We start from the raw sequence: 266,037 nt of genomic DNA, 5'->3' as shown, positions 1-266,037 counted from the left end.
AGAGTGGTAATTGGATGTATCACTAATCAGCCAGTTGAAGGAAAATGGAATAATGAAGTGTGTGTGTGTTTAAAAAATTTAAAGAATTTTTTGTTGTTACAAATAGAGCCATACTGCACATATTGTCCTAGAACTTTTTTTTTTTAATCTTAAGATATGTCCTGTAGCTCTTTCCTCAATGGTCCCCAGAGAGCCTGACTCCTTTTTGTCTGCCAGTGTGTATCCCATGCAATGATGGCAACAACAGAGCATTAAACCGAGGTTGTGCTCTTCCAAACACAGGGCTCTGTGTGACAGTGCAGGTCACACATCCACAGAGCCCGCCCTGACTGCAGATGATGGTGCAGGGAGAAGGCAATTCCCATTCTCCTTGTAATGCCAAAAAGTGTCTTTTAAAAAAAATATCCAGAGATCATTTTCTTCTTTTATTGGGAAGCAGATGCAGAGTTAGGGTCTCCACAGCCTACAGTGGGGGACAGTAAGCAAGATCTGTTCTCTTTGTGTTCTGAACCCCCATACCCCACCCGACCCATCAGTCCCATACAAGAAAACCTAATGTCCATCAAAAAGAGAGGCAGACTTTGATCATCCGGCTCAGTCTTCCACCCCTGGGCCCTACTGCTATCAAACCTCCCCAGAAAAGAACTTGCCCTCATTCTGGTGACAGTCTTCAGAGGACAGGACGCCCATTCGATGTGGTCTACAAGTCACTTTCTGCCAGAGGCAAGCCTTCTTCTAGCGACCTCTTTGAGTCACATGGTGAGGAAGTTATTCCCCTTTTAGTCCTGCCCTGTCGTATAGAAAGAAGCCAAGGAGAAAGTCTCGGGTTGTGCTATTTTGTCTTTAACACTTGATAATCCCTCTTCCTTGAACCAGAAGGAATCAGGCCTTCTGCTCTGCCTCTGGCAGGCAATTCTGGCTGTATCTAATAATACTGTTTTGCTATCATTGTATTTATTTTAACAGTTATATTGTATTTATTGCAAATAGCACTTAAAAAAATCTATGATGGTGATAAAAAGTCTTTTAAAATAAATGTATGAGTTTAAAAGTGAGGGATTAGAATTTAAATTGAGTCAGTAATAGTATAGTTGTCACATGAATAGGCCAAAATTGGTAAATGTGGTAAGTGAATGATTGAAACTGGGAGGTCTGGGTCTGAAAAATTAAGTCAAATCATCTCTGTATCACTCATTCAAAAGCCTTCCAAACCCTACAACACCGTTCCTGCAAATCAGGCCACCGTACCTTTTCAGGTTCAACCTAACCTCTCTTCTCTATAAAACCTCTCTCTCAGCTGACCAAATACACAGACACACAGAGGGGTGTTTAGTGCAGTACTCTTTATAATAGGGGTCCAAAAGGGGAAGAAATCTACATGTCCCTCAAACTGGTTGAACAGACCATGCTTTGATCTATCCATTCTATGGACCACTCTGCTCTTTTGACCTCCCTCTCTCCTGGCCTGGGCTTATACCATCATCTCCCCCACCATTGCCCTCTGCCCACTCCTCGTTTCTGCTGAAACATGTTCTTGAAATCCCATCAGCCTTCTCTGCCTACTTCCCAGACCCCCAAGGCTTCCTCTGTCCCTCAGAACCCTTGCTGTCTGGGTGACTCCCACATCTGGGTGTAACACGGAATCTTGAATGATCTTTCCATAGTATTCCTGTCTTGTTTCCAATTAGATCATGAGTTCCCAGAGGGCAGGGACCAAAATATGTCTGAAAGTACATTGGACAGGGCTCAGAAAGTCAGCATTCAGCCCTGACTCTCCCACCATTCACCTGCATGACCTTGAACAAGGCATCCCCTCCTCTGCCCCAAGCCTCGGTATCTTCATTTAAACATGAAATGTGAGTTCAAGTTCCCAGGGCCCCTCTTGCTCTGAGCATGTAGGGTCATTTCATACTGTTCTGTATGGTCCCATAGAACGTTAAAAACTAAGATTTTTACATCTTAAGAGAGTTGCATCCACGATCTCATTTAATCCTCACAACAACTCTATGACAGTAATGCTATTATTATCCCCATTTTCACTGATGAGAAAATTAGGGCACAGGAAGGCTGTATCTGTAAAATTAAACTAAGTTGCACTATGGCATAAACAAACCCTGAAGCCTCAGTGGCAATAAAAGTTTACTTCTTGTTCATACATAGCACAATGCTGTGGGGGTGGCTTTCCTCCGAGGGTGGCTTGGGGTATCTAGGGTGCTTCCATCTCAGAGCTTTACCATGGAAACACACACAGGTCACTGTGGCAGGGCAAGAAAGGGTAGAGAAATCCACAGGCTCTTACCTGCCTTGGCCTAGAGTGACACATGCCCACATCACTCCTGTTCCCTCATTTCCCTGGCCAGAGCTAGTGAGTCACATGGCTGCAACCTAGCCTCCAGGAGGCTGTGCTATGTAGTGGTGAGCACTAAGAATCTGCAACATGGGAGCCGCGGAGCTTGACGGAGGCCACACAGGAAGCCACAGAGGCAAGGTTCTGCACACAAACGGTGAGACCTGGGGCCTTCCACTTAACCGCTCTTGTAGATTGCCTTTCAGGCAGTACCAGGTCTGTAGGGAATGGATAACAGAGCGTGGAGGTGACTGGTAAGGCGTGGTGTGATGGATCAGCATTGTGAGGTGGGAAAGACAAAGAAGAGATAGCTGCCAGGCAGATGTGACATCAGGACAGGCAGCCACTGTCCATGGGAATAACCCTGACAGTTCCCGTCTGCTGAGCGCCTGCAATGGGCCAGGCATTTTATAAATGTTCCATCTGATCCTCCCAATACCCTGGAAATGAAACCCACTTACTTCTGCTGTACAGATGAGGAAAGTAGGCGTCCAAGAGGCCCAGCAGACTGGCCAAGGTCAAGCAGTTGGATGACCACAAGTCCTTCTGGGGTTTCTCATCCAGGGCCCTGCAGAGGGCGTGGCCAGAGAGGAGGGAGTTGAGGTGTGAGTTCCCATCCGGGCCCTGTCAGCCCTCTGCTGCCACAGCAAGGCATAGGTGGCCCAGGTGAGAGGGGAGCTGTCGTCTAGGGGCATCCTGAAAACGCTGGTGAGAGACCCGCTGCCCTGGTCCCAGTCACAGGAAAATCCCTTGCAGGCTCCCATTCCCTGGGGCAGTCCAGATCTGCAGTGCGGGGCGCCACCTGCAGGCTGAGCGCTGCATGACACCGCCCACCCTTCCTAGCCCTGGGACACTTCCCCAAGCCCTACTTTGAAGGGAAGGCTCTAGAGAAACTCCTAGAAAAAAAGCAGCAGGTTGATGGTCTCCAGCAAGGCCTGTTCTTCACCATCTTCTCCACCCCGCTGCTCCCCCGCCCTGCTCCCCCATCCTCAGCCATCCAGGGATTCTCTCTAGCCTTGTTTCTATCACAAATGGCCAGGTGCAGTGGTTCACACCTGCAGTCCCAGCACTTTGGGAGGCTGAGGCAGGAGGATCGCTTGATCCAGGAATTCAGGGCTGCAGTAAGCCATGTTTGTGACGCTGCACTCCAGTCTGGGCCACAAAGTGAGATCCTGTCTCTAAACAAACAAACAAACAAACAAAAAACTAAAAAAACTAAAAACAAACCAAAAAACAAATATGACTTGAAGAACTCCTATGGTACCTTGATGGGGTCTTTTTGGAACTGGAAGTCTGAACTCTTGGTTTCAGTCTCTGCCCAGCCACTAGCTGGCTGTGTGACTCTGGGAACATCACTGCCCATCTCTGGGCCTTGGCTTCCTTCCTTATAAAATGCAGGTCACAACTAGAGGTAACGCAGTGGGACCTGGAACCAGGTAGGCTTGAATTTGAGTCCTACCTGTGCTACTTCCTTGTTGTGTGACCCTTTGGGCAACTTAATTAACTTTTGCATGGCCCAGTTAATTCATCTGTAAAATGGGTTGATGGTACCTATCCAGAGTCTTTTTTTTTTTTTTTTGAGATAGGGTCTCACTTTGTTGCCCAGACTAGAGTACAGTGGCGTGATCTCAGCTCACCACAACCTCTGCTTCACAGGCTCAAGCAGGCTCAAGTGAGTCTCCTGCCTCAGACTCCCGAATAGCCGGGATTACGGGTGTGCACCTCTACCGCCTGGCTAATTTTTGTATTTTCAGTAGAAATGGGGTTTCATTATGTTGCCCAGGCTGGTCTTGAACTCCTGACTTCAAATGATCCATCCCACTCAGCCTCCCAAAATGCTCCTAACCCAGGCCCAGTCAGTGTATAGAGGGGGACCTCTATCACCTCCTAGAGTCACCCCCAACTTTATGGTGAGAACTTAACTTCTTTGCTGATTCATTGCTATTATGATGAATGATATCCCTTTGCTAGAGTTGCAGTAACAACCACAGCAGTTGTTCATGGCTGCCCTGATGCTGTAATTCTCAGTAACCAGAAACATGTGCACTGGGATACATCTTTATACCAGGCAGCGTGAGAGGAAGGGCTAGCAGGCAGAATCCTTGTAGCTTTAGAATGTCTCAAGAAGACCTGTAACTCCAGCTGAGACAGAGGCCAAGCTCCTCTAGAGGGCAAAACTTGGACATGTCTCCTGATGAATCCAAATTGGGATGGGGTGGCTCTAGCTCTTAACATTTACAGGCCTTGTATTTATTCTCCCTGGTCCTCAGTTTCCTCATCTGTAATATGTGGGGATGATCCCTGGCCTGTTTACTTTCTCTGGTTGTGAGATAAAGAACAATCTGAAAGTCTTCTATAAACTGTCCAGTCCTGTTGAGATGTGTTTCCAACCATATCACACCAAATTCCTTTACTTATTTGTTGAGCACACGGCTGGGCAAAAGGGTAGTTGCTGGGGATGTAATGGTGAGTACGTTAGGCATCTTTCTTCTGCTCAAACACCTTGAGGGACAAAGGAGAAAAGAAGTAACTGGCACGTTCCCCAAGGGCACTGCAGCCTCCTCTTTCCCTGCCTCTGTTTCCTTCCAGGAAGGCAGGAAGAACTTCCGAGGTACCTCGTGTTGTGCCCTGCACATCACACACATGTTGCATCATTTAATCTGCCAGCCAACTGAGGTAGGCACCATCACCCCCATTTTAGATATGAGAAACTGAGACTCAGAAAATGTAACTAAGTGGAGGAAGCTGGATTCAAATCCGGGGCTCCCTAATGAGAGTTAACCTCTACACTATACAGGGAACAGATAATAAACAATGACTGAGGGCTTGTTAGGTGACAAAGGACAGTGGCAGACACTTTCTGGACTTCATTTTACTGACTATGCCAGTTAGGTATATTAACTCAGTTTTACAGATGAGGAGACAGAGTCTCCAAGAGAATAAGGGAAGCCTCTCCTTGCCATGCTGGTTGGCGTCTTGGGAGTTGGACAGATTACAGTAATCAGCTAATGGCTGAGCAGTGCTCTGAAGATGAAAAGCCCTTATTGAAAGCGCTAAGCATGATGATTAAGTCGGAAGGTGGAATTAGCTGCACAGTGGGAGCAGGCTGCAGCCAACAGGAGAGGATTAGGGACTTGTTGCCTGATCCTACGGAAGGCAGGTTGGGAGGAAAAGAAACTGAGAAAGGTTTTCAGCTCCACGGTGGTGCTCACATCTAAGAGGATGAGAGAGTCTGTGGACCTGCAAGGCAGTGATCACACCCTAGGGTTGAAGGGATCTGACACCATCCATGGAAAGCAAAGTGGGCTCCCAACTCCCTTTGCCTTTTCTCCATCCGCCCACCCTCCCACCCATGCACCCATCCATGCACCCATCCATCCACCCATCCATGCAATAATTACTCACCAAGGACCTAGTAGGTCTCATGCAGACTTTCATGAGGCTCCCAACCCAGTGGAGGGAGATAGACATTTAACAACAATCACATACCAAAGAATTATTGTTCATTTTTTAGATTTAATAATAGGAACTTTGCTCTTTTATTTTTATTTTTTAAGACAACTTTTTTTAGAGTAGTTTTAAGTTCACAGAGAAATTGAGAAGAAGGTACAGAGACTTTCCATAGACTCCCCTCCCCTCTGTCATCACCATCTGCCACAGTATCAGCATCCCCCACCCGAGCGGAACATTTGATACAATAGTGAGCCTGCATTGACACATCATCGTCACCCCAAGTCCATAGTTCACATTAGGGTTCACTCTTGGTGTTGTACATTATGTGGGTTTGAATAAATGCGTAATGACATGTATTTGTGGTTGTTTTATACAAGAGTCCTTATTTTTAGCAATACCTACCAAAACATTTACAGATGTGTTGCCTCAAATTAATACTAGAAGGTGGGAGTGAACAGAGGTAGGGATAAAACAAGATTGGCCTCGAGTTGATCATTGTTGGAGCTGGGTGATAGGTATATGGAGTCCGTGGTACTATTCTGTTTTGGGTTTTTCTGGTAAATGTTGGAAACTTTTCATAATAAAGTTTTGTTTAAAAAAAGATATTGATAAATAATTAGCACTTATAATAAATGTCACAAAGGAAGAGTGAATGGTATGATGAGAGATTATTGTAGAGGGACCCAATTTAGACTTGGGGGTGGGAGTAGGGGGTCAGTTTTGGACAGGGTGAAGCATTGGGGCGTCCTTAAACCTAGTGATTGCCAAAGTGACCCTTTCTGTCTCCTTCCTCTCTGAAAGGCAAGTTGGCGATGTCCTGGGGAGAGACCCCTACCTTTTTTGCATCACCAGCAACCTGCTGGGAGACCAGGGTCCTGGAGAACTCAAGACCAGCCCCAAATTCCCTCATCAATTGTGATGGAGGGAACAGAGGGAAGTCCCAATTGCAACCTGCACCCATCGCTGTGCATGCCCGTGTTGTGTGTGTACATTACTTGCCTGCTATAAGTACAGCCTCCTTAGAACAACCTGGGGGGAGGGGAGCAGGACTCCCCACTTTACAGATGAGAAAAACAAGGCTCTGAGAGGTAAAAAAAAGGACTTGCCCAGAGTCAGCAGCAGAGCCCAAGACCGAGGTTTGTCATCTTGTTCGTGTTCCCCTAAATGCCTCCCAACCTGTTAACACAGCCATCATTCCTACATCACAGGGAGATGCATTGTTAATAAGACAGTTGGGACCTCAAGCCACAGGTGCTGCGGGCCCAGAGAAGCCAGGGCCCTTCCTCTTAAGTGTAAAAGTCTTAGGATGAGTGCAGGTGGGAAGGGAGTGAGAGCCATAGCTTGCTGGAAATCTGAAGAACCAAGTGACCTTGGGCCTCCAAACACCAGACAGAACAGAGTTCAGGGGTAAGCGCTCCTCCCCATCACTTGTAGTGTCCCTCAGATGCAGATCTGGCTCAACTTCCTGGTATTTGTGAAATGAAGGGTTCCAGCTCCAGGTTAAGGGGAAAATGCTTGGGCACATGCTGTGGGCTGGAGGTACACATGTAGGGATGGACCTTGAGGGAGCATGGGGTGAAGGACACTAGGCACTGGGAGCCAGAGAGCTCTCAGGACAGTGTACCCCACTATGTCAGTCCAGCGGTGTCTACAGAGTGCACTCTGGATTTTTTCAAAGTATCCAGCCTATAGCCTTCCTCACCACAAAACTGGATCCCTGTATCAAACGACAAAATGACAAATAAATTTAGCTTAAAGATCTCAAACGACTTTATTGCGATTCTAGAATCTGGCAATGCTTCATCCCATAAAATAAAATAAGTGTTCCGATAAGCTGAGCAGAGGGAGTTGGTTTTATAGACAGAGAGGGCTGAAGGAAACAGAATCGAAGAACAGAGTCTATTAGTTGTTTCAGAGCCACTTTCCTCATGAGGTGGGGACAGGGAAACAGAATGATAGAAAAATAACTGTTCATTAACATCAGGTAACTCAAGGCTACTTCTTTCATATGAGGAATAAAGCAGAGGGGATTCGCTATTATGCCCATTGAGATTTGAACTGGCCTGTTTGGGAAATTGGCTGTTACCTCTTTTCAGGTAACTACTTAGTTTGGGTTTAGTGACATGGAACTTTAGCATGGGTGACTCCCTTTGAATTTTTAGTCTGGTCTGTTGGGGCCTAATTCAGAAACTTAGTCCAAAACAATGGCCTCCTATAATTCTCATTTAACACTTGCCAGCTCTGAGAAGAGTGGGAATGACAAGAGAGCAAAACACGGGCTGGCTCTCTGCCCTCACTGGTAAGGAGCTCACCTTTTGGACTCAGGCAGACCTGGGTTCAAATGCTTGGGCAAGCCGCTTAAATCCTCCAAATCCTAGTTTCCCCATTGAGGGGACAACATCTCCCTCTCAACTGAGGCATTATGAGGGTGAATCAGACAATGAAGCAAAGCATTTAGCAGAGCATTTGGTCCTCCCTGAAGCCAACCATCATCCTCCTCCTCATTGGGCAATGACACCTCCCCCAGCTGTTGTCTATCTAAGGTGGTGTTTCTCTAGAAGCCAATCCCAGACAAGGATTTAAATGCAAGTAGTTTATTAGAAGTGACTTCAGGAAGCTCCAGCTGAAGAATGAGGAAGTGAGGCAAGAAAGGGAAAGAGACCGGAAATGATTTTCTATCGAGCAGGTTACCATTGTAGACAATGGGAGCTCAAACCCATAAGGGAGCTCTGGGGAACAGCCTCGCAGAACAGTGCTTCTCAAACTCAGCACAGACTCACTAGGAGGGCTCGTTAAAACACCAGTGGCTGGGCCCCAGCCCACAGAGTTTCAGATTCAGTAGGTACAGGGTAGTAGTCGGCTGAGAATTTGCATCTCTAACAAGTTCTCAAGTGGTACAGATTGCTGCTGGTCTGGGACTACACCCTAAGAACCACTAAGTGTCTCAGCATCATCTCACTTGAGGGGTTAGGAAGCTAGGGAATTTATCCACCAACTCCCTGTACATCAGTATTTGAGGACTGCTTCTGAGTGCATTCACCCTCTGGCACTCAAGTTGACTCAGGCCAAATTGCTCCTACAGCCAGAAAAGCTCTATTAAGCCTGTTGCTAGGGTCTTCAGGCCCTTTGGCTGGGAGACAGGGTGGGGAGGAGAACCTCAGAGAAGCCGGCAAGGTAGTTTGACATCTGGTTGAAGGATTTCAATGGAAGCTAAGGGTCAAAGATGGCTTTATTGAGTCCCTAGCTAGGCATTGATATGGTCGTATATTTTTGCAAAATTAGCAAAAATCTTTTATTGTGATTTCTTTTTACATTCGAAATAAGTTCTTTTTTGTACCTAATTTTATATTTGCATTTTTTATTCTTTTTTTTTTCAAAAGAGGGACCCCCAAATTGTCTAAGCTTCAGACCCCATAAAACCTGGAATGGCCCTGCATGGCTTAGATAGAACACATATTTAGGTTCGCTGAACTGAAATGTGTGTCGACGGTTTGACTCATTAAAAACAGAAGCCACCTGAGTTCATGACCACCCAAGTTCAAATTCCAGCTCTGCCACTTCCTAGTTTGAGGTAGTTTGCCCAAGATGCTTAATCTGTCTAAACTCCTGTTTACTCATTTACAAATTGGGACAGTGAACATACTTTCCCTACAAAATCAGATGATCAAATTAAATAATCCCTGCAAAGAGCCAGGCCAAGAGTAAGTGCTCAACAAATATGAGTATCTTTTTTAATCATTAGTTGTTCCCATGGTTTATTTCTGTTTTTTATCATTTGCGTTGACGATCTTCTTCCAGGTCCAGGTAGGAATGAGTGACCTGGGGACAGAACAAAATTCTGGAATTGGCAGGTCGCCTCTCCCTAGAGCTTTCAAGCCCGCTCTCCCTGACCTACTGGCTCCGCCCCCTCGACTGGGCGTCCACCCCGTTGCCAGGTAACTACTGACGGGCCCCCGCGCGGGGATTGGCTGTGCGGCCCGGCTCCCGGCCTGCCCCGCGGCTCCCGGAAGCCGCGCGCGACCATCTGCTTTGTGACCGGTGGCGGTTTGCCTGACAGAGAGGCTAGCGGGGCGGTCCAGGCCCTGGCTCTAGGAGCTGTTCCTGGCCGAGCTGAGCGCGGCGGGCCCGGCATCGCCGTGGGTTGCTGAACGGGGTGGCCTTGCGGACCTGACGATTCGCCACATCCCGCTTCCTGTGTCACCGCCATGGGAGTCTCCGGGCAGCCCAAGCGCAGGGGAGACCCGGAGCGGCAGCTTGGAGCATCTTCCGGGAGCATCCGCCGGCGGCCTGGGCACCTCCCCCCCCAGCCCCTGCTGTGCCACCCCAGCTTGGGCCTTGAGGCCCAGAGATCGGAGCATTCCAGGACCTATCCCTCAGCCTAACCAATTTGGTTCAGCTCTGTGACGTTGAATTTTTAAGGGAAAAAGAAGAGGCCAGGTGACCTTGAGAAAAGATAGGGCTTGACACGGTGGCTCACGCCTGTAATGCCAGCACTTTAGGAGGCCGAGGCGGGTGGATCACTTGAGATCAGGAGTTTGAGACCAGACTGGCCAAATATGGTAGCCAGATGTGGTGGTGCACACCTGTAGTCTCAGCTACTTGGGAGGCTGAGGCAGGATAATCACTTGAACCCAGGAGGCAGAGGTTGCAGTGAGCCGAGATCACACCACTGCATTCCAGCCTGGGCAATGAAGGGAGACGAGGGGTGGCTCACGCCTGTAATCCCAGCACTTTGGGAGGCCAAAGAACAGGCAGATTGCTTGAGCCTGGGAGTTCGAGACCATCCTGGGAAAGATGGCAAAACCCCGCGTCTACAAAAAAAATAAATACAAAAATTAACCGGGTGTGGTGGTGCACCTGTAATGCCAGCTACCTGGAAGGCTGAGGTAGGAGGACTGCTTGAGCCAGGGAGGCTGAGGCTTCAGTGAGCTGTGACTACATCACCACACTACTCACTGCACAGTGAGACCTTGTCTCTTAAAAATAACATAAACTATTGGTTGGCTATACATTGTTCTTTGTACCACAAGTTCCAGGAACATGAAGATGATGGGTGAGGCTAATTAGGAACAAAATGTTCTTAAAAAATTGCCCCAGCACGGGAGCAGGGAATGACTAAAGTCCCAAACTCAGTTTCTCTGGGCCTGATAAAAATCTGCATACCTCTTGTAGCACAGACTGCTCTATCAGACTGTTTTGTTTGTTTGTTTGTTTGTTTGTTTTTGAGACGGAGTCTTGCTCGGTCGCCCAGGCTGGAGTGCAGTAGTGCAATCTCGGCTCACCGCAACCTCCACCTCTTAGGTTCAAGCGATTCTCCTGCCTCTGCTTCCTGATAGATGGGCTTACAGGTGCATGCCACCATGCCCAGCTGATTTTTTATTTTTAGTAGAGATGGGATTTCACCATATTGGTTAGGCAGGTCTTGAACTCCTGACCTCAAATGATCTGCCCACCTCGGCCTCCCAAAGTGCTGGGATTACAGGCATGAGCTACTGTGCCTGGCCATAGTGATTTTTTAGGTGAAAAAGAAGAGGCAGTTCCTAAATTATTTTCCGAGAATTTACATTACAATAACACAGCTTATGTTGGTCAGTGTCAGTGTCAGTGGTGGTGTTAGGTATAACTGGAAGATGGGGAGGAACAGGCAAAAATAGAGGTGGAGCAAAGTGTAAACAGGAAGTAGAAGACACAAAGCCAAAGCAACTTGAAGATTTTTAAGGACTTGAAACTCCAGGCAGTGGTGGAAATGAACTCCAGGTTATTCCTGTCTTAAGGAAACAGAGGACTGTGTCTCTTACAAAGCTGTGACCACAGCCACTCTTTGATACTGATATAACTGTTACTCGTTGAAACTAGTTTAGTTAATTAGTTTGCAGTTCACAAGGCACCCTAACATGATCAGAATGTCGAGGCATGCAGGATTAATATCTCCATTTTACAGATGAGGATACCGAGGTTCAGAGTTCTCTGATTCCAAGCCCTGTGTCCTGACTCCCTTATTTCAAAAATCCAGATGGCTGTTCCTTACCCAACAGAGCAGAGCCTGGGGATCTTGAGCAGCAGAAAGCAAGGAAAGGGAAATTTCCCGACATCCGCACAACAGGCCAGGGCCAGCCAGTAAATACCAACTGCTATGGCACTAACAGGCCAGGCACACTTTGACATTTGACCCCTCCTCTTCCTTTCTCCCAGAGCTTTAGAGGCAGAAGGCAAGCCACAGATATCTCTCTTCTGAAAGATGAGGTCAGAGTTCTGCATTCTGAGCTCACACAACAATATTAGATATTATTAGAAAATGCAGTGAACTCCGTTTCTGTTTCAAAAAGTGTTGCTGGTTGGTAATGGCTCATTTCCCTTTTTGAGTCTCAGCAAAGACTCAGCAAAATGAAAAAGTTACCATCACCTCAGCAGCTAATGAGATCCAGAGAACAGGTAGGAGGTGTGACTGTGCCCCTGGCAGGAGGCAGCTCCGCACCCCCACCCACTGCTCTGCAGTTACAGGAATGCCGTCGAGGGGGTGAGACCACAGCGCCTTCCAGCCTGTCATCGCAGCATGCCTTGAGACTTATCCCTCAGCCTCACTGTCTCACCCCTGCCCCCTCCCTCCACCCTCTTGAATATTGATGGTGTTGGGCCTCAGCTGAAGGGAGCAGGTGGGAAAGACACAAGTGAGGAGTAAAGCCACCAGGTGCCAACCTTGGGGCGTGGTGAAGAAGATGAGCTTGGCACTTAAAATGCAAAGGCTCTGCCCTGAATCTGTGATGATTTTCAAGGAATGTTGAGTGAGTGTCCACAATGCATTAGCTTCATTAAAGACCTTCCAGTTCCTGAGCCCTCAACTGGAACCACAGCAGATGAAGGCCTCACTTTCTCTCCCTGGGCCAGGTGTGAGCTCCTGACAACCCCTCATCACTCTTTGGTTTAGCACAGTGGTTCTCCACATGGGGTTCTCAGACCAGCAGCATCAGCACCACCTGGGAGCTTGCTGGAACTACGAATTCTCAGGTCCCACACCAGATCTGTGGAATCAGGGACTCTGGGAGTGGATACAGCAATCTGCATTTACGAAGTGCTCTAGGTGATTCTGACGAGGCCTGCTGCTGCTGTGGCCATTAGTCTTGGAGTCAGGCAGACCTGGGTTTGAATCTCAGTTCTGCCACTTAGCAGCTATGTGACTGAGCCTTAGTTTCGGCACATACAAAATGGGGATAATAATCCTGCCTAGTGATTGAATGGATTAAGAAAGATTATGCATTCACATGCCTAGTTCATAGTGCTTAATAAGCAGTAGTAGTTCCTCTATTTCTCTGGAAATCTGACTAGACGGGGGGGACTTCAAGAAAGTCATCGTGAAGATGCTAACAGGCCCGTTCAGATGTGTGGCTCCTGACTCACACCTGAAGCCACCTCTTACATTCTGTGACCTGTGGCTGGTTCTCACTACTTGACCAGGACTGAAATTGCTGATAGATCTGGTTTATTCGCCACCGCTCTAAAAGGAATCCTCCCACCTCCGAGAGCAGCGTGCAGACTTCCTCTTTGCAATGATTTCATGGAACAGTCAGCAGGACATGCTGCACTTGCAGGCAGAGCTCTGGAACTGGGTTATTGTATTATTTCTGTCATTCTTCCTCACTGAAAAAGTGGTCAGGATAACCTCTGCCCTACCAACCTCAGAGGGTGACGGGAGGAAAAGTAACCATTTAGACTGGATGGGGAGCTTTATGTGGATTTATCAATCTTCACAACAATCCCATCAGGATAGACAGACACACTGCCAATCCCTTTTACAGATAAGGAAACAGAGACACAGAGAGGTTAAGAAACCTGCGCAGGGTCACTGACTAACAAGACACAGAGTCGGGATTCAAAATCAGGCAGTCTGGCTTCTAAGTTCCTGCTCTTAAGCACTGTGCTCTGTCCAGGAACACCATTAAACAGGACAGGTCACTGTAGCTTGGCACCCAGGGGCTCGGAAACCTTCTGGGAATGCAGACCCCTTTGACTATCTGATGTAAGCTATAGCCCCTCCACCAGGGGAAGCACATAAATTTCTGCATATGATCTCAGGGGTTCCATGAATCCCTCATTCCACCCAGGGGCCCCAGATTAAGACCCACATAAGATTCTTGGAAGGAAGTAGTGAAGACATAAGAAGTCCAGAGATATTCAAACATTCTGCCCTGGTTAAACTCCAACGAGTAGGGCAGACCCGTACAGCAATGATGGAGGCTGTCAGGTGAGATTGTGGGAAAGAGGACCTCACATCCTTCAGTCTGGAGTGAGTGCATGGGAAGTGGGCTAGGAACATGGGGGCTCTTTCCAGAACCAAAACAGCACCAGTCAGACCTAGTGTTTGATGGTTCAGTATTCACTACACTTTACAATAATCCATCATATATTTCAAAATAGCTAGAAGAGAATCATTCAGGCCAAGCGTGGTGACTCATGCCTGTAATCCCAGGTGTGAGATAATAGGCATGAGTAATCCTCCTTTGGGAGGCCAAGGTGGGTAGACTGCTTGAGCACAGGAGTTTGAGACCAGCCTGGGCAACATAGGGACACCCTGTCTCTATTTAAAAATTGAAAAATAAAAATAAAATAATGTAAATATTTCTAGTATAAAGAAAAGACAAATATTTAAGGTGATGGCTATCCCAATTGCACTGATTTGATCTTTACAAATGATATCACTATATTATCATATGTACCCTGAAAATATGTACATCTATTATGTATCAATAAAAAAATTACATTAAAAAATGTAAAACAATGGCATTTTTCTCACCGATATTTTGTTTTGGAAAATATAGTTACATTTCATTTTTTAAAAGAGCTGGGCACAGTGTCACATGCCTGTAGTCCCAGCTACTTGGGAGGCTGAGGTGGGAGAATCACTCGAGCCTAGGAGTTGGAGGCTGCAGTGAGCTATAATCGCACTTCTGAACAGCCACTGCACTCCAGCCTCAGCAACATAGCAAGACTCCATCTCTTAAAATATATATAATAATAAATAAGACTGACTGAGGACACTCAATCTACTTGGGCCTCCAGGACTCATTCTGTTAGAAACAGCTGGTCAGCACAGGACTGGGGCCAGCTGGCTTACAGTAGACCAAGTATGGTCTTGCTGAGAGGTAGAGGTGTGACTTGGTGGCCTCAGGGCCCTGCCAGCTCTAGGCATGTGTTTTAAGTTGGAAATAGGATGTGTGGCTATCCTAGGACTTTACACTTTACTCTTCTCCGTGTCTGGGAAGGTGCCCCCCCCCCCCCAGTTCCTTGGCATGCTGGAGAGGACAGGCTTGAGGCACCTGGCACATGAGATCCAGATGGTGAAACTCACTACCTGCATCACATGCTTGTAGATCTTGCTCTTGCTTCCATGAACCTTATGTTTCAAGTGCATATAACATCTGCAGCCTGGGGTATTGATGACCAGTGACCCATCAGTGCCACCATAGAAGCACTGAGGGCAGGCTGGGTAGCCCCTGTCCCTCACATTGGACAAGTTCATCATGACTCTGCTTCTCCCTCTCCTTCCCTGTCTACCCAGCATGTGCTCTGGGTGTCCTCAGATCCACAAACCATTTAAACCGGAAGTGCGCTTCTCAATCTTTTAAGGCAGCAGCGTGAAGAGGAAAGACAGGCTTTGGCGCCTCCTAGCTCTGGTCTGAATTCCAACGTGGTCTCTTACTGACTTAATCTTTCTGAGTCTCAGTTTCCTCATCTGTAAAATGGGGATGACCCACCCCGCCTGGCAGAGATACTGTACATAGATACAGCCTGACCAGAGTAGCTGCTCAATGATCAGCACCGCCCTTTAAGTTGATGTAGACCACACTCTCATCCTGCTGCAGAAGCAGGGCCTGCTCCCAAGCTCGTGGCCAGCAGTGGATTGCAGAGCCCAGGTCAGATTGCTGAGCCACTCTGATCTCCTTAGCAAACAGTCATTTGGCCACGCCCATAGTGTTCTTTTTTGCAATATGAATAGGCTGAGGATTTTCCAAATCTTTAAGTTCTGCTTCCTTTTCACTTCACCATTCCATATTTAAGTCATTTCTCTTTTCTCACACGTTATTATAAGCAGTCAGGAGGAACCAGGCCACACTTTCAATACATTGCGTAGAAATGTCCTCAGCTAAACATCTTATTTCATCACTCTCAAGTTCTACCTTCCACAAAACACTACAACACAAACACAGTGCAGCCAAGTGCTTTGATATATGTCTTAGTCTGTTCACACTGCTATAACAAAAATATCATAGATTGGGTGTCTCATATACAACAGAAATTAATTCCTCACAGTTTTAGAGGCCGGGAGATCCAAGATCAAGGTTGCAGCAGATTTGGTGTGCGGTGAGGGTCTGCTTCCTGGTTCACAGAGGGGCATCTTCTCGCTGTGTTCTCACATGGCACAAGGGCGAGGGAGCTCTCTTATGTCTCTTTTTTAAGGTTACTAATTCCATTTATGAGGGTTCTACTCACATGATCTAATCACCTCCCAAAGACCCAACCTCCTAATACCGTCAAGGTGGGGGTTAGGATTGGAACATGTGAATTTGGGGAGGACACAGCATTCATCTGTAGAACCAGGCTCCAAACGTGTTATGTGAGTTGCGGGTATAACCTCCATCATAACCAGACAGGAGAGCAGTACTGCAGTCGCCCCCTAGTGTTCAGATGAGAAAATGGAGGCAGGGACTGGACACCTTCAGTCACAAAGCCAAGATGTGGTCAGGACCCAAACCTAGGCAGAACGCCCCCAGAGCCTAGGCTCTCGTAACCCTGTTGGAACTACACCAGTTTCTAAAGGGCATCTTTGTCCATGGCTGTGCATTCATGATAGTGATAGAATGGGTACTGGGGTGCCCAATTTTCCAGCTGAGGCAGAGAAAACAAAGTGAAGCAGCCTGTCCAGAGGACAAAGTGAGTGGTCTGGGGTCTTGGATTTCCAGCTTTCTGCCCAGTATAGCCTGCCCCCAGGTCAGGCATGTCTGGGCAGGCAGATCTAGGTAGGGGGCCTAGGCATCAAACAAGCGTCAGTTTCTAGGCCTGGGGACCAGGCGAGGGGCCTGGCAAGTCCACTGAGCACTGGGTACAGGGTACAACCCTCCACAGGGAAGCAGCTGGCATTGCAACAGGTTGTCCGGGCAGCAGCAAAAAGTGGAAGAAAACCAAGCTTGCTGAGGATCTATCATATGCCAGGTACTTTGCATACAATATCAGGGCTTATTTAATCCTTTCACAGTCCTGGGAAGCTTCTCATTTTATTTTTTATTTTTTTAGAGATAGGCACTCTGTTGCCCAGGCTGGAGTGTAGTGGTGCAATTCTAGCTCACTGTAACCTCCACCTCCTGGGCTTAAGCAATCCTCCTGCCTCAGCCTCCTAAGTAGCTGGGACTATAGGCGTGCACCACTAGGCCTGGCTAATTTTTGTATTTATTTTGTTTTGTAATGACAGGGTCTCACTATGTTGTCCAGGCTGGTATTGAACTCCTGGCCTCAAGCGATTCTCCCGCCTCAGCCTCCCAAAGTGCTGGGATTGTAGGTGTGAACCACCACAGCTGGCCAGCTTCTTATTTTAGACATCAGAAAAGGGCACCAGCAGGACGTGGCTAAAGTGATCCAGAAAGAGGTGGTAGACGCAGCATTCCAACCTCGGTCTGAGGGTCTGAATCCTGTGACTGTCAATTCCTTGGTCCTTTGCTGTGACCCTGGAGCTCCTCTAACTTCCAGTCAAGGGCCAGGACTGTGCTCAGCAGGGAGCACAGGCCAATGGGTCAGCTGGCTTGGAGGGGCAGACAGCATGGCCATCTTTGTCACTCTCCTTCAGGGGCAAGCCCAGGGCAGCCTGAAGTTGAGTTCGCTGTCTCAGGCTGAGGCTACCCTGGACTTCCTGAGTGGCAGAAGCCTGGTGGCAATAGGGGGTGTACACTGTGCCCTGAGTTGCCTGCTGCAAAGGCTGTGAGCCCTGGTGCAGCTCTAGCCTGTGTGGGCTGGGCAGTGGGCGTGACTAAGGTGAAAGGCTGGCTCAGTGGCACAGCAGATGGTCACAGCTCTGAGACTTACTATTATCCCTATTTTACAGATGAGGAAATGAGACTCAGGAAGGTTGACTCACACAGATGGTGGCTGGTGGGGCTGGAAGCAAGACTTCCTGACCCCTGAAGCTGTGTCTCATGTCCCACAATCCTGCTGTCCCAAGACAGATTTACCAGCAGCGAGCCATGCAGGGGGCACCTCAGCAGCGGGGGCTGGTGAAGTGGGTGCAACTTAGTCTATCATCTCCATGCCCTACCATCACCACAGCTGGCCCCCACCTCCCTCGTGCTCCACAGTAACTGCAAAGAATCTCTCTAACAGAGATGCCTCCTCCACTTCTTTGAAAGCCATTCCCCTGCAACAGAGCATGAGAGACCCCCACTACTCCTTTCCCAGTGGCTAGCTCTGTGGCTACATGACTAGTCCCAGCTTCCACCTGATGGTGGGGCAGAAATTTTCTCTAGGGTCCTGCTGGAGTCAAAGCTGGCCTGGGAACTGGGCAGCCTCAGCGGTGGGTGAGGAGCAACAGTGACTCAGGCCCAGGGCCACACTGGCACTGCCAATGCTGCCACCACGGAAGTGATGATAGTAGAATAGGCACGAGGCACTCCCACTCGGAAAGCCCACAGGTGGAGGCGTGCATGGTCTCTCTGTCCACACTCAACTGGAATACACTATAAATATGCAATAGGCTACTGGGAGATCCAAGATGGCTGATGATTAGCAGTTCGGGCACGTACCTCCCAGTGAAAGCGCAAAGAACGAGAGGACGCCACACTTTCAGACGAATATTAGTTGCTCACGGACCACGAGATTCCCAGTGGAGGAGCTCCACGGGTCGCCAGGGCGACTCTTGTGGCCGGCGTGGCGGTTTTGCTGGTGCCTTAGCACGCCAGTTCTTGGTGCAGAGTCCGGATATTCCCGGGCAGAAAAGCACCATCAATCTTAACACCGCTCTTTTGGCCGGCTCAGTGGATTGCTCAGATTTCGGCGCAGGGAATCAACAAGTTGGACGTCAGAGACCCAGTTAGAAAGTCGGTAATTATAAAGACGACAGACGGACAAATATATAATGAAGGGAAGAAACCAGCGTAAAAAGGTAGAGAATACTCAAAATCAGAATGCCTCTCCCTCTACAGGGGATTGCAATTCCTCATCAGTAACGGAACAAGGCTTAATAGATTACACCGGTATTCCAATAACAGAAGCAGGTTTCCAAACGTGGGTGATAAGAAACTTCTGTGAATTAAAAGAACTTATTCTAACCCAATGCAAAGAAACTAAGAACCTTGAAAAAAGGTTTAACGAAATGTTAATGAGAATGGACAATTTAGAGAAGAATATAAGTGAATTGATGGAGCTGAAAAACACAACACGAGAACTTCGCGAAGCATGCACAAGTTTAAACAGTCGAATTGATCAAGCGGAAGGAAGGATATCAGAAGTCGAGGACCAGCTCAGTGAAATGAAACGAGAAGACAAGAATGCAGAAAAAAGGATGAAAAGGAATGAGCAAAGTCTCCAGGAAATATGGGACTATGTGAAAAGACCTAATTTACGTTTGATAGGTGTACCTGAATGTGATGAAGAGAATGAATCCAAGTTGGAAAATACTCTTCAGGATATCATTCAGGAAAATTTTCCCAACCTGGCAAGGCAGGGTAATATTCAACTCCAGGTAATACAGAGAACACCACAAAGATATTCTTCAAGAAGACCAACCCCAAGGCACATAATTGCCAGATTTATTAGGGTTGAAATGAAGGAGAAAATACTAAGGGCAGCTAGAGAGAAAGTTCAGGTTACCCATAAAGGGAAACCTATCAGACTTACAGCAGATCTCTCAGCAGAAACCCTACAAGCCAGAAAAGAGTGGGGACCAATATTTAACATCCTTAAAGAAAAGAACTTTCAACCCAGAATTTCCTATCCAGCCAAACTAAGCTTTATGTGCGAAGGAAAAATTAAATCTTTTGCGAACAAACAAGTACTTAGAGAGTTCACCACCACCAGGCCTGCTTTACAAGAGCTTCTGAAAGAAGCACTATACATATAAAGGAACAACCAATATCAGCCTTTCCAAAAATATATCAAAAAGCAAAGAACTTTAACACAATAAAAAATTCACATCAACTAATGGGCAAAACAGCCAGCTAGCATCAAATGCTGGTATTAAACTTACATATATTTTAATTGGATAAAAAGCCAAAACCCATCGGTATGCTGCATCCGGGCCCATCTTACATGAAACAATACACAAAGACTCAGAGAGAAGGAGGAAGATTTACCAATTGAACAGAGAGTAAAAATAAACTAATAAACAAAAAGCAGCAGATGCAATTCTCACCTCTGATAAAGTAGACTTTAAAGCAACAAAGATCAAAAGAGGCGAGGAATGACATTACATAATGGCAAAAGGATCAATGCAACAAGAAGAGCTAACGATTCTATAGATCAACGAGATAGAAAATTAACAAGGATATTCAGAACTTGAACTCAGACCCGGAACAAGTAAACTTAATAAATATTTATAGTACTCTCCACTTCAAATACACAAAACATACATTACCACCTCACACCTATTCCAAAGGTGACTATATAATTGGAAGTAAATCACTCCTCAGTAATCGCATAGCATTTCATAGGTTTAAATTAAATATTGGTTGGCTGTTTGTTTGTTATCTTCTTCCCTTACTCCTTCCTGATTACATCATTAAGTATAATTATCAGTATAAAAGAGGTTTTCAATACCCATTACTAAATTGCATTCTAGCCTGGGCAAGAAAGCAATACTCCCATTCTCTCTCCCTCTTTCTTTTCTTTCTCCCTCCTCCCCATTCTCTCTCTCTCTTTCTCTTCCTTTTTTCTCCTTCCTATTCTCTCTCTCTTTCTCTAAAAAAAAAAAAAAAAAAAAAAAATATGCAATAGGCTTTGCCGTCTCTTCTACATAGAGTTCTCTATAAAAGTATCAGAAGCTAAGCGCCCACATCACCTCCAAGCTGATGAGGAGGTCGAAGTCTTCTCCCTGGAGCACTGAGTGGAAGGCAGCAGAATGAGGGGTCTTTGCTCATAATACCACCCCTGCTTCAAGTTCCCCCCAGTTCCCATGTGTGTAGGAGTAAGCATGTTCTCAGAAGACCCCGTTACCCACTAGTTGAAGAGTCCACTCATGTGGCTTTAATTAAATAAAGGAGAAAAGTGGCCGGGCGCAGTGGCTCACGCCTGGCATCTCAGCACTTTGGGAGGCTGAGGTGGGAGAATTGCTTGATCCCTCCCACCTTTTCACTTCACCATTCCATATTTAAGCAATTTATCTTTCCTCACATGTTATTACAAGCAGTCAGGAGGAGCCAAGCCACACTTTCAATACATTGTGTAGAAATGCCCTCAGCTAAACATCTTATTTCATCACTTTCAAGTTCCACCTTCCACAAAACACTACAACACAAACACAGTGTTTGCTTGAATGGCTAGAGACCAGCCTAGGCAACATGGTGAGACTCTGCCTCTACAAAAAATTAAAAATAAAAAGTTAGCTGGGTGTGGTGGCATGCACCTGTGGTCCTAGCTCCTGGGGAGGCTAAGGTGTGAGGATCACTTGAGCCCAGGAGGTCGAGGCTGCAGTGAGTTGTGATCACACCACTGCACTTCAGTCTGGGTGACAGAGTGAGAGCTTGTCTCAAAGAAACCAAAAAATTAAAGAGGGGGTTGGGAGAAGTAGCTCACACCTGTAATCCCAGCACTTTGGGAGGCTGGATCACGAGGTCAGGAGTTCAAGATCAGCCTGGCCAAGATGGTGAAACTCTGTCTCTACTAAAAATAGGAAAATTAGCCAGGCGTAGGGGTGGGCACCTGTAATCCCAGCTACTTGGGAGGCTGAGGCAGAGAACTGCTTGAACCTGGGAGGCAGAGGTTGCAGGGAGCCGAGATCGCGCCACTGCATTCCAGCCTAGGCGACAGAGCGAGACTCCATCTCCAAAGAAAAAAGAAAATGTACATGTGTATAGCTTCCTAAAAACTGCCACTTGGAATTAAGTCAGAGAACCCTTAGGCAAAGACAACTTCTCAGGGAACCCCATCTACCTCCCTCATTGAAAGTTCCTCTCCTCTTTGGTGAGTTTTATTCACTCCTCCAAACATATGAGCTGGTTCACAAGCCTGCTAGGGTCACATGAGACTTGAGACCCAGAGAATCTGAAGTTCAGGAGCTGCTTCTCACAGTGGAGGGGGAACAAGCATGCCTGAACTCTCCCATCTACCCTTCTACCTGGAGATGCATTTTTATTTTCCTTCCTCCCTCCCTGGGAGGGAAAGACCCTCTGTGAAATGCCCCCTAAGCTGAGTAACCAAGCAGAATCAGTGAAAGCCTGGATTATCCCCAACAGCCAAACCGCCAGCCCCTCCCAGCAGAGCAGCCTCTCCTCCCCTGGCAAAGTGGATGCAACTTAGTCTATCACCTCCATGCCTTACCATCACCATGGCTGGCCTTCGCCTCCCTCTGCTCCACGCTAACTGCAAATCATCACTCTAGCAGAGATGCCTCCTCCACTTCTTTGAAAGCAATTCCCCTACAACAGAGCATGAGAGACCCCCATTACTCCTTCCCCAATAGCTCCCAGGTGATCACTCCAAGGTGGTCCCCATCACCAAGCTCGAGACTGCTGGTTTACTTTAAGGCAGGCATGCTGCCCATTTCTTTTTCTCAAGACGGAATCTTGCTCTTTTTGCCCAGGCTGGAGTGCAACGGTGTGGTCTCAGCTCACTGCAACCTCTGCCTCCCGGGTTCAAGTGATTCTCCTGACTCAGCCTCCAGAATAGCTGGGATTACAGGTGCCCGCCACCATGCCCAGCTAATTTCTGTGTTTGTAGTGAAGATGGGATTTCAACATGTTGGCCAGGCTGGTCTCAAACTCTTGACCTCAAGTGATCTGGCTGCCTCAGCCTTCAAAAGTGCTGGGATTACAGGTGTGAGCCACCGCGCCCGACCCATGCTGCCCATTTCTAAAACACTTATGGTTGAGTTGAGTCACCAGCTAGACCGACACCCAAATCATCCACAGCACTAAAGTCAATGAAGAAACCAAGGAGGAGATTTCAGCCTCCCGCAAAGGGAGGGGAGAATTTTTTCTTTTCTTTTTTCGAGTTTCAGAAACCTGTTCAAGGGTGTCCTCTTTAATCTCCAGTCAAGGAGAGGGAGTGTGTACTAGACTGAGACATGGGGAACATAAACTGCTGCCCCCGGGTGGATTACTGACTGCTTCTCAGTTTAATCAGCCTCTGCAGGGCACCACCGAGCCAGCGCGCTTCTGCAGAGAAGCAGAGGGCTCGTTCACGACTCTAGCGGTTGCCACGTCTTGGGGGCAAGCTCTGTTCTTTCTGCAGGACCTTTGAGAGAGAGGTCCTGGTCTGATCTGGTTCCTTTCTCTCTCTGATTCCTGAGCCCTGCTGTTTCTCCGAGGAAGAAACAGGTGCCTTTTTTTAGGTGCCTTCTAGGCACCTAAAAAAATATAAATTCCTCGTCATGTCAGGGGATCGTCAGTGTGAGGGACCACAGCCTCCTCAGATAGAGCAACGGAACCTGGGGATTGTCTTTTGAAAGAGCAGCTTCAACATACACAATCGTCTGCAACAAACCACGACAAAGCAACACCTAATTCTGCTGATCAAAGCTTCAGAGTTCCAGTGATGTTCACAAAAAATAAACCTATGAAAGCCAAGGTGCTAGCTGATCCTACAATGCATGAGACCACGGGCCAGGCACCTCCCTGTCCCTTCAGGCCACTCTCCAGGCTCTCCGCCTGCTGCTGGCTGGGCTTGGGTCCACAGGGGCATGGAGATCGGGGAAAGAATGGAGGGAATTTATTCCTTCAGCTCCCTCCTGTGGGCTTACAGCAGGCCGGGTGCGTCCCACCCCATCCCCAGACAAAGTCACTCTCTAGGTTCTAGGACTCCTCCCCTCCCCTCATCAGGCCTGGGCTGGAATGGCCTCACTGTTACTAGTTTTTAGATAGAATGCACAACTTCCTGGGGTTCCTACACCTGCTCTTAAAATATTCTCAAATTAGGCTGGGTGCAGTGGCTCACACCTGTAATCCCAGCACTTTGGAGACTGAGGTGAGAGGATTGCTTGAGCTCAGGAATTCGAGACCAGCCTGGGCAACAAAGCAAGACCCCATCTCTATAAAAAATTTAAAAAATACAAAAATTAGCCAGGCATAGTGGTGTGCACTGTAGTCCCAGCTACTCAGGAGGCTGAGGCTGGAAGATCGCTTGAGCCCAGGAGTTCAAGGAGCCCAGGAGTGAACTATGATCGAGTCACTGCACTCCAGCCTGGTGACAGAGCGAGATCTTAATAATAAAATAATAAATGTTTTAAAAATCTGCAAATTGCCTAATCTGAGCATGCCATTGCCTGTTAAGACTCTGACTAACAGAGACATTAATGAGGCTTACATTGAAAACTCAAGTATTTATTATGCCCTTGAACCAATGGCTTTGACATGTTGTAAACATGAACAATAAAAAACCCTCATCTTGACCCAGGCCATAGACCACCAGGCCATAAGGATCCTTCTTTGAAATCCCAGGCCAGATATGCTTGGTCCCTTGCACAGGGAGGCCCTCTGGTCCCTCTGGAATGAAGCATTCATGGGAGGCCCATCTTTCTGGGCTTTCCAGTCTGGTTGAGGGGGCAGTCCTTCACCCACAGAACACAGGGATCTGTGCACACTTGAGTCTTGGGCCTGAGGACTGGCCATGCCAGGGGAACTTCCGTTCCAGGGAGACTCCTTCAGGGTAAGGAGAGCTGAGAATGTGCTTGCATCTTGCTGTCAGCTGGAATGAGCACAGCTGGGAGGATGCAAAGAGCCCGTGGCTGGGTTTCGGCACTGGCTTTGTAACAACTCTAGGGCGAACACTGGCAGCACCTTTGAAGGGCTAGAAAGAAGGTGGAATGTTCACCATCAGTTATGAAGGGAGTACTCCTGCTTTGTACTATTTACTCCCCAGATGTCTCAGGAGTGCTCTGCTAATGTGTCTGGAATATCTGCCTTGCAAGGAATGGGCATGAACATGGCTCACTGGCATCTCAGGAGAGATGAGGCCCGCATGTGCTCTGCTCTCTGTCCCAGGCCTTTCCTCCACGGCCCCCAGCCCTCCTGCATTCTCTCCCCATCTTCAGAGGCTCTGAAGCACCAATGTCCTGTGTCCTCCCTTCTAGATGAGGTGCACCAAAAGGGTAGAGCAAGCCGAGCCCAGCGTTAAGCCCAAGCACATGTAGAAGGACATCACCACCCCTGTGGCCTCGGCCAGCTCCCTGGGCACAATCTTAGGCCCATAGAGGAGGGCCAGGGTGCTGAGGTAGCCGTTGCTGAGCCCCAGTAGGGAGTTGAGGAGTGCAGGGTACACATCAGACTGGAAGAGCACAGTCTTCAGGTGGATGCGGGGCTGGTAGTTACAGAGCACGAAGAGGGGAATGAGGCAGGTCCGGAGGAGCACGAGCCCCGGGAGCACCATGCTGTTGGGCCCTGGCACCTGGATCCAGGCTGTGAGCTGCCGGCCACACAGGTCGGCAAAGTTGTACAGGAGGAAGGTAGTGAGGGGGACGAAGAACTTGGTGGTCCACAGTGAGCCTGAGCCCTTGTGGAGGGACTCGATGTTGGTGCAGACGGCAGGGTAGATGAGGCTGCTGATGAAGAAGACGTAGGTGACACAGAAGCCCAGGCTGGCCGTCTTCTTCAGGATGGGGCGGAGGGGAGGCGTGTGGGAGTCACTGGATCTGGAGGCCACCAAAGGGGGACTGGGGAAGTCCTGAGGCAGCTCCTCTTCACCTGAAAACACGTGGGCCGCAAGAACAGGCCTCATGTAGTATCTGCAGGGATGAGGCAGGGCCACTGTCAAGCAGGTCACTTGGGATCTGAATCAGCACTGCCAGGGGTGGGCGGTCAGAACAGAACCTTCCGGCCCAGCATGGAAAGCCCGAGCCCCACATGCCCACAGCCCCCGCATCCCCTGAGATGATGGATGAGATTGCAAGGTGGCCAGAGGAAGGCCTGCACTGTCCCTGGCCTGCCTGCCAGCACAGTGGCCGTGCCATGAGCAGGGACAGAGGAAACCAGCATTGACCACCACACAGTGAGTCTGGGCCCCGAACTGGCTCACTGGTTTTTGTTATGTTTTAGGAGAGTAGAGGTAAAATAGTATTAAAAATGCAAATTTCTAACATGATAAAAGGAACACATGCCTGATACAACAAACCCAAATAATACAGAAAATAAATGATATAGTATTAATAGAAAGAGAACTCTGACTTCCTCCCACTTCTGATCTCACTCCTTAGTGGTAGTGACTGTTAACAGTCTAGGCTGGGCATGGTGGCTTATGCCTATAATCCCAGTACTTTGGGAGACAGAGGGAGGATTGCTTGAGCCCAGGAGTTCGAGATCAGCCTGGGCAACCAAGTGAAACCCTGTCTCTACAAAAATGATAATAATAATTTAAAAATAATAGAAATTAGCCAGGTGTGGTGGTGGTATATGCACATAGTCCCAGCTACTGGGGAGGCTGAGGCAGGAGGATTGCTTGAGCTCAGTTGTCCAAGGTTATAGTGACTTATGATCACACTACCACACTCCAGCCTGGATGGCAGAGTGAGACCCTGTCTCAACAAAACAAAATATCAAAACCAATCTGGTACATATTGTTCCATGCACATACAAACAACACTCACAGTTACATTTCTTAAGCAAGAGTGGGGTCAAGCCATACATATAGGAAAGCTTTCTGTAACAGTGTAATGCCTAAATACAATATATGTCAATAATACATATAAATGCCTTATACTAACTACCTAAATCATGCATAACTATTAAACATAAATGAATACATGAAATTGCCTAAAGAACAGTATCTCGTGGCCATCCTTTTACACAGGAACACGTGGCCTATGTCTCCCTCATGTTACTCCATAATGGGTCACTGGATGGATGTACAGTTAACTGCTCCCCTACTGATGGACATTTAGGTTGCCTCAACTTTTCATTACTACAGACAATGTTCCAATGAATATCCCTACACATAAATCCTTGCACATGTATACTAGTATTTTGGTAGCGCAGATTTCTAGAAGAGGAAATGGCTGGATTACAAGGTTTACACCTTTAAAGTTTTGATTGCTACTGATAAACTGCTCTCCAAACATACCACCAGTTTATCTCTGCTCAGCACCATTCACCCACCCTAACAGAAGTAACCTGCCCTGTTCATCTCTCCCAGAGTACCTGTTTAGTTCCCTCAAAAGAACTGACTGCAATCTATAGTAATTGCATTGGTTTATCATGTGTCTCCTTCAGTAGAAGACAGGTTCCTGTCACACCTGTAATCCCAGCACTTTGGGAGGCCAAGGTGGGTGGATCACCTGAGGTCAGGAGTTTGAGACCAGCCTAAACAAATGGTGAAACCCCAGCTCTACTAAAAATACAAAAATTAGCTGGGCATGGTGCCAGCAACTCAGGAGGCTGAGACAGAAGAATCGCTTGAACCCGGGAGGTGGATGTTGCAGTGAGCTGAGATTGCACCACTACACTCCAGCCTGGGTGACAGAGCAAGACTCTATCTCAAAAATAAATAAAGAAAGAAAGAAAGAAAGAAAAGAAAAAAGAAAAAAAGAAAAAGAAGACAAGTTCCTGGGGCAAAGACTACATTTGACTTTTCTAGCTAAAATCTTCAGGCACAGAGCAGCCCTTCAACACATAACTGTTGAAGGAACTGAGAAGCAGCCCACAGAAGTGTCTTCCTTATCTTCAACGCTGAATATCATCTGTCTTTCTGACTTCTACTCTGACCAGCGAGAAAGCTTAGATCACTCTGTCTTGCTATGTGACTATCTTGCCTGAGCCACTCAACCTCTCTGAGCGCTAGATATCTGAAAACCAGGAGACACAGGCTGGCTGTATTAATGTGGCTCAGAGGGACTTGGTGTAGGGGGGTGTGTGTAAGCAGTAACTTGGTTCTGGTTTCAGCCTTGTCTCTGCCTCCCTGTGAGATCTTGGGCCAGGCACACCCCTTTCTGGGCCTGCTTCCTCCTCTGTAACATGGAGGTTTCACACAGCCAAATAGTTCTGAAGCCCCAGTCAGTCCTCCCACCCTAAGACCAGCAGATAACATGCATGTGGATGAGTGGGTGTGTGGGAGGCCCCTACCCAGAAGCACTCTTGAGTGACAGTGAATGGGGTGCTTCAGTCAAGTTCTGTCTGGTTTCACCATCGCTATCTAAGGAAAGGAATGTTCCTACTTCCCCTCTATTCAGCCTTGTCAGGTCCTTGCCTTAAGTCTGTTCTCAGGAAATTCCCCATCAAGTTCCTCTGGTCACAGCTCTTCCTCCTAAGTTCTTCCAAATGTTGCTGCCTCACCTCACCCTCCCAAATGCAGGGCGGGTGGGCTTGCCTTTTCAGGAAGATTTAGTCCGAGCAGAGCTGGGATCACAGCTCTCTCCATGAGCCCCAACCTTAGAGAGGTGTCTACGAGCGCACAAATCCTGACCCTAGTTTTGTAAAGCTTTCTGTAACAGTGTAATGCCCAAATACAATATATGTAACTGATACATATAAATGCCTTATACTAACTACCTAAACCGTCCTTGGTAAAATGGAGGTTTCACACAGCCAAAAAGTTCTGAAGCCCCAGTCAGTCCTCCCACCCTAAGGACCAGCAGATAACACACATGTGGGTGAGTGAGTATGTGGGAGGCCCCTCCCCAGAATCGCTCTTGAGTGACTGTGAACAGGGTGCTTCAGCCAAGAGCCCTGTGTGGTTTCACAATCACTATCTAGGGAAAGGAATATTCTCACTTCCCCTCTATTCAGCCTTGTCAGGTCCTTGACTTTAAGTCTGCTCTCAGGAAATTCCCCACCAAGTTCCTCTGGTCGCAGCAAAGAAACAGAGGTTTCTGTCCAGGCACGGTGGCTTGTGTCTGTAATCAATCCCAGCACTTTGGGAGGCTGAGGTGGGTGGATCACTTGAGGTCAGGAGTTCAAGGCCAACCTGGCCAACATGGTGAACCTCTGTCTCTATAAAAAATACAAAAAATTAGCTGGGCATGGTGACCCATGCCTGTTGTCCCAGCTACTCTCCCAAGGTGGGAGAATCACTTGAGCCCAGGAGGTCAAGGCTGCAGTGAGTTGTGATTGCACCACTGCACTCCAGCCTGGGTGACACAGTGAGACTCTGTCTCAAAAAAAGAAAATTGAAGTGTCTACAGGATAGCATGGTCCTGAAATTGAAGTATTTACAGGATAGCATGGTCCTGGGTGTTCTCTATCTCACATGCTCAGCTGGAAGGGACTCTGGCCTGCCTAAATGAGACTAGAAACTAGGGTGACCAACCATCCTGGTTTGCCTGAAACTGTCTTGGTTTTATTTTATTTATTATTATTACTTTTTGAGACGGAGTCTCACTCTGTTGCCAGGCTGGAGTGCAGTGGCGCAATCTCGGCTCACTGCAACCTCCACCTCCCAGGTTCAAGCAATTCCCCTGCCTCAGCCTCCTAGTAGTTGGGACTACAGGTGCACGCCACCACGCCCAGCTAGTTTTTTTGTATTTTAGTAGAGACGGGGTTTCACCATGTTGGCCAGGATGGTCTTGATCTCCTGACCTTGTGATCTGCCCGCCTCAGCCTCCCAAAGTGCTGGGATTGCAGGCGTGAGCCACCACGCCCAGCACTGTCCTGGTTTTAATAGTTACAGTCCCTTGTCCTGGGAGCTCCTTTGGCTCTAGGCAAGCAAGAAAGGTTGGCTACCCTGCCGGAAACAGACCCACCCAAAGCACCAGAAACAGGACAAGGAAACAGCAGGAGAAGTGGGGTGACCCTCCTGTTCCTCTGTTCATTCAGTGGCTGGAGAATAATTTAATACACCACGATGCGATGCCAGGCAGTGTGCAGGGTGCTGGGGGATGGGAAGCCAGCCAGGTCACAGGAAGCATGGGACGGTATGTCAGCCTGGAGCCACAGCTAGGCAATTTCTGAGAATGGCCCTGAAGAGGTGGGGAGGACTGGGCAGCTCAGGGGTCGGTCGGTGCCTGGGATACCGTGTAGCTCAAGCAGCTCAGCCCCCTCCTATCCTCCTGAACCCCGAGGACTGCTGAAGTGAAGAATCCTACAGCTGGGGAAAGTGGCTCACTCCCAGCCCAGGGGGATTCGATATTTTGCTGAAAGGCTGGGGGTTCTGGGGATTAACGAGTGACTCTCCTCATGAGGGCAGGAAGAATGAATGATGAGAAGAGGCCGTTGTAGTCTTGAGTCAGGGATGTAGCACAATCTGGTGGAGGGAGGCGACTCTGGAAACAGCTCCAGTCCCACCTATGACTCACCAGGTGAGTGACCTGGGGCATGCTTGTGAGCTTGCCTAAGCCTCAGTTTCCCCATCTCCCAAGTGAGAAAATACTCACAACTGCACAGATTGTCATAAATCATAAACAAAAATGTACATGTAAACTGTTCAGCTTAGGGCCACTGCAAAAATCAGCTTCCTGTGGAACAGGGCCGCATCGGGGCAGGTCCCTCCACAGCTCTGCTGGCTCATGCACCTGACATATCACTTAGCGGTCTCTTGGTCTCAGTTTCCTCACCTGTTAAATGGGGATGACTCCTGCCTTTCCTACATCAAATAAGATAGTGGATAGGAAAATGCTTTGAAAAGAATAAAATGCGAGAGAAAGACAAGGATGGTTTTTGTAAAAAGCAGCAGGCTTTTTTACAAAAAGCAGCAAGAAAGCAAAAGGAAGAACTGGAGAGAGAAAGCAAGAGAGACACTCGAGGCAAGAAAGCAGGTCGTGGAGGTGGAAAGAAGCCCCAAAAGGCAGCGAGTCGTCCAAGCACAGGTTTGGAGTTATCTTAAAATCCTGCCTGGCTCTGCTACCTACTGGCTCTGAGATTTAGGCAAGTAATTTAACCTCTGCGCCAGGAGCGGTGGCTCACGTCTGTAATCCTAGCACTTTGAGAAGCTGTGGCAGGAGGATCACTTGAGCGCAGGAGTTCGAGACCAGCCTGGACAACACAGTGAGACTCTGTCTCTACAAAAACGTATAAAAAAATTAGCTGGGTGTGGTGGCACACACCTGGAGCCCCAGCTATTTGGGAGGCTGAGGTGGAAGGATAGCTTGAGCCCAGGAGGTCAAGGCTGCAGCAGGCCATGATCACATCATTGCACTCCAGCCTGGCCTGCAGAGCGAGACCCTATCTACTAAAACAACAACAATTAAGTCTCTCTGAACTCTGGTTTTCTAATCTGTGCATGGGAATAATAAATAATAGTACTGTACTCTAAGAGGAACAGGGGAGTGTTAGTTTTTATTTATTTATTTATTTTAGAGAGACAGGGTCTTGCTGTCACTGAGGCTGGAATTGCAGTAGTGCAATCAGCTCACTGCAGCCTCCAACTCCTGAACTCGAGCAATCCTCCCAGTTCAGACTCCTGAGTAGCTGGGATTCTAGGCACATGCCGCCATGCCCAGCTAATTTTTTATTCTTTGTAGAGACAGCGTCTCACCCACATGCATGTTATCTGCTGGTCTTAGGGTGGGAGGACTGACTGGGGCTTCAAAACTACTTGGCTGGGTGAAACCTCCATTTTACAGAGGAGGAAGCAGGCCCAGAAAGGGGGGTGCCTGGCTCAAGATCATACAGGGAGGCAGAAACAAGGCTGAAACCAGAACCAACTTACTGCTTACACACACACCCCCTACACCAAGTCCCTCTGTTTGAGCCGCATTAATACAGCCAGCCTGTGCCATGGCTGCACCATTGCTTCTGTGTTGCCCAGAATGGGTCTTGAACTCCTGGGCTCGAGAGATCTACTGCCTTGGCCTCCCAAAGTGCTGGGACTACAGATGTGCTCCACAGCACCTGGATAGAAGTGTGAACATGGAATGAGGTAGGACACATCAAGCTGGTGGGAACACAGCGCTATAGGAAGGGGCTGTGTTCACCAATGGGAATATTATTCACGGTGATTAAGCTTGAGGAGCCAGCTGCTTGGGCGTGGCAAGGAGCCAGGCTCTCATGTCCACCAGCCAAGCCAATTTGTTGAGCCACTGTTTTGAACCACAGCACCTAGACCAAGAGGCCAGCATAGAATCTGCTGAGAAAAAGCAGCACGGCTACAACTGCACCCATGGGAAGGAGGCCCGGGCAGTGAGCGGCGCCTTCACCTGGAGTACTCTAGCCTGGAGAGCAGCAGGTAGAGTCCAAGGCAGAGCACGAGGAAGACAGTGGCCGTCAGGAAGAAGGCCAGGGCGCTGTCCCTCACGTCGCTGGATGCAGCCAGGTCCACCAGAGAGGCCACGGCGCTGATTGTCCCACCCATGGCTCCTCCTGCAGAGAACAGAGGACACGCAGAGATGGTGAGGGGTGGGCAAGGAGGAGGAGTGTCCGCGGGTCCCTCCCTGCATGGGTTTCACAGACCAAAATAAAATTCCTCAGTGTGAAAAATGCCAAAGCTCTCTCAGTGTCCTGAAGCCCAGGAGACAGGGAGGGCCCAGCCGCCAAGCCTGTCCTGCATTTCCTGAGTTTCCAAGGGGGTAGTTTTCCCCTCTCTATGCTGGACTTGAGAGCGGCTGCTGCCTGAAGTGGCACATGGCCTCCAGCACCAGTCTGCTGCCTTTCCTGTTTCACCTCCAACCCTCGACCTCTGTCTCTCTCTATTGCCCTTCTAGTGGGGGCTGAAATTTTAGATTTAGGGGCAGGAAGTGCCAGAGACCTCTAGATTTCCTCTTCTCTCACCCCAGCCCAAACCACCCACCAACCAAACTGGGAAGGAGGCTCAGGGACTGTCCTCATATAGGGTACCCTGCTGCTCAGAGACCACCCTTTCTAGGGGTGTCCTCACTGGCTATAAACCCCACCATCACCCACCCATGAGCTCACAGAACCTACTGTGTATCCCAAGGTGGCTACAGCACCATACACATGTGAATGCATGTGTAACAAATACAACACCTACACACACACAGTCACACACATACACCTATGCACACACAAGCATGCAACCACCCACCACATGGAATGTTCATATTACCCATGAGACCTGTGGCCGCCACACCTTTCACTGCTACCTAACAGAGGTGGCCCCAAGACCTACTGGGATGCCCAGGAGTCAGACGGACAGGTGTGTCACCCTTGACTCTGTGACTTGCTAGCTGAAAGCCTGGGGCCAACGTGCTTCTCTGACTTTATAGTGTGCTTGCCTGTAGAATGGAAATAACAACACCCGCCCTGTGTGGTTGCTTTGAGGACTGACAGATGATGTTCAGAAAGGGCCTGGCACACGGGAAACAAAAACAAATGCTGTTCCCTTCCTTGCCTTGACGGCACCGTTGCTTCTGGGAGGCAGTAGATGTGCCTTTCTTTTCCTTGAACCCTCACAGCCACGGTCGTCTTCCTGTGCGGGCCACGGGTCAGAAGGCCCGTGTGCAGCACTGCTTGGGAATGCTGGCACCAGTGTGGGCAGGTCACTTACTTTCTTCCCTACCTGTGTCTATTGGCCTGGAAAATGGGGCTAATCCCTGTCCTATTCATCACAGGTAACTGTGGTGAGGTGGAAACAGGACGATAGGTGGAAAAGCACTGACTACAAGGCCAGGGTATCATCAATGTGGGAAGGCCTGGGGGTGAGTGGCTGGACTGGCAGGATGAATCTGCCTACTTTGGAGCATCAGAATGGCCACTCCTGAAGAGGCGGGAAGAAGGCCGACTGGGGCAGGGTCATGTGGGTCCATGTGGGCAGGGCCAGCTCTGTCTCCATCGGGCAGCTTTTACGCAGCACCAGTTTTCTGCTCACTGTTGCATGAAGCAGAGAAGAAGAGGGACAGCCAGGCCCCATCCACCATGGCGCGCCATCACTGCTCCCCATGCTCTGCCTGTGGCCTCCGTGGCTCTAAGGGAATAGTTCTTGGCCTGATGGAGAATCCTTTCCCCAGCCTCCCCACCATAAGTTCTATTAGCCTGAGTGGTATTTGAGGGAGGGCAAAGGTATAAAGATTAGCATCATAATTAGGAACGCAGACTTTAGAATCCAAACTTCCGAGTCCAAACCTGGCTCTTCTACTTCTAGTTTGTGACCATGAGCAAGTCCTCAACCTCCCTGTGCCTCTGTATCCTCCTCTATACAATGGGGGTGTTAATAATACCCACCTCGTAGGGCTGTGATGCAGATTAAAAGGATTATTACAAGCGAAGCACTCAGAGGCCTGCCTGGCGCAGGGATGTGCCAAATACCAAACAAATCCTTTCTGATTCCCAGTTAGGTGCTTGGCTATTTCTGTCCTTCCCACATCAAAGCAGCAACAACGGGTAAACTCTTTGCCAAGAGGGTGCCCATTTCTGAGAAGCTGTAATCCCCACCTAGACGTTTTGTAAGAACTGGGGTTAAACTCAGTAAGACACTCCCCAGCCGCCCCAAGGAAGAGATCTTAACATCACTGCCTACTGATTTTCCTCTCTCTCTTTCCAACTTGTAGAGAATTTACAATATTATCATCAACAACAAACCAGGCCTCCAGGAACTCATCCTTCATGACTTTCTACTTTTATCTCATCAGTTATGGAAATACATGCAAATGAGGGGTTTAAAAAAACACCAGCGCAGAACAAATGAATTGTTCCTCAGATGCCAACATGTGCGGAATTCACAGACGGGCTGTGCTGGAAAAAAAGCAAGTGGGGCTGGCGAGGTGGTCTTGCGGCCTCTGGGAGACTGAGACACTTCGATTTTCCAGGGCGTGGGGTGCCACCAGGGCCCCATACAGTGGTGACCATGGTGTAGACTCAGGGTCATTAATACTGGCGTAGAAGTACTAAACTTCCCCACTTTTCTCAATAGACTTTCTGAAAAATCCACAGGAGACTCCCATCCCTAGAAGATCACAGGTGGCCAGATGAACCTGACGACTGCTTGCCAATGTAAATGGTGAGTTTGGTCACTGGATCCTGGAGAGGCTGCTGGCAAGGATGGGAGGAGCTAAGAGGATATATGAACCTCCTTCTGAGACTACAGTGACACAAGGGATTAAATCCCATGTCCAGTGGCCACTGCCTTCAGTCCAGAAAAGCCCTTTTGAAAGCACTGCTGGCGTGTGCTGCCTGCATCCAGGAAACTTAGCAACAAGTCCATTTTTATTTCATCTTAGGCCCAAGTGTTTCCCAGGATGTAGCCAGAAGCCTAATCCGATCTCAGAAATGGCAAACAGACGGAAGCTCACATCTAGACTCTGATCTGCAGAGAGGAACTGCCTCAAGTGCTGCGCTGAGAAGGATTTAGAAGCTCAGGATGAAAGATGGAAATCCACCAGTGACGTCTGGCACCGGCTCGAGTGGGGAAGGACATACCCTTGTCAAAGGACTGTCATCCTGGCCACATGCTTCCTGGTGTTATTAACTGAGGGGCACAGTGCAGGCTCCTTGCTGTCAGTGGGCAAATGTATAGAGCTCGCCTCTGCACAGCAGGGGCATGTGGAGGGGTAGACAGAGCAGCAGGGCCTCCAGTCTTGCTCACAGGGACAGTGGCCTCCTGGCAAAGCACCAATGCTTCCTGACCCAGCTCCTTTTTACCTGGCTGGGTCACCTCGGTGAGAGACATGTACGTTTCCAGCTTAGAGAACAAAACTGCCAAGGACTCCAGAAGAGGCTTATCAATATCAGCATCAAACATCAGCTAGAGGGGTTGGCCCACGTCCCGCATGGGCACACCCACAGGATGCCAAAGCTTGTTGGGGAGGGGACGAGGAGTTTATTCACAGGGCTGCCAGCTCTGAGGGGACCGGCACTTGATCATCTTTGCATCCCCAGGACATAGCAGGTCCTCTATAAAATCGGAAAGGAAGAAAAGACAGATAGAGGGAAGGAAAGGAGACAAGAAGGGGAGAAAACATAAGGGAAAGGAAAAATAGAAGAAGAATAGGAGAAGGAGGGAAGGAAAGGGAGGAAGGCTGGTTTCAGGATTTGCATTTTGTAGGCCGACCATGTTATCCAAAAATACCTGCAACTCTGTCTCCCCTCCTGCCTACCTTCTCACAGTCACAGTGGGAGACTTTCATACTCTCCCACTGACGTGTGTCCATCTGTCTTGAGTCTGGGTGAGCTTATGGCCATGGTGGAACTGACCTTACGTGGCTTCTGTTGCTAAATCAGAAATAAAGCTTCTGCCTGGATCTCCTGAAATGCCAGCTTTTGCAACCCAGATGCCACGCCATGAGGAAGTCCAAGCTGCTGCCATTTGAGGTCCACATAGAGAGAAATGGAAGCCCCAGCCCAGCCCTGGCTAAGCTTCCAGCCAGCAGCCACCAACACCCCAGCCAGGAGAGCACACCCCCCAGAACTGGACCTTCCTGCCCCCCATCGAGTGATGCTGGCTGATGCCATGGGGAGAAGAGAAGCGCTATCCCCGCAAACTCCTGTCCAAGCTGCAAGTTTGTAAGCAGTAGAAATGGCTGTTGTTGCTCTAAGCCAGTAACTTTTGGGGTAGCTTGTTATGCAACACTAGATGATCGAGACACAACTCCCATGACTCCTGGGTGGATGAACCTGGTCAGCTACTTGGATCCTGCTCTCACCTGATATCAGCGCCTGGGAGTTCCTCATAGGGAAGGAGCCGGTCATGCCGTAGATGCTGCTGCTGAAGATGGTGGAGGCACTGCTGAGGATCACCATGCAGACAATGGTGACAGCAAAAAAGCCATGGGTCCAGGAGGAGGTGTCCACTTCTACCAGTGCGGTTATCACCATGAAGATGGCCAGGATGATAGTCAGTGAGGTCAGGACACGGATGTGGACGGCAACCCTAGGGCGAGGATGCCAGAAGCAGTTAGACGCCCCTTCGGGGCTCCTGTGCAGACTGGGGCTGGTGAGCCACCTTAAGGGAAGCAGGCAAGCTCAGCGGTTAGGACTGTTTACTCTGCCATCAGGAGGCTTGCATTTGAATCCTGCCTTCCCGGCTCCCTAGCTGTGTGGCCTTGGGTAAGGGACTCAGTTGTTCTGGTTTCAGCTTTTGAACCTGTACAATGGGGAGAGTGGATCCACCTCAAGTCGGGGTGAGGCTTAAGAGGTGGGCAGTGTGGGGTGCAGAGGGCAGTGCCTGGCTCAGGGCCAGTGCTCAGTGGGTACTGCTGCTTTTCACTTTGCTGTGAGGTTCAAGGACAGGAGGACACCATGATGTTCGAGGCAAACCCTTGTTCTTCCTGCCACGGGACTGAGCTCCTGCTGGCTCTGTCTAGTGTTTAAACAGAGCGGCCACACACTGACCTTCCTTTCCTTGAAACTTAGGAAGTTTCAGAGGGAAAGGGAAGAAGGGAAGAAAATCACCACCATCATCATCATAGCAGTCACACAGTATGCAATGCGTACTCTTCTAGGTGTTTTCTGTATGCTAGTGTGTTTGATTCTTATACCGGTTCCGTAAGACAGGTATTCCTACCTACTCCATGTATACAGATAAGGAAGCTGAGGTCAGAGAAGTTAAGGAACTTGCTCAACGTCACTCAGCAGTGAACCCAGGAGGTCTGGCTCTGGCCAGTTCTCAGAATGATGCTCTGCTGCCTCCCCTGGAGTGAGGAAATATGAATGGCACAGAAGAGGTGGCCAGGGCAGGGGCATCTTCCTGTAATGGCCTCAGTTGTCATGGGGAGCAGCTGATGCCAAGTTACTGCTGTCTGGGGTCAAGGGAACCCCCACACGCCCCCGCGCCATGCCTGTGTATGAGCCATGTGCTCTTCCCAGCCCCCATGCTGGCCTGGGGAGAAAAGCAGGGAAGGAGTCTATCTAAGAAGCTGCACATTTTTATTCTAGGGAGCAAAAACATCATCTCAAGGGGGTACTTAAATTATCAGATTAGACTAAGCTTTAAACCGGATTGGATGTTTAGCTAATTTTCCTGCTAGCCAGTGGGAGGAGGCTGAGAGAAAAGCCAGATTACACAGTTTTTTATTATTAAAGAAAGAAAAACTTGAAAGGTAGAAAAAAATACACACACACACACACACACACACACACGTAGGTATGAAATGATGAGCGAGCATGAAAAGCAAGAAAGGAATTTTTTCAAAGTGTTTTTGTGGCCCCAGGCTAATTTGAGTTTCCCTCTGGTCCTTAGCTAAAGGGAGAGCAGGCGCTGTCACTGCTTTATAACGGGTGGGAGGAAACCCAAGGAAGTGAAGGAACAGTCTGAGGTTGTGGAGTGAGTCCGTAGGGAGCTGGGATGAGAACACAGGTGTGCTGAGCCCCAGCCCATCACTCAGTCTGCTAATGTGTGTACTCAATGGTGTGCTCATTCTGCAAACGTGCATTGAGCAACTACTGTGTGTCCAGTACTGTGCTGGATGTCCAGGACACAGGACAGACCAGAAACAGCAACAGTCATCCCACTGTGGTAGGTGCTCCACCAGGAGGCCCCAGGGCATCAAGCAGCACATCCGAGGGGTACAAAACCTTCCCTGGGCATCGTGGAGAGCCATTTGGAGGCAATGTCTATGCTGGATGGTCATGATGAATGGGAGGATGTAAGTGCACATGTCTTGGGAGAGAGCGAGGCTTATTCAGGGAGCTGCAAATGGACTCTGGCTGCAGTCACGATGGGAGTGGAGGAGCAGAGAGGTGATGCTGGGGAGAGGTGTGGACTCACGTTCTGGAGGAGGGCAGGGCGCAGGGCCTTTGTCTGCCAGCACCACCCCCTGGGAGAACGCTCCTTCCTTCATGCCTAGTCATCCGGGGAAGGTGGTCAGCCACGTCGCCCATACCGACACCGACACACCCACAAACAACAGGCATGTGACACAGCCTGGGGCGATCAGACTGTTCCCTGCTCCTGGCCCCTGGGGTTGAGCTAGTTAGGAATTAGCATGTGACCCACACAGGGTCATTAAATCTTCCCTGGAACTGCTACATGGAAGCTGTGGAAAGAAGCTTGCTTCCGAGACTGTGTCCGGGGCTGCTGGCTGCCATATTGCCAGCTGTATAGGGCGAGGCTAGACACAGAGGAGAAGCCATGCAGAGACACACAGAGCCCAGGGGAGGTACAGAGGAGATCCCCTAGATCCAATGATGCCTGAAGGTGGACTTGACTTTAATTTTCACTTAAAGAAAGAGAAAATCCTTTTTTGTGTCTCTGTCATTGCTACTAAAAGTGCCCACTAACACAAAGAGGTACATCAGGGTTTCAGGCTGGCAATGACATGGTCAGAAGCTACAGGAATGCTGCTGGTGTCCTGCTCACCTGCCGTCCCTCTTACCACTCCAGGAGTGGTGTTACCGACCTGGGAGTGACAGGTAAGTAACAACTCCTAAGAACAGCCTTCAACTAGTGACTAGGGAAGTTGATACGTAAATAGCCCAGCTCCCTCCTGCTCAGCCATGCTCCACACTGGCTCCCTGAGATCCCCAGCAGGACTGTGTTCTTATCCTTCTGAGGGAGCTGGCTTGATCAGGCATCTTCAGCTGACTGCCTTCCCTTTCCTGTTCCCCTTCTGTACTCTCCCACCTTCACCCTCCAGATAAACTACTTGCACTTGAATCCTTGTTTCAGGGCCTGCTTCCGGGGAGCCTTGCATTAAGATGACCATTCAGACCCCATGCTAAGACTTATCTTCTCAAGGTCTGCAGGGGCTTTGGCCTGGACAGGAGCTGGTGGGCAGCCAGGTGGGCACCTGGACCCTTGGCAGCCCAGAGCGTCTATCATAAGAGCACAGCAGGGGCCCTGGAGGCCAGCAGTTGAACCTTACCCCTGATGCTTGAGGTGGTCTACACACTCAGCCCTGTCACACAGTGTCCCCATCCTCTCCTAGCAGCTGGAGCCATCCCATCCACTCCCAAGATAAGAGCAAGCAGGGCATGGAGTCTGAGTCAGGAGACCAGAGCCCTGCCCAGCTCTGTCATCTGCTTGCTGTGTGACCTCCGACAAATATTCAACCTCTCTAGGCCTCCATCTCCTCATCTCTAAAAAGAAGCTAGACCAGATAATATTAAGGTCCCCAACAGCTAATGATTCTAAATCTGCAAAAGATCAAGTGGAGAGAGAGGTTGGGTACAAATGCCAAGAAGTTTTAACCAGTTTCTTGGGGCATGAAGGAGGCAAAGGCCAGGCTGGAGAGGTGAGGTGCACTACAAAGGCAGGACCCTCTCTTGCTCTCCCCCAGCACAGGCACAGGGCCTGGCAGGCACTGGGTAAATATTTGCTGGATGTACAAATTGACAAACAAGGGAGATCAGTAGCGCCGGGGAGGTTTTCACGCTGGCCTGAACCTCCTGCGGCTATCTGCTTCTTGATGCCCCCACCTCAGAGTGGCAGGGAGTCCAGCTGGAAACATCTGCCAGCCTCGGGAGTGGCCTCTGCCTCTAACCACCTCCTCACAGACACAGCCAGGAAAAAGTCTGGCAGGAATGATGAGGCATCACGGGAGCCCTCCTGTGTGCCTGTCGCTACAAGGTAGTAAGTTCCTTGAACAGGAAGGTTGCTCTGCAGAGAGCTGGGGGACTGCTTACTCAGGCACCCCCAGGGCCGGAAGCTGGGGAGGAATCAGAGAGGAAGAGGTCAACACCAAATGCATTCCAGAAATGATGCAGTGTGGAATGCTGCTCTGTCCCCCTATGCGGCCCTTCACCTGCGCAGGTCTCCTTCCCGCCTGCTAATTATCCGCTGCATAAACCACTCTTGCCCAGAGCCTCCACCCATGGGCTCCAGGGCTATTTTCAACATTCATCAAGCTTCATGAAATGTGCCAGGTGCAAGCCTGCCCCACAGGCATGAACGGAGGACACTGGCTTCCATCTCTGCTGCTTCCACCCGGGAAGGGAGAGTGGCCCAGGGGACGGCAGTGCTCCTAAGATCTTCGGAAAGCCTAGGCTTTCAGTTGCTGTGATGTCTGGGGCTCTTGTTGGAGACAGGGCACGGCCAAGAGGACAGCTCCAAGACCAAGACCCTGGGGCAGGCCTCAGTCCTGTGCAGACTCCAGGAGAGGCTTCCTCTGGTACCCAGGTTGCTGGTCCCCCTACTCCCTGACTCATGAGGGCTCAGGACCCCAGGGGACTGATTTCTTCGTAAGTCTCCAAGATGTAAATCCTCCTCATAAGTATTTATGATGCTGCAGATTTAACATAATAAAACACTTGGCGATTATGGATAAGCCAGTCGGAAAAAGCCAGGGTTCTCCAGGAGGGGAGAAGAGGAGACATTTCAATCTTGCACATTAAATAAAAAACAGCTTAGCTCCAGACCATCTTCCCACAGCCTGGAAACAGATGGAGGCCTAGGAGCGTGTTCCTGCATCACCCTTGCCCCTCTCCCAGAGGCCAGGAGAAGAAAGGGCGGGCCAGGGGTGGGTTAGTCCCCTCTGAGAATGTCCTGTAGCTGCTGAGCCTTCTCCCCAGACCCAGTCTTGGGAGGGCAGCTCGCTTGGGGACCCACATCCCACTGGAGACTAACCACCCACTTCCATCCCAGCAGCCTGAATCCTGGCAAGACAGGGCTCTCACTAGAAGCATCTTGGGAGTGGCAGGGGCAGGGGTGGGTGCAAAGTGGGGGAACTAGGACGTAGGTGGCTCAGGGGTTCCAAGCACAAATGTGGGGTGAGAAGGTCCCAGTTCAAATCCTGACTCCTCCCTTTCATTCTGTAGCCAAGACTGGGGTGCAGTGGTGTGACCATAGCTCACTGCAGGCTTGAACTCCTTGGCTCAAGCGATCCTCCTGCCTCAGCCTACTGAGTAGCTGGGACTACATGTGTCACCATGCCAGGCTAATTTTTTTTTCTTTTTTTTAATAAACAGCATCTCGCTATAGTGTCCAGGGTGGTCTCAAACTGCTGGGCTCAAGCTGTCCTCCTGACTTGGCCTCCCAAAGTGCTGAGATGACAGGTTTGAGCCACTGCATGCCACCTGGGTCCATCCTTAATGGCCACGTTCTCTTGGGCCAGTCACCTCCACGAGCCTGTTTTCCCATCTAAAAGCAGGGTCACAGCAGCTTCCCGCTCTTAGGCTGCCATGAGGGTTAAAGGAGATAATGCATCTGCCGGATATGATGCTCAGAAGTGCTACTGTCTCTCAGAGCCCACAGGCTGGACCTTCCCTGCCACTCCTGACCCATGGCCCAGGCGGGCTTTCGGCCTGTGGGACCCCCAGACCACTGAAGAGGTGAGAGGCAGGCTCGGCCACCTGTGGTGCCCCTGTGGTCTCCTGACTTCCATATGGAAAATGGGGCGATGTCACGGCCTCCCTCCTGGGTTGCTGTGCAGCCTAAAGGACATGACAAAGGGTGACGGAGGCATTACACCCTTGCTACAGTTCAGATGGTGATTCTGGAACTGGAAGGGGCTGGGAGCTCTCTCTAGGCTGTCTGGGCTGCACAAATAGCCCCATCCTCAGGGTTCCCCATGCCATGGCTGTCCCCCATCTTCCTTGCCTCCTGTTCCTGCCTGCACTGGTTCTTCATACACCCTCTCTCCTGTGAGGCACTGCCAGGGCCCCTGCTCTGCCCTCCTCCACTCTCCTCCTGGGGTGGGGTCTCTGCAGGCTGCGCCCCCTCTGTTAGGACATTGAATGTGGCCCTAGGAAGGCAGGAGTGAGGCAGGTGAAGGCCAGCTGGCTGGTGAGAGGGGCTGCCATGCTCCTCTCTTTCTCACTCTTCCAAATTGCACTTTGGTTTGAAGAAACGTGCAAATTACTGACACTCCTTCCATTGGGAGGTGGGTTCTATGTCCCCTTGAAACGAAGTAGGCTTTGTAACTGCCCAAATCAGTCAAGTGTGGCAAAAGCAACAGCACAGGACTTCCGAGACCAGCCTGTAAAAACCACGCAGCCTCTCCCTTGCTCTCAGCCACTGGATAAGGCGTCCTATTACCCTCAGGCTGACATGTGAGATTACAAAGAGAGAAGAGACAGAGAGAGAGGATATGAATGGCTCCAGCTCCAGCTGCCATCTGACTGCAACTGCAGGAGAGACAGTACGACAGCTGAGCCTCGACAGTCCCTGGAACATGAGAAGTACTCATGACTGCTATTGCTTTAAACCACTATGCTTTGGGATCTTATTATGTAACAGATAACTGCAATATCCCCATGTATAATATGTTTGGAAAGACTGATCTATTCAAGCTCAGCACGTAGAAGACACTCATGGTGCCCTCTCTCCTCCTGTACCCAGAGCAGACATCACTAATCAATCCTGGCACCCTCCCTGAAGCCAGATCTGCCTTAGAATCTTGTCCTACTAGAGATCTGGCAGTCCCTACAAATTGATTAGAACTGGGCAAAACAGATTTGCCATCAGTAACCCCAGGTTTTAGTCGGCCATGCCCCACAGGAGCCCAGGTTTCTGGACCACAGTGTAGCCATCCTTATCACTTAGTGGCAGCTTAGAAGAAACAAAGTGACAAGGGCTGTTGTCCTTGTAAACTCAAATTGAGAATCTGAGCCAGAAAGTCACCCAAGGGGGTCTATGGACATGCTGATTTGCCTAGTTAGCTCCTGAACAACTTCTCCCCAGGCACATCCAGATGGAGCCTCTCCTGGTCCTGATCACTACAATGTCGAACTTCCCCATGAGCCTTCTTGGGAGTAGTTGACACATGAGCTGGTGTTACCAGCTTAGCACTAACAGTTAGGTGACCATTCTGGGCCACAGGACTTGCAGACTGTCAGACAGGATCCCTGAGAAGAGAAGGGAGGAAGTCTCCTGCATCCCCACACGCTTCCCACCAGCGGCTCTCACGATGTCACAGGGTGTGGCTGGAGAGTGAAAGCCCAGTTCCCCAGGGGCATCCCCAGGGACCTGATCTGACTTCTTACTTCATGCACGAATCTGAGCTGCTGTCTCCTCCTTTGGTGACCGCCACTTAAGTAGGCAGAAAAAAAAGCAGCTGCAGGCGAAAGGGGAGTAGAGGAGGCAGGAGGCCCAGGCGGAGGCCGGAGAGAGGGAGGAGAGCCGCCTACCTGTTGACAAGCAGGAAGTTGGCCACCAGGCACAGCATGGAGGGCACGGTGGAGGCGACGGCAAGGTAGCTCTCAAAGTAGTTCTGCAAGCACACAAGTAAGGAGGTGCTGCGGTCACTCAGGGATGGAGGTGAGCAGTCCCACCCGTGCAGAGACAGGGCCCCTCTCCGTGGGGCTTCTCCCCACTGTCTTCAAACACCCAGGAGCCGTGGGTGAACCCACCTCCAAACAAGGCCCCACCCCATCTCCAGCCTAAGGCCACTCACTCAGCCACTCAAACAGCTGCCAACGTCAGCTGTACTAAGTGCTAAAGGCATAGGAAGGATAAGATGTCATCCCTGTCCCCAGTGAGGCACTGGGTGCTGTGCAGCCCACACTTCTGCCCATGGACCAAGGCCATGGGCGTAGAACTCAATGTATGTCTGAAAAAGGAAAGTTTGCCCCATCAGCCTTCTTGGCCCATCACCAAAATGCAAGACTATCCACTTGTTTTTGGTTTTGTTTTTAAACTTTTAGTAGAGATAAGCTCTTCCTATGTTGCCCAGGCTGGTCTCAAACTCCTGAGCTCAAGTGATCCTCTTGCCTTGGCCCCGCAAAGTGCTAGGATTATAGGCATGAGGCACAGCTCGCTTGGGTTTTGTTGTGACCCAACCACATTCTCATGTTCTTGCAACCAAGTGAGACCTCTTAGAGATACACCAGGCCGGCCAGGCGCAGTGGCTCACACCTATAATTCCAGCACTTTGGGAGGCCGAGGTGAGTGGATCACGAGGTCAGGAGTTCAAGACTGGCCAACATGGTGAGACCCCGTCTCTACTAAAAATACAAAAATTAGCCGGGCATGGTGGCGCATGCCTGTAATCCCAGCTACTCAGGAGGCTGAGGCAGGAGAATCGCTTGAAACCAGGAGGTGGAGGTTGCAGTGAGTCAAGATTGCACCATCGCACTCCAGCCTAGTGACAGAGCGAGACTTCATCTCAGAAAAATAAAAATAAAAGAAATACACCAGGCCCTGCTCCCTACAGGGAAACTGTTCTTTCTCACTCTGAATTTGCTCTCTTGATAGAATGGCTACAGAAGGTCAAAGCCATTTGGGGAAGTGGCTCCTAGATTGGACAGAATGAGGAAAAAGGGCATTTTCTGGCAACAGCTCCGAGGTGTGATAGAGAACGCATGCAAACACAGACAGATGAATTGCCTGATTATGATATCCTGGAACTAAAGCAGCTGTGTGGCAGTTGTATGTGTCTGTGAAAACTCAATGTCCACACATTAGGATGGACTATACTGTGTGTGCATTATTTCTTAATATACCTATCTTTAAAAACAAAACAAGGCTAGGCATGGAGGCTCATACTTGTAATCCCAGCATTTTGGGAGGTCAAGTCGAGAGGATGACTTAAGCCCTGGAGTTTGAGACCACCTTGGAAAATAGTGATACTCTCTCTACAAAAAAATAAAAAAATTAGCCAGGCATGGTGGTGTGCACCTCTAAGTCCCAGCTACTCAGAAGGCAGAGGCAGGGGGATTGCTGGAGCCCAGGAGTTAGAGGCTGCAGTGAGTATACCACTGCACTTCATCCTGGGCAACAGAGTGAGACCCCATCTCTAAAAAAAAAGATGTAATCATGGGCTCCTTTGAGTCTGAAGCACAAGCCCTCCACAGTTCCCTTTGAAGCCTGCAGAGTGCTCTGTGGTCTTTGAAATCTGTACCTTGAATATAAGGCCATGGTAGCCTTGCAATTAAAATGATAATCACAGCTAGTGAGGTCCATCAACCATGAGCCTTAGAAATAGCCTTTTGCCTTTCAGCCGCACCTCATTGTTCCTGCCCTGATGGGCTCAGTAGAGCCTGCACTGGCCTGGGGTAGTCAGTCAATTACATCTTGACACAGTGGCTGGGCCTCCGAGGCTGGGAGGGCACCGGTGGGAACAAAGGAGACAGGCCCTGAGGAGGAGAGGGCTGCAGGACTGCCCCCAGACCAAGCGCCTGGTGAGGCCCCATCATCCAGTGGCTGCTCGATCTGTGTAATGCAGATTCTCTGATTTTGTTTCTTCGAGCAGGCTCAGGTTCCCTGAATGAGAATTTTCCAGGTAACTAACTGAATGTGCCTGTTTGCTGATATTTAAGCAGAAAAAGGTATCATTTCATGTTGGAAAGCTTTTTGGAAACTGACCACTGAATACGACTCCAAGTCTCTTTCTGTTGTCTGGGTCCATTTCTCTGCCTTACAGAGAACATGCCAGTGGGGAGAACAGACTTAAGGCCAGGCCATGGTTCCATCAGCACAGATCAGGAGATGGAGATGCACATGGTGACATGAGTTGACTCAGCACATCCCACGAGTTTACTCAGCACATCCCACAGAACTTAAGAAAACAAACCACTTAATTCCTGATATAAACATGTGGTGGTTTTTATTCAATGATTTGCTGCTTTTGCCTGTAGGAAAAGTGCTTCTAAAATGAGGTGTGGTGGCAGACTCGAAGGTGGCCTGCGATCCCTGCCTCCTGGTGCTCACACCTATGCGATGCCCTCCCTGAGTGTGGATGAGACCTGTGGCTGTTTCCAACCAAGAGAATAGAGCAAACATGATAGTGTTCCATAGGACTGTGGCGCCCACCTTGCTGGACTCTTTTCCTCCCTTGCCAGATTTGGGGAGGCAAGTGGCCATGTTGGGGAATCCTACCTGGTATGGAACTGTGGGCAACCCCAAGTTGCTGAGGGTGGTCTCCAGCCCACGCCCCACAAGAAACTGAAGTTCTCAGGCCTACAACCCCTAGGAACTGAATTCTGCCAACAACCGGAGTGAGCTTGGAAGTGGCCCTTCTCCAGTCGAGTGTCAGAGGAGACTGCAGCTCTGGCTGACTCTGATTGCAGCCTTGTGCGACTTCAGGCAGGAGACTCAGCTAAGCTGTGCCTGGACTCCTGGCCCACAGAAACCCTGCGGTTATAAACGCAGGTTGTTTTAAGCCACTCATCTGTAGTGTTTTGCTAGGCAGCAATCGATTCCTAATTCATGAGGGGTTCTGATAGCTGGGTTCCCACTAATCAGGGTTTTCCTGAATATTTCAGCCTTCCTGTTTTAATTTAAATTCAGTTTCTTGATGAAAACCAGGACAGCTGATCACGCTGCCTTCTTTGACTCCCCAAGAGGCAGGAAGAGCAGTGTGCTCGCCCATGAAGGGCACAGAGGCTGAGCACACCAGTCCCTGCAGTCCTTCCCCACCAAACCCTTGGCTGAAATTAGGGTTTTTGCAGGTGGCATGTGCTGATTTCAAAAAACTGGACTTAGTTGATGTTGCTCCAGATGGACTCACCCTGCCTGCCCCACAGGTTACTCGCCTTGGTTCTCTGTTCAGAGCTGTTGACCCCATGGTCATAAAATCACTGCCACTGCCACCAAAGGAGGAGATGACCCCCACAGAGAGACCCCACACCCTGCCAGGCTGCACCAGTGGCTGTGAGAGGGGCAGGGGACACTCCCAGCAGGATGGGGGAGTCAAGCCCCATGAGACCCACTTTAACCAATGAGAGGCAGGGGATGGAGCCAATGGATCGCCCGCTGGCCTCTCCTCTCCCCAGACTGGCTGCTCTGAAAGCAGCAGCTCCACGTCTTCTCCAAGGTGTTCTGTGTGTTGCTGCAAAGCTGTGGCCGCTCCAAAATACGATCGCCCCTTGCGTTTGCTCTCTCTGTCCCAACCCCACTTCCCTTTCCCTCCCTCTTACTTCCCTGGACTCCCGATGGAGTATTCCCACCAGCGCTGCCTTTCTAAGAAACCCCCAGCAGCGAAGGTCTACCTTCCACTCTTGATTATTCACTTTGTAGCCACCCGTTCCTCCTGAGTTCATCTCATTTGCTTCCAAGAGGTGCTGGGACTGTCTTCTCCCACTTTACTTAAGGAAATGTAAAGACATTTGAATACGGATCCAAACACACTGTGACTAGGATGGTAACAGGACTGCTCCCAGAGCAATCCGTAATGTCCATCTAACCAATGGGGGTTTTATACACGGCAGTGTTTGGGGATAATTCACAGTTTGCCTCCACCAGGGCCTGATTCCTGAGAGCTCCCCCAAAAGTCTGTTTTGATTTGTTCTACTCCCTGCAACCAACTCCACTTGTAGAGATGAGCACATGGGCCCAAAGGCCAGCTCCAGCCATGGAGAAGTGGGGGAATGGGAAGATCATCAGGGAGATGGCAGTGGAGCCACTGTGTATGATGGTGGAGGCTGAGCTTTGCACAACTCCAGGCTGTGATAGGAATGGCGTCACTCTGAATTATGCCACAGCAGCCCTGTTTACACAGCTGATTAAAAGCCTGAAGGCCTGGAGGGGTCAATGTGGGTCTCATAGAACTTTAGGTGAAAGGCAGGTGTGACTCAGCAAGAAGGCAGGGCTGGAACACAGGTGGATGCAGGGCAAACACATTAGGAGGTGACGAGGCCTCCCAAGCAGGTTTCTCTGCCCCAGCAGGAGGGCCCCTGGCAGGAGACCCTGAGGCGGGTTAGTAATCCCATGGTGCTCAGCCCTGGCTGGGCAGCCCCTGTCTGTCCAGGTCAGCGTCTCTTCCTGTTTTGACCTGTCCCTTTGTTTGCTAAAGAGGTGTCAAGCCCCTGTATCCCAGCACTGTGCTGGCGGCTGGGTGGACACAACAGAGGAACTGTGGCACTTGTGTGCCCTTGGGAAGGTGGGTACAAGCCTGAAGCTGGGGTGCAACAGATACGAGGTGTCGAAGGGCATGGAAGGAGGGGTTTCTGGGGGGCTTCTACCAGGGCCATCTTGGACGGCGGCTGGAAATATTGTGAGAAGCATGTCAGACAGATATGGGAGATAAGGGTGCCAGTGGGGAGAGAAACATTCCCAACAGGACGGAATGGCTGGCACGAAAGCATGAAGGGCTGCTTCCCCATCACTGAGGATGCCAATGCAGCTCATCTATTGAAAGCAACTTCTGAGGCTTCCTCAGCATCCACAGCCCCTCCTGAGCTAAAGCAAACCACACTGTGTCATCCATCCCATCCACAGGAGATGGGAAGGGCTGGCAGAACCTCAGGCAGCCAAGGCACCCACCTCCCAGAGTGCTAATGGCAGAGAGGCCCATCAGTCACCTTTGAATTCTCAAACCCACGTGCGGGAGGCCCAGCTCTAAGAAACAGAGGGATAGCTGTGCTCCCTGAATGTGAGATCCAATCTTCCTGCGTGCCACTATCTCCCCAGCATTATCTGCACCATGCAATTACCTGGAGCTCAGACGGGGTGGGGCACTCAATGTCCAGCCTCTACTAGTGGTCACATCAAAGTCAGGGAACCCAGGTGGGGAAGTGGGAGCCCTGCAGAAAGCCAGGGAACTCTGATATGCGAGCAACACAACTTCCAGAGGACCTGCACGGACCCCAGCCCATGTGTTTCTACCACAGCCAGTGAGGGCGGGGCAGGGCTGGAATTGCTCCCATTTTACAGACAAACAGCCTGAGGCTCACAGAGATGGAGGAATTTCCCAGAGGTACACAGAGGTCTACACCTGGGAGTGTTGGTGGCAGCATCTTTTGCTGCAGAGCAGGGTAGGGACCAGGTGGGGACATATTTATCATCTCCCTACAAATGTATAAGCTGCTCTAGCTGAGCTGCCTGTCTCATGGCTGAACAAGCCCAAACACTATCACTGGGGTCACAGTGCATTGCCAGGAAGCCTCAGAGGCTGGGTCTGGCAGCCATGTGCCTTTCCAGCAGCAAGCAGGGATCTGAGACATGTCCCTCTCAGGTGAGCAGTGTCTTTCTTCTATCTGGCCCTACGGTGCAGGTGACCTGCCCAAGCCAGCAAATGACAGGGTTTGATTTTTTTTTTTTTTTTTTAGACAGAGTCTTGTTCTGTCACCAGGCGCCAGGCTGGAGTGCAGTGGCGCGATCCTGGTTCACTGCAGCTTCTGCCTCCTCTGTTCAAGCAATTCTCCTGCCTCAGTCTCCCAAGTAGCTGGGACTACAGGCATGTGCCACCATGCCCAGCTAATTTTTTTGTATTTTAGTAGAGACGGGGTTTCACCATGTTGGCAGGTTGGTCTCCATCTCTTGACCTCATGATCTACCCGCCTCAGCCTCCCAAAGTGTTGGTATTACAGGCGTGAGCCAACACGCCGTGATTTTTTTTTTTTTTTTCTGAGACAGAGTCTCACTCTGTCTCCCAGGCTGGAGTACAGTGGTATAATCCCAGCTCACTGCAACCTCCACCTCCCTGGTTCAAGCGATTCTCCTGCCTCAGCCTCCTGAGTAACTGTGATTACAGGCGTGCACTTCCATGCCCAGCTAATTTTATATTTTTAGTAGAGACGGGGTTTCATCATGTTAGCCAGGCTGGTTTCAAACTCCTGACCTTAGGTGATCCACCTGCCTAGGCTTCCCAAAGTGCTGGAATTACAGGTGTGAGCCACGGCAGCTGGCCAGGGTTTATTTCTTTCTCCTCTTCCTGCAGTGGTGGACAAGAGTGAAGGAATGTACTCTTTAGTGCATTTAGCTAATCTTTTCTCTCAAACCCCACTGCCCATTCCCCTCAGCATTTCCACAGGCCTATGGGTCTTAGTAGTGTTAGAAAGAAAAAAAAAAAGATTAAGAGAAAAGCCCCCATCTCTGTCAGCCACCTGAAACCGATGGACATGGTTGGCACCTAGGCAAAGACCATGTTAAAGAGTGTGTGGGGGTGGGCAGCACAGGGCAGGCTTCCAAGCTCTCGCCTTACTGTGCAACCCCTGAAAAGAGCCCCAGGGTGGGCATGGGAGCTCCTCACCTGGACTGTGGACAGGCCCTGGCCCAGGAGTGCCAGACGCCAGGGTCCCCCCATGTGGTGGGTGAATTTGAATGAGCCACTGCTGGCCTGGGCCGGGGTGGGCCGGGGGGCACTTGAGTCACTTGCCCTGGTGAGAAGAAAACTCATTATCATTCACTACACTCTGGCCTAGTTTGCAAACACCAGGGAAGGGGAGAGACACTCTTCAAACACAATTTAAAAGCCCAGCAGAGCCAGCTGGCCAGATGTGAGGCCCATTTTATGATGGGGAACATTTCCTCTCCTCCGCCACACTGAGAGGCTCCGTGCTAAGCGTCTCTTCTGGAAGAATTTAATTCTGGGCTCAGAGTCCAGGTAAAGAGGTTTCTTCGGGCAGGGAGGCCCTGGAATGAGCCTGTTTATCTCTGGCAGACCCTTATTAAGCTCTCTCTCCCCTGAATGCCATTTGGGCACTTTGAAATAAGTGCGGCAAATTAGTTATGAGTTGCAGCAGACTCGCTGCCCATGCCGCTGAGCAGCTTCTGCGAAGCAGCTTTGTGCGGCCCCCACCTCCAGAAAGCAGTAGCAGAGGCAGCTGGGCTCCTGCCAGGCGAGGAAAAGCGATTCAAGCCTAGGGGTGGCAGCTCAAGGCAGCAGAGCGTTACCTGGATCACAGGGGCATGAAATTAGCAGCAGCGAGCAGGCTGGAGCCAAGAATAGTCTGCCGTTGCAAATTTGCCGCTTTTGGATAGCTGAGTTCTGCGGCCTGGGATGTGGCAGAGGAGGCCCCCTGACCCTGGGCATCGGCCCAGATCATTCCTGAGCAAACAGAGGTGAGCAGAGGGTGGATGTCCCCATTAGAGGTGGGGCTGGAGTCCTTTCTGTGAGTTCCATGGCCCTGTGTTTGAAGCACTGGCCCAGGGAAGTTAACGGGTGTGTGGCCAAGGGCGGGGACCAGCTAGGAGGGCTGTCTGGGCAGGGAAGGGGGGCAATGCCTGCTTCAGGGCCCAGGCAGGAGCCCAGATGCAGCCAGGCTGAATGGGGCAGCTGGACGCCCAAGGGTAGGACGAATCTGGGGTCAGAATCAGACAGGTAAGCTCTGGAAAATGCTAGCCAGACAGACGAAGCCACTGTGGCCACCCTAAGGAACGGGGTCCCCATCTGACCCTTGCATGCAGCCCTTTCTCCCTTGGCCTCCCAGGCCAGCTCCAGGCCTGGGCTCACTGTCAATCTTGCTCTCTGAACACCCAGCGGCTCTCCCCAGCCTCCAATCCTTCCTCACACCTCCTTGGGAATCCCTGCCGGAAGATAAGCAAAGCTCCTGTCTTCTGGAATGAGCTTCCCGCCTTCCTCCTGGCAGTGTGTGCAGGGCTTTCTGGAGCACACCTCCTCTCTGCTCTGAAAAAAGGGCTCTTCCTCCAGCCTAGGCTGACTTCTCCGAGACTCACGCCATGAGCCCCACCTTTCTTGCCTGCATTTGCTCTCTCCCCCTCACCACTGCTTGATCCCTCTCTGCTGGCCAAGAGGCTCTCTCAGGTCTCTCTTTGGCTAAAAACCAAAAAACTACGTTGACTTTGCTGCCTTCAGCCACCAGGCCCTGCATCTTGCTCACTCCACCCTCCCTGAATATGTAGTCCATGCCCCCACTGCCAACATGGTGTCCCTCGGCTGTGCTGGAAAAACATTTCCTCTAAGGGTCCTCAGTGTCCTCCTCACAGCCCACCCGTAACCAAGACCTGGTCTCATTCCTCACACACCAGACATTGCATGCTACCCTGTCTAGAGGGGGTTGAATTCATGCCCCCGAAATTCATGTCTACCCAGAACTTCACAATGTGACTTATCTGGAAATAGGGTGTTTGCAGATGCGCTTGGTTAAAAGGAGATCCTACTGGCGGAGGAATGAACCCTCAACCCATGGGATGTGGGAGAAAGGGGAGGGACACACAGGCACTTAGGCAGAGGCTGCGTGAAGACGGAGCCACAGACTGGAATGATGCTGCCATGAGCCAAAAAATGCCACAGAAGCCGCGAGGAAAGGTGGTTCCCTAGAGCCTTGTTCTTCGGCTCCCCAGTTTGTGGTACTTGGTGAAGGCAGCCACAAGAAGCGAATGCAACGTCCGTCCAGCACTCCCCTCCTCCAAACCCACAGGGCCACGTCCACCATACTTCCTCATCACCTCAGTCCACCTGTGGCTCCCTCCACCACCCCGAGGTGCCCCCTGAGCGCCACCCTTCATTTCCTGCCCTCCTGTTAAGGGTGGGGAGTGGTGGTGGGAGAAGCTCACCTCCCCTGGCTTCATGACCCTACCCATACGTCAGTCTCTTCCTCTACAACAACCGCCTGGGGGTCCTGCTGAGCTCAAACCCCAAGCTCCTCAAATCAAAGGCCTTCAAGAGAAGACTCCCCAAGCAGCCCCTCCAAAGGCCCCAGTGGTCATCCCTCCTTTTCTCAGCCCCTCTTCAAAGCTTCCTTCGTTTCTCCTTCACCCTCACCCCAGTCGATCATATCTGCCGGCCCCATCTCCCCATCACCTGACTATGACTCACGTGTCTACCCAGGCTCCCTTCAGGTTCTAGTCTCTCTCCCAGGCATCCCCTCCCTGCCTCTGCTCAAGCTCCACCCCGGGCCTGGCCCCCTCAGCCTCCATGCCTTATCAGCCTCTCTGTGACTGCCCCGCCCCCTCCTCCTTACAGCCTCGCCCCTGGGCCCCTCCTGCACCTTGCTGCACTGTCCCCTCGCTTGGCCCCTTTTCAGGAAACCTCGGGGGCTCCATTTGAAGAAATGATGGGGCATGTAGCGGTGAGGGAGGCTGAGGGCCAGTTCGGGGGTGGTCTTAGGCAGCTGCCTGAAGAGGCATTTTGTTTTAGAAGGTACTGGGGAGCTCTGGGGGCTTCTCAATGCCAAATAGTTTCGGGGGCAGTGCTGGATGTAGAGGGAATCACCTGGCAGGGATGGGTGGCGTGAACAGATGGGAAGAAGCAGTTGGCAGTGGTTACTTTATTCATTCATCTATTCACTCACTAAAGGTGAAAGGCAGTTGACCTTCTAGAGCTCATTCACTCATTCAACAAACAATGGCCAAGCACCTTGTATGTGCCCAATGTGTGCTAGGGGCTTGGGATGCCAGTGTTCTAGTGAGGGAGGCAAAAAAAAAAAAAAAGAAAAAAAGTCAACAGCAAGTGGGGGGAAAAGGACTGCAAATTAGGATAAATACAATAAAACTAAAAAAACAAGTAACTGGCTAACCAAGAGCCTGGACAGTGGGAACAGCATACAGATGGCCCTGAGTCAGGAATGAGCTTGGTGTGTTCAAGCCTCCACAGGGGTGAGCTGGAGTATGGATGGGGATGGGGGAAGGGGGCTGAGGCTGGGGCCCAGGCAGGCCCAGGTGTGCAGGCTGTGGTGCAGGTGCATTGCGGGACCACGGCGCACAATCTGGTGATGACGGGTCTTCCTCCCATCCCTCTCTCCCCTCCACAAACACTCAGAGATGAATTTATCCTTCTGCAAATATTTACTGAGCTCACTAGGTATTCTAGACCTGGGAGATTCAGCTTAAGTTCCTGCTTTTATGGAACTGCCCATCTAGTCAAGGAGACGGCCAGCAAATGCATAAACAAACAGATAATAGACCAGGCAGTGGTCAGTGATATGAAGACAAATTCAGCAGGGTAGGTACCTCTACAGTAGATCACAGAACTGGCAAAGAGCCCTAAGGGAGTGTTCCTAGTCTAGAGCTGGGCAGTGGGCTGCCCCCGAGCCAAATCTGCCGTCCGCCATTGTGTGGATACTGGAACATGGTTGGCCTTCGGTCAGCCCATTTGTTTACATATTGTAAAGGGCGGCTTTCCCTGTGCAAGAGGGGAGCTGAGTAGCAGAGATTTTGGGGCCCACAAAGCCTAAAATACATACAATCTGGAGCTTTGCAGGAAAAGTTTGCTCATCCCAATCTATGCAGTCTCATATCTTCATTTCTCAAAGGACGACAAGTCACCCAGCAAGTTTGAAACACAGTCAGAAACAGAAGCCAGCTTTCCTGAATCCAGAGTCTTTCTGCCAGGCAGGGTGAGCAAGGAAAATAGAAACCTCACTCTATCTACCCTTACACCCTGCCTCGGCCGAGCCTTCACGAAGTCCCCTAGAAAGGGGCAAGCGAACTGCTATGATTCTTATCCTTTTTAATTCCCCCCGTGTACTCTCAGGCTGTAACCTGAATAGGCAGAGTAAGGGCTCAGAAACAGAGAGGTCAGAGAAAGGGAACCTCACACATCCATGAGCAAGTGACCCCAAGCTCCCTGAGGATGAGCTGATGGGAGGCTCAGCCACTGTGGATGCTTGGGCCAGCTGGTCTTTCCTCTTCTGCAGCCTGACTTCTGCCATGTGATAGGGAAAAGAGGAAGAAGGCCTTTCAAGAAAACTCCCCACCTACCCATGAAGCCTTTGCCTGACCGGGGAGGCTTGTGCATCCCCCAGAGGGCCCCATGCATCAGTATCACAAGGCTGATGACCAGGGGCAAGGGCCATGCCCTGTGACCTGGTGTCAATGAGGTGGTGGTCTGGGGGTGCTCCAGCCTCTCTCTGTAGTAGAAAACCCTGGGGACTACCAGGAAGAGGGAGTTCTTAGCCAAGCCCTGGCAGGCACTTCCTCAACAACAGACTGCTCTCGCCTTAGGGAGGCTGTTTCTCTTTGGAGGTGCATGTGGACAGAAACCACAGGCTGCTCCAGGCCTCAGGTGCCTGCATGCACAAAGGCACAGAACGCACAGACACATACCCAGTGAGAACCGGCAAGAGGCCAGCAAGAAGGCCCCAGGCACCCAGTGCCGCAGACCCTTCTCAGGCTGCCTGCCCATGTCGAAAGCGCCGGGCTCCTCAGTGGAGACTCTAATTTAGGTTCTGCTCTCTGGACACTTGGGATGATCAATCGTGTTAAAGAGACACTTGAGCACTTAAGATCTGGGCCATCTTCTAATTTGTCCAGGAAATTGCCTCTGGATTTTAAGGATGTTTGCAGGAAGAAATCAAATTGAAGGCAGAGAGGGAGCAGTCGATAGCCCTGAGGGCAAGGGAGCACAGTGCGGGTGGGGAGAGAGGGTTGTGAGCATTTAGGGAGAAAATAAGACAACTAGAGAAGCTGAGGCCACCAAAGGCCTGACTGACAGCGTTTCAAGCCACGCTTTTTTTTCCCCTCTGTAGGACGCAGCAAGAGCTAAAAACAGAAGAAAAAGCCATCACAGGTATATTATTTATTGGGAATGGCACACTGGCTGGGCTGGCAGTTAGAATCAGAGGGAGGACGAGGGGATTTTTTTAAATGACTCACTTTGGGTTCTAATTTTTAAAAATGGTTTAGAGCAGCCATCCATGCCAACTGAAGCAACTGGCAGCCACTCACCCACACCCAGTGGCAAAAAGCCCAAAGCCCCTCCCATCCTGCCTGACCTTAGACCTCCCATCTCCCTTCCTAGGATGACAAAGCTCAGGCTTCTTAATATGCTTCTTTCTATGCAGGGAAGAGGGGTGTTTTGCCCTTCTTTACTCTTGGAAATTCTGCTCTTAAAAAGATTGCCGGTAAGGCACAGTGGCTCACGCCTATAATCCCAGCACTTTGAGAGGCCAAGGTGGGAGGATCACTTGAGGTCAGGAGTTCAAGACCAGCCTGGCTAACATGGTGAAATCCTGTCTCTACTAAAAATACAAAAATTCACCAGGCATGGTGGCAGGTGCCTGTAATCCCAGCTACTCAGGAGGCTGAGGCAGGAGAATCGCTTGAATCCAGGAGGCTGAGTAAACACAGAAGCTGAGATGGAACCACTGTACTCCAGTCTGGGTGACAGAGCAAGACTCTGTCTCAAAAAGAAAAAAGAAAAAAAGAGGATTGCCAAAGGGAGTCTGTCTAAACATTGTTTCCATTTGGAAAGAGATCTGAGTAGCACTAAAATGAGTCTGCAGGAACACCACCTGGCATGGAGGAGAGGCTCCTGGATACCTGCTCCCTGGCCAGCTGGCATCAGGACCACCTGGCAACAGTGTCCAGGCCTCACCCGGGGAGATAAAGTTAGAAGGGAAGGGTCCAGGAATCCAGGAATTTGCCAAATATCCCAGGAAATCTGATGCTGATTCAGGTACCCTGGGCTGCAGCCCCCATTCTGGTCTTATTAGCTGTGGCACCAGCAAGTTACTGATTGTCTCTACTTTCCTCCTCTGTAGAACAAGGACACGATGCATCCTCATGGATAGCTTTGAGGTTGGGGCAAACAGGCAGAGCAGGGTTTTTTAAACTACAGGTTACACAGTCCATTAAAGAATATGAAATCCATTTGATGAGCCACAACCAGAATTTCATTTTATTCTATTTAATCCTTTGTTGCCTTCTTTCTTACTAAAGGTGAGTGAGCTGTCTGCATCTTTTCCTGGGAACTTCTCTGTGCACCTGAGCCCTCTGGCCTCGCTCAGCTGTGCTCCCTCTTCTTCATCATTCGTTTTTCCTTCTCTGCTGGACCATTTGCTTCTGCACACAAACTGCCTGCCATGTCTCTCATATTAAAAACAAAAGAACAGAAAATTCTCCCTCTTCTGGATCACGGCTCCCTGCAGCTCCTGCCTCATTGTCCTGCTCCCATTTAAAGCAAAATTCCTTGAGTTTGCTGTCTCCACTGTCTCTCCCCCCATCCTCTCTCATAGCCTCTGGTCCACTTCTGCCCCTTTTCCCGATGATGCTGCTCCTCAAGGTCACAATGAACCTGCACACGGTCAAGCTCAAGGGCAAACTCTCCATCCTTATCCTACAGGGCTTACAACCAGCATTGCCACTGCTAATCACTTGCTCCTTCTTGAAACTGCAGCCAGGGTGGAGTTTTCTTTTTTTAAGTATAGGCACAGCTTCATTAAACTGTTGTTTGCATTATAGACATAAACGCCTTGCCAGGTGAGATAGGCATCATGGTGAAAAAAATTTGAAAATGCTGATATAAAGCACTGGGGTTAAGATCACCTGGACGCACAGGGCCCAGGTCTGAATCCCAGTTGTTACTTACTTTGTACCTGAGAGCAAATAACTTAACTTTTTCAACCTTGATTTCCTTCTCTGTGTAATGGGTGTGATAAACCTATGTCTTTGGGCTGTAAAAAAGACCAAAATATCATGAAAAAAAAAAAAAGCCTCTAGCACACAGTAGATTGCTTAATAAATATTGCTGAGTTAATGAATGAATCTGTGCCCTTAGCAGTGCCTGGCATATGGTAAGAGCTTACTAAAGGCAGTGAATGTTGTGATTTAATGAAGTCCTCGCACAGCAGCCACCACCTATAAGGCATATCGTAACTGTCAGGACTTTTCACCCTACCTGTGTCTGTAGCGTTATGTAAATGCTGCCAGGTGGGTCTGTGGGCAGAAGGCCCAGGGGCCACAGAGCCTGCCTGCAAACCACACAGTGGGTAAGGGCACTGCTAGACTAGAGTCCCTCTGTTGCCAAATCTGGGTTCCTCCCCGCTACCTTGTAGTCCTATGAGATAGGACCAATCCAACTTTCACCCAGCTATGGAACTTTTACCAAATAGATGTCCTGTGACTGTTAAACCCCCAGGAGCAGGAAGCCTCCACTCTCTTATACAGCACAGAGAGGTTACCCAGCTGGGGCAGGGTAGACTGACTCTATTCTGCTCTCCCAGCTTCACCTGCTCTTGCTTTGTGCCACCCCAGGTGCCAGGATGCCCACGGTGAGCCCAGTTGGCCCTACCACTCCTTTTCTGGGAGCCTGGGAAATTGGAAGGAAGAGGAGGGTGGCTGTGGAGTCCCCAACTCCTAACTACAGCCCTTGGCCCCCTGGCCCAGCAAAGGGGAGCATTACCCAGAGAAGGCTCCTCCCGGGGCCGCCACTGGCTGGCATGGAACTGCGGGCTTCCAGGTACAGCTTGAGCCCAGAGCATTTCCATCAGACACGCACCGAACCCTCCAATCACATACATTTGTAGGGAGTCCCATAAGGAATCCCACACTCTGGGGTAGACTAGGCCAATTCCTCGGACTTCCAGCAGGATGGCGGCCCTAATTCTCCAAGAGGGAAAATGTCCCCTTCACTGCTAGGTTTGACAACTTGACTTGCCCTGTAGGAAGTTCTCCCAGAAGGCTCACCTAAGTCTTTCATGATGTAACCTCGCCTGTTTAATGGGTTAATGGGTACTCTGGTGGAGGCAGAGGACAGCTGTTTTTTCCCCCATGTGGTAACATTTTACTTGAATCATAGTCCTTTGTGTTTTGAGACTGGGGTTTCACTATGTTGCCAAGTCTGGTCTTGAACTCCCAGGCGCAAGCTCTCTGTTCTGTTCTCTCACCTCAGCCTCCTGAGTAGCTGGGGCTACAGGCGCACGCCACACCTGGCCTGGATCGTGGTTCTTATCTGGCTATACATCAGTCTTATCTGGAGAACTTAAAATGCTTGTGCCCAGGCCCCTCAGAATGAATTAGAATTGGGTAAGTGGAACAGGTGGGGTATTTTCTAAAAGCTTCCCAGGCGATCCCGATGCGCAGCCAGGGCTGAGAGTGCCAAGGTCGATGGATAGCTTGGAGAACACATGGGTTATAAGAATGGGCTCTGCAGTTCTGTCACTTGCTAGCAAATGATCTTGGTCAGTGGCCTAAAATCTGTGAGCCTGTTTCATTTGGCAACTGGGATGACAATACCTAACTCACCAGGATGTCATGTGGAAGAAGAAAGGTGGCAGTTTAAGCAGGTGGTAGGTACAGGCTGCATGGCAGGGACTTGGTAACCTCTGATAACCTGTCCTCTAGTTTCCTCTTCTTCACACGGGCTCATCCTGCTTCTTTTGAACACTTCCTCCTTGGATTGGGATGTTCACCCTTCATTATAAGGGCAGATCTCAAGTATGCTATCTTTCTTCTTTGCAGAGCTGAGAGATTAGACTAGAACTGAGGGGCTGGAAATAAGGGGAGGGGATGCCCTAGGTTCCCACTTGCTGAACCAGGCCAACCTGGCTACCTTCCTATGCAGGAACCCCACTTCATGTCAATGCCAACACACCTGAAAGATCAGAATCCTTTTATTGGTGGCCACTGTGACTCCCAGATCTTCTTCTGCTTCCTTGCAGAGCCATAGAATCAGTATCATGGATTGGGTTGTGGAGCTTTCCTCCTCAGCCTTACAATAACTAATGTGACAAATATTTATATGCTACTATGTGTTGGGTGTCATGCCAGGTGTGCCAGGGGCACAGGATGTAGAGTAAGAGAGATGCATTCACTGGTGGGGGAGGCCTCCTCATCTGTCATGGTGCATGATAACAGTTCCTGAGCTACAGGGGTGCTTCGGGGCTGCAAGAGATAATGCAGGCACCCAGCCAATGCTTGGTCTCCATGAGCTATAGGGGAGGAACGTGATGGGGAAGTATGGTGGGGCTCTGAAGACCCAGACATGTTGCCTCTAATTCAGAAAGGTGGCTTCAGAGGGCGTGCCCAGGGATGAGAGGTTTCTGTTTCCTGCCTCACCCCTGGGACTGAGTGTCGAGGTCCCTCCTGGTTAGATTCAGGGATGGATAGGGGCAGCCCTAGAGTGCCTGGCCCGAGTCCCAGCCCTGCTGACACCAAGTCGGGCTATAGGCCCCACCCATGACCTTGCTGTGTCCTGTAGTCCCTCAGAGAGGAGTCCCTGGGCAGACCAGGGTACACAGGAAGGAAGGTGTGGAGAGCAGCTGTGGGGGCCTTGAGGCAAGGAATGGCCAGGAGAAGGTGCAGACACTCTTCTCTCTGGGGCAGGAAGTGGGGCTTGTCCAACTTACTGTTCTGTTCTTGGCCAAGGGCAGCCAATATAGGCCTGCAGGAGAGCCTGGAGGAGGGTGAGGGGGCCCCGCAGGGCAGGGGATGGCTCACAACTCCAGAGCCGGGGAGGACCTCAGGCTACACAGGGAGGGAAGGGACAAGGGACACTGGGGCCAGAACCCAGGCACCTGTGGTTTCAGGCTGGAAAAGGAGGCCAGACCAAGGGTGAGCTCTCCAAAGGAAGGAAAATGGTGTTTGGTGGAGTCAAAGTGTGGGGGGCGGGGGAGAGCATCTCCAGGATAGTCCCCTACATATCACTCTCTGAGTATGAATGAGTCTATAATCACCTATCTACCTCAATGTCCCATAAAATTCTCTATAGCCCTTCCTAGCTGTGTGATCTCAGGCAGGTTACTTAGCCTCTCTGAGCCTCTGGCTTTTTGTCTTTAGAAAAGGGTTACTAAGACCTGCATTGCAGGGCTAATGAGAAAAACACACGCAATACCCCTGCCAGCACGGTGGGCCCAGAATCGGGCTCAGGCAATGGCAGCTGTTGCAGGCCCCTGTGCCATCGTTTCCTATCAATTCTTCCTCATTTATGCTCTAAATTTTTTTGGCCCTGGGCCAACAGGCCTGTGGTGAATTTATTGGAGGTTCTTATTCCAGAGAATAGAAACAGGAGGGCAGGGTGAGCAGGATACTTTCTGCACCATCCCCACATTTGTCCAGGTAGAAGGAAATGAGCCCTGACCTTGAAAGTGACATAATTTTGGGGAGGGGGTGTCTGGGTAAACCTTCCTCCTGGGTCAAGCTCCCCATCAAATGGTATCCATCTCCAGAAAATGTTCAAAGGAAAGAATAAACATCTAGACCCACAGCTAATTGAGTTGCAGGTGGTGGCTAGAGACAGACCCATTTGACTCTCCCCCTCCTTCCCCCAAAGTGGCCCTCAGGTGACAGGGCAGACAGGCAGCCTCTTGGAGGGAAATCAGGAAGAGAGGGGGAAAGAGCTGGGGAGGTGGGTGGCTGGGATGAGGAATGAGGCATAGAAAAATGGCCAGCAAAATGCAGAAACGCCCCAGCATGCTTGCTTCCCAAACCCGGCCCATGAATTGAGGGGTGACAGGTCTCTCATCTCCGATGCCAAGAGCCAGGAGCTCCGGCAGCCGCAGGTACTACATCTGCACCTGCCAGCAGTTGGAGAAAGGCCATTAAGCATCGTAGCAGGGCTCAGAATGCCAAGTCTGCAGCTGGGAAGGGATTGCCTTGCGGTGAGAGCAGTTCACGGGGTGAGGGCTGCTCCCAGAGCCAGGTCTGGGCACCCCTCCCTCCCGAGATTGCTTGCTTCCAGGGGCTTAGCGGTGGACAGAGGAGGGGCAGGGCAGGTGCACACGCAATCTAGCCTTGTGCCGGCCGAGACAGGCAGGGACCTTCTGGAAAAGCCCAGTAGGCCAGGTGATTTACCGGGGCTGGCAGAAAGCTGGGACGTTGGAGTCACTGGTAAATAAAAGTGGATTGTAAAGCACACAAGCTGAGCCTGAGTCTCTGGAAATGCACTAGGGCTGCAAACAGCTTAGAAGCATGGGTCCCATCCCCCAAATGATCATCATAATAATAGTGTTTATAAAGCACTTCAGATAGGGGGCCAGGCCCTGTCCTAAGTGCTTTTTAACCACATATTAATTTACTTAATTCTCACAACAGCTCTAAGAAGTTTGTGGTAGTATTATAACATCTTCCTTCAACATACCAGAAAGATGGCTGAGTGTGCTGGCTCATGCCTGTAATCCCAGCACTTTGGGAGGCAGAGGCACGCAGATCACTTGAGCCCAGGCGTTCGAGACCAGCCTGGGCAACATAGTGACAAACGACACACACCCCCCACTCCCCCGACACTGTCTCTACAAAAAATAAAAAAAATAAAAATAAACTGGCTAGGCGTGGTGGCAGGCACCTGTAGTCTTAGCTACTCAGTAGGCTGAGGTGAGAGGATCACTTGAGCCTAGGGAGGTTGAGGCTGCAGTGAACCTTGATCACGCCACTGCACTCCAGCCTGAGTGACAGTGCAAGAACCTGTCTCAAAAAAAAAAAGTACAAATATATTCCAGAAATATGAGGCAGCATGGAGAGGTCACAGAGCCACGCACTGTCCAGTGCACCACAAACTCTACTGTGCCCGTCAGTCACCCGAGGGGCTTCATACCTCACAGGCCCTGATTCAGTCGGCCTCAGGTGGGTGGGAGACTGCATCACTAACAAGCTCCCAGGTGAGGCCGCTGACCACACGTTGAACGGAGAGGCTGTAAACTACTCCTTCTGTGCTGCCTTCCCGTAGTGCTCCCTCAGCCATAGAAACAGTTATACCCTTGCATGTTTTTCCCATGTACCCCAAAACCTAAAATGCAATAAAAAAAATAAAATTAAAAAAAAAAAAAAAAGAAACAGTTATACCCCATTGCTCTGGCCCTGGGAGGCATCTGTGAATTCCTCAGTTAACAGAAAAGGCCCTCACAGGGTGTCAGATCATGGGGGGAGTTGGGGGGGTGGAGTAGGGGAGTGTGGAAGTGTGAAGTTGTAAATATGTCAACATCCACACCCCAGCTCGGACTAATCCAATCAGAATCCCTGGGGGTGTGGCTCACATTGGTACTGTTTTTCTTTCCATCAGATGGGTAATGTGCCAATGATCTAACAAGGGTTGAGGGAGGCCTGTCTCACATGTGTGCGTGGAAACCCAATCATCGGGCTCATGAACTACAAAAGGACCCTGGACTGGCGTTTTTTAAGAAGCTCCCTGGGTGACCCACATGTATCGCTGCAGCGAGTCCTTGAGATGGACAACAGGGATGCCTTCGGTATGGCAGATTCATGCCTACAAAACCGAGGCCAGCTCCTTGGGGCAAGGCCAAGGATTTCAGGATTTCCTTCCGGGAAGCAGTAGTGAGCCACCTAATGAGCCCCTGGAGGGTGTGGCTGGGGTCTGCTAGCATACCCCGTTCTTGTTTGAGGCACCCCTGGAGTAGAGGGGCACAGCTGGGCAGCTGGCAACATCCCATCTTGGCATTTGTCGGAGAAGTCCTTGCCTCCCCAACCCCAAGCTCTCAAGGGAGAGCAGACACCAGCCTGGGTCAGCTGTGGAAATGGAGGCTCCTGACCAAGACTCTCCTCGACCAGACTTTCGTCAGGCCCTCTGAGCCCTCTCCTCGACCTTGGCCCCCACTTCCCAGTCTTGACTTCTGCCTCCCCCACCCAGTCTTAGCCAAAAATCCTGCGAAGTCAGATGAGCCAGCATCCCCCGACCTTTGAGACTGGGTCAAGTTCCTCATCCCCCAACTCTGATGTACGGCTGTCGGGGCATTGGTCCAGGACTCCCACCTATACCAAAACTCACACATACTCAGGTCCCCCTGTCAGCCCCACGGAACCCAGCCCTCCATATACTTGGGTTTTGAACTCCAGTAATATTACATTTTCCGTCAGCATTTGTTTGAAAAACTTTACATATAAATGAACCCCTGCAATTCAAATCCACATTGTTTAAGAGTAGACTGTGTAAGTCCTAGGCCTGCTTTCAGCAAGAATCCTGTTAGGCCAATTGAGCCAGAATCTCCCCATCTCTCATATCTGATCATGTTCCTCACCCCACTCAGCTGGTTCCAGGATCCTTGCATATACCAAAACCCGAGCACACACAGTCGGTCCTGCAGAACCACGAATAGGAAACATCAGCCCTCTGTATATGCAGGTTTCACAACTCATGAACACTGTGTTTTCCATCTACATTTGGTTGAAAAAAAAATCTGCATATAAGCGAAACTTTGTTGTTCAAGAGTCGACTGTGTAAGTCCTGGGCCTGCTTTCAGCAAGCAGAGCCCTCGCCTTGACGTCCCCTCTTAGAAGTGTGCCATTCTCTGGCCCCTCACGCTGCTCCTTGGCTATAAATCCCCATGTCTCCTTTTCGAGTTGAGCTCCATTTATCTCTACTAGAACAGTCTTAAATAAAGCTTTCCTTACTGTTTTAACAAGTGTCAGTATAACGTTTTTCTTTAATCCTCTTCCCCTACTGCCCTCACCTCTCTGGAAAAGTCACCCAACAAAGTGAGCAGCCCTGTCAACTAAACAAAACTGACTCCTCACCTTGACATTCAAGGCCCCGGGCAATGATCTCAAGACCTCTCTCTCTTTCTTGTGCCCCAAACATGGCTTCACCGTTTGTCATACACACCTGAACTTTCCTGCCATTCTGCCATTGTGCAGTCTTTTGCTTCTATCTAGATCGTTTCCTCCCCTTTCTTCAAACCCATGCACTCGAAGTCACAGCAATCTCTCCCATGGTGATCAGACTAATTATCCCTGTAGATTCGTTTTCCCCATCTTCCATAACGGAATCTCCCATTTTAGTGGGCACATGGTTCTCCGAGATAAAGCTACACTGACAGACTACATTTCCCAGCCTGCTCTGCAAGCTGATGTGGTCACATGCCTAAGTTCTGACCAATGCAATGTAAGAAGGGCAATGTGTGTTATTTCCAGGAAGTGTTCTTACAGGCAACAGGCATTTCCTCGTTCTCCTTTTTCCTACTAATGTAGTGGCTGAACCTACAATAGCCGTTTTGCACTAAGAAGTGGCCTTGGCCATGAAAGCTGCACAGAGGTGAAGCAACTGGGTTCCCCTGGGTTCCTAACACCGTAGAACATCATACCAGCCTTGGGCTGTCCCCACCAGACTTGAACGTGAGAGAAAAATGACCTTCTGCCGGGCACGGTGGCTCACGCCTGTAATCCCAACATTTTAGGAGGCTGAGGCGGGAGGATCACCTGAGGTCGGGAGTTTGAGACCAGCCTGACCAACATGTAGAAACCCTGTCTGTACTAAAAATACAAAATTAGCTGGGTGTGGTGGTGCATGCCTGTAATCCCAGCTACTCGGGAGGCTGAGGCAGGAGAATTGCTTGAACCCAGGATGTGGAGGTTACTGTGAGCCGAGATTGCACCACTGCACTCCAGCCTGAGAACAAGAGCAAAACTCTGCCTCAAAAAAAAAAAAAAAAGGAAAAGAGAAAAGAAAAATGACCTTCCATCTCGTTTTAGTTACTAGTCTGGAATTTTCTGTAACTCACAAATGAACATAACGCCATTCAGTCCATACCTTCAAACCCCTGGAGCCATGAACTGTAGATTCTTGGGTTTACCATACATACCACATGGAACCATAATTAGCATCTTCTTCCCAAGCTAAACAGTAAGTGATCTAAAGGCTGGAAATGTGTCTGAAATCTCCATCTTCCCCTGCCATGTGAGGCATGAGGCCTCTGTATGCTCCCACCAGTCTTGCAGGAGAAACATGCGCTTACCAGGATGTCTGAGCCCCCAGGGTCCTCCCCCGTGGCTGGGCTGGAGGAGTTGCCCAGTTTGAACATCCAGTACTCCTTGGCAGTGACAAAAAAGTTCCATGGCAGTAGGCTGCCAATGCCCAGGCTGAAGAAGATGATGTATGTGCCGTAGAAGCGGTCCTCAGGCCTCTGCAGGCCAGGAGGTGGGCGGTCCAGCAGCTTCTCAAGCAGTGCCTCCTGGTCAGCTCGGAGACTGCTGCTTGTGATTCTGTAGGTGGAGTTTGAACTGTGCTGAAAGTCGTCCTCTGAGGCAATGGCCACTATTGGAGCAAGGAGGGTAACAGAGACAGGTAGGTGAGTAAAAACTGAGGCTGGGGACAGCTGGGGACCCACCCAACCTACAGAATGACCATGCCCCTACACCCTGGGCTCTGTAACGTCACCAGAGCCTGGTTAGAGAGCTTCATTCTTAAGGATCAGGGAGAAAGACAAAAATCAGACCTGGAAAAGGGCAGGATGTCAGAACTGTAAGTGTCCTTAGAGGTCACCCCCACTATGCAAGGGCAAAAGAGGTAGCACATAACTGTGGAACAGGCTGGGTGTAAAACACTGCAACATAGTTGGCCTGTGGCAATGTATCCAGAAAGGCAAACCTGGTCTAAAGGCATTCACAGTTTTTTGTTTTTTTTTTGAGATGGAGTCTCACTCTGTCACCTAGGCTGGAGTACAGTGGCATGATCTCGGCTCACTGCAACCTCCACTTCCTGGGTTCAAGCAATTCTTCTGCCTCACTCTCTGGAGTAGCTGGGATTACAGGCATGCACCATCATGCCCAGCTAACGTTTTTTTTGTGTGTGTGTGTATGTGTTTGTGTTTTTGTTTGTTTGTTTTTTTGTATTTTTAGTAGAGACAGAGGTTTTAGCATGTTGGCCAGGCTGGTCTTGAAGTCCTGACCTCAAGTGATCCACCCGCCTTGGCCTCCCAAAGTGCAGGGATTACAGGCATGAGCCACCGCGCCTGGCCAAGGCATTCACAGTTCTATGCAGCTATAAAAAAGGAATTAGGACCTTGATGGGAAAAGAATGATCTCTAAACCCTTTTCAACTTTATGTGAAAAAAATAAGGAACAAGATTGTATGTAGAATTTGCTACTATGTGTGTGAAAATGTGGAAAGAGAAAATATACATTCACATATGTATTTGTATATGCATAGAATATCTCTGGAAGGCTACATAAGAAGTTTCTAACAGTGGCTGCCTCTAAGGAGGGAAACTGGGATGGTGGAGGGTTGGGGAGACTTCCCTGCATACTTATTTGTGCCTCTTGAATTTTGAACTATGTGACTAGTTTATTACCTGTTCAAAAATAAAATTAAAAGTGTAAATAAAAATAAAAACATTCAAATAAAATAATAATTGTTTAAAAACTGGTAGTGTCTAGGGCTGCCTCCAGAATCCGGTGTTTACCCTCTGATAGTCCATTCCCATTTCATTTGTGGGGAAAGAGAGGTCCAAAGGACAGGAGACCATATAGGCTAGGTAAATGGCCAAGCCTTGGTTTGCAGCTCCTGCTTGGGTCCTTCCTCTGCTCATCACATCCTAACCAGAGCCAGCCACTTTTAATCTATGGTAGCGCCTAAGACAAATGGAAGAGGCTGGGTTGCCAGCAACTATTGCCTACATAGCGTTGGGCAAGTTACCACATTTCTGTGCCTCAATTTCCCCAAATGTAATCCCAGGAAAGCCATTTTTATGACAGTTACGCAACTGCAACTAGCTGGTCATGCCTGGCCTGTAAGCAGATGTTAAACAAATGTCAGCATCTTCCCTGGCATCCTGGGCTGTTGCCTGGCTGGCTGGCTGCTGAATTTGGCTGTAAGGTAGCATGCCTACTTCTCTGCTTTAGATAGCACCTTGGATATGGCAGCAGCTTGATAAATGAGAAGTGTGTCTATAATGTTGAGAATGGGACACTTCAGAGTCCCTTTTGCAGTAGCTTCTTCCCTACCCAATAAACCAATAAATAAATGTATCTTGGTTCCTACAGGAGGCTGAGCCTGACTCAAAGCATTGTGCTAAGAAGACCGGGGCCTTTCTTCCCTGGTGGGAATGGGAACACCCCTCACATAGGTACAGAACCTTATCCACTACTTCAAGAGAACCTCAGAGCATCCCTTGGAATTAGGTAGGGCAGAAAACATTGCCCCTTTTTTTCAGAGGGAAAGACTGAGTTCTGGAAGGCACTTGCTGTGTCCCACATTCAAATAGGAAGAGCCCCCAATAGCTAAAATTAAATAATCACAAATGCCAAGACCTGCGTCTAACATAGGTCACACTTGAGCCTGACAACAGCGTAACATATTAGGTACTACTCTAAGACCTATTTTGCAGATTAGGAGGGGTCTGAGGCTAAGAAAGGTTCAATAACTTGCCCAGGGTCACACAGCTAGCAGATGGCAAGAGTGAAGTTACACAGCCAAGCAGACTGAGGCCCATGCTGGACCCCTCAGCATCCCAGACTGGGAATGGGAACCTGCGTCTGCTGCTGCCAAGTACAGGCATCCTTCCTGCAAGCCTTGAAGCCAGTGAGTGGGGAGAGGCCCAGGCGCACTGCAGGCACCCTTGTCAATGTTTGCTGAAGGAATGGACTCTGCACGACCCTGCTGACATTCTCCCCTGCTAGGGTAGCACGTACCCTGAGGCCAGCAGGCGGGAGGCCACTGGATGCCCAAGTGCAATGCATCCAGCCAGCAAGTCTATTTTGAATTCCCCTGGTTAGCAGAGCCCCTCCCCAGCCTGGATTCACATGGAGGCCAGCATTAACAAGCTCACTGTCTGGGAGCTCACTGTGTGGAAAATCTCTTTTTCCAGATGCACCCACATGTAGAAGAAAGGCCATGTGAAGGCACAGCAAGAAGGAGGCTGTCTGCAAGCCAGGAAGAGAGCCCGCATCAGAAACCAAATCAACTGTACCTTGATCTTGCACTTCCCAGCCTCCAGAACCGTGAGAAATAAATTTTGTTTAAGCCACCCAGTCTATGGTATTTTGTCTGGCACAAAATGGTACAAATGTAACACGCTCTCTCATTATATTTTAAAAATTAGTGTTTAAAGTGTAAAAAATAATCATGATCTACCCACAGAGAACAAGAGAGAACTGGCAAGTGGTTTTTCCCAGAGGCTCCAGCTACCTGTGGGGGCAGCTACAAGGACCACCAGCCCAGTCACTCAGGACCACACTTGGCTAGGGCCCCCTTCTCAGTCCCTGGCATCTATCTGTCAAGGACCATTCAGCCTTGACTGAGCTTCTGAAGAAAGAGCCAGGAATTTTCTCTAACCCGGGTCACAGGCCAGGGCACTGGAGTGAGCAAAGTCTTATTATTCTTTATAAAAGCTAGCTGCTGGCTTCTGATTAAAAAAGAAAGAGAAAGGCAGGCAAGGAAGTGCCCAACCTTCTCCAAAACAGGCTGGCTGTGGCCTGGCACGCGCTCCTCGGCCACCTGCAGGAGCCCGGCCATGCACAGAGGAGGCAGACATTGCTGGGGCCTAGAGCCGCAGAAAACCTCATCTGGGCCAGGAAGCCTGGGTGCTGGTTCCAAGGAGGTTCCTGACTCTGGCTAGGTGGCTCTCCCCTCTGTGCCTCGATTTCCTGGGCTGTGAACCGGAGTGGGGAGCTGGTGGGGCTAACCCGTGGGAGTGCACTGGGAAGCGCAGGGCACCACCCACCGGCCACGGCATAACCGGCTTACAGGTGTAAACAGCCCCAACTTCAGGCCCCGCAGCTGGGACCGAGAGAGTCAGTCACCCTCTGGATACTTCTGGCCGACGCGTCCATACCAGGTCCCCCCATACAGGCGGTGAGGTCCCGTCTCAGGGAGGAGGAGGAGGAGAGAGGATTTGGGAAAGAGAAGACAGTGACCCAGAAAGAGGGGTGGCAGAGAGCAAGGAGGGAGAACAGGGCCGGTGGGGGAGGGACCACGGAAGGGGTAGGGTCCTGAGGCTCCCCTGGCAGCCCGCAGCCGCCCCAGGGCCCGGGAGGGAGGTCGCTGAGCGCGAGCCTGGGGGCGGCCGGGGCCGGAGCCGGAAGAGCCCGAGCAGGCCCGCACTTACTGTCGCCTCCGCGCCGCGCAGCCGCTGCCTCCGGCGCACGGCCAGGACCACTGGCTCGGCGGGCGGCAGGCGGACTCCTCCCCCGGCCCCGCCCCGCCCCGTCCGGCCCCGCCCCGCCCGGTCCCAAGCCGACGCTTCCCAGTTTACAAACAAGCGCTTCTCCATTGTTTTCTCCCTGCGCGCCGGGGCTCCCCCGCCTGGCGCTGCGCTGACGCGTGCCTACGCCCATTTCACAGGAGAAAAAGTGAGGCGCCCAACCTTAAACGCACTGCCTACGCTTGCAGCGGGTGCGCGGCGCATCGGGCCTCCTGGCTGCTGCTCCTTTACCTTGGAGGCAGACCCCACTGTCTCAGACCTCCCCTTTAGCTACCATAACCTGCACCCCAGGACTCAGAGGAGCCCTCATCTTGGCCCCAGACTGCTGCAGAGACCCCTCTCCAAAGGCCGCTCCTACCCTTCCCGGCTGCCCCTGCTCTGGAGGTGAAGCAGGACCCACACCCGGACTGAACTGGGCCTCCCAGGCCAGGCAGCTATTTTCAGGAGATGCAGACCTTGGCAGTCAGCAGTTCCAGCCCTCACACCTGACCTCAGCCGCAGCGTGTAACACACAGCTGCAGCGTGTTCTTTAAGAAAGTGGAGGCCGGGCGCAGTAGCACTCGCCTGTAATCCCAGCACTTTGGGAGGCCGAGGCGGGCAGGTTACCTGAGGTCGAGAGTTCAAGACCAGCCTGACCGACACTGCAAAACTCCGTCTACTAAAAATACAAAATTAGCCCAGCATGGTGGCCCATGCCTGTAATCCCAGCTACTTGGGAGGGTGAGGCAGGAGAATCGCTTGAACCCGGGAGGCAGAGGTTGTTGTGAGCCGAGATCGCACCATTTGCACTCCAGCCTAGGCAACAAGAGTGAAACTGTCTAAAAAAAAAAGAAAGAAAAGAAAAGAAAGTGGGAACCAGGCCAGGTGCAGTGGCTCATGCCTGTAATCCTAGCTCTTTGGGAAGCTGAGGCAAGTGGATCGCTTGAAGCCAAGAGTTCCAGACCAGCCTGGGCAACATGGTGAAACTCCGTCTCTACTAAAATTACAAAAATTAGCCAGGTGTGTTGGCACACGCCTGTGATTCCAGCTATGTGGGAGGCTGAGGCAGGAGAATCGCTTGAAACCAGGAGGCGGAGGTTGCAGTGAGCCAAGATGGTGCCACTGTACTCCAGCCTGGAGCCTGGGCGACAGAGCAAGACTCCATCTAAAAAAAAAGCAGAAACCTTCCTGACTCCTGGTCCTGGCGCAGTTGGCCAATTCAGAGCGGGGATCTGGGTGCCTCACAGGGCTGGAAGATCTGTGATCACGGATGGTACGTTCTTGCAGTTGCCACCCCAGGGCTCAGGGGTGCCACGGAGCCCATCGAGGCTGTCAGTAGTGTGGACAGGTTCTCAGAGCATCCCCACTCCCTTCGACAGCCTCTCACTTTATAACCAGCATTCCCTAAACACTAGCCTGATCACAAAGTCTCTGGGTACACATCCAGATTCCGGGACCCCTCCTCAGCACATTTGCTGCCACTCCCCATTCCCTGAGGGTGGCGCTATCTGCCTTGTTTGCTTTTCTCTCACACTGGGCACATAATTTGTGTTCAATAAATACCTGGATGAATACAACCCATCATTCAAGGGGTGGGGACTGGGGCTCCAGAATAGATCTATTTAACAAGCTACACCAGCAGGTGAGTTTGAAGACCAGCACCCTAAATTGTCAGAAAGCTCCCCAGCCCAGGAGAGGAAGGGACTTGGCTCCAGGCTTATGAGCTGAGGGATAATGGTAAAATTATTAAACCTCTCTGAAACCCAGGGTCAGCTTAGGACTATCAGGAGAACTAAGTCAGGTGATACATTCCAGGCACTCAATGCAAATTTCCATCACTTCCAAGGAAGACGCTCCCCACCCCCAAAATGTGATAGTTTATATGTTAGTTTAGTAATCAGGCCTTATTTTTAGACTTGTTTACATTGGAAAAAAATCCCCTAATATAAAAACCATTTTCATAAACTGTCTCTCATTTGATCCCCCCCATCCCTTCCCACTACCCAGTGAAATGGAGCTGTTGTCCTCATTTTACAATGAGGAAACCCAGGCTTAAAGAGGTAAAGTGGGCCGGGTGAAGTGGCTCACTCCTGTAATCCCAGCACTTTGGGAGGCCGAGGTGGACGGATCACGAGGTCAAGAGATCGAGACCATCCTGGCCAACATGGCGAAACCCTGTGTCTACTAAAAAATACAAAAATTAGCTGGACATGGTGACGCACACCTGTAGTCCCAGCTACTGGGGAGGCTGAGGCAGGAGAATCACTTGAACCCAGGAGGCAGAGATTGCAGTGAGCGGAGATTGTGCCATTGCACTCCAGCTTGGCGACAGAGCAAGACTCCATCTCAAAAAAAAAAAAAAAAAAAAAAAAAAAAGAGGTAAAGTGGCGTCCCAGAGAACAGGGCCCACAGCTGGCAGTGATGGAGTAAGCAGAACCCAGAGCCAAGGCTCTTTCTGCCATGCCCGGTTACAAGCAGGCAGGTATGGCTGAGGGGAGGGGGGACAGCACGAGGGACAAAGCCCTTGGATCCAGTGAGGGCAGCAGATCAGGGCTATTTCTGGTCCAGTCCCCGGACCATGTCCCATCTCTGTGAAGCTCCAGCGCTTTGTCACTTGATTGCTTTTTCTTCATGCAGAGTCCTGAGTTTTTGTAGTCACTGTTATCTTTATCTTTGGAGAATGTGCATGTATGTGAGTGAGTGAGACGGATTCACCTGCTTAGAGAATCAGAGGCACCAGAAGCCCTCTTCCAGAGCTCTGAGGCTGCGGTCTTTCTCCAGATGGAGGAGGCACTGGTCACTTGGGGATTCTCTGGTTGCTAGGGCTGAGTTTAGGAAGGGGCTCCGGGGATGGCCTCCATCATGAAAGCAGAGAGTGTGGGAGGAAACAGGTTGCTAATGCGTCCATGGGGCTGCTTCCCGGCCAATGTGGCCTTGTCTTCTTCTCCAGGATCTATGCTGGTGGCGGTGGTAATGTCTAGCTTGGGAACAAGATGAGTCAGGTACTGTTGGGCACATAGCTTCCCAGGGAATGTTTGATGCTGTGGGGGATCAGGGAAGGAGCCGGAGAATGGGGGTCCAGAGCCCTGAGCTCTGAGTCTGCCTGGCCCCTGGCCAGCAGGCACTTCAGTGACAGAGGTAATAAAAACATTTACCCCGACAGATGATCGGAAAAGAAGGAGATAGGGTCAAGAAAGGGAAGTGGAGAGGAAACAGAATACAGGTGTTTTCACAATGCCCACGTGACAGCAGCCAGACCCCAGGGCTGGGACCAAGGACGGGAGGGAATGGGGAGGCTGGGGTGGGCAGGCCTCAGAAACTGGCTGGGTTCCTGTCCCTTGCCTGAAGTTATCCTGAAAACTCCTTTTGATAAGTGCTATAGAGGCAGAAAAGGCAATATTTTCTAGCCTTCATGAGGTAGGCTGGACCCCTGAAACAAAAGACAGATTGACAAGAGAAAAACAAACAGAAGTTTAGTAATGTGTATATGTCATGGGTATTTGGTAAGTACTCAGAGAAATGAGTAAATCTCCAAAAACCATGGCTTTGAGTTCAGGCTTAAATGCCATCTTCGACTGAAACAAAGAAAGAAGGGCCAGCTGTAGGGATGTGGGCAGGAAAAGCTCAGTCAACAAGGGGAAGGTTGGTCTTACGGACTGAAGTGGTGCCTTCTCCATTGGTAAGTGTTTCTAGTGATTAGAGACATCTTTCTCTTCCTGGTGCACACTGGGAGACACCCTGACATATGATTTCTTTTAAAGATGTAAGTTTCTCTTTCCAAAGGGTAACTTTTCCTTTTGTTTTTAGAGCTTCTCCTGTGTCTGTAGTTTCTCAAAATAACCAGCTCAAAATTATTCTTATGCCAAGGAGGCCTATTTTGGGTGGCATATTCTGGTCTCCTATAGTCATAAGTTTGGGGTAGTGTGTCCTGAACCCCATCTGTGTCTAGGAATGAAGAGGCCATGCTTTTCTGCCTTGAGAGCCCCCAACTCTATATCTGGAGTGGGGATGGGGCAGAGGAGGCGTCGCAACCAAGCAGAGTCGATGACAACAACCATCTATGCTCAAGTATTGTTGGAGAAGGTCAGGGAAAATATCTGTAAATGGCAAAGTACTACACCTATTAGGCATTTTTATTCTTATACATGAGGAGAAAAAGGAGGAGGAGGAGAAGAAGAAGAAGGAGAAGAGAAGGAAGGAAAACTCCAAATGTTCAAAGCACTTTCCACTGGATCAACATTTTATAACCCTTAGTCCTTTGAAAAAGTACCCTGGCAGGGCATGGTGGCTCCTCCCTGTAATCCCAACGCTTTGGGAGGATGAAGTAAGTGGATCATGAGGTTAAGAGTTTGAGACCAGCCTGGCCAACATGGTGAAACTCAGTCTCTACTAAAAATACAAAAAAAAAAAAAAAAAAATTAGCTGGGTGTGGTGGCAGGTGCCTGTAATCCCAGCTACTCAGGAGGCTGAGGCAGGAGAATTGCTTGAACCTGGGAAGGCGGGGGTGAGCTGAGATCCGCTACTGTACTCCAGCCTGGGCAACAAGAGCGAGACTCTGTCTCAAAAAGAAAAGAAAAGAAAAGAAAAAGCACCCTATTTCTCCTTGGTTTGGAAATGCCCTGAAAGGTTCTAAGTGCTGGCAGAAGCCATCCCACTATCACAAGAGGACCAGCTCCAGGCCCAGGGAACTGGAGGATGAGATGCCAAGGCTGGCCAGGGGGCTCAGATAGAAAGTCCTCTTAGCTTGGTGGTCAGAACTGGACTCTGGGGCCAGACAGACCTGGGTTAGGATGCTTTTTATGTGGCCCTTGGATGTCAAGCCTCAGTTTTCTCATCTGTAAAGGGGGTGATAATACCAATCTAAGAGCCTTCTAGGAGGCACAGAGCAGGTGTATCAACTGCTGTTAAAGACAGTGAGCCCAAGGGTACAGCTTCCGCTTTGGCTCCACCCTCCCATCCCGTAGAATCCACCACACACCGTAAGGACGGTGCAGTTAGCAGCTCCTTTCAGCTTATGCGGAAACTGGGGCACAGAGAGGTTAGTACCTCATTCAGAGTCACACAGCTAGTCAGTGGCAGAGCCAAACTTCCCATGGATGCCTTTCTGCCTCCAGAACCCACCCCAGGAAGCTTCATGAAAAGTGGTTGGGAGTAGGGATCACACAAGCCCTCATCTTCTAAGACTGGAACCCTACAAGCTCTCCTCTCCTTCTCTCACCCAGGGCCTGTTGGCCTGCAGGTGGTATAACCATCAGGAAGAGTGTTAATATTTTTTGTAGGCTCTGTTTTGGGGAGGGTGGGTTGGGTAAAGGGTCTGGCATAAAGCTCATGGGCCGATGCTACCATCTCGTGGCACTTCTCTGTCACTGCAATGATCACAGATTGGGGTCACTCACTCAATAGGGTCTTTCTTTCCAGGGTTACTGGATACCCTGGCACATGGATTCTGAGAGGTAAGGTTAGTAGTTATGGTGATTAACTCATAACTATGGACTCATAACTTCTCTGCTTTCACATCACTAATTTATTTTTATTTTTTAAGAGACAGGGTATTGCTCTGTCATCCAAGCTGGAGTGCAGTGGCATGATCATAGCTCACAGCAGCTTCTACCTCCTGGGCTCAAGTGATCCTCCTGCCACAGCCTCCCTGAGTAGCTGGAACTACAAGTGCATACCACGACTCCTGGCTAATTAAAAAAATTTTTTTTGCTAGAAATGAGGTCTCACTATGTTGCCCAGGCTGATCTCAAACTCTTGGCTTCAAGTGATCCTCCCGCCTCAGCCTCCCAAGATGCTGGGATTACACTCGTGAGCCACCACAGCTGGCCCACATCACTGATTGGAATTCCAGTCCCCATTCTGACTCTAGCCACCTCTCCTTGCTGTGTGCTGGTCAGTGGCTCCCTCCGGGAACGTTCTGGACTTCTGGGAGACGCCAGCACTGACTCCTCTGTCTCCCCTCCATCCATCAAGCATCTCCTTCCTTCCATCCTCAGGCAGCTTAGATCCCAAGGTCCGCCATGTCAGAGACATCTTCACAGTGCCCTAAACTCGCATGTCCCTCATCTCCTTGTGGAAGCGTGGGCCCACCCTGGGGGACCCCAGTGACAGCTGACTCACTGGAGAGTCCCCAGCAGGCCAGTGAGTCCACTTGGAATTCACAGTTATCAACCCCAGATGGGCCTGAGGATTCCCTGCAGTCCTACCACGTGTCATGGCTCCTGCTTGCTGTAAGAACTGTGGCCATCTTCCTCCTCCAAGTGGCCCATGCCCCTGAACACACCCCTCCCTGAGATGGTCTTTACAGAGAAAACAGAGACCACAATTAGGGATGTTCTGATTTCTCAGCACCAATCTATCTCTTTCTCTACAGTTACAAGAGGGAAATTGTTCTGCATTCCCTCCCCCTTTTCTTTGGTATTCTTGTTTGAGTTCTTTTTGTGGAAATGCCACCCACATATAGACTAGTGTGCAGATCAAAAGTGTAGAGGTCATGAATGATCACAGAATGGTGACGTCTGTTCCACCAGCAGCCGGAATAAGAAAGTGAACACTCTTAAAGCCCTAGCAGCCCCTCTCCTCTTGTTACTATGTCTACAAAACAAATGACCTCCAAATGTAGTGGTGCCAAAAAATTTTGTCATGGCACAGATTCTGTTGGTTGGGAAATGGACAAAGAACTATGAGGACGCCTTGTCTCTGCACTGCACCCCACTTGCCTCCCATGGCTGTGGCCTTGACTGGAAAACCAAAGGCTGGGAGCTGGAATCATGTGAAAGTGTCCTCCCTTTCTTGTGTCTGGCAGTTGATGCTGGCTGTTGGCTCGACTTCCGCTGGGATTACTGTCCACGACTCCTTCAAGTGGCCTCTTTCTGTGGCTCCTTACGCTTAAGAAAATACAGGGTGTTTTTAGGATCCAACCTTAGGAATTACGCGTGGCCACTTCTGGTGTACTCTGTTGATCAAGGAGTCACCAACGTCCACCCAGGTTCCAGAGGGAGGGGACATAGACTTCACCTCTTGATGGAAGAGTGCCAAGGTCAAGTTGGATAAAGAGCATGTCAGCTGGGACATATTGTTGCAGGGATAGTTGGAAAATATAATCTGCTATGATGGTCATATGATCTTTGTCTTTATTCTGTTAATGTGGTAAATTTACATTAATTGATTTTCAAATGTTAAATCACATCGCATTTCTGGAATAAACCCAACTTGGTTGTGATATATCACTTTTTAAAAATATTAATTACTCTGGCCAGGTGCAGTGGCTCATGCCTATAATCCCGGTGCTTTGGGAGGCTGAGGAAAGAGGATTGCTTGAGGCCAGGAGTTTAAGACCAGCCTGAGCAACATGGTAAGATTTTGTTTCTACAAAATAAATAAATAAATAATTTAAACAATGTATTGCTTAATTCTACCTGTTAGTATTTTGCTTGGGATTTTTGCATTTTTGTTCATGAGACAGTTTGGTCTACGGCTTTCTTTCCTTGAAATGTATGTTTTGTTTCTGTTTTTTGCCATAATGTGTATCTTCCTAATTTTAGTGTAATTACACTAGCTTTATTTTGAATAGTGTTTCTATGATATATCTTTCTTCATCCTTATAATTTTATCAGATATCTTTATATGTAAGGTGTGTTTCTCGTGAGTGGGGCATATACTTAAAAAAATCCACTCTAACTATCTTTACCTTTTACTTGAAGTCTTTTGTCCATTTATATTTAATGTAATTACTGATAGACAGGTATCTGGGTTTAATGCTACTGCTTTTACCCCAATAGCACACCTTGCCTATGTTTCTTTTTTCTCTCCTTTCTTGTCCCTTTTTGGATGGATTAATTTTAAAAATTATTTCTTTCTCACTTCTATATGTTAAATATTCTCTAGAGCTTATATTTACCCATATATGATTTATTAGGCTCTAATACCAATTAGTACATTTCCCACTTTCCCAGGTGTTGCAGGTACCTTAGAATACCTTAATTATACTCACCCTGACCCAACTTTTATGTTACCATTTTAACATAATTTAATTTTACATGATTTTAAAACTCACAAGATAATATTTTTTTCTTTTTTACAGTTCATATTAATTTCTCTTTACTCACACATTTACCCATTCTCATTGTTCCTCATTCCTTCCTGCATTTACTTCCTCCTGGAGTCATTTCTGTAAGCCCAAAGGGCTCCCATGAGTACTCCTTTTTAATGTCAATCTTTTAGCAATGAAGTTTCTCAATTTTTGTTGGCCTGGAAATGCCCTTTGCACTATTTTCACCAGGTCTAGAATTCTAGATTGGTGCTTATTTTCTTTTGGCACTTTAAAGATCATTTCACTGCCTTTTGTATTTCATGGCATCTGTTAAGAAGCTAGCTATGAATCTGACTGCTCCTTTGAAGGTGAAGTCAGGCCAGGAGAGGGTGCCCTGGTGCTGGCTCCACCGCCCTCCCACCTCCCTGGAATGAGAAACACAGTTTGAGGGGTACTGGGAAGGAGGTCGGCATCTGGGGCTCTCACTGGCCTGGGGAATCCAGATCCTTCCTGGTCCCAGTCACATAAATTTTCAGGTGCCACGTGGTGGCTGCTTTCATATTGTCCCACTGGACCTGTGGCCACACAACATAGGATCTGATCCTGCCACTGTGCCCAAAGGGCAAGAGTTCCAGGAGGCTGGTGGGTGGCCTCTCTTTCACCCAAAAGTTGACGAGCAGTCTGGACCCTAGACTCTTTCTCCATTCCATCCCCAGCCCCATATTTATATGGTCTCAGATCAGCCAGATTTTGGGTGGAGGTAACGCTGTTGTCTGGGGCTCTGGATTCTGCATGTCTAGGACTTGGTCCAGGTATACGTGAGAGTTCATGTCTCAAGTAAGGTGGGTAGGAGGACTTGTTCCCTGTCCTCATGGGAGTATGGACCTGCCAGTTCCTAGACTTTAGAGTCTATTAGGGATCTAGAGTTTCAGGGTCAACCAGATGTCCGGTGGGGGTGAGATTCAAGTCTAGGGCTCTAGTCTCTGTGTGGTAAGGATTTGTTCTTCTTGTGAAGGCAGACTTAGTGTCTGTGAGAACAAGGATCTTCTGTCTAGTGTCAGGCTTGGGATCTAGTCCCTGTTGTCAAAGTTCTAGAATCTCTCTCTCTTTCTCTCTCTCTTTCTCTTTCTCTCTCTCTCTCTCTCTCTCTCTTTCTTTCTCTCTGGGCAGGTGGGGAGAACTGGGTCCTGAGTACACTAGATGTCTGGACTCAGGGGATAAAAAGATGACCAGAATCGGGGCTCACTCAGATGTACATATGTGTAGTTTCTATTATCTGTTATTTTTCTTGGTCTTGTCCATTGGCATGTCCAGTAATTTTTTGCTGAATGTTAGACATTGTAAATGAAAACTTAGAGGGGTGCTGATCTTCCCACAGGGAGAATTACCTTTAGCTTCTGGTAGATGATTGGAGTAGGGATTAAGAGTGGCTGGATTTCCATTTTTAAGGCCTGATCTGCTTCCTGTTTGCCCTTATCCTAGGCTGTAGCCCTTCAGAGACCCCAGGGCAACGGCTGGGTTGCTGACTAGGGCTCCTCCTTCACTTCCAGTGTTATGCCCTGTAGTCGTGGGTCTGTCAAAAGCTCTGCTTGGCTTCTCGGCCTCTTACCTGCTGCTTTCAGTTTGGCACTCACTGATTAGAAATCAGCAAGTGACTTGGGCAGGGGGGTTCGGGTTGGGGGAGAAGGACAGAATATCAAACTTCTCTGAGCTTCCCTTCTCTCTAAGATACTGGTTTCTCAGTTCCTTGTATCTCTGTCTTGGTAGTGCTGAAGTGGTCTTCCCTGACTTCCCCAGTTATCCTTGCTCATAGCCCGGCTTTATTTTTTGTGTATCTTTACATATCACATTTTTAGATAGTCTGTCTTCCTTCCACCAACATGAGAACTGTAAAAGTTTGTTTAATGGAAGGAGGATTGTGTTGAGCTGAGACCAAAGCTGGCTAATCATCTGTGCTAGCCCAGATGTGCTGGAGTTCTGCTTCCAATCCAAGTGGGCAAGGTGCTAATTGTCCTGTGTTTTTCCACTGTGAGGCCAAAAGGAGGGTCCCTGTCCGGACTGCCTCCAGCAGAGTGGCAGTGGGATTCATTCTGGTAATCAAGGAAAGCATTGGCATGAAGGTATTTGGGGAATGCCACAGAGATATGTCAAGTCAGGGGCAGTACAGGCTGGGGAGGAAAGGTTATACAGCTGGCTTGTGTTGCCCACTGTGTGGGGCTGTAGTGGGAGCACTGGACTGGGAGTCAGTGCTCTAGCTGTGTGGCGCCCTGGTCTCCTCCTGGCTATTTAAAGCCAGAAAATGTGGGCCACATGGTGCTTGGTAATCTCAGCTGTCTGCAAATGCAAGGAGCATATTCCTCCTTCTCATCTTCATCTAATGGGCGAGAAGAGATAGTGATCATCCAGTGACACACCTGCAACTGCTGATATGGGCCAATGATGACAAAATGGAAAGAGATTAATGCTGATCACTCAATATTTACACATATTACCTCATTTAATCCTTACAGTAAGTCTACAGAGAAGGCTTGTCATCCTCATTGTTGGAAAATCTGAGGTTCCAGGAGTTTAGGCAATTGGCTCAAGGTCACATGAAGAGCAGACGGTAGAGTCTGGCCATAAACCAAGGTCACGCTGACCCCAAAGCTTGTTCCCTTAAACCTGCCGCTAAGCTGGAACTACGGACAATGTTAGCTTTGTAATTACCCTGTGGGAATTGAGGAAGTGGAGGCAAGCCACCAGAACCCCAAGGGAGCACCAGTGGCCACATGGATGCTGAGCCCAGCTGCCTGAGAGACTAGGAGCACTTGGCAGGAGGAAAAGAGGCAGGGTGGGCCAAGAAAGCTGTTTTCAAATATTCGAAAAGGTGGCATGGAGTGGAAGGCTTAGACTTACTCCCATTGATTCCTGTGGGTAAAATCAGCCCCTGCAGTGAAAATAAGTAGGCATTTATTAAAATGCCAGCTATTGTTACAATTAGGAAGTAGAGAGTTCCTCATCTCTGGAAGTATTCAAGCAGAGACTGGGGAAGCCCTTGTCTGAGCCATTGTGGAGGGAATTCTGGAATCAGATGAGGATGGATTAGATTACAGCCAAGGACCCCTGCCTTTGCCATCCTAGAAGCCTGTGAAATAGATCCCAATGAACCCCTGTGGTCCTTGGCCATAGCCTCTGGCCAGTGCACTCCCTTTGGGTAATGGCAGTATATACTGATGTGGGTGCTGGGCGTCTGTCCCTGGGTACCTGGTAGCAGGAGAATTGTTGTAACCTGAGGGCCTGGTAGCCAAGCCCTGCCCTGAGTTTCATCAGGCAGAGGAGAGGCTCATGGGGAAAGGACCAGCCTTAGCCACCATCCCACAGAGGGACGCAGGAGGGAGGTTGCTGGTGTGGGCATCACGGTCCCCTGATGCAATCCAGGGAAAGCAACACCCCGGCAGGGGTGCCTGGCAGTCTCTAGAGAGGGCCAGGGGCTCAGGACTATGTCCCAGCCGGCAAACCCCTGAAGTTACGCCTGACCCTCCCTTGCTTCAAAACCTTCCCATAGCTTCCCATCGCACAGCAGATCGCAAACTGGATGGATATTGTTTGGCCTGCAGTTTACAAACAACTGGAGCCAACAGTTACAAATAGAATGATTTCATGTATATTTCTGAACCCTGGTTTCTGGTTTCTAAAAGCAGGAGGATGGAGCAGTCCTTGGCACTCACAGATTTGAGTGGTGAGGGCCTACCCCTTCCCGTGGGCTCTGTGGTCTCCAGTTGGCCACAGTCCCCACTTCTCCCTATCGCTTCCCTATAGCACTGCAGCCAAATGTGAAAGGCCACTGAACAGGATGTCTATCCTCTATTTCACTCAAATAGAGACCCGTGCTGCTGAGAAAAGTGAGGAATTAATGATATGCTGAGACCGCTTGATGTTTCAAGAAAATGCTGAGCAGGCATATTTCTTTGTGAAGTGAATTGCTGGTTTGGCAGCTTCTCTCATTCACATGACTGAGCAGTCTGGAGACATGTGTGTTTTTGACCCTTGGTCTGTGGACAAACTCCTGAGGCCCAGCTTTTTTGAGCTGACCCCAATGCCCAGGAGCACATCTATGTGAACCTAGGGCAGGTGACCAGTAGGGAGCCACACCCCTCTGTCCCTCCCAGACCGCAGCCTGCTCCTGTACTCACTTGGATTCTGCCAGGCTGCATACACATCACCATCTTTGGAGGCGGGGCAGCTAGAGGGATCCCTTTTCATCTCCCTGCCCCAACCCCCCACACTCTGTTGGTACCATCTCAGGGTATGTGGTACCAGCTATGACAATTCACTCTATTCTACTGTGAGCTGCTTGGGGGCTGAGTCCAGGCCTGATGTACTCCCCTTCCCCCAGTACTGGGCCCATCTGTGGATTAGAGCAATATCGATTGAATTTCTAGGTACTGTCATGTTGAGGAAGACTTTTAGGCCGAGAAACTAGGCTGTGCATATTCAAGCCATGCGCAGTGGGCCTGGCTGCCCAGCCCTTCCCTTCCTGATTGCAGAAAAGCAGGAACTCACTGGTGCTCCTCCCCTAGACTCTGCAGCTCCTGGGTTGAGATCACTGAGGGGACGCCAACTTACACTCAAATAAACATGTGTGAGTAGAGCCTGTGGACCATCTGAGCACCTCTGCAGATAGCAGCCTTCACGTCTAGCCTGCTAAAGGGGCATCAGCATCTTTTCTTAGTAAGAAGGTTTTTTGTTGTTTTTTTAGAGAGAAGGTCTCACTCTGTTGCCCAGGCTGGAGTGCAGTGGCACCATTATAGCTCACTGCAGACTTCAACTCCTGAGCTCAAGAGATCTTCTTGTCTCAGCCTCCCAAAGAGCTGGGATTACAGGTGTGTGACACCATGCCTGACAATTTTAAAAATAGATTTTTATTTTGTAGAGATGGACTCTTACTGTGTTGTCCAGACTGATCAACTACTGGCCTCAAGCAATCCTGCTGCCTCGGCCTCTGAAAGTGCGGGATTACAGGTGTGAGCCACCACACCCTGCCACGAAGTTTCATGAAAGAAAGCTATTGTAAACTTTTGCTACAAGTGTCTCCCACAAAATGCATACTTGAAAAGCTACATCTCAGGGAAACCAACCCATGTTGGAAGGCTTTCTGGACCCCCAGGCTTGGTCAGGAGCATCTCCGAGCTCCCAAAGCTCCTCACCCCTTTGACGTGTCTACTCTTTTGATTGCAGGCTCCCAAGGGCATCGTGTGTGACTTCTGTCCTTTACCCCAGAGGTGACCAATGCAATGGGCTGAATGGGTTGTTGAACCAGAGCACGGTCATCCTCCCTACACTATTTCTGTTTTGAAAAATCAGGATTTGGGCCGAGCGCCGTGGCTCACACCTATAATTCCAGCACTTTGGGAGGCTGAGGAGGGTGGATCACAAGGTCAGGAGTTTGAGACCAGCCTGGCCAACATGGTGAAACCCTGTCTCTACTAAAAATACAAAAATTAGCTGGGCGTGGTAGCGAGCACCTATAATCCCAGATACTTGGGAGGCTGAGGCAGAATAATTGTTCAAATCTGGGAGGTGGAGGTTGCAGTGAGCCGAGATTGTCACACTGCACTCCAGCCTAGGCCACAGAGCAAGACTCTGCCTCAAAAAAATAAAACAAATAGCATCTTGTCAATAACAGTCACTGGATTCTCCAGGGCCCAGTTCTAAGGAGGCTGTGGTCTTGGTGTGAGATGCTTGTGCCGGTGCAGGAGACAGAAGTGGTTTAATGACAGCTTTTCCCATCAAATGATGGAGGAGGGAGACATCGCTGTTGAGGGATGAGGAGGCAGGCAGCCTCAGCCTTCAGTGGCCTGCACTGGGGGTCTTGGAGAGCTTTAGTTAAAGGTAACGATGGAGTTCCAGGATGGCCTGGTTGAGCCTTAGCAACAAAATGAGACTGTCTTAGTAACAGCAAGCAAGGGAAAAGCCAGGGACCTCCACCAGTTGTTAAGGGAGCCTGCTAGCCAGTGGGAGGGACCGTGTCGACAAAACGAATTTCAGCAGTTACTGGAAAAAGAAAACAGTTTCATGTTTATACCTCAAGGGTTTGAGGCTCCTGGATCAAATCCATTGTATTTAAATATTTATACCTACAAATAAGTTTGTATGTGCACAGATCTTCCTAGGAGGCTACAGAAGAAATGTAGCAATTGCCTCTATGAGGGTGGAGGACTAGGGACAGGGGAGGAGAGGGAAACAAGGTAGAAACAGAGGAAGGAGGGAAATCTACTTTTCACCTATTCTGTTGTACTTTTTAATTTTTTTTTTTAAATGGTAGGCATGTATCATTTTCAATTAAAATGGACAAAGGTTTTGAAAATCTGCTGGGCGGGACTAGATGAGGTTTTCCTGTGTCTGACCTCACTCTATCAGCTGGAATTGGAGTGGATTTCCTCTTCTTAGGGTCCCTAGTGGAGAGGAGGGGACACTTTCATGAGTGACAGGCCTGCAGTATGCTGGCTGCGCCAGGCTGGCTGGTTGGGTGGGTTCTCGTGCCACTGGCTCTGGCCCCTCACTGGGCAGCCACACAGCCCCAGGCTGCAACCAGCCCCCTTGCTGCCTTCTCCTGGTTGTTCCTCCACCGTCCCCTGGGCTTGTCATAGAAAGGAGGGCCCAAGGGATGTGGCTGTCACACTCCTGCCTACAGCCAGGACCCCTGCCCCATTATAGAATTACATCAGCCAGAGGGCTCTCACAGAGCAGCAGGTCTACGCCCCACATTTCACAGATGGGGAAACTGAGGCTCAGGGAAGGATAGTGACTCCACAGCATCGGGGCTGGGACCCAGGTCCCCTACTGTCAGGACCAGAACTCTTTGTACCACACCTGCTGCCCAACTTGATTTTAGGTGAGCTTCCAAGGGACAGTGGCAGGTAGAGAATGAAGGAGTTAAATGGGTCCCCTTGACTCCTGGGGAACCCCAGATGACTGCCTGCCTACATGTGGGGGCTACTTGCATGAAATAGCTGCCCCATGCCTGGCTCTGCCCACTCCTTAGCTGAGCTGCTGCCTGCCCCTTGTATCCCTCCCTTCACCACCCTCCCCATCCTCATGAAGCTGTCCCTTTTCTCTTCTCCTTTATAAATCCTTACCTGCAAATCATTTCTGCTAGGAAGGTCATGCTGCATGTGACCACTCCAGATCCCTGGGTCCCCGGGGAAAGATGATGATCTGAGCCTGGGCGTCTGTGTGCAGGTGGGTGCCAGTGTGCCCTGCCTGCCCCCTCCCCCGTGAGAGGACAGATGTGGGTTTTCCTTTGTCTTGGTAACTTCCAGTCTCAGATCCAGCCCATAGGTGCTCCTCACTCCCAGGGGGACAGCTAGGTGATAGAGCCACATGGAACCCAGAGCCCAGAAAGTCAGGACTGGCAGGGCCTATAGGCACCAAATACTCAGGGTGTGAAAACAAGTTCCCAGGCCAAATATATCTGGGATCTCTGTGTTAAATGAGGAGACCAGCTTCTTCCTGCAGGACTTCTCAGAGCCTTTAACATGCTCATGGACAACATGACTATCCAAGATGGGGCCAGTGGGTGCTCTTAGCCCAAACTTAAGACACCACAGACTCGACTCATGGAGCAGGCAATCCATGCTGGGAAATGCTCAGGCCAGACTCAATGCACAAAGGGAAAGACCTGAGGTCCACAGGGTGGAGGGGACCAGCTGAAACAGGGCTGCTGGCAGTCTAGCAGCACCTCTGTGCACATTAGAACAAAGCACCTGGTCCTCAACAGCAGGGTTTGCTTTTATTCGCACAAGACCCTTTACTGCCATCTGCTGGAAACATCTCAGCAAATACACAAATCTACAACATATGGGGAATGGACCACCCTCCCCCCTTTAGATATGGTACTCTTGCCCAGTGCGCTACTTACCCAACCATGCCTGGCAGCCTTGGGCCAACTCATGTGATCCCCACCCTTTCATCACTCCCTTTCAGCCTGCACAATAGTCATATATCCCAGGTGAGGTTTCTGAACTGACCCTTCAGCCTCAACACCCTTGGGGATCCCTTCTGAATTCCTCAGAGACGGACAGGGATGCCTGGGCTTCATCTCTGTGTTGTCCCTCTCACCCATTACCTAGCCCCTGCCAGACTCACACGACGAACTCCTGAATAGATCCAGATGCGCAGGGGCCGGGATCTGGATGCAGCACGGGCTCTACCTTGCTGTGTGACTCTAGGGGCTCTCTGAGTCAGTTTTCCCTCCTACAAAATGAGGCAGTTGGGCTTGATCATCTCTTGGGGGTCAGAGAGCTCGGAACTGACAGTGACACCTTCACTTTCCATGGAATTTTGAGAGGAGCAACGCAGTCATTCCCAGTTGCCAACAGGAAGACAGCCAATGCAACCTGGATTTTATTAGACTAGGAAATATAATTTATTTCATAAAAATTAATTTTGTTACAATAGGAATGCTAAAGGTTATTTATAGGTTGGAGTTTACAGAATAAACAGAGGTGGGACTGGCGGCCATCCCTGGGGCCCTGCACTCCCCCTCAGGCATATAACCATGTCCATGGCCCTGGCAGGGGTCCAGCCCTTTGCCCCCCTGAGAGCTCCCTGCACTGAAGCTCCTGGTCACCTCTCCTAAGGGACCTAGCTCAGTTGCCTGGGAGCTGGAGAACATGGACCAGAGGGCCCTGGAGGGTCCAGGAGATGAGGAGGGTCCCCTGCACCCTCAGGAGAACCCCTGCCCCTGAGCTCTGCAGCGGGGGGGCACTGTGAGAGAAGGCAGAGGGAGAGGCACGTAGAAGATACACTGACTGACCCTGTGGGCTCAGGGAGGGCAGAAGACAGGCACACCAACCTCCAGATGTCCAAACCTGGGACACAGAGGCAGCACACACACACACACACACACACACACACACGCTCGGGTGGGGACACACGCACGTGTTCTCGGAGGGGCAGTCTGATGTGCCCACAGAGAAAAGCACAGGCACGCACATGCGCACACGCACACACACACGCACCCCAGAGAGGAGAGAGATAGAAACACCTGTGTAAGGGCCCTGCCGCCTTCAACAGTACCTGAGCTGCTGCCCACCAGGTACATGCCCTGTGGAGCTGCCTCTTGGGTCTGAACTGGAGGAGAAACCACTGATCCCACCCCAGAGGCAGGCAGCCTCCACAGACGGATGGAGTCGGCAAATCCTTTCCAGGATTTGGGATCACTCCTAGAAAGGACATGGTGCACATTTCTGGAAGTCAGACTGGAAATGGCACCTGGGTGGCTGGCTGCACCTCATCCGTCAAGCTCCTGTCCTGGGGGCAGAGCAAGCAGCTTTTGAGGGTGGGGCGGGGAGGACAGAAAAGAACAGGGAGGCCGGCACGGCAGACCACAGGGTCCCCTACAGAAGCCTAGCACAGAGTGTCTGAACCCAAAGAGCCTCAGACCACAGCCTTCTAGGTATGAAAAGGACACTGAAGCCCAGAGAAGGCAGTGATATGCCTGAAGTCACACAGCAGTTTAACGGCAGATTTGCAACTTGATTCCTGGTCTTTGGACTGCCAGGCTGCATGTGGGCACTTCAGAGTCTGCGAGGAGAATGGCACCACCTGTCACCGCATGTGTGGTCTAGCCTGGTCAGACTGACCTCAAAGCCATGTGACTGAGGCCCACACGTGTGCAGGGGCTAACAGTGACCAGTGAGGCCAAGCACATGGGACGGGCACTTTGGCAGGGAAGGCTCACTGCCTTCATCCAAGGCGGCATCCACACGTGAGGCACCAGGGTCGAGAGCCTTGGTCTCAACCTTGGGGCCCAGCCAAGGCCCAGCCCTTGAGGCAGGCCTGGCCCCTCAGCAGCCCTGGTGGAAGAAATCCTCTCTCACATCTCCAGGCAAGTCCCCCTCTGCCCACAGCCAGGCCGTACCATGGGGGGACTGGTGGGTGATCAGAAGCCCCATGAGCCACTGAGTCCATGGCAGGGAAGCCAGGCTGGGGATGCTGGCTGGAATCGAGGCCCTAAAACCTGTCCTCCTCTCAGGATATCAGACATTCAAAGGCCCAGCTGTTCAGAGACCTGCTGGGGTATGCCCTAGGGTCAGTGCCTAGAGCTGTCCGGGAAGGTGGTACCTGCCTTGCCTGGAGTGCCAAGAGGGAGGGAGAGGCCTTTGATGAGGCCTCTGTGCTGACTGCACGATCCTGGTCCCAGCCACTGGCAGGCAGCTGCACAAGGCCAGGGACTCATGCTGCCTCATGCAGGGCCCTGGAACAGGTTGGGTTGGGGTGATGTGTGCTGGCCCTCCACCCTGGCAACCCTGCCCACTGGGGAAGGTTATTTCAGATCTCCCAGACCGTAGAAGGTGGGTGAGAGGAGGGTTACAGGAGGTGCCTGTGGAGATCAGAGCTGGGAAACCAGCTTCTCAGCCTCCTCCTCCACTCCTGGGCAAAGCACAGCCAGGCCACCAGCCTCCAGCCTCCCACGCTACAGGACTGACTGACACTGGGAAGCTCGGGCTTCTGCAGCTAGAGAGGACCTCTCAGCCATCACTCTGCTTTACAAAAGGAGAAACTGAGGCTGGGGAAGGCTAGTTTCAGGATTCCTGGCCATCAAAAGAGCAGCACCCTGCTCCAGCCCACCTGCTCCAGAGACTGCTGGGTGGAGGAGGGGATGAGGGTGTCAGGGCTGGAACCACGCTAGGGTAAAGCTATCCTGCCCACAGGAGAGAGGTGCCCTTGGAGGACTTTCCACCCCACTTTGTCCCTCTGTTTGAGTCCCACTTCTGGGCCACATCCCTTTCTAGGAGCCACCAGACCAAAACCTGGCTCACAGCTGGCCTGACCAGTCCTCTTTCATCCCAACTTTCTTAATCCCGGTTCCCAGGAGCCAGAGGCATCTCCCTGGGGCTGCGGGAAGGAGGGCCACCCACTCCAGCCCTCAGCATTCCTTGGTTTTATGGATTCAGCATCTGCTTAAGATTTTAGAGGGAAATCTAACCATCTAAATCTAGACAGTGAAAACCCTGTCTGACCTACATCCTGCACAACTGGGGAAACTGAGGCCTTGTCCGAATTTAGTCCAAGATGAATTCGTTAGCAGCAAAGTACTCTCTGTTCAGTCTTTCTCCCCCCAAAGCACATGCGTACATGTATACACACACACACACACACACACACACACACACACACAGAGGCACATTCACTCCTGGTCAGAAGTGTGAGCCTGCCCATTCTCATCCACACTCAAGAAGAGAGTTTTGTATTTTTTGTGTTGTTTTTCATTTTCTTTTTTTTTTTCTTAAAAAGGACTTATCCAAATATTTGGATAATAAATGATTTGCGTTTCCTAAGAAACTGGGTTTTTCTTTTCCCTTGTGGTTTTGGTGTTTTTCTTCTTCTTCTTTCAGCCTTACTAAAGCAGTCTGAAGTTTTCTTTCTTTCCTTCCTTTGCCTTTTTGCTTTTGGACAGGAGAAAGCCGTTTGTCTGAATTGTACTCGATTCTTCAAAGAGGAAAAGGGTGTGGAAGCAGAAGGGGGCTTAGGGAGAAAGGAGAAATCGATAACAGAGGAAGAAAATGAAGAACGGAACTAAAACCCATGGAACCCAGAAGTTGCCGGGCTGAGGGTGAGGGGCGGGGGACTGGGAGTGTGGGGGTGGAGGGAGGGCCTCCTGCCTGCCCCCACCAACTGCCTCCAGAGGCTTCAGCCCCATCTTGGTTCCCACACAGAGATCTGAGGCCAAAAGAGAGAGAGCGTGTGGAATGGAGAAGGGACTGTGGGCCCTCTAACAACAGAGTACATGGATTTTCTAAGGCTGGTCGTGGTCTGGGTATGGGGGAAGGGGAGGAGGAGGTGAGGCAACTCTGGCTGTGAACTGGGAGGAAGCAGAGGCCAAATACCCCATCAGGAGGCTGCCCCGGGCCTCCCTCACCTGCCTCCTGCCAGTCCCTGCCAGCCTGCCATCCCAGGAGGCTCAGCAGTCCCCATCGGTGGCCACAGCCACCAGCATCTCACTCTTGCCCATCTCCTCCAAGGCACTCGCCAGGCTGTTGAGGTCCCCATCGTCCTGCTGCAGAGCTTCCCAGAGGTCCAGGATCACACCCGTGGGGCTCACTTTGGTGGCAAAGTAATTCAGGTACCTGGCAGAGGGAAGGAGGGCACTGAGGTCCCCAAGCACTCAGCCCTTCCCCGGAGCTTGGGGGTGAAGGGGCACAAGGGAAAGTGGGAAGGCTGTAGGCTCTGGAGTCCCATAGTCCTGGGTCTGAATTCCAGCTACTGTGTGGCTCTGGGCAAGTCAGAACCTGTGGCTCAGAGTCTCAGTCTCCTCGACCCCAAAATGGGAAGAATGCCAGTTACCTCTCAACAAGATCCAAGATCATGTAAAGTAAGATCACCCTTACTTTACATGATCTAGTGTTGTCTCTAGCATGTAACCATCTTGTTCATCGTCATTGTTATTATTATCATTGAAAGACACTGGCCCCAAGAGAGAATGGCCACGTGCAGCATGTGGTCATTCCTGCCCCCTGTGCTCCCTCCTGCTCCCATGAACTCACCTGACAGGAGGAACAAAGCCTTAGCCATCTTTGTAAGTCCTACTCATTTCTATGTAAAATGTCTTATCTAAAGCATCTGCTCAATGCAGGTTTATTACAAATTTTTCAATATGTATAATACTGATTATCATTGGCCTTATGTTTATCCAGCATTTGAAGTTGTCCAAAGGATTTTGACACCAAGGTGTATCTGGTCAGTCAGCAAGTGTCTCCAGAGCACCTGCTCTGTCCTAGATAACAGGTGCCGACAATGACATCACCAGGCTGATGCCCTGGCTTCGAGTCTCCTGCTGTTCCGGGAAAGGGGCAGGTGGAGCGTTACCGCGCACAATGGGAAAATAGCAGGGCCTGAGCATCTGCCTGGCCCCAGGACCAGCACTCTGAGCATGATGCTCCTCAAGGGAACAGTATTCTCGAACTTTGCATGTCCAACGCTGAGTTCCTGATTTGCCACAAATGGTGGCAAATGAGTAGCTGGTCTGGGAGCTGGTCCTGGCTGTTAGGCTGCGTGCCCTGCCTGCCCTTGTGAGGCCTTGAGGATGAAGGAGATGGGGGTGGGCCACGGTGTGGGATACTCACCGGTCCATAGAGAGCTTTTGCGCCAACATCCGCCAGTCATTGCCCCGTGAGTTGGGGGCATCTAAGCTGTTGCATATTTTCTGGCGGATAGACAGTGGGATCTTGAAGGCATAAGGTCCCAGTTGGGTAGTGATGGCGCCACCAGGGGCAGAGCAGAGAGTGTCCAGGGAGCCAGCAGGTGTCTATAAGGGCAGGGGACCAAGAGTGAGGGGGCACAGCGCTCGGCGTCTGCCCTCCAGCCTCCTTGCCCTTGGACTGTGAGTTCATTGAGCCTTGAGTCACTCCCACTCCTCTGGACAGGCTCCTACTGCTCAGGCAGGAGCTTCTCCCCTGAAGGGTCAGTTCCCAAGGGCAAGGCCTGCATGGCCACCCTCTAGGTCTCAGGGGGTGCACCATGCTTATGTAAGGCCTCAGGCAAATGCAGATGCAGCCTCATAGTTAGGAAGCCCCAAGAAGCTCCAGCCATAGTCTAACCCACATGCACCCATTTTACAGGTGGAAAGTGAAGTCTAGAAATGGGGAGTGGCTTGCTCATGGCCACATGCCAAGTTAGTGGCAGACCTGGGTCCAGATCTATATCCAGTGCTCTTTACAATGCCCCAAGAATAGGATCTAGTGTTGTCCTGGATGGCCTGGATTTTTAAACCTCAGTATGGATTTATAGTGGTTGAGAACCACAGACCTGGTCCTTGCATCAGCCTGGGTTCAAATCCAGTCTTGCCATTGTATTGTGTGCAAATCCTTGCCCTTCCTGAAGCCTACTTTCTCACCTCCCAGGTGGGGATCATATCTGTCATGCGTCTCCCAGTGTTTGAGAAGATTTAGTGAGATCATATAAGTTTTCTGGTACATGCCAAGCATTCATTGATCTCACTAAATCAATATTGATCTCACTCAATCAATGAATGATGCTTGTTAGCAAAACATGACCAAATCCCCGCTCAGACTTGGGAGGTGAGAGGGAACTACAGGGGTCTGTGTGGTGCCTCCTAGCCCCAGACCCCAGAGGACAGTGACCTCTGGCCCTCACCTCCGCCAGAGTAGTGTGCAACTGGAATATCTGGCCCCCGTTCCCTCACCCCCACCAGCATGGTGTGCAGCTGGAATATCTGCCCTCCCTTCCCTCACCCCCACCAGTGTGGTGTGCAGCTAGAGTATCTGCCCTCCCTTCCCTCACCCCCACCAGCGTGGTGTGCAGCTAGAATATCAGCCCTCCCTTCCCTCACTCCCACCAGCGTGGTGTGCAGCTGGAATATCTTCCCTCCCTTCCCTCACCTCCACCAGAGTGGTGTGCAGCTGGAATATCTGCCCCCTCTTCCCTCACCTCCGCCAGTGTGGTGTTTAGCTGGAATATCTGGCCCCCCTTCCCTCAGCCCCATCAGCGTGGTGTGCAGCTGGAATGTCTAGCCCCCCTTCCCTCACCTCTGCCAGCGTGGTGTGCAGCTGGAATATCTGGCCTTCCCCTTCCACCTGCCGCACACAGATCTTGCAGGTGAGCTCCGTGGAGGCCAAGCTGTGCCTCTCCAGGGTGAAAGTGCAGTGCAGGGCCTTCTGGCTGCCACTCCAGATGTGATAGAAGGGGATCTCCTGCAGGAGGAGGGCATCAGGACCAGGCAGGCGAGGCCAGCCTGCCCTGTCCTCATGGAAATGGAGGCTTCGGGGAGGGTTGGGAGCTTCAAGGGGCAGTTCAGGCCCCTCCTCCCAGATGGGCAGAGGTCAAGTACCCTAAGCTAGCCAGCTGAGTTGGTGTCAGGCCCTCAGTTCCAGAAGGGAGCTGAGGCGGTGTATGTGGGGGAGGGAAAGGCACGTGTGTGTGTGTGTGTGTGTGTGTGTGTGTGTGTGTGTGTGTGTCGGGGGCTGAGGGGTCTCATGGTCTCAGTGCTGCTGGGTGGGCAGCAGGCTGTGGTGTCAGAGATGAGATGGACAGTCTGCCAGGAGGACATGCCTGGAAGGGTGGGGGGAGGCTCTGTGAGGATGAAGGGCACAGGCATCTGTGCATGGGGGTGTGTGACAGGGCAAGAGTGTGCATGTGGCTGCCCATCACCATGAATTTGGGGACGTGCCTGGGGATGGCTGGGAGCCTGGGCTGAGAGGAGATAGAGGCAGCAATGAGAGACCCAGGGAGGGGTAAGGCACAGGACAGAGCGGGAGGGAGCTGGTCTTCCTGGGCAGCCTTTAAGTGGTGCCCCTCCGCACCCATGAGCCCAGCCCTCACCTGATATTTGGCCAGCAGCTTGCTCCTCCAATGGGCATGGGGGAGGTCATGGAGAGAGAGGCGCAGGTTGTGGTAACTGTCCTTGAACACCAGGGGTTTTGGCTCCTCCACCAAGTAGCCACCCAGAGTCCGCTCCAGCTCGAGCACCTCCTGTAGGCCAGGGGCATGGGGAAGGGGAGCCCATCACACTTGGCCAATGGGCCTCTTCTGCTACACTCTGTGGGGCAGGGGGCAGGGGCCCATCTGAGTGCATGGCTGGGCATCTGCAAGAGCTCACAGAGGGCTTATGGTGTGGGAAGATGAATGGATGATGGATGGATGACAGACAGTGGGACAGATGACTAGATGAATGAATTTACAGATGACCGTATGGCTAATAAATGGACAGATGGATGGATAAATGGATAGATGGCTAGAAAGACAGACAGATGAATATATAGATGGATATACAAGGATGGGTTTGTGAATAGAAAGATAGAAGAAAAGATAAATGAATGGATAGACGAGAATTGACTGGGTAAACAGATGGGCTGGTGACTAAATGAGTGTATGGTCAGATTAACAGAAAGATGGATGGATGGATGAACAGAGGGACAGATGGATGGATAATGGATGGGGGGGTTCAATAAACAAAGAATGCCATCAGGCCAAAACCTGGTAACTTCCCTCTTGATTTGTATACCACCCTGAGGTCAAAGCTGGACATTAGCAAGTGACCCAGGACCAAGAGATCCAGCTGCAGGAGCACTTCCCAGGTGCCTCCCACCCATTGCAGGGCCACTGGAGTCTCAAGCCAGTGTCCTCCCAGCATGGGACACTCCTTCTCTCATGGGCCTTTCACCTATGTTGTCTGCAGTGTGGGCTTTGGAACAAGTCCCATGAACCTGGGAGATGAAGGGGTTGGACCAGGGAGCAGGAATGGGAGGCGCATTCTGGAGCCACCGGAAAGGACCATGAAGGATGAGCCTGAGCTCCTGAAAATGGGAGGAACACTCGAAGGAATGCACAAGGGCTCTGATGCTCGGCGGGGTGGTGAATAGTGGTGCTAATGCAGGGCTCCGCACCTGCCGTCATCAGGCTCTAGGTACTAAAAGACCCCCCCACTTCCCTCCCTCCAGTCCCAACCACTCCTCATCTGTACAACCCATCCTTCACTTGGGGCACTGCTCTCCATCCTTTTGCATATGCTAGGAGCCTGGCTGTCAGCCGTAACCCCTACTCTCACTGCCCATCCCATCAGTCACTGGTTCCGTCCATTCGACTGACCATAATACACAGCATCCAGCCCCGCCTTTCCTGGCTGCTGCCACTACCTGTGGCCCAGGGTCAAGCCCCAGCTTCTCAACAGGCCTCTCCACCTCTTATCTACCCACCTGAGTGTAGCCACAGAGGCTTGCTAAAGAGCACCTGTGAACAGGTGTCTTCCAGGTCCATCCCCGTTCCTACAGGATAGATTCCAAATTCCTTGGGACGACCCCTGAGGCTCCTGGGAAGTTGAGCCCTGCCCATCTCTCCCGCCCTCACATTCATACATTCCCTATGCCTTTCAGTCGGTCATGCTGAAACAGATATGAAACACAGTCATTTCTGTTGGTCTGGAATGCCCTTCACTCCTACGTGTCAGCTTTCTCAGAGATCCTCCCCACCAGCTCAGGTCCCTCCCAGTCTGATGCTCCCTCAGTCCTGGGCAGACCCCATCAGAGCCTTCAGGGATTCCTAGTCTGCCTCCCACCTCTAACCTGGATCTTGGTGAGGCAGGCCCTGTGCCCAAGGCTGTTTCAGTGTGTCAGGGCCACATGCGTGACCTAATAAGGCTGGTGGTAGGGAGGGCCCATGAGCCTGGGGAGGGAGATGCTGGCAGAGACCATGCAGCTGGCCAACCAGGGTTGTGTGGGCACCTGCAGTTGGCCCTACCTTCAGTGCCACAGGCGTGTCCTCCAGGCAGTAGACCCGGAGGCTATACTCCAGGGAGGTGCAGAGGGCGGGGGCAAAGACGGCCAGCTGGAGCCGCTTGACTGCTGAGCGGGAGTAGGACTCGCCCGTGAACACGTAGGTGCCCAGCTGATCCAGCAGGATGTGGCAGGCCCTGGGCTCCAGCTGGCAGTAGCAGGGTGTGTTCAGGGTCTCCTCGTCCAGGGTTACCACCTCCTAGAGGGGACAGCAAGGGTAGGGTAGTGGTCACAGTTATTCAGCCTGGGCCAGATGCAAGGGGCTTTCTCTTGCTGCTCTGGGCAGGTTGGGAGAGCTGGGCCAGCCTTCACCCTGGCTCTCACCTCCCAGTGGCCCTGGTGGGCCTGGGTCTTGAGCTGAAAGATCCAGTCGCCAGCACTGACTTCGGCACAGTGGGGCATGGTGAGGATGACGGGGCGGCACAGCAGGAGGCCTGCAGGCCCGCAGGTCACCGAGGGGCTCAATACTGTCTGGGTCCCTTCTGACAGCGGGCTGGGGAGGACACAGGGCAGGAGGGAGGCAGTGAGGGGAGGCCTGCAGAGCTCAGCAAGGGTGCAGAGTCCCGCTGGGTGCCGAAGTCTGCCCACTGACCAGCAGGTAGAGGGCAGCTCTGCCACTCAGGGCTCTGCATTCCCAGAGGTCATGAGGGCAAAGGAGGCAGAGAAAATGGCATGAACCTTGAGGTTGTTTGCAGATTTCTGCTATCCCACTGCAACATTATCATAGCTCAAAATTCCTTGCTTAAATTTTCCAAGGTTGTGGAATGTTTTTGACAGGTCGCGTCAAAGTGCCCTCCAGAGAGCTGGTTCCAGTCTATACTCCCACGTGCCACAGGAGGCCATGTTCCTCTTGCCAGCATCAGGGTATTATCATTTGGACCTTGGAAAAAGGTCCTTACAAATTCCTTAATCTAAAAAAAAATCCCGAAATACCTCATGGTTGTTTTCATTTGTTTTCTTTGACTGCAAATTAGACTGAACATTTTCTCATCACCTACTGGCCAGTGTGTGTGTGAAAGAGAGTGTGTGTGAATCACTTGTTCCTATCCTTTGCCCAATTTCACAGTAAGATGTTTAGTTTTTCTTACTGATCTACAAAATCTCTTTACATAGTAAGGATATTCAGCCCTTTGTCATCTTTGCAGCCAGCTCCCCCTTGCCTTTGAGCTTTACAATTTACGGTGTTGGTTCTGCAAGTTTTAAACATGGAAGCAATAAGACTAATGCTTTTTTTGGAGGACTGTCTGGTCTTAGCATCAGGCTTAGAAGGGGAGCCAAGTGTGGGCAGGCAGCAAGGGATGGGAGGAAGAAAAAGGAGCAGGGGCTGGGGTTCTACTCACAGGGTGTTTTCTGCCTTGTTGATGAGTAGATACATCTCGTAGAACTTGCCCTGGGGAATGGCTCCATTGGGCACCAGCAGGCTGACCCCTATGGGGAAAGGGAGGTCGGCAGGGAGTCCAGGAGCTTAGGAGGACAGGGGTTGGGAAGTTGGCCGGGAGAGAAAGGTATCTCTTGTTCTGCAGGTGGTCACCAGCCAGAGGTGGAGGAGAGGGTCTGGGGATTGGGTGCAAGCAAAGGCCACGTCACTGACCAGTGATGGCTTGTCTAGGAAGACAGGGGTCTCTGACATTGCTATGAGGTCTGGAGGTCCAAGTCCTAGCTTATCTCCTAACTCAGTGTATGATGCTGGGAAGCTGCTAATTGCTGGCTTTGCGATCTAAGATGGGCACTGCTGCCCCTCTGCTGCTAGTTCTAGGACAGTGCTTTGTAGGTTTGCTAAACTACATAGATCTATTCTCTCTCACTTAACAGAGACACTGAGGCTTAGCAGGTGGCCAGCCCAGGGTTCCTCTGCCCTAGTGAGGGCACAGGCAGGCCTGAAGCCTAGTTCTTCTTAGTCAGACCTCTATTTTATACGCATTTCCTGCCGCCAGGCTTCCCCTTCCCCATCTGTGAGATGGGATAGGGCAGCCCTATCTTCTGCTGGATGGGTGTTGGGGTAGCCCACAGAGGAGGTGCTAAGGCCAGGCTGACGCACAAGCAGGGCAGGGCCTCACCTGTGCCGGGGATGCTGAGCCTCCCACCCAGGCAGCCAAAGGTGCCGCTGACGCTGCTCCCCGGGTCTCGGGGCAGGCCCAGGAGCTGCTGGGAGCCGAGGCTGGCGCTGCGCAGGTGCAGGAAGTGGCTGTCCCGGGTGAAATCGCTAGGGTATGTTCCCGGCGGCAGGACTCCCAGCAGGTCAGCCCCGTCTGCCAGGCCTTGCCCAGAGCCTGTGGTGCTGGAGCTGTAGACCTTGACCTTGAGGCTGGGTAAGGAGTCCAGCAGGGGAGAGTTGGTCATGAGGATCTTGTCGGTGGAGTCCTGCAGGGCACACACGGGTCCGCGGTAGATGCCGGCGCTGGCTGTCAGGTCGGGAGGCACAGAGGGGTGTAGGAGCTGCGGGTTGCCTGCAGGAGTGGGGGCTACAGTCAGACCCAGCTGTGCCTCAGCTCACTGGCCCAGCTCCCACTGCAAATCCTACCCAAATGTCCAGCTGTGAAAGGCTCAATTGCTGCCAGCTGCAGGAAGCTTTGGGAATCCCACAGCCTGGGTCATTCCCTTCCTTCTCTGTATTTCTCTAATCCACACCCATCCACATAGTTATTTCCAGAGCAAACTCCGGAAAAACCCCAGGAGGGAGTCAAGAGCCTGGCTCTGGTCGGGGTGCCACCACAGCCCTCTGGATATCCTGCCTCTGCCAACCACCCCAGACACCCTTGGGTTCTTACTAGGCCTCGCCGTCTTGAAGTTGACAGGGTGGAAACCACCGGTCAGAGCGGCAGATGAGTCAGTGATGTCTGTGTCGAAGTCATGGCAGTTGCGGCGGTACACCACCACCCCCACCGCCATGAGCACGGCCACGACCACGAAGATGGCCACCACAAGCCCCGCATACAGCGCCGCGTCCCCCGAGGCCTCCAGCACTGCAGGGACAGGAGGACCACATAAGAGGCAGACCAGGCGCTGCGGGAGTCAGGGAGGCCCTGGGTCCCTAGAAAGGGCAGGGCCCAGGCCCAACCAGCGTGGTGCTGAGTTCCAGTATGAGCCCTGCCTCCACAGGCTGGCAACCTTGGGCAAGCCTTGAACTCCTCTATTGGTAAGACGGGCTCAAAGTCCCTGCCTTACTGCCCTCCTAGTTGTAGCAGTGAGAAAAAAAAGAACAAACATGATCATGCCATGTGTGAACTCATGCTCACTGCTGAGGAGACAGGGTCTGTGGCTGGGAGTCACTGGGGCTACACCATTTGCCCTGTGAGCGCTGGGATTAAAACCACTGAGTCTATAGCAATTTCCATAGAACCAAAGGCCCTGGCTCTGTTTCTTTGTAAGTAGCTGTTCTGACCTCTTCTTCCATTCCATGCTCTGAGGGTGGGAGGTGGAGGGACGGGGAGCCGAAGGCATGGAATGAGATGCACGGCAATGGGGTGGAGAAGAGGTGAGCAGGTGGGGAGAAGGATGGGCCAGGGAGGTAACCCATGGCTACGCTTTCCTCCCCCAGGCAGACATGGCTGGGCAGGAAGCACCACGGTCAAAGTGGCAGGGCCTGAAGTAGGGCTGTGTGGTAGAGCTTTCTACAGTGGTGGAATAGCCTACGTCTGCACTGTCCCGTATGCAGCCACTAGTCACATAAGGCTCCTGAACAACTCAAATGTGGCCCGTACCATGGAGGAACTGAATTAAAAAATGTATCTAATTTTAATTAAGCTATATGTAAGTTTAAACAGCCGCATATGGCTGGTGGCTTCCACACTGGGCAGTTCAGGGAGAGCAAAGATGGCAGCCAAGATGGCTGCTCTTCCCCTTGCTTCCTTCGGGAGCTCCAGGAAGCACCTGTTCACGTGCTCTCTCCCTGGGGGTCCCTCAGAGAATAGGCCTGCTTCCTCTGCCTGGAGTCCTCCACACTCTGTGCTTGGGGTCAGCTTGAGGCTTTCAGCAAGGCAGGGCATGGCTCCCAGCCCCAGATGTCTGCCCACTTCCGACTTCTGTCCTGCTGTATCTCTCCTCAGCAGCCCTCACTCTTGGGCTCCCCAGAGGACCCCTCAGGGCTGGGCTCTTGGCTCAGCAGAGAAATGGCTCCCCCAGCTTGGCTCTGCCTCCTGATGCCCTCACTAACACCCAGGCCACTTGCCTGGTGATTTACACTCCAGCCCGACCCCCAGTGAGCTTGGGTGAGGGCCTCACTGATTTTATGATGCCAGAACTATCTGGAAATTGTAGTTTAATTACCATGGGCCAATCTGCTCAAGTGGCTTTGCTGCTGTGATGTGAATGCAGTGGCAGCTCAGCCTCTGGGGCTGGAGGGCGAGCCCTCGGGAGCTGACGCTGGGCAGCGGGCATCACAGACAATTTGGGAGGCTTGGCCCAGCTGCTGACATGGAGGCACAGCAAACGGGCATGAGGCTGGACTGGAATGGTGACTCCCTGGACCTGGCCCAGAGAGGAAGGCCAAGGGCATATGGCTAAGAACACCAGCTTTGGCTATAAAAATGTTTTGGTTCAAATCTTGGCTCTGCTACTTCTTGGCTGGGTCTCTGGCAAGTCCCTTCATCTCTCTGGGACTCAGTTTCCCCTCCTATGAGAGGAGGCTCAGTGGGGTGTCCTAGGGCCTTTCTTTTCTGTTAGTCAAGGGTTTGCCTGTCTGCCGTGATGGAGATGCAGACACATGCAGTGTCAGGTGTAGATGACCCCATGGGGGTGGGTGGGGGCATCTGCAGCTCTCCCTGCCCTGAACCCTGCACCCGGGTAAAGCCAGCCAAAGAGAACCAGAGATCCCCCAGGGGAAAAAGGACAGCCATGAAATGGGACTTACGGTGGCTGTTGGGGTCGCTTAGAGTTTTCTTATCTGTCAAGGGAAATAAAGGGAAAGACAATGACACAGGTGACAGGGAAAGGACGGCAGAGAAGGCGAGGGAACGATGAGATGAGATGATGGATGTGGTGGGGGGCAGAGACCCTGAGGACTGCTGCACTGCAGGCCGGGCACTGAGGCATGGGGCTGGGTTTGGGGGACACTTACGTGGCTCCAGAGTCCCCACCCCCAGGGCCCCAACTTCCCCATGACTCACTTTGCATACACAGCCCGTCTGTGCAGTTCTTAGAGTCGAGCAGTGTCCCGCTGCAGTCACGGCCTCCGTTCTGGGGCGGGGGCGCCATGCACTCGCGGCTGCGCCAGTGGGCACACTCGGTGCTGCAGGCTGACCACTTGCTCCACTCCGTCCACGCCCCATCAACTGTAAGAGTATGACACTCAGGAGCATGTGCACGCACAGACATGGGCACACACAGTCACGCGTGCAGAACACAGCAATGCCCGAACACACATGCATGCATACACACCATGGAAGGAAAAGAGGGACCCAGGACACATGTGTGCCACACAGGGAAATCCACATGATATCCACATGGCACATGCCAAGGAGCAGCCAAATGAACCAGGCAGGTGGACAAAGAGGGTACAGATAGATGTGTAAGCTTATCAACACGAGACAGCCCAGTCCACAACTGTACACACACAGACACAAACAGGGTAAAGAAAAACAATGTAGGCACAAACACACCACCCAAGAGAGAGAACGCAGCACATGTGGGGGGCAGGGGAGCAGAGGGGCCGCTACGGAGAGTGAGATGAATGGGAGGACTGTCAGTAGGAATAGGGTCTGTGGCCACAGTCGTCTTAACCATTAGGGGCAAGAGGCTGTCCCTGAGGCTGGGCAAGAGGCTGTCCCTGAGGCTGGGCAGCTCTGAAACCTTGGCCTGAGGCTGGCTGACACACTGACACTCAGAACCCTTAGCTTGGAGGGCAGAAGAGCCCAGGCTAGAGGGTCAGAGAGAAGGGGCCACCCCTCAGAGCCTCTGCCTCCATCTCACCTGCAGCCCAGGGCAGATTAAGGGGTCAGTGGTCAGAGCATCTAGTCCAGCCTGGGCAGTCGGCTGTGGGCTTGGGACAGGCACATTCTGCTCCCCATGCTGGGGAGAGAATGGCCATCCTGGCTCTGGCACACAATACAGAGGGTGGGACAGGGTTCAGGGTGGGGCTGAGTGTGGACAAGGCACCTTACCTGGGCAGACGGTGGTGCAGGCGGTCTTCTGGAAGGCCTGGCCCTCGCAGAAGGCCCCTCCGTTGAGTGGAGTGGGGTTGGTGCAGGTCCGGGTGCGCTTCTGCCAGCCTCGGCCACAGCGGTTGGAGCAGGGTGACCACTCTGCCCAGCTGGACCAGCCACCATTCACTGCAAGGCAGCAGCTGTCACCTGGTTGGCCTGGCTCTGGGACCCTCTACCCTCCCCTAAACCCATCCCTCACCCTGACGAGGCTCCTCTGCTGAAGCCTGGCCTCCCTGGTGAGATCCTTTCTGCCTACAGCGTGAGGGACTCAGAAGAGGCAGGCAGAGCTGGGCTGCAACCGCCAGCACTAGAGGGGACCCAGGAAGTTACCGTCTATGCCCCCACCTTGTTGTAAGACGGCAAGGAAGATCCAGAAAGGGCTGCCACTTCCCCAGGGTCACCCTGGGAGTGTTGGGGGCCTGGGACTGTGCCTGGGCCTCTTTCTAGGACTCTGTAAAGTCAGCTTAGCTTTGGCTCCGCTCCTTCCACCCATAGGGCCCAAGGGGGCAGCAAAGAACAGCTTACAAGCCTGGGCATCGGTCCTTAACTCTAGCAGGACAACAGGCTTCTGGGCACACTGACTGGGCCCTGCCTCAGCCCCCAGACTTACAGAGAATTGGGTCTTCTCTGTCAGAGTTAGCCAAGGCATCCTGAGAACTGGGGAGTGCTCCTGGCTGGGGACCCAGGAATGCCCAACTTGGCCATGAATTTTGCTGCGTTGTGACCTTGGTCAAATCACTTCCTCTCTCTGGGCTGCATCCTCTACCAATCCAGGGGTCCCACCTAGCCCCAGGCTCTCCCCTCCCCTCCCTTGGCCGTGTCTGCCCCTCCCACTCCGAGCAGCCCGCACCGTAGACGGTAACGGTGGCAGTGGTACTCCGGCGTTTGGCCACGATGTTCTTGGCCACGCAGGTATAGTTGGCCGTGTCCGACAGGCGAGCCTGGCGGATGATGAGGTTGTGGTCGATGGTGAGCAGGAAGTTGGTGTCCTGGGTGGGGTCGATGACATCCTCATTCTTGAGCCATTCCACCTGCAAGAGTGGGGGTGAGGGGGCAGTGAGGGCCCAGGGCAGGTCTGACCATAAACAGGGCAGTTCTACCAGGGTCAACACCACGGTCGTGACGGTGACAAGGCAGGACCTTGGGGGGACTATAGCACTGTACAGCTCCGTGGTTAAGAGCGCCATTTGGCAGCCGGGCAGTCTTGGGAGGGGACTTATCACTCAGGGCCTCAATTTCATCAACTGCAAGATGGAAGTGAATAGCACCTACCCCATAGGGATCCATTGTGAGGATTACACGAGTTAGCATGTGTGAGGTGCCGAGAACAGTGCTCAGAGTAAGTTGAGTTAAGCTAACTAAATAAGCACTAGCTAGGAGTATCTGTCTTTATCATTAACTCCTCCCGGCTCTGCTAGCCAGGATAAAAAGGCTGGGAGGTGATAGGAACAAGGTCCCCGGATCTGGCAGACCTGGGTCCAAACCCCAGCTCTGCCACTCACCAGCTGCCTTGCCCTAGGTGGCCACTGGGCCCCTCCCAGCCCTGCTTCCCCACTGTAGGATGGAATGGTAACATCGCTTTGCAGGGCGGCTGCAGAGACCAGCGTGCCAAGTGCCTGGGATACATGAGCCAGGGGTGTTTGTCTGAGCCCATTGTGCAGAGGAGAGCTAGGGCTGGGAGAGGCTGAGTGATGAGTGCACGTTTTTGGGGATCAGACAGGGCTGATCCCAGGCTAGAAGTCCAAGGTCCCGACTGCTCCAACCCTCTGCTCCACTGGGCAAAGCCCTAATCCCTGGACCGCCAGTGCAGGGAGTTTCTGGAACACAGGTACGGACGGTGAGAGAGGACAGGCAATCCAAAGGCTGTGTGCTTTCAGGAAGGGGTGACCGGCTGGGGAGAACACACTCACACACACGCATCATGGGACTCTTTGGCAGCCATAAAGCTGGGGCCTTGGCTTCTGGGTGGGGCAGGAGATAGAGACTGAGCTGGGGGTCTACCTAGGGAGCCCCTGCCAGGAGTTCTGGGGATTTCTGCCCTAGCCTCCCTATCCTGTGGCATTATGCCTGTGGCAGGCCCAGCTGGGATCTGGCATGTGCTGTGTTCTGCAGAAGTGGCAGCTCCCTTCCCTGTCCCAAGCCTGGATCTCATCTGTAAAAGGGGGAGGGCTCTGGGAGACTAGCATCATGGCTGGTGGTAAATACTATGCCTGCCTGGCCCCTGCAGGCATGGCCACAGGGCCATGCTCAGTGGTCCCTACGTCCCTGCTCACCTCGGCCATGGGCATCCCCTCCGGCGGGCGGCACTGCAGGAGAACCTCATGGTCCAGGGGCACCTCCTTGCCCAGAGGCTCCTGATCGAAGTTCTTGCGCAGGTCTGGGAGAAGCGAGAGGGTCCCAAGGCAGTCAGGTGTGGGCAGGATTGGAACCTGATGTGCTACACTGTGGCCACTGGGTGGCAGTGCAGACCAAAGGAACTGTTCATGGGCCCACCTGGCTTTTGCCTGGGGAATTTCCTGTTCTCCAAAGGAAGGGGCCTCACTAGGCTGACTTGGGGGAACAGGGTTCCTTCCCTGATTCTAGGATCCTAAGCACATAGTAGCCCAGGATAGGATGGGTGAGGATCTGCCAGCTTCTTTTCTACAGAAGTAGATGAAAAGGGGCCCAGGTTCTGGGTCTAGGAGCCCTCTCTGAGCTGGCATCCACGCGCTGGGATATCTCTGCCATGGGCATCCTCAGCCAAGGACGCTGGAGGGGGCCCCACAGATGTGAAGTTCCCTCTCCAGCATCCTCAGTGATGGGTAAGGGTCCTGCAGGGATGGGGTGGGGTCGGGGTGGGGGTCAAGGTGGCGTACAGGCGATGCGGACGTAAGCTCGGCGACTCTTGGTGGTGCCCGCAGAGCTCCAGGCCACACATTGGCACCAGTAATCCTCCAGCCCAAAGAGCTCCTCCACCTGCTGTCGCGACACCTCGATCTGTACCTCGCGCACCCGCAGGCCTGGGAGGAGAAGAGAACTGTCAGGGGGCAGGGGCAAAGCCAGGATGTGAGGCATAGGACACCCCTCTGCCTTCCACCTCGGGTCCTGCTGGCTCTCCCACCCAGGTGCCCCTTTCCACCCATTCCTCCTATCTCCTGTCTCTACCCTGGTCCAAGCCTCACAGCCACTCACCTGCATACTGCAGAGGCTGACACAAGCCCTCTGCCCCATCCAGTGTGCTCCACCTGGCAGCTAGTGTCATCTCCAAAATGCACAGGTGGTGTGTCATTCCTCCCTGATAGGAGACCCTTCCTGTGGGGTCTCAGTGGCCTGCAGGCCGGCAGGGTCATCCCGGCAAGTGGCTCTGAGCCACACTGTACATCCACCATCCCCACCCCGCTGTGGCCTCACCAGGTGTCTTCCAGGCCCTCGTGTGCCCTGGCTCTGCAGCCATGGGCCCTTGCACATCAGTCCCCTGCCTGGAACTCTTCTGTCTCCTCTGGGCCCAGTGGCTTCCCAGTCACTGCCAGATTTCAGCTCAGCCTCATTTCCTGAGGAAAGCCCCCTCCTTGCTGCACCTCCCCCATACTCTCTCATGGCTCGACACTCCCATGGCTGCTCCGGATGTTTGTCTATGCAGCAATCACTCCCCTACCCAGCCTTATCTCCTCCCAGAACCCACCATTAACTGGACCCAGATTATTTATGGACACGTTCATGGGTTAAATGTCTGTCTCTTGCAGAAGAACAAGATGGGGCTTTGTCCTGCTTGCTGCAGTGGCCCAGGGCTTGGCACAGGAAGGGGGCTCAGCATGTGCAGAGGTGGGATGCTGGCTCTCCCTGGTCACCATTCAGGCCCTGTGTGCCTGGAGCTGAGGAAGTCCCTCTTCCAGGGAGCCCCTGATCTCTCAATGGCTCCCTGCCAGGGCCTAGGAAACTCCCTAGATAATGGGACCCACCAACCTATAAAAAGGGTTACTCAATCTTCTGCCAACCATCCCTCAATGAAGCCCTCCATGCTCAGGAAAGGAGGGAATCTGCCAGGAATGTGTACATCCATCTGAAGTTCCTCTCCAAAGGTTATAGAGGCTTCCTCCTCCTCCAGGAAGCCTCCCTGACTGTCTCCTATCTCAGAATTTCTAAAGCTGCTCCTCCCTGCCACGATGTATCCTATCTCATCCTCTCATTGCACCATGGGTTGTTAAGATTCACACACCCGGTGGCATGGTGCGTAAGGACAGGGTTGGATGGCTGGACAGGTTTGCGTCCTGGACCCACCCTCAAACCCCAGCTGGGAGACCTTTGATAAGTTACTCAGCCTCTCTGAGCCTCAGATCCCTCATCATAGTAAACTCTCAGGGTAAACTCTAAACAAGTCACTTGATCGTACCACTGTACTCCAGACTGGGCGCTGGCTACTCTGCCACAGCGCCCACTGGACACAAATGTACTCTGGCAAGTCATCTGGATCTCAACCAGCTTCTTCTTTTACCTTTGAAGAAACTGAAGCCCAGAGAGGGTAGGTGGCAGGCCCCAAGTCCCCCAGCAAGCTGCCGCAGAACAGAGGTCAGCTCTGTGTCTTTCCCAGGTTAAACTTGGTCCCCTCGCCCACAACTCCTTTCGAGACCTCTCCTGATGAAGTCATTGCCATAACTCTCCTATTGTTGAGGAGGGTGGGGTCCTTGTGCAGGGAGTCCAGACAGGGAGGACAGTCCTGTCCTGATGGCCAAGTATCTAAATGGGAGCTGACTGCGGGTTTGCCATCCAGAGAAGAGGATGCTTCAGGGGTGGGTGGAAGTGTCTGCCTTCTATGGCTGCCCGGAGGGCTGGCTTCACAGTCAATGCTGCATGGCCCAGGGAGCAGAGCCCCTGCCCCTTGCTTACCAGGCTGTGAACCTGGAAGACTGGGCTGTTTTAAGCGGGTCATCCATGCAAGAAGGTTTCAGCAGCACCAATAGCTGGACAGAAGGAAACCACCACCGGGGAGGAGGCACGACACCTCATCCATGATCACCAGCAGGCAGAGATGATGTAGGGCGCACAGGACAGGGGCCTTCAGTCTCCCAGACTTGGGACCCAGCGCCGGCTTGCTCTCACAAGCATGGCAATACCTGGCCCAGGACACCCAGGGTTAGGCTGCCTGCCCTGATCTGACATGAGCTGGTGGGGGCCTGTTCTGCCTCTCCTGGTCCCCACCTGTCCTCTGTGTTTTCAGGGCCTCAGAGAGTGCCAGGGAAGGCCAGGGCTAGAGAGTAGGAGGCTGAAGTGGAATCAGGCCCCAACACTGCCAAGGAAGCACTGCCCATTATTTGCAGCTAATGGGGACAACAGTGCCCCAATTTCTAGGGCTGGCAGGGCCTGTGTGCCTGGTGGCAGGGGAGTAAGAGCCATGCTGTTACTGTTGGTAACAATCACAGGGCTATTATTACTATTACTAACGGCCTGTGAGGGGCCCCAGCAGGCACACTGTTCCCTTGCCTTGCCCGGACCCCCATGGCTGACCTCTCATACAGGCCAGAGGGTCTCAGTGGGCAGAGAAGTAAGGACCGTTTGACAGAAAGAGGCCAAGGAAAGCCCGGAAAGAGGACAGAGGAAGCAGGCATTTATCAACTGCCTGCTGGGCCCTGGCACGCTGCTCCATGCTGTGCGTGCGCCACCTGGCTCTCCCCTCACCAGCACCTTCTGTCAACTTCCCAGTTTACAAGGAGAACTGGGGCTCAGAGAGGTGGAGTGACTTCCCCAGGGTCACTCAGCCAGAGAGTGAGGGCAGCTGGCAAATATGTGTTGTTTTGTTTCCCTTAAAAATTCCTTTTTTTCTGGCTGGGCACAGTGGCTCATGCCTGTCATCTCAGCACTTTGGGAGGCTGAGGCAGACATATCACGACGTCAGGAGATCGAGATCATCCTGGCTAACACGGTGAAACCCCATCTCTACTAAAAATACAAAAAGTTAACCGGGTATGGTGATGCATTCCTGTAGTCCCAGCTACTCGGGAGGCTGAGGCAGGAGAATTGCTTGAACCCGGGAGGCAGAGGTTACAGGGAGCCAAGATCAGACCACTGCACTCCAGCCTGGGCGACACAGCGAGACTCCGTCTCAAAAAAACAAAAAAATTCCTTTTTCCATTTTTATATTTTAGGTGAGCATGGGACTCCAAATCTATTTTTAAAAATTATGTTTAAATTGTGTTAAAGTACACATTCTATAAAACTTAGCATTTTAACCATTTGTAAGCATACGGTTCAGTGATCTTGAATATGTTCTGGAGTATGGTTTTAAGCCTGACTGGTTCTGAAATCTGTGAGGTTTATGTGACAAAACAGAAACTAAAGATGGGGAAAGGACAGTGAGACAACATGTCAGGGAGACAGAGAATGAGACAGAGAAGGGGGATGGAGAGAAAAAGAAAGAAGGGACATGGGGAGGAGGGCAAGACAGACACATAGGGAAGAGAGAGAGAAATGAGCAGAGAGAGCCAGCGAAAGAAAGCAGGCCGAAGGAGGAGAAAGAAAAGGATCCAGAAAGAGACGAGAAAAACAAAACAAAGAGCCAGGAAGGCTACCCAGGAGCCCACTGAGCCTGACAAGTGACTGAAGGGGGGGTCCCACCTGCCTGGTTTTTTGTTTTTGTTTTCGTTTTGTTTTGTGTTTTTGAGATGGAGTTTCACTCTTGTTGCCCAGGCTGTACAATGGCACGATCTCGGCTTACTACAACCTCCGCCTCCTGGGTTCAAGCGATTCTCCTGCCTCAGCCTCCCGCGTAGCTAGAGGGGACAGTGGCTCATGCCTGTAATCCCAGCACTTTGAGAGGCCAAGGTGGGTGGATCACCTGAGGTCAGGAGTTTGAGACCAGCCTGGGCAACATGGAGAAACCCCGTCTCTACTAAAAATACAAAATTAGCTGCCTGCCTATCTTAAGCCCGGGGAAGGGCTATTCACCCCGAGGGCTGCTGTACTACCAACAGGGGCCTGGTGACAAGTGAGTAAGAGCCCCTCACTTAGACCCAAGGGCACCCTGGGAGCAGGCCCAACTCTGGGAGATGCGGGGAGCCCCAGGGCTCTGCCTCCTCCTCTGCGGTACCGAGGGGCCCCCACATATCCAAGAAGGAAGGGACCCCATGCATCCTCGAGTTTCCCAGTTTCGGCCGCTCTCCTCTCTCCCTCCAGATTTGGGCTACATCCCAGCACCACTTGTATGGTTATTTACTTAATCCTATCAACTTTTTCTTTTTAACCTAAAACAACTTATTTCTATGCAGGAAATGCCATATCATTATTGTAAATGGAAACCAGTATCACTTTCCACAAACAGAAGGGAACTGTAAAAATAACGATTGCATTGAATTCTGGGTCGGTGACAGGGCTGTGAGGCAGAGACCGGCCCTCCTGGTTAATCAGGGAGCTTGGCAGGTGTTTGGGATGGCTCAAGAGTCCCTACCTGATGGGAACTTGCCCCGTGACAGAAGCAGAAGGATGGAGAGAAAATGGAAAAGGGAAGTCGAGGGCTCCTAGGGCACTCGGTGCTGTTAAATGCAGTGGGGATGGTCCCAAAGTCAGGCTGGGACACGTGGCCAGCACTTGGGGAGATGCTAATCCATGGTAAAGCCCGGGGAGGGGGCGGGGGGAAACTGAGGCCCAGAAGGGCACCATGGCTGTGTGAAGTCTCATATGGAGCCAGGCTTGTGCCTCTGGGCCTGGAGTGTCCTGGGGTGCCCAAGCAAGTGGGGTGGGCTCACCGGTGGCCTCGTCCAGGCCTTCCTGTGTGACATGGTCGTTCTGGCTGACCCAGTCGCCGTTGCACTTGAAGTAGATCTGCGTGGCGGGGAAGGCGCGGCAGCGCAGCTCCACAGGCTTGTTCTTCACAATGTAGGCGTCCTGTGGCTCCTGCAGGAAGTAGGGCAGCGGCTCTGCCGGTGCCGATGGGAAGGAGTCGGGGAGCACCTCGCTGCCGGAATCAGTGCCTGCGAGGGAGTGGAAACCTCCATGAGGCTGTGGCTGGGAGGGCCCTGTGGCACCCCTTACCCACCCTGGGGGCCCACCGCAGAGGAAGAGGGCAGGGGAGGGGGCAGTCAGAGTCCTGTTGGGGATGCAGTCGGCAACCTGGGTCAAGTCTGGCACTCCTGCTGCCTCAGTTTCCCATCTTGCCCTAGCTTTTAAGAGGCTGGTTTTTCTAAAGAGCCAGTTCCTGCTCTGCGATGCTGCATGATTGTACTTCATTACAGGCAGAGAGGCCAGGGAGGTCCTGGAAGGGGAGGTGACCTGTCCGGGTGAGGACACCCCTTGGGCCTCCCAGCATCCACTCCACTGTCCCTGCCCGGCCTCTATCCAGTTCCCCATGGTGACGCCACCAGACCCACCAGACGCAATGGGCTGGAAATGGGGCTGGGGCTGGAACGCAAACCAGGCCGGCTCTGCCCTAGAGTCACAGCTGCCCTTTGCAGCCCCTGCCAGGCTGGCAATCGGGACAGGAGCCAGGGCTGTGGGGCAGGGGTGGGGTGAGCTGGCTGCACCAGGCCTCAGCCCCCTGCGGGTCTCCTCCCCCAGGGGAAGCCCTCCTTCCCAGAAGCCTCCCCACAGAGCTCACCTCCCATGGTCTGCGGCTCTGACCCACCCCTTGGCGTCTTCCTCCCAACCCCCTCCCAGCCAGATCCAGCCCTCAGTGCTCAGGATGAGGAGACTTCAGAGCAGACGGAGGCTGTGCCTTTGGCAGTCTCCTCCCACAAAGGGGCCAAATGGAAATCCTGGCCCACCCATCTCCCTGGAAAGAACAGCACCTCAGGAGGTGAGACAAACAGGAAGGAGGGTGTGGCCACCGCCAGCGCCCAGAAGCAGGGAAACCAGGTCGCTGGGCTGCTGGTTTACAATCCACTTAGGGAAATGAACTTTCCAGCACCAAATGCCAAATGATCAGGTGGCTGGGCATGAGCCATGGGGGGCTTGTCCTCCTGTGCTGACTGCCCAGAGGAAACTGTGAATGAAGCTGTGGGGTGGCACAGGGCTGCCCAGCCCCTCCATCTAGAGGCTCCGCCTAGAGCTGAGGGAGGGGAGAGGGTGGTGTCCGTGGAGGCCTGTGTGGTCTCTGGGATCAGGCACTTGTTCTCTGGTTTAGAAGGCCACGCTGGGCCCTAGGGAGTCCTCTACAGGCAGAGGGGCCAAGGGGACACCTGGTTTTCCAGGAGTAGAATGCCTGACTGCTTTCTCCTAGTGGACCAGGAGACCCTGCCGAGACTGGGGAGCTTAGGAGGAAATGCATGAGCTGTCACTGGCTTGGGGCTCCAGGCCCTGGGCAGTGTATGGGAGCTGGGGTTGGATAACTAACAAGATGACACATGACTCCAGCTTTATCCAGTGTGTTCTGTGGGGCCCAGGGAGAGGACTTTAACTCCCACCTCGCTATGTCTGATGAGCACAAAAGGTGGACATTCTGCCCCGTCTCTAGGCTGCTCTGAGGATCACATGAGACAAACATGCATGAATGCCTGTGAGGGGCCTGGCACATAGTAGGTACATGCTGCTGCGTCAAAAGAACAATGAATGCTTACCCAGCATCAGGCGCTATGTTTGCAGGAATTTATGTAATTCTGGCACCAACCCTGTAAGGTATGTTCTATAATCCCCATTTCAGAGATGGGTAAATGGAGGCTCCGGGAGGTGAAGCAACTTGTCCAAGGTCACACAGCTAACAAGAGGTAGGGCAAAGGTTTGAACCTGAGAAAAGACTGGCATTTGGGCTGTTGCCCCAGACACCACACCACCTATCACTGATGTAGCTCTGTAACGACGTGGGTGTCTCCACACACGGGAATCCTAATAACACCCTGACAGTGGCCAGAACACTGCAGTCCACAGGGCTCTCTCATCAAAGCAGAGGAAACTGAAGACCATTCAAATAGTTCCCGTGATTTGCCCGAGGCCACTGGTGAGTGGGCAGCTAACATGGGAACAGCAAGGCAGATTCCTGAGGCCAGGCCAGGGCTCTCTGACACCTGCTTCCCACTGCCAGGTACAAGGACATGTTCACTGTAGGCAAACTGTGCTAGGGCTGCTTGGGGATTTGATGAGGAGATGACAAGACGACTTGATGACAGCCCAGGGAGCTGGACATTGGCGTCCAGTGGCCTGAGAGCCGGTCGCTGTGCAGATCCTGAGATGGCCACTGAGGCCTCCCTGCCAGGCCAGGCAGCTCTGGGAGAGCAGGATGGAGTCAGGAGGGCATCTGGGCAGTAGAGAACCTGCCAGGCTCCATGCCCACCTTGCACCACCAGCATCTTATCTCTGTCTCAGCCCTGAGGGGTGTGGGACAGAGCTCTGCCTTCAGACTCAGATGCCTCTGGGTCTGAACCAGCCCCTTGCTGGCCTCATGCAGCTCATCTTTGAAATGGCGGGATTGAGCCTCCCTCCAGGGGTAGGTAATAGCCACAGGAGAAGGGGCACGGGGGTCTATGGGTGCATGTCGCCTGCCTGCCCCCATCTTCTAACTGCACTGCTGCCAGTCCTGGAGTGACGGCTGCCCCAGTGCTCTGCAGCACTGAAGGCTGTATGATGACTTTGTTTTATAACTCTAATGCAGACCATTTATAAAGTGGGTGCAGACATGACTGAGGAAAGCAAACATTAGACATCCATTAGAGCAGCAGGCCCCGTGTCTGGCGGCCCCACCACCCTACTCTTCCCACCCCGCCCCTCCTCTCAGCCCTGGTGCAAAGATTCAGCTCTGGCCTCGGCAGAGAGACAGGCCAAGTGTCTCCTCCGTGCCTCTCTGTTGCAGCAGCACCGGATGGTTCTTGATGTAGCTGTTGCCCTTTTGCTGTGTCCCCATACCCCAGGTGTCCTGGAGGCAGAGACTGCCAAGAGATAAGGAAGAAGAATGAAAGGTCCACCTGAGGTTCCTGCCTGGAGGGAGCACCAGTGGACTCTGCTGGCCAGCACACAGCAGGTGCACAGTGAATGCAAGCTCAGTAAGGGAGGAGGCCGGCGTGGTGGCTCACGCCTGTAATCCCAGCATTGTGCTAAGCCGAAGCGGGTGGAGCGCCTGAGCTCAGGAGCTCCAGACCAGCCAGGCCAACGTGGCGAAACCCCATCTCTACTACAAATACAAAAATTAGCGGGCGTGGTGGTGTGCGCCTCTAATCTCAGCTACTCGGGAGGCTGAGGTGGGAGAACCGTTTGAACCCAGAAGGCGGAGGTTGCCATGAGTGGAGACTGCACCACTGCACACCAGCCTGGGTGACAGAGTGAGACTCTGTTTCCAAACAAACACACACACACACACAAAGTAAGGGAGTAAGTATCGGGCATGCGAGGCCTGTGCAGAGCCCTCACTTCTCCCTGACCCTGGCTTGGGCCTCAGGGTCTGCTTGGGCTAGATGAGAGCCACCTATGGCCAGGCTACATAGGTGTCAGCTGGGTGGGAGAATAATGGGGTCTCGGGGTTCCTAGATGCTTACCCTGCCAGGCGCTGCTCAGAGGGTGGTTCATATGAACTCAATGAGCTCCACAATAACCCTAGACAGAGATGCCCAAACGTTTTGATTTTTACCGTCTCAGTAATTTTTTTAAGCTATCCCAAGGCCAAAAAGAAGTTCCTAACAGGAATGTATGAAGTAATTACATCCAAACAGCTTTGTAAATATTTATATCCTAAAATCTTAGGATACATGAAAGAAAAAAAATTATTTTTATTCCACTCCTACATAGTCACAAACACTTATGAATGCGGATGTGTGCACCTGTCGGGCGCTGCACAACTTCTCAAACTTTGGAATCTGAGTGGACACCACTACTCTTCTTGTTTGTCACAGATTACTCCCAGATGCCACGATCCCAGCTTTGCAAAGATATGATGCCAAATAAAGGAAAGCAGTGTGATATGAGGTTGAAACTGTGAGCTACCTGGAGCTAGTCGTTGGTGCAGTGTCTGACAGCTATCTAGAATTACTGTGTTTCCCTTGAAGATTAAAAATATTCCACAGCTGGGCGGGGCACAGTGGCTCACAGTTGTAATCTCAGTACTTTGGGAGGCTGAGGCAAGTGGATCACCTGAGGTCAGGAGTTCGAGACCAGCCTGGCCAACATAGTGAAACCCCATCTCTACTTAAGATACAAAATTAGCCAGGTGTGGTGGCATGCACTTGTAGTCCCAGCTACCTGGGAGGCTGAGGCAGGAGAATCTCTTGAACCCAGGAGGCAGAGGTTGCAGTGAGCTGAGATCACGTCATTGCACTCCAGCCTGGGGGACGAGAGCAAGACTTTGTCTTAAAAAAGAAAAATCCCACAGCTCCCTTGGCAGTTTGGTGACGGACCCTGGGATGACTTGGCACAGTTTGGGAACCACAGCCTTATGAGTTGGATATGATTATTACCCCCACAGTACAGATGAGAAAACTGAGACCAAACGTGTTCAAGTGACTGGCACAGAGTTCTAAAGCTAGTAAGTGGCACAGCTAGTGGGCAAATTTAGGTAATCTGATACTAGAATCTGTCTTCCGAGCTCTGCTGAACTGGAAATGGGCATTTAGGTCTACTACGTGCTAGTGCTTCCAACAACTCACCTATTTACTCCTCGCAATGCCCAGGGCCGGGATTCTCTTCCTACTCTCATCACATTTTACAGATGAAAATGTGGCGCCACAAGGGACATGAAGGGTCACCTGGTCGATGGCAGGAAGCGAGGCTTGAGCCACGTCTCTCAGCCCTGACCCCCTGCAGGACTTCCTGCTGCTCCATCTTCACAGAGGAACCACATCTAAGATAGGCTCCCCTAGAAATCGTTGCCTCTGCCAGGCCGGATCTGGGTTTCCCGCTGGCAGGAAAATTCCCACATAAAGTGTTTCTTCCTAACAGTAGAACTCGTTTGGGCCTAAGTTGCAAAAGCGCAGCCTGCCTTTAAAGCTGCATCCAAGAATGGTCCAGCTATCCCGCCACAAAGCTGTGAAAGACACATCGCTGCGCAGACGTAACAACAAGACAGCCAAATGGAGGACAAGAAAAATCACTGGAGTCAGAGCCCTGGGTTTGCATCCCGCTGGGGACTGGCATTCCCGTGTGGCCGTTCGCGCCCAGGCCTTGGAGTTTCCATCTGTAAAATGAGGAGGCTGGCCAAGTCAGTCTCTCAAGCCCTCCTCTGCTTCTAACACTTTGAGGTTTAAAGATCCCTTATGGGGAATCTGTTCATGTGTGAAATGTCCGGTTGAGTAAATTTTTTCTTCAGAAAGCAGATTTGCTTAAATTAGGGTCACTTTCTTTGCCATTGCTATACTGAGGCCCTAAAGCAGAGTGTGGGTAGAATCGGGGGAAGGAGGAGGAAACATTTGCTGCTGGGCCCTCCTAACCCTGCTCCAGCCCGCCCGTCCCAGGCCTTAGAGCAAAATGACCACCAGCACTTCTGGATGGGACCTCCGAGGGGCGCCATTCAAACTCTCACCTCTAATTTGCCTTTACCTGCCCATACGAGGTCTCTATGGAGGTTATTTAAAAGGCCATCTCATCCAACTTCTCCCTTCACCTCCTCAGCCAACCTTGACTCACATACCTCGGGATGGGGAACTCATCATTGCTTTTCTCAGTCAAGTTCTTCTTTGGACAGACCTAATAGTCAGAAAAGCCTTCCTTACACGCAACTGCAATTTAGGATTCCAGCCATGGCCGGAATTCTACCTTTTAAACTAACTAAACAGCGCGCTTCCCAGTCTGGAGGTTGCAGCCTGGTCCCCCAGGCGTTCTTATCCAAATATTCTCCAGAAGACACAGGTTTGCATGCCTCACCTCCACGCTGGCTTCCTCGTAGACAAGTTCCTCATGTCACCACCCATTTAAAATGCAGGAGGGTGAGGTGACCAGGCTAGGGTCTAGCGGGTACCTTCCAGCTTCTGGCAAGTCTATTTGGAGTCAGATGGCTTAAAGACTCCTTTGCAGTTTTGGTGACTGCCCCACACTACGCTCTTCCTGGTGTCCCTCTTGGCGTCTGGGACAGGACGTCCATCTGGGAGGGGAGTGGAGCGTGTAGGACAGCAGGGCCCATGCCCACCTGTAGGCTTCCTCCCAGGGACTGGTGTGGACACAGGCTTGTGTAAGAGGTGTCAGAATCTCACCCACCTGGATGAGCAGGAGTGAGGGCCCAGGAGGTGAAAGAATGACTTCAGGACAAACGTAAAGACACTGTACTTCTCAGAGGGTCTTCTGAGAGGAGGGGGTGGCTCCATTTTCCTGAGCAGGAGATTGTCACTATTCATGGGGGAAGCCGTAGGAATTCTGTGGCCTTACTGTGACTCTGAGCCTGACCCGAGAGCCAGCAGACCTGGTTCCAAGCCTCACCCTGCACTGTAAGACCTGAGAGGTTGTTTGACCTCTCAGGGCCTCAGTTTTCCCATCTATAAAGAAGTGACTAGTAGCTCCTGCTCTGTCAACCTTGGGGTATTGCTGTGAAAGGTCAACTGAGAAAACAGATGCAAATATCTTTCTTAGCAGGGCACAGTGGCTTACACCTGTAATCCCAGCACTTTGGAAGGCCAAGGCAGGCAGATCACTTGAGGTCAGGAGTTCGAGACAAGCCCAGACAACATGGCGAAAGAAACCCTGTCTCTACTGAAAATACAAAAATGAGCTGGGTGTGGTGGTTGGTGCCTGTAATCCCAACTACTCAGGGGGCTGAGGCATAAGAATCGCTTAAACCTGGGAGGTGAAGGTTGCAGTGAGCCGAGATCTCACCACTGCACTCCAGCCTGGACGATGCAGCAAGACTCAGTCTCAAAACAGACAAACAAACAGGCAGTGCACGTGGCAGGGAGCGGCAGCAGGCAGGAGTTGCTCTCTGGCTGAACTGTGTGTGGGAGTCAGAAACCCTACAGGCAGTTTCCTTGGCCTGGCACCACCTGAGCCCCAGTAGACTGGACACATAGAAAGTCAACGTTCCGAGAGCCTCGAGCCTCTGGAGCCCCGCATTCTACCGGCTCAGAGAGGGGAAGTGACTAATTCGACATCACACAGCAAATTAACAGCCAAGCTGGACCAGAGCCCAGTTGCTGATTCAGGACTGAGGAGGGAGAGGGGGCCCGGAAAGACAGCACAGCCACGGCAGGGTTGTGGGTGAAGGCTTAAGCTCTGTGATTCCCATGCCTGGGATGGAAATTCCTGCTATCCATCTCAGCCAGGTCCACCTCTGGTCAGCCTTGTTGCCCAGGGCAGAGACCTCAGAGGGAGGCTGTGGTGGTCTGGTAGGGAGGGCCTTGAAACCCCCACCGCTGGCTTTTGTCCCCAGGCCTGGGACCCCAGGCTTAGCACCAGGGGTGGGCATCTGTAGCTGTGCAGGGAAGTTTGTCTCCAGGGCTGGCTGGTGCAGGACAGGGAGGGGAGGAGTCAGGCAGGAGGTGAGGACACAGAACACCCCACGCTGGGCACATTTATCATCAGCAATCACAGTCTTTCTCTAGCCCCTGGACACCGGCGAATTCTCCCCAGACTTGACCTCCCACTGCATGGAAAATCTCTCTCATTCACTGCGTGGCTGATGTGCTCAGTGGGGAGCGGGGAGAGGAGCCCATTTATTATGATGTTTTAAAAACACGCAACCCCACATGGAAGGACCCCTCCCTGGACACAAAGCCCTTTCTCCATCTGGCCCTGGCTCTTTGCAGCTGTGGGGTTCTGGCTGGGGACCCCTTCGGAGGCAGTCACAATAGCCGTTACCGATGACAAATGGGGGCTGGCGGACTCGGGGGACACGGAGTCATTCCTAACAAAGGCGGCCCCTCACGCAGTCCTTTTCCCACACCCTCTGCACCCATCTGTGCCCTGACATCACTTCCTCTGCTGGCCACAGGAAGTGGCTTCGCCAAGGTGGCCAGCTGGGGCAGGGGCCTGCATCCTGAAGGGGGTGTCCAGCTGCTCCTGTGAAACGTATCCCTCGAAGGACTGTGGGACAAGCAAAGGAGTGGGTGGGAGGCTGGGGTCAAGGTCCCAGGGCAGGTGCAGTGCTGGGATAAGCCCAGGCCCGGCTGTGAGGGCCACACTGCTTACAGAGCTGGGAAGGACACTACAGTCACTGGTTCACTTGCCACCCTGACTCCCACCCCTAGGCCCTCCCTCCAGACCCTTCCCCTGGCTTTGAGTTCCTTTGGCTCAGGCCTGGGGCTAATTTTTGGTTCCTTTTCCAAGTTTCAGGTCTGATGGCGTCACTGTGATGGAAACCTGGGGCCTGAGGAGGGGACATTCTGTTTCCCCTTCTTTTCCCAGACAAAGAGCGCAAAGCCCTCTCGTCCATGCTCCTGCAGACCATAAGCATCGTCCCAGCAGCTGGCACCTAAAACCCTGTGTGTTCTAATGAGACAGTGATCACCATCATCAACACAACCAGTCTGTCAAGCTGTTCCATTTTACAGATGCGAAAACGAGGCTCAGAGGTGTGAAAGGACGGGTTCAAGGTCACAGCCAGCCAAACTCACAATGGCCCTGAGTGCCCAGCAGAGATAGCTATCATTCCGTCCTCTCGGGAGCTCGCCAGCTTGCTAGAGGGACGGGGTCTCAGCTTCCTAACTCCAGCACTTGGCTTCCCTTGCTCTTTGGGCCTGCCTCTCCCAAACAGAGATCCGGGGGGAGGCCTGGGGCCAGCATGGGCTCCTCCCTAGTGGCAGGTGGCAGGCCCCCCCCAGACACACACGCTCGCACCAACAGGCCCACATGTGCCCCAGCCAGGTTACATCCACAGCTATCTCTGGGGACACCCTGAGAGCCCCACCCAGGCTGGGACCACGGCGCCTTTCTCAGAGTTGCCTGTGTCAATGCTGCTGTCCCCCTAAGGCAATGGCAGGCTCCCCACCTGTGACTCAGGCCCGCTGTTTTATAGGTCACCTCTCCCCGACCCAGCGTTGGCATGGAGTGAGTTTGAGTTGCAATCTTAGACTCCACCAAGCACCCAGTTGTTCACGTCCCATCTGGGGAGGGCCCCTAGTGGCTCCCTTTTCCTCACCCCACTTCCAGCCGTGCTGCTGGAGGGGCCTGGATGCTGCGAGATGAACCTGGAAGATGTGCCTCGCACCACATGAGCGCCCCCCCAACCACTTGCTGCAGTCTCCAAGCCCAGGTCTTTCCGCCTGGACCCTTCCTCTCCCCCAACTCCCTACCTTTCCTTTCACCCCTAAAATCCACTTTCCTAACTCCAGAGTGATCTTGTAAGAGAGAAACCATGCCCTCTAGTGGTGCACAGCCTCCTGTGGCTTCTCTGTGCCCCTGAAGAAAGTCCCAAGCTACCCAGAATCCTCAACGTCATAGACTCACCATTCTCTCTCTCTCTTTTTTTAAATTTTTTTGAGGCAATCTCACTCTGTCACCCAGGCTGGAGTGCAGTGGCACAGTCTCAGCTCACTACAACCCCCGCCTCCCAGGTTCTCCTGCCTCAGCCTCGAAAGTACCTAGGATTACAGGCACCTGCCACCACGCCCAGCTAATATTTGTATTTTTAGTAGAGATGGGGTTTCACCATGTTGGCCAGGCTGGTCTCGAACTCCTGACCTTAGGTGATCCGCCTGCCAGCCTCTGCCTCCTAAAGTGCTGGGATTACAGGTGTGAGCCACTGTGCCTGGCCAACTCACCCGTCTTTCACTGTGCTCCAGGCCCCAGCAGGCATGTTTCCCTGGGACACGCCTTGCCTGTTCCTGCCTCGGCACCTTTGCTGGTCCATTCTCTTGGAGCTCCTTCCCAACCCCGTCCATACACACATATTCTCTGGGCTGATTCTTTGTCATTGAGATCTCAGCTCAAATGCCACCTCCCCAGTGAGGCCTTCCCTGACCACCCAGTGAAAATGCACCACCCTCCACCCTCCCGTGCTGTCTCCCCAGTGCCATTTGTTTTTGTTTTTCCCGTGGCAGATTTACCCCTCTTTGGAATGACCTTCTTTGTGTATGTTTGTTAGCTGTTTCTGGACAGGTCTGCTTTCTGGAAGCAAGTTCCTCGAGGGTCTGGGAATCTTGTTTGTGGTATAGATAGGCCCACTGGGGACACAGGACAAACACTGGGGTGGCAGGTGGAGGGGAGATGGAACAGCCAGAGGGGGTCTGGGCAGCAGGGGCAGGTAGGAGGGCTGACCTGGGCTACAGGAGCCCATCCCTTGGGAAATTCCATGCTGCAGGACTCCACTAACTGATGAAACTTCAGAGACCATCTAATCGCTGCCCTCGAGGATGGAGACCAGAGAGGGTGTGGTCTGGCTTCAGATCACACAGCACCTAAGCAGCAGAGCCACAAAGAGAAACTGCGCCCCAGACTCCCAAGAAAGGTGGGGCGGTGGGGGGGGCTTCATTTTTTAAACTCCTTTTTTTTAAATGAAAACAGATTTTGGGGTCTATTCTAATTACAAAGATAGTACCCTCATTGTAAACAATCTAGAAAAAGAAAAGATGAAAATGAAAGCTACCCTATTTCCACCCCAGCTGAGTGACACTGGATGTTGATCCTCTCTGACTTTTTTAGATGCTCAGATATTTAGTTACTTAAATCTGGTCTCACCATGTACAGCTGTGTGGCCTATGCTTTCCCTTAAAGGCTGTCGACTGAGGACTTTTGAATCATAAGCGGAACATGCTGGGCATCTCTCTCCGTCCCCACCCCCCCGCCCTGCCACCCCTGCACAGTCACACGTGTCAGACGGGTGAGGGCCAGCTGGGCTGCCTGCTCCTGCCACGCGTTTCAGGTTGCTGGAGGAGCTGAAGGACGTAAAGCTGGCACGGGGAGTGGGCCTGGCAATGCCGTCAAGCTGGCTGTGTGTTTGGGTTCTGGGCAGGAAGATGCCCAGTGTCCTGTCACTTTCTCCCAGAAAAGCCCAGGACGCCCTGCTTGGTACAGTCTTGGGCCTGGGGGCTGCCCAGACTAGGCCAGACAGGAAGGACAGTGCTTACATCCCCATGCTGCCCCAAAAGCCCAGGGTTGAGGCTGCTCTTAGAGCACCCAGGGCATACAAATTTCCCCTGCCTCCCTCGGTGCCATGCTCTAGGACCAAACAACCGTTCCTTGCAAAGGGGAGGCAGCTGCCAACACGTTTCCAAGTGGAAAAACTGCTGCAATCCTCACCCGCTGCCGTCAGCACCACCACCAGGAGGCAGCTCAGACCCTGGGCTATGGGGCCCTCCAAACTCCGTCCAAGCCCTTCCCCTCCAGCTGGGGACCCTGAGGCCAGAGAGGAGCAATGGCTTGTGCAATAGCAAACAACCAGCCTGTGGCTGCAGCACCACTCCTATCTTGGCATCACACTGGCATAAAGAAAGTCACAGCAGGGACAGAGGAAAAGAGGTGGCTGGACTCTGGCCTTTGCCAATCTGTGAAATGGGCATGAGAAGGGGAGGGCAAATGGGAGAGATGAACAGAGGGAAAGATAGTGCCACGGGGAGAGGGAGAGAGAGTCCCTGAGAGCGCCTGGTAGTGGGGAGTGAGTGGAAGGGGTCCTTGGAACTGGGTAGGGGCTTCCCCTTGGATCTTTCTGAATCTAGAAGCCACTTGGATTCCTTCTCAGTTCCTAGGGCTGAGGGAGGAAGGCAGCCATCTCTGGCCTCCGTCCCCAAGGCAGGGCTGGGGCTCAGGTTCCATGGGCTCCAGGGAGGGCAGGCCTTGTAGACTCAGAGACCCAGAACACCCTGGGGACCTGAGAGGGGTAGTAACTTGCCTCTAGTCACACAGCAGCTAGGAGGCAAAGCCAGGACTGGAATGTGGGCATCCTGGCCCACAGGCCAAGGCTCCTGTGTTTGCCTCTCTGGTCCCAGTGCTGGGAAAGACCCCGGCGCTGGGTTTGGGTGAGCAGCTGCATTGTCGGCTGGTGAGATGTGGGGAGACAAGTGGAACTGGCCAAGGGGAAGGCCTATGTAGCTGCGCAGGTGCACTTGGAGGGAGGCAGATGGTGAGCAAGGACTCATTCATTCATTCATCAAACTCTTCCTGAGGGCCTCCTCTTGACCACACCTGTGGTGAGGCTCAGTGAGCAATGAACAAGCTTCAGTTCCACCAGGGGGAAGCTCACAGCAGTTTCAAGGTTACGAATCCAGACATTAAGACTTACAGACCAGCACTTGGTCTGCCTCCAGCCCACCCCCACAGCCATGCAATGGTCTGTTGGCTGGCCCCCCACCATCCGTGCAGAAATCAATCCATAGCTTTTTCAGTAGCTCTCTCCTCCACCAAGGAACCAGTTCCCTCCCTCTAGGAAGCAGGCTTTAACTACTTCTACCTGGACGACTCTAGGGATTTTTTTTCAATCTCCAGGCTCTTATAATCCCATGCATTTCTTGAGCTGAAACGCGTTGGTGCTGTCAGTGACTCATGAGACAACCCCGGGGCAGCCACTTCCCTCTGGGCCTCAATTTTCCTTTCTGAGAAATGGGACCACTTTTACTTGCTCTCGCTGACCGTGCTTTTGGAAACACCAAGGTCAGAAGGTCAAAAACATTTTGCCAGCTGGGCAACCGTATGTACTAGCTAACGTCTATCACAGTAGTCCCCGTATCTGTGAGGGATGTTTGTTCCAAGACCCCCGTGGATGCCTGAGAACTTGAATAGTACTAAGCTCTAGATAGACTATTTTTTTTCCGATCTGATAACAGAGGCAGCCGCTGAGTGACTAAGGGGCGGGTGGTGTATACAGTGTGGACATCCTGGACAAAGGGGTGGTTCACATCCCGAGCAGGATGGAATGAGATGGTGGGAAATTCCATCATGCTACTCATAATGCCATACGATTTAAAACGAGTGAATTGCTGATTTCTGGAATGTTCTGTTTAATATTTTGGTGTCGCAGTTGACCATGGGTAACTGAAACTGTGGACAGGGAGACCTCGGGTAAGGGAGACTATTGTGCTCCATTCTCAGGAAGAAACGGTGAGTGGACCTAGCTTCCAGGCTGCCCGGGCCCTGGCGAGCCCCAATCCTCGTCTCCACCCCTGCCCCAGCCTCCCAGCCGCTGCCTTGGTCCACTCCGTGATGACACAGAGCTGAAAAAGGCTGATGCAAACTAGAAGGAGAGAATGAAACAGACTCGCGTGGGGCGGATGGAGCGCCATCTCCAGCCCCGAGGGACGCCCGTCCCTGCTCCTGCCTGCTTGTTTGCACCTGCTGATGTAATCGCCTGGCCACCTTGGCTCACGGCTCAGCCTGCTCCCCATGTCCTCTGAGTGAGCAGCAGAGGGAAGGTGCAAGGGCTGGAGGGCTGGCATCCAGCCGAGGACACTGTGAGAGGGCTCCTCTGGGAGGGGTGCCAGGATGCGGGGAGGGTACCTGCAAGAGGTTAGCCGAGGAGAAGGTGCTCTTGAGTACGTGGACCGGCTTCAATCCCATCCCTCTGCCGTTCGCTGGGAGAGCCATCCCCTGTCCCTTGAACCTTGTTCCCCTCACAGCTGCAGGATCTCATGAAATGAGCCTGGTACATGACAGGCACTCATTTGTCAGTTCTTTTCTAGGGATTTCTTGAGGGGGGATAAAAAGTATGAGGTAGGGGTAAAAACAGAAAGGATGGACGTGAGGCCCAGGGACAGGAAATACCAGAACACTTTTGGGCCACCCTTCAGTGGGTGACTCTGGGCCATTAGCCTTAGCTCCTGGGACCTCGGTTTGTTTCTCTGTAGAATGGGTGCACCATCACCATTCCCGCCTCACAGAGATAGCTAGAGGCCAGAGGTGTGACAGTGTGGCATCACACTAAGGCATGTGGTCAGCATGGGGGACTCGGGGACAGCCGGCAGTCGGGGTGGGGTATCTCACCAAGAGCCCGGGGCTCCCAGAGGCTGGGCAGGCCCTGACCAAGCAGTGGAAGCACAGGGAAGGTGGGGCCTGTCAGCTGTGCTCACTGCCCGGCTGGCCCAGGAGCCTCTCCTTAGGGAGGAAGGCACGGAAGCGGAGCGTATGGATCCCCTGAGGGCTCCAAGCAGCCGTTGAAAACACACAGGTGGAGGGGAAGAGAGTGAAGACATGCTCCTGGAAGCTGCCAGCCCACAGCATGCAGTTGAGGCCCCCAAGAGCCCAGGGTCTGGGGATTGCTGCGTCACCAGACTGTCATTCTCAGAGCTGGCTTCCCTGAGAAAGCGTGGGAGAAAAGTTCTTAGTTCACGTGTCTGTTTGATTGGCATCATAAGCTCAGGGAAGACAGGGAGCGTCTGCTAGACAGGGAAGGCCGGGTGGGGAGGAAATGTCCATCCCCGCCACCCCGACGCCCTCAGCCTGGGAGGGTTACCTTTGTACCTGGCCCCCTAGTTCCGCTTCACTCCAGCTGGGGTTAAACGGCTTCCCTGGCCACAAAGATCCAGCTTTTTTCCTTTAGTACCTCTTCAGCGCTAGCAGGTAATTCAAGTAATGAGTTAACAGCTACCATTTGCAGTGCTAACTAGCTCTCAGGTACTGTGCCAAGTACTTGGCATAATTATCTGACTGAATCCTCCCAACGACTCTTTCTGGTAGGTATTCTTGTCATGAGCCCAGTATGCAGGCACAGGGAGGTTAAGCTATTTGCCTCACGTCACAGAGCAGGGTTGTCAGCATTTGAATCTGGCTCTCTTTGATGCTAAGCACATATTCTTTATTGTTTATAGAGACGGGTATCACTATGTTGTCCAGGCTGGTCTCGAACTCCTGAGCTCTGGCAATCCTCCCATTTCAGCTTCCCAAAGTGCTGGGATTCCAGGTGTGAGCCACGGCGCCGGGCCCAGCCCATCCTCTTTCACCTCGGCGCCAGTGGTACTCAAACCCCGGTCTGCACCAGGACCACCTGGAGTGCTTGTTAGAACCCAGGCTCCTGCCCCCAGGTTCTGAGTTGGTCGGTGTGGGGTGGGCCTTGAGAATGTGCATTTCTAAGAAGTGTCCCAGTGGTCCTGCCAGGCCTGCGCGGCTCTATGCTCTCTTGCCTCCCGACAGAAATAAACGCTGAGTGCACTTCACGGTGCTTAACATATGCCAGTTCCCTTTTCCTTAACACTTCTATGATTCAGCTGGAGGCTTTTCAAAAGGAGCTGAAGGAATTACACAGCAGCATGGTGCCACGCTTTAGCTATCTGAGCCTGAATCAGGAGCTGCTGTGTGGCAAGAACAATACAGGATGGCCATCACCTGTGTTTCTGCAAATTGGTCTCTCTGGGCCTCCATTTCCTTATCTGCAGAATGGGGTAATAGTATTTCCAGCATGGATTAGACACGTTAATACATGTGAAATGCTTAGAGGAGTGCTGGGCATGTTAAAAAGACTTAATGAAGAAAAGCTGCATACTTATTATTACCATTGCTAATATCTACATCTTCTATACTTAATTGTAACAATCCTGTGAGGTTGGTATCAATAGCCATCTCTATTGTTTATCTAACGTTGTGCAGTCAGTTAGTTACTAAGTGGCAGAGGAAAAATGCCAAGCCAGGTTTGCCACCCCAGTGGCAGGAACTGTCCACCATTAGCAAAGAGTGATGTCCACTCTGCTTCCTCTGGAGAGGATAAAGAGTTATTTTCTTATATTCCCCGCAGTTCCTTCCAGTTCAACACTCCCCACTCCCTTCCACCCATTTAGCTCAGAGTACCTCAATGTCACTGGTAAAGCAAGAATGTCTCAAATGGGGCAACCAGAAGCTGTGTCAGCCACCAACGCTTGGTGACCTTGGGCAGCTAGACTCCCTTTTCTGTCTGTTTGTCCCCAGGTACCTGACTGGGCACCTCTGTGGCTCAAGGGCTGGCTTGGTGTTGGCTGGCCCAGCCCCTGGGAGAGGAGATGGTCATTTGCTTCTCCCGAGAAGCCCTGTCCCCAAGTCCTCTGGGATCCCAAGTTCAAAACAATAGAGGCTTCGGGTTGCCCTTGATGTGAAGGTTTAGTAGGTGGCTAATTTTAGCTGAGAAATACTCGGCATTTTCCCAGCCGCCGTCACTGCCGCACTCCGTGTTGGACAAATGGCCTTCGTTTTCCTCTCTGATTGTTCTCGGCTGGGGGCTGGGGCCTGACTCTAGCTCAGGACAATTCCCTTTGTGTCTGCTTCCCGGTGGCTCTTAATAACTCAGAGAAGGGGATGGGATGTCTGGAGCTGTCGGCTGGAGCTCTCTGGCCCTCTACCTCCTACCCTCGTTGCCTTTCACAGTCACCAGGGGCATCCCGAAAAGTGGCATTTGAACAGGACTAGCTGGACTCCTCAAATCCTCAGGCTTGGGGCAGAGAGGGAGGGCTTGTGGCCTGAAGGGGCCTCCCTTTGGACAGATGAGGAAACTGAAGCCCAGAGAGGGTATGACTAACCTGAGGTCACACAGTTCTCTGGCAGAGCTGGGCCTGAGCACCACGCCCACAGACTTAGTCCAGTGCTCTTTGTACGACATGCAGGAGAAACCCCACTGCCTCCATCCTGGCGTGGGGACACCTCAGAACGTAGGATGCGCAAGCTGCAAGCCTCCGTGGAGATACCTGGAATGCTGCCTTCCCACCCCTCCTGGCTAAACCCTGCTCCTTCTCCAGCTCTCACCTTAAAGGGCACTTCCCCAGAGAGCCCTGGCTGTATCCCTCCCACCTGAACCAGGACCCTGGCTCTTCGTCTGGCACCTCTTTTCCTTATTGCCCTCATTGCCTTTTAAAGGTATATACTTATTTGTGTATTTCCTTTAATGTCTGTGCCCCCATTGACCCTGGGGTCTCAGGGCAGACACTCAGTGACAGCCACACAACATTTAACCTGCGTGAGCAGCCAGAGACCTGATAGTGTTCTCGGGGAGGATCCTGGGGCCCTCCTGTGCCAAGTGAGGCCCGGGGGCTCAGGGGAGTGAGTGGTGTGACTAAAGGGCAATTGAGGCTCACCATGGTGGCCATCTGCCATCAATGTGGACTTCTTCAGATGTTTCCTGCAGCAGGATGGCTTCACTGTGCTTTCTCCCTGAACACCATCTCTGGCTAGATGGCACCTGTTTACCCACTGCTGTAACCCAGTGCCAGCCTGGCACACAGTAGATGCTTAATAAATCCTTCGTGCATGAATGAATGAATTTCCTGGGCGGGCTCCTCTGGGTCCTGTTCTCCCCGAGGAAGTGGCCTGGATTCGATCTATGCCCCACCCCTCCCAAGGATGACTCTGAAGGCAAGAGAAATGAGGAGCCCAGGACAGTCCCGGCACCCCTGGCCCTGCCCCATCCCCCCAGCCAACTCAGAGTCCCTCTCTGCCTCCACAGGCCTCTGCTGTGGTCTCCCTCCCCCAGCCCACTGCAGCCGGGACCCAGTATGCTATAATTAGAGTCCTCCTTCCAGGCTCCGGTAATGAGGGGGTGTCGGGTGCCAGCCGTAATTACAGCCTGGTTAAAACGAACAGGAGCCACCTCCAAGCCAAATTACAAAGTCTACAGCCAGACTCCCTCCTGCCCCACTCCCTTTTTATGGAGCTGGTTAAGGGAAGGGACCGGGAGTTTATGGAGAAGCCAGCTCAGGCTGGGGTTGCGGTCTCAGGAGAGTTGAGAGTGAACAGTCTGGGCCTGTGTTGCTTTGAAATTATCTTCCCACCTCCCCCCTCCCCCGCTCCACCCCCATCCAAATTCCCATCCAAAGCCAAGGTCAGAATAGGCAAAGAAGTCAACTGAGGCTTCTCTTCTAACCCTTCCCATCAGTGCCCCCACCTAAGGGCTGGGTGCTGTGTGCCAGGCCTGGGGTCACGGGCTTTACGCAGTAGTATTCAATGGGCACAGAAGCCCTGTGGACAGGTACCATTAACCCTATTTTACTAACCAAGGTTCAGTGTTTAAAATAACTTGCCCCCAGTCACACAGCCAGGAAGAGGCAGATGCAGGGCTCCAGCCAGGCCTGCACAGGGCAAGACTCTAGAGTGCAGGTGCACTCCATCTGGCACCCCTCACTGCACTGGGCACAAGGAGGGGCACAAGAAAGGACTCGTTAATCCTAAGAATGATGTGATTTGCAGGTTGAGCCTGGTCAGAGGTCCAGCATTGAGTCCTTCTCTCCCTTTGAAAGATGAAGAAACTGAGGCTCAGATTTCCACTGACGTCTCAGGGAAGGATGTCCACTGGGGAAGTCAGGGCCAGCATTTGGGAGGCCTTCTCCATGCCAGCCCAGAATCTCAGGATATTAGAGTGTGCAAGGGATATAGAGGAAATCTAGTCTAGAGGCTACCTGGCCCATCTGCCCAAATGTGCAGCTACCTGGCCCATCCTGAGGCTGTGGCAAGCATCACTAATCAATTGTAGCACGTCTAGACAGGGCCTCCTTCTTAGCACAGGCCTACACTCAGCCACAGCCAATCAAGTGATGAAGATATCCCGCCCCCTCCCCATCTAATTAATCCCTATTCACCCTAACCCAAGGGATAAACAGGGTCCAGAGCGTTGGGGTGACTTGTAAAGAACTGAGAGGCCCTTATTCCTTAATGACAGCCTCTATGTACTGCCAGCGTGCCACCCTCAGCGCAGCCCTGTCAATTATGGGCTTCCCAAGTGGAAATAACTGGACTCAAGGCACCATCCTCTCCCCGTTCCCACCCTGGCCCCTAGCAGCGAACCAGCCGGCTGCTCTGCTGCCCTCACCAGAAGGTGGCTTTCGTAAGGGCTGCGGGGGAGCAGGCTTGCTCACCAGCGGAGGTGTCCCAGCGCAGCAGCACAACCTCTCTGCACGGCTCCCAGCTGCCTGCCCGCCCCTTCCTGGGCCTCTTGGCTGGGCTTTCCTCCCAGCCCGAAAACCTGGCTCCAGCCACCCACTGCCCACTCACCACAATTGGCCTGCAGTGACTCAGTCTCCTTGCTACCTCCTCCTCCCGTCTTCTGGCCCTGGCGTCCGCCAGCTCTCAGGAGCCTCTTCAATAGTGCCTTTGATCCTGGCTGCAGAGGTTCTTTAATGAGGACGGCCTGCTGCCTTCAGCAATGGGATGGCAGAGAGCAGGTTCTGGGAGCACAGTGACAATGACAGGGTGAACACGACCCTGATGCCCCTCAGCCTTCCCTGGATGACCAAAGGCCCTGAGCCCAGTGGCCCTGCAGGGAAGGTGGGAAAGCTGCTGAGATTTTTTGGGAGGTGCCTGCCTCACCCAGCAGTGCTGGGCCTGGACTGGAGGGCATTTTCAGAAGGGCACTTTAATTAGGAAACAGGGCAGCCAGCCAGTGGGACTATAGGCCACACCCAGTGCCATTAGAGGCCTCTGCGCTCCTGGGCCCAGCCTGCCTCTCTCGCCTCCACCCACTCCACCTCCTCCCTGAGGTTGTGGGGAAAGGCAGTACCCCAGCACCCCTGCTTGCCTCCCTCATCCTGAGGCCCCTGGCAAGAAATGGAATGCCGATTTCTCAGGTGTGGTTTCTCAAGCTGAGTTTTGGATTTCAGGCATGGAAACAGGGGTGCTGGAGACAGCTGGCAAAAGCAGAGAAGCCGCCCTCTGGGCAGCGGCCAGAGCAGTGGCCACCCCCATGCTGGGCCACAGGAAGGAGAGGGCATCAGTGCCTCTGCTCCTGATGCTTCATGCCTGCCACCTCTCTCCACCAGGAGCTACAGTGATGAAGGTCCTGCCTGGCAGTTAGCTTGTTTGTCCCCTAGAGGCTCCAGCTCAAACCCAAGCTGTGCTGTCCCAGGCACTGTCTCCAGCAGGCAGTGTTCCCACAGTCACGAAGGGCAGACTCGGAGCTCCCCTATCCCTGCCCCCCCACCCCCTGCTATCAAAATCAGGAGGTGGGCAGAATGCACCCCTGAGACCTCTAGCAAGTTGGGCAGGGATCCATGCCCCCTGACCTGGTTGAGCCTGGCTATGGCTGAGCCACCGAGCTCCACCCTCCCTCGCTGTGGGGCCTGGGCAAGTCACAGACCTAAATTTCCTCCCCTATAAAATGGGACAATCCACAGGGATCTCCCCAGCCTGTTGTTATGGCAAAGAGAGTGGCGTATGTGAATGTAGCCAGTGCAGGGTCTGACCGCAGCGTTCAGTAAACTCACGCTGAACTCGTGTAGGCTCAAGTCCTCCGACAGTCTAACTGGCTGTGTGACTGAGCTGGCCACTTCGCCTCTTTGAGCCTCGGTTTCTTAGTCTTTGAATGGGTGAACAGAACACATTCTCTTATGGTGCAGAAGTGCTTCATAAACCATGAGGGGCTGCCCAAGTCCAATAATAGTCATTATTATTTTTCTTTTTATGAGATGGAGTCTTCCTGTATCGCCCAGGCTGTAGGGCAGTAGCACGATCTCGGCTCACTGCAACCTCTACCTCCTGGGTTCAAATGATTCTCCTGCCTCAGCTCCTGGAGTAGCTGGGATTACAGGCACGCATCACCACGCTTGGCTAGTTTTGTATTTTTAGTAGAGATAGGGTTTCGCCATGTTGGCCAGGCTGGTCTTGAACTCTTGACCTCAGGTGATCCTCCTGCCTTGGCCTCCCAAAGAGCTGGGATTACAGGCATGAGTCACTGTACCCGGCGTACTTTTCTAATGAATAGCCATACTTCACCTCCCTCCACCCTGCCCATGAGGAAAGGCTGGGCCATTCTATCTCAGTTCACCTCATGGGACTCTGGTGACATTGGGCCATGTGGCCCCACACGGGCTGCCCGCCCTGAGGCTCGGCTCTTCCCTTGTTACCTGCCAGCTGCCTCCTGGACAGGGCAGTACCTGGGCGGCCACTGGGAGGGGAGGATGAGAGGGGCTTGGGATGCTCAGTTCTTCCGCGGGAGGGTCTTTACCCATCTGGCGGCTCCTCCGTTGGGCTGGGAATCAACTCCTCAAAAAAAGGCAATGTTGGGGCAGTGTGGGGACCTTGGTGACTCTGGGGGCAGGTGGGCACGAGCTTGGCCAAACTCATCCTTGGCTCCTCCCGTCCTTTCCTGAAGAGCTCCAGCAGGGTTGCTTGGGATGCCGCTAGCTGTGTGACCTTGGGCAAGTCCCTTCCCCTCTCTGACCTTCCTCCTCCTCTGAAAGGATGCTGCCCAAGGCCATGGCTCGTCCTGTTGCTCTCAGGTACTCAGGAGTGGGGGTTCCAGGAGAAGCACAGAGAGTGGCCACACAACTTGAGAAGGGGCCAGGCTTCCTGGAGGAGCTACAGGACTGGGCTTGGAGGAGGAGTGGGTGGTCTCGGGACCCTCAAGAAACAAGAATGGCTGAGACCACTGGGTCTTCAGCCCAGAGTCTCCCAATTTGTGAGCCCTCTCTTCCTGTCCTGGGCTTGGCCAGCAAGCGGGCAGAGACAAGCATGAAGCAATGCAGATTCCTCTATCCTAGGGGAGGAGTGGGGTCCCTGCCTCGGCCCTGCCCAGGCCCAGGCTGACGACACCCAATGTGTCGCTAGAGAGTGAGGAACCTTACTCAGTGGAAAGAGCCCAACATCTGCAGGATAGAGTCTCAGCATCAATACTGTGGGGCTTCAGGCGGGTGATTTTGTCTCCCTGGCCTTGGTTTCTCCAACTGTAAAATGGGCTAACAGTCACTGGACTAGAGGATAAGAGGATAAGTGATGCCTTAGCTCCTGTGCACGTGGCATCAGGTAAACTCCAAAAACAGTTCCCAGTGAAAGCACGTGTTTCTTGGGCACGGCACTTCTAGTCTCTGATCTGTTTTCCCTTCTGTAAAGAGGTATCGGTGCATTGCTGACCTCCAAGAGCTCACATATATCAAAGGGCTTTAGCACAGGTGGGTGCCTAGGCATAGCATGCATTCTACATGTTTGTGGAAGCTGCTGAGCCAGATGACCTGGAAGAGTTCCCTGCACACCTGGCTACAGCCTGCACTGGTTCCAGGAGGGGACAGAGGCTCCTCTTTGCCTGACAACAGGTGTGGCTGTTTCCTCACTCCTTGTTGTCAGGCCCCAGATGGCTGCTGGGCCCCCAGCCATGGACAACATCTTCCAAGCCCACACAGCACCTCCAAGGAGCACCTGGCATGTGTGCCTCTCCAGGGTGAGAATTCAGTCCGGCCTGGCGTAGCTCACCACCCGGGCACTCCTTGGAGATGCCGTGTGGGCTTGGCATGCAGGAGGGAGCTCACCACACAGCCAGGGTGCCTTCTTGCCAGGGGCTGGGAGGGGAGTCCATTTCATAGATGGGATACACTGAGGCACTAGCAACCTATGTGACTGGTCTGGGTGGGTCTGGAGGGGGAAGGGGGCCAGAGAGGTGCTAGGGGTCCTGAGACATCTGAACTGAAGTGGGCGTCTCTTGTTCACTTCGCTTTCTCTCCACCTGAACTTCCCTATTCACTATCATGTTGGTGCCTCCCACTTACCCCTTGAGGTAGGCATAACTGTCCCACTTAAGAGGACACAGAGAGAGGCTCAGGAGAGCTGAGCGGAGGGCCATGCTGGCTGCAGGACATGGGTGGAAAGGGGCGAGGTGGGATCCGGGGTGCTCACCCCTCAGTGCCCAGTAGAGTCTCAGGAAGCACCTGCTGGCTCATAGAGGGAACCCACTGGAGCTGTGGGTTTTCAGGTCCCCCTTAACCTTCCCTCGCCAGGAGGGTCGATGCCAGCTGCTGCACCCCTTCCTCTGAGCCCCGCTGTTGGGGCTGTCCCAAGCCTCCTCGTTAGCAGTGTCTTTCATCCCAGACTCTGTCATCCCACTGCACCTTCCCTGCCCTGTGTCACTCTCCTGCCCACTCTGTCCAAGTCTTCCTTTCTCCTCCACACCAGCTGCCATGTTCTTGTGACATCCCAGGGAACCCGGGGCCTGGGCTCTTGTCTCAGCTCAGTAACCAACATGCTGTGTGACCCTGGACAGGTCCCTGACCCTCTCTGGGCCCCTGCTTCCCCATCTGTCATTGAGGAGGTTATGTGAGAAGCTTGGATGCTCTAGGAACATAAAAACCCACATACCAAATGCACAGGCGGATGTGCTGCTGGGCATCTGGGGCGTTGGGCTCCTGGCTCACCTCTTGACTCCCGTCTGGGGGCCCTGGAGAAGCTGATCTGGGGACTGGGCTGCCAGGCGGTGCCATGCTCTGCACCCCTGGGTCCCCACCTGGGCTCCATCTGCTCTCAAAGCCTTCAGTGTCTCTGTCTCTGGCCTCTGCCAAGTCCCCTCTGTTCCTGAACCTATCCTTGCCCTGAGGCAATGGCGGTTGCCCCTGTCACTAAAGCCAGGTCCTGGCAGAATTATCTCCCTCCATTCGAGCTTCCATTAGTCAGTAAGTATATCGGGCCCAGGCAGGGCACTGGGGAGACGCAGCGGCCATAAATCACCATGGCTCTCCCCAGCCCAGCTGCCAATGGCCTGAGAGCTCTGCTGGCTCAGCAGAGGGAGGCTCCCTTCCTGGAGGAGCTGAGGCCAGGGCTGGGAGTGGCTGTGTGAGTGACAGCAGCATAGGGGTGTGGCGGGTATTTGGCTACCCACCTGGTCACCTCTGGGGTATGACATTGTGACAGCAGTGTCCATGTGCAGTGTCACCTGGAGATCCCAAAAAGAAAGGGCTATGGTAGGGACCTTGACAAGTCACTGCGGCTCAGAGCTTACAGATCAGTTTCTTTATCTGTAAAATGGGTGATCATACCAATCTCGCAGGGTTCACGGAAGAATCACTAAGACCATGCCCCCGCCCAACAAAAAAAATGTCCGGCACGGAGCCTGCCAGGGAGTATGACTCAATACATGGTTGCTTTCCTCCGCACCGTGGGGGCTCAGAGCAGGAAATGGCAGATGCTCGCCTGTGCTTAGAGCCACAGCTTTTACACTATGCTCTTGCCTTTTGTTGTTGGACAGAGACAGCTCTTTGGCTTTGGATGCAAGCTGCTGGAGACCAGACAAATCTCAGCAGAGCTTGCAGAAGTCAGAGCCACTGTTTGGAAAGGATGGGAATTCAGTCCGGGCTGGTGGAATGCTTTTGGCTTTCTCCGTGAAGGAAGTTTGGTTGAGAAAATTAAATGAGATCACAGTGGTGATATTAAAAGAGCAAATTACTTTAAAGGGCTTCTGCTCGTTCCAGATCTGACTGAGGATGGATGGAGCTAATTATGAATGAGGAGTCGCCTCTCAGTAAAGCCTGTCCCTAAAGGCCTGGGTGTTTCTAAGTTAAGGACCCTGGAAGTGAGAGCCCTAAGCTCCTTTTCTGTCAATTCATATTCTCTTCCCCCATAATCAGTGGGACCTGGTGATGTCTGGAAGTCTGGGCCATCTAGGGAATACTTCTTACCACCCTTTAGGCTGATGAACAACTGCTAGGACTTCTGAGAATGACGACTTAGTGATGACGCTTGCATCACCACCACATCAACCCACACCAATCCACAGAGCAATCTAGCAGCATGTACAAAGGAGGGCGTGACTTCTTACCTAGAATTCTACTTCTGGGAAGCTCTCCCAAGGAACCCCACAAGCTGTAAGCATAGAGATGTCCAATGAAGTGTTATTTACCAGAGTAAGATGCCTAGCAAAGGGAGAACTGGTTGAGTAAATTAAAGCATATCTCCAGTGTGGGTTCTTCTCGGGTATTAATGGCTAATTATGAAGTCTGTGTAATGATACGAGAAAGGTTCATGGAATAATGTTAAGTGTAGAGGCCTGAGCATGAAATGAAACTTGTAAGTATATGATGACACCATAAAACAAACCTGGACATGAGCCTGAAAGGAAACACACTAATATGGAAATAGTGGTTGGGTCTGGATGGGATTAAAGGTGATTATTTTTCAGACCTTTGTTCCCACTATTTGGAGAAATATGGCAACATTATCTGGATTGTATAAACAAATAAACAAGCCACTTCCTGGACCAGAAATAGTGGGGAAAGGGTCAGTGCCTGGTGTTGTTTCTAAGGGCCCCAGGCTGCTGTTCTGGAAGCTGGGCCGATGGTGGAGGCTTGCCTCATGCACAGCTGGAGCCTGTGGGGGCCTGGGTGGTGGAGCTCACCACATGCACAGCTGGAGCCTGTGGGGGCCTGGGTGGTGGAGCCTGCCGCGTGCACAGCTGGAGCCTGTGGGGGCCTGGGTGGTGGAGCTCACCACATGCACAGCTGGAGGCTGTGGGGGCCTGGGTGGTGGAGCCTGCCGCATGCACAGCTGGAGCCTGTGGGGGCTTGGGTGGTGGAGCCCGCTGCGTGAACAGCTGGAGCCTGTGGGGGCCTGGGTGGTGAAGCCCGCCACGTGCACAGCTGGAGCCTGTGGGGGCTTGGGTGGTGGAGCCCGCTGCATGAACAGCTGGAGCCTGTGGGGGCTTGGGTGGTGAAGCCCGCCACGTGCACAGCTGGAGCCTGTGGGGGCTTGGGTGGTGGAGCCCGCTGCGTGAAAAGCTGGAGCCTGTGGGGGCCTGGGTGGTGAAGCCCACCACGCGCACAGCTGGAGCCTGTGGGGGCTTGGGTGGTGGAGCCCGCTGCGTGAACAGCTGGAGCCTGTGGGGGCCTGGGTGGTGAAGCCCGCCACATGCACAGCTGGAGCCTGTGGGGGCTTGGGTGGTGGAGCCTGCCACGCGCACAGCTGGAGCCTGTGGGGGCTTGGGTGGTGAAGCCCGCTGCGTGCACAGTTGGAGCCTGTGGGGGCCTGGGTGGGGTCATCCACCCTGCTCTGTGCCACCTGTTGCCACAGGAAGGCCTCTCTGGGGATGTCCCATTGTTCTCTAGCCAAGAGGAAGGTGGGAGGCAGGGAGAATGGCTGGTTCCAAAGCCAGGAAATAAATCTCCCTCCCCCCAGCCCAGCCTCTCCATTCAGGCCAGCTTATTGATGGGGACCCAGGGGGCCTGGGGACAGTGAGCTGACTTCCCAGGACTCGTGAGAAAACCTCCCTGCGCCAGGCCCACACTGTCTTGTGGACTCTAGGGGCCTATCCAGAGGCTTCCTCTGGCCATTTCCTGGCATTGTCAGTCCTATGCCCCCCACGACAGCAGGACGCCAGGTACCCATGGTCCCAGAGCCATTTGTACTCCTCCCGATCACCACAGAAGTTTGAGGCCCAGGCCCTGCGACAGGCAGTGGGTAAAACAATCACCACGAGCCCTTTCAGATCTGATAGTCTGTGAAGGGAGTAGACTCCTGCCAGCCCCAGCAGGACACACAACCCCCTCTGCTAGGCGTAGGTAGGAAGCCACAGGTATTTGCATATAATTTACATTACTTTGCATAACCACCTGCTATAGGAGAAAGAGCACTGAAACAAGAGTCAGACCTCAGAGTCCAGTCCCAACAATACTGCTGACTTGATGTGACCATGAGCTCACTTTTATCCTCTCTACTAGGCATCAGTTTCCTCCTGTGCTGAACTGGGAAACTGGACTGCTGGTTGGCGAACGTGGACATGGCTAAGGGTTGATGGAGCTGACATGATAGAGTGGGCCATAAGGACACATCTGGAACCAGAAGGAGGTCCCTGGAACCCCCTTTCCCTCAGCAGTGATCCCCACCTTAGAAAATGGGAAACATGCATGAACCAGCTTTCCTAATGTCCTGGGGGCCCCTGCTCCCCTATGGACGAGGGTACAGTGTCCCCCTCTCACTCCCAGGCTATGCTGACCCCTGGGGAGGGGAACGCTCACACCCCCACCAAGCTCTCCTGCCCCTCCTCCCCTTGGCAGCCCTGGGGAAACCAACAGCTTCTGACACCCTGGAAATGCTTTCAGCCAGGAACCAGGAGCTTGGCAGGGGAGAGGGAGACAAAGCCCCAGGTTGCCCTGGGACTGAGTGGACTCGGCGCGTGCACACACACACACACACACACACACACACACACCGCACCCTCACCGTGGCTGGGACCAGAACAATGCTGGGGAGCAGTGACATCAGACACCCTTAGCCTTTCCTGCCAGCCTGTGCACCTGCTGCAGGTATTTCCAGGGCAATGGAGGAGAAGGTGGAAAGAAAGCCTCATTCCCAGGAAGCGGCGCTGCTGCTGCTGCTGCTGCTCTTCCTTGGGCATGGTGTTGGGGGAAGGGCAGGACACCAAAGCTTGGGAACTGTCTACTCCTGGGCCTGGGCCTTGCAGTAGGGTGGCCAGCATCACCAAGACCAAGCTAAGGGGAAAGGAGGTGGTGGGGCCCCTTTAAAATGGCAGGGCTGTGGCACTTCCGATACTCAGTGCTGGGGAGGGCTGGGCCTTTGGGTTCCCTGAGGCTGGAGCCTGCGGAGAGCAAGTGTGAGAAGCAAAGGGTGCAGACACAGAGTCCATAGGTGAGGAGGTGGAGCGTGGAAAGAGGAGGTAGAGGTCTGAGCTGCAAGGAAGCGAAGAGCTAAGAGGGACACAGGGGAAAGGCCCTGGGATCCTGGGAAATGGCCAGTGTTCTGGACACGGGTCCGGGGGCTTGTGCTCTGTCTTCTCCCTCCCTGTCCCTTGAGTTCTCTAGGAAAACCCACTCTTCTTTGCCCTAACCCCTAAGCCTCACCTCACCATCTACCGTCTACTCTCCTGGGAAGACCTGAACAGACTGCCGGGCTGAGTCAGGTCCTGGGGGTCTCTGGGTTCCTGCTGTCACTTCCCGCCCGCTCTCTGGAATGCACGTCACTGCTCCCAATGCCTTCCCTCTCCTTGCGGGTGCTGTCTAACAAGGCAGGTCCCCATGAACGGGTCTGGCCTTGGGCAGATCACTTCACCTCTCTGAGCCTGTTTCTTTCACAATAAGATGGGAGAAATGATACCTATCTCATAGAGTTAGGGTTGTTCTAAAGAATAAATGAGGTAATGCATAAGACGAGCTTGCGCGCAGTGCCTGGCACATAATAAAAGCTGAAAAACTGCTAGTCGTTGTCATTATTAGCAACCTCTCCAAGCCCAGGTTTCCTCTTTTGCACAATGCAATACCAGTCCCGCCTTCACAGGGTAATTGTGAGATTAGAGGGATGAGAGATTTGAAAGCGCTCTAACAGAAGTGGGCAATGAGGCGGAGGGCGTGGCTGCTGTTATCTGCAGGGCTCTGGGACTCATGGCAGGACACTTGGTAGGCAGAAGGTCAAACTCTGTCCCGCCCAGTGCAGAGACACAAAAGGGAGCCACCCTCACAGCCAGTTGCTCTATCACGATTTCTGCTGCTCAGGCCCAAAGTCGGCCCATTTGAGAGACAGCAAAACAGGTCCAAAGAGGGCAAGAGATCAGCCTAGAGTCACACCGTGAATGACCACCTATGAAAGGACTAGACCGGAAAGATAAAACTCAAGATTCAGACAACACTGAAGAGCATGTTAACTGTCCCTTCACCCCCTTTTAAAGCACAGGCATGGCTGGGTGCGGTGGCTCATGCCTGTAATCCCAGTACTTTGGGAAGCCGAGGTGGGCAGATCACCTGAGGTCTGGAGTTCGAGACCAGCCTGACCAACGTGAAGAAACGCTTGTCTCTGTTAAAAATACAAAATTAGACAGGCATGGTGGCACATGCCTGTAATCCCAGCTACTTGGGAGGCTGAGGCAGGAGAATCGCTTGAACCCGGGAGGTGGAGGTTGCCGTGAGCCTGAGATCATGCTATTGCACTCCAGCATGGACAACAAGAGCGAAACTCCATCTCAATAACAAAACCAACCAAAAAAAAAGCACAGGCATTTGGAAAAACATTGTAATATATATGTGACACTTACTTTTAACCCAGATTTCAAATCACTTTTTTGTTGGAGGAGGTGAAGGGGAACATTACAGAGCATTTCATTTACTTGCAAAGCTGTCATACCTGGTACCCTTAAACAGGCAGAGTCCCAGAAAAGCAAGGTCAATTTGAGAGGAAATAAAATGAATGGCTTGAAGTATACATCCCCAGCCTGTGGGTTTTTTCCTGGGGGAAAACAAGTTAAAGAAAAATAAATATCCTCAATTCTTCCCTGCTTGTGCTTCAGCCTGTGGCGCTGAGACTCTCACAGGAGAGGAATTACCTCAGTTCATTCATTCCCCTATGTGGCAGGGCTTTCAGATATGGATGGAGCCCAGGGTCTTTGCAGGAACCATGTACACTCTGCAACTTTAATCACTTTGTCTGCAGGCATGAGTGAAACAATCTCAAGAGACAGCCAGCATTTAAAAGCAAATTTATTAGAGTAGGCACCACCTTCCTGACACAATGGCACATGATGGATTCTCATTTCCCATGGCGGGGCAAATGGAAAATCGCTCTCACAGATGGGGAGATAAACTGTGCTCTGGGGCCTGCAAGTCTGAAGTCCAGGGTGGCTGCCAGAAGAAAATCCAATTTGCCTTTATATACCATGTACAGTGTTTCTATTATACCTACCACCTACTACATCAAAAGGTAAAAGTTTAAAAGTTTAAAAACCACATGAAGACATGTGAAGACTACAGCTGTAGGGACCAGTCTCAGAAAGACACACCATCAGTTTGTCTATCCAGGCTTTGAAGATTCTACCTTCCTTACCCTGACCTCTGACAGGGAAACTCCTCTGGCAGGAGTGAGGATTCTCTAATCATCCAGGCAAGCAGCAGGGTAACCTCTGACAGATTACCCACTCTGAGTCCTCATTTCCATGTCAATGTATTTGGAAGACTGAAATAAAACAGTGACAGCAACACCTTGGTACAACTACAGCCATGGCTGAGCCCATGACAGACATCACTAATCAACCCAACTGAACCTGATCTGAGTCTCTGAATCAGCACAGCTCCTGAAAGTCATTAGTGTTTGTTCAGGGTTGGTAGCAAGAGGAAACCTATTTGCCATCCCTGAACTCAGTGATCTCTAGAGTCCCTTCCACCTCTAGCATACTGTAAGTATTCCCCTCTTCAGTGTCTACTGTGTATCTAGATCTATATTAGAATCTGTGGGAGGCAGAGAAGTATACTCCCATAGATTATAAATGAGAAAAGTCATGATCTCTTTTGGGGTGCTGGGAGGTAGGAGGGGGATAACCCTTCAGGAAACCACTGCAGTGCAGCAACAACACTTGAGAATGTAGCCCTGGATCTGTTTTGGCATATGCCCAGCCTGAGAGCCACCACCTCCACATCCCACACCACAGCAGACGTCACTAATTGATGTTGACTTCTGCAAATGAGTCCAGATGTGACCCTAGATTTCTCAACAGGACACCTGGGGCAATCACCCTCAAACTTTCCAAACAGCCACCTGAGATAAACCGTTTGCCACTGCTGCCCTAGATTTTGAGGTACAGGCTATACAGGCCTGGGGAGGTTGGGGCTATCAGGAAGGGATTCCTGGGAAAGTCAGGAATGAAGTTGGGACTTGAGGAAGCATCCACATACCCAAGCCAGGCCAGAGAGATGAAGAAGAGGAGAGGCCAGGGCTGGGAGAAGGGCAATGATGGGGACTTCCAGGAGGGGCTTAGGTCATGCAACTCAGTAGGGGGAATCCCATTTGGACCCAGCAGCATGGCTGGTGGAGGTGGGTGGAAGTCATCCCTAGGGCTGGTTGCGGGGGGTGGGTGGAAAGGGGTTCTGATGTCTTCCTCACTGGTACCCCCCTTCATTCAAGGCTTCCTGGGTACCAGGGCCTCGGGCGCTACCTGGTAAGAGGCCTTCAGCAGGCAGGTGGGCTCAGGCCCAGTGGAGTTTGCCATGGGCTCCCAGCACGCCTGCCCTGCTCAAGACTGGTGAGATACCTGATGTCACAACAGTCCCCTGAAGAGGCACAGAGATGGGCACCTGTGGGCACACACTTTCCACTTGGCTCCTCTGGGCTGTTCTCCTGAGCCTTAACACATGCCTGGGGAGAGGAACCACATTCCCAACCCATCCCAGCTAGAACCGCGGCCTGAGCACCAGAGTGGGAAGAGGGACATCTGGGCTCCCAAAGCCCTCATGGCACTGGGATACGCGGCCAGTGCCCCAAAGAGGGACCTTTCCAGAAGATTGTCTAAGTAATCTGTCTGTTCTATGACTTAACCTCCTGCAGCCTTGGTTTTTCCTTCTGTATAATGGACTACCCCACCAATCAGATATCTGCACTTCCCACTGGGCTGCCTTCTACCTGCTCTGTGGTTTGTGGCTGTGGGAGAGAGATGACGGTGGCAGGAGGAGCCAGGGACCATGCCAGGGAACTCTCCTGCAGTTAGAAATGACAGATGGCTCTGGATCCCAAGGGCCTTGCCTGTATAGCATGGTCTCGGCACAGAGGTGTAAGGTGCGTTCCGCGGGGCCAGGGGCCTATCCCAGCTGAACAAGCTTGGAATATATACTCACACATAGGGATATCACTCTCTGTCACTTTCGTCCCCACCCCCTGGGGAGCCCTCAGCCCTTGCAAGCTGGTGCTAGGGCAGCTGGGCCAAGTTTCAAGGAACAGCCGGGGGCTGGCAATCACAAATGGGGTCCCTTTGGCAGCCTAGCTATGTCAGGGCAAGAGCTTAGACCGTGCCAGGTTACTGGTACCCAGGCTGCAGGCTCTGGTGGGCAGCATGCCTGAGAAGCCCAGGAGGACTTTGTAGCTGGTGCCAGCCCACGGCATGTAAGCCAGCTGGAGCTGTGGCCATGGTCACGTTCTCATGAGTGCATTCAACCCTGGGGTTAGGTGCCTGTGTGGGGCTGTGCAAAAAGGAACTGAAAGCTTGGACACAGAATGGGACATCTGAATGCCAAGCTGGGGCCCAGTAGCCTCATTGTCAGAGGGAGCTATGTTTGGGATCACCTGGCCAACAGATGCAAATACAAGCATGTGTGTACGTACTGCCCACAGGAAGAAGTGGGGTGCAGGTGGGAGTAGAGATGGCTGGTCTGACAGGGTGTGTGTTTTACACCTGTGTGCGTATGTGTGTGTCTGTGTGTGTGTGGTGCCGGTACCCACTGCTTCAGTGTGCCTGCCTGTAAGTGGGTATATGTCAATGTTGTTATAGAAAGTTCAGGCATCCTCTGGTGTGTACCCTTGAGCACGTACACAGGTCTGTGGGAAAGCGCATGCCTAGGAGCCACTTTTAAAACAGACCTTGGGTTGCAAAGAAAAATGACGAAATCCTTAAGAACACTGAGTGCAGCAGATATTAGCCGGTCTACTGGGGGTTGTTAAACTAACCGTGTGTCCATTCTGCCTGATACATAAATTACTAATGTAAATTAAAGGATAATTGAAGCCCTTTAGGCCCAAATATTTAAATTATTTAACAGGCAGCCAAGAATAGGAGAAAAAGGAAGAGCTGAGTTTAACACCCAGAGAGAAAAGTGCCAGCTCAGGGGAAGTAGGGGAAAGTAGGCCCCTCTTCTTCCCTGCCTCCCGCTAGCCCATTCCCTTCTAGAGGTGCGGGGGCTTTTCTCCCTGGGCTGTGTGTGTATCGCCTCCCTCCTGGCCATACGGCCTCCCAGGGTGTCCCTGCTTGGGAAAGTGCTGCCAGGGCCAGAGGCAAGGCTGCCTGCCCAAGAGGTGGGAGCAGGTGGGGGAGCTCAACTTCTCTTCTGCTCCTCAGAGACAGGACCCAGGGAGGCCCCAGGACTCTGCTACCAAGAGCTGAGAGCTGCTACCACGGACCTGGGTGCTTGGATGGTTCCCAGGGTAAAACCAGTATCTCCTTCCCTGAGATACCGCAAGCCTGGCAAGGCAGTGCTAGAAGAGCTCTGGCAGAGGGGAGAGAGAAGAGTCCACTCTTCCCATTATACAGAATAGGAAAGTAAAGGCCAGTAGGAGGAGGTGAATCAGCAGCTTGCCAAAGGCAGATGGGGTGTTCCCATCCTTTCTCCTTTTCCCTGGGGCCCCGAGAAGAGTTTTCCAGGTCTCAAAGACACAAGTAAGACCGCCAAATCACTAGGGAGCCTTACTTCACCTGGGCCCTACATCCCAGGCCAAAGCAAATAAGGAAGCATGTCTTTCCTGAGCCCCTGGTCTGATTTCTACAGAACTTGCTGCCTGGTTTCTTTGTTCCATGGTACAGAACTCCCAATCATGCAAAGATCCCAGTGTGAGGGCTGTGGCTTGCTCACATCCATGCTGGGGCCTGGGGACTTGGGGTGTACAGCAGAGGAAGGCCCAGACTCAGGTTCCTGAAACAGCCCAGCTCAGCTGGGACCAGGGTGCCAGGTTAAAGTGCAGAGGGTCAGATTTGGGAGCTCAGAAGGTGAGGCCTCCAGTTGACTGCAACATCTGGGAGCCTGTCTAACAAGAAAGAAACAAGCCAGGCCTGTGATTCACCTCTCCTCTCTGCACGTTAGCCAGGTGGGGTGGGTGGAGGGGTGGGTACTGCTGGAAGGCTGGGCAGATGGAACAGTGCCTTCCCTATAGCCCTGGCCCTCTCTGCACACCCACTGCCAACGGCACCTGCTCCGGGGAGCCTTTCCTGATGTTCTGAATGTTCCCTCTGCAGCCTGAGACGCTGTCACATCTGTGTGACCTCTCTGTTCTGACTCTGTAGGCACCTTCCTTGTCCTATTGTCTCAAGGAACCTGTGTGAAAAGGCTGGTGGTCTATGATTCTCAGTGGCGAGCTTCCTGGACAATGCTGCTGGGCCTGGACGTGGCCCCAGCGAGCTACCTGGGCCATGCACTTCCTCATTTGGTTTGCACTGGCATCTGGGCAAAGGCTGGAGGCTGAGCGCTCCTGGCGCTGACACTCTCCAGGTAGCAGGGGCATGATCAGACAGGTCCTGGACGGCTGCAGGGTGGGGCCCTGGTCACACAGGGAGTGGGCAAGGGAGTGTGAATGACTCAGTGTCAAGCCCTCCCTGCTGCAGGGAGCACCGTGAACCCAGAGTGTTTAAAGAAGTGATCGCCCCAAAGGGAGCCTGCCAGCTGGTCAGCCACCCTCTGCTCCCCTCTCTGGCCTGGGTCTTAGTTGTATTGACACTATGGATATAGTTTTGGCTTTATCTTCTTCAAAGAGTGGGTGTGGGATCAAAAGAATGTGGCTGGCTGTGAACGGGTTTTGACAGATGTGGAGCGCTGGGATGATTATATTCATTGTTCCTCCTTCCTCCTTTCCTTCCATTCCCTTATCCAGCCACCCATCCAACTGTCAGTTTGTCCCTCCCCCCCTCTCCTCCCTCTCTCCCTCACCTCCTTCCCCTCCCTCCCTCCCCTCCTTTCCTCCTTCCCTCCACTCCCTCCCTCTCTCCCTCCCCTCTCTCCCTCCCTCCCCTCCTTTCCTCCTTCCCTCCACTCCCTCCCCTCCCTCCCTCTCTCCCTCACCTCCTTCCCCTCCCTCCCTCCCCTCCTTTCCTCCTTCCCTCCACTCCCTCCCTCTCTCCCTCCCCTCTCTCCCTCCCTCCCCTCCTTTCCTCCTTCCCTCCACTCCCTCCCCTCCCTCCCTCTCTCCCTCACCTCCTTCCCCTCCCTCCCTCCCCTCCTTTCCTCCTTCCCTCCACTCCCTCCCTCTCTCCCTCCCCTCTCTCCCTCCCTCCCCTCCTTTCCTCCTTCCCTCCACTCCCTCCCCTCCCTCCCTCCCTCCCTCCCCTCCTTCCCTCCTTCCCTCCACTCCCTCCCTCTCTCCCTCCCCTCTCTCCCTCCCTCCCCTCCTTTCCTCCTTCCCTCCACTCCCTCCCTCTCTCCCTCCCCTCTCTCCCTCCCTCCCCTCCTTTCCTCCTTCCCTCCACTCCCTCCCTCTCTCCCTCCCTCCCCTCCTTTCCTCCTTCCCTCCACTCCCTCCCCTCCCTCCCTCTCTCCCTCACCTCCTTCCCCTCCCTCCCTCCCCTCCTCTCCTCCTTCCCTCCACTCCCTCCCTCTCTCCCTCCCTCCCCTCCTTTCCTCCTTCCCTCCACTCCCTCCCTCTCTCCCTCCCTTCCTCCTTCCTTCCCTCAATCCAGTCACTCGAGGATCCTGTACCCACTGATTATTGGTGAATAGATATTGAATACATAAGACTCTGACCCACGACTTGGTCCCTCTGCAGAGAGGGAGCTCAGAGAGCCCACAGGATGCTTCCCCTATTCAGCCCCAGCTCCCTCAGGTGGGCACCTGTACCATCCTGGCCCCCCATCCTACCGTGATCTCATCTGCCTCTGGATGTGGAGAGCCGCAAAGCCATCCTTCTGGAGGGAATCTCTCGGATCCTCTCCCCCTGGGTCCTCTGCCTTGCTGGGACCTCCATGCCCCTCAGGTCACACCTCTCCCAGTCTACAGTATGCAGCCCCCCAAGCCATACCAGTTTTGTGGATGCATGAATTCCCACCAGGTCCCCTTACTGAGGGCAGCCTTCACCAACTGCAGAGCTCCTGAACTGAGGGCTGCTTTCTCCTAAGGTTCTACAGGCGGGAGTCTTGTTTCCCAGCTAAGCCATCAGCTGCCTGAGGACAGTCTGGGACAGTCCTCTCAGGGCCGCCGCCACCTCCACCTCCAGCTCCCGCCAGGTGTGCCAGGCCTTCTGCACAGCCTCCCTGGGACACGGAGAGAAGCAGGCCGTGAAACCCAGGCATGAAGAGGGTGCTGACAGTGTGTGTAGCAGTCGCAGCCCTGGGGTCCTTGGGATTCTGCCATGAGACCAGCAGAGCTGACACGATTTGCTCTATTTTCACAGGAGGCAGGACGACAAGCCAGGTCACGTAAGAACAGGAGGAACACCAGCTTGTGGCACCCCACGTGAGTACTCAGAATGCCCACAGAATAGACAGGGAGGGCCAGACCCACTTCAGAGGGCAGCTGCGGTGGGGCAGGGACTCACAGGAGCCCACAGAGCAGATCTAGGACTGGCCCAAACCTAGTGGTCATGTGGCATGGCGAGGCTGGCATGGTACCCAGTCTGCTGCCCTGCTGGCTACCAGGGATGAGGTGGCATATTCGCTGGATAAATCCACCTCTTTGCCTCCCCACATCAGAGACCGATGTGCTGCCTCTCCCCGCCAGCCCACCCAGAAGGGCAGTTCAGACCCCAACCTCTGAGGGCTCAGGGCCTCTCAGTCTGTAGCACCTGGCCCTACTGGGATTCTGCTAAGAAAGACCTGATAGAGGGGACCCCCATGCCAGACTCAGCCTCATCATCCCATCAACAAGACAGAGCTGGGCTCACGGTAAACACAAATGTAGGTGCAAATCCCTTGGGACCTTGTCAAAGTGCTGACTGTTTGTGGTCTGGGACAGTGCTGAGACCTCACATTCCTAACAAGCTTCCAGGTGATGCTGGTGGCAAAGCTCTAAGGGGCTCCCGGTTCTAAGCCCCAGCTCCCAGAGAGCCAGCGTTGTGGAGAGAGCACATGTCATGCAGGATAAAAAGAAATCTTTTCAAAAGTGGTCCCCAGGGTGTGGGGAGAGGAGGTCAGAGAAGGGAGGCCGGGGACAATAGTGAATAGAGTTGGGATTATTCTCTGAACTCTGACTCCTCGTGGGAACGAGGTTATGAAAAGCTTTTCTTAAAATGGTTATTATTTAGTGGCCTGTCCAAAATAAACACACACATGCACTGCATGGAGCCAGGCAGGAAGTGAGGAACATCTGGGAGACATCTGGCTGCTGGAACTGAGAAGCGGGTTGGGGAGGGCCAGAGGGAGCTGGAGACGGTCTGCGTGCGGCGGTCACCAACAGTCACACAGGCACGCCAGCACCCCCCGCTGCCGGCCAGCTTGGAGCACGCAGGCACGCACACAGGCACATGGGGCATCCCCGGGACCTACAGGACCTCGCTGGCGGCAGCTGCAGATCGTGGGTTCTCAGAAGCGGACATCCTTGCTCTCAGGATCTGCCTTCCCTCCTCCCTCTTCTCCTCTTGGAGGTTGTGATATTTGACTCGCCTCTCTACGCACGCAAGCTGAGTGTTTTCCTTCCACCTGCTCCCCGGCTCGCCTCAGAAAGGAGCAGGGTCCTGAGCAGGGGTAAACTTAGGGCAAATCTCCAGGCTCCTCCAGATCTGTGCCCTCTGTAAGTAAGATATGAATCTTTTGCCTGGTTCATGGGAACACTAGAGGACATTCACTGATATTCAACTAATATTTACTGCAAACCTTCTGCGGTGCCGGATGACGTCCTAGGGGCTGGGTGTCATCTCAAGAGATTATAACCAAACCTTAACACCCAGGTTTAGGGTGTTGTCACAATGCCCGAGTGGCCTCGAGGTCGGGGGCCACCCTTACCCAGCAGGCCCTGGCCCAGGCTGTAGCGACAAACCTGCCACCGCCCTATGAAGGCCAGGGCTCAGAGTCCCATGTGGATTACACCTGCGGGCACCCTGCATCATTTCTGTTGTGGGTGTGCTGTGCAGGGAGTTCCTCCAAGGAGACTCGGAGGGCAGGGACCTTGTGTTGCACAATTCTCTGTCCCCGAAGATGCCTGGCCCAGTACTAGAAACAGCAGAATAGGTGGTGGCTAAATAAACGGAGAGACCTGGGCTTGTACAAAGGGCACAGTCTCTGGAGACAGACACACCCAGGTGGAGATCCTCATACTGCCACACACTAGCTGTGTGACTTCAGGCAAGTTGCTTTACCTCTCTGGGTCTCAGTGTACTCAGCTATAAAATATAGAGAACAACGTTTAGCTCCAAGGGCTAAGCAGCCGGATATGTAAGGTCCTTCACGCAGAGCCTGATATTTGGTTAGGACCCAACAAATGTTACTACGAGGCACAGAAGAGACTTTAAAAGTAGTATTCACCCAGTGACCTTAGGTGATCCCTGTAGCTGTGGTTCTGATTTTCCTCCACGTTCCTTCCAGCCCTCCCTGGACTGTCTAGTCTCCCTAACCCTGGCCATTTAGGGGGGGTAGCCTCTGAGGAGGGGGTGGCGAAGGCTTCCCCAGCCCCCTGGGGAACGGGGAAGGGAGAACTAACTCTGGCTGAGAAACTTGGTATTGGCATCTTCCGAGAAGCCTTCAGAGCTGTGCTATCCAACATGGTGGCCACTAGCCATATGCGGCTGTTTAAACTTTAATTAAAATTAAAAGTTCAGTTCCTTCATCACCCTGGCCATATTTCCAGTGCTCAGTAGCCATGTGTGGCTAGTGGCTACCAGACTGGACAGTGCAGGCAGAAGACGTCCCATCCCCACAGGAAGTCTCACTGCATGGTGCTGCTCTTGGGGAAGGTGTGACAGCCCCCACTGTGCAGATGGAGAAACTGAGCCTGAAGCCCAGGCTCTTTCTACTCGACCCTAAGGCAGCCCCCAGACTCTTTTTCTTTTTTTCTTTTTTTGAGACTGAGTCTCACTCTGTCACCCAGGCTGGAGTGCAGTAGTGTGATCTGAGCTTACTGCAACCTCTGCCTCCCGGGTTCAAGTGATTCTCCTGTCTCAGCCTCCTGAGTAGCTGGGATTACAGGTGTGTGCCACCACATCTGGCTAATTTTTGTATTTTTAGTAAAAACGGGGTTTCACCATGTTGGCCAGGCTGGTCACGATCTCCTGACCTCAGGTGATCCACCCGCTTCGGCCTCCCAAAGTGCTGGGATTACAGGCATGAGCCACTGTGCCTGGCTCCCCAGACTCTTGAGTGGGTGGACTGAGGTCCTCACTGGGTGTTCCATGGTCCCACCTGCTGGAAGGCTGGGGTACACCCAGTGCTCTGCTGCTGGCAGGGCCAAGCCAGGACAGAGAGAGTAACACTGTGGCCCACTCACTCTCCCTCACCCAGGCAACATGAAGATACCTCCAACATGTGTCTGGGGGCCACTGACCAAGAGCTGGGACCCAAGAGTCTACAGAGGGCATCGGGCACTCCTGGCCTGCCATTCCAGAGAGCCAACACTCTGCAGGGACAGCCAGGGTCTCACAGGGACAATGGATATACAAGGGTCTGTAACTGTAAGGTGACCACATTCCAGCTACAAAGTGAAACCCCCTGGAATGTTGTGTTCACAGGCTGTGTTAATGTCTCTAGGGGGTGGATAGGCCCCACCCAGGGAGGGCAGGGCAGACCTAACCATATGGATCAGGGCTCCATAAATGAAGAGGGAGCTGCCCGCTCGGCTGCAGGAAAGAAGCCCAAGCCAGGCTCTCCTTTCCCTCAGTGGGCTTTCCCCTCTGCTGAACTAGCTCGGGGCGCCTCAGAGTACCTCACAATGAGCACTACCATTTCTGGCCATGTCATTTTGGGCACCGTGGGCCTCAGCTTCCTCATCCACACAAAGGAGATCATCTCACCTGGGGCAGGGGTGGCGAGCTCACATGTCACAGTAACAGACACAGGGTCTGGGCCACAGCCGGCCGATGCACACCACACAGGAAAGGAGTCAGAGGGAGGGCCTGAGACAGACGGTGAGGGAACGCCACGCCCCCCCAATGTCCCCTCCCCACTTCACTCCAGGGGGCTGGGGTTGGCCTAGGAAGAAGGGCCTCAGGCCTCCACAAAGCTGATCAGCAAGCTGGACCTCTGTGCAGCATCTCTGAGCACCAGGCCATGTGTGAGCATCTCACTAACAGCAGGGGCTGCTGGGCAAGTCTCACCTCCTCCAGTGGTGACTCTAGGCCAGCCCCACACTCCCTCCAGGCTGTAATCACTTAGGAGGTGATGTACAAGATAACTATGGGGCTGCTATTATACCCATTGTTAGAAGTTTATTATTACTATTAGCCTGGCCTTAACCCACTCTAATGGCCCAGGCACACCATGATGATCCTGCGTCCTTAGGCGGCACTTAGAAGCACTGGGCCTCCACTTGGGCAATGGTAATGAGAGGCTCTTTCCAGTTCCGACAGCCTGTGATTTAAAGATAGAGATCTCCTGGGGAGGTGCCAGGCCAGAGAGAAGACGGGCCTTCTGTCGTGGTGCCAGTTACTACTGTTATTGTTCGAGTCCAGCCCATCCTCCCAGGGACAGAGCTAGATGTGCCCGATAAGCACATTTCCCCTCCCTCTGCAGCCTCCCCCTCCTCAGATATTACATGTATTCACCAGGGCCTCCGGCTCATCCCTGAGCAGACCGGAGCCCCTGGAGGCAGCACGAACCCGGGACATGGTCAGATACCAGGTTCTGGGACACAAGCTAGCTATCTGACAGGAGCAGGCTGCGGAGCAGTGGGGATACGGGGCACTTGAGGTTTTCATGCACAACAAGCCAAGTGCCTATAGGATGTTTCTGCAGGGCTCTTGCTGAAGCTACTGAGTTACACACTCTCTGGGGGAGCTTTTGGCACCGGCGACCCAGCAAGCTTCTCAGGGCTGCTTAGGCAACCTCTCCTCTAGCTTGAAGTGAATCACAGCTAACTGAGTCTTAAGACAGGAGCCTTGGGAGGTCTGGAGCCAGGACATGAAACCCAGTGGCTGCTTGACTTCTCTAAGCCTCAGTTTTCTCCTCTGTAAACTGGGGGCCTAGTTTTGCCTAAGGAGGCTTTGAAGATGAATGGGGTCAATACAAGCAGAGCTTCTGCCCAGTTCCTGGCACACGTGTAGGCTACCACAGTGACGGACCCTCAGACATATCAAGTCCAAAAACAGCAACAACAAAACTACAGAACCTTGGGTTCTCAGGCTGTTAATGACAAGAAGCTTGGCCGGCCGGCCCAAACTTGCCCTGCAGGCAGGACTTCCTATCAAAGCCGCCTTCTTGGCCCTTGGTACCAAGGAGCCTGCCTTGTCTTCTTCTAAAGGCCGTCAAGGGAACCTTCTGGCTTCTCAGCCACAGGCATTCTCAGGATAGACAGATGGACAGCCAGAAATATCAACTACGCCTCTGCTGTTCCTGCTCCCATCCTCCCCTCAGGTCTTTTAGAAATAAGATTGAGTAGCGGAGGGACAGTGGGGGAGGAGGAGCAGGCAGCACGCAGCTGCTGGGCCGGGAGGAAATTATTGCTGGTAGCCTCTGCTCAGCCGTGACCCTAACAGGACGCCATCGTGAGGGCCCCTTGGGAGGCTGAAGTCTGAAGGCAGGGCAAGGGATGGAGTTTGGACCTTCCAGGCCTCACCACCCATGTCCACCCTGCTGGCCCTGTGCCCACGGCCTGAGCATATCAGAGGCAGGCCAGAGGCATCACCGCCATGGCTAGGCCACCCTGAGAGCCTGGCTTCCTTCCTAGGGTTACTGGGGTCCCCCTTACTGGCAGAAGGGGAATCAGGCTCAGGAGGTTACATGAGAAGAGGAACTGAGGTATCCCTGGTGGTGAGTGGCTGGCCTGGGCCCACGGGCAGAAGCCAGAGGATGCAGATTTGGGCTGGACACCAATAGCTGCCCAAGTCATCCAAAAAAATGCAGCAGGCTGCATGGCAGGAGAGTGAGCGTGCCCAGGGGGAAGGGGACACAGGCTGGCACATGAGAAGCTTGGCTCATAATCTCTGGGGCTCCCTCCCGCAGCAGGGCTTCCGAGGTGGAGAACGGAGAGACCCTGAGGGTAGGTGGGGCTGGGGGAGGGAAGGGAGGCTCAGCAGGGGCAGCAGCTAACATCCACCCTCCCTCACCTGCCTGGAGCCCCGAGCCCAGCCTTTCCTGCCTCCAGGCACCCACACTGGGCACCTGTTTTTTTCTCCACAAGCTCAAGGCCAGTCCTCTCACGGAATGGGCAGCTCCCCGAGGGCAGGCCTGGTGGTTTAGTATATAGTACAAGGTCCGCGAAATCCAGATGTCAGTGAGTTCAAATGCAGATAACAGGAGGGAACCCTGTGAAGCTGACCAGAGGAAACTGGGTTTCACGGTCACCCAGGAGCCCTCTGGCACCAGCCACCATATGCACGGCTCATAACCTCTGGGGTTCCCACCCATCCAGCAGGGGTTTGTGCCCACTGCCCGCCCCGAGGACACCCTGCTTTTGCACGGCTGAATAGAGGACGGGGGGTGGAGTGGGCTCTCCAGACTGGGCCACTGCAGCTAAGCACCAGAAGCCAACCTCAGTGCTGGGCGGGGCATGGCATGGGCCTTCTGACTGACATGCACAGCCCCCCACGAGGCTGGAACTACGAACTACTTACTAGTGATGGGGAAACAGGGCCCATGAGATTCAGTGATCTGCCAGTGACAAGAATGAGGAGCCCCTAACTGTTCAGTCAGGATGGGTGACCGCAGCCTGCCGCTCGGCAACCCTCATCCCACCCACCCGAACTCAATGGCCACCTTCAGGCCCATTCCCTCCCTGATCCTGGGCCTCCTGTCAGCTCAGGCACCCCCTCCTCATAATGAGGTTCTCCTGGGTGTGGGGTGTCACTTTCGTTGATGTTCCTTTATAGAAAACATTTCCGGCTAGGCATGGTGGCTCACCTAGCACTTGGGAGGCCAAGGCGGGAGGATCACCTGAGGTCAGGAGTTCAAGACCAGCCTGACCAACATGGTGAAACCCTGTCTTTAAAAAAAAAAAAAAGGAAAAAGAAAACATCTCCCCTTCCCATGGCCACTGCTAAAACCCACCCCACTACCCCCAACACTATCCCAGTGCCAGTAAGCCCCGGACCTAAGGTATCTACTAGCTGAGGTTTTCTGGCCATTGAGAAGATGGTAAGTCAGTCTTTCCTGGGTCACAGGCATCGTGGGGGCACAGGATGGCTTAGGGTGGCTGGGGGTCAGGCCACTCAAATCTGAACCCACGTTCTCTTCCACCATCTCAGGACAGCTCAAGGGCAGGGAAATAAACAAGGTGTTACCAGGCCTCCATTTCTAAGTCTGAGCAGGCAGAGGCCTAAACTCCCTCGTCTAAAGCCTCTAGAGTATTAGCCGGGCATGGTGGTGCACACCTGAAGTCCTAGTTACTAGGGAGACTGGGGCGGAGATCATTTGAGCCCAGGAGGTGGAGGCTGCAGTGAGCTAAGATCGCGCCACTGCACTCCAGCCTGGATAACAGAACAAGACCCTGTTTTAAAAATAATAATAATCATTAAGTTTCTGAGAATATGTACAAGAGAGTGAAAATGGTGGCCAGGTGTGTAATCCCAGCACTTTGGGAAGCCTGAGGCAGGCAGATCACCTGAGGTCAGGAGTTCGAGACCAGCCTGGCCAACATGGTGAAACTCCCCATCTCTACCAAAAATACAAAAATAAGCCGGTCCTGGTGGCTCATGCCTGTAATCCCAGCTACTGCGGAAGTTGAGGTGGGAGGATTGTTTGAACCCAGGAGGCAGAGGTGGCAATGAGCCAAGATCTCGACTCTGCACTCCATCCAGCCTGGGTGACAGATCGAGGCTCAAAAAGAAAAATCAAAAAAACAAAACACAAAAAACAACACAAAGGCAAGCATGGCTTGGAGGCCTCAGACCTCCAGCAGGGCCTACCGCCAAGCAGAAGCCACAGGACATTCTGAGTGAGTGTGAGGCGGATGGAGGACAGGAGTGAGTGTGGGCAGCAAAGCTTGGAGGTCGCTGGAAACTTTGGGAAGAAAAGAGCCACTCTGGAGAAGTCAGCCATGTGAACAGGCCTGCCCTGGGCTGGCGCTGTGGGGATTTTGCCTGACTTTCCTGCCCCTATGCACCCTTCGGAACAGTTTACCCCTGAGGTCTTTGAGCAACGCCTTCCTGTGGCTCCAAATGGCAGGGAGACTGGTGTTTCCAACAGGAAGCAGGCTTTCCACTCGGGGCGGAGGCCCCCAGCACCTCTAGTTTTTAATGATCACACTCCTATTTATTTAGTTTCTGAACAGCTACAGATTTCTGCCTGAGGGAGTTCCAGGCAGTTAGGCTATTTGCGGTGAAGTTAATGAAGCAACTCAGTGGAAGTTGCCTTGTCTCCCGCTCCTCTCTGTGGGAAGACACAGGAGGCCCCTTGATCCCCATTTACCTGCCAGACAGGAGCCTCTCCTCACCTTCCTCATCTTCCCCTCACCCTGCTCCAGGTACCACACCTCTTCCCCCAGGCTCACCTGGCTCGCCACCAACGAGGGAAACGGACTGGCCAAGGTTTTAGTGTTTCCACTTGCCTTAAGGTGAGCACCAAATATTTCTTAAGACAGAAAGACTTACAAAACCTCAGTAAAGACCACTCCTGCTCCTAGTAAAGCTCCCGGCTTCCCAATCCTATAGGGGCCACAGGCTGAAGATGGAGGCCGGAGGCTTCCAATTGGCCGCACCTCCTTTGCACCAGGTGCGGCATGAACACCTTGCATAATGATGGTTCGTACTTCTAATAACTGGCACTCAGGATTGCCAGCTTTGTGCTGAGGACTTTCCATGTATTTATTCAGTGAAGTCTCACTGCTCGTACCCCTATTTTATAGATGAGAGAACTGAGGTCTCGAGAGGTGACCCCAGGGGCACATGGTCGGTAAGAGGCAGAACTGAGTTTCAGACCCAGGCTGTCCAACTCCAAAAATGCCCAAGCACTAAGCGGGACTGCTCTCTCTCTCTCTAATCTCATTTAAACCTCACGGAGACGTTACGGGGCAGATTGCTATTAATTCCATTTTGCGGCTGAAGATGAGGCTAACATGGGCTAAACCAACCAGGGACACATGATTCAGAAGTAGGGAGGGTGGCATTTGACCCCAGGCTGTCGCCAGGACTTTTCCACATAAGCATGAGTGTTGGTGACCAGGAAAAGAGGGGTCATTAGGGAACATGCACTTGGTCCCCAGAGTGGGCCTCTGCTTACAGGCTCCTTGGCCTCTGCCACTTCACACCCAGCCTGGGGTCCCCACTACCCTCCACCCAGGCAGGCCTGTGTGCCCACCCACCTGCACCTCCTGCCTCTTCTCCAAACCTCTGAATCCCCAGGAGCCCCGTCTACACCTCTACCTCCTCCAGGAAGCCTTCCACATCCCAGCCATGGAGCTCACGCCTGTGAGCTGGAGAAAATGTGGGCTCTCCCTCTTTAGGGGCATGCATCTACTCTCATTCCTAAGTGGAATTTTGTGAGCTCCCTGGGGGTAGCTTCTGGGTCCCCTTGGGGGTAGGTTCTGGGTCCCCTTGGAGCTAGGCACAGAGAAGGGAATGATCAATATTGGGGCTTCACGGCTCTCAGGACCAGGGTCCCTATGGCCTCTTGAGGCCTTCACTGGGCCTCCCCATCCATTCTCCCAGAGGAGAAGCAGAGCAAGCTTCCTTTGCACAGAGAGGAAACCAAAGCACAGCTAATGGCAAGAGCCAGGGAGTTTCCACTAGGGGCTCGGGCAGGGAAGCCCAGCACCCACGAATGAGGAGGCTACTGCCGGTCAGGGTGGGGCGGGAGAGCCCTGGGCCCCGCTCTGAGGAGCTCTGAGAAACGGTTTACGACTTTCTAAGTGGGCCTCCGCTGACAGCTTAACAGCCAGCTCCTCCCTGCCCCAGCTTCATATTTACGAGCTGGCTCAAAAAGGGGGGCTCAGGAATCCGGCCCACACCACCCGATCCTCAGCCCTCTGGCTCCGGGGCCAGGAAGCCATAAAAAAATGATCTTGCATTGCTTCCCTTCCCCCACATGGTGTTTTAGGTGGGGCAGGCCGGGCTTGGCAATGGACCCTGGGGGCAGGGAAGATGTAGGGTCTTTTTCAAAGGCTGCACAAGCACATTCTCACAGAGGGGAACTCAACTGCCCAGGTCTCGGCAGCAGGCTTTGCCCAGTCCTGGGGACCCCTAGTCTGAGCTGTCAAGGGCTGGACATATTCATACTCATGGGGCACCTACTCCAAGCCAAGGTGTCACCTCCAATATCTCATTTAGTCTTCCCAATAACCCTGAGGAGTCTGACAAGATTCGGAAAGGTCTTTGGGCTCAGATCTCCACTGTTCCCTCCTGCCCCCCACCAGAAGGCCTCTTCAGTTTACAGTTGAAGAGTGAGACCCAGAGAGGGCAAGGAACTTGCCTAAAGTCACACAGCATATTCATGGTAGAGTGTGGAGCTGAACTGGGACTCCCAGCTCCCAAAGCGGTAGGACCCATGCTGCTTGCTGCAGGCTCCTGACATGCCAGTGGGTGAGGTGGGGATGATTCCTTTGCCTTCCACATGGGTCCCTCTGTCTATAGATGGTCCACATGCGACCAGATGCTCTCTGGGAGTCTCAGCAGCTTGGGCACGCTACAGCTGGAATTCCACGATGGTGCCTGGTCTGAGGCCCAGTTGGTATTGAGCTGCCCTTCCTTTTCAGGCTGAGGCCAAGAGGCCATGCCAGCCCTGGCCATTCTCTAAACTTAGTCCTCAGAGCTGGAGGCTGGGCTCTGGGAGCCCCCTAGGACCCCCCTGCCTGTCCCTAAGTGTCCTCCCACTGTCTGGCTTGGGAAGGGCCAGCGTCTCCCACAGGATGTGGCCGTCTGGCTGGCTGAAGCCTCCACCACATCCCCTCTGGGTGCTCTCCAGGCCCAAAGCTGAGGAACGCCGACCACGGAAGGAACCCCACCCTCTGTCCCCATCCCAGCCCACACTGGCACGGCCCCTAGTCCACATACCCTCTTCTTCCCGCTGAAGTGGGTCAGTCCCACCCAGGGAAACCAGTCCTCAGCCTTCTGCTGAGTTTGGGGCTCTGGCTACAGCGGGGGCTCAGCAAATGGCCATCCAGCCCTCAGAGGGGTTCGGAGGGGAGGCTGATGCTAGAGGGAGGTCTGGTGGCTGCAGGCCTCTTGGTCCCACCCCTCTTGTCTTTCTCTGTGGTCTGGGCCCCTTTCCTGATGGCCCCCCTAGCAAGGGGTTGTCTGCAGATAATCAGGGAACAGATTTGGGAAGAAGGAGGAAAAAAAAGCAGTCCGGCGCCAGACAGGATCCTTATCTTCTGGGGCGGAATGTCTGTCAGAGGCAGCGGCAGCAGGGCAGGGAGTCCCGCAGCAGAGGCCAGGCACTTGCAGCCGGGGTAGGGGAGGAGGGGCCACCCTGGGCACTGTTGGTGGGGAGGGGATGGCCTCCCCTCTGGGCCAGGAGACAAGTGGGAATCTGGCCTGCTGGGGAGGGGATCTGGATGCCAAATCCTGTCCCCTCAGCCCAGCTCTGAGGATGTGTCTCCCTCATATGTGATGTGTTTAGGATTCTGGGACCTCTGCAAACAGAACAGGGGAAGAGAGGCCCAGGTTCCCAAGTCCCCCAAGTTCCTAACAAGGCAGCAGGGCCCCCAGACCCAGCAGCCTGGAACTGGCTGGGGAACTGTCTTAGCCCCAAGACTCTGGCTGAGTATTGTAGCTGCACCTGTAGGTGCTCTCACCTGTAGGATGGGGATGAAACTCCACGTGCTTCTTGCACTGAGCTATTAGGCTTCTCCCAGAGATACCATCTAGCAAGTGCCTAGCAAAGGGAGTGTGTGTTCTGCCCGGGGCTTTGAGCCTCTCACCCCAGGGGCTTCTTGCTGGTTCTCACACAGCTTGAGAGACCAAAGGAAGGTCATACAAGGGGCTCTGCTTCTTCCAATGGCCCCCACAACACTTTCAGTGAAACCCCACTACACGGTGAATGTCCTTTTCATAGAGCAGAGAGCAGGTTTTCAGATGGGGCAGTTTCCCCAAGGCGGTCCATAAATCTTGGGACCAAGAGGCTTTGATTCCCTGGCTTGGATTTCTCTGGGCCAGGGCTGAATCCCAAGAATGAAGCCTTATCTCCATGGAGGCCCCAGCAAAAGACCCTGGAGGGAGCAGTGTCAAGTGCAGGCCAAGGGCACAGGCCCTAATCCGGGTTCAAATCCAGGCTCTTCTGCCACTTCCTGGCTGTGTGACCCTGGGCAAGTGGCCTTATCTCCGCCCCCAACTCCGGGTTAATTTCCTTATCTATAAAATGAGGAAGATGTCTCTTCAGTGCTAATATTCTGTGACTTCACACTTGACCTAACAGGCTCTGCCCCTGAGAAACGTGAACCGTAAGAAGGGAGCCAGGAAACATATAACTTATACTCACACACCATCAGGCAGAGAAGCATCAAACCAAGTGTGCTCGCATGGCCTGGAGCACCCTGGGGCCAGGTGCCTTTGTGGACCCTGTTTCTAATCTCCTGGTGGCCTCAGCCAGGAGCAGTTGGAGTGGGCTGGCCTCCTGCAGGAGTTGGACCAGTTCATCTCCCAGGGAGAGGCCAGAGGAGGACATGCCAGCCAGGGTCCTGAAGAAGAAGGAAAGGCTTCTGTCTGGTGCTGAGGATTAAAGGCACACTCCTCTGTGCCCCACCCCAGCCCCACCAGAACCTGGCTGGCCTGTCCCCTAGCTGCCATCTGTAGGGGCTGGTCCTCATAGGGACTGGGAGAGGAGGATGCAGGCTGCAGAGCTAGAAACTAAATCCAGGCTGGGACAGTGGCCACCTCCGGAGTTACAGTGATGGACTGTGGACTGGGGAGGGGAGGGGAGGGGGAGACAAGGGAGTATAGGGGCGGGCTTGGTCAGTGAGAGAGGCAAAGGTGAGAGCTGGCTGGAGCCGCCAGCATCTTCCGGGCTGTTATTCTGGGCAACATTTTATTTATTCAGAGGCTGGGGATGCGGCTCAGCATTGGTTAGCTCAATATTTATTACAAGCGCAGTGACCTTGTACCATGGACCCTGTGATGGGGCCGCTGCAGGACCCTCTTTCCCATGTCCTCGGTGCCAGGACACACTTGAAAACCTGCAAGGAAGAGCCAAAGGGTCCTACCTTCCTGAAAGATTGCCCAATCCAACTCTTGCTTTACTTTGGGGAAATCGAGGTCTGAGGCAGAAACAGCCTTGCACCAGGTCACAGAGCACACTGGTCCAGATCCCTGCTCTCTTGGCACATTTAGGCCATCAGAACGGACAAATGCCGTGGAAGCAGAAATACCCCAGACCACACTGAGAGGGACAGCGACCTGCCCACCAGTCTCCCATCAAGTGCAGACAAAGCTGATGGAAATCCTGGAGTAAGGCTGCCGCTTTGTGTACAAGGCACTCAAGGCCCCTGAGCCTTGGTTTCTCCTTCTGCACAAGCAAATAATCATGCCCATCTCACAGAGGGGTTGGGAGGACTGTGTGAAAACACCCTGGAAACTGTCAAGTCCCATCCACTGAAATTTATTCACATGCTGCATGGCAGGCTGTGCTGGGAAGTGAGGCAGGATGGCCATGGGGGACTGGTATCCATCCATGGCCACCAAATCCCTTCCTATCACAGCCTCCAAGGCTAGGCAGGACGCAACTAATAAATCGGCAGTAAGAGCTCCTTCTTAACCAACTGAAGACATGTAAATGACCCAAAGCAATGCCAGGGCTGCCAACTGGCAGAGCTCACAGTGACATCACATTTGCTCCAAGCCTTCCAGCAGCTGAGGTCAGCTTGCAGAGCAGGGCCCCTCCCCCTCCAGCCCCACGCTGAGCCAAGAGGAGCATGGCACTGCCAGGGCTGGGGCCGGGGCCGGGCCACCAGCTTGGGTTCTGTGAGTTCCTCCCTCCTTGTGCGCTCCTCCACCCTCCCTGACTGCATCTCCCCCATGAACACAAGATTGCTGCTTCTCATATAACACATACGCAGTGGTGTGAACTCCTGGTAAATGAAGATCTTATTTAAAACTGTGTGCTATCAGAGGAGGAGATGAGACAGGTTTCAACACAGCTCAGCCGGCTTGCCAGGAAAAGGAGGTGCTGGGGGCTGTGCAGAGCCACAGGCGGTTCCTGGGAGTTCCTGGGCCGTTGTGGAAGATGGACCACGAGGCTCCTGGCAATGCTTTCAAGTCATCTACGAGGGTCAAACAGGGTATCCCTTTCTTCATCTTTGCAGGAGGGTTCAGCAAGGAGATTCCCACATTTGAGAATTCAGTTTGCTGTGTGGAACAGAGTGGCTTCACCTCACAGGACTTTACCAGAATGCAGAATTTTGGATCAGAGAGGTCTTGGAGATCCTCAGGTCCCAGGTTCCTCTACCTTAGCTGTACAAGAGAACCACCGGCGGGGGCTTTTAAAGATCCTGACGCCCAGGCCAGAACCCAAGACGGATTTCTGGGTGAGACCTTGGTGTCAGGTGATCCCATTGTCCAGCTAAGGTTGCGAGCTACCAAGCTAGACTCTTTTTAACGTAAGTGTGCAGCAGAATCGCCTGTCAAAATTCCTATGCCCAAACCTGGCCCACAGTCCCTAAACCAGAACCTTTAGGGTAAAGGCCAGGCATGTGCATTAGAAAAAAAAAAAAACTCTTAATATTTTTATGTACAATTGTGGTTTTTCATTTGCTGAGCACCTGTTCACAAAGGCCCACTGTGTGCTGGGCACTGTTCTGAGCGTCGAGGGTACGCTGCTGACTGTACACCCGGGCAGGGGAGGCAACACATAAGTCTATATTCAAATAACCATTCCAGATGGCAAGAAGTGCTAGAAGAAGAGTAAGAGGCAGGGAGCCAGGAAAGGACTCTCTGGGGAGGGGACATTGGAGCCGAGACCCGGATAACAAGAAGCCAGCCACGCCAAGCTCAGTGCCACAGCGCTCCATCCAGAGGCATGTTTGCTGATGTGTGAAGTGACGACTCCATCAGCGGCCGAGCCCTCATTCTCTCCAACCCCCACCTTCCCCCCACTGTGTTTTTAGGGTGCCTGGCTGAGCCCTCACTCTCTCCAACCCCCACCTCCCCCCACTGTGTTTTTAGGGTGCCTGGTTGAGCCCTCACTCTCCAAACCCCACCTCCCCCCACTGTGTTTTTAGGGTGCCTGGCAGGAAATGCTTGGAAGAGGCCAGTGGGTGTCACAGTGGCACCCTCTGCCCCTCAGGAAGTTCTACAGGCTGCTGGGCTAAGGGGACTTTACAATGCACAGCTAAAAGCTATAGGAACTCTACGGGTCACTAGTCCAACCCCCTCATTTAACAGACGAGGAAACTGAAGCTCAGAGAGAGAAAGTGATTTGCCTTGATGTAGCATCTCCACTCTGACAGGGTTAAATGGGACAATGACTTCACCATGGAGGTCACTTGCTGCTGTCAAGCCCATTGTCTTCACCCCCAGCCCCACCCCAAATCTGCTGGAAGGGCAGATATGCTGGCTGCTCACCATATAAACAACCTGTGTGTTCCAGCCATGGTACAAGTAAGTCTGTGACATACCCAGGGAGCTTGAGTGGTGGGAAGGTGGGGAACCCCCACTTCCCTGCTTCCCTGCCCCATAATCTTTCTGTGGGCAGAGGTCCTGTCTCCCACACAAGGAAGCCTGTCATAGGCCAGACAGAATGGTGCCAGATAAGGCCATGGAATTTGGAATTTGGTAGGATCTGGAATTTCCCTTATGGGGAAGGCTGGTCCCAGCTGTCCACTCATGATGAGCATCCAAAGGGAGGCTGTGCCAGGCTCCAGGGATGGGGCGGGAGGCCCACATACCAGGGGCCAGAGGCCTGATGAGGAGTGGAGGGCAGAGAGAAGGTGGCTGGTTGTCTTTGGAACGTCCCTCCCCAGAGAGGCAGCCTAGGTCCCCAGGTCACTTGGTGGACAAGCCATTGAAAGCATTTCTACCTTGGCCACTGGCCTGCCCTGCTCAGTCTGAGGTCCACCTTTGTGGTGTAGCAAGGAGGGCTAGAGGCCAGGGACTGCCAGTCTTCAACCTGCTTGGCCTTGGCTTTGCTGTGTGTTCAGGGGTCAGCAGCTTCCCTCGCTGAGCCATGAGTGGAGGTGAGATCCTGGCCCCAGAACAGGCCTGTGCCTGTCCTCACTCTGACCAATCAGAGCAAGAGCCCTCAGGTTCCTCCTAAGGGAAACTCAGTTTCCCAGCTGAGTTCCCCTAGGGAAAGCATGGAGGTAAGACAGGGTGTCCTTGAAGGACAATCTAGAATGGTCTACAATGCTTCTTTTCTTTTTTTTTTTTTCTTCAGATGAAGTTGCTCTGTTGCCCATGCTGGAGTGCAGTGGCACAATCTCGGCTCACTCACTGCCACCTCCGCCTCATGGGTTCCAGCCCTTCTCCTGCCTCAGCCTCCTGAGTAGCTGGGATTACAGGCACCTGCCACCACACCCAGCTAATGTTTTTTATTATTATTTAGTAGAGATGGGGTTTCATCATGTTGGCCAAGCTGGTCTCGAACTCCTTACCTCAGATGATCCACCCACCTCAGCCTCCCAAAGTGCTGGGATTACAGGCGTAAGCCACCATGACCAGCCTACAATCTCAGCCACCAAACCAAGGCAAAAGCAGAGAGGAGGCGATAGGGGTGAAAATTCAGATGAACAGTGTAGCTCAGGAGGTAGCTCTGTCTCCAGAGCTGTAAAAGGCTCTGTCTGCCCCCACCTGTAAAAGGGCAGTGAAAACACACACCTCGATGACTTTGTGGGGCTGTTGAGTCAATACGAGGGTCTTTTTGCCTGCAACAGCGCTCTGTGCCTGGGAGCAACCGGCAGGCGATGGTGGGACAGCCAGAGATGGCATGGGGCTGATTCTCACCACCAGCTTTTACTCAAGCCAAGGGATGCAGGGCCCTCATGCACCCCTTTATAGGGTCTGCCAGACTTCAGTTCCTAAGAATCTCTGAGAACTACACGTTCCACCCCAGAAGCACAACTCCCTAGAAGGAGCCTTGGAAAGGAAGTCCAGGGGAGTGAGAGGGAGATGCCCCAAGGCCCGGTGAATTTCTGTTTAGCCTGACCTTCTAGCAGAGATCAGGGCCTCTGGGGGCTCGGGCAAGCGCTCTGGTCCACTGGGCCGTGATGGGAAGGAGGGCGGATGGCTTGATCTACGCTTCCGGCGGCCCCTTTCCCTGGAGAGGCCAGACCCTCAGCAGGCCCTGCCCCACCCTCTGCAAACTCCTCAGGATCCAGAGGCAGGGGCGAAGGAGGACACTGTCAAGGGTGTAATAAACGACTTACTGACTGGTAAGCAGAACTCTCAGGCTTGGAGCAGGACCTTCCGACAATCAAGCCCCGCACCATCCTCCCAGGGTCCCCTCCACCCTCCGGAGGAGCTGAGGTCTGGCTCAGTCTCTTTTCTGGCAGACCAGCTGTTCAGCCCCTGGGGCTTGTTGCTCCCCATGCACCCACACACACCTACTCTCTCCAACCAATCCTTAAAACGGCAAAGGGGCTGACTGAGGCTGGCTCACTGGCCTGTGGGAAAGGCCAGTTCCGTCCATCAATCAACAGTTCTTTAGGGAGGCCACAATCACGCTGGAGGAGTCTGCATTTGATAAAGCAGCTCCAAGTTCAATTCCCTAACCACCCAGGCACTCCACAAGTAACTCCAGAGCATCCAGCACTCCCCGGACATTGAGGAAGGTTCGCAGGAGTAAGACCCAGTCCCTGCCTTGGGGAAGGGGTGTAGGGTGGGCTCATGGAAGGAGCACTGAATCTGGAGTCCAAAAGCTAGGGTTGAACCTGGAAGAGGCCTGACACTAAAAGCTAGATTAGGGTGGGTCACTTCACTTCTCCTAGCCGCATTTTGCTCTGCTGCTAAGACTTTCCTCCCAGAGTCATCGCAAAGACTGAGTGAGACAATGCATGCAAAATGGCCAATGTGGGCACAGAGCAGGCCCAGTAGGTGCCCCTCATGTGCTCAAGCCCCCTCCACAACTATATATATATATATGATATATGTATATATAATGTGAGGCCATTATATATGTTTAATGTTTTCCTGTCTGATAAATGAGAAATGGTATCTCGTAGTTGTTTTAATATGTGTTTCTCTAATTCCGAGTGTGTCTGTTTGAGGGTCATTGTTCTATCTTACTTTGTGAATTGTCTGTTCCTGTCTTTTTTTCCACCTTTCTGTTAGGGCTTGACATCTAAAAGCACTTCGTTCCTTGATATCTAAAAGCACTTTATATACTATAAATATTAACTCTTTGTGGCATATGTTATGAATATTTCTCTCAATTTGTCAAATACTGTGTCTTTTGACTTGGTTTAAGGTGTTTTATGATTTTTTTGGTCAAAAATTTAAAAATTTTTATGTAATAAAACTGACCAGTTTTTTATTTTATTGCCTCTGGATTTTAAGTCATGGTTAGAAAGCCTTTCCCACCCTCAAGGTTAAAAAGGAATCTACTCCTATTTTCATTTAGTAGTGGTATCACTGTTTACATCTGGATCCCAAATCTCCCTGGAGTTCATCTCTCTGTATGGCGTGAGGCTTGAATCAAGTTTCACCTTTTCCCACATGGCTACCTAGTAGTCTGAGCACCATCTACTAAAGAGTCTGTCTTTACCCCAGTGACCGGTGATACCACTTTGTTATGTACTGTATTTCCATAGACACTTCGGTCTAATTCTGAACTTACTATTATTGTTGGTCTATTTGCCAATTCACACACCAGTAAGCACACTGTTTTAATTACAGAGGCTTTATAGTATGTTCCACTATCAGTAGGAATAGTTTTACTTCGTCTTTAACCTTTTCTAATGCTTCTAATTAATTGGCTACTCTCATTTAATCACATTGGCTAATACCTCTAGCATAGTGGTGAATACTAGCAGAGGTAAATACTAGCAGGGTATCTATTACTCATCTTATTGAAAGTACCTTTAGTGTTTCTCCATTAAATAAGATACCAGCTTTAGGACTGGGGTGTGTGTGTGTATTTTTAATTTCAGTTGTTTTTGGGGAACAGGCGATATTTGGTTACATAGATAATAAGTTCTTCTGTAGTGATTTCTGAGATTTTGATGCACCCATCACCCAAGCAGTGTACACTGTACCCAATGTGTAGTCTTTTATCCCTCACCCCCTCCCACCCTTCCCTCATGTCCCTAAAGTCCATTATATCATTCTTACGCCTTTGCATCCTCATAGCTTAGCTCCCGCTTGCAAGTGAGAACATGTGATTTTTAGTTTCCCATTCCTGAGTTACTTCACTTAGAATAATGGTCTCCAGCCAGGTGAAGTGGATCATGCCTGGAATCCCAGCATTGCGGGAGGCCGAGGAGGGCGGATCACTTAAGGTCAGGAGTTCGAGACCATCCTGGCCAACATGGTGAAACCCATCTCTACTAAAAATACAAAAATTAGTCGGGCGGATTAGCACCCGCCTGTAATCCCAGCTACTTGGGAGGCTGAGGCAGGAGAATCGCTTGAACCTGGGAGGCAGAGGTTGCAGTGAGCCAAGATGGCGCCACTGCACTCCAGCCTGGGCGACAAGAGCAAGACTCAGTCTCAAAAAAATAAAAGATAAAAATAAAAATAAATAAAAATGCGTATGATCTGATACGATTTTGTAAAGGGAATATCTCTGCAGGCACTAGCGGGTGGGAAGGAGACTTTATTTGTCCTAGAAGGTTGAGTGGTCCTCCCCACAGGCTCAGCAGAGGAGCGGTGTGCGGGGCTGGCAAGGCGTGGCCAGCCAGGTGTGCTGCCAGCAGGCAGTGTCTGCAGGGTGTCCTGGAGTCTGTGTGGCACGGTGGCAAGCAGTCCTCAAGACCCACCATGTCCCCTTCCAACTTCAGCCTCTCTCTGCCTTGGCTTTTATGTCTCAGGCTCTGAACAGTGTGGGAGCAACTCGGAGAGCGAAGACTGGTCCAGGGATGTGGTGGGCTGGGAGGGAACAAAATGCAGAGAAGAAAACTCTAACTCTCTACTCCCTGCTGGGCCTGCCTGCCCCGTTTTCTAAGAATGGGCAGCCGGCCGAGGGATTATGTAACTTCTGGTGGGCATGGCAGATGGTGTGTTGGCTCAGACAGCATCAAACCCGGCACTGACACTAACCTTCTCTGACGTGGCACCCGGGCCTCCTCTGTTCTGAGATGTGGGGTGTGCAATGGGGTCAGGGAATGGGGGCACAAAGATGGGTGAGAAGTGGCCAAAACTCTTGTCACTGAGCTCAACAGCCGTGGCCAGCCAGGCATGGGAGAAGCCAGGGACCTGGGCCCTCCTATCCCTGCCCCACAGGCAGCAGTTCTCAGGAGGCACTGCCTAGTCCAGGGCTGCTCTGCAGGCCTCCTGCTGCCTCAGAGCAGCGGCCCTGGGGGTTTGGGGAACAGTGTCCAAAGCACCTCTCAGGGTATTTTCTCACTTGGCCCTACCTGGCATTCAGCTTCTTTTATTCCTTTTGCCAATGAGTAAACTGAAGTTCAAAGAAGGTGGGTGGGATTTGCCTATCACACAGAGACAGATTTGGCCTTAGAGCTGAAGATTTTAGACTCCTAGTCCAGTGCTCTTCCTAAATGGATAACAAGGCAGACTCTCCCCTCGCTGATAACTCCCAAACAATTACCAAATCAACCTACAGGGCTTCCTGAACTGTACTCACAGTGCTTTATGGCGATGGGCTTTGATGGCTGGAAGGCATCTCAGAAGTCCCTAGGACAACCCCTCTCTACCTTATGTCTAATATGCCTGTGTCAAAAAGGGAGTAAGACAGAAAGAAGGCAGCGGGTTCTGTGGATCTGGGATCCAGGGATCCCAAATCCCGCTGGAAGGCGAGATCCAGCAATTTGTGGATTTCCTTCTGGGTGGAAAGAAAAGAAAACCGACCTTCACTGACCATGTCCATCTCCTTTAATGTCCCCAACAACCAATCGGGGCCCCACTTTATAGTGAGAAGATGCAGGCTCATGAAATTGCAGTTAATGATGGAGCCAGGTTTTCTGATTCCAGGGCAGAACCTCTTCATTTGGACAGAGGAAGCTCAGACAGGGAAAAGGACTAGCCCGATGTCACAAAGCAAATTAGTGACATGGCTAGGATTAGAATACAGTTTTTTATTCAAAAAAAAAAGAAAAAAAAGAATCCAGTTGTCCCAATCCTCAACTTGGAGCTTTTCCTGCTGTTGTGTGTGTGTGTGGTGGGGGCTGGGGAGGGGAGCTGGATCAAATTGGCAGCAGGGGTCCCTGTGCCCAGCAGTCTTGGCTTTCCTGGGCTACCAGGGAGGAATTCCAGATCAGCCTGTGGCAAGGGCCCCTGACAAGGACAAGTGAGCCCCTAGTTGAGGATGGTTGCTGGGCCAGGCTTGCTGCTTCCTGGGGATGTTTAATCGCCCAAAGATGTCAGTACTGGACATGGTGCCACCGAGAGTCTGGATCAGCCAGAACTTGTGGCCAGAAACATTCTCCTGTACCAAGCCCAGCTCCTACTAAGAAGTTGGTAGCAGTTGCTATAGAGGGCTGAGGCCTGGAGTCAGATCTGGCCATGGCCTTTAGATATACCTGCTCAGCCCACACTTGCTCTCAGGCCTCAGAGCCAGTGTCCATGTGGTGGGCATTCTGTTGAGCCACTAGAAGGCAAGGTGGAGAGAAGTGATAATGGGCTTGTGGCTAGAAGTAGGAAACAAACATTTTAAAGCAGCCTGGACCAGCTGTGCCTTACAAGGGCCACCTTGCAGATAAGTACAAAGTTTACCAGCCCAGCAAGTGTCTGCCAGTCTGCTTTCTCCATGTAAAGGGGCAAGGGCACTTGACTGCAAAACCTGGATAATTCTCTGTGGCTCCGCTGGATTTAGTGAACAAATTCCTTCCTACCTAGGGGCTCTGATCACTGAAGACTTTGCTCTGGCTTCCACCGTGCTGGGCACACCGCGTTGAAAGCAAGCAAGCAGCAGATAATGAAGGGAGGGAAGCAGGCAGGCAAGAGGGGAAGGCTGGAAGCAAAGAATGAGAATCTTCTAATTCTTTAGTTACTCATCCACAGCAGCAGGTACATGGGCAGCTGGGACAAAATCACAAGTACCTCTCGTGAGTAGGGCCTGACCGTGAGTTCTCATTCGTCCATTCTACAGAGATTTATCCAGTACCTCTGGATGCCAGGAATACACATGAGTGAGCAAAATCAGACTCAGCCTCCCTAGTCACCTAGTGCCACGGCTGCTCTGCCATCACCTAGTCGTTTCAATCCATCCCGCCTGCCCCTGCTGAACCTGTCTCCCCATCCCTAGGGCCCTGGCTTGGTGACAAGGAAAGGGAAAAAAATGCAGGCTGCCCCATCCAACAGACTCCCACCCCACCGCAGGTCACTGCTCACTCTGAATCTCACTCTGCCCTGCTGTGTCACAGAGTGACCAAAGGTGGGACAGGGATGGGGGAGGGAGCCAGGGACAACTTTCCTGGAATTCTTGACTCAATTTCTTGTAAGCTCTGCATCCTGCATTGGTGTCCAGGTCCCCAGCCAGGCAGGCGGGCGCCTCTGATCGCATTACAGAGCTGCTTTCCTTGGGCTTTGTCTTCTGAAGGCAGTAATGCCTCCAGATGCCGCTTGGGGCCGCTGGGGGTTGCAGGTTCCTGGGTAATCTCAGCAGAAGACTCCCTGGGGATGCCTCCTGGGTCAGGGCAGGCCCAGGTAAGCACCAGGGACCAGAAAAAGCAGCTTCTCTCTTCCTGGCCCTCTTCCTGGCTCTCTGGCCAACCTGGAAACTGCCACTTGCCACTTGGAGACTCTGTCCCCCTGTTCTGCCCAGAGATGCACAGGGAGAGAATCAGGCCCAGGCCCAGCCCTAGCCCTAGCCAGGGGTCAGCTAGATTGTGGGGTGGAGGAGGGGCAGGAAGAGAAGGGAAGGCAATGGAAATCCACAGAGCACCCACTCTGCCAAGACAGCATATGTGTTAGTTCACGTCACACCAGCACCTGGTGGGGGTGGTGGAACCATGCCTATCTCATAAATGGGGAAGCTGAGGTGCAGAGGGTGAGCCACCTGACCCAGGTACTTCCAGAAGATTCAAATCCTAATGCCTGGGGCTCTTTCCACTGTACTAAGAGAACTCAGGTCCTAGAAGTCTTGAGTTGCTAGATGATCAGACATGAGTCAGAAACTGAATGTAGTAGCATGTGTCTCCTGGGTGGACATGCCACACATTCCCAGCCATGCCTTCACGTGCACATCCCCTAGCAGGGTCACACTCTCCATTTACCCAAAGTCTCTCATCCTTCAAGGGCCAGTCAAGTGCAAACCTTCCCTCCTCCAGGAAGCCTTTTCTGACCACCCAGCCCACACGAGCTTCTTCCTCTCGACATCATAGGCATTTCCCTTCGTTCCACCCAATACATGGTACCCACATGATGATGATGATGATGATCACGACGATGACAGTGAATGCTACTGAGCACTTCAGAATATGCAAAGCACTTCTATGCATAATCTCATTTATCCCCAAATCTGATGAGACTGGTGCTATTACTACTCCCATTTTACAAATGAAACTAAGCTCAGAACTAAGCTCAGAGAGGGTAGGCAACTTGCTCTAAGACACACAGCCAGATGGTGGCACTGCCAGGATTTGAACCTGAGTAATGTGACTGCACAGCCTGCCCTCTAAACACTCGCACAAGACCCCTCCAAAGACACACACATCTCGGCTCATCCTCGAATGGTTCCTCTCTGTTGTATCATCCTAACCCGCCTTGCACCTCATCATCATAGGCCTGGCACTTGGCCCACGCTTCACGCAGCAGCACAAAGCCCATCAGTTCTTCAAGGGTCGGGCCCATGCTTTTTCCGCTTCTGACCGCAGACTGAGCACTTGCTCAGACAGAATGAATGCGCATGTTCCTCAAGTTTTAGGGTGGGCTGGTGTTGCAATGCCGTACGTGGAGATGGGAGTCCTCATTCTCCGACTCTCAAGATTAGCCTCCCCTTGCGTCTGATAAATGAAGCCATGCATGGCATGGGTCCAGGTCTGCAAAGTCTGTCCCTAACACACCCTCAGCAGGGCACACTTGAACTTTGGAGTGGGTGACAAGGGTGGAGGACCACAGGCCCCTTCTTGCATATGCCCAGGCTGCCTCTGCCAATGGGGCCCTTCTCTGCCTCCTGGGCCCTGCTTGGTATCTGGGGTTCTCAGTCTCCGAGGCAGGAGATGCTTATGGAGCAGGAAAAAGGGGCCGAAGTCCCAGAGGATGATTTATGGCTTCAAAGAGAGAGACCCAGGGCCGCATAATGTATGCAAGGGCATTCCAGTCAATATATTGACTTTCCGGAGGGGCCTCTGTAAACACAGTGGTTCTGGGCCTCAACTACCTCTGTTGCTTTCTAGCTGCTGAGGCTTCTTCAGATAGAACCAGACAAGAACCCCACATCCTTACGCATCATCCTTCCACCTTTGCCCCACTACAGACTTACAGATAGGGAGGGAGACCAAACAATCAGAACTCAGACAGGGAAAGGCACTTGCCCAAGGCCTTACAGCAAACGAAAGGCAAGAACCAGAGTCTTCTAACTCCTCGGCCTGGAGTGGCTGAGACTCCCGGCCCTGACCTCCCAGCTTTCACTCCCATGGAGGAAGATGCTGCTGCATCACTGGGCTCTCTCTGGGGCAGGCTGCATGCCAACAGGCCCTGAGTGCTCGCCGGGTGCCAGGCACTGTGCTAAGGGCTTTACCATACATCAGCTCATGAGACTCTCAAGGCAATTCTAAGGATGATGTTATTATTACCCTCATTTTACAGGTGAGAAATGGAGGCACAGTCCAGTTAGGTGAGCTGCCCAAGGCCACCAAGTTAGTCAGTGACAATGCTGGGAGGCCATGTTAACCTCTTCAGAGTTCCAGTTGGCCATGACATGCACTCTTCTGCACCAGAAGCCAAGGACCCGGGGAGGGGTGTGTGTGGAAACAGAGCAGCTGGGGGTTCCCAGAGGTGGTGATGACAAAGGATCCCCCACCCCACCCCTGGCAAATGGCTCACAGAAGTGCTAGGTGGAGGATTCCTTCCTGCCCTTCTTACCCATTTTGTGTTCTCTAGTGGGGACGTGGCAAAAAGTAGGGAAATGCCTCCCCGTGGCCCCACCCCCAACATGATCCTTACCAGTGCTTAGAAAGTATTTTCTGGGCTCATTCCACTTTTAGGAGCCACAGAGAGATATCCAAGAAGAAGAAAGCCTTTTGCCTCCAGGCCTTGCCCTGGTCCTAGCCCACAGAGTCAGAAGCAGCTGAGAGGGCTTGTGACCCAGGCACACACATTCAGTTGAACCTGGGATGCTTGAAGGGGAAATGGGGCCAGAGGGTTGGTTCCCCAAGGATTGGTGCCCACCCCAAGATGGTGAACAGAGCAGATGCTACATGGGCCAAATTTCCCAAGAGCAGGGAGAGGTCAGCTGGCACTCCTGCCCACATGCCCAGCTAGCTAGCACCTCCCATCCTCTCTTGAGGACATGCTCTCAGAAGGACCAGAAAAGGACAGAGGCAAGGTCTGGCACTCATCACCCCTCCAGGAAATCCCATGCCTTAGAACCTTGGCGCTGTTCTGCTCTTCCCTGCATATCATCTGTCACCCTCACATGGCATCTGCAACTCTCTGAATGCCACTTAACATTTCTAGAGTTGACATCAGCATCCTTTACAGACAGCACCTCCTTGAGGGCTGCGGCCAGGGCTGCTTAGGAGTTCTGACCTTGTGATGGTTAATACTGAGTGTCAACTTGATTGGATGGAAGGATACAAAGTACTGATCCTGGGTGTGTCTGTGAGGGTGTTGCCAAGGAAGATTAACATTCGAGTCAGTGGGCTGGGGAGGGCAGACTCCCCCCTTAATCTGGGTGGGCATAATTGAATCAGCTGCCAGCGAGACTAGAATATAAGCAGGCAGAAAAATGTGAAAAGAGAGATGGGCCTAACCTCCCAGCCTACATCTTTCTCCCATGCTGGATGCTTCCTGCCCTGGAACATCGGACTCCAAGTTCTTCGGTTTCGGAACTCAGATTGGCTCTCCTCGCTCCTCAGCCTGCAGACGGCCTACTGCGGAACCTTGTGATTGTGTGAGTTAATACTTAATAAACTCTCCTTGTGTATAGATAGATAGAGAGATCTGATAAACTCTCTCATATATATATATCTGTTCCATTGGTTTTGTCCCTCTAGAGAATCCTGACTAACATAAACCTGGGTCCCAGTCCTGCCTCTTCAGCCTCCTAAGTGAGCTTCCACCTCCTCGGTGGGTTCTTACAAGGGCAAAGTGTGGTTGCACATATGAAAGGCTTTGTAAACTGTAAAGCAACAGTTTTACAGGCTTTGTAAACTGTAAAGCGACTGTGATTCTCCTGTGGGCCTCCCTGCTCCTGAACAGTCCATCTTATCCTCGAGTTAAAGGGATGGGAGTCCTTCCTGTGGCCAGCCCTGGGAATGCAGAGAAGCGCTTCTGTGACCAAGAAAGTGGTAAGGACAGTGGAGTCCAGCATGTGTGTGGGTGTGTCTGTGGGTGTGTCCTCTTTCAATTGCCACCACTGAGAGTCCCAGGCCCCAGCCAAGTCAGCCTGAGATGGGGTTCTCCACTGGGGATGCCACCCACTCAAGCTCTGCTGGCCCCTTCTCCAGCAAACTCCAGAGACCTCACTCCCCTTGGGGGAGACCGGCTGAAGCATGAGCTGACCCAGTTCAGAGAGCAGATCTCCAAACCACAGCTGCTCCCATGCTCTGGGGAAGCTGGAAGCTGACTGAAGGAGGCTCCCGGTCTGGGACCCTGGTCTTCCCAGGGGCAGTAGCCCAAGCAGCTGGGCTGGCTTAGGGTCCATCTCGGACAACCTTCCTCCCTCTGGAGCACCAGGACCCACCTTCAAGCAGGCCTGTCCCATCCGACTCAGCAGGGAAAGCTGTCCTCTGCCCTATCAACAGCAGAACCTGGCATTCAGGACAAATCGTCCTCACAGTGCAGGTTCGGGCAAAATGAGGTCTCTTTAGTGCTGACAGGCAAATGGCCTGTGTCCCATCCAGAAGAGGAATCCCCAACAGAATACAATGGATGGAGCTTCCCATGCCTGGTGGTAACTCACTGTCCCCACATTACACGTACCTATTTATACACAAACACACCACAAGCGTGCCCATATGACATTGCCCACCCCCCACACACCCAAACACACACACAGTCTATACATCACACATCCTGAGTTACAAAAGGCACGCTCCTCAATACACATATCCATCCTCCAGCACACACCCTGTGCACGCCTTGCCCCTACGCACGCCTCGCCCCCACGCACGCCTGACACCCCAGTGCAACACCACACTCACCCTCCCCTCCCACTGCAAACTCCACCTCTGCCCACCTGCTTAATACACATTCTCACCGCCCCCCGCCCCCCGCGACACACACACTCCTTAATACATACTCTCACACCCACAAGCCTGCCTTCTCGGAGAAGCGAGCCGAGCCGAGCAGCGCGGCCAACGGGTAAGTTGCAAGCGCTGGGGGCAGCCTGTTCTGGGAGGTGAGAAGGAGGGCGGCACGGCGCACTCACTCGCTAGGCGGTGGCGTTAGAGCTCCTGGGGCTCCAGCGGACCGATTTAGCTCGGCTGGCGAGGGAGGTGGAGATGGGGACGCGCTGAGTGGGGGTGGGGGGCGCTGGAGAGGGTAGAATCCAGCCCCCCACAAGCGGCGGAAATGCTAATCAGGACGCTTAGTTGGAAAGGGTAAATTCGGGCGCTCCCAGCAGCCCAGAGCTTTAGGAGAGAAGGAAGAGGAGACAAAAGGGGTGGGGGTGGGGATGGGGGAGCGGGGAGGATGCTGATTTATGTCTGCACTTCAGCAAATATTTTCGCTGCCATTAGCGTCGCCGAAGACCAGGAGGAACACCGCGGGGACCTGTGGCTCAGCGCGCTCCGCCCGGCTTGTCTGCTCGCGGGGGCCCAGCGGCCGCGGCTGCTCCGGGTCGGAGTTCCAGTCCAGCGCCACCCAATCCCCAGTAGCGGGACGGGGCCAGAGCCGGGATGCCAGCTTCTCCCAAAAAAGTTTAGGAGGGGCTCACCTGACCCAGGCTCAGGGAAATGCTCGGAGCCGGGGGAAGTGCTCGCGGCGCCCCGGCAGATCGCAGACCCTTAGGGGGCGGGAGGTGGCGCCCCAGCCCGAATCCTCTGGAGCCAACCCAGTGGCTGGCAAGTGCCCATACCCTAGGCCTTCCGGAAAATGCTCTCTCCTTGTATTATTCTAATTACGGTATTTTTAATTTCCTTTGAAAAAATAAGAAACAGAAAAGCACAGAACGCACTTGTTTGGTTTCATTTTGCCTTCACAGCTTTAATGACTCTATTTGTGGAAGCTGTTTAGGAAACTGGTGAGGAGGAGGAGGAGGAGGATGCCAAGAGAAGCACCAGCTCTGGCCTGAGCGCCGGCGTTCTCCTCCCTACCCTCTGGGGGCCATCTGCCCAGACAGCAGTTTCCCTGGGCCCAGGCTCCCACCCCCAAATCCTAGCCTAAGACCCAGCCCGCTCTACCCTTTCCTGAAGGCGGCAGTGGCCTCCAAGCTGTCTCCTTTCCACCCAACCCCAACTCTGAGGGTCAAAAGACCAGCTGCCTGCAGGCCCTGGGGAGGGAGGTTCCCAGCACTGTCCATTCAGAATCACTAACCTTGTTGGAGAGCACTTGGAATGAAAAGGATCCATCTCCCCGCAGCCCATCCCCAAAGTCTTAGGCAGCCCATGACCCTCCTTAGAAAACCTCTGTGGTTCAGGGAATTCGGGGTAGGAGGCAGACCTCATCTTTAGCCTGACATTCAGGAAAAGAATCATAAGACCTTCAGTCTAGGAGAAACTCAACAAAAAAGAGGTGGGGAGGACACTGGCTCCTAACGCTTTGAAATAAAAAGTAGAAACATATTCTGTCCCCAGACTCTACAAATGAGTGCAGAGCTCTAAAATGCTAATGTTTATTTGGCCCTGCAGCCCAAGGGAGCTTGGTTTGTGACCTGTCTTCCCTTCCCCAGGTCAGGGCGGTTGCTCAGGAGGCCAATGATGGTCAGGGGCAATTTGCGCACTAACCTGGTCTCAGAGCTTCTCTCCTGACCTTTGGCTCTGCCCTGGTCCCCCTCTCCTGGAACACCTCTTCACCCTCCCAACTCTCAACCTCTTTCCTCCATCCTGCCATGAGTTCCAGTCTAAAGCAGCCATCGAAGCGATTTTCTCTTTAGCTGCCTGCCTTAAGTGATGCCTCAATTTCAGAGTCTCAAGCCCAGACCCATGATGGTGGGTCTCTAGCCCAGGTGGAACGATGGAGCCAGAAGCACTAGACTGAGGTCATGGGGCCTCAGTTAACGTCCTGGTGCTACCCCTGAGTCCCAATGTGACCTTGGGCAAGTTGGCCTGTCCCAAAGTGTCAACAGTTCAATAAGTGGATTGGAAAAGAGGGGAACCATTTTTATCCTACAGAATTCCCTGTTTGCGGGGGAGGGGAGAGAGGTGGAGGAGAGAGATTACAGGAGAAATTCCTTCCCTGCAGTGGTACTTTCACTTTAATGAGAAAATCCATTAAGACACTTGATTTTCCATTTGTTTAAGTGAGATGGCTGTTTTGCTACAGTGAGTGCAGAGGGAGACGAGGACGGCCTCCACACACACACACACACACACACACACACACACACACCAAGCAGAGACACTAGAAAACTCTGATTTTAATTGCATCTTAAAAAGAAGTATTATCTTGACACCTCAGCTCCTTCTCAACCATCCCAGCCAGAGGCCATGGAAAGGCTCATTAAAAGCTCCAGGAAGGGCTGAAAGGTGGGGTGGGAGGAGAGTTCCAGGGCCAACCAGAGCTTTTGAAGTGGCCTTTTCTGGCTTGTCACTTGCTGACATCATCTTCTAAGGGTCTGGGGTTTTATGGTTCTAGTTTTGATTTCTCCACCATCAGACTTTACAGCTTAAAAAAAATTCTCAGTGCTGTAAAGGGAGCTCATTCCCATATTCACTAGGGATGGGTAGGGGTGGGGAAAATGAGAGAGAGGTGCCTGCCACTTGAGGGGAGCTTGGACACACCCAGGAAAGATCCTTCTCTGCAGGGACAGCCTGGCCTGCCATAGTCTGTTATGGGGCTCATGGCAGAGGCGTGGGTGGATAAGAATGGGAGGGAGGGTCTGCTGGGCTTGAATCAGCCTGGCTATTGGACAGGAGCCCTTCACACAAGTCTGATTTGTGGTCAAGTGAAGGCAAGATTTGGAGAAAGCCAACACTCTGGCCTTGGTTTTGCCCGTCAGTGAAATGGGGCTTGTGAAAGATCCACTGGAAAAACCCAAAGAACATTCTGAAAGAATAATGCTCTGTGCCTGTGGCATTAGAGAAAAAAGATTGTGTGGGAGGCAGGGCCATGTTCTCCCTCCTGAAGGCAGGTTTCTAAGGGCCACACATTCTGGGCAATGAGAAGGCTGCAGGCTGACCCCACCAGCTGGCCCCTCTCCAGGCTGGTGGGCAGGCAGCTCCTGCCGCGCTAAGTAATGAGCACAATTCCGACACGGCTTCTGCTCGCTGGTGAGAAATCAAAGCCTGGTATTAGAGGCCATTTCTGGCTGAGCACCATTCGTGCCCAAATCCATCAAAGCCTTGGGCCTGGGGTTTCTTCTGGGGAAGGTGGGGGCTGGATGCTTTGTTAAGCAGAAAATGCAGGCCACCCTCAGCCTTCCTGGCTAAGCCTACCCACCCAGAGAACTACAGGCCAACCAGTCTTGTCTTTCTCCTACCACAGGCCCGCATGCCCGGAACCTAAGTACTTATTCCTGATTCCACTGTCCTGCTGCTATAAAAACAGCTTCCCAAGACACAATCCTGCCCATGTGCCATTTACAGAGACTTCACCCTACCCTCCAACCAGAAACCAACACCCCAACCCAGCACCTCCCACGACTAACTGCACCCTTTAAAACAAGGTTGGACATTCAGCAGCCTGCCTTCCCCCGTCCCCATCATTACCTTCCAACTTCAAAACACTGCTTTAAATACCAGAGTCTGCCCAAATCATAATTAACTTGGATCAAATGATTGAGTGTTGTAACTCAGGACTTGCACAGGACTTGCACCCCCCTCCCCCCCAAAAAAGTGGGGAATGTGCTAAAGCCAAGCCTTCACTCCTGGCCGTGGGAATAGTTAATTCCCGGGTGAGGAATCTTTGGCTATGGTGGTGGTGGGGGGGGGGTTGGGGGCGGGGGAGAGCGGATGGCAACATCGCAGCAGGAGGTAGGATGGCGGAGGGCTACGTCAACTCGTCCACTTTCTGGTCCAGTTTTCCTGCTCCATTCTCAGCCTCAACTCAGAGAGGACTCCGTGCAGGAGGCCCCTTTCCCACCCGGCTCCGGAGCCAAGGCGCCCGGTGGCCGTGGCCAGCCCACCTGCTGGGGTTCGGGTACCAGAGGCTGGCTCCAGTCAGTCCACAGGCTCCCGAGGGAGATGCAGCCCTGCCAGCGACGCCCGCCCGGTCCAGCTACAGGACGAGCGAGAAACGTATCCATCCACAGCGAGAGAGGCGGGTCAGGGACTTTATTTTAGGAGCCCACCAGTCCGCGGAAGTCATCTTGGTGGGTCCGGAGCGGTCGCTGTACCGAGGAGAGCGCACCTAGTCTGTTCCCCGGACAGCGAGAATGTCAGTGACCCATTTAAAAGGAAACTCGGCAGGATCGCTAAGAACTCCCGCCCGCATCCAACACACACACACACACACACACACACACACACCCAGACACTCAGGGAAAAAAACAATCCTTCCAGACCTGCGGGCCCCGCGATCTCGTGCAAGCTGTGTGTGCAGGACTTAGCCCTCTCCGCTTCAGGAGCCCTGGAAGCCGGCCTCCCCCGGCCGCCGGAGCGCTTCGTGTGCTCCGCAGGTCTTTCGCTCTCTCCCTCTGGTCTGCAGATTCCTGTCCCTGTAACGCGTAAGAGCCTAGGCAAGCCGAGACCAGACTAGGAAGTTACCGGCGTACGGCAGCTAGCGCACACCTTGCTAATGTAGCCACAGTTCTTTTTCCGCGCAGATGCCAGTCGCGCAGGGAGCCGGGGGATCCCCAAGTGGAGGATCCTCCCGGAGACTCAGACCCTGACTCCGACATCCCTTCCAAGGAGAAGAAGGGATCCATCCCTTTCAGGAGCAAGCAGGGAGATTTCAGCTTCCTGTGAACCCCTTCCCTGCGCCCCCCTCCTGCGATGTGGATGTGCCATCGCCCACTTTGGGAGGCAGTAAAATCTTCATTCTAACTTGGGTGCCCTTGCTGCTTTCCCTGCGAGCATCCGTGCGACGAAAGACCACCTCAACTTCAGGGTAGAGTAAGGCGCAAAGGTCCCCTAGCCCCGCGCCCCCAGGCCCGATCGCTTCTTACCTGCTTGGCTTAGCCTCGTGTCCCAGCAGAGCAGCAGTGCCAGCAGCAGCGCGCCCCGAGCTCCGCTCTGGGCCCACATGCTCCCGCGGCCCGGTTCGGGCGCCTCTCCCCCAGGGCCGTCTCCCTGGCCCCAGCCTCGCCGCCGCCGCCGCCGCCGCCGCCGCCGCCTCCTCCTCGCCGTCCTCCCCGGCGCCCGGCCGCTCCAGCCCGTGCCTTCCTTGGGGGCAGCGGCAGCCACGCTGCGCGGAGGGCCGCCTGGCACTCGGAGAGCGATGGGTGCCTGGCGCCGGCTCTCAAGCCAGGCTCCGGCGCGCCCCTCCGGCTCCGGGTCTCCGAGCGCTCGCCTGGCTCCGGCGCTCAGGATCTGAAGTTGCGCGACCGCTCAGTGGCGCTCGCAGCGGCGGCGCCGCGCCGTCCCAGCCCCTGTGCTCGCCTCTCCGAGCCCCGCCGCCGCCCGCGGCTCCGGCGCCCTCGCCGGCCCCAGCCGCCTGCCACAAGGCCGAGCGCCGCCGCTCGCTCGCCGGAGTGAGTTCGCCCGCCGAGGGGGACCGCGCGGCCGGGGCGGGGCCTGGGCAGCCGAGGGCGGAGCCGGTAGGGAGACCTTAAGGGGAGACGCGACGGCCATCTGGGCGGGGCGGAGTGGGGGGACTCCTGGGGAGGGTCCTCGCGAGACGCTGGGCCGAGCGCTTTAAAAAACCCGGCCGCTGGAGAACGGCTGGACGTGGAGTCGGCCCAATTTTCGCTCCCCCAAATGAAGGAAATGTGCCTCTGCTCCTTCGTTTGGCTTGGCCAAGTCATCTTTCTTCTCTGCTTGAACGTAGGACTCTCATTTTTGGCTTCCCTGTCTGTAGTATGCGCTCTGCCTTCCACAAGTGGGGGTCTTTCCAAAAAAGCCTCCCCAAATGAGAACACTCAAGTCATGGTTACGCGGGGGCTTACAGCGATATGAAGCTGGGCATAGGTCAGGATCATCCTGGCTGACTCTACTTGTCTGTATGATCTCCGGCAAAACTGTTAACCAGACCTATGGGAACCCCTCCAGCACTCTGATCCTGGGTAGTTGTAAGGCAGCCTCTACGTGACTGTGGGACGGCCATTTTTGGCTCAGTGTAAACTTGCGACTCTGCCTCTTAATTACGGTGTGACCTTGAACAAGTTACTTAACCATTCGGATGCTCCCTTTACCATCATCTGTAAAATGGAGGGAAAGAATAACTATTTCATAAGGGGGCATATAATTAAATTTTAAAAATCATGTGAAAACTGCAGCGCAAGTGTCAATAATCTCTCTTTCAAAGATTCTCCCCTCCCAGCCAGTCTGATTCGGGGGTGGCCCACCACCCAAGGGTGGGCCAAGGAATACGTGGGGACAGGTGAGGTTTGAAGGATGGGCAGTTCTTGGGATTGAAACCCAGAGAGGTCAGAATGAGCGGATCTCAATTAATTCTCACAACCCACTGAAGTAAGCACCATTTACATCCCGTTTTACAGATGAAAGACCTGAGGCACAGAGGTGTAAAGCTACCTGCTGGAGATCTCAGTGCTTTGAGTGAATGAGTGACTGAGCAAAGGAGACAGGGAGATGAGATTGGAAGGAAACCCTCTGAATGGGAGATCCTTGCTGGAACACCTTCCCTGGGTCTGGATTGGGCTGTGTGAAGGGGCCTGTCCCAGTTATTTCCCCAGAGGTGAGGTGAAGGCAGGACTATCCAGCACCCTCTCCACACACACTCCTCTCACAAGCTGGGGTCTGGAGCATCTGGGGGAGGTCATGCATGCAGTCAGTCCATCTCCCCAAAGCTCTCTGACTGGGCACCCAGCATCAGGAGGGTGGCAATGGGTGGGGACTGGGACTCCCTGGAGAAGGACTTCAGTCCATTGAGAAAGGCTGCTGTGGGCAAAGGTAGGTTGTTTAGCTTGGCCTCTGACAGCCCAGGCAAGGGCAATGGATGAGAGTCAACAGCTCAGCACACCCAAACAGCTCCACCCTTACAGACTGCAAACACACACACACACACACCCCCATACACACCTGCAAAGGTACACACACGAAAACATACAGCAAAGACACACAGGTGCAAAAGGACTCTCCCAGAAACATCACACCTACAAATAGGCACCCCACTCCAGAGACACCCACATACCAAAGATGTATGCCTAAAAAAAGCAAACACAGAGGCACACACAACTAAAAACACGAATAGGCAGATGATTCCCAAGACAAATAGGTATCTGGACCCTTAACTACCACCAGGAAACACATACAGGCACGCCTGTACCAAGACCCACACCTGACCGTCATCCCCCGGATGCAGGCACATGGTCAAGGTTGTGCTTGTGCTGGAGAGCTCAGCAGGGACCTCCGCAGAGGCGGGGTGGCAGGCAGAGACCACAGCATGTTCTCTCTCCCCCGGACCTTCCTTCTCTCTCTCTCCTTCAGGCCAGTGGGGTATTGGAGATTTTTCTAAAAAGTTCCAGTCCTTGGAACTTTGCTATTTAGGTGCTAAAGTGTACCCAGCAGGCCCTTCTAGTCCAAGTATCAGGTTTCTTGGCTTTGTGTAATTCCTGGCTGGAAAGAAGGGGGACTAGGGATGGGGGACAAGCGAAAGGAGGGCATTGACCCTCTCCTGCCGGTCCCTGCCCCACATCCCTGCTCAGCCTAATCATTCTCTCAATTCTTGAAATATGCTCACGGGAGAACCTGGGCCCTGCTCTCCCTCCAGGACTCCAGCATCAGGGTGGGGACCTTGCAAGTTGGGAATCTCTTTCTAACCGCTCTGTGCCCCTGCTCCTGTACCAATTCTCTGACCCTTCTCCAGCCACCTACAGCTGAGCAGTTGCAGATGTGGTTCCTCTCCAGCCCTGGTATCTCAAGAGTGCAGGCTCTCAGCTGAGGCCAGGGAAGGGGCTTCAGAGGGGGTCAGACTGTCCAGAGCCATGCCTTTCCCCAGGATGGGTGAAAAATGGGCAGGGTCCCCATCCCTGAGATGACACATTGGGGTAGCAGGATTAAGATTTGCCTGGGTGTTCCCAAACCCAGTGCCATGGGCCTCACAGCAAAGGTGTTCTGCTGGGAGTTAAGCATGAGGACTAGGCAGTAAGCTGCTTGAAGTCAGGGGCCCTGTGTTCCCTTTCCCCATGGCTTATCTAGCACTTAAGACAGTTTCCTGCACAGCAGGGATTTGAGCAACCTTGGTTTAAGTGGGAACGTTAATAAGGCTAAGGGAAAAGGGGTTGATGGTCAGAGGGCCTACAGACTTGCTGTGGGAGCTCCACTCTTCCCTCCCTTCCATTTCCTGGGGTCTGGGGGTTCTGAGGCTGGAAGTGGGGCAGGCTTTATGGCATAGATCTGCTTTGAAATCAGTCCCAGAGCCAGTTCTGATCCTTGGTGGGGACTGCAGATGCTTCCACCGTCTACCCTCACTTCTCTCAAACCACAGGAGAGTGTAGGAAAAACAGTTCTGGATCCGGATGGATGCGGCCCTAGCCCTGGGGGCTGCTGCTGCCTGCTAGGGGATCTTAGACTAGTCACTGAACCTATCCAAGCGTCAGCTTCCTTAGTTGTAAAATGGGAATAATGACTACCTCACAGGATTAAAAATAATAAGGCCAATAATCTGGCTGTATAAAAACTGCCTATTTGATAACAATTACTATTTAAAAGCAGCTGTAGAGGCTCCCTGCAGGAGTGGCTGGCGGCTTGGGGTTGACGCCTCCCGCTCCTCCGGTACCGTGTGCGCGAAGCTGCCACCAGGCGGCGCGCTGCCGCTTACGCCTCCCCGTGGCCGCTGGTCTCCCGCCTCAGACGTAGGGAGAATTGTCCTGGTCCCATACCGCCTGAGGCCGCCTCGAAAGGGTCCTTGCCCCGGGTTGTCAGGGGAGAGGGCTCTCAGACGACTCCGGTTGCAGGATCTTGAGTGGGAAGGCTTGGGAATGAGTTCGGTCCAGAAGGGACCCCCAAAACCTGGACCCTGGAGAAGGCAAGCGCCTAAGGCTGAAGTCCTTAACGTTTGCTTTACCATCTCTTTGTAATAAACTATCAGAGCTGCCTGGGAACGGTGGCTCACGCCTATAATCCCGGCACTTTGAGAGGCCGAGGCGGGTGGATCACGAGATCAAGAGATCGAGACCATCCTGGTCACTATGGTGAAACACTGTCTCTACTAAAAATACAAAAATTAGCTGGGCATGGTGGCACACGCCTGTAATCCCAGCTACTCGGGAGGCTGAGGCAGGAGAATTGCTTGAACCCAGGAGGCGGAGGTTGCAGTGAGCCAGGATCGCGCCATTGCACTTCAGCCTGGGTAACAAGAGCGAAACTCCATCTTAAAACAAAAAACAAAAAAAACAAAAAAAACTATCAGAGCTAAGGTTGAGTGCTTACTATGTGGCAGGTGCTATCCTAAATCTCTTCAGCCTGGTGCGGTGGCTCACGCCTGTAATCCCAGCATTTTGGGATGTGGAGGCAGGTAGATCACTTGAGGTCAGCAGTTCAAGACCAGCCTGGTCAACATGGTGAAACCCCATCTCTACTAGCAATACAAAAATTAGCCAGGCGTGGTATTGCCCTCTTTAACCCCAGCTACTCGGGAGGCTGAGGCATGAGAATCTCTTGAACCCAGAAGGCAGAGGTTGCAGTGAGCCGAGATTGTGCCATTCCACTCCAGCCTGGGCGACAGAGCAATACTGTCTCAAAAAAAAAAAAAAAAAAGTACAATTTTAAACATTTTAAAGTGCACAATCCAGTGGTTTTTAGTATATTCCCAATGTTGTGCAGCCATCACTGTTCTGGAAAGTCTAACCTGACAAGAAACCCAAGCGGCACTCAGGGGATGGGAGGAACACACTTCAATACGCTGGCAGGCCCAGAAGGGTTCTCACCCAAAAGTCTGGACCTGGCTAAGAAAATACACGGTTTTTATAGGTGAAGGGGCAGGGGAAGTAACTCAGGACTTTAGACAATGCAGCAGGTTTTAGGCAACGAGGCGGTTTCTCTTAAAGTTTTCCAGTTAGTAAGCAATAAGCTGAAGTACAGAAGCAGAAAGAAGCAGTTACTAACAAAAATAGGGACGGTTGCTGACAACGTTGTGAGAGCCCCCGGCAAGCCTCTGGTGCAAGTCCCAGAGTCCAAAGGCTGAAGAACTTGGGAGTCTGATGTCCGAAGGCAGGAGGAGTGGAGGGAAGCATCCAGCACAGGGGAAAAAGAAAAAAGCTAGAAGCAAGCAAGCAAGCAAGCTTATCCAATCTTCCTCCTGCTCCGTTTTGGCCGAAACGGCAGCTGATTGGACTGTGCTCACCCACATTGAGGGTGGTCTTCCTCTCCCAGTCCACTGACTCAAATGTTAATCTCCTCTGGCAACACCCTCACAGACACCCTCAGAAACAATCCTATATCCGTCATCTAGGCATCCCTCAATCCAATCAAGCTGGCGCCTAATATAACCATCACACTGGACGTCTATAGCAGGCCAGACACCCTGCCAAGAGCTCCGCCTGAGTTAGCTCCTCAGTCTCCACGATTACCCGAGGAGATGCTATGATTGTCCCCATTAAAAAATGGTTATCATTGCTGGTATCTTTTAAGCAGGACTTGAAGCCGTCAGTATGTACAGAAGTCTCCCCACCCTTATCTGCAGTTTCACTTTCCATGGTTTCGGTTATTCACAGTCGACTGAAGTGCAAAAATATTAAATGCAAAATTCCAAAACCAAAACAATTCTTAAGTCTCAAATTCAGTGACTTTGAGTGAGGAAATCACCCCTTTGTCCATCCCTTTAAAAAAATGGGAAAACAGACTGGGTTTCCCTGCTTAGCTAGAAACAGGCTAGAGTCAAACCAGGTGGCTTCTAAGTCTATGTGTTTAACAAGCCCAAATCCCCTGTGTGTTGTTCTTTTATCTTAATGATGTGATTTCCCACTGATCATCTCAATCGTTTGTAGAGATTGGTGTTAATCATGGCCCATGGCAATGGAAACCACAGCTCCAAAAGGGAGAATGACTTCTTGAAGGTCTGCTGTTAAGTATTGACCCTGAACTTTTAAACACACATTCTTATGACTAGTCCACAGTACCAGCCTTTTCTAGGTTCTGCCTGGACTTATGGATGGGGAGTTATCTATGTAGGGGGATGAGGAAGGGGAGAGGCTACACGTAGTCTAACGGGGCTTAAAATAACGAGATGGTCCTATTATACTTTCTCATTCGCTATTGTTTTAAACATTCCAATTTAAATGTATTCAGGCAAACATCAAATTACTTTGTCTAACAAAAACATCAGGCCAGTTCAGATTTGTCTTAAAACTACAATGGTACAGCTTTTGACATATAAAAATGTCTTTTGCCATTTAAAATATGTTCAATTTCATCATTGTTCATGCGATACTTCCAGTATTGTTCATGTGTCATGGACCATTAATCAAATTAAACACAATATTTATACTACCCAGAGAGTACAAGATAAAGTAAATAATTCACTCAATGGGATTAATATGTAAATCAGCTTTATTTACAAAACACTATCTGGAGAATTATAATACTGTAAAGCTTTCATTTAGGCAGAACTATAATCAGTGAAGGTATAGCACTTCCTTAAACTAAAAATGAGAGATAATTAAAAATGAATTTGGAAGAGAGACAAAATCCCCATGTTTCCTGTTGTGGTTCTGGACTTTTGGTGGCAGGTTCTTCTGAAAGCTGAGTCAGCACTAAAGATAATTCAATATTACTTTCAGGATAAAGGCCAAAGAAATCTTCCAGTGGAAAGTATGCTAAAGGTGATTCACAGATGCTTTCTGGAAAACCAGGAGGAAGAAGAGGTCCCTGTGCTGTGAACTGTCCTCTTGAATACATCGGCTATAAAGATCTTTACTGAAGGAAGAGGCAGAGGAAAGAAACCCTATAGCAAAGTGGAGTGTGTGCGTGTGTGGGAGGAGAGATAGGTGAAAAACTCTCTTCTGTGGACTTCTGACTCCTTGGTGAATGGCCATATGGGAGTGCCCCTTGTCAGATATCCTATCCTTCTTGAAATTTCAGCAGCCAACCCTCTGGTTTGGAATATTAATACTTACATTTCTCTTTGTTCAACTCTTTCGTTATCAAATCATTTTCTCCTATACTAAAAGTTGGATCTGGTTAGCTTTTTATTAGTTGCTTCTAGATCTGCTGTTCCTGATCAGCCTTCCTCATTGCTGGCATAAGCAGGACTCGAAGCTGTCAGGATGTGAGGAAGTCCCCGCTTATCCAAGGTTTCATGTATCCAGTCAGCTGAAGTCTAAAAATATTAAATAGAAAATTTCAGAAACAATTCATGTCTTTTTTTTTTTTTTTTTTTTTAGATAGGTCTCTCTCTGTCACCCAGGCTGGAATGCAGTTGCACAAACAAGGCTTGCTGCAGACTTGACTTCCTGGGCTCATCCTCCCATCCCTGCTAAGCCTCCTGAATAGCTGGGACCACAGGCACATGCCACCACACCTGGCAATTTTCGTATTTTTTGTAGTGACATTGTTTCACCATGTTGTCCAAGCTGGTCTCGAATTCCTGGGCTCAAGCACTGCTCCTGCCTCAGCCTCCCACAGTGCTGCGATTACAGGCATGAGCCACCACATTTGGCTTTCAAAAGCCTTAAATTGTGTGACTTTCTGAGTAGAGTGATAAAATTTCTCACCATCCCATTCTGTCCCACTTGGGACATCAATCATCCCTTTGCCCCATGTATGGACATGGTCTACCTTACCTGCCTGTGAGTAACTTAGTAGCCATCTCTCTTATCAGACCCACTGTGGTGGTATCTTAGTGCTTGTCTTCAAGTAACTCTTACTTGACATAATAATGGCCCCAAAACACAAGATAGCAATGTTGGCTTATTGGTATAATTGCTCTATTTTATTATTCATTATTGTTTTTAATCTCTTACTATGCCTAATTTTTAATTAAGTTAAACTTTGTCATAGGTGTGTATGTATAGGAAAAAACAGTATGTAATAGGGTTTGGGATTATGCAAGGTTTCAGGCATCCACCAGGGTCTAGGAATGTAGACCTTCAGGGTAAGTGGGGGAATACCATATATGTTTGCAGAGATATGAGATATGAGTTCTCTCTTTTTTCTTTTTTTTTTTGTTTTGTTTTTTTGAGACAGTCTCGCTCTGTTGCCAGGCTGGAGTGCAGTGGTGCAATCTCGGCTCACTGCAACATCTGCCTCCCACGTTCAAGTGATTCTCCTGCCTCAGCCTCCCAAGTAGCTGGGACTACAGGCATGAACTACCACGCCCAGCTAATTTTTGTATTTTTAGTAGAGATGGGGTTTCACCATGTTGACCAGGATGGTCTCGATCTCTTGACCTCGTGATCCGCCCGCCTCAGCCTCCCGAAGTGCTGGGATTACAGGCGTGAGCCACCATACCCGGCCTGAGTTTTCTCTTAATATGGTGAAATTTTCAAGAATTTTACCTTTTCTTTTGATTAATTTTGTAAGTTGTATGGTAAGTTATTTTTAAACAAGTGATAACTTCTGCTCCAAATTGAGAAAGCTGTGAAAAATTCAGTGATTGCTGCCCGGAACATGATCACCCAAGGACATGTAGGAAACAGGACCGAGACATGCTGGCTGGGGAGTGTGTCCTGTTGGAATGAGGGGAACCCACTGGTGGAGAAGGCCAAGGACAGAAAAGTTAAAGAACCAGCATACCCATGTTCCTGCTCTGTGCTTCCTCTTCTTTTTTTAAAAAAAGTTGATTCAGGTGTGATTTACATACAATGAAATACACAGGCCTAAAGTGTAAAGTTCTATGAAATTTGACAAGTAAAGACACCTAGTAACCACAATCCTAACCAAGATATGAACATTTCCATCATCTCAGAAAATTCCTTTGAGCTCCTTCCCAGGTAACCCTCCTCCCGCAAAGGCAGCCACTCTTCTGATTTCTAACGCCAGAGATGAGTTTTGCTAATTCCAGAACGTCACATAAATGGAAACATAATATACAGTAGCCCTACCTTATCCACTGGAAATGTATTCCATGACCCCCAGTGGATGCCTGAAATCGGATAGTATCAAGCCCTCTATATACAGTTGGCCCCCTCTATCTGTGGGTTCCTAATCTGTGGATTCAATCATCTACAGATCAGAAGTATTTTTTTAAAAAGCAATAGAAATAACATTTAAAAAAATACAAATTTTAAAAATACAGTCTAACAACTAATTATATAGCACATACATTGCATTAGGTGTTATAAGTAATATGCAGGTGTTTAAAGTATATGGGAAGATGTCCATAGATTCTATGTGTTTGAGATCTATAAATGTAGAAAAGGTGACTTTATTTCCTGTAAAGGGTTACAGCCTGAAAAGTGGCCATCCTGCAGGCTGGAAAGCACAGCCTCAGGCAAAGACCAGAGCCAGGCACTTCGAAGGAGGAGGGGTTGGGGTAGCAGCTTTGTGCAGAAAGAGTTGGCTAAATATACATATTCAACAGGTTACAGGGGAAACTATGAATATTCATGAAGGTAGTCCTGAAATGCAGGTGTACAGAACAATCATGCAGGTAACATACAACCCACCTTGGGGTGGAGACTTAACATTTAAATGTATTACAGTAAGGTCCTCTAAGTCAAAAGGGAGGCAGGGACACAAAGGCACTCAACGCACAGCCTCTGTAACTCGGCCAGAACCTGTCCGTGGTCAGTGGTTTTCTTCATCAGGAGAAGGTTACGGCAGTCAGCCTCTTCTCCAATCAAAGCTATAGTTATGGTGGAACAGGGGCTGGGGTCAGTCAGTCAGCGTCTGATGGAGATACAAATTGTGTTAATCTTGCTTATCTCCAGGCCAGTGCTTGCTTAGCTGCTAGAAAGAAAAGCCCTGTGGCAGTTAGAACATAGCTTCTCCCTTAGTGTCGGGGGTATACAACTTAACCCTAGCCTGTCATGGCCTGAGGTCCTGTTTGTAATTTGTTATCTTATTGCCACAAAGAGTCTGTTCTGTCAGTCTTATGGTCTCTATTTTAATATCAATGGTGGTCAGTTGTTGCATCTAAACTCGAAAAAGGAGGAGATATGAGGGGTGTCTGACCTTCTGTCCTGTCATTTCCAGGAACTCAGTTTTTAAGGCTTTTCTGGGGTCCTCTTGGGCAAGATGGAGTCTATTCAGTTGGTGGGGGACTTAGTATTTTATTTGTAGTTTACATGTGCAAATACTATGCCATCTTACATAAGGGACTCGAGCATCCACAGATTTTGGTATCCATGGGGGTAGGGGGAGGGGGTGTCCTGAAACCAATCCTCTAAGAATACCAAGAGACAACTGTACTATGTTTTTTTCATACATGCATATCTATGATAAAGTTTAATTTATACATTAGGCACAGTAAGACATTAACAACAACAAATAATGAGATGGAACAATGATAGCAACATGCCAGCATCACTACCTTTTTTGAGATGGAGTCTCACTCCCAAAGTGCTGGAATTACAGGCATGAGCCACTGTGCCCAGCCAGGTCTTTTTATTCTTTCATGTCTCTGACTTTTTAACAAACAGAATACATGTATAAGAACTGCTTAAGTTAACAATATAAGAAATGTTAAATTTTTTTACTGACCAATTATTACTCCATGGATCATATTTCCCACTTCTCTTCAGTATGGTAATTTTTGCTTGTCTAGCAGATATTATGAATTATCCTTTTAGGGTAATGAACACTTTTGTATTTCTATAAATATTCTTGAACCTTGTTTTGGGACACAATTAAGTTACTTGCAAAGTTACTCAGGTCTTGCTTTTGAGATGTTTTTAGACAGGACCAGCAGTGTTTAGTAGAGGGCTAGTTATTTCCTGTCACTAAAGTGAGACCCTTCCCAATGCTCTACTCAATGTCCTATACATGCGAGGTTTTCCAGTCTGGCTGGTGGGAGCAGGCACTGTTCCCAGCTCTGTGTGTGTTTTAGACACTGTTCCCTTGAATCATCTTGAGTGGTTCCTTGCTGATCAGTACCCCAATAGGTAGTGGATGGGTGCTCTCTGCAGAGCTCTTGAGTCCCTCCTCTGTACCTTCTTCTCCTCTTCAGTGCTCTGTCTTGCAAACTCTAGATGCCTCAGTCTCCCCCTGGACTCTCATCTCTTATCTCCTCAACTCAGGGTGTCTACCAGGATCTTCCTGAAACCCTGCCTCTGACCCAAGAACACTGGAAACGCTAAAACAGTATGCTGGGGTAATCATTTGTTCCCATATCTTGGGAATCACTGTTCTTCACTGTCCAGTGTTGTGAACAGCATATTCTATATATTTCATCATTTTTTGTTACTGTTTCACATGGGAGGATATATGCATTCCCTGTTACTGCATCTTGTCTAGAAGCAGAATTTATAATTTTCTCTTACTAGAAAATTTACAAATTTACCTTGATTTATTTAAAAAGAAAAAGAGTGTTTTATAGGTACAGCTATCTTCTTTCCTTTCTATAGATATGAGTTTCCTTCAGCCATAATTTCCCATTAGTCTGAAGAGCATCCTCTATCATGTCTTTTAATGTGCCTATAATGGCAATAAATTCTTTCATTGTATCTGAAAAAATGCTTTATTTTGATGTTATTTTTAAAGCTTATTTTTGCTGGATATAGAATTGTAGGTTGACAGGTTTTTTTTTTTTTTTTTTTAATCATGGTAAAAATTTTGTTCCATTATCTTTTGTTTGCATTGTTTCTTTTTGGAAGTCATGTTATTTCTTACTGTTGTTCCTCTGAATACAATGTGTCATTTTTCCCCTATTTGCTTTCAGATTTTCTCTTTGCATTAGGTATCTATTGCTCTGTAACAAATTATCTCCCAAACTTAGTATTTTATAAATTAAACAACTATTTTATAGTATCTGTGGGTCAGGAATTTAGGAGCGGCTTAGTTTCATGGCACTTGCTTAGGATCTTTCATGAGACTGCAATCAAGATGTTGGCTGGAACTATCACCTAAAGGTTGAATTGAGATTGGAGGATCCACCTCTAGCTGGCTCACTCATAAGGCCATTGGCAGGAGCATTAGTTCTTTGCTGATTGTTAGCAAGAGGGCTCATTTTTTTTTTTTTTTTTTTTTTTACTATGTGGACCTCTCATGGGTCTGCTTGAGTCTCCTCACTATATGACATCTGACTTCCCCTAGAGTGAGTAATCTAAGAGTGAGCACGGAGGCAGTCACAGCACCTTTTATAACCTTGTTTTAACTCACACACTGTCCTGTTTGCCACCCTCTTTACCAGAAGGAAGTCACTAAGTTAGGCTATACTCATAGGGAGAAGAATCAGGCATCACCCCTTGAAGGAATCAGTACCAAAGAATTTCTAGATATGTCATAAAACCACCATGCTCTTCATTTTTATTTTTATCAAATTGATTATGATATGCCTAGGAGTTTTTGTCTGTTTTTGTTTTTGACTTATCCTGCTTAAGGTTCACTGGACATCTTAGCTCTATAAGTTAATATTTCTCTTCATGCAAGATTATTTCTTCAAATGTTTTTCTCTGCCACATTATCTATTCTTTCCTTCTGGGACTCCAACTACTGAACACATTGGATAGTTTAGTATTAACTCACAGGTTACTGATGCTCTATTCATTATTTTTCAATTATTTTTTATCTGCTTTTGTTTGCATAATTCGCATTGATATAATTTCAAGTTTCACTCATCTTTCTTCTGTAGTGTCTAAGACCATACATGAACACTTTATTTCAGATAATAAAATTTTTATTTCTATTATAGCCACTTTGTTCACTTTAGGGTTACTATTTTTCTTCTGAAAAACTCCATCTCTTCACCCTTTGTGCCCATATTTTTCTGTATAGTCCCTAACATATTTAGAATAGCTACTTTAAAGTTCCTTTCTGCTTATTCTAATAACTAGGCCATCTATGGCTCTGCTTCTAGTGACTATTTTTTCTCTTGATTATAGGTCATATTTTCACTGGTATGTTGTAAATGTTTAACAATCAACTCTCAGAAGTGGCAGCAGCAGCAAGGCAGCAATGCAGCAGCCCTGATTTGTAGCATTTGCCAATTATCACTGTATAAATACTCTCACCATAGCTGAGTTCAAGCTACCAGCACAATATAACATGACAGAACAGACAATTAGGAAAAGATATGCACAATATGGCATTTGTGAACAGAACTGGCTCTAGCATGCCACTATGTATTTTTCTACTTCCTCATATGTAAGAATGTTTTTAAAAACTTTATCTGAATATGGTCTATAAAAAAGTAGAAACTAAAATATGATTTTTTTTTATTTGCTTGTTTCTTTCACATAGCACATAAGCATTTTTTCTTTGTTGGGTAGTGTATTCATCTGTTTTCATACTGCTATAAAGAATTGCCTGATACTGGGTAATTTATCAAGGAAAGAGGTTTAATTGACTTACAGTTCAGCATGGCTGGGGAAGCCTCAGGGAACTTACAATCATGGCAGAAGGCAAAGGGGAAGACAGGCACCTTCTTCACAAGGCAACAGGAAGGAGAAATGTCGAATGAAGGGGAAAGAGCCCCTTATTAAACCATCAGATCTTGTGCAAACTCACTATCATAATACTGTGGGGAAACCTCCCCCATGATTAAATTACCTCCACCTGGTCTCTCCCTTGACATGTGGGGATTCATGGGGATTATAATTCAAGATGATATTTGGGTGGGGACACAGAGCCTGACAATATCAGGTGGTTAGGGTAAGGGGCAGATTAACCAGATTCTTCCTGGGTTCAGTTGATTTGTTCTGGGCTTCAATTTTAATTAGACTGAGTTCACCTATGATTAACCAACCTCAAGGGCCACGAGCGGTGTTTTGATCTTGTTATGTGAACTGGGGAAGGGTTTGGCTGCAGTTTCAGATGATCTTTTGGCTTATCTTTGGATTCAATTCTGGCAGGGACTTTGAATTCAAGTGCTGGAAGAAGGCCTAGCACCCTGTGATTCATTCATTCATTCTCTCTCTCTGTCTCTCTCAAAGACAAGGTGGTGAAACTCAGAGGCTGTGGAGTCAGACTGCTTGGACTAGAATCCAAGCTCCTCTCTTTGACAGTTGTGTGACTTTGAAGAAGACACAGCCTGTCTCAGCATTAGTTTCCCATGTGGGAAATGAGGGTGATGACTGTCTGGCAGGGTTGCTGTGAGGAGGAAATGAGCTTGTAGCAGGAGCGGTGGGGTACAAACCTCTCGGACACCAAACTAGGAAGGAAGTGGCTTTTTATTCGGCCGGGAGCTGTTAGGGGGTACAGCCTCATTCACTGAGCTCCCTGAGATGAAGCTTTTTCCCCTTTGATAGGCTTACAATGCTAAAGGGGAAACTGAGGTGGAACTATGTCACTGTCCATTTGCTGGACGTCCGAACTTACAATCTTTTGGCTTCATTGATTTGCTAATTCATATGCAGCACGGGTGGGGACCAGCAAGGGAGGGGGGCTTACAGAGACAAGACAAAAGCAACAAGCTGTTTGTTGGCAGAGGTGTTTCCAGGAGGGAGCCTGGTCTGTGGAGACGTGGGGGCATCAACCAGTGCTGGGCTCCAGGTGGCAGAGATAGCATTCATTTGCAACTCTTTCAAGGTTAACAGATAGCAGAGATGCTGAGAAAAACCTAAGCACTGTGACGTGACTAGTACAGTGCCTGGCTGTAGGGTAAATGCCCCTGACAGCAATAACAAGCATACCCTTAGAATGACCCTGTATGGCAGATGCATCAGAATGTGTGTTCTAAGCTGGGGATCCCAACGTGGCCAACCAGGAGATTGGTCCCTTGCCTATGAGGAACATCTGAGCCTCTGGCCTGTCCTGTGGAACACGGGCCATACGGGAGATTGAGGCCCTGAGTTTTGGGTTAAATGAAGATTACCAGGTGGAGGCTGTTAAGAGGAAGGTGTTAAGTGAAAATGGGATGTAAACTGCATGCTGTTTGCAAGCCATTGCAGTTTTCCTGTCCAGCTGCCACTGGGCTGTGCAGCGATGTTGTCCAGCATGCAGCCACTGGACTGTGGGAAGATGGATCTCTTGTCCAGCCTGCCGCTGCTGGACTGTTTCTGTATGTAAGGCGGTTCTCCTGTCCAGTCCACCACCTCCGGCCTCTCTGTATGTAGGCCCCTAATAACACCCCATATGTCCTTTGCTGGCTCCAGGTCTCTTCTCTGGCCTCTCAAACCTTGTACTTTCCCTATTGAGGTTAACAGGGGTTCAGCACATCACTGACACACAGTGGCCTCCTGTTAAATGGTGGGTGGGTTAAATGGTGGGTAATCCAGTCCTCTGAGGTCAGTGTACTCCCCTCTTTCAGAGGGGCTACCTTAGGCCCATCTCTTGCCAGTGGCAACACCAAAAGGGGGCCTTGTAGGGGCTTTAATTCTCCCATAATTTCTACCTGCCCTTCACCAAAGCCATCACCCAAAATAATATTGCTTGATATGGACAATTGACATTTTTTTCTTATGCTTGTATAAAAGTATGATGAAGAGCTCTGACATGAGTTATTGTCTCCCCCAAAAAGATATGTTGAAGTCCTAATCCCCATTACCTCAGAGTGGGACTTCTAGCCTCTAGAACTATTGGACAATAAATGCCTGTTGTTTTAAGATGCCCTGTTTGTGCTACTTTGTAATGACAGCCCTGGGACATTAATATAAGCACCTTCAGGAAATGTCACTTTGGCCCTAAAACACAACCATGGACGAGTGCCCTGCTCCTCTCTGTGCTCCCTCCATCTGAGTTTCTTCCCTCTGGAGTTGCCCCTGCCCCTGTTCCATCCAGGGAAGAAGCCACCAATCTCCTCCCCTGCTCCTTTTACCCGCAAGCCCCTCATCCCATCCTGCTTTCACCTCCCAGGATCCACTTCTACCCCTCACTCCCCAAAGCGGGGACCTGGACCCACAGGGAAGCAAACACGTCTTGTGTCCCTTCCATGTGCCTGTCCTCTGCAATTTGTGGTCCCGTGGAATTCTCTCAGCCCCACCTCCAACCGGAGGGTGCTGCCAGCCCATGGCCACATATGAAGACACTGAGGCTCACAGAGGTTGAGATAACTTGCCTAAAGCCAGACAGCTCATGAGGGTATGTTGGGAATCGCTCAGCTGTGAGCTGAGCCTTGCTCCTCACTGCCCCAGGCCAGCACCTGTGATGCTGGCCACACCCTGGGCTTCCCTCTGTTTTTACCCAGCTCATCCCAGACTCTCCTGCAGCTGTGCATTCTTGCTAGCGTAGCAAGCTCCCTGCCTGGTGGCTCTGGTTGGGTGGGAGGGTTCCCCCAGGCTGGGATGGTCTTTTCCTGTTGAACCATCAATTATTGTGTCTCCTGCTGAGCTCACCTCTGGGAAAAATATGTGGAGAAACAGAGTTGCAGCTTGTGAAGACTCGGTGTCCTCTTAGGCATTTAAAAAACACTTCTGATGTTAGTAGATTGCATAACAGCCTATTAATTGTTTCCTGTTCCCATCATCTGACCTAGAAACAACTCTGAAAGCTGACTGGATCTTGGTTGGGTGGACAGGGCCCAGGAAGCCTGGGACCCTGCTCTGGCTTGTCCCTTACCTCCCTCTGTGACTGGTACAGGTGGCCCCTTATGTTGACGGCAATAATGACAACACTGTTTACTGAGCACCTACTATGCTCTGGACTCCACGCAAGTCACTTCATCCCCCATCAAAGGCCCCTCTGAGGTAGGATGGGGAGGCATTACTAGTGGAGGGAGGTGAGGCTCAGAAAGGCTAGGCAACTCCACCCAGGCTCCCGGTGCATAACGTCAAGGCTGGGGTTCAGGTTGGGGCAACGGTCCAGCTTGTTTCCACTACACCACGCCGCTGCTGCTTCCCTCTCTGGGCCCTGGTTTCCCTACTGGTGATGTGAAGGGTTGGACTAGATGGCTGTCAGGCTCTTTTCCAGCCTCTTGGGTCAATGGCTCTGTAAACAGAACATATATACTGGTTCCATTCTGGTCTTTCTTAAAATCTCTTCTCCATCCAGAGGCCAGCGACCCTTTAATGTGTAAACCAGATCATAGCACTTGTCACTATCACTACCTGTGAGGCCTTGTCTGCTTGTTGATGGTGTGTCTTTGTCTGGGGGTAGAGGCTTTGTCTGTCCTCTCATGGCTGAATCCCCAGCCCAGAGAATAGTGCCTGCACACAGTAGGTGCTTGGGCAGTCGTGGTTGATGGAGATGGATCAGCACAGCATGGTGGCTGAGTTAGGAGGTAGGGATGGGGCGGGGGTGGGAGGCGAGTTTGTAGGGGAAGCTTGGCTGCACTGGGTGAATCCTGGCCATGTCAGCTGCAGAAAGTTTATGAAGTTGGTAAGGTTGGTCTTTGATTCTTAGGCTGATGACTGGCATCTCAATCCAATCTCTGCCAGATAGCAGCTGATGCTTACCAAGGTCTTATCTGATGAGCTGTCTCTGCCTCTTACAGATACACACCTGTAGTTTAACAAGATCCAAGGGGAACATAAGGTACTGAGGATCCAAAGGGATGCAATGCTAATGGAATTTCAGACGTTGTGAAACACTACGGGAGACATATTTTGGGACAATTAGTGTATAAGCAGGTGCTCAAAGCCCTCCAGGTATGCAGTGACTCACTCCAGAGGGGACAGCTACCTGAAGCTCAGACCCACCCACCCCAACCTCCTCATTTGACCAAAATAGTCCTAAAGCCCAGGGAGGGTAGTGACTTGCCTGAGGTCAACAGCAAGACGATGGCCTGCGCTGGCTGTTTGGCCCAGTCCTTCTGGCTTCCAGCCTCTTCTGCACTTCAGTTATTTTTCAATCTGTGGTGCCCAGAGCGGGCTGGGGGTGGGTGTTGAGTAGGGGATTCTAGACACCCCACCTTCCTCCTTCAGAGTAGCTGATTGACACGCTGGGATCTGTTTAAAGAAAGGGTCCCACTACTAGACGTTTGGAAACCACAGTGGTCCTGGAGAAGGGGCGTGCATGGGTGGGGACTTTGGAAAGGTGGAGAGGGCAGGAGGCTGGTCTCTTTGTGAGGTTTTAGCATCCCTGGGATGGTTTGACCTGGGGTTGGGAGGAGTGGATATTTAGTGGGTGACATCTCAGGGAAGACCTTGGCCTATAGAGGAAGGCTATGCTCAGAATCTGGTGTAGAGGAGAAATTAGAGTGTGCTTTAGGAATTGTAAAACTTTGAAAAACTGCATTTTTCATCATAGATGTTTTTGACTGAATACATTAGCAAGATGGGTCTATTCCTATAGAGAGACACAGATAAGGTGCTCCGAGTGTTCAAAGAGAGGGGAGTCTTTGAAGAGAAATGGGAAGCAGAATGTTAGCAATGTTCCCTTACCATCTTCATTTGCAAACCCAGCTTGCCACTGGACAGTCATTTCCTTTCTTTCTTTTCTTTTTTTTTTCGAGACAGAGGAGTCTCACTCTGTTGCCCAGGCTTGAGTGCGGCGGCACGATCTCAGCTCACTGCAACCTCCGCCTCCCAGGTTCAAGCAAGTCTCCTGCCTCAGCCTCCAAAGTAGCTGAGAATACAGGCGTGTGCCTCACCACCATGCCTGGCTAACTTTTGTATTTTTAGTAGAGATGGGGTTTTGCCATGTTGGCCAGGCTGGTGTCAAACTTCTGACCTCAGGTGATCCACCCACCTTGGCCTCGAAAAGTGCTGGCATTATAGGCGTGAGCCACTGCACCTGGCCAGGACAGCCATTTTCTTATTGGGTCTGGGATCCAGCTGCCTGGTGCCGAGAGCTCCTACCTTGGTTGCTTGCACACACAGGATGTTTATTTCCCCAGCCTGCTTTCCCTCCATAAAGGTGTGGGCATGAGAGGGGGTTCCAGGAGAGTCTTCCTACTGGGGAAAGCAGGCACAGAGAAGCCAAGTGACTCCCCCAAGGCCACCCAGTGGTCTAGTTCTGAAGCCCCTAGAAACTGCCTTGTATAGAATTTCGCCCTCTAGATGCTCTCCTTGTGACAAGGACCAAGTCAAAGACGATTTCAAGGACTGATTAAAATCCTGTGCCATGAAAAGGATCCAGAGAAACTGAGAACAGAGGGAAATGTAACAGGCCAGGCAAGCTGATCTGATTCCTCCCTAGGCCTATGGAAGGAGGATGTGGCCCCAGCCTCGTCTTCCCTTGAGCAAATTTGGGTTGGACTGGGAGTTCTGAGCAGACCTGGAAGCCTGGGGTGGGCCCTGCATGCAGGTGGCCGAGCCCAGACGTTTTGAAACAGGAACTAGGCTCATATTGTACTGGCCTGTGTCTTCCTTCTGTGGCATCAGAACTGACAGTTCTGACGGGTGTCACATTTGAGCAGCTATCCCAGCTTTGTGCTCCCCTGGGCGCCCCCTGCCTGCACCAGCCAGAGGAAGCTTGCAGAGGCCTGAGCCCATGACGCCTGCCCTGAGCCTGCCCGCACAGACATTAGGCCATGGGAAGGGAGCAGGGAAGGGTGGGCGATGTCTGCTTTTCATGCCTGGCTGGACAGAGGACTTCTCTGGGCACCATAGGGTGGGGGTGGGGGACACAGCAGCCTATAAACAGAACTCCAACTCACACATCTTAGTCACACACTCTAGGCAGCTTGAATAAAATACACTTAAAGCCTTAGAATCATAGCACCTTTTTTTCTAATGTCGAGGTGAGCCTGGGGTGCTCCAAGAGCACACAGAAGGAGTCCTACTCACTCTTGGGGAGCAGGAAGACTTCCCAGGGCACTTACATCTGAGTCGCTTAAGGGATGGTGCAGATTCTAATGCTACATTCAGGCCAGCATTCAAGATCTTCCGCACTGCCAGTAGAAACATAATGCAAGTCACAGATGTAATGTTTTTAATCTGAAGGTATTAAGAAATACTTTAATGAGGAAATAGTTTCAACATGTGACAAATCTTCTAAAGCATAAAAAAGACACGAGCGCTCTGCACACATTTTATCAGGCCAACAGGAGATTGACCACGAAATCTGTCAAGGACAAGAGGAGAAAGAAAATTCATGGATGAATCTTAATTATAAGCATACATGTGAAACCTTAGGAAAAGATGAACAAAGAAAACCTGAGTTAAAAAGGGGTAAAATAATAAAGAGTAGAACAGAACAAAATCAGAACCAGACAAACAAAACAGAAAATCCACAAAGTCAAAAGGAAAATGTCAATAAACACAAAACTATAGCAAAAAAGAGAATACCTACCACCAAAGTTAGAATTTAAAGAGGTATCATCAATGTAGGTTTTATAGATATTAAAATGAATCAGACATGTAATATTAAATTTTCTAGTGACTACATAAACAAGCAAAAAGAGTTAAGGTGGAAGTTATTTTGGTATATTTAACTTGATATGGCCCACATATTAATATTTCAACATATAATCAATATAAACATTATTATTATGTTCTTTCTATATTAAGTCTTTGAAACTGCATGTGTATATTTACACTTAGGGCACATCTCAATTTGGAGGCTAAATTTTCTTAACATTTTTTTTTCGAGACAAGATCTCTCTCTGTTGCTGAGGCTGGAGTGCAATGGTGTGATCATGGCTCACTGCAGCCTCAAACTCCTGTGCTCAAGGGATCCTCCCACTTCAGCCCCCTAGAGTAGCTGGGGATCACAGGCACACACCACCATGCCCAGCTAATTAAAAAAAAAAATGTGTAGAGACAGGATCTCGCCATGTTGCCCAGCCTGATCTCAAACTCCTGGGCTCAAACAATCCTCCTGCCTTAGCCTCCCAAAGTCCTAGGATCACAGGTGTGAGCCACCACGCCTGGCTAGATGCTAAATTTTCATCATTAGAAATGCGTGATGCATGTTTAGATTTCATAGAATTTACAGCAAAAAACAGTACGCACATTGTTCCAAACGTATTAAAAAGTTTTCTAGTAACTGACTCAGGTATCGGTTTTAAAACTTAAGTAAATTAAAATTGAAGTTCAGGCCCTCGGTGACCAGCTACAAGGCAAGGGCTCGGCAGCCACTGTGGCCCCGGCTACTGCATTGGACAGTGCAGACGACACCAGGATCTTACATTTGCCTCCAGCTGCAGCGCGCTGCTCCCCCTTCCTCCTGCCTCTCTGGAGCTCTCTGGTCACGGCCTTCCTGTCTCTTCACAGACCACTCCCCAGGATGCCCAGTCCTCATCCACAGCTCTAGGCCCCACCTCAGGCCCCACCTCTTTCAGGAATTCTCTTAAAGGACCATAGGAGGGGCTCCCACCCACACTCCCATCTCTGAGCCTGCTTTTCATACATACAGGAGGGGACTGGAGTAGCGGGGCATCCCCACCCTGACAGTCTCTGCCTCTCACTGTGCCTCTGTCACTCCCTGACCCTACAGCTTGTGAGGACGGCCTGTCACCAAATGGGAAGTTGGCAGCCGAGTGGGGGCAAGACCCTCCCTTCCCTTCCCCAGATCTCTTCCCAAGGTCCCCTGCCCCTCACCCCCCTGGTGCTATGCCCAGGCATTCAGGGAGGCAGATAAGTCATGATGCTCTGGGCACTGATGCTGTTGCCCTCCCTGACCCCCTTCTCTAGGGCTTTTCAGGCCTTGCCGTGGGAGGGGGTCAGGCCCACAGCCTTGTTCCCCATCTTCAGAGAGCTGAACTCAGGGGTAGAAAAGGAGCTGCCAGGGAGTCACAGGAGGGTGGGTCGAGTGCACCAGGGCTTACCAGAGCAGGAATGGTAACCGCTCCAGGAGGGTCCCTGCCTCAACTCAAACCCTGAGGCTCCCAAGAACTCTGAGCCTCAGTTTTCCCATCTGCGCAATGAGATCGCCTAAGTCTTTAAAGGTGATGGCCTTTGAGAGGACAGCGGGATGAGCTTGCCAAATTTAGCACACCCCTGGGCCGCCTCTGTTGACCCCTGGGCCGCCTCCGTTGACCCCTGGAGCAGTTGCACAGCCATGCCCTGGGCCTGTTGTTCTAGATGCCGAGTTCCGCCCAGCAGGGCTCTGCAGCGCCCTAGCCCCATGAGGGCCACACGTCGCCTCCTGTTCCTCTCCTGCCTGTTCCCCACAAAAGAGGGGCTAGTTTTCTCTGTCCTTCAATTTCTTTCCCTTGGGAGACTTTTTGCCCCATCCTGTCCTATGAGCTCAATCATTGAATGGATTGATGTTTCCACCTCCTTTGAGGAAACACACTCACTCCATCTTCTGTGGCTCCTGCCAGCCAGTATCTCCTCAAACCTATCTTTCTGCAGTTTGCATTGCAAAAACAATAGATATGTTACATGTACATTTCCAAATTGTACAGGTCTATCCCATCCCAGGTACATTCCTGTCTGTCCCATTCCTTCCTCTCAGAAAAGAGCTACATACCCGAAATGGAGACACTCAGCACAGTGCCTGGCATACAGCAGGGGCTTGAGCTGTCAAAGACGGCACGGATGAACAGTAGGTCAGAGGGCCCTCTCTTTAGCATGGGTCCTTTAGGGCACAGAGTGGAAATGTGATAGATGGATCCAGAAAGGGAGGTAAGCATTTAAAGGTATCTGACATAATTGTTGGTTGTTGTTGTTTTGTGCCTAGGCGGGGTGCAGTGGCACAATCTGAGCTTACTGCAACCTCCGCCTCCTAGGTCGAAGTGATTCTTGTGTCACAGACTCCTGAGTAGCTGGGATTACAGGCATGCACCACCATACCCTGCTGATTTTTGTAATTTTAGTAGAGACGGGGTTTCACCATGTTGGCCAGGCTGGTCTTGAACTCCTGGCCTCAAGTGATCCACCTGTCTTGGTCTCCCAAAGCATTGGAATTATAGGTGTGAGCCACCACACCTGGCCCTGATGTAATTGTTGAATGAATGAGCAAATCTTCCCAGAGACAGGGACAGTTCTGCAAAGAAGCCCTGGGCCACTGGTCCATGGTGACCACTGGCCAGCAGTTGGCAAAAAACAGGGTTTTGTCATGTTGCCCAGGCTGGTCTCAAACTCCTGGATTCAAGTGATCCACACGCCTCAGACTCCCAAAGTGCTAACATTCCAGGGACGAGCCACCGAGCCTGGCTCATGTTTAGTTTATTTTGAAGTTTTACTTATTATGGGTAGAAAAATAAATAACCTATAATCTCATCACTTTCTTTTGGGATTATGTAAAACAAGATGAGTTAACGTCCTCCTGGCCAGCCTTTACCCAGTCACTGCAGATAACCAACCTCTCAGCCTCTGTTAACAGTTTGGAGGAGTGTTTCTCAATCATATCCTAAGATTATAGAGACAGGTCAATTTCTATCAACATAATGAAATTACCTATTTTTAAAAACAAAAATAGGTATATATGGGGCCAGGTGCAGTGGCTCACACCTGTAATCCCAGCACTTTGGGAGGCTGAGGTGGGCAGATCACCTGAGGTCCTGAGTTCGAGACCAGCCTAGCTAACATGGTGAAACCTTGTCTCTACTAGGTGTGGTGGTGGGTGCCTGTAGTCCCCACTACTGGGGAGGCTGAGGCAGGAGAATCGCTTGAACTCAGGAGGTGGAGGTTGCAGTAAGCCGAGATCGTGCCATTGTACTCCAGTCTGGGCGATAGAGTGGAAAAAAAATAGGTAAATGGATTTTTTTTTTTTTTGCAACCAGCTTTCTCAGGTTGAAGTATTTGTTTTATGTTGGTGTACAACTTGCTTTTCCACTTACTATAACATTGATGCTATTCTAAGTCAATGTTATAAAATCTACGTCCTCTTTTCAATGCCTACATGGCAGTTTATAGAATTGTAGTCACCATAATTTGCTCAGCCAGTCATCCATCAATGGGTATTTGAGTTGTTTTTGGGCATGGGGTGTGGGTATGAACATAAGCAATGCCTCAAGGCCATCTAGGCCAGGTGGCTTTAGGAGAAATGCCATCTTTTGGCTGCATCTGGTGCTCTTGCCACCAGTTTTGTAAATCCCTGGGGGGCTGGAGGCCTGAATAATGAGAGTGTGGAGGAGGCAATGCTTTTGCCCACTGCTGGGGAGGCGGTAGGCAGTGTGCCGAGTGGTGGTAGAGACTCTATCTCCTGTCATGGGTGCTGGCTCCCTCCTGCCCTCCTCACCCTAATCTTTCCAGGAGAGAACCAGGAGTGGGCAGGCATAGGAAAATCTTACCTGGAGCTTGAGGATGAAATTAAAGCTGCATCTTGTGTGGTCCCAGTCTGGGAAGATGAATTAATCCAGGGAAACCTGGTACCAAGAGATAGAGATGGTCTTCCAGGAGGCAGAGGGAGTGCTAGGAATGGCTTACGAGGGTCCCGTCTATGGTACTAACCTGGCCCTGACCCCACTCCAGCCCAGCTGCTGTGGGCAGACAGAGCTGAGCTTGGAAGGTGGCTTGGACAGACCCCTGGTCCCTGAGGAGCCAAAGGAGAAGTTGCCAGGCTTGGCAGAGAGACTGGGGGGAGTCCCACACACAATCCCACAGCTACCACTATGGACTTGGTCTAGGTAGAGAGAGGAGGCCACACCATAGTGACATCCCTCCCACTCCCCCTACTCCATAGGAAGGGAGTAAATATTGGGTCTGTGGCCGTCTTTCTCCTCCTCCCCTCTGCTGGGAGGATGGCCCTGGGGTTGCCAAGGAATTGGAGAGGGGATAGGTTAGAAGCATCTAGGGACTTGGGAGGAAGAGAGATATTATTAAAAATATAATTTGTTATGTGTGTTTTTTTCCGATTACAAAAGCAATGCATATTCATTGTAGAAAATTTGGAAAATAGAGATAAGCACAAAAAGCAAATAAACCCCTCGTAATCTCCCCATTCAGGGCCAGCCACTCATATGGCCCATGTGATGGTTAAGAACACAGGCTTAGGGCCTGACTACTGGCTCAAATCCCAGTTCTGCCACTAACTAGCTGTGTGACCCTGGACAAATGCCTTCATCCCTGTACTTCTGAGAATAATAATAGTATCTCTCTCCTGGCACTGCTGTGGGGGCTAAGTGAAATGCCTGAAGTTCTTGGCTCATGTGCCCAAGAGTGTTAGCTATGATTATGATAATGAACTCCTTCTCTACCTCCATCTGATGGCTGGTAGTTTTCTCAAACGTTTTTTGTTTTGTTCAAGACAGAATCACTCTGTTACCCAGGCTGGAGTGCAGTGGTGTGACCTTACTTCATTGCAAACTTCACCTCCCAGGTTCATGGATTCCCCTGCCTCAACCCCGAGTAGCTGGGATTACAGGAACCTGCCACCACCCCCTGCTAATTTTTTTTTGTATTTTTAGTAGAGATGGGGTTTCACCATGTTGGCCAGGCTGGTGTTGAAATCCTGGCTTCAAGTGATCCGCCCGCCTCAGCCTCCCAAAGTGCTGGGATTACAGGTGTGAGCCACAGCACCTGGCCGGTGTTCTCAAACTTAACCTAGCTACAACAGGACTCTTGGTGCCATCCATTATCCACCCAAAACGTTTGCCCTTGAGCTTTCTCCTGTCTTGGAAAAAGGTCCCCCAGTCCCTGGATGTCCGGGCACTTGAGGTTGCCCTTGAGGCTTCTTTGGGTTTCAACCCACCCACCAGAAGTCTTCCAGGTCAGGGAGGAAGGATAGGGGAAAGAGAAAGAAGGAAGATGAGCCAGAGAGGGAGAGGAGAGGTGGAGGGAAGAGATGTTGGCACCCGGGAAAGGAGAAGTCGAGGAAAGAGCAAGCAACGAGAGATAAACACTCTCGTATACCCTCCTTCCCGGGGGCCAGCACGTGCAGACTCCTCCCTGCACCAGCCCACCACAGCCATGCTCACAGGCACAGTGCAGGATCTGGCCCCAGCCCTCCTCAGCCCAGGCCGCAGCCCGCCACTGTCTCCATCCTGTCAATAATTTATTGCCTTCAGGGTATACTAACTATCAGTAATGCAGACGATAATGCTCTACAGCTTTCTGCACAATCACGTTACTCCCGATATATGCAGGACTGGGGCCTGGCTCCAACCCTGCTCACCGTTCCTCCCCCAGGAGGAGCCCCAGTGGCTCAGGAGAAGAGCTGGGCTGGCCCAGGGGGAGAGTGTCAGTCAGGCAGGGTGGCCATCTGTGTCCCACCTCACAGAACTACCTCTTCCAAGCCCTGGGGAGAGGCCAGGTCGCATGGTCCCCCAGGAAGGGCCCATTTTTTTTCCTGCCTCTCAGTTCTAATAAACTAGGAGGCAGGGGGTGCCCCAAAGCCCACCCAGTGGGTAACCGCCAGTTTATTTAGTTCTAATCCCACCACCTCACTTGCTAACAGTTTCCTCATCCATAATGAGACAGCTAACCCTCTCCCCTGACTTCACAACTGGCTTGGAAAGCCAGGGCAGCACTTTGCAAGCCAGCACTGTCAGGACTGATGGCTGGGAACGGTGACTCTTGCCATCTGGGCAGCACCTGGGCCAGACATTTCGGGGGCTGGATAGGAGCAGAGTGGGGACACAGAAACACAGACTCTGCTCTCAGAGGACTTGCTGTAGGGGACAGGCAGGTAACTGTGAGGCTGTAGGGAGTGGTGGGGACCATGGAGAAGTGGAGATATAGGACCTATCTAAAATAGGTGCTGATTATTGGCACCTATAATCAGACACCACCACCACGTGGGTTCATGGGTCTGGTGTTGCCACATTCACTTGCCTGTCAAGGAGAATTGAGAATGTGGATGTTTATGCAAAAATCTCTGGATTTTTAAACGGGTTGAAAAATTAAAATATTGATTTACTGGCAAAGCAAATCTACCAGAGGGCCTTTCAGGCCCCAGGCTAGCTTTCAAACTGGTTGTTTTCTCCTTGTTTTTCCAAGAAAAGAACAATTCTAGCAGCAGAGGGTGACGGAAGGAGCTTTGGGCTGGGAGTCAGGAAGCCTCAGCTGTGTGAGTTGTGTGGCGTTCTCTTGTGAGTCTTGGTTCCCGCTCTGTAAAACAGGAGTGCTGGACTAGACCGCTCATGAGCTTTTCCCAGCTCTAGGGCTAGTGTGGGAATGTGCTGATATTATTCCTAGTTCCAGACAGAGCGGCTGATGTCTAGGAGCTTGGCTTTCAGCAGGTGTCACGTTCTGGGGAGTTTAGGGTGTTGGGGTTGGGGAAGGAAAGGCTTAGGGTTGCCCCTAAAGGGTGGGGCTATACTACACAAGCACAGGCTTCACCGGGGTCTGCAGGACACAGCCCATGGGGTCACTCTTTAATAGCGTCTCATCAGTGAGACCACCTGGGCTCAAGGCCGCTTTGGTCTTTGGGAATGAAGCCATTTGGGTGGGGTCTAAGCCAAGCTCTCCGTGGCTAGACTTTGTCTATGGCAAATCGATGCTGCCAACACTAATGTCAGTGGTGGGACTGCTGTCTGTTGAGCTTGTTATTTCACTATCATGTTGAAGCCTCACAACATCCCTTTGAGGCAGCATTAGCCCTGCATAAGAGGAAAAAAAGCGAAAGCGAAAAACAGCCCACTAAGGTTCAGAGGCTAAGCAACTTGCCCAAGGTCACAGAGACAATGAATGTGGAAGCCATAATTCAAATTTAAGTGTATGAAACTCTGAATCTAATCCCTCACTACACTCCTCTGCTCCAAAGTGGGTTTTATTATTATGATGATGATTTTGAGATGGAGTTTGGCTCTGTTGTCCAGGCTGGAATGCACTGGCACAATCCCCAGCTCACCGCAACCTCAGCCTCCCAGGTTCAAGCGATTCTCCCGCCTCAGCCTCCCGAGTAGCTGGGATTACAGGCATGCACCACCACACCTGGCTAGTTTTTGTATTTTTAGTAGAGACAGGGTTTCACCATGTTGGCCAGGCTGGTCTCAAACTCCTGATCTCAGATGATCCACTGGCCTTGGCCTCCCAAAGTGCTGGGATTACAGGTGTGAGCTGCTGTGCCTGGCCCCAAAGTGGGTTTTAGAAGTTTCCTGGCATGTGGCTTTCATGAAATCTGGAGTGAGACTTGCTCCCATGGCTGCAGGGGAGAGGCAGCTGTGAAGAGAAGCTTGCCCACTCCTGTCTGCAAAGCTGGATAAACCACAAGGAACCTACCTGGTGGGGTTCTCAGGTCACCCCCTCAAAGCTCCTCCTGATCACCCTGATGAGGGCAGAACAGAGCAAAGCATACGCATTATCCAGGAGGACTTTGAGGCCAGAAAGGAGCTCAGTCCTGCCGGTGGCAAAGCCTCAGACTGCCGGGGAAAAGCACAGGGATCCTGGCAGGATCCACATAGAGATCTTGGCTCTGCCCTTCTGCAACTCCAGATCCGTGACTCAGAGCCTCGGGTGTGCCTCTTTTGCTGGGCTAGGGGCGAGTGCGGGCAGAGGGCATCGTGGAAGCACCTGGTTCCTCTTGAGCACTTGAGTGTGTGTGTGAAAAGGAAAATAGAAGGAGAAGACAAACTTCTTAATTACCACGCTGTTTCCCTGCTATCTGGGTTAGAGGACGGGGCATTGCAGTTGTTAAATTACCATGCCCTGCACTGTCTGCTGCTACTGTAGATCGTTGTTGCTACCAGATTTAAAGAAGAAAAGGAAGAAGCCAGTTGAGGCTGTGGTTCTGGACTCCCAGCAGAATTGAGGGTGTGGAGGATGGGAGGCTGGAGTGGAGGACCAGGGCCTGACAGCCTTACCTGCACTCCTTGACTCCATAGTCACCAGTGGGCTCATCCTTGGGGACAGGAATTTCACCTGGGGAAAGCCGGTCTCTAAAGCTAGGAATTAAAGGGCGGACTCGTCCCAAGTCAGGAGCTAGAGGTGGACAGGCAGAGCAGGACGAGCACCTGGTGGGGCCGGGGCAGGCCAGAGACTCAGAGCCTGAGGCTGAGATGGGGCTGGGGGGCAGGAGTCACTTTGAAGGATGCTTGTTATTTAATTGCTCCTTTGTTTCTCATCACCCATCTTAGGCTCACCTCACCACTTTACACCACCAGTTTGATCAGAGCAATGTGTTTATGACCCAAGCAAGGGTCCAATTCTTACCTAATTAGGGGGAACAGGTGAATTAGCACTAAACGAGGTCCAGAGAGGTAACAGCATGTGTCCAGTTTACACAGCAAAATTGGGACTTGAATTCAGAAGAAGAAACTCCTCATCATAACCCTGTACTCCATACCTCCCTACTCCGGTACTCCAGTTCTCAGGCAATTCCCCTTAAAACATGTGCAATTGAGCCAGGTGCAGTGGCTCATGCCTGTAATCCCAGCACTCTGGGAGGCTGAGGCGCGTGGAATGCCTGAGGTCAGGAGTTCAAGACCAGCCTGGCCAACATAGTGGAACCCTGTCTCTACTAAACTACAAAATATTAGCTGGGTGTGGTGATGGGTGCTGGTAATCCCAGCTACTAGGGAGGCTGAGGCAGGAGAATCGCTTGAACCCAGAAGGCAGAGGTGCAGTGAGTCAAGATCATGCCATTGCACGCAAGCCTGGGCAACAAGAGTGAAACTCCGTCTCAAAAAAACAAAAACAAAACCCCAAACCAAACAACAACAACAACAACAACAAAAACAAGTGGAATCGCATCTTTCCAGATAGGCCTCATCTGGGAGGGGCACCTGAGGGTCTGGCCTCCTCTCTCCACACCTGTGGCTGGGACCCTCCTGTAATCGTTAGCTGGTTCTTTTCCATGTTTCATCTGTTTTCTATTCCACATCACCCTTGCTACCTTCTTCTCACATTTGAGCTTGGGATCATGAAAATAGATGTGCTGACCCCGCCCATCCTTATGCTTTGCCCAGGTTTGGGGCTTAACAGGACATAATCTTGTTCAAATGTTCTTCCAGCCACTTGATTCTCTGGTCCCTTAGCCCTGCCTGTCCAGCTGGGCTTACCAAAGGATGCTAAGAAAAGAATGGTTACCCAAAGAATGCGAGCCTTTTCAAATTATCAGGCACAAGGCTGGGTGCAGTGGCTCCTGTGGCGGGTGGATCACCTGACTTTAGGCATTTGAGACCAGCCTGACCAATATGGTGAAACCCCATCTCTACTAAAAATACAAAAATTAGCCGGGCGTAGTGGTGGGTGCCTGTAATCCCTGCTACTCAGGAGGCTGAGACAGGAGAATTGCTTGAACCCGGGAGGCAGAGATTGCAGTGAGCCAAGATCACACCATTGCCCTCCAGCCAGGGCGACAGAGCGAGACTCCATCTCAAAAATCCCAGCAAGAGGATAGGCACAGTGGCTCACACCTATAATCCCAGCACTTTGGGAGGTAGAGGTAGGAGGATTACCTGAGGTTGGGAGTTTGAGACCAGCCTGACCAACATGGAGAAACCCTGTCTCTACTAAAAATACAAGAAATTAGCCGGGCGTGGTGGTGCATACCTGTAATTCCAGCTACTTGGCAGGCTGATACAGGAGAACTGCTTGAACCTGGGAGGCAGAGGTTGCAGTGAGCTGAGATCATGCCACTGCATTACAGCCTGGGTGACAGAGCAAAAAAAAAAAAAAAAAAAAAAAAAAAAAAAAAATTGCTAGGCATGGAAAGGCACTAAAATAAGGCAGCAACCATGCCCTACTTCCCCGTTTTCAGCTATGTGTTCATCTGTTGAAACTGCTTGCTGTTGCCACAAGTAACTATGAATTAACCTAAAAATGCCTCACTGGACACTACGTCCCATACCCTATAGCTTAACCTATAGCCAATCACTAATCAAGTTATGTCTGTAAACCAATGGGAATTCCTGACAACTTTGTATCAGCCCACTCCCTGTTCTTATCCTTTTGCCTTTAAAAACCTGCCTATAAGAAAGGTGACATGGAGTTCATAACCAAGGTTCCTTGGGTCTGAGTCTTCCGGGCAGCTGTCCTCACTTTGGCTCAAGTAAACTCTTCAAATCACATTCTGTGCTTTAGCTTCTTCCTTGTACATTGTCCTTGCTTCTGGCTCCAGCTCTCCCCTTTGCAAAGCATGCTTTTGTACATTGCGTATTCCTGGGCAGGCAGGAATTTGGCCACTGGGGCTCAGAGATGCTGACCTACTTGCCCAAGGCCACACAGGGAATTGTCAATGGTTGTGAAGGGGCAGGCGTCTGGGGTCCCCTTCCTTTCTCACTGGTCCACCGATATACACCCCACACCTGTATTCTATAACAGAAGGGGCTGCAAGGCCCAAACCCTTTTCTTTATGTCATGTGATGAAAGTAGAATCTAGGAGGGAGGGAAGAGGCAGGAAGAAGCAGAGGCTGTCATGGCTGGTACTCAGCTTTGAGCATGTCATGTCCTTCTTTGAGGACCTTCAATGGCTCCCTGTTAACCATGAAAAAAAGCCTGACACCTCAGTTTTGTAAGGAAGGTCTTTAGGGGAAACTGGCTCAAGCCACCCTCCCACCCCACCTCTCACTCCTCCCCCATCTCCAGTAGTCACATCATGGGGTGCTTTACCATTCTCAGACCCCTGCTGGGGTTGCACAGCCCCTTCTGGGCTTCTGGAAGACTCTTTCCTCCCAATCTAGATCAGTGGTTCTCCAACCAACCAAGGGTTCTGCACAGAGAACCCCTTGATTCTGCTTCAGCCCTGGGCTGGAGCCTGGACATCAGCATCTTGACCTGGACACTTGGTAGCCGATAAGCAGATAAACGATGAAAACAGACCCAGCCCTCACAGCTCACAGTCTGCCTTAGAAGTAGCCTCGCTGGAGTAATAGAGAGTTTTAAAAGCTTGATTTTGCATCTCATTTAAATATCACCCCATGTCAAAATATCTCAGGCCACATACATATATACACCTACTATGTACCCATGAACATTTTTTTAAAGTCAAAAAATATATATCACTCTGCCCCTGTGAAAGCTGGTGTGGGTGTTTTCCAGAGCTGGGGAGATTCCTTGTCCCTCACCAGGTCTGGAGCTGGAAAGAATCACAGGGGTCACAGAAGAGGCTCCCCAGGGCTCTCGCCAGTGCATTCACCCCCTGCATGCTTGACCACTGCTTCCCCGTCACTCCCCCACCAGGCTGCAAACTCTTCCAGAGCAAAGGGCCGCATCTTTTACCTCTACCTCTTAGCATCAAGCACGGTGCCTGACACACACATGGCACTCAATAATAAATGTTGCCTGAACTCATAAAAAAGATGGTCCAGTCTCAGCACTCTGTCTGAGGCAAGACAAGATTCATGGAGGGCAAATGACTGACAGTGTCCCCAAAGGTGCTGGTGGCAGAGCTGGGCCTAGACCCCAGCTCCTGGATTTCTAGGATGTGCATCAGGCTCTCACAGCCCCTTCTGTCCTGCTTCTCCCACCTGCCAGGACCCTAATCCGAGAAGCAAACAACCAGCACTCCTTCCCATTCCCAAGAGACAGCAGGACACCCTGGGGTTTGCGGAGGTTCTAGGGGCCCCAAAGCCCTTCAAAATCAAGGCAGGCCACTGTCCTTAGCGAATCCCAAGGAATCAACCCCAAAGTACTAAAGCTAATCCCATGAGCCCAGCTCCACCTGTGCCTTTATTAAAGCGGCGGCACTGGCCCTTTCCATCTCCGGAGGCTCTAGAACAGTGGTTCTCAATGTGTGGGCTGCAGACTAGCAATATTGGAACCACCTGGGAACATATTTGAAATGAAAATTCTCCAGGTTGAGCCCAGACTTACTGATTCAGAAAATCTGGGGATGAGGCTCAGCAATCTTGTTTTAACAAGCCCTCCAGGGGATTCTGATGCACGCTAAAGGTTTGAAACACCTGATCTAAAAGAAGACGCAGGACCTAGGCCCTATAAAAACCTTCATGTAGTGAGCACCCTGGCTGGGCAGACGGAAGCAGGGGCTGCTTACTCCAGCTACATCCTCAGCTGTCTAACGTCTAGGCCAGAGTGGGCCTCCGATGGAAGGCTGATGTGGTCTGTGTCTGGATGAAACCAGTTAGCCTCTTAGGCTAAGACCCACCGGCAGGAATAGACTGGCTTGGCAGGTGGCCATACCTGCTGCATATGGAGGGGCCCCCCGTCTCCAGGAGAACTGTGAGGCTCCACCATCATGCATGCTGCTGGCCTATGGGGGTGAAGGTCTGCCTGAAGGCTCTGGCCACCAGGCCTGGTGCTCTGGCTGGAGGGGCTGGACCTAGGGCTGTTTCTCCAGGTGACACCCCCGCTCTGGGCGGAGAGCTTGGCTGGAGGCTGCAATGTTCTCAACTTGGTCCTGGGAGAAGGACTGCGGAAGTTCTGAAAACCAGTCTGCCTTCAGCATGGGGTTATCTAGTGGCTAGGGCTTGGGGGAGGTGGCTGCTTGCTGGTGCCCCATGGGTCCTGAGGGTTTGTGGGTCCTGGGAGCCTCCCTGAGAGGAGGAAGTTCTGAGGCACCCCTGCTTGGGGAAGATTGGGTAGATGTGGCGTTCAGCCGGGCAGCCACTAGGGAGAAAGGACCAGGGATGAGACATTTCTAGAGTGCAGCTTTGCGTCCCCACTACGTGATGAAGGGTGAAGTGGGAGGGAATGGGGAGCTGGTGCTTGGGCAGCCTCTGGTCTGGGCTAGAAAGAAACCTGATGTTGGCTGTGCAGTGGGTGACGGAAAGGGAACCCCAGAGGTGAGCACAGCTGTTTCTGTTCAGCCTGGGCTCTGGGTACTGGGCTTGTCTGGGTTCCTGAGCTGGGTGGATTTTGGGTAGTTGGGTGGCTGTCTAGGAAAAGAAGCAAGGTCTTGGCTTTTCTCATAGCAATGAGGCCCTTAGGCCCTGACTCTAGCCTTCGGGAGGGCTGCCCCCAGCTGCTGCCTCCGCTGTTTGGGCAGTGTAGCGAGCAGGATCCGGGGAGAGGTCACTGCTAGACCTGGACTTGTGTACTTTGGGCCTGGCTGTGGAACTGTGGGCTTTCTTGAGCAGGGCTGGGCTCTGGAAAGGAGACCAGAGTCTTGAAGCAGCAGCTTGGCTGGCTGGGAAGCCAGGGGTCAGGTGAAATCCCTCTGAAATCCCTCTGCAGCACCTGACCCTCTGGGATCAGTCTGACTTGGGCTGGTGGCTGAGGAAGGAGCTAGCGGGTAAAAGCTCAGTGCTGGTGTGGGCCATACGAGCTTGGTGTGCTCCTAACCTCTCACTTTGGCTTGAACTTGTCTTCCTCGGGGATGTTGTCTACTCTTCATGGTGCCTATGGGGAGAGGCCAGAGCCCAATCCTTGAAGGACTCCCTGAGTGCAGGAAGTTGCAGGGGGATGAGCCCTGGGGGAGAGCACCCAGGTGCTGGGGACAGGTTAATCATCCCTCATCACCCTGCCCAGTGACTCCCTGGGGCAGGGCCTCCTAGGACAAGGATGACTAGGATGGGGTTCTACTCGGCTCAAGGCCTCCGGTCTAGCAGGGGTGGTAGAGAAAGAGGAGGGAACAGACACTGGCCCCGCACTGAGGGGAAAAGGCGGCCTGCTGAGCCGTGAGGAGGTGGGTAATAAAGCATGGGACGCAGGTGGGAAGCAGTGAGGGTGTTAACGGCTCCCTTGCCATGGAAAGAAGCTGGGCTGTGATGAAGACTGGACCTAGGGCTGAGGAGGCTGCTGCCTGTCCACGAGGGAGGCAGAGTGGGCCAGGTGTGGAGAATAAGGGGCTGGAGTGGGGCTGGCACCAATTAATTGGCGGCAGCTGGTTAAGTGGCAGTGGCGCAGCCTTAACGTGGGCTGCCCTGGTTCCCCACCCACAGCTGAGCTCTGTTGGCCAGACGGCTCTGCTCAGACCACTGTCCCCACTGCTGTAGCTGTCATGGGTGGGGGGAGGGGTGGCTGGGGTACATCCTGTCCCCATGATGGGTCCTGTCTCTACTGTCCCCTGGGATCCTGTTCTTGTCTCTGCTGCTCCCACAGGAGGCAGTGTCCCCAGGGGCACCTCTGTATACCCTGAGAGCAGCCTCTCCTGGCTCTGGCCTTCAGAAGGCTACTTTCTCCAAAGAGCCTTGGCTCTACACAGGGCCACTGACCTCAATAGTCTGCTTTTTGTTCCTTTGCCTTTTGTCTGCCTTTCTTCAACTTCTTTCTCTTCATAGATAAAGCGTAAGAATGTCGGAGCCAACTCCCTTAGGAATGGGGTTTCCTGGTCTCCCCTCTGCGGGCCTTTCCACCACTCCACCTTTAATCTCCCTAAGCCTTGGGATGTCCCCCTCAGATGGCTCTTCTGAGACCCCTCTCCTCTGGATGCTGGTATGCCCATCCTCTGCCTCAGCTGTCCTGTTCCATGACCTCTGCCCTCCCCTTCTGGGAGGTTTCATCCATCCGACCTCAGTGAGCTACCCTGCTCCTTGGTTGGATCAGTCCTGCTTGCAGCAGCTGTACCCTTCATTCTAACTACTCGTGCCTAATCTAGTATTTCTAATATCCTTAACACCCTTGGCCTGTTTCAATACTTGGCCTCTGGAATCTGATGAGGTAAATAATGTGGACTAGTTGCACTCCTTCTGACTTGTACTCCCTCTTCTGGGGGTGTTGGCCACAGTCTAGCAACTCCTGGGGGTGTGGTGGGGAAAAATGAGCCCTAAGTTCGAGCACCCAGGGGTGCCAGCAAGATGGCTAATACTGCTCTCCGCCCCGCAAAATGACTTTGTAGGGCAAGTCCTCTGCTTTGCTTACTGGGCAGAAGCAGTGATAGGAAGCATCAGCCTGTGACTCTGCAGCTCTGGGGAGAGGGTGGGAGGTGGGAGGTTTCCTTGCCTGGTGACTGGAACGCAACTCCCCATCTGTCTTCTTAGCATGGGATTTCTTTTTTTTTTCCTCTTGTGAACTTGCATAGAGAATGAAGCTCAGGACTCTTTCCTGGTCCTGATTTTGGTCCTGAAGACACCTGGCCCAGAGGTGGGTTCCTGCAGGTATGAGGCAGGCCCTGTCTCAGTGTCATGAGAGCAGCAGGAACAGAACTCAAATACCTCAGCCCCTAATCTTCCACAGCTGTGCCAGGCTGCTTTCTGCCCCAGGACAGAGCCAGCTTCTGGCACAAAGTCAAAACCACCCCTACACTACACTGGACACTTCCAGTCTTTTTCCTCTGGTTTGTTCTAGTTTCTCTTGGCTCGATCCTGGTGGATGGAGTTAACAACTGGGGTCAGCCTCCTTAGAGCTAGAACTGGATTCAATCTCCTTGTTTCCCAAAGCTTTAAAGTACTTGTCGGTTACAACTTTGTGCTGATTTACTTCATTTTTTGGTAGTCACAGTGTATAGAAGCTAACTGAGTACTTGAAAAAAATGGACCCAGGAAAGCTATGATGAAACTTCTGAATCCACGCTGTTCTCAAAACTGTTTTTTCAAGCTGCGTGTTCTTCAAAGCCCTTGCCTTCCCTGCCTGCTTGCCAGGGCTGTCTACCCTTGGTTGTCCTCCAGTATTTCCTTGCCTGGTTTACTTTTTCTTCCAATATCTTCCTAAGTCACCCTCTGGAAGAGCTGTGAGTTCATCCAGACCCACTCCTGGGATCATCTGCCAGATACAAAGACTTGCTGACAGGTATCGGGCCAATGTACAGACCAGAAAGAGCTGTACTGCAGAAACTCACCTGTGCCACCAGGCCCAACTCTCTCAGGAAAGATCCCAAGTCATTTGCAAGATCCAGAGTACTTAAAAGTGGGCTTTCCTGTTGCAAGCCTCCTGGAGTCTCCTGTCAGACCTGCTGACCTGTCACAGCAGCTCCCATTTCTGGGATGGGAAGTGATTCTGGTAACTGGCCACGGAATATGCAGCTTGTCAGCCTCAACCAGGGACTGCTGTGCTCAAGCAAGGCTTCTTTCCACCTTGGTTTTGTAGAGAACTTTCCTCTGAATCTCAAGTTGTTTCTTCTGACTTTCACCTTTCCTGTGTACTTCATTCCCGCTGCTGACCTGCAATTCCATCTAGAATTACCTGCCTTCTCACTAAAGAATTTCCCTCAGTGTTAAGTATGACTCTGCTGGTAACATCCTAAGCTTTTGTCTGTATCTCTAGCTCACATCAACTTCTAAAGGGGATTTTTTTTCTTGTTGGATATAGAGCTCTGGGCTCTCCCTCACCACTGTTTAGACAGTTACCATCTTCTGGCTTCTGGTGGGTTTGAGAGATCAGCCATGATCCAGTGTTTCTTCCTGGCTGTTCCTGGGATTTTTATCTCGGTGGTTATCCAAACTGACATGGCCTATCTTTTTTTTTTTTTTTTTTTTTTTTTTTTTTGAGACAGACTCTCGCTCTGTCACCAGGCGCCAGGCTGGAGTGCAGTGGCACGATCTCGGCTCACTGCAAAGTCCGCCTCCCAGGTTCAAACAATTCTCCTGCCTCAGCCTCCCGAGTAGCTGGGATTACAGGCATGCGCCACCATGCCCAACTAATTTTTTTTTTGTATTTTTAGTAGAGACAGGGTTTCACCATGTTGGCCAGGATGGTCTCGATCCACCCGCCTCGGCCTCCCAAAGTGCTGGGATTACAGGCTTGAGCCACCGCGCTCGGCCTGCCTATCTTTTATTAACCTACTTGGTTTGAGGTTTGGACTTCTTGGGTCTCTGGGTTTGTATCTTAGTTGGAAAACTCTTGGTCACGCCCTTCAAACTTTTGTCCCACTCATGCTTCCTTTTGAGTCGGACTCGACTAGGCTATCTGCTGTGATCCTTTCGGTATAGAGTAGTAGCTTGTGGGAAGTGACTGCAGGCGTGAAGAAGGCAGCCTCTGACCCTGGTTCTTGCTGAGAGTGTCTCTTTGAGGATGACAGATGGCTAGTCTCTCCCTGAGCCACGCTTCGGCTGTGATACTAGGGCAAGTTTGGGGCCGCCGTGAAGCTCAGCTTTGTGTTCAGAGCTGCTCTGGCACCGGGGTGGGACTGTTGGCCCAGGAGGGTGCCCCAAGTGGGAAGGCATGGAGGGAAACACAAGGTCTAGGCCCGGGTCCAGTGTCTCTGGAGACCATGGAAAATGGCTCATGTATCTACTTGTCTTGGTTTTTCTAGAGAACAAGTAGGGTAGAATAGAAGTCTGCATGCCTGGTGGAACTCGGCCTCACAAGGAAGGGAAAAGTTAGCACCGGCTCAACCAGACCTCATAGGCTTCTTACTGGGCATGTTTAGGGAAGGGGTCAGACCATGGCAGCTGTGACTGAGACCAGAAGTCCCTGGATCAATTCAGGGTCTCTCTCTACTCATGAATGTCCCTAGTCCCCACCTGGGAGTATCTAGACCAGGCATAGAAGATGGTCCTACCCCAAGGCCTTCTAGCTCAGGTTACGTCAAAGACTAGCCCTCCTCATACCGTTGACATACTGTTTCTTGCTCTTAGTAGCCAGCGGAAGACTTCTTAGCTAAAAAGCCTGGGCTTATTTAATCTCCAAAGGCACTGATACTTCCTTATTCTTACCTTGTTTCTCTTGAATCTTCCACTGTAAGAATTCATAGCTTTTACAGTCAGATCATAGGTGAGCTGAGATGCTGCCTTTCTGACAAAGGCAGATTCCTGTTGCAAAGTACAGGGGTCGGCTAAGGAAGAAGGCCAGGTTAAAGTCTCCCAGCTAAGACTTGTGGCACCATTCTTGGTGACCCTTGGCCATCTAGCCCTCCCTTGCTTAGAGAGGGGCCCTGGGCAATAGTGTGAGGTGTCTCTGGGCCTGTCTCAGGCCAAGTTTCACAGTAGCCCCAGGCTGGCCCTAGTATCACAGCCAGAGCGTGGCTCAGGGAGAGGCTAGCTATCTTTCTCCAGAAGACGGGCTCAGCAAGAACCAGAGCAGGGCTTGAGGGCATCTTGGTAGAGTAACAGGTATACTTATGGGTAATGTTAATGGCCGTGGAAGGCACCTAAGCCTTCCCAACTTCATCTCAGAGGAGGATGCCTCACTGGGCTGAGAAAGCTACGTGGCAGTTCTGAACCTGCCTCAGAGTAGGAGGCCTTACAAAGGGTTCTGTTCCTCCTTCCAAAGAAAAGAAAGCTGGCAGAAAATAGCCCAGCCCTGGCCAAAGTGGGAGACCACGATTTGGCTCCCAGTGGGAAACCAAGCTGGCTCCCAGGTATGGCAGGAAAGGCGGTGATGTGTGGAAAAGGAGAAGGCTCTGGAGTTCTGCCTCTGGGCAGTGGACAGGATTTGGCAATGCCTTGGATGAAGAACCTAACCTACAGGTGGTCTAGGAACACTAAGTGTGGGGGGAGAGACTAACCCTGAACACCTGCTAGAATTTGGGAAGCCAAGCCCACCTGTCAGAAACCCCGATCAGACTTTAATTTCTCTGTGCACTTTAGTTTGGGAATCTTTTCTTGCCGTCGTTGCAAGTGCACGGATTCTTCCCTTGGGGGTGTCCAGTCTACTGATCCCATCAAAAGCATTCTTCAGCCTAAGAATCTGAATTCTAGCATTTCCTCAGTCCTTTCTTAGAGCTTCCATCTACTTTTATTGTCCATCCGCTCTTGTACGTTGCCTCTTTTAAATTCCTTATCTGATAACTTTAAGATCTATCCTGAGTTTTGTAATACTTTTCTCATGTCTCTTAGCATAAGCTGTAACATTCTGTGAGCTGGGTTAAATATTAGCTGTTGGGGCAAGAGACCAGCTTCCTCTGTCCTGTCTGTGAATCTTCCTAGGAACCCCTTAAGTAGGATCTGTATCTCAGGGCTCACTTGTAAACCACTGGTACACTAGAGCCCTATTGAGGTGGTTGGGTGTAGGGGAGGAAAGACACCGTAGTCTTCTGTCTAAACTTCTATCCAAACTTCTGTCTACCCTTTCCCTTGTGAAATGGGAAGTCTGGAGGGGGTTGAAGTGAACTACCCTTCTCCCAGAGCAGAAGGCTCCAGTAATATGGGCTTCCTCAGAAAACGGCTTCATAATGGAGAATGGTCTGAGCACATTTTAAAATAGTTACTATCTGTCCTGGCCCACAACCCTGAAGGCCTGAAATAGGGTTTTTCTCTAACCCTCTTCATAACCTGATAGGGCTCCTGGAGGTAGAACCCACAAATTTATAAGCTGCCTACCATTATGGCCCCTGGAACTCCTCACTCAATCTGGTTCAGCAACCCCACCTCCAGCAACCTGTCAGTTACCATTCAAGTGTCTTCTGTAAACTATTGGCTCCAGCAGCTTCTGCAGAAGTTAATCTTGGTGGAAAGTCCACATACTTGCCTGTCTCAGTTTCTGGGTGGCGGTATGTCCTATGACCACACCCTTAAGAGAGGTGCTTGCTCCATGTTCTTGTTGGGAAGGGAGTGACCTCGAAGTTCTCAGCACATTGGGGCTAGTTTCCATCTAAGCCTTTCTCTGTTTAGCTGGTCACAGAACATCCCTGCAGTGTTCCCATCATGAACTGCTTAGGTCTCATATAGCAGGAGGACTGTCAGCTCTCTAGGCTGTGACTTTGGGCCTCTTGGGAGTGGGGGGGCCTTTTCTTGAAGTCTGAGACAAACCCATAGCTTAATCACCTATAGCCCTGTTACAGAAGCTAGTGCAGCAAGAGATGTTCTTGCCTCCCACCTAACCCATGGCCTAAGATGGGCCCAGTCTTGGGTGTGGCATGCTGACAATACTGGGGCTATGATAGCGCTCACCTGGCTCATGTATGAAGAAGAGTTTCCATGTCAGGAAACCCAAGCTGAGATGATCAGATGCTGTCTGAAGTTGGGAAGCCAAGCCCACCTGTCAGAAATCCTGGTCAGATTTTGATTTCTCTGTGCACTTTAGTTTGGGAATCTTCTGTTGCCATCATTTCAAGCTCACGGATTCTTCCCTTGGTGGTGTCCAGTCTACTAATCCTATCAAGAGCATTCTGTCCCCGTCAAACCTCCTGAGAGGCCTTGGATAGGTTCTTCTACCTAGGATTTTAAAATCTGGGACTGGAACCTCCCAGGTTAGTGAAGGGAAGCATGGTTTCTAGATTGAATGGAGTTGGCTTCCTCAGCTTAGTGTCTTCAGAGGACCCAGTGTTCCCTGCTGATCCCGCCTTCCTGTGCTCTGGGTGAGGCACCAAGCAACATGACCTCAAACCAATTTCAAGTGCTTGGTGACTTGACAGCAGGTGACTTTGTAAATAAGTATTGGGGCCATCTCTTGCCCATGCCATATATGGATTCCCTTTGAGATTCTGGATTCTCGGGTCCAACTGGTATGGTCTTAGATGAGTTTAGCTATTTTATTAAAACTGAAGTTATTCTAGACTCCTGTAGGAATGTCAGGAATGTATGGCCATCATGAGAACCTCAAATACCAGATGACCAATTTCAGACCCTGTGTGGTCCTAGAAAGCTGGACCTGGGTCTGTAAAGCTTAGGCTCTGAGCCTTGGTGGGTTTTCCTCCAGGTTCAGTGAAAAGGGTTGGTCAGGTTTGGTCACAGGCTACCCTAGCAGCAGGACTGCTGAGATCTCTCCTTAATACCCTGGAGCAGTGAGGGACTGCTGCCCCATTCTGGTGTTCCTGGGGGTATTAGAAGCTCATGGATTGTGGGGTGGTGGGGAGAGATGAAATCTGTGCTGGGAAGAGTTCTCTGGACTAACAGTGAAGCTTTCCCTGCCCTTACAAGGCTGAGGTGGCATGGCTGGGTTCCAATCTACCTGCTGTGGGTTGAGTTCCCTAGCAAGCGGACTCGGATGGAGGTCAACATGCATAAGGTTTATTGGGGCATGTTCTTGGGACTAATGCCTATTGAAGAAAAGGGATGTAGGATTGGACATGGAGGCTGCCTTGAGATGTGGTCTCAACTGAAGCCTTGACCACCTTGCTGGGGTGCTGTGAAAGTAGAACACCCATCTTCAGAGCTGCCCCAACTTGGGGCAAAAGGCTTAGGCCTTTCTAATATCATGTGGATCCTTCTATAATTGTGGATGTGGTGGCCCTCCTCTAAGGCAGTTCCCAAGGGGGACTGATACTGGAGCTTTGTACTGGTGGCTAGGGTAAGCCCCACTCCTGAGGAAGGATCTAGAAGCCTATCAGTGTCCAATATGCTTCCTGGTCTACCCCGTAGTAGAATGTGAAGACCTTGAAGAATCTGTCTGGGACATCACAGAATGACTGTAATGGGGCTCTTCCAATACTGTCTAGCCTTTTCCCAACATCTTCATCCCCATTCACCTGTTCCCTCGAGCACTGTGCTCTGCCATGCTTATACTGGGGACTGGTTGATTGGTAGTGTGCTCATCTTTGTAAATGGCACATTCCTACTGCTTCTAGTTAAGCACTTCTGAGACTCGGCCACACTGCTGCTACGTAAGTCTAGGCAACCACTTACGGCACACTGTGCCATTTGGTGCAGATACTGGTGCTTGTCTGGCTATGCTGTGAAGAGCTGAGATCCTTTAAATGTCTCCTATGGGCCAGGCACAGTGCTTACACCTATAATCCTGGCACATTGGGTGGCCGAGGTGGGAGGACTGCTTGAGCCCAGGAGCTCAAGACCTGGGCAAAAGGTGAAACCCTGTCTCTACCAAGAAATACAAAAATTAGGCAGCTGTGGTGGCATGCATCTGTAGTCCGAGCTACTTGGAGGGCTGAGGTGGATCACCTAAGCCCAGGGAGGTCGAGGTAGCAGTGATCTGTCTTCATGCCATGGCACTGCAGCTTGGGTGACAGACCCTGTCTCAACCTCTCTTAGGTACTTATGAGGTGGAGGTATCTGCTTCTCCATGGAATCGCTGGGGCACAAGCATACTCAAGGTCACTAAGCACAACTCCAAGCTGAAGGCATTTGTATTTCTTCCACACCTCCACTAGAACCTAGACTTCCTAACTTGATAGGGTAAATGATTACCACACCTGTAGTTCTGACTGGTAGAACAACATATTCCTCACTTGTAAGTCACTTGTCTTTCTCTTTTCTGAACTACCTATTGATACACTTAATATTACTGGCATTTTAATCTCACTTTGTAGGTATTCCCTATGTCTTCTAGATATTGCCTGCCTTCTGCGTTATCTGACAGATCTTCCCATCAAATTCTGATATGACCAGAAGGGAACAAAGCTAAACCCTTGTTCTATGTTTTCATTCCCCTGTCATGACTTTAGTGTTGAAGAATTTCTTAACCTCGGGGTCAAACTAATAGCCTGAACTTCCTCATATGGAAACTTCAAACACATACAAAAGTAGAACATTCTAGCTTCTGAAAGCCTAACTCTTAGGAGCAAAAGCTAGCTTACAAACTTCTATATGAACATCATGGGTTTTTTTTTTTCCCTATGGGAGAAAAAGTCAGATTCTGTTTAAACCAGAGCCTTTTGTACAGAATCTGTAGCAGTTTTTTTCCATCAGGGAAAACCAGAATGTCTCTAACCCATAAATCTGGGTTTAGAAGCCACACCCAAAGGAAAACGAGGGTGAGAGAAAAGACTCTGTAAATTCTGGGAAACCTAGAGCGGCCATTGTCTTGAAGTCCCTTGGGATTAACCGGCTGAAGACTCTTCTGTAATTCCCAGCTTGTTCTTGTGCTCCAGCCCTCATCAGTAGCCCTCACCAGACAAGGTCAGGACTGGGCCAGTGGCAGGACTCCACAGCTTGATAGCTAGCAATCAGATACAGACAAAGGGAATTGAAGCTATTGGAACTTTCATTCTTTTCAAAGCACCTGTAGGCTTCTATGACTTGGATCTAAGGACAAAGAAGAGACTGGCTACTAGCCTTTCGAGCTCTGACTCCCCTATCTGGGAAGTCCAGCCTATGCTGACAATGTGGGCTCCTGTGGGGCCAGGCAGAGGTGTGCTACGGGATCCAAAGGCCTTGGGAGAGCAGGGCCTCCCGCATGTTGCAGTGCCATGGCTTGCTTTCTTTTAGCTGGGTAGTCTTGGGCTTAAGCCTTATTTTCTCACTTTTCATTTAACATGACAGTCCTTAAACCAAATACTATCTTGAATTGTAAACAGATTCTTGATGCCAGCAGGTTCTGGGTAAAATAAACCATGTGAAATGATGCAGGGCTTCCAGCTCTACCCTCAGATCAGTGGTGACTGAGGTACCTTCTCAGCTTCAGCTTAGCTGGTGGGAGGGCTGCCTTTTCTGCTTGGCCAGTCAGGAGTTTCTGTAGGCATCCTATTTGCCTCAACTATGGTTCTAACTTGCTCTAGAACTTGCAAGTATTAGGATGGAAAGATCCTCTATTAGCTTCTGACTATAACACACCCCAAATGCTCCAGCTGAACACTAGCCTTCTCGTCTTGTTGCTGACTGTGAGATCTGTATCCAGTGTCTTACAGACGTTTCCAGAGTTTGCCAGTCTTTATGACGCGTTTCAAATAGGTCACAGAAACATGCACTTAGCCTATCTAAAATGTCTTTGGGCTCTGTTTTTCTTTGAGCTTGAAGAACTTACTTAGGCATCTTAGGCCTGTGCAAGAGTTAGATTTCTAGGAGATAATTCAGCATGGTATAGGACTTAGATGCACTCCATCTGCAGTGAAGAACACATAGATCTCATTCTTCAAAAAGCTTACTGTTGAAGACTATACAGTGTCCAAAGAGCTAAAAAAAATCAGGTCTCCAATAGTAAACAGGCTTATATCCTATCTTATTCTTTAATCGATTTCTATGAATGCAGTAGGCTATAAACCTGTAGTCTACAGAGTGACCAGAAAGAAGGGTAAAAAGCTCAATCTTCAAGCCACCCAGCCCATAAGTATCAAGACAAAATATCAAGCCCCAGGAATGTTTAGTTTTCTTCTAGATGTACCTAGTGATTGAAAGTGAATACATTATAACTCCCACCTCTTGATCTGCTCTGCCAGCTCAGGTGAGCTAATCCTTAAGTAACAAGCCTTTGAAATGAGCACCTAAACTTAAGATACAGTTCGTGAGCAAGGCTGCAGGGGCTGTGATGTGGTGGTACCTCCCCTGCTTGTATGCTTGTTCATATGCAGTTATCCATAACCTGTGTAGTGACTGAATCCTTCCTTCACTTTGGAAGTGCTTGGGGAGCAGCTTAGAAAAGTCACGAGAGACTACTTGAAAAGCAAATGAAGGCTACTGAATCAGGTGAGTGTGATGTCTGGGCATGCAACTCCTTCCAGCCTGACTTAGCTTTTGTTGTCTTTTCTCATCAGTTAAACTCATAGGCAGACTGTCTAGATTTGCATTTGAAGATATGACTACACAACAGCCTGCCTGCCTGAGGTTGGGTGAGATCTTGCACTACTTTCATTTAGAGAAAGTGAAAATTAGATAATATGAATTTAATGAAATACACTGCTATCATAGAACAGGCTGGGAGCTCTATAGGTCTTTCCCTGCCTCTTAAAATAGCGGTCAGCAAGCCTTGACTACAAAGAGCCAGGTAGTTACTATCTTAGGTACTGTGAACAAGAGACAAAATTGGAGATGATATAGAAGGACTTATGGGAACTTCAAGACTTCCACTGACGAAATCTAAGACGTAACTGAATACAACTTGCCTTACAGGTCTAATAAAGAAAAATAGAACTAGCTGAGATACCTACTTGAGTTCAGTTAGTGTTCCTCAATATCAATTGCAAATGTTCATCTGTTGGCAATTCATATTGTGTCCAAAGACCTAAAAATGAGGTCTCATTTGTAGTCAAATGCTCATCTACAAGAATTCATGTATCTTTGAAACTCTCTTCAGGCAGAAAGGTGCTACCAAACACTAACTTAGTAGACCAGTATTATAAGATCATACACTATCTTTAATGTTAGCAACAAAATCATTTAGCTAAACTTATCCCTTAGGAGAGTTCAGGAGTATTACTGATAAGAGGGCAGTAAGGACAGGGATAGAATAGAAACAAGGGACACATGTACTGTGAAGGATCCAAATGGACTGACATACCCTGAGTACACTGCACAGCCCCCAAATAAGACAATGAGTGTTGGCAAAGATATAGGGTAATTGACACCCCTACTTTACTGGGAGGCTATAAAATGGTACAGTTGCTGTTAAACAGGCTGAAGTTCTCTAAACAGAACTGCTATAAATGGAAAGCATCTGGGTATCTGACCATCAGGGTGAGGTCTTTAAATAGCTCTTCTACCCCAAAGAGTAGCAAAACCATAACCACCCTGGGCCACGGAACATCTATTGGATTGCTAAAATCTAAAAGACCAGTCTAGATATAATAGGACACTCTGGTCTTTGACCTAGCCTTGCTAGTATTAAGGATATTTGGGAAGTCTCAGACGCCCCTACTTCCAATCTTCTAGGCTGGTCCAGTCACTGACTGAGAGCTCAAAAGCCAGTCGAACTTCTTTTATCTCAGGTATAAGGATGCTAGGAATAACTCTGTTGGGAGTAGTGATGGCAGCTGTATAACTAAAATCTTACAAGAAGCACAAGTAAAGCTAAAATTCAGACAGGGACAATGTCAGACCATATAGCAAGTGTGGTAGATCACCCTCCTTGGTGACCATGCCACCTTCCTCTACTGATGGAAGACTTATTTTCCAGATTTATCTTCCTACATTCTTATAGCTAAGATCAGATGCAATTAGATTCTGCCAACTAGATGCACTTGAAGCTACCATCTAATGGCAAGCCAGGAATGGGGATAGTCTCTTGTTTGCAGAGGGGTTCTACCATCCAGCACTAGCTTTGGAGTCAAGGAAGTTGTGGTAATGGCTTCCTGCTTCTCCATACTCTAAGTCATGAAAAACGTATTGGCTCCTCTGGTGGGCAAGACCTATGGTACTACTCTGGCAATCATTCTTGGAAGTCAGATAAACTTATAATTGTATCTTCTGCTTAAGAGATCTAGGTGTTAGGATCTAGAGATCCTAAGTCTTGAAGCCAGGTTAAGAATACATAGCTATTTAAACAAGTAGATGTCAGTTTTCTTGAAGGTCACTTTAGTAGCAGAAAAAACCATTGTAGGGGTAAACACAAAAAGCCAGTTAACCAGAAATGGTGATTAACAATGGAGATTAGACTCTACATGAGTTGAAGACTGGTTGAAATGACAGGACTTGGTAACCAGGTCATGGAGAAAAGGAACAAATAAGCCTAATCTGGCAGTCACAACTAAGTACACAAATGCGTTGTTATATGAGTTAGAACATTAGAAGAATCTCAGTTGGGATTCATGGGAAAAATTACTCAGTCTTGGTTAAGCTTGGTCTGCACTGCCTATGATATAAACATCAAACAGGTAATTAGGAGAATGAACTTGGAGCTCCCAAGAACAAGACCAGTGCCAGGAAAATAGACTTGGAATCCACTGGCCAGCAAAGAGATAGCTATCAAATAACTTCAACAATTGCCCGTATGACAATCCAGTACGCTGGAGTGCCCTAACACTTAATGGCTGGGCAGAAACATAGGCAAAGGGGGACTGAGAAGCAAGAGACTGCGGTGATAAAGCAATCGAATGAGAGCCTCGAGAGTAGAGCCTTGAAGGGCTTAGTAAGGCGAACACAGAATGGAAGCATCTGTCCCATTTTCAGGAACCAAATAACTAGTAACTTGATGTCCTTAGCTGTTAATGGTAAAAGCAAGCTTGACTATGTAAAGTAATGAATACGGAGTATAGATAACTTATTAACTCCTTAAGTCCAGGGGTACATGTGCAGCTTTGTTATATAAGTAAACTTGGGTCATAGGGGTTTATACAGATTTTGTCACCCAGTTATTAAGCCTACTACCCATTAGTTATTTTTTTCCTGATCTTCCATCTTCCACCCTCTAATAGGGCCCTACTGTGTGGTGTTCCCCTGTATCCATGTATCCTCATTTAGCTCCCACTTACAAGTGAACATGCAGTATCTGGTCTTCTGTTTCTCAGTTAGTTTGAGAAAGATAATGGCCTCCAGCTCATCCATCTTACTGCAAAGGGCATGATCTTGTTCTGTGGCTGCCTAGTATTCCATGGTGTATGTGCCACTCTTTATTCAGTCTATCATTGGTCATTTAAGTTGATTTCATGTCTTTGCTATTGTGAAGAGTGCTGCAGTGAACATACGTATGCATGTGTCTTGGATAGAATAACTTATATGCCTCTGGGTCTATATCTGGTAATAGGATTGCTGGGTCAAATGATATTTGTCTTTAGTTCTTTGAGGAATTGCCACACTGTCTTCCACAATGGCTGAATTAATTCACACTCCCAACAGTGTATCAGCATTCTTTTTCTCCACAACCTCTCCAGCATCTGTTATCTTTTTAACTTTTTAGTAATAGCTGACTGATACGAGATAGCATCTCACTGTGGTTTTGATTTGCATTTCTCTAATGATCAGTGATGTTGAGCTTTTTCATGTGCTCGTTGGCCACATGTATGTCTACTTTTGAAAGGTACCTGTTCATGTCTTTGGCCCAGTTTTTTGAGACAGTCTCATTCTTGGTGCTCATGCTGGAGTGCAATGGCGTGATCTTGGCTCACTGTAACCTCTGCCTCCCAAGTTCAAGTGATGCTCCTGCCTCAGCCTCCTGAGTAGCTAGGATTACAGGCACCCTATCTATAAGGAACTTACACTTACATGAAGTGTAACTTGCCACCATGCCTGGCTAATTGTTTGTATTTTTAGTAGAGATGGATTTCACCATGTTGGCCAGGCTGGTCTCGAACTCCTGACCTCAGGTGATCTACCCACCTCAGCCTCCCAAAGTGCTGGGATTACAGGTACAAGCCACCACTTCCAGCCCTTTGCCCACTTTTTAATGGGATTTTTCATGCAAGTGTACATTCCTTATAGATGCTGAATATTAGACTTTTGTCAGATGTATAGTTCGCAAATATCTTCTCACATTCTTTTTTTTTTTTTAATCGAGATGCAGTTTAGCTCTTGTTGCCCAGGCTGGAGTGACATGGCACAATCTCGGCTCACTGCAACCTCCGCCTCCCAGGTTCAAGCAATTCTCCTGCCTCAGCCTCCTGAGTAGCTGGGATTATAGGTGTGCACCACCACACGTGGCTATTTCTGTATTTTTAGTAGAGATGGGGTTTCTCCATGTTAGTCAGGCTGATCTCAAACTCCCAACTTCAGGTGATCAGCCTGCCTCGGCCTCCCAAAGTGCTGGGATTACAGGCGTGAGCCACTGTGCCCGGCCTGTCTTCTACTATTCTATAGGTTGTCTGTTTACTCTGGTAGTTTTTTTGCTGTGCAGAAGCTCTTTAGTTAGATTCCACTTACCAATTTTTGCTTTTATTGCAGTTGCTTTTGGCATCTTTATCATGAGATATTTGCCTGTTCCTAGGTCCAGAATGGTATTGCCTAGGTCGTCTTCCTGGGTTCTTACAGTTCTGAGTTTCACACTTAAGTCTCTAATCCATGTTGAGCTGACTTTTGTACATGGTACAAGGAAGGGGTCAAATTGCAATCTTCTGCATATGGCTAGCCACCAGTTATCCCAGCACCATTTATTGAATACAGAATCCTTTCCCTGTTGGTTGTTTTGTCAGGTTAAAGATCAGATAGCTGTAGGTGTGAAGCCATATTTCTGGATTCTGTTCTGTTGCTGTACGTGTCTTTTTTTTTTTTTTGAAGACAGAGTTTTGCTCTTGTTACCCAGGCTGGAGTGCAATGGTGCGACCCCGGCTCACCGCAACCTCCGCCTCCTGGGTCCAGGCAATTCTCCTGCCTCAGCCTCCTGAGTAGCTGGGATTACAGTCACGCGCCACCATGCCCAGCTAATTTTTTGTATTTTTAGTAGAGACGGGGTTTCACCATGTGATGGTCTCGATCTCTTGACCTCGTGATCCACCTGCCTCGGCCTCCCAAAGTGCTGGGATTACAGGCGTGAGCCACCGCGCCCAGCTCTGTACGTGTCTTTTATACTGTACCCCTGTAGTACAGTTTGAAATTGGGTAGTGTGATGCCTCCAGCTTTGTTGTTTAGGATTGCCTTGGCTATTGAGGCTCTCTTGGTTCCATACAAATTTTAAAATAGTTTTTTCTAGGTCTGGGAAATCTCAATGGTAATCTAATAGGATTAATACTGAATCTATGAACTGCTTTGGATGATATGGTCATTTTAATATTGATTCTTCTATCTACAAGCATAGAATATTCTTGTTATCTGACTACTTTGAGCAACGTTCTATGGCTTTCCTTGTAGAGATCTCTCGCCTCCCTAGCTAACTGTATTCCTAGGTATTGTATTTTTATGGCAATTGTGAATGGTAGCACATGCCTGACTTGGCTCTTGGCTTGACTGTTTGTATATAGGAATGCTTGTGACTTCTGTACATCTTCTGTATTGAGACTTTCAGCTTTATCAGGTTAAGGAGCTTTTGGACTGAGACCATGGTGATTTCTAGATAGAGAATCACGTCTGCAAACAGGGCTAGTTTGCCGTTCTCTCCTCCTACTTAGGTGCCCTTTCTTTCCCCTGCCTGATTCTATCCAGGACTTCTAATACTATGTTGATAGGAATAGAGAAGGCATCCTTGCCTTCTGCCAGTTTTCAAGGGTAATGCTTCCAGATCTTGTCCATTGAGTATGCTGTTGGCTATGGGTTTGTCATAGATGGCTCTTATTCTGAGGTATGTTCTCTCAATACCTAGTTTATTGAGTTTTTAACATGAAGGGATGTCAAATTTTATTGAAAGCTGATTCTTCTATTGAGATAATATGGATGGTCTCTAGTTATGCTTATAGGATCACATTTACTGATTTGTATGTTGAACCAATCTTGCATCCCAGGGACAAAGCCTACTTGATCACAATAGGCAAACTTTTTTATATGCTGCTGGGTAGCCCCAAGGTTTCCTTGTTCTTACCCCTTGTCTCCTTGCTAGGCTTGTGGCCGGTTACAGGATCTTTTCTCCTGGATTCTTCTATCCCTTTGTTCCTGTTCCCTCTCTAATGAGCCTGCTCATTGCCCTTAGCCATACAGTAGCTGGTTTAGTGGCCACATCCCATGGTACTAGGTCAGGCTATAGGCTGGTGACTGGCCCAAGTATGGGCCAAGGGCCCTCAGTCAAGGTATTCACCTCATTGGGTCTGTTTCTGGACATGTCTCCACTGGCACTGATGTCTCCACTATAGATAAACTGAAACTTTGGTATCGAGTCTGGCAGTAAAATCGAGTTTTCCTACTTTCTCTATCTGGGCTGGTGGTGCTGCCCATAGACTAACTTGAAAGCTTTCCTGGCATGTGATACAGTAATGGTCTTCCTTCCGACATCTCTCCTGTCTGTAACAACCCTTAGCTGCATCTACTTAAGGGCAATGCCCCTCAACCTTCTGACTAGAGCCTTTGGGCAGGAACCTCTTCTGCCTTCTGATCTCTGCTTTACTCTCAGGTAGCCATAGTTATCCCTGGGATATGCTTGGCTCCTCTTTGCTGGGGTCTATCACTATTCATGATTGGAAGGTTGACCTGGGAAACTAGCTGGCTCTAGGCCTCCATCATGCTGAATAGTGCTGGGGTTTGGCTCTGAGCATGTCTGGCGGAGGCTGGCCATGTGGAAAGCCCAGTAAAGTAAGTCTTAAGACGAACTTGAGTCTGTAGTCTATGCTGGGAGTCTCCATCCTGCATACCTATGGTCCTAGGGCTGTAGGTATAAGTCATGTTGGGCTCTTATCATATAGTTTATGGCTAGATCTAATTCCATGCTGGGCTTGCTCACAAAGTTTCCAAGGACCTGGTAGGGTTACTTTTTCACCTTTCTCTTAGGAAGTATTATTCTACCCAGGGGCTGCAGACAGACTCTGGCAGTCTTACTGATCACATTCTGGATTCTTGACCTGATCCTGTCTGAAGCATATCTTCAGAAGCCTTTCCTGATCGATGGCCTGTTACCCCTTCTGCTTGGGGTGGCCATTCCTATCAACCAGGCAACAGAATTACAGTGGCAGCTGACATAACAGTCAAGGCAGTTTGTAGCCTCTTTGCTGTGCCCAGGATCTACTGCCTGTTCTCCAGCGAGGTATTCTGATCTGACAACTCTTGTCTTTGGGCATGAAGATTTGATAGCTATCTTGCCATACATACAAGGAAATCTGAGTCTTATGAGTTGTCAGTATTGGGCATGATGCCTGGCTCTTTTGCCACATCCACCTGTGTGGCTGGGCTCTTGGCTGAAAATGATCTCTGGGCTACTCTAGAGGCTTAACAGCCCAGAATGAAGGTCTCTGATAGCCCCTGGTCCCATACTACAGCTTAGTGACCCTTCTGTAAATAGGTTAGACTCTCATCCCTCTCTTCTATCTAGTTTCTTTTCTAATGGTTGTACATAGATGCCTTGCAAGCCTCTTCAGTCCACATTGGAGGACTGAAGAACTGCCAGGACTCTTCAGTTAGAGGCCCTGAAGCCAGCTGCAATCATGTAGGTCCCAGGCAGAAAAAATCTGAGTGAGAAATTGGGGGTTGGCATATAAGTAGTTCAAGCTAGTACCTTCTCCAAGGTCATATGTAGAGCCCAGTTCTAGGTCTTTCCAAGACCAGATAGGACCATCCTTGTGCTGAGGGACGTTACTTTTCCCATTGCTAGCAGCTATAGCAGAATGTCCTAGACGTCCCTGCTACTCATGCTCTGGACTTGTGTTCTGTCCTACTGATAGAAAGCCTTTCCTAGCCTAAGACCTGGCCCCTCTCTCCTACCTGGGACCTTATCCCTGGGATTTCCAGAGAAGAGCAATGGCACCTGCAGCCCCTGGCATCAGGAGAGAGCTTATGCTCCGATTCTTGCTTGGTTGAACACAAGATCCCTTTCAGGGAAGTTTCTCCTGGGCCCTGAGAAGACTGTTTCTTTGACCTTCGATTAGGGAGTTTTTCTTAGAATCCAGGCTCCATTTAAGTTACTTACAGAATAGACTTAGTGTCTATCAGAAATGACTCAGGTTCATGTCTGGCTTCTGTCATTTTATGTCCAGGAGTCTGACCATTGCCCTGCTGAGGAGGACAGGTATAAACAGAGCTTCCTTTGCCATAGTTCTCCTGGCTGAGTGTGATGGGGGCTCTCTTCCTGTTGGGTCATTCTCTTTCTGCACACAAGTTTTCTAGGGCTACCATGAAGTAGCATAAACTAAGTGCCTTAAACAAGTCTGAGTTCAGGAGGTTAGTCTGATGTCGAGGTGTCAGGAGGGCTGCTTCCTCCCAAGAATGTGAAGGCATGTTCTGCATCTCTTACCTACTTTGGGTAGCTTGCTGGCCACCTGAGCTTCCTCAGCTTGCAGATCACTCCATCTGTCCTTACCTTCACATGGCATCCTCCATGTATGTTTGCCCAAATCTCTAAGGAGGATATTCTTCATATTGGACTGGAGCCTACTGGAATGACCTCCTTAAACTTCTTTACCTCTGTAAAGACCTCATCATCAAATAAGATAATATTCTAAGGCATGGTGGGTTTAGGGCTTCAATCTGTTTAGAGGGACCTGATTCAACCCACAACTCTATAATAGCCCTCAACTTGAAGCTCAAGAGTCTGCTAAATCTAACTGCAACCTAGAGTTGACCTCATAAGTACAGCAATAAATGTTAGGCCTCTTGTTTGGGGACTACCATATTAGGGCAGTGGGCTCAGGTGAGTTAACCATCCAGTCTTTTCTAACTCTGGTCCATGGTGGTTATTCTGTAACTCATATTTGGCTTGACTTTCCTAGGTCAGGTGGCAAGTAACCCTAGAAAGTGGTATGGGGCATGTCCAAGGGCATCCTCCACAGAGCTAGGATCTGCTTGGCTACAGAGTCCCTGTGGCCTGAGCAGGTCTCAGAGGTTCGTTCTTACAGAAGGTGGCTCAGACATCCCAGACTGTACTGTCTGGATGCAGCCTGGGTTGGAGTTTAGGAGATACTAAGAAACCACTAAGCGATGGAGGCTGGTTCCTGCCAGGCTTTTCGGAGGGGTTAAAAACTTCATGGGGCTAGACAGAACTGAACTGCTTCCCTGTCATTCATTCTCGCCCCTCGACTGAGGCAGGACTGCAGGACGTATCAAGATGAGGGGCGACATTGGGATTCTGGCGGATTGGGGTCACTATGACTGAAAAACTTAGGGATCTTCCTCTAAGCCTCTCCTTCCCAGGGGCCTAGAGCTGAAATTAGCCCTTGGGGAGGGGATTTAAAGGAAAAACCAAGAGTCTGACTTGTCCCAAACCAGATATGTATTATACAAACATCTCAGGTAGGATCTAGAGCTCTGCCAGGAATGAGACCTTCACCCCTCCTTTGGGGGCACCTTAGCAACTAGGTAATTAAACGAGGATAATTCTAGATATCTTCTATAATCTTGGGCTAGATCAGTCAGTTGGCCTCATCAAGGCAGCTCTTAGACTAAATAGCATGAAGGAGGAGCTACCTTAACGCAGCTGAAGTCATGGTTTTTGGGAGTTTCTTTCCCATTGCCCAGATAAGACGGGCTGGTTTCAGAAGACGAGCTGTTTTTCAGAGCTTCTATTTAAGCATTGACCCTGCTGCTGAGAACAGATTTGAAATTCAACGGATCATACGATGATGTGAGGCAGGGCATGCAGCTTGCAGTGGCTGGTTGTAAAGACAGCTCCAGAAAGTGTCACATGACCCTGACATCTTTTCTCTTGGTTCACTGCTTTTCCTCCCCTTTTGTCAAAAAGGCTTCCTGAGGATCTGCCTTTGTGTGGCGTGGTGTCACTGCCTCTTGTAAATCCTAAATGGCGTTTTTTTCTTTCAGCTCTTCTCCTGATCCTGGGGCCCATCCCACCAGACTTTTCCTCTCCTGGTCTGCATATGAAGCTTTTTTCCCATAAGAAAACAGCTGGTTCTGGGAGAAGGCCCTGATCATAGTAAGATGATGAACAGCAACTAGTTTCTTTTAGAAAGTGAGTAGATAACAGCTTTAGAACAAGTGGAGAGGATTTTATAAGATACTAGGTGCTAGAAGTAGATCGCCTGGTCAGGACGAGGATAGTCAGCTTGGGGAACGTGCTGACCCAACCAGTAAGGTGACTAGAGCTGAGCTGAGCTAAGCAGAGCTGAGCTGAGGCAAGGTCAAATATTTGGAAGGCGAACTGTAGGATCTGGGATAGGCAGCTTAAGGACAGACCAAGTTAAGAAAATACTAAAAACCCGCAGCATACCTGGGGCCACTTAAACACAGAAACTGAAGAAATGAATACATGCTGCCCAGGAGTAAACCACTTATCTTCCAGTTGTATGACACTTTGCTATGACTGCTTATAATATTTAAGGATAATCTTCCAGTGATATTGACTACTATACCAAAAACATAACGTGACTTTTTTTTAATATTAGAAACATCTTTGTCATGAATACATAAATCCCCCCTCTCTTTTTTTCGAGAAGGTCTTGTTCTGTCACCCATGCTGGGGTGCAGTGGCATAATCACAGCTCACTGCAGTCTTGACCTCCTAATGATCCTCCCACGTCAGCCTCCTGAGCAGCTGGAACTACACGTGCACACCACCATACTTGGCTAACTTCTTGTAGTTTTTGCAGAGGTGGGGTTTTGCCATGTTGCCCAGGCTGGCCTAACTCCTGGACTGGAGTGACTCATCTGCCTTAGTCTCCCATGCCTGCTGGGATTGTAGACAGGAACCACTGAGCCCGGCCAGATTGTCTTCTAACTTCAAGAATATATTGGTTACAAGCTCTTTAACAGGCAGGTACTACAATGAAAGAACAGAAGGTAGAAAATGCTCCAGACCTAGTTCTAAACTTAGTTCATCTAAAACTATGATGGTGTTGTGGCAGATACCTGCATGTATGCTAACCATGATAATCCGAGTCTCCAGGTGATACGTTGACAGATCATATTGGTGTTGCTTTCCATGAAGGGATAAGCATGCTTATAAACATTTTCCTATCTCTTACCTATTTTACTGAGTAGAAGAATTGCCTAAGAAGCTGGCCATGGGCCTCCCTCGTGACTGAAAATTCCTGGGATTCAGTTGAAGACCAAAACTTTTCTCCAGACCTCAGACCTCACAGAATTTCCCTTAGCAGCTTTGTGACAGTTCTATGTCACAAATCATTGTGTGGTTTGACTCCTCATATAGTCAGTTTTACAACCACTACTGCGACTCTAGAACATTTATCTCCAAATAGACTCCATGCCTGCTAATGGCCACTCTCCATCTCTGCACCCCCAACTCCTCTCCCCTGTAGCCATGAGTCTAGTACTGACAGAACTCCTTTCCCTTCCGCTGGGATCTCATTCTCCTGGAGTGACCAGCCTCAGCTGCCAACTGTGGTACTTGGGCATCCGTGCTGTTTAGGCCCTGGTTTTTTGCTTTTCTCTAGGCTGTTTTTCTGCAGGGCTGTTTCCTCCGATGTAAGGCCTACTCTTAACTCCCCTCTACCTGAGGTCTCCGTTGCCAACAACTGAGGAGAACATGGTAGCTGTGGCCACGGATGCTGAGATTGGCTATGTTCTTGTTCTGAGTGTGGGAACTGACCCTTCTCTAGGAAAATCCTTAACCTGATAAGGCTGGTCTCCTTTAGACCTTTGAACATGGGATCTTTTTTCCTTGGAGTCTTAAGACTTTATTTTCCTGCCTGTACATAAAGAATGGACCGCTGGCATTTGTTAGGAAAAGTTGTTGCATACCATACCTGGATCTGCCATTTCTGGCTGGCAGGGAAAATACAAATAAACCTTTATCCCTCACTGCTGTGGTCTTCTCCTGCCCCTGCTTGACTGGGTCTTGTCTGCTCTGTAGCTTTCAATTCATGAAATACAAGGATGTCCTTGGGCTCTTGCCTCTGTGGAGTTGAGCTCACAGGTCTAGTGGGGACCACTGGAGTGTAGTGGCCTGCAGCTTAGTGATGACCTGCCCTGTGATCTGGTTGACTTTGATCTCCATTCTCTAAGCTACTGCTTGGCTCTAGTTTCCTGGGCTCATGGAAACAGGGACCCATAGAAAGAGTATCTGTCTCTGGTAGAATTTGGGGCCTGCCAAGTAGAATCCAGGTAGCCCGTGGCCTGGCTTTTTACAGCAGGTGGTCAGCGTGTCTCAGGTTGTATGGGAAGTAAAGGACTTGTGCTTGAAGATGAACACTGGCGACTATTCATAATGCCTGGTCACTTGTTACAAAGGCGTTGAAGAATTGCCTAGTAGGGGTGAGTCAGATTTAGGCTGTCTCATTATAGACTTCACGATATGGAAACTGCAAAGCACCCTTGGGGTTCAGAGGATAGTTCAGATCAGGCTACACCTAGGAAGAAGGGACAAACCAAGGATCCTGCTTTGGTTCCCCCTAGGAACAGGGTGTAAAAGCTGCTGTGAGAGAAGTGGCATTAGCCCTCAATGGGGACATACTAACCAAGGAAACCAAACCAGGAGGCTCTCCTTCAAGTGAGCCTTTGGGATATCTGAGCTTCTGCAGCAGAGTCCAGGTTGTGGCCAAGGACGGGGCTTCTTGGGCCTTTATCTCAAAGGGATCTAATGTACAGATACATAGATGTCAGGTGGCCTGTCTGGGGCCACCTTAGTCCTAAATCATGTGATTCCTATTCCTGGATACCTAAGCTTGAGCATTAGGTCTGCCGGTCCGCCTGGTCAAGTTCAACTTGGATTGACCAAGACACAGGGGAGTGAACACTTATCCCCTACATGCTGGCTCAGGTGTGATAATACATAATACATAGATGTTCCTTAGATCTGTATCTTGGCTTATCTGTCCTGGAAGTACTGCTCCATACCTGCATGGCATTATGGGTACATGGCCACAGTGGCTCCTAAAAGGCTTCTCTTCAGACTTGGTCCTGGAGGGACGACACACATCTTAGGTTCTTGTCTCTCTAGCTTCTCCTAAAACCACCTTCTTCAGCTTCTGGTCCTTATGCCCTTGGGTTAAGATGGCTCTGTCTGTTCCTGTCACTTCTCATGTGGCCCCCTCTGAATTCCCACAGACACGGAATCTGCCACAATAATCAATGGAGAAGAAAGGCCTCTGGTTAAATTGACCCAAAGATGGGTAGAAGACCAAGGATTTTTTAAGGGGGGATTCCTTCTGTGACCTGTAATGCTGAAGAAAGTAGAACTAAATGAAAATGTGTTCACAGGAAAGCATGGGATGTAGCTGTAGGCATATACAGGAGTATGCTTGGTCAAGGTGTCCATGCTGAGAATAGCACTGTTTGGCCAGCGGAATCTGAACAGATGCCAAGGCAAGGGGCCTGGGAATCTTAGAATAAGACAAGTCCATAGCTTATCCTTATTTCTGTTAGTATCTTCAAGCCTCTGAAACCTGAAAAATCTCCCAAAATGGTAGCTTTTAAATTTCTGGAACCTACAGTAGAAATGGTTGAATCAATGATGCTGTGTGGGGCTTTTTTATTATTATTATTATTGGACAGTTTTGCTCTTTTTGCCCAGGCTGGAGTGCAATGGCATGATCTCAGCTCATTGCAACCTCCGCCTCCTGGGTTCAAGCGATTCTCCTGCCTCAGCCTCCCAAATAGCTGGGATTACAGGCACATGCCACCATGCCCAGCTAATTTTTTTTTTTAATTTTTAGTAGAGATGGGGTTTTATCACGTTGGCCAGGCTGGTCTTGAACTCCTTACCTCAGGTTATCCACCTGCCCCAGCCTCCCAAAGTGCTGGGAATACAGGTGTGAGCCACTGCACCTGGCTCAATGATGCTGTTAATTTGTGGCATGCTAACATCCTTGAACTACAGGTGAATGCTTCTACTTATTGCATCTCCCTGCTGTCATCCCCACCAACCCCAGTCACCCCCAATAAAATGTACGAGATCTATTCTCTTACACTGAGTGTCATATGCATACATTAACTACATACCATTTCTACCCTGCTTGGTCACACCTGACACCACCTCTGTAGACACCTGGTCTACTGCATGTGGTACTCCATGACAGGCTGCCACCACACCATTTTCCGCTGCTCTTCCAGGAACAGAAACCCAGTTACCTCCACCTCCGTCACTACGAACAACACTGAGAACAGCTGTATATATATACCCTTATTTACCTCTAGGAGAAATTTTTTTTACTCCTTGGAATAGAACTGCTTAACTGGACTAAGGGATACCAGATGGTTCTCCAGAATGGCTGCTGCGGTACCTGTTCCAAAGATGATGCATGAGTATTCCTGTACCCTGACTCCTCCATGTAACCTAAGCACTTGATAGCTTAATGGGCGTGAAGGGCTCTTATTGTGTTGCGTGCATTTGACTTTGAACACTTTCTGATGACAGCAATTTGAGTATCCCTCGCTTTCTTTTGGGATTCCCATCTGTCTCATTTTAAAGGAATTCTTTTCAGAGAATTCCTTATTGGCTTTCAGATATCATACCTTATTCTGTCTGAGCTTTATTCACAGTATCTTCCATTGAACAGAAGTTTCATTTTGATGCCACTCAAGTCTTCGCTTACGGCTTGTGCTGTTAGGGTCTGAGAAAGCTGCTTCCTATCTGCAGGTCACATCATTTGTATTCGCTACTAGGTCTTTAGACTATTCATTTTACAGAAGTAACTATGGCTAAGAAGCTTTCCTGAAAAGATTAGGAACATACGATGTTATGATATCCAGTTATATTTTTTCTTCTGGAGAATCTGGCTTCCCTGTACAGGTTTGTCCTTGCCATTGATTCACGGTAGCCCTTTCATTATAGTAATGCCTGTGTACACTTAGGCCTTGCTTCTTTGGTCCATTTGCCCTTGTGCAAATACCACAGTAGCTCTAGCATGGCTCTAAACTGTCAGGGCCAGTCCCCTTCATTCATACTGTGGTTGGCTTCACTACTTACGGGTTGTCTTCCTCACTTGAATTTCAGAGTAAGCTTGTGATCTTGAGCATAGAAACAAAACTAAGCATGGATTTTGGAACTATTTTAAATTTATATTCTAGGAACTGATTTTACTTGGATTGTCCTATCAGAAACTTTTCTAAGTTAATTCCTAGGAACCATATAGGTAAGAACACTCCCTTTTACTGACTTGCTAAGTCTACTAGATCCTGAATGCGTGGACTACTTAGATTTTTAGAAAGTGCCTTTTTCTTCTTCACATATCAATGTAGTAAGACACTTGGGTAGATTTTTCTGAAGTCCTAAGATAAAACCTACTCGAGCATGATAAAATCCTAAATACACTGCCGGACTCAGCTCACTTCTAACTTAGTTTTTTTTTTTTTTTTAAATATCTGTGTGTGTGTGTGTGTGTGTGTAAGTAAAATGGTCCTAAGATGCTATCTCTGGCTGGGAGTTCTGACTTTCCGTAGTGGTGAAAGAATCATTCTGCCACAAAGCACCCTGCAAGTTCTACCTTCTGGGATGACTGGGACAGAACCAGGACTGGAAAGAATTTCTTCCAGCTCCTCATACAAGCCCAGGATGGACTTATCCATCATGATGGTCTTCCTGTCAGCAGAGCTGATGTGTCCAAGTCAGGCTGACTCCAGAGCACTTCCTCCCCGGCCCCCCGACACCCCTCCCACCTCAGGAGTTGTCCAGCAAATGTTGTCTCCAGCATTATCTCCAGAGGCATCTTTTGTGTTCAGACATGGCAAGGGTCTGAACTTGCAGGACCATTGGAGAGCTTAGTGCCCATTATATCTCTGGCTTTAGTCAAGTAAGAACAAAGTATGCTTTTCTAGATTCTTCTGTACTTACAACTTTTTTAGTAGCTTTGTTACAGAAGCAGTACCTTGCTACTACATAAAGTAGACATGCAAAAACATGTTCCTTTCACTAGAGATCACTGCTATAATGGCTTAGTACTTTTCATGTACAAAGATATCTGAAATGACACCAAGCTGCAGGTACTCTTGTCACTTATGTCTTTCACATCAGTGACTGCTAGTTCATATTCTAGACTTTCTCACTGATCTCCAAAGTATCCTTTATGGTTCATTGGGTTCTCAATCCAGTTACATGCCTTATATCTGGCCAAAGGTAGGCTCGGTCTAGTTCTTTTTGATCTTTGGAGCCAGAGAAATAGTCCTGCAGATGTCTCACCTTCTGGACTGGTTTCAATGCTGCTCAGTGTTGTCTAGCTTGTCCCTCTGTTATATCTGAGAGCCTAGGATTAGTATCTTAATGTTCGACGTAGTCTAGCTGGAAGTCGTGAATGTGAATCTGCTACAGATAATGCTAGTATTCTGTGTGGCACTGACACGGATGACAGTACTTCTGGATTAGAGTACCAAGAGTCTGATCCCTCACATTTGAAATCATCTCCACGTGATTAGGAAGAAATTCAAAGTGTTTTTCCAGCTTTGGACAAATATCCAATGTCCAGCCTCTGGCAAGCTCTCTATACAAACTGATGGTCCTTGCCTGCATCTAGGGTGCTATGCTTTTCAGAGACAACTCTGGCTCCGGCTACCTTTGCAGAGGTTTTGAGATACCTGCAGAAAGAGGTACATCCTAGTTCTGGGCATTTATCACCTTTCCTGCTTCTCCTGAATGAACAGTAGTTACTTCATGTGGTGATCCGATAGTAAGTGGATCTGCTCAGGCTACGTGTGAGCAGAGGCCTGGTGATAAGGACCTAGCTGATGCCCAGTAGCCTCTCTTAATAGAGCTGCTCAGTGGTTTTTATGCTTAAATTACCACTGAGATTCCCAAGGGTGCTCTCCTAGGGAAGACAGCTGCTTTGGAACAGATGGCTGCTTACAGCTGACGGTGCTAGTCCACACGTGGAATATCCATGCTGCAGCACTACTTTGTATGTAGCAGGGAATGGTAGGCCTGTGGCTCAATGAATGACCATATGGTTATTGGAGATTTATGATCATGCCACTGACTTGGGTCAAGCCAACTTTTGAGGATTTGGCAGAATTTCACTCAGATCTGCTGTGGCTCACATCAGGCTGGTGCTCTGATTGCACCTATGAAGCCTCTGTGGCTGGCCCTCATGACTCTGACTTCAGGTCCTGATGCTTTGGGAATGAGGACCTTCAGTGTCACAGAAGCTGCTAAGAAGCAGATGCTCCTAATGGATGACATAGGCTGCAAAGCTCTGAGCTTTGCCTTGACAGTGACTTATCCCTGTGTCAAAGGGAGGAACTTGCTCTTTGATCTCTGTACAAGGCTATTCCTGAATGTTGCTGGCCCCCAAATGTCTTCCTGTGCTGCTATCTCTAGTACTTGGTGATGGGTAAAACCTACCATGTATGGGAGACCACTGTTGGCATCCCTGCCTGGCTTCTGGGGGCTGTTCCCCAGGAGCTGTCTTCACCAGTCCTTCAGTGTGGTAGTGGTACTGTTTCTTATAAAAGTCCAGTGTGTAGTGGCTGGGCCAAGAGAATAAGTACATCACTGTCAGCAATCTTCATGACCATCTACATGTCTTCTCCATTTCCCAGTCCTCGTGCATCTGGTCACATGACTGGTCTCCCCAACATAATGTAAGTAAAGGCAATGTTGCCTTTGGCTTGAGGAATTAGAGTAGCTGTGCCTTCCCCAGGCTCCTACCACACAGAAGTGACCTTGCCTGGAGGTTCTGCCTATTTTAGACAGTGCAGCTGAAGATGGAACATTCCTAGGCCTACACTGGAAGGGCCTTGCACATACCACTTTACCCCCTTGATGTGAATAAAAGAAACCTTTGTCACACTACCTGGATCTGAATCTGTTATGATGGCACTGCTTAGCATTACCTGGACTGACTCTTGTCCTTATGGACTGGAAAGTCGTCCCCCTACCAACTTCATCACTGCCCATCTCTTTGCCTCAGCTGTGATAGGGAATCATTGCTGTTCCTGTGATCCTAGTTGCTCCCTGTAGCTGTGACTTTGGGGTCCTTCTGTGCTTGAGGGTTGAATGCCTCAGTGAGACATGTCTCCTTTATCGGATCCCTCCCACCCATGCTACATCTCTGATGCTTAGTTTCTTTCTGGCCTTTGTCTATGTTGGGCCCCGAAGAACTAGCTCTCATTAACCTTGCTTTATTTTATCTCTGTTCCTGGAAAACGGTAGGCTTGTTCTCCTGGGCTCTTCCTTCTAAGCTCTTAGACCACCTCCAGAAAGAGTTTAGACATCTTTATCTACTTTGGTACAAACTAAAGACAGAATACCACTGTCTTGAGCTAACAGATATTACTTTCCCATACTTCTAAAGATGATAAAATGTCATCTTTATCTGCTAAATACCAAAGTTAAACCTTGGGTTAAAAATTTTAAAGGGAAACACTTGAAGGTTCTGCCAGAAGAATATTGATAGAAAAGCACACTGTTTAAAAACCAATACTCCACTTGATGTTCTGACGCTGCTTCTAGCCTTCATTCAGCACATGGGGACTTAGCCAGGCACGGCTCTGGTTCTATGGCACACATGTAGATCTGGGGGCTGTTCAGCCAGTCCTAGGAGCCCAAACATCGCTCCTGGCCATTTGAGTCGGTGCCTTGGCTTTATCAGAGGTAAAGACCTCCTACCAGCTCCTCCTGACCCGCCACTGGCTCGCCGCCGCTGTTCAAGGTTTCTCCCTGCGGCCTGCCCATAAGCTGGCCTGGGGCCTTCCTGCTTTGTGGAGGACCTCTGGAACTCCACTGATGGAGAATGACTGAGGCTGGATAACCAGGCCAACCAGCCCCTGCCTAGAAGATACCACAGAGTATGTGCTTTGTGCCCCAGGAGCCCTCCTGTGGCCCAGGGCAGAGCAATCTTTAGAAAAGCAGGAGACTGTGGTGGATTCCCGGGATTACTGCCTGGAGCCTTGCTATTGGGAGCCCCCAGCAGCCTGGGTGTATAGGTAAGGGGCTGGGGATGCCCTGGGCTTGGATCCTCACCTCGTTTTTCCTATACCATGTTTGGAGCCCTGCCCAGGCAGCTTCTCTCACCTTTCCTTTGAGTCCCCATTCCTTAAAGGGGGAGGGCAGGAAAAGATACAGCTGGTAGCACCTGGAAATCCCTCCTTATGCCCTGGCTCGCTGCCCGTTTCAGCATGTATGTGTATGGAGGCTTGTCTTTGGGGATCATCGTCCTGGTCCCCCTGGCCTGTTGTGTCTTCTCCCAGGTGGGACTTCCTGACATCCCCTAATTTGGGGTTATCTGCATAGCGCCATGGCCAGCAGCATGGAGGAAGGGGTTTGTGGGTCTTCCCCTGTGTGTTCTAGGTCTCCTAGTGACTGCTCTCACTAATCTTGACAGGCTGCTGCTTCACTTGGACTCTAACCTCTCCTTTTGCTCATGTCCGTGTCCATCAGGACTGACCTGGATGTTCCCTGTACTGGTTTTGGATGTCTAGAGACTAAACTGGCCTTGGATTCCTGGGGTATGGGGCTGTTGTGGCCAGATGAGACACGTCAGTATGTTCTCTGGGGTCTTTCCCGGATGGGGGAAATGTGGGTGAGACCCTGCACTTGTCATGGATTTGTCATGGTCTTACTCCTGGCTACCTATATACAAACTCTCTTCCTCTTTTTGACATCACTTACCATCCTGAACTTTGGGTCAGAATGTAGGTGAGCACTCTCCCCTCCCTAATGGAGGCAGTTGCGTGAGTGTAGCAGGGAAGGATCCTGAAGCAGGGAAGCATCCCTAGGCAGTGGCCCACCAGCCTTCTTTCTGGCATCTGGCCTGTTCTGCCCCATATGCTGAGGTTCTTACCTCTGGTTGGGGTTGGTTGGGGTACAGTGGTGACCAGGGAAAACAAGCTGAGTTGATGGGAGTCCCCATCAGTCCCTGAGGATGCCCCCATCAGTCAGGTAGGATATATGGGCATGCTTAACACTATGTATACGGTGATGCTAGGGAAGTTGCCCATAGGACTCCTATTACTCTGAGGCAGCAGAAAACCTAAGTAAAGAGGTTCTTAGACTAAGTCAAGGCATAGCACTATCAGATGCAGAGAGACTAGGGGTGATATTGGAGAGTTTATTTCATTCTTTCCCAACTTACAAGACTCATCAGAAGATAAGTTTAAGTGCTCAAGTCCTTCTCCTTGAGTCTCTTTGGAGAAACTAAGATGTTCTGCAGCAACTTCAGGGGCTTGGAAGGATTTGGAAGCCAAGGTCCACTTGCTGGCACTTGTCCTGGGTTGCTCCAGACCTTGGGACTCCTCTTTGAGATCCAATGTCTGCTTTCACAGGCCTCAAGTCATGCCCATATAAAACATTCCTGTCTTGTGTCTAGACTGTCATTCCTATCAAGAAATAAGGCTGAAGTTCCCTAAGTCTGCAGGGACAAAGCAAGTTATAGCCTTGCTGGGAGCACTGGCTCTCTTGAGTGGCATAAATCTTTCCTGTGACACTGAGTCAGCTGGTGCTGGGGCCCTAGCAGCTAGTTTTCCAACTGGGCTATCTAGGGAGGACTAGGGCTAGCTACAAAGGGGGCTGAGTATTGGCTAGACTTAGCCAGGAATCTGAAGGTGTCTTTATCACATGGTACCGGGGGAGAACAAACATCCTGCCTGTGGTGTCCTTGGGCCTCTTGAGTCTGGTACCTTCTCTTTTCTACCACCTCAAAGGGGAGTGGCCTTGGGGATAGAAAGAACAGAGGCTTTGGGGATGGGGTTGCTGAACAGGGCTATATCCAGGTGGAAGCTGCTTTGTCTACTGCCTTCTAGACTAATATCCCAGGAAACAAGCATGAGAAGCCTAGAGGGTTCTGGAAAGATGTTGACTTCTGCAGCCTTCCTTGTCCTAGCCCTAGGATGTGCTAAGGAGGAAACGATGACCCAGGCAGAAGGCCTCAGCTGGGCGTGGGTGACGAGCAGGAGGCAGGGTGGTAAGACACCATGGATCGTACGGGAGATGACGGGGGCCAGGCAGCATTTCTGGGGATGATGGAATCTGTTTAGACAGCAGAAACTGGGGAAAAGAGGAAAAGGGGAGAAAGAGGCCAGCAAACAGTCAATGGTTGGCGTAGAAGTTGTGCGGTCTCTACATGGACCGGAAGTCTAGCCTAACACAAAACAGTGCAGAACTGTGGCTTGGAACTAGCTTCAAAGGGCTTGAGCCCAGAGGATTTTGCAGACAAAACTATGGGACAACTGGGCACATCTAGGTTCTCATGTGGCCCTCCCAGCCCTGAGACCTGTTAGTGACAGGCATACTTCAAGCACAACATCATAGTCTAAGAGATGGGAATGGGCTCCCAGGGCCAGGCTGTCTATGGAGAGAAGTCATGGGGCATCTCTCCTGGGTACTGTGGCCTCTCCAACTCTACCTCCAGGCAGGGAGATCTGTGCTATTGGAAGCGATGACTGTTTTCCGATGACATCCTAGTAGCATGGCTCTGGAGCTGGTCCTCTGTCCTGAGCAGAAGGTGGCTCTACAGGATGCTGTCAGAGCCGTCACCTGTTCCTGGCCTGACCCCATCTAAGACCAGGCTGAGGTCACAAGTACATACATCCCACAAATACAGGGGTACCTTCTTTCCTCCAACTTGAGCCCCTCGAAAGGATAAGAGGCCCTGTGGGGAGAAGAGGTAGCAGGCTGTAGGTTAGAGTAGGAAGAACCAACCCCCTGCAACAGCCAGGTCTGAGGGTAAAGGCTGGAATGCTAGGGGAAAGTGCTGCTGTCTTAGGCTATCCCCAACTTGTGGGTGCTCTTCAGAGCCATGCAAAGACTACTAGGTGGACTTATCTGGTCTGAGGCACTGGCAGCTATGAGATGCCACCCAACGTAGAACTTTCTAGAATCTTTATGAAAGGTGTTGGTGTTTCATGTCAACAGTATATGTTCCTACTTGAACCAGAACTTGTGTTGGACCAAGCTGGAGTTGAAGCCAGCCACTGCTGGGTTTGGATGAAGACCCCTGATCTGTGTGTAGACCTCAGCGGAGGATGGCCCTGACCAGTGGTGGCCCTACAGCTAGGTGTCCTCACCTCAGGACACTAAACTGAACACTTGAACAATAGATTCCCCAACAGTCATTGCTGTGGAGTAGCCGGGAGATCTTCTCAGCAGGCATGAAAATGACACAGGAGAAAACTTAGGGATCTTTCTTGCTTATCTTTCTCTGGGAGCACTAGCCTTTCCCACAAGTGGCACCTGATTCTCCCCTTGGAGTCCAGGTCACGTGGGGAACTGGAGACCCACATGACTGAGTAAGCAGAGCTGTGAAGCTGAACCTGTGTCCAGGTTGGCCCATGGGATGGCTGGGGCTGTCTGGCCCTGTGAAGACATGCTGAGAAGACCAAGACAAAGGACCTACAGCTCTTTCGTGGGGTCATCCCTATACTACATGGCTTGGTTACCATTCCTTCTGGGAATCTGCAGTTGCCTCAGAGTAAACCTCTTGCTAAAACAAGACTTCAGCCTCAGGGCTCCTGGTTCATACTCATCAGAAGTGTCTTCTCACATCTGCCTTAAAGCCTCCTGCATTCTTGTTACAGCTCCTGGATGTCTATTCAGGTAAAAACTCCCCTATCCACGGTTTGGGTTTCTGCCTGTACCTAGTTAGTAGGTACGGGCCTATGTTGGGTACTGTAGCCCATTCTGTCAGGGGTCCTGAGGGCACTGAGCAGCCTCTTCAGGCTGACCAGGCCAGTAGCTGAGTCCTTGTCTCCACAGAATCGAGGGCTCTACCAGGGGTGACTGTTCTGACCCCTTTTACCTCTGTAGGCTCCAGGACTCCTGGAGGAGAGTTGGCAAACTTGAGCCAAAGCCAACATGAAGAACCAGAAGTAGTGAACATGCATGTCTGCTAGAGGCAGGGCAGGGCCTAGACTACTTATGCTACCCACTCGCTACCTGTGACACGTTGTGAGGGGGGTGGCTGCGGTGGGATGTGCCTGCAGGGCCTGAGGCTGTGATGTAGCCCCAGGGACCCAAAGCCTTCATGCCTTTGCCATGGCTGAATGTTTATGCACAAGCCTCTTCTCTTGGGAATAGAAGAAAATGTACTATATACCCCTGTTCCTGGACTAGCCTGTGAGGCCTGTGGCAAGAAGGGGTACAGATGGTCACAAAGGGTAAAGGGATGAGGGGGACTGACCATTAGTCTAGATTCCAGAGTGCCATCCTAACAAAGTCACTCTTTTTGCTCAGAAGCAGGCACTGCCCTGCCACCTTGGTAGCAGTAACCTTGCAGCCCAGGCCTTGCTGTGGAAGCTGGCCTCTCATGGTAGCTATGGGTTGGCCTGGGGCATTCCCTCGGTGGCTCTGAGGGAAGGTACTCTCAAGCCTTTGCCTTGGAGACTGCATTATGCCTTCCCCACTTAGTTGTGGTAGGAGAGATCTCAGTGCTTTCACCCTGTGTGAACGGGTAAGGGCCAAACCTGGGGAAGTTGGGGTTATGTAAATGAAACTAGCCTTGCTTGCCACCCTGCCCCCCTGGATTCGAGTCCTTCTGCCTGTGTTTGGGGGAATTCTTTATCCTCTATCTTGGTGGGAAGCAGCACTCACTTGCTCTTATAGCAACAGAAATTCCAGTAATCTTTCTCCCAGTCCCTCTTGCAGATAGGGAATAAACACGTGACCCAGCCTCCATGGATCAGACACATCCTTCCCAGACTTGGAATAGAAGCCAATGAGGCAAAGATTCTAGGACTTGGATACCTTCCCAACTGACAGTTGCAACAAGACCAAGCTTTGGGCAGCGCTGGCAATGGCCACACCTGCATCCTGCCAGTGGGACAGCATTTAGTGCTTGGTGGGGCCGAGGTATCCTCAGCCAGGCAGGTCTGTGGTGTGGCCTCGGGACCTCAGGCCCCAGCAATCCTGGGAGTTCTGTGGCTACCCCTAGTTTTCATCATGAGTTCTTTCTTCTGAATTCTGCAGACTGTTCTGTTGCTGGTGACTGAGAACCCTGACGGAGAAGTTGCTAGCTGGGCTTGCTGCAGAAAAATGACTGGTATGCTGGCCTCGTTGGGGCTGAAGTCAGTGACAATCTGGCTGGTATTCAGTTGAGGCTCTCACAGCCTGTGGCATGTGGAAACAAAACAAATTCTCACTGAGAATGAGATGTCCTTAGAGCTGTCCTGCCGCCACCAGCTTAATCACCTTTGTCACACCTTTTGTGTTTTAAAGGAGTAGCTTGCCACTCAAAGCCCCACCTTTAGTAGACAAGGTGGTGGCTGGGCCTTGCTTCTCCTTAGAAGGAGCCACAAATGCCCTGGGCTGCTTTGGTTTTGGAAGACAGCATATGTCACACTTGAGTCTCGTCAGTGGTGGTGTGACAGACTGGCAGCTTCGAGTGGTTCTTGGAGTAAGCAGAGACTTGGCCAGGACAGGATGGAGCGGCAAAGTCCTGCCACTTGGTTCCTGTGTCCCAGTGGGATGCTGGCATCCAAGCCTCTAGCGAAGAGGCCACTATATGGAACTTCCAGCAAGCTCCCAGAAGCAGGGGAATCTCAGTGGAGGCCTCTAGAGTTTGAGGGCAGAGCCAGGCTGACTTCCACCGGTACCTGCTCTTGAAGTGGTGCTTGCTACTTGATCCCTGTAGAAAGTGAATACTGCCTATGTGAGCCAGGTATGAGCTGACACACCCAGCCATCACTGGACATACCCAGTGGTCTCCATTGAAGTCTTCTGTAAGAGGGCACCAGCAGTCCCAAAAACATGTAAGTGGCACAGACAGTTGGCTGATGTGTACGCCCAATCTGGTGGCACAGCTACCTACCCTTACAACTCATGGAGAAGCCTAGGTATTCATCGGTGGTTCTAGACAACATGCTGATATCAGCTGGATACACTGCTATGGCATTCTAGCCCCATTCAAGGTGACCCTGAAGGCCCATCGGGAAGATCTTCCTGAGAATTCTCAGAAAGGGCAGGACTTCGCACAGGTCGCTGTCTTTTGCCTAGAAGGGTGCAGTCTAAAGTGATCTACAAAGATCTATGGTTGGAGGCTAAGGATGTGACTGGCTGATCATGGACTTTGGAGCAAGATTACATGAGTAGTGACAAGGAGGTTTAGGGAAGGAATGTCCAGATGGGGGCCTTGGAACCGATGCCAAGTGTGAAATCTCTTGTGAATGCTCATGAAAGCATGGCTCTGGACAAGGATCTTGCTTAGATGAGTGGGGCGCCTGCCCTTAAAATGGTCAGCTTCCTCTCCTAGTCACCCAGGTCCTTGCTTGAAGGAGTCATGGATGAGGAGTGGTGGGAGGAAGGAGTTAAGGCCCCGCATGGCATCTGCAATTTGCCTTCCTCACAAGGGCTGAACTCTCAGCTGCTGAGACCAACTTGCAACAGCGACCCTTGGCCCCCCAGTAAAGCAACTTAAGACTGGGAGATCCAGCCACCTACCAGTCCCCACTGGACTTCTACCATGGAGTGGGAAGGTACTGGCCATTTGCCACGACCAGATATTCCTTGGATGTATACCTGTCCCTGCCTGACAGGCTTGCTTGAAAAATACTATCTGTGAATTTGACATTCAGCTTCATTGTTCCCCACACAGCATTGCAACTGACAAAGGAACTCCTGTCTCAGCACAAGTGAATCAATAGGCGGAAGCTCACGGCTATTGTGCACCTCAACTCCCAGGAGCAGCTGCCTCTATAGAATGGTGGGAAGTCTTCCGAAACCTCCATTATGGTGCCACCTGGGATCCACTGCTCTGGAAGGCTGGAGTACTGTCAATAGAAGGGGCAGCATGTGTTCTGAACCAGTGACTGATGGTGTCTTCCTCATAGCCAGACTGCTTGGATCCAGATACTGAACAGTAGAAACAAGGTGTACCTCTCAATGTGACAGCTAAAGTCCTACTCCTGGCTTGACTTGCCTTCCTGGGTTTGTGGGTTCTGCTAGTTTTAGAGGCCTTAGCAACTTAAGGAGGAATGCTTCTACCAAGGGAACACAACTTTATCACCAAAGTAGAAGTGGAGAAAACCTCTGGTCACTTGGACCTGCCCCTTTAAACAGGCAAAGGGTGGTTACAAAGCCGGCTGGGGAGTTTGTTTCAAAGATCACCCTCTACAGTAGAGGCAGGGGGAAGTAGTCTTCCCAGGCCAACCTCCTGCCACTCAGGGGTGGGTAATAGATGACAGCCTAACCCTGGCCATACTACCAAGGTTATGCTTACATCAGTAGAAAGACTTTGGATCACTCCACCTAAATCAGTGGAAGCTGTAGATTAAGGGAAAGAGAACAAATAACCGTACCCTTGTAAGTGCCCTAATAAAAGGTCTCTAATTTGTATTTTCCTTATGGTAACCAGCTAAAAGGTATGGCGGAGGAGGCTTGCATATTCTGGTTCCTAGGTAACAATATCACGATAGGATTGGGATAGCTCCGAACACAGAATACTTATTGCCTTGTATGAATCTTTTCTTACACAGCTATAAGATGCCTGAGAATGGGTAATTCATAAAGGAAAGAGGTTTTAATTGGCTCATGGTTCTGCATCAGCTTGGCTTCTTGGGAGGCCTCGGGAAACTTTCAGTCACAATAGGCAAAGGGAATGGGGCATCACAGATGGCAGGAGCAAGAGGTCTGGGTGGGTGAGGGGTGTCAGAACTCACTATCACAAAGACGGGACCTAGAAAGACGATGCCGAACCATTCACGAGAAGTCACCTCCCACCACATCCCACCTCCAACAGGGATTACTATTCGACAGACTTAGGCGGTGGCAGATCCAAAGCATATGGCACGTGATACTGGATTAGAGCAGAAGGTAGGAGACCTGGGTGTTCTCCTAGGGAGTGGGAAGCTGGAAATGGCGGATGGGCAGATCTGAGTAATGACATCACCTCCTTAAATAGGAAGAGGGGATATTGTTGTTAGTAAGAGGGGGTGGACTGTAATGAAGAGCTAGTGGTGGCTTCTTGTTTTTGTTTTGCTGTAGACTTACATGTCCTCTCTAGCTCCCTTACGTGGCCATGAGCTTAGTAGGAGTCATCTACCATAGATGGTAGATACACAGGCTGGCCCCTTCAGCCTGTGTATCCCGACTTTAACGGCTGATTCTTTAGCCTTGATACGTACCTGTGGGCAGTGTCTGTAGGATCATGGTTGGACTTGTTCGTGAGCTGCTTCCTCATTACAAAGCCAGCTTCCTTTAGAGTCCCCTGTCCTGATCTTGCACTTGTCTGTGCTCAGAACCCCCTCCCCCCACCCCAGGGCCTATGTGAGATGAAAGTTTAGTTTTCATCTGGAGAAAGCCCACCAGGGCCTATGTGAGGCTTACACCTGATCCTTCTGGGCTGCTGGGCCCCTCTGACCCAGAAGCCTATTCCTGTGTCTTTCCTGCATGGCTCAAAGTTCTGAGCAAGATGCTGAGCTCTTTTCCAAGCCCAGAGGGAGGAGTGGTCCAGCGTGGTCCTAGTTTCTGTAATAAAGCACTCTTCCTAGGGCTCCTGGGGGCTGTGGATGGTTTGAACAGTAAGAATTCAGTATCCTTTGCCTCCCCATCCTGAGGGACAGCCAGGACAGTGCCTGGTCTGCCCCCCAACTCCAGCAGTGCTTTGCTTAGTCCCCCAGAACCAAAGAAACCTACTTCGGCCTGTGGTAAAGAACATCACTCCTGTCTTTGACCTCAGCGCCAGGTGGGCTAGAGAGCCCTGATAGAACTTCATAGATACGGTATGAACTTGATTTGCTGAACTTCAGCTGGCGATAGATCCTGGGATAAGGCAGTCCAGGAGTGGAGAGTCACACGTTCTCTCTTCCCTGCTGCCTCTTGGGTCTGCCCTGAATATCCAGAGCAGAGCTAGATAAAGCTGCCCAGATGCAGCTCATGTCTTTAAAAGCTTCCTAATTGGTCTCTGGGTTTCCATTCCTGTTCCCTTCCCCATCCTCAATGTTTCAAATGTAACTGTTATAAGCACACAACATGGGCCTTCCCTGAGAGCCCATGACTCCTAGTAGAAATTCAGATACTGTCTAGCATGAGCCCTGACTCCAGTAACTTCTGTCTCCAGAAACAACTGTCTCATGCCTTTATACCACCTGGGTCATTCTCTGTGCATAGAACTCCAAAGCACCCTGGCGCCAAGGAGATAGGAGCAGCAGTGCTTAGTATGGGCTGGCCGTGAAGTTTGGAAGGCTCAATCCCCTGTTTCCGACTGAGGAAGGTAAGATAGGAACTTCACCAGGCCTAGCTGTGATGCTCCTGCGAGCGGGGCTTTGTCAAGAGAAGGTGACTATCTGCTCACACCTGGCGCTGAGGGTGCTGTTGCTCATTTCCCATGCATGAGCTCACTTGGTCCTCACAGTAGTCACATGGGTGGCACTGTTCTCTTACAAGTGAGGACACGGAAGCCTAAAGGAATCATTTGCCTAAGCTTATGTGACTGGGAAGTGGTAGAGCCAAGACTTACTTTCAGGCTGTCTAGACCTAGGGTGTATACTTCTTCCCCAATATCTTATGAGAACTCGAACATAGAGCCCAGTTGGCAGACTCTTAACACCCATCTCTTAACATCTCACAAAGCTTGTCACTTTATACCCCATCATCCATCAATCTGTTTTTTCTTTTGAGACAGAGTCTCACTGTCACCCAGGCTGGAGTGCAGTGGTGTGATCTCGGCTTACTCCAACCTCCATCTCCTGGGTTCAAGTGATTCTCCTGCCTCAGCCTCCCGCGTAGCTGGGATTATAGGCATGTGCCACCATGCCCGGCTAATTTTTGTATTTTTAGTAGAGGTGGGGTTTCACCGTGTTGGCCAGGCTGGTCACATTTCAAAATAAGTTGCAATCGCCCTGTATACTTTCTCTAAATACTTCAGCATAGGTATTAACTGGAGTTCAAGATTTCGGTTTTATTTTTTGATGTAAAATTGACATGAGCTTATGCTTTGAGCCGTCACGCTCTACTGCTGTGCCCAGATAACACAAGGCAGACTAGACCATCAAATGGTTATTTTTCAAGTGTTCACTAAACTGTCACATGCAAGAGGACTCATGGTTATGAAGGTACATGAAATTCCCTGCTACGGGAGTTCATACCAGATGCAAAATTGAGCAGCAGCACTCAGTGAGGAACATGGAGATACAGCGGAAGAACAAACAGGCAATCCACACAAAAAAAATCAGGGAAGGCCTCGTGGAGAAGGTGCTGGGTAGAGTTTTGAAGTAGACACAACTGGTCGGGAATGGCATCTCAGGTGGCAGGCACTGTAAAGGCAGGGAGATGTGAAGTGGGGTGGCTTACACAGCTGCAGGCAGCCTGGGTTGGTTGGAACATAGAATGGGCATGGGGATGTTGTTTCTCTATTGCTGCAAAAAAAAATTACAACTACAGACTTGGCTCAAAACAACATGAACCTGGCTGACGTGGTGGCTCATACCTGTAATCGCAGCACTTTAGGAGGCCGAGGCAGGAGGATCACCAGAGGTCAGGAGTTTGAGACCAGCCTGACCAACATGGTGTGAAACCCCATCTCTACTAAAATACAAAAGTAGCCGGGCCTAGTGGCGTGCATCTGTAATCCCAGCTGCCCGGGAGGCTAATGCAGGAGAATTGCTTGAACCCGGGAGGTGGAGGTTGCAGTGAGCCAAGATTGTGCCATTGAACTGCAGCCTGGGCAACAAAAGCGAAACTGTCTCAAAAAGAGAAAAAACAAACTTATAGTTTTGGGGGTCAGAACTCTGAAATGGGCCTCACTGGGCTAAGATGAAGGTGATGGCAGGGATCCCTTCTGGGGCCCCAGGGGAGAAATCTGTTTTCTTACCTTTTCCAGGTCTAGAAACTTTCTGCAGTCCTTGGTATTTGGCCCCCTCCTGTCTTTAAAGCCAGTGATGGCTGGTGGCGTCCCGTGCTGTATCACGCTGACATTGCTTCCTTTGTCACGTGGTGTGTAGCTCTCTTCCCTTATAAAGACCCTGGTAATTACACATAGTGCTCACCAGGGTAACCCAAGATCATCTCAAGATCTGAGTGCCTTTAATCATGTGAGGTAACATAAGCATGGGTTCCAATCATAGGCTGTGAACATCTTTGTGAGAGCCAATATTCCACTGGCCATGGAGGGACTGGGTGGCAGGGACCCTCAGGGCTATGTGGGCTGGTCTTGGGCTGAGCCTTCTGGGAGGAGGCAGCTCTGGATGGACTTGACCTGGCAGAGAAAGGGCTGAGTGGCATGACGAGAGGGGGAATAGTCCAAGTCTTCCCTACCTGTTGGGCTTGGCACAGAGGAGATGCCCAGGATGAATTTGCAAAATGAACAAAGAATGAGGTGAGCCTTGCTGGCGGCCGGGTGGAGTGGGAGGGAGCAGCCAGTGTTGAGCTGAGTGGAGATATCCCAGGGAGTGAGCCGGGGACCACAGCAGGAGGGCGGGGGCCCTCTGCTCCTGAGGGTTAAGACAAGTCTATTACTGTTTCCTTGTCACTCTGTCACCCATCTAATGGCCGTCGATAGTAGTTGAATGAGAATTGATGGGGAGATAGATTTAATTAACCCCAGTGTCAGCGGCTGCCGGGCCACCAGTTTGTGTGTTAATAGAGCCGCTGCCCGGCCTCTCCTGGGCTTTGGCTGGGAGCCCGGGGCCAGAGGAGTGATTCTCTCAGTAGCAGAGGTGGCCTGGCGGAGGGAGGAAAAGCAGGAGCTTGTCTCGGGCTTTCGCTCTACCACCCGAGATCTAGCAGCCACCTTGTCGGTCATGACTGGGCCACCTGGCTCTGCTCTCTTGGCTGGAGATCTGGGCAGGGTGAGGAGGAGGACCCAGAGCCCACTGTGCCTCCTTGGCCTGAAGACGAGCATCCTGCAGGTTCTACCTGTCATCCAAGTCTCCCAGTGCAGCCGTGTTCTTGGTGGCCCCTGCTCAGTGCCTGGGGCTAGTCCCCCAGCATAGTGTGCATTCTCCATTCCTGGCTCTGCCTGTCCCTCCGTTTTTCTTGGTCCAGATGCCATCTGTGCTCCCAGCATGCCCCTTGAGTACCAGCCAGCCTGTGCTACCCACCCTGTCTCCACCTTTATTTCTTGATGGGCTATTCACAGCTTCCCTGTGTGCTGACCTGACCCCTCAGCTGTGCAATCAACTAAGAGCATGACCATGCTGGCAGCGGTGCCAGGAGGCTGCCCCTGCTTTGGATACCCATCCTTTGTGTGACAGCAGGGTCCATCCTTCCGTTCTATAAAATGGGAGTTTGCATAAGATGAGCTGCCCCAAGCAGGCAATGCTGCTGGCCCCCAGCTCCTGAGGCCCACTGTCTGGGCTTCTCTGACTTTGTTTCTTGTGCAAGATCCCGTGGTGGTAACTGGTAATGAGGGGATGGGACGGGGAACGACTCTGTTCTTTGGGATGGTAAACTCTGTGAGCACAGGTATCCTGTTGGTTTCACTGAGGACCATGTGCTCAGCACGTGGGAGCTCCATATTTGTTGAATGCACACTGTGATTGGGCTTGCCCCAGGGGCTGACCATGGAGAGTCTTGGGCCTCTTAAAGGTCTGGATCACAGCTGTGGCCTGGATGAGACAGGCTCCCTTGGCAGGGAGACTCTATTTCTAACAATCTCACCTTTCTGCTCACTGTTCTGTCCCTCCATAGCTGTGTGACCTTGGGCAAGTCACTTTATCACCCTCAGTCTCAGGCTATGGGCACAAAAATAGTCTCTCCTGGGTGTGGCACAAGATTTAATGAGATGGTGGATGGGCCAGGCCTAGGATGTGTGCTAGTGTGAAGCCCCTAGTCCCTGGAACTGGAATTCTCTACGATACCTGCCATCCACCTACTTTGGCAGGGAAAGGGATGTTGGAATCCAGAGCCCACCCAGGCTCTGTCCTCCAAGGACCCAGACCACTCCTGATGAGCAAGCATTGGCCTTCCCTGCGGCATCACAACGGGAATATCTGTGTGGACTTTGAGAGGTGCTTAAGAACTACAGGCTGATGCATACATCTCCTTGTCAATTCAGGCCTGGGCCAGGGCCCTGCTCTGTGGGTTGAGAGGTGTGCCTGTGACTCCCACTGGCCACCTGCTTCCTAGAGTGTCTGGGCACTGGGGTGGGGGCCACGCTGACTCTAAGGCAGGTGTGTGGCAGCGGCCACATGGCCCGCCAGCACCCAGTGTCTGTCTGGCAGCCTGCTTCTCTGCTTCACACCTCTGCTGCCTTTCATTTTCAGCTCTGATTGGTTTTCTTGTTTTAACACATACCCCAGGCCCTGTCTTTGACCCTGGTGATGGATTCAGCCGCTCCCTGGGACTCCAGCTGCCAAGCTCGTCTGGAGCTGCTGGGAGTGGGGAAGGGAGGGGCAGTTGTGGAAATTACCCTCTATTCCAGGCTCAGTGGAGGTGGGGGGTACCTTCTCCAGAGTCTGGAGGTGACTTGTTGGCAGAGCAGTGGAGAGCAAGTCCCCTGGTGTGGAAGAATGGGGTTGGGGACTGTCAGGCTCTGTCACGGGAAATGGATTTTTCCTCCCTGGGCCTCCAATTCCTCTTCCATACAAGAGGATGTGGTGGTTGTGGACTGCTCATCTCTAAGAGATGGAAAGTCAGTCCTCGAATGAATGGGATATTGATTTCCCTTCGTGCCCCTGGATGTGCCTGCTGCAAATGTCTGCCTGCTGCCGCTGGGCCTCTGGAGAATGGGCCAAGCAACAGCATTACATGTCCTTGGACTGCAACTGGAGGGAGGCCCAGGGCTGGGGGGAGCAACAGGATGACTAGGGGCCACCTCCTCTGGATGATTGGTGAGAGGTCAGGTTATGCTTTGTGTGGGTAAAGCCCCTTCTGGGTCTGCAGCCCTCAGAACAAAATAGAGCCCCCGTCCTGGTTCCTGCAGGGTGATGTGGGGGTGGGGTCATCCCAGGCCATCAGACGTTTGGTGTGTCCAGTGCTCCATGGTGCTCTGAAGGCACAGATGTCTGGCCGAATGGCCTCCCTTCAGACAGGTGTCTGTGCTCAGTCTCTGGGCCTGGAGACCGGGAGGTTGGTAAGCCTGGGAGGTGGGGCTTTTAATGCTTCATGCTGTCTTCCCACTCCTCTCCTGCTGCTTTGTGGTTGATTTTATTTTTGTTTAAAAATGTATAACCGATACATTCTTATGGTAACAGATGAAACAATCCAATAATAAAAGGAGCAGTTGAGAAAAATACCAAATTTGCCCTTAAACACACTGCATGCACACACACGCTGCTTGTATATTTGTTATGGATTGTTTGTGTCCCTCCAAAATTCATACACTGAAGCCCCAAGCCTCTGTGTGGGTTGTATTTGAAAATGGGTCCGTCTACAAGCCAGGAAGAGAGTCCTCCCCAGAAACTGAATTTGCTGCTACCTTGATCTTGGAATTCCCAGCCCCCACAACTGAAAAAATAAGTTTACTGTTTACACCACCTAGTCTGCAGTATTTCACTGGAGCAGCCTGAGCTAAGACCGTGTGTGTGTGTGTGTGTGTGTGTACGTATATATAAATCGAAATGGGAACATACTTTATCCTGGAACTGGCTTTTATCAGGGCAATAGTAAACTTGTAGGTGTTCATAGGTTCTGATGCTTGTCTTCTAATGAAGAAACACCCAGAGACAGGTGCTGTGACACGCACACTGTCGGTTGTGTGCACACGTCTCGAAGCACCCGGGAGCACCCTCTCCTGTGCTCTCCTTATCTCCTGTACGTGACGCCCCTCTCCCACACTGCCTCCTTCAGGCTCTGCACCTGCGGTAATGACCCCACAGGAGGGGGAAGCAGGCCGGAGCCCGAGTGCTTTGCTTGTAACTGCCACCAGTTGTCAGTTTGGCCTTGGGCCAGCTGCTGCCCACCCTGGCCTGTGTTTCCATCTGTGAAGACCCTTCTGTGTCTGACAGCGATTCAACATGCACAGGTGTGTACTTTTGAGGGTGTATCCCACCCTCAAAAGAGGTGAGCTGGGCCAGCCCCGATCTTGGGGACAAGGACTGGCATTGAAAGCTATGTGACCACACAGGGGCTGCGACAGAGCTCCAAGCGAGTGCGGGGAACAGCTGGGCTCATGGCCATCTGAGACCCTGCTTGACTTAGCACCAGCCCATGCTGAACCCTCCTCCCTTCTGCATGTGGGGCTGGGGCTGGTGCTGGGTGGGGCCCAGGGACAGGAAGAAAATAATCTGAGAACTTGGTGTTCTAGGCCAATTCTCTTCCTTCTAACTGCGGGGCTTCTGGAAAGCCTCTCTGAGCCTCGTTTACTTCATCCTGAAAGTTGCAGCGTTGGTGATGCATCATGCCCAGGTAGTTATTAAATGCCTTGTTAACTGCAAGGGGTTGTTTGGCTATTCGCTTCAGTTTAGAACCTCGGTGGCAGCACCATGGTCTCAGGTGGGGCCCAGCTGGCTTTGTCTCCTCCCTGCTGTGGGTTCTCCAATAGAAACCATGATAATGGCCAGAGCCCCAAATGCTGAGTCCTCACATACACTGGAGACTAAGCTCAGGAGGAGGGGTGCCAGTGGGCTGCAGACAGGCTCCTGCATTCCGGGGCTTGAGGTCCGACCTTAGAGGCCAGATCTATACCCTGAGTTGGCAGAGAACTGACATGTACAAGATGTGCTGTTCCAATGGCCCAGCCTTTAGAAACAAGGAGATGGAAGGGCAGCCAGGCCAAGGAGGCTTCTCAGAGCGGGAGAACACTGAGCTAGGGCTTGAGGGACAAACAGCACTTAGACACGGGGAAAGAAGGGGGCTCCTGGTAGAGTGGGGAGGCAAGTATACCCCAGGCAGGCCTGGCGGTGGAAGTGACATGGCCTGCTTTTCATGCAGAGAGAAGAGAGGCTTGTCTCCTTAGGTCCTAAAACTGTGGGGTGCCTTGGGCTGGGAGGATGGAACCAGAAACTCTTGGCTGTCCTCTGCTCCTCAGCAGGACTGTCCCTACCCCTCATGTAAAAGCCCCACCCCCTGTTCCCGGGTCCTGGTCCTTCAAGCCCTCACCTCCAGGATGCCAGTCTTCCTTCCCCTGCCCCGCCCAGGCACGTGTGCAGATCCTGGCAGAACGTCTTAGCCCAAGTCAGTCACAAATGGCTAAAGTGAATAATGAAATAGCAACAAAAGCGTGTCATTTTGAAAGATGAAAGTAAACACCAAGAGAAACAGCTACGAGCATTAGACATGGCTGCCTCTGGGCAGCTGGACTGAGGGGTGGGGTGAGGGGGAAGCGGTGGGGAGCCCCCTGGTGTGGTACTGAAAGGAGATTCTTATTAACTTCAACAAAAATACTTTTTAAACTTTCTGTTTAATCCAAATCCCTCCTATTAGGTGTGAAGGCCGTCTCTTAGTGTCCTTAGAACAAATTGGGGTGGCACTATTATGACTGTGGTGGTCCCTTGGAGACTCTCCCCTGGCTGACAGTGGGGAGAAGTCCCCACCCCTTGAACTTGGGGATAATGGGGAAAAGTTGCCTTTGCTCTTCTAGGCCTCAATCCTGATCAGCACAAGTAAGGTGGAAGCCCAGAGCTTGAGGATCTCCTGGGATCTGCCCTGAGCCTGGCTGTGATGTCAGAGTGCTATGTGTGGTCTTTGGAGCCACGCCATGCCTGGCTTCAGCCTCAGTTCTCCAGTGGCCAGCTCATTCATCTTGGGCAAGGTATGTAACTGCTCAGTGCTGCCTCAGTTTCCCCACGGGTGAAGCAGATCTGCTGGGGGTTTCAGGAGGGCATACACAAGATGCAGCCTATGGCACATGGAGCCTGGCACCTCATAGGCACTTGCCACAAGTAAGCCATTTGCTCTCTGGATTTTGGAACTGCAGACATTTGTGAAATCCCGGGATACTCAATGTTGCATATAGAAGGAATGGGAGGGATTCTCTTCATTTTGTGTGGAGGCAACCAAGGTTCTGAAAAGCCTGAGGAGAGGAACCTGGAGAGTGGTCTTCAGTTCCCCCACCACACTCCCCAGCAGACAGGTGGAGCCAGGGGCACTGGGAAGTGACTTCAGAGCTGTGAGTGGACTTGGGGCTCACCGGACAGGGGAGAAGAGGGAGGATGGAAGGCAGGGAAGGAAGCAGGAAGCAGATGCCATGGAGGATGGAAACGGGCTGCTGAGCACGTGGCAGGAAGTGACTGTGAGGCAGGAAGCGGCTGGAGGGGGTGTGTGCTGAGGCCTGTTCAGTGCAGGCCCAGAGCTGGCTGGGCAGACACAGCCTTCCCAGCTGCCCACACCCTCAAACTCTGCCTGAGGCTGGGATGGGGACTGAGCAGTAGCTGTGCTGGAGCCTGTGGGGCGGTGTGGGCAGGCGTGGGTGTGTGGTGTGGGGGCTGCTGTGACAAGTTCTGAAGGTCACAGAGCACCCTGGGGCCCATGACCTGGGGGTGTCACATGATGTGAGTGGCCTCCAGCCACAGAAAGGGGTGCTTGCTTGCAGGGACAGAGGTAAGTTTCCTTCAGAAGTCAGCTGCCCTCCCAGCCAGTCCCCAAGGCCTGCCTAGTCTAGAGCTCAGAAGATAGGTGCCGGGGACTTCTCTGTGACCGGGCCGGGACCAGACCCCCAAATGTCTTTGGGACTCCCAAAATGGGTAGGGAGGAAAGAATGTGTCTGAGAAGCACAAGGTATGTAGGGCGAGGAGGGGGTCCTGTATTTCTACATAGGAGGGTTCGAGGACAGCAGCTCACCCCAGGGCTGGTAGATGCTTGTCTTGAAGCTGTACTTGTATATTCATTCGGGGGGACTTGGGGGCCTGATGGAGATTGGAGGAGATGATGGAGCCCACTGGAGGGGAAGGGCTTTTATATATGTCCTCAGTGCTTGGGTGGGCGCTGGCTTTCAAATCTCTGGAGCTTGGTAAAACCTCATGCTTCTCCCTGCTCAGGGGTTAGGAGGGAGTCTAGCTGGTGGGACCAGGTCACTCCTCCCATGCTGCCCTACCCTTTGTGGCTGGCCACACCTGAGGGGGGAGAGGAGAGGCTGCATGGAGGTGGGAAGAGGTGGCTCTGTGCCGGGACTAAGAACATTTTGCCACCCACTTGCTGTGTGACCTTGGGTTTGCCACCATCCCCCTACACCCTACCCTGGGCCTCCACTTCTCAGACTAACATGAAGGCAGGTATGCTCAGAGACCTCCAGGAACTCTGCCAGTCCAAGTCCAGCCTAGAGTAGGGCACCAGAAGGGACAAGGTAGGGCCAGGGCATGATTGGCAGCTGTCCACCTTGCAGGCATCAGGAAGTAGGCAGGGGGAGGAGCCATCTGTGGGCTCATCTGAGCAGGCACCTGCTCTTCCTGGAGTCCTTGGGAGAGCTAGGTGACTTTGAACATGAATCTCAGAATCATGGAATCAAAATCGATAGCAGAGTGATCTGCTTTAGCCTTGTACCCAGGCCGGGAGCTGCCTGGATGTGGACCTTGTAACTCTTAGGCAGCCTGCAGTTTAGAAAGTTCTTTTCTATGAGCCTCAGCTTCATTTTGATAATTATATCAGCTGGGTCTCATCTAGTCAGCTGCAGCCAGCAGGCACCCATCTGATCTCTGTTCTCAGGCCAGCCCTGCCACGGCTGATATCAATGTCACATACCCTGGAGTCCTCTCCAGGTGAATGTCAGGTTTTTCCTCATGATGAGAGCAGGATGGAGCCGAGTGGAACCAATCCCTCTTGGGACCTAAGACTTTTCCTCGGCAACCAGGCACATCTTCAATTGGCATGCATTTTTCTGCATAAATTACTGCTTTTAACTCGTTTTCTCACCCAAGCTCTGCTTATTCACATTCTTTCCCCCAGAAAAGTGCAGGATTTTACATTTACCCTTCTTAACCCTGTTTCAAGCTGTTGATTTTTTTTTTTAATCTCGATTCCAGCCTGACACTGCATTAGCTTTTTCCCTCCTAGCCTTGTGTTCTCTATAAATCTAATAAGTGGCCTTCTGTGCCTCTATTCAAGCCACTGATAAAGACTTTAAATAAGACCTGGTCAAGTTCATAGACAGCCCTGTTGTCTCTAGAGAACCGTCCAATTTGATATTGATTCATTCATTAGGTCTCTTTGGACATGGTTGTTCGACCAGCTATGGATCTGGCTAACATCCTTGTCACAGAAAAATCTTGAAAGACTTTATTAAATGCCCTGCTGAAACCCAGATATTCTGGGTCTATAGCAATCTTCTGATGTATGTGTCCAGTGGCCTCAACAAAAATGGGAACTGAGTGGGTTTGGCATGACTTCCTCCTGGTGGCCACATGCCCTTTGATCATTTTTCCTAAACTACCAGCTTAGTGATCAGTTCTACAGTTTTACTCAGAACTATCATAAAATTAATTTGCCTGACATTTCTGGAATGTATCATTCTCTTTTTTAGAAAGCTGGGACATTTATTGGCCTCCTTTTCCCTCTTCTGTTTTCCATGTTTTTTCAGGGATTGTTGTTTCAGGTTCTGCAAACATGTCTGCTAGTTCTTCCAAAAGCTTCAAAGATAGTTTATTCATACTAAGAAGCAAACTTGTTTAAAGTAGCTAGCTGTCTGGTAAGCATAAAGAAAAAGAAATGTGTTTGGCTCCATAAACAACTTTAAACACATCGATGAAAAAAATGCCTCTTCAAAATAAAACGGTTATAAAAATGTTTGCCTCAAATATGACAAGGGATTAACTTTTCTATCATTCAAACAGATCTTAAAAATTGGCCAGTGCAGTGGCTCATGACTGTAAATCCAGTACTTTGGGAGGCTGAGGCAGGCGGATCACCTGAGGCCAGGAGTTGGAGACCACCTTAGCCAACATAGTGAAATCCCATCTCTACTAAAATACAAAAAAATTAGCCAGGCATGGTGGTGCATGCCTGTAATCCCAGCTACTCAGGAGACTAAAGCAGGAGCATTGCCCAAACCCGGGAGGTGGAAGTTACAGTGAGCCGAGATCATGCCACTGCACTCCAGCCTGGGCAACAAAGCAACACTCCATCACACACACACACACACACACACACACACAAAATCATTTAAAAAAAGATATACAACCCATGGAAAATGGATAAAGGATATGAATAGAAATACAAAAGGCCAATAAACATATGAAAATATACTCAATATTTCATGATTAATGCAAAGCAACAATGAAATTAAATCTGTATATCATCGGATTAGCAAAAATTAAAATTTGATAAAACCGAATGCTGGCAAGGCTATGGAGACATGAGCACTTGCCTATGTGATTGTTGAACGTGTCAATTGCTATAACCTATTTGAAGTGTAGTTTAATAATATTTATCGAAAATTTAAATGCCTGTGCCTTTGCCTTTAGGGATTTGATCACATAACACAAATATATATGTACTAGGATATTCATTGCAAGATTGAGAAAGCATTAGAAACTCATCAAAGATTAATCACTAGGTGGCTGGTCACACTGGCTTACCTGTAAACTGAACTAGTATTAGCCACTGGAAAGAGTGAAATAGACTTACCTGCACTTATGTGAAAAGAGCTCTGACACATTTGGTGGAAAAAAGCTACAAAACAGCCTGGCATTATGGCTCTGTGTGTGTGTGTGTGTGTGCGTGCGCATGGATGCTATGGATTTATAAAAATATATATCTTGAAAGATATGTAAGAAATGCAAATACCTCTGAAGAATAGGACTGGGGTTTAGGGAGGGGAAAATTTTGATTATTTAAAAATATCTGTGCATATGGCTTTGATTTCTTTAACCAAACGCATGCATTTGTTTCATTTTTAAAAACTTCTGCCTTGTCTCTTGTCCTCCCCACCCAACAGGTTCTTCCTGCCTGCTGCACAGACACAATCAACCCACTGAGACCCTGGCATTGCGGGAGGGAAACAGTTTAATTGACGTGAGGCCGATCACACAAGCAGAAGAAGGAGTTATCACTGAAATCAATATCAATGAAGGCTCAGAGGTTAGGGGTTTTTCAAAGATAACTTGGTGAGCAGGGGGCTAAGGCAGGGGGCTAGGGTAGGGGGCACGCTTATTTGTTAGGTTGGAGATAAAATCATAGGGAATTGAAGCTGTTCTCTTGTGGATGATCATTTCTTGGATGGGGGCCACAGGACTGGTTGCTGGGTGGGGCCATCTGAATGCTGGAAACATAAAAACCTGAAAAAGACGTTTCAAAAGGCCAATCATAGGTTTCACAATAGTGATATTATCTGCAGGAGTAACTGGGAAGTTGCAAATCTATGACCTCTGGAGTAATGGCTGGGAGTTATTTAGAATTTAAGCTCCTCTCGTTTTCCTAACCTGTTGGCCTTTCATTAGTTTTGCAAGGACAGTTTAGTTTTGGGGAAGGGCTATTATTTAAACTATAAACTAAACTTCTCCCAAAGTTAGCTTAGCCAGTGCCCAGGAATGAGCAAAGACGGCCAACCTGTGAGGCTAGAAGCAAGATGGAGTCAGCTATGTCAGATTTTTCTTACTGTCATAGTTTTATAAAGGCTAAGGTCTCAAACCGTAGTCTACATTTTAGAACCTCTCCTTTTCTTCCTTGATAGCAGCTGTGTTCCTAATCAGAATCAGAGCACAGGAGGAGGGACCATATCCATCTTTGCTCTGAACATGTTCATCTCAGTCTTCCTGAAGTCCAGGAGATCTTTATCTAGCACGATCCCACTGGGCCCCAGGGTACTAGGGAGCCACAGAGAGAATCAGACAGGAAACCGGCCCTCAAAGGGTATAAATCCCACCAGGAGTGATGTGTATGCTGATGAATTGTAATACAGATTATTTAAGCCATCATTCTTTCCAAAGTAATGCCTCAACACACCCTTTGACTGTCCTCGCACACGTTTAAGTCTTTCAGGAGGTGGAGGGGCAAGGAATGTATTATCTGGCCAGTTTTCCCCATCCCATTCCTAATCTGATTATAATGCTATGGAGATAGCGTTTGAAAGAAAAGGGTGTTCCAATTCTGATTCTTGGGAAACCTCGGGGTACAAAGGAAGAATGATTGATAAGGACATGATTGTTTCATTTCAGTTGGGGGTTAGAAAACAGAGTCATTAAAACCTCTCTGAGCTTGTGAGATGTGTGTGTGTGTATGTGTGTGTGCATGAGCACACACACTTGCACACACAGGGAAGCCGAGTATGAGAACTAGGGGGAAAAGTCTGCCTTCATGAAGCAGTGGGTGTAGGGGGTGGTGGAGGAATGTAAAGGGGGAGTTTGGGGTCCCCTCCCCCACTAGAATCAAAATTGCAGTAACTGCAGATTAAGTGCTGCTGACCCCAGGAGACAAGCTGGTCTGTTTCCAAGGGAACGACATGTCTCAATCAAGGCCCCTGAAGAGGAGAGTGAGCCAGGACGGAGCAGCCCTTCAGCCCTCCTGGAGCAGCTGCCCCCCATTGCAGAGCCCTCAGCCCTGCTGCTCCAGTCTGCTCAGGAACCCTGGGCAGGTCACCTCACCCCTCCTGGCTGAACTTTCACTGGCAGCGGTGCTACGTGCAGCTGGAGTCTCTTAGGCTGTGTCCTAGCAGGAATGGGCAGGTGACTGGGAACTTGGCTACCCCTATTCCCCTAGGTCTCTAGACAGCCTTGGGATAGTTCCTTGGGCTCTCTGGGTGTGGCTTCTCCATCTCCACAATAAAAGCACTGGACAAAGAGTCTCTAAGAATCCTGATAGCTCTCCGACCACCTCCAAAAGCACACTCATCTCCTGTCACGTCTAGCCCTCCTGGCCCAAAGTGTGATGGAGGTGGAGGACCCAGGGAAACCATCCCTCCTTGCCAGTCTGCCCCTACCAAATAGCTCCAGCTGTGCCATTCCCAGAGCAGTGGAGCACCTCCTCATCTTTAGGGAGTGAGGAGGGCCCTCCAAGGCCAGCAATGCTTTCTCAGCAGCTTCAAGCAAGAGCAGAGATGGGAGCAGAAGGGTCAGGAGGGCTCTGAGCTGAAGGGCAGGCGAGAAGGGCCTCCACAGCCACCAGCCCTTTCATGGGGCCTCTGGAAAGTCAGGAGCACAGCCCAGCTCCTGTCCAGGACCTGCCGGCCAGGGGCCTGCCCGTCTTCCACAGGACCCAGTGTAAAGCAGCCCATATTCTGATTCGCAGTGTCAGAAGACACGGTGGCGCCAGGGAGTGGAAAGAGCCGTTGGAGCCAGGCAGCTGGTTTCACATCCCAGCTCTTCCTCTTACTGCTGGGGTGACGTGGGGCAACCACCCTGCACCTCAGCCTCTGTAGCACCCATGTCATAGAGTTATTATGAGGATTCAATGAGATAAGTAAAATACCCAGCAGAATGCCTGGCACATGGTAAGAATCTGCAAATGGCAGATTTTTCTGTGAACATGTATTTTTATAGATGATCCAGGTTAACAGTTCTCAACCATGGCTTCACATTAGAATTATGAAGGGAGGTTTTGAAATTCCAAGTATCATAACAGAGAGGGAAAGGTGGCTGATCAGATGCAGCCAGATGGAGTAGCTGCCACTGAGGGGCTGAGACTCTGGCACACTAACAGATCTTCGGAGGGAAGACACAAAAGCTGGGCTGAAGCAGGAGGAAGCTGGAAATGCTGCATGGGGCTACCACACACCAGGACTTGTTCCTGACCCCCAGCGACTCCAGGGGAATGGAGGAGTTGAACTGACAAGGAGCAATCTTCTATCACCATGGGCCAGTGGAATCCCAGCAGGAGGAGACCCCTTGACCACCACAGACACTTGAGTTGACAGGGAGAGCTGCTTAGATAAGTGATAGGGACAGCAAGCCGGCTGATATGGAGCCCAGAGGAGGAATTTGATGTGGGAGCCTCTGTAGTGAAGCATGGCCACGGATGGTCATGACTCTAGGCTTGACTGCTCTGGTAGGATACTTTAGCCCAGGGGAAACTGTCGGACCTGAATATTTTTCCATTTGTTTGTGTGATCTCCGATTTCTTTGTGCAGTGTTTTGTAGTTCTGCTTGTAGAGATCTCTCACCTCCCTAGTTGGCCATATTCTAAGTATCTTATTCTTTTTGTGGCAGTTGTGAATGGGAGTACATTCCTGATTTGGCGCTCTGTTTGCCTGTGGCCAATGTAGAAGAATGGCTTGAACCTGGGAAGCGGAGGTTGTGGTGAGCCAAGATCACGCTACTGCACTACAACCTGGGCAACAAGAGCAAAATTCTGTCTCAAAAAAAGTCTCCCCAGAGATGTCTGTTTCCAGCTATAATAGCTCATTTTCACACTGCTGATAAAGACATACCTGAGACTGGACAATTTACAAAAGAAAGAGGTTTAATTGACTTATAGTTCCATGTGGCTGGGGAAGCCTCACAATCATGGCAGAAAGCAAGGAGGACCAAGTCACCTCTTACATAGATGGCAGCAGGCAAAGAGAGCAATCTTCTCCAGGGAAACTCCCCCTTATAGAACCATCAGATCTCATGAGACCCACCTACTATCATGAGAACAGCATGGGAAAGACCTGCCCCCATGATCAATCAGCTTCCACAACACATGGGAATTCAAGATGAGATCTGGATGGGGACACAGCCGAACTATATCATTCTGCCCCTGGCCCCTCCCAAATCTCATGTCCTCACATTTCAAAACAAATTATGCCTTCCCAACAGTCCCCAAAGTCTTAACTCATTTCAGCATTAACTCAAAATTCCACAGTCCAAAGTCTCATCTGAGACAAGGTAAGGCCTTCTGCCTAGGAGCCTGTAAAATCAAAAGCCAGTTAGTTACTTCCTATATACAATGGGGGTACAGGCACTGGGTAAATACAGCCGTTCCAAATGGGATAAATTGGCCAAAGGGAGAAAGACCCCATGCAACTTTGAAATCCAGCAGGGCAGTCAAATTTTAAAGCTCCAAAATGATCTCCTCTGACTCCATGTCTCACATGCAGGTCACACTGATGCTACAGGTGGGTTCCCATGGACTTGGGCAGCTCCACTCTTGTGGCTTTGCAGGGTGCAGCTTCCCTACTGGCTGCTTTCACAGGCTGGCATTGAGTGTCTGTGGCTTTTCCAGGTGCATGGTGCGAGCTGTCAGTGGATGTACCATTTTGGGGTCTGGAGGATGGTGGCTCTCTTCTCACAGCTCCACTAGGAGGGACTCTGGGGTTTCTGACCCCACATTTCCCTTCTGCACTGCCCTAGCAGAGGTTCTCCATGAGGGCCCTGCCCCTGCAGTGAACTTTTGCCTGGGCATTCAGGCCATGGCTGGAGTGATCGCAACACAGGGCACCAAGTCCTTAGGCTGCACACAGCACTGGGACCCTGGGCCTGGCCCACAAAACCACTTTTTCCTCTTGGGCCTCTGAGCCTGTGGTGGGAGGGGCTGCCATGAAGGTCTCTGACATGCCCTGGAGACATTTGCTTCATGGTCTTGGGGATTACCATTAGGCTCCTTGCAAATTTCTGTAGTTGACTTGAATTTCTCCTAAGAAAATGGTTTTTTACTTTCTACTGCATCAGGCTGCAAATTTTCTAAACTTTTATGCTCTATTTCCCTTTTAAAATGAAATGCTTTTAACAGCACCCAACTTTTGAATGTTTTGCCGCTTAGGAATTTCTTCTGCCAGATACCCTAAATCATCGCTTTCAAGTTCAAAGTTCCACAAATCTCTAGGGCAGGGACAAAATGTCACCAATCTCTTTGCTAAAACATAACAAGAGTCACCTTTGCTCCAGTTCCCAACAAGTTCCTCATCATCATCCGAGACCACCTCAGCCTGGACCTTATTGTTCATATCACTACCAGCATTTTTGTCAAAGCAATTTAACAAGTCTCTAGGAGGTTCCAAACTTTCCCACATTTTCCTGTCTTCTGAGCACTCTGAACTGTTCTAACCTCTACCTGTTCCCAGTGCCAAAGTTGCTTCCACATTTTTGGGCATCTTTTCAGCAACGTTCCACTCTACTGGCACCAATTTATTGTATTAGTTTGTTTTCATGCTGCTGATAAAGACATACCTTAAACTGGGAACAGAAAGAGGTTTCATTGGACTTACAATTCCACATGGTTGGAGAGGTCTCAGAATCATGGCAGAAGGCAAAAGGCACTTTTCACATGCCAGCGGCAAGAGAAAATGAGGAAGAAGCAAAAGCGGAAACCCCTGATAAAACCATCAGATCTTGTGAGACTTATTCACTACCATGAGAATAGCACAGGAAAGGCTGGCCCCCATGATTC

At 51.0% G+C, this 266,037-nt stretch overlaps 2 protein-coding genes and 1 non-coding gene across 6 annotated transcripts; all 3 read right to left on the bottom strand.

Moving 5' to 3' along the window:
- Positions 1–24,296: 24,296 nt before the first annotated feature.
- Positions 24,297–69,841, bottom strand: SLC29A3 (solute carrier family 29 member 3). Its single transcript, XM_064374247.1, has 6 exons — positions 69,790–69,841; positions 65,701–65,999; positions 43,807–43,889; positions 36,447–36,673; positions 32,049–32,211; positions 24,297–25,712 (listed from the first exon to the last, which is right to left on the bottom strand). Coding segments are annotated over exons 1-6 (1,428 nt in total). The 5' UTR covers positions 69,791–69,841; the 3' UTR covers positions 24,297–25,057.
- On the bottom strand, positions 63,009–63,112 carry LOC135274092 (small nucleolar RNA U13). Its single transcript, XR_010341903.1, has one exon. It is a non-coding gene; the product is annotated as a small nucleolar RNA U13 (small nucleolar RNA).
- Positions 69,842–86,269: 16,428 nt separating the features above from the next.
- On the bottom strand, positions 86,270–176,710 carry UNC5B (unc-5 netrin receptor B). Of its 4 annotated transcripts, none has more exons than XM_021676352.2 (17): positions 176,632–176,710; positions 109,025–109,249; positions 104,165–104,308; positions 103,583–103,686; positions 102,160–102,340; positions 101,268–101,435; positions 100,275–100,439; positions 100,019–100,051; positions 97,938–98,132; positions 97,227–97,616; positions 96,510–96,597; positions 95,494–95,662; positions 95,135–95,368; positions 93,221–93,370; positions 92,428–92,592; positions 91,006–91,187; positions 86,270–90,009 (listed from the first exon to the last, which is right to left on the bottom strand). In XM_021676352.2, exons 1-17 carry the CDS (start codon positions 176,708–176,710, stop codon positions 89,844–89,846), a joined length of 2,838 nt encoding a protein of 945 aa, XP_021532027.1. In that variant the 3' UTR covers positions 86,270–89,843. The 4 variants fall into 4 exon arrangements, with proteins under 4 accessions (XP_021532027.1, XP_012315712.1, XP_021532028.1 ...); XM_012460289.2 differs by lacking the exon at positions 176,632–176,710 and adding an exon at positions 110,831–110,860; XM_021676353.2 differs by lacking the exon at positions 100,019–100,051.
- Positions 176,711–266,037: the final 89,327 nt, after the last annotated feature.

Source organism: Aotus nancymaae, unplaced genomic scaffold (assembly GCF_030222135.1).
Source record: "Aotus nancymaae isolate 86718 unplaced genomic scaffold, 86718_ANA_hifiasm-v0.15.2.pri h1tg000010l, whole genome shotgun sequence".
NCBI lineage: Eukaryota > Metazoa > Chordata > Mammalia > Primates > Aotidae > Aotus > Aotus nancymaae.
This window is presented reverse-complemented; position numbering and strand designations above follow the sequence as displayed.

Coding starts and splice junctions, on each gene's coding strand:
- SLC29A3 (XM_064374247.1), bottom strand. Junction 36,674..43,806: donor AACTTCCTGCTTGTCAACAG/GTAGGCGGCTCT, acceptor TCCTCGCCCTAG/GGTTGCCGTCCACATCCGTG. Junction 25,713..32,048: donor TCCAGGCTAGAGTACTCCAG/GTGAAGGCGCCG, acceptor TCATCCCTGCAG/ATACTACATGAGGCCTGTTC.
- UNC5B (XM_021676352.2), bottom strand. CDS start 176,710: ATGTGGGCCCAGAGCGGAGCTCGGGGCGCGCTGCTGCTGGCACTGCTG. Junction 102,341..103,582: donor AGGGGATGCCCATGGCCGAG/GTGAGCAGGGAC, acceptor CCACTCTTGCAG/GTGGAATGGCTCAAGAATGA. Junction 92,593..93,220: donor AGCTGCTGGCCAAATATCAG/GTGAGGGCTGGG, acceptor CTCCTCCTGCAG/GAGATCCCCTTCTATCACAT.